Consider the following 288,358-nt stretch of genomic DNA (forward strand, 5'->3'; position numbering starts at 1 on the left):
AACACTTTTGACATCAAACACTCCCAAACTGCCATTTTCCACAGCATTGTTAAATGCTGGTCTTTAATAGAGGGGAGAGCTCTCAGGCCTAGGGTTAAGCCAATCTCATCAGCAAAGCGGGTCTTTCAGACGTTGGCTGTCAACCACCACCTCCTACGCACGGTTGTGCGACGCTTCTCAGTAATATTCCGTGGCAGCTCTGTAAACACTGGAGGCTGTGTTATTCAAACTCTTCCTCGCGATGCCAGGAATTATATCACACTTTTCCCCACAGTGATGATGCTGCTTTGTCCATGAATATTTCTCTGGTTAAGCCTTTGTAGATTTGAAATTTGGTGGAACATAGAGGTGTCTTACAATTACAAAATCCAGCTTGCTGATTTCTGTTCACCTGCAGATTTAATCCTTAATTATTGAACCCTGGTTAAAACCAGAAGCTGAAACTAGCAGCCGCAGTAAGCAGCATGGTAACGAAAGGACATCTTCCCAAATAAGTTAGTTATTGGTGCCATTTGGTTTTCTCTTGGGACAGACTACATCCATAGGAAAATAGACCCAACTGTCTTCGCAAGCCAGGAAGAATATTTATTCCGTACCATCAGAGGCCTCTCCCAAAAGCACAGAACAGCATTAAACCCTTGATAAAAATCTTAAATGCCATGAAATACCATGAAAAACAAACAAGAAGGATGCAGAACATTGCTAGTGTCTTCAGTCACAGCAACAGCAGGGAATGCTGAGAGAGGTGATTGTGCTCCCCCTTTTGTTTCTTTGTTGATAATCTTGAGGATCTTGAGCCTTCTCCAACACGTGCTGGGTATTTTGAGATCAGTGAGCATCTCGGCAAACAAGGAAACACTTTTGAAGATGCTCCCTGCATTTCAGGTCTGAGGTTTAACTGACTGAGCTGCAGCTACTTGTACTTTGCTATATAAGTCTTTCAGTTTTCAGGGGTGTTACTCTACAATAAAACCAAAACTAAGACATTGGCATAAGCACCACCTGTGCTCTCTTTCCTTACTTCTCTGACTTTCCAGCTTGTGGGATAGAAAAAACAACTTTAAGTCAATAATAACTCACCATATTTACAGTAGAATCTTGCAGTACACAGAAATTATCGAAAATACCAACTATTTTTAGAGGCCTCGCGGGCAACTGAAAAGTATTTTATTGACATTTCATGAAAATAGATGTAAATGTGTTAAAAATCTCCTGAAGCTAGTAAAGTGCTAAGTGCAAAAGTTATTTTTCCTTTACCAATTCTTTTTTCAATGCTGCCAATTTTATACATAAATATGATTACAGAATGATAAGAAAAAGAAGCAACTAACTTTTCTGGCTTTAGAGAGGACTGATGACTTCTGCAAACTAATCTTATGAATCAAAAACCAAGTTAGTCTTTAAATATTCCTTGATGTTTACTGAAATCTGAAGAAATACCCTATTTTCCACATACCCTTCTGAAAGTCACTGAGAAAAGATGCTCCGAAATAACTTCCTGTTCATTTCTAGAGATGCTCTTAAAGCTTTCATTTTCTGTGAAGGAAAGAGAGAGTCAGATTGCCCATATCCCGGGCATAAACAAAGCTCTGACATTTATCCAGAGGCAATGTCTCCTTCCCAGCCTGGAGTATTTTTCCCTGCTAACTGGTACATAAGATCAAACTTTAATTTGAGCTAAGAATCATTACATAAAGGTGGTGAAAGAAACGAACCGAATTTGGTGAACAAAATGAAACCTGGTATGGTTCATGCTGGTAAGGCCAAGCAGAGGCTGAGCAGAATCTGTGCAAAGATCACGTTATCACAATCTCTTCACTGCTTATTTTCTTTAAGCACATAATCTATAACATATAACATACATAGAATCATAGCATCATTAAGGCTGGAAATGACTCAAGGTGCGGCCTCACCAGTGCTGAGTACAGGGGCACCATCACCTCCCTACTCCTACTGGCCACACTATTCCTGATACAAGCCAGGATGCCATTGGCCTTCTTGGCCACCTGGGCACACTGCTGGCTCATGTTCAGCCGGCTGTCAACCAACACCTCAAGGTCCTTTTCTGTCAGACAGCTTTCCAGCCACTCCTCCCCAAACCTGTAGCACTGCATGGGGTTGCTGTGATCCGAGTGCAGGACCCAGCACTTGGCCTTTTTGAATCTGTTGCATACAGGTGCAGTGCTTTCAGAGTATTGAGTCTTTACTGGGGCCTCCAGGGACTACCACCATAATAAATACTGCCCTCTAAAAGCAAAATGATTTGAAGGAATCAACAGTTAATTAAAAAACCTAGAACTCTAATTACAAATGGTGGCTTGTAGTCCCTTTCATTTATTTACCTTTGCTCATTGCTCATCCCTATAAGCAAGATATACTACTTTCATCCCTCTCCAGATTAAGACCCTCAAACTCCTGAATTGTATGTGTTAAATAAAATGTTTCAGAAAATCCCACAATTAGTCTGAACTGTTTGGTGTGGTCATGCCGGTTGTTTTTCCATAATCATGAACAAGAAAGAAAACCTAACCACACCACTGAAATATTTACTTAGGAGTTTCCTTCCTCTGGAGATCCATCAAGTCATTGAAGAGAAACAGATGACACCTGGATGTGAAGCTAACAACAACCCGGAACTTAAATATTTAAGTATCTTGAATCTTGAACCACCTCAAACTGGACCTTACTTCATATGGGAATCCATACCTCACTATCTCTTTCAGTTTTTCATCCACTTATTTGTAGCAATTGTAAGCAATTTAAGAAAGTGCCAAATACTAAAAAAAAAAAACCAATCACGTCTTGGGAACGTCTTTGTCACAGAACAGCTGTAGCATTTATAGCTCCAAAGTCCAAAATGGGCTAGGCTAGTTTTTGCTCCAGAAACAACATTCAAAGCAGCACTAAGCAGTAGTTAAATGAATGGAACCGGTCACAAATGAAACACTTCCAGGACTGGACTTTAAATTACACTGCCATTCCCTTTTTGAGATTATATAGGATGCTACCTATATATATTTCATGTACATACTATTGAAAATTGCATTCAGATACTGTTGTGTCTTTTTTCCTCTATAGCCAGAACCATCGCAGATGGTACTACCAGATTAATTAAAATCACCCCCCGGTTTCGTTTTCAGTTTGTGTTCTGTATTGTTCTCCCATTTAGACTAAACTCCTTCTGCTTATTTGTTTTCAAGCATTACTTTTTATTTTTAAACAGCATACATCTGCTTTGCTCATTAGAATAAATATTTTACATGCACATTACGTAGATAAATATTCTCACAAAAAAGGCTGTCATGCAGTTTTCGGTGTCTGGGTTCCAAAGGACATTGGACTATAAATTACAGCTCTGTGTGAAGCTGGTTTCCCTGATACCATGCCTTGCAAGCGAGGGAAGCCTAGGAGGACAGGCTAAGAGGGCATCCACTGACAGGGTGTCAGCACGTCTTGGCAGAAGATGCTGATATTGAAGGGAGAGGAATAAACCTTAAGTAGACAATTCAGCTTTAATGGCAATCACATTTTTTATGTTGAGGTTTATATATACTGACTTTCACCATTAAGTCTTATTTCCCTTGGAGATTACCACTAACTAATTGTTTCCCTCTTTTTCCTCATAAATAGTGCATCAGGTCTAGTATTTTATTACCTTTGTGCCTTGAGAAAAGAGGCTGACTTGCACCAGCTGCTATCAGGAAACGTTTTAGTATTTCCTATTTTCAGAAGAATGAATCTTGGCTTAATACTCAGCTTTGCTGGAATTAGGCATGCTGACCAGTGACTAAATCAGATATTTCAGATTCTCCAGCTATGTCAGTAACAACCATATGTAAACTGATTCTACACAAAAAAATTCTACTAACTGTCACATGTCTGGTATTGATAAGTGATACAGGAAGCTGGGGTTTGCTAACGACATGGCTGTGGAATGGGGAAGACGTTGGGGTCTCTGCCATCCACTCCCACGCAGCTTCAGAAAGCAGTGTCTCTATTTTTAGGTAGAAATGCTGACCAGCTTGTCAAATCTAGCTATGACTGAGCTGGACATAGCCTCAGACTTTATCTTCTGTTTGCACAGCTTAGTGCATCCTGTGCAGGTTCAGTCAACATGATAAAATGCCCCGCTTTGTTCAAATAGCATAGTCATTAGCATGAGCACCGAGCCACCCCCTTTGTGAGCCAGTCCCAAAGCAAGTGAAGAAAAATGACAGATGAAATTTATCACTACAAAAAGAAATCAAAGTAAATAAGATTTTCATATTTCTGAATGTCATGGGAGTCAGAAAGGTTTAGAGATGGATTTTTCTTCTCTCTTCTATAAAGTCTTTGCTGTTATAATTACCTACTGAGAATGCCGATTGTAGTTAAAAACCAACTCTCCTAAGGACTAGGGAGAGATGAGGCTCTGTACTAGGGTTGCTAAAGTCTTCCTGCTCTGTGACCGGGATGGTCATTCGCTCTGGAAACTCAGAACTCCACCTAGTGCAACAGAGCATCACTGAGGGCAAACACAGGCAAGCTTAAGGCACTAATCTCTTGTGGAGAATGGAACCACACCAGCAACTGCTTTAACCAAGCTGAAAGCGTCTGTTTCTGACCATCCGTAGGACCTTTATCTACACTTCTGCTTTTATATATGTGCCCCATCTTCAGCAAAATGAGCCGGCTGTTTTCAAGTGCAGGCAAGTGTTCAAGAGACTCAAGTTTACTATTTTCTGTGCCTACAAAAGGAGACCAGTAGTAAAGGTATTGAAGAGTGCAGACGAAGACAAGTTTTTGAGTAAGAATGAGGGCAGTATGAAAAACTGTTGAAAGTCTTTGTGAAACGTACTGTCTGGGTGATGGTAAATGAACTCCAATGTGTGACTGCAACGATGTACATGAGAAAAATAATCTTAAAATAAACCATAAAAACCCACATAAAGCAACATAATCTCAGATGACTACTACCAGTGTGGAAATAGAGCTCAAGGTCAAATGAAATAACCCTACACAAACACTAACTCAGGTGCTCAGTAATAGTTGAAAAATTGAATTTGGAAAACTTTTTTATGTCACTACATGAACCTTTGGTATGTCTGCACCTTTTGATACAAGGCACGGCTCTGCTCCTCCCTTCCACGTCTCAAAAACATACCAAAAAGATGCAGAGACAAACAAAAAAGATGACCAAAGGTTATAGAGAAATAACTTCAGTACAGTAGGGCTCAACAGGTTGAAAAAGATACAGCAGAGACTGAATATATTAGAACTCCATAAAAACAGACAGAGTGAACAGTGATTCAGTTTTTCAGTTTTTTCTGATGTAAGGAGTAGGGACATAATTTGAAACAAACGAAAAATGAAAACACATAAATAATGGAGGTGGCTCTTCTGATAGATAAATTTATGACAAGATGGGCATACAGATCAAGTCATAGAACAGAATCACAGAATCATAGAATAGTAGGGGTTGGAAGGGACCTCTGTGGGTCATCTAGTCCAACCCCCCCGCCGAAGCAGGGTCACCTACAGTAGGCTGCACAGGACCTTGTCCAGGCGGGTCTTGAATATCTCCAGAGAAGGAGACTCCAAAACATCCCTGGGCAGCCTGTTCCAGTGCTCCGTCACCCTCAGACGGAAGAAGTTCCTCCTCATGTTCAGACGGAACTTCCTGTGCCTCAGTTTGTGCCCATTGCCCCTTGTCCTGTCACTGGGCACCACTGAAAAGAGCTTGGCCCCATCCTCCTGACACCCACCCTTCAGATATTTGTAGGCATTTATTAGGTCCCCTCGCAGCCTTCTCTTCTTCAGGCTGAACAAGCCCAGTTCCCTCAGCCTCTCCTCGTAGGGGAGATGCTCCAGTCCCCTCACCATCCTTGTAGCCCTCCGCTGGACTCTCTCCAGTAGCTCTTCATCCTTCTTGAACTGGGGAGCCCAGAACTGGACACATTACTCCAGATGAGGCCTCACTAGGGCAGTGTAGAGGGGAAGGAGAACCTCCCTCGTCCTGCTGGCCACACTCTTCTTGATGCACCCCAGGATCCCATTGGCTTTCTTGGCAGCCAGGGCACACTGCTGGCTCATGGTTAACCTGTCGTCCACCAGGACACCCAGGTCCCTGTCCGCAGAGCTGCTCTCCAGCAGGTCCACCCCAAGCCTGTACTGGTGCATGAGGTTGTTCCTCCCCAGGTGCAGGACCCTGCACTTGCCCTTGTTGAACCTCATCAGGTTCCTCTCTGCCCAGCTTTCCAGCCTATCCAGGTCACGCTGAATGGCAGCACAGCCTTCTGGTGTATCTACCACACCTCCCAGTTTGGTGTCGTCAGCAAACTTGCTGAGGGTACATTCTAACTCTTCATCCAGGTCGTTGATGAAGAAGTTAAACAAGACTGGGCCCAGTACTGACCCCTGGGGGACACCACTTGTCACCAGCCTCCAACTAGACTCAGCGCCGCTGATGACAACCCTCTGAGTTCTGCCATTCAGCCAGTTCTCTGTCCACTTCACCGACCACTCATCCAGCCCACACTTCCTCAGCTTCCCCAGGAGGATATCATGGGAGACTGTGTCGAAAGCCTTGCTGAAGTCAAGGTAGATAACATCCACAGCTCTCCCTTCGTCTACCCAGCCAGTCATGTCATCGTAGAAAGCTATCAGATTGGTCAGGCATGATTTCCCCTTGGTGAATCCATGCTGACTACTCCTGATAACCTTCTTTTCTTCCACTTGCTTGTTGATGGCCTCCAGGATAAGCTGCTCCATCACCTTTCCTGGGATGGAGGTGAGGCTGACTGGCCTGTAGTTCCCTGGGTCCTCCTTGTCCTTTTTGAAGACTGGCGTGACATTGGCCTTTCTCTAGTCCTCGGGCACCTCTCCTGTCCTCCAGGACCTCTCAAAGAAGATGGAGAGTGGCTCAGCAATGACATCCGCCAGCTCCCTCAGCACTCGTGGGTGCATTCCATCGGGGCCCATGGATTTGTGGACATCCAGATCGCTTAAGCGATCCCTCACACAGTCCTCCTCGACCAAGGGAAAGTCGTTCTCTTTGTAGGCTTCTTCTCTTACCTCCGGGGCCTGGGATTCCTGAGGGCCAGTCTTAGCACCGAAGACTGAAGCAAAGAAGGCATTCAGTAGCTCTGCCTTCTCCGCATCCTCCGTCACCAGGACACCCGCCTCATTCAGCAGCGGCCCCACGTTGTCCCTAGCCTTCCTTTTGCTGCTGATGTAGTTGAAGAAGCCCTTCTTGTTGTTTTTGACATCCCTTGCCAGCTTCAATTCCAGGTGAGCCTTGGCCTTCCTCGTCGCATCCCTGCATGCTCTCACTACGTTTCTGTACTCTTCCCAAGTGGCCTGTCCCTCTTTCCACATTCCATGCACCTTTCTCTTCTGCCTGATCTCCGCTAGAAGCTCCTTGTTTAACCATGCAGGTCTCCTGCCTCCTTTGCTAAATTTCTTTCTCAGGGGGATGCATTGCTCCTGTGCATGGAAGAAGTGTTGTTTAAAAAGCGACCAGCACTCATGGACCCCCCTGCCTTCGAGAGCCCTGGCCCAACCTTGGAAGCGAGACAAGTCTCAGGGCTCTACTGAAAATGCGTACTCTCTCTTCAGTAAGGAACCTGCAAATTTTTAAGTAGAAAATGTGGCAGACATGACGGGCAATGCTACAGTAATAAATCCATTTTGAAGGTGGAACCCTTCTAGTTTTGTGTTTATTCCCTTTCTTCAGAATCTCTCAGTCTATGATCAATCAGTACCATAAACCAGCAAGGTGTTAGATGTTACTTTGTTGTGTGTTTTGCAGTGAAATACAGCCCTAGCAAAATCCTTGCCTTGGCCCCCTTTTTCATTCACTTCAATTGCTGTGTCTGTTTTGATGTTGCCCTGCCCTTGATTTGCTCTCCAGCTAGAGCCTTCTTGTTCGGCACTTGCCTGCTGACAGATGAAAGGTAAAATCGTCTGATCCTGTGCGGTCTGCTGTCATCCTGTGCTCCTGCGTAAGCAACGCACGCTCTGGGAGCAGAGCTGGCTGGGTGGCAACCCGCCCTCGCTCGCAGGGGCGAACGGCCCGAGGTGTCACCTGGCAGACCTTGTTTTGGGGGTAACACAGGCACAGCGGCTGTCTGCCTACTGTCTCGTGAAATTGGCCCTCGCACAGAATACTTGCCCACTTATCTGGGTTTTGAAGGGAAAGTAGAGGTAAAGAAAAGAAGCTTGAAAAATGATTGTGTTTTTGCAAGCGTAGGAATTCCTACCCCTGTGATGGAGGTATCCATATTCTATAGGCATCCTCTCACACAGTGCAGAATGTAAAAAATAATAAATCACAGAAAGAATCATTACAGAAGGAAACTACCTGAACCATATATAGCCACTCCACTCACTGAATTGCACTGTTTCGTTTATAAGTACAGAGGTGTCTACTCTGCATCTTGATGTACAGTCTCCACATACAATTTCCAGCAGAGAGCAAAATTGTGAGTTATCATCCTTCTTCCCTAATCTCTGGTTCTACTTATCCAAGAGAAAGGTGATATATTTTGCTGCTCTGGTATATCTACGAGGCAGCAAAAAGCTCCTCAAAGATGTAAACACTATCAGTGTTTCTCAGGCAAAAGAGGATTAATTGCCCTAGGAAGCATTGCTCCTGGAGACACAACTGAACTCTTTATTTACCCGCTTTGGGGAGCACAAACATTTCCAGAGCACAGACTTGTTATTGGCCGAGGGGGCGATGGGAATTCATATTATGCTGTATTCTGAACAGATCCCAACTGCAAATCAAACAAAACTGAACTGGTCAGTTCAGTGTCTTGTTAATACCAAGGTGAGTTTCTTAACCTTTAAAAAAAAACAAAATCAAAACCAAACCCAAAAAGCAAATCCAAACCCAACACAACAACATTTGCTAGCATATCTTCATCACTCTCGGAGCCTCAAATGTTACCATACACAAGATACTAAAAGGCTGGCGCTGGGATGTATGTATCCTTGTTACGTGCCTCTTTCACATTTTTTCCCCCCGCTTAAATTTTATTTGGAACATACACTAAAGTAGGCTGATCATTTTGGATGTATATACTAAAACTGTGTCTTATAGATGAAGGTTTTGAACACAGAATGGATCAGGAGTAGTCCTGGCTGCAAGGAAAACATTTATCATGGATTTGTAACGCCAGCAAAACAGAAAATGGACAGAAGATCAATAATGCTCATTAAAGCTTTATCTACAGCTCAGCTCTAGCAACACTAAACACAAACTTTCCACGATCCTGAATGAGAATGGTCAGAAAACCTAGCACTGAACCCACTGAGAACAAAACATGCACACAGACCAAAATGCTGTTGTAAATACAGAAATATCTTCTACAGAATAATCCAAGTTGTCTTTTGCTGGAGTTACAACTTGTGGTTTGCCTGCATCTACTGATTTCCAGTTACTTTACCGCTTTTAAATTTTTCTCTTCTCTGCAATTTCACTATACCTTGCTTTACCAGCCTGGGGCTTTTGGGACTGCTAACATAAGATAATAGAATTAAGGCAATATAGCTGAATGATATAAATTTGAATTTGATACTTACGTCAGATACATGGATGAGATAACCTTCCATAAAACACTGAAGGCCAGTTGGGACCAGGAAGTACAAAAAACAAGTCAAGAATGTGAAGAAAGAAATCACTGTTAAAAATCTCGTTAGGAATCCTGCGTACAGTGGGAAGTAAGGCTAACATCTGAACAGTTTTCAGCAGTAAAAGCTGATACAATAAAGCAGATCCCAAGCCAAAGATGATGCTAATAAAGAGCCAGTTTTGGTTCCACAAATGCCATCACCTGTTTCTAAACCCTGAAGTCTAAGAAAGAACTCAGTAATAATATCTATAATGAAATAGCTACCTTGAGCTTTTAACCCACTTTTCTTCCTTCTTCATGATTTACGCTGACGTTTAGGAAAAAAGAGGATTTTAGAATCTACTGTCTCGATAATAATCAGCTTGTTAACTATACTGCGTAATGATGGGGCTGGCTATCCCAAATAGCAGAAAGCTCAGGGAAGAGTGCTATTACTGAGCAGAGCAACTGCACCTGAACTGGACCCCTCCCCTCTGTTGCCAAATGTTGACTGAGTATGACCAGTGTTGACGGAAACCATCAGCAGTGTCTGTACTGTAGGGACAGTACAGAGAGCTCTCACCTATGAACCACAGTCACTGCGCTAGAATTATTTTTGTGTTCTTCTTTTGGTTTTTGTTTGTTTTGAGGATGGAAGGCTATGGGGGACCCAATACGTACTAGAAGGTTATCAAGACGATGGAGCCAGGCTCTTCACAGAGTGCATGGTGCGAGGATGAGACACAACTGGAAGAAGCTGAAATGAGGCAGGTTCGAAACAGAGGAGATATATAAAAAGCTTTTCAACATGGGGATGGTCAAGCAGTGCGACATCCATCCTTGGATGTTTTAAAGACCCAACGGAATACAGACCTGCTCCAACAATATAGGAACCCTGCCTTGAAGAGGAGGTTAGATTACATTGCCTGTAGAGATTGGTTCCAACCTTTATTATCCTATGGATCTTATCGTGTGTAATGTTTCTGTACATTCTTACATCAAAATGAGATCTGAACACAAGATTAGGCACAAGATTTACTGATTAATTTTAAAAACAAATTCGTATAAACACATGGAAACATCAAAACCCTCTGGCAATGCAGTGTAATAAACAGACAGTCCTCTGGTTAAAAAAAAAACAACTCAAAAACAATCAGAAGTACTTTGCCTTATTAAGACAGCAAGGCATCTGGAAATCAACCTATGTAACTTTTCAGAACTCAGGGAAAATGTAAGTAAAATACTTTGAAAGTGTGTTCACAAAAGGGATCAACAAATGATTAGTATTTGAGATGGGGCTTCCCAAATTGCAGAGAAAACCACCTCAGAGATTAGAACTGTTTGCAAGCACAGAGAAGTTCAGCTTGTCCTTACGAATAAACATCACTGAAGAGACCTGCATTTCAGAAAAAGTGTCCAAAGAAAGAAAATATTTATCTGTCTGAAAGGAGGAAAAAAGAGACTACAATCAATGCAAAGTATTTGACTTACTGCAAACAAAAGCTATGGTAACAACATTGTATAACAACAAATTTCAAGGTTTTGAAATTCTCAGAAATTACTCTTTATTGTGATCTTTTTTTGCTCCATATATCTTTATATTTTTACATTAGTTTTACATTATGACAAGAGTAAATTACAGAAATTAAGACAAATTGTATATAACCTGCCAGCTTACTAATGTTTCATATGTCACAGTGTAATCATTTAATGCTTTTCTTTGATCTGAAAAGGATTATCAGATTCAAAGCTTTGCTAGTCATAGAATGATACTGTCCATGCCAATTTTTTCTTAAATGATTAGAAGTATATGGGAATTCATTGTAAGTGTGCTGTTTGTATTTTCTACAAAACATAGGCAATAACTAACTTTGTTACTTCACTAGAACAATTTCTCCCCTTTGTGTAAGATCTCCAGCAAAAAGGCAGACCAATGCATCAATCCAGCACTTTTAGATCCAATGCTGAATTGCCTGAAGGGCAGTAGTAAAAGTCCTTAGGGCAGGATGAGTCCCTCGATGAGACATCAAGAGGGACCCGGCCTCTGCGATGAACCCCGCTTCTTTGAGTTGTTTCGCTATTTCCTCTACATTCCAGCCTCCTTCACCCTGGTTAGCCAGTAAGTGGTCAATAAGGCAAGGATAGAAGGCAGTGGATATGCACTTCACCACTAACTTGGCATTGAGGAGCAAGGAAAGTATTTCAGCGTCACAATTGGAATCGTCAACCTACGAAGAAAGAAAAACCCAAAGTAATTAAAAATTAATTACCAGATACGTCCATAAACTAGAACATGTCATGACTGTTCTAACTACCCAGTGTGATCCTGAAAGCGAGACGAGTAGTCTGTATGGATTAACAGCAGGGATAAACACTTCACATACGCCAGAATATGTAAAGATGTGTCTTTAACAGTCTCTATCACATGAATATAAATATTTCCCCTGCACAAAGTTAAGGAATAAGGATGCTTAACAACCTCACTAGGATTACGTGAACAGCTTTATAGACTTTTCACAGGTTCTCAGCCCCAGCACAGAACAGACCACTCCATTTACCTCCATATCAAGAATGACACCCTGAGGAAGATAACAGTATATTAAATTTTAGTCACTTTATATTAACATAATACATCACATTCCATGTGTTAACATGATAGGCAACATTTACAGACTCACACAGATTTTCCACAGTTTCAGCACTCACAGCAAGAATGAGGTTTTCAGAACAATACAACTTATATTTTAAAAGATTTGGAGCACAGAGCTGCTACCTCTGGGAGACATTGCGGATGCCTCAGAAAAATGTGGTTACTTGATAAATGCGAGCAGATATTCTCTTGAAAAACTTGCCTATAGCTTTACAAATACCATTACAGAATACTTAAAATTCTATTTCAGTTAATTTTGACATGTCTTTCCCGGCTTCCTTGAAATGCAGTGTTCTTTTAATCAGCTTAGGTGTCTTACCACTTCAAGAAGTGCAATAAACCAAATACATATAACCAAAGAAAAGGGTAAAAGGAGGGGTAGACAACAGTCAGTTTTCAAAAACTGCATTTAACCAAGCAACAAATAAACTAATCAAATTATGCTTTTTCAACCTCTCTTTTTATATATATATATTTTATTTATTTATTTTTAATTCTGCCTGGTTAGCCTCCGTTTCATTTTCTGTAAAAATCATAGAATGGTAAGGGTTGGAAGGGACCTTAAAGATCATCTGGTTCCAACCCCCCTCCCAAGAGCAGGGACATCTTCCACTAGACCTGGTTGCTCAGAGCTCCATCCAACCTGGCCTTGAACACTGCCAGGGAGGGGACATCCACAGCTTCTCTGGGCAACCTGTGCCAGTGTGTCACCACCCTCATGGTGAAGAATTTCTTCCTTATATCTAATCTAAATCTGCCCTCTTTTAGTTTAAAGCCGTTCCCCCTTGTCCTATCACTACACACCCTTGTGAAAAGTCCCTCTCCATCCTTCCTGTAGGCCCCTTCAGGTACTGGAAGGCTGCTATAAGGTCACCCCGGAGCCTTCTCTTCTCCAGGCTGAACAGCCCCAACTCCCTCAGCCTGTCCTTGTAGGAGAGGTACTCCAGCCCTCTGATCATCTTCGTGTCCCTCCTCTGGACCCGCTGCAACACATCCATGTCCTTCCTATGCTGGGGGCCCCAGAGCTGGATGCAGTACTCTAGGTGGGGTCTCACGAGAGTGCAGTAAAGGGGCAGAATCCTCTCCCTCAACCTGCTGGCCACACTTCTCCTGATGCAGCCCATGATGTACTATCCTACATGGTTGATACCAGCGTACCAAGCAAGTACCAGTGATTTGGCACCCTTGAAGACCAATTCAGCTGCTACACAGGACCACAGGACATGACTACTGTATACTGAGAGACTTGGCACTGACACTTGACAGCTGAAATTAAGCAATTTTTAATCTAATTAGCATCACAACACGTTTTACCCTGATTCTTTTCAGGACAGCATTTAAAATTCCCTTCTCTCTGTTCCTCTCTCTTTTAGTTCAAGATTTGCTTCCTCATGCTCGTGTACAATGAGCTGCATCCACCCCTTGCCCCAGCACACCACAACAGGCACTTCTTGCTTATAACCCAATTCGCTGTCCCATGAGCTTTCCACAACCATTTCTTAGTAATGTACAACAGTGTTGATTTGCAGTTGTGTTTGGGTTTTTTAATTACTTTTTTTCCCCCAGAAAGATTGGACAGAAGTATGATCTATTACTCCAGAAAACCAAATGTAATGGTAAAAAAATCTTACATACTCAGCCACATACACTGTGAGAGCTCATGCACACCATCTGACACTGGCCATCTGTGGGAGACTACACTCTCTAGTTTCCCTTACAGGTAGTCAAACCAGAAACAGGATGCTCAAAGCATAAATCAGAACAAGTACTTAATTTTATCTTGAATGCATGGAATTGCAAGACTCCCAGGGCTTGGCACCTTATTGGAGAAATCAATATTACATTTGCATATAGAGGAACACTGAGAGTTCATGAGGCACTACCAGGTAGCTCCTTGCATTGAAGCGGATGAGAAATCTGCAATTAGCTTCAGGAGAAAGAATTTCCTTTGAAGTAATAACAAAATTCTTTTAGAGGAAAGATCTTTATTGTATCTAAACAGATTTAGACTAATGAATGTAAGTTTTGCTTCTGCGAAAGAGCTGAAGAGTCAGCATGATGACTGAAAGCATGTATGTGAAAAGCAACAGAAATAGAGTAATTTGTTACTCTGTTTTGGAAAAGCGTGCACTCTACACAACATAAAATACAATTTAATAAAGAAAAAGACAAAACATGCAATATTTTAGCATGGAAAGCTCTTACAACTCTTTATCACCTTCGATTTACCATTAATAACACATGATCATTACTTTCAATTTACTATTTTCACTTCCTCTGAAACTTCAGGAGATTTCCAGAAAAACAGAATGTCTTTAACATGTTAACCAGGAAGAGAGTTTGCTGTTGCACGCTCATTCTACTTCTTCCATTACTTCATTTAGATTTGTGTTTTTCTTTCCATTGAAATCTTAAAAATAAACTTGACTTCCTCCAAGGCTTTCAGCACTTTAATAATTAATTACATAAACCTCTTACGGATTACAAAACCAATGCCATAGCGTGTAGCAGTTACAAGTCCAGTTTACAGAACAGTTCTAAGAACGGTAGGGATGTCCAGTCTTTAAGTTGCCCACTTTAAGTCTTTATTTAATAATTCCTCTAAATTGTCATATATTAATTACTGATGTGTTTTGCTGTTGAAGACAGGTTGATCATTAAATAAAATTTCTAGCGTTGACATCTTGTAGCATACTGTGCAGCATATTAAGGCCATTATCCAAACAGCTCTCCTCTTTTCTGAAATGGGAGGCTGGAGCGATATTCTGCTTCACCTCTGAGCTCCGTGTGCTCTGTTCTTTACCTGTCTGTAGGATACAACTTCGCCAAACAGTAGTTACAGTAATGAGATTAACAGCAGATGGGAGGTTTAATTTAAAATAGGTTTTTAAGCTGTTATTCTGTTAATGAAAATTCCTCCAGATTAGTGTGATTTTCATATGCCAAAAACCCAGAAATTGACAAGTCTGAAACTAAACGATCTTTTCTAGCATAAAACCATTAAACATCTGAGCTATACATCCTTAAGTTTAAATAGTCCAGTAGGTTAAACTGATTAACATTTCCCGTTTTCTGACTTCAAGGCTGTCTGAAAAGCTGGTCAGAAACAGGAAGCCTTTGTAATGTAATGTAATTGTCTCGAGGCAACTGGATGGAGACACAAGATGGCAACCAGACGCCATGACCACATTTCACACAGCTAAAGACACTAACTATTCTGCAACTCTTCGTTAAATCTGAGCAGAGACTGACAGGTGTGGACAGAACAGAGAAGCCAAGGTTTAATGAGAAATCTGTACAAAAATAGGCAGCTGAGAAAGACAGATTAACTATTTGTTTTTATCAGTTTTGCAACTCCAGACCATGCCAATATATTTGGTATCAGTTGCATATGAAGAAAGAGTCATTAGTTTAAATAAAAACAAATGCACACAAAGAAATTCCTCACTAACACATATGCAGATTCTGAATCATGGGGCTACAAGTGGCTGGTGACCAGTCACCAGCACTGTTCCTCAGGGCTCAATTCTAGGGCTAATTCTGTTCAATAGATTTATCAAAGATGTGGATGCAGGAGTTGAATGCACCATTAGCAAGTTTGCTGATGATACCAAACTGGGAGGTGCTGTCAGCTCTCTTAAGGGATAAGTGGCCTTGCAGATGGATCTAGATAAGTTCTGAGCTACGTTTAATGGGATGAAATTTAACAAGTCAAAATGCCAGATTCTGCACCTAGGATGGAGTAATGCTGGCCACAAGTATAAATTGGGAGAGGAGTGGCCAGAGAACAGCCCTGCAGAAAGGGGTCTGGGGGTGCTGGTGAACAGCAGGGTCAACAGGAGTCAGCAGCTTGCCCTGGCAGCCAAGAGGGCAAACCGCACCCTGGGGTGCATCAAACACAGCATACCCAGCCGGTCAAAAGAGGTGATTATCCTGCTGTATTCAGCGTTGGTGTGGCCTCACCTTGAGTGCTGTGTGTAGTTCTGGGCAATTTAAGAAGGATGTGAAGGTCCTTGAATGCACCCAGAGGAAGACAACAAAGCTGGTGAAAGGGCTGGAAGGCATGTCCTGTGAGGAGCGGCTAAGGACTCTGGGTTTGTCTAATTTGGAGAAACAGAGGCTGAGGGGTGACCTCATTGCTCTCTACAGCTTCCTGAGGAGGGGACATGGAGAGGGAGGTGCCGATCTCTTCTCCCTGGTGTCCTGCGAGAGGACGCGTGGAAATGGTTCAAAGCTGCATCAGGGGAGGTTCAGACTGAGCATTAGGGAGCATTTCTTTACCAAGGGGGTGGTCAAACACTGAACAGGCTTCCTAGAGACGTGGTTGATGTCTCAAGCCAGTCTGTGTTGAAGAGGCATTTGGACAATGCCCTTAACATGCTTTAACTTTTGGTCAGCCTTGAAGTGGTCGGCAGTTGGACTAGATGATTGTTGTGGGTCCCTTCCAACTGAAATAGTCTATTCTATACTAATCAACTAATCTATACTTCAAAACCTTAAATTAGATAGTTTTATTTAAGCATTGCTGCTCAGTGTATAAGCTGTAAGATTTTAAAAAATTAAATCAATTTAAATGTACCTTAAGACTACATTTATTTAAAAAATAATTGTAAACTAGAACAAGCATTAAATCAAAAAAATTCATAAACAATATAAAGGTAAACACACAGAGCATATATCTAAAAGTAAAAATACACCACAGAGTATAATATGGTGCCTATACAAGAAATGCCTCAGCAAAACTAGGACTCCCCAATCCATAAAGGAGGCAGCTTAGAGGGTATAGAGCAGACACAAACATCATTAGAGTATACAGGGATTGATTAAACACATTCTGTCATAAGAAAAGAATTATGAAGCATCAAATGAATCTAGTAGGATCAGATTCAGAGTAAATAAAAGGAAACAGTTGGGTTTTCACACTGTTGAACTGTTTGGCAAATGATACTGCAGAATGTAAAAGCTCCTCCAAGTTTAAGGAGAAACTGGACAAAATTGAGGAAAAAACCCACCGTCAGTTACTTAGTATACAAATACATACAGCTGAAAAATGACTGTAAGCTGGGAGGGCTGTATCTCAAAAAAAGAGCTTGTATATTTGACCTATTCTTACTCTTTGCTAGACTCCTAATTTTTCACTCCGTTGCAGCCAGGATACTATTCCACATGGACTTTCGATCCCCAAAATTTTACCTTTTAGAAAATATTAATTCAAAACATCCTTAAGGGTTACTATTGTCAATGATTTCAATCATATTTGAAATGTTGTTTAAATTAGCACAGACTGGCTCTAAGCATATACATCTAGCATGCATATTAAATATCAGCCTACAGTAGACACAGATTCTCTAAATGGCATTATATTTTCTTTTTAAAATCACCCTTTTGACAAGACTTGTAAACAAGAGAGTAAAACTCTGTCAAGATAGTTTCTAAAAAGCAACCTAACCATCTTCTGGGCAGACAGAAGAGGTAGGATCTTATTAAAATGAGTCACTTCTGATCGGCCTGCATATGCAGAGCCCTTACTACTCCAAGTCTTAAAACACCTGTTCCAGCAAAGTCGATTGCTGATCGCAGAAACACTGCTTCAGTGATATGGGATGTAGCTGACTGCAGTTTACGCAAGTCTCAGAGGTGCAGGTATCTTCTGCAGAAATGAATACACAACCACTTCCCATATTGTGTGAATACGTGAACACACTATAAACCACAATAATAGCAAACTCAGAGTATATACGATGGAGAAAAGCCATTTATGGCTATCTAGACTTCCATGTACAGAGTGCTAAATTTTTTTATTAGTGTAAAACCTGTTACTTCTGGAAGGCTTAAATGGGAGAATACTTTTCATATCCATCTCACCTTCAGTAGGACATGACAGTGCAAAAGTGTGCACTGATTCAGTGTGGTGCCCACACAGTGTGCATATGTATATGTAAAAGAACTAATGGGAGTAATTATGCTAGTCCTCGCTTTTTTTTCAACCTGATATTTTTTCTTGACTTACTTACCTATTTAGGTATTGGCCGAAATCTACTTTCAAGAAGTAGGCATTCTTCAAGTGGTATTTCTGATGACTAGCTCACTCCTTTAGACTGTGATGATCAATACCTTTCCCTTCTAGGGACATGCATATTCATCTAGAAAGTGAGGCAGAATAGAAACAGAACTGCAACAGAAGCACTCACAGTCTCCACTGAAGCAGTGCTACAGCACTCTGCTTCAAATAGGGCTTGTGCACTTTATGCAATGTCTCTTTAATGCAGAAATTATAAACGGATCTGCATCTACAGATGGAAATCCACATCTCAGCAAGGTTCCCCTCAACATGTACAGAAGCAAGGACCCACTTGCAGTCTGTCTCCACAAGTCCTGAGCACTTTCTGCACATCTTCAGCAGGATGGGTAGGAACCTTACCCCAGACTACTAAGTGCTGCTCTTGGAGAGGACACAGGATTCAAGTAGTTTCCCTAATGCCCTTGGCAAACGACCCAAACATGAAGCACTTGTACAACCTGTCTTCACCCCTACACTGACTGCTGTATTTCTGAATCAGAATGGCAGTTTGGGTCTTATGCTGAGCTCCGTGCTGTCAGTGCGTAATTAGCATAGGTTAAATAAGCACGCCTGCCTGAGGCTTTGCCGTCAGCACACTAACGTTACGAACTGCAAATGGGCTCAGCCTTGAGGCACTCTGCTCCACCAAGGCACTGGGTCCCCTGGGCAAGCAGAGACAGGGAGCCTGCAAGTTTTAAGAAAGCTTGTGTGTGAAATACGTGGGTGAAGATCAGCTTTGCCACAGGTGGCACCTCTTCTGATGCACTCAGAAGAAATTCTTGAGCAATCTAGAAGGCTTTACTGATAAATCACTGAGGCCTCCACAAACTCATACAACCATGAATGCAAGAATTTTGTGGATCCACTCTCCAAGACCAAGGACATACCTTATATCAGCATCCAGTATTTTTTCTGGTTGCTAATACAGCCTACATGGACTTTGTAGCTGTACTTGCTGTGATGCACCAGATCTGGGAAAAAAGAAAAATCTCTCCTGTTGTGAGAATTTCAGATAGGCAAGAGCAGGTCAGGTGGTATCTTTTGCCTAACTAAAGGTCAAGTCAGGGTCTGGGCAATTCCCCATCAGCATTGTTTGTACAGGTGTCTAGAGGTTCTGGTATTGGCAATAGGCAATATTTCATCCATAACTTATACACTATAAAATCCATGCGTTATGAAATATGGATAGTAATGGAAAGACAAGAGCTGCTGCTGCTGAAGCAGCAGAAAAGAACTGAACCTGCTATTTTCCAGAGTATTAGCTCTCCAATACTACTGGAAGTAAAAAACCTTTTCATTTTATTCTTTATTTGAGTCTACAGCTATAGGACAAATAAATACGGGGAGAAGAAAACAAACAGATATTAAAAAACCCTAGAAAATTAACCTAGAGAGAGATATTTTACCATAATCACCATTAACTATATGCACATAATTTAAGAGGATTTCTTTTAAAAGGTAAGGCACACCAAGTGAGTAGCCATAAACAGCATAAGACATTGGAGACAACTGGAAGGTCCATTATTTCACATATTCAATATCATTTTTCATAAATTTTTCAATAAATCATGTTGCAAAGGTAGTCTCAGTACTTCAGCGTTGAAAGTACAGTATGTAAACCGAGCGAAGGTATTATTTTAGATTAACTAGAAACATTTTCTAGTCCTAGTTTCTATCAAAGCCTTTGTTGAAGTATTTGAACTGACTATACTAACTCCCATTTGTTGGCTGTTTGTGTAACTACCAATGGAATATTTACTTGCTTTGTCAGAAGTATAAAAATCAGTCTTAATGTTTGAAACATAACCCAGTGAACAGACAACACTGAAACCATTCTCAAAAACAATCTGACTCTTAAGGGCAAACTCTGAGCACTGCTGGCATTAATAAGCTTATTTAAGTAAACTGGTTTTTAAAATTATTCACACACCACACAACACAGGAAGAATAGTTATTTCTGTTATCCAAAATAGACAAGTGGCAGTTTATAAAAAGATACACAATAAAAAGAGAGGTCTGCAATTTCAAAAAAGCTTACACAAAATCTCGGTTGTTTTATTACAGGCAAAAGCTATACAATTCCTAGTATCAGCACTTCAGCATCATCCTTAACTGTAAACATCCATAAAGCTGTCAGCAACATACAACAAATGGCTAACTAATACATAGTATCAGCAAGCAAGTGCTGTATTTTTCCTCACAGCCATGTTTGTGAGCTGTGTTAGCACTATGTCAGGGAATCAATAGATATGATTTCCCTTTGCCAGATGTTTTTTGTCCTTTTCCTGTTTAATATAAGCAGAATTTTCTATGAAAAATTCATTAAGAATTCTACAAAAAGCATTAACAGCCTGAACACTGTTTTTAAAAAGCAAAAAGTACATATACAAAATTATATTGAATAAACAACACTGACACAGCTAAGCAATATATCCAGTTTCAGTACAACACCAACCAATGTAATCATGAGACATATATAAAACAATGAGTAAGAGATACTTTCTAAACAATACAAGAACAGCTTTTAAATTTAGCATGGCATTCTTCTGTTCTAGTTGCTTTTCCAACGCTGGCAGCAGAATGTCACATTCAAAGTACTCGACAAACTCTACGCGTGATGTAATGAAGTCAATAGTTAAATCTTCATTGACTTAAGACAAAAAACACCAAAGCTAAACGCTTTGAAAATTCTCAGTTATGCAGCACTCTTACAGAACTATGTGCTTAAATGATTACTGAACTTAGAAGGAAAAAACAGAAACAGCTTATCAAGCTGCCTCCTGCATAAGGAGGTCAAAAAGAATATTATTTTAGGCACGCACAGGTGTACAAAGTGCTTTATATTAGTAAGAAGATAATATGGTAGCCAGTCCTAAAACTTCAATATAATGTAATCAAGCTAGAGTGTAGAAAAGTGAAAGCTGTAGGACACCAGAAAGAAAAGGCCAGTTAAGAGAGCAATACAATTAGCAGCCATTCAGAAAGTGCTACTGCACAGCTTTGTGCTTTAAAAACAGTTAAATAAAATGTACTCGGACACAAATTCCTGCTGGCAAGCTTCAGAGCTAGTCACTTACACAGCAGCTTTCACCTCTTAACAAAAAAGTCAATTTTAAAAGGTTAGCAAGAACTTATAGATGAGAAAGTGCATGCATATATTAGATCCCTGATTGCTTTTCTATCATATCATCTTGTTTAACAACAGTTACAAAAAAACGTTTCTTTGCAGACACAAAATCTAAAATTGCAGGTGGCAAAAGAAAACTATCAATATACTGAAGATAATCTATTATAGTTTTGGTGGTTAATATTTATAAAATTATGCTTTATGGAAAATTCAGAAAATCTGTGGTTTATTTGTACAAGGAAAAGGGAATAGCAACACCTTCATAAAAACCCGTGGTTCTTTGCTTAGAATGCCAAACCCAAGCAGGAAATACTGCAAATTCATACTGGATGCTAACTATGATGTTGGAATATTCATGCAAGCAGAGGTGAATTACATCTCATATGCCCTGTCACCTTCCATGAAACCATTTTAAATATTCATAAAGAATACGTTAAAAAAAGCCGGTGCTTCATCCATTATAGTAACTCAGTCCTTTTGAAGGAAAATGAGCAACATCTGAGATGGAGCCTAAGCCTCCAGATCTACCGCTTCTCTGACTAGTCTTTATGGTTGTGTTCTGGAGTCCTCCTGAAGGGGAAGGAGATAAATCCTTTCTCAAGCTATCCAATGGATGCAAAAAGAGAAAGCTTCTGGAATACCATGTGCAGCGTAACAAGGAAAGACACATCACGTAAAGAGGAATAAGCGAGGAGGAGAGACTTAAGGGAGAAACCTGGGAAGAGAAGGATGCAGAACACCTTTTCCAGGAAATAAAGAATGGTGTGAAAGTAGGGAACAGAACTGCACCATTTGTTGTAATCAAGGAATCTAAAAAATTTGATGCAATTAATATAACTAGAGCAGAGGGCCTACCCTAGAAGGCTCCTGCAGAAAGGGGGAATGTTTGCCTACTCTGTGTGTCTCTGAAAGAAGTTATAAATTCAATTTGAATCCCTACAAATCATGTTTTCAAACCTTTTGTGTTTTGTGAATGCTTATTTTAAAAAGATATACACAGTTTCATTTCTGTTTCCAGTTTCACTTTGAAGTAGCATATGGGAAATTTGCCGTCAATAATTATTTTATATTGTGATACACAACCAGGAGCTCCCTAAGATATGGTGCTGAATTTAGAAATACTAGAGATGTGGTTTTCCTACCTATATATTATAATTCTGTAAATGTTCAATGCGGTTAATTCAGCCAGACAGGAAAGCCATTCCCATTCATATAAAGGTCTGAGACAATACCTCTCTTCTCTTCTGTGGTAGAGTGCTAAACTGTAGACCATAGCTAACATAAAAACCAAGAAAGTCAGGCTGTAGATGCACGAGTTCAATTAAGAGCTTGAAGATGTTTTAAATCCCCCTCAGTTTTCAGAAAAAAAAGATAAAAGATAATATGGTTTTGTTTAGGAGACTAGCTTTTATCTTTCTAGGTGTCCCTTCTTAACTCCAAAGCAAATACACAGGGAAAAACACACACACACAAAAAAGTAATATAAATTTATGTAACAATTGAAAAATACACAGTAATGTCTTTCAGGTTTTGTCCACAGAAAAAAAGACAGTATGTAGGTTTCTTTCTCCAGAAACTTTCTGCAGTATTGAATAAAACCTGTTTAAAATTGCATGAAAGTCCCCAAACATACCATCTTGCATTTTAACCTTTCTAAAACACACCAGTGACGTTAACAGCTCTCCACGTGTATATGCACAGGCTGCCAAGTTTTTCCGAAACAAGCTAACTCATCTGATGTACTATCATCACTTAAAAAAAACCCAAAGAGCTAGAATATGAAGACAGAGATAACAATCTACTTCATATAACAGAATAATTTCTGTCCGGCCACGCTGACTCAAAATAGCATACTAGATAATTTAAAGAAAGTGCCACGATCTTTAATCACCTCAAGTATATATAAAAGATCTTACCAGCCCTGAGTTACTGCTCACTGTGGACACAATAGCTGTGGAAAATCTCAATAACGATAAGGGTCTCAGTAGTCTCTGCTTACTATATGAAGATGAAAGAGTTAATTTATTGCTTCAGACTCTGAAAGGTGGTTAATTCAACTGCTCATACCTTAGCAACAGCTGTTATCTGCTCCAGCACCATAGCGTGAAGATCTTGATCTTTGCTTTCTACCAGCAGTTTCAGGGATGGCAGCAGGAGGGACTGATTAAGCAGCAGCAAACATAATTCTTTTATACACTGAAAATAAAAGTAAACTCATTCGGTGAGATCTCTGGAGATACCAACATAATCATTCACACTAAAATTTATGAAAATTCTGTGTCAAAAGCAAAATGAATACAAACTTTTAAAACAAATGAATTCCCAGTTGGAAATAACTCTTTGAAAACTTGAAAGGACAAATTAAAAAAAAAATGTGGAACACAGGATTATAAGTGCAACATTTTGTATATTAAGACAAGGCAGGTACTGAATCACCTTTACAACCCAGAGTTTTAGTGAAAGAACAAAAGAGCAATCACAGCTCTGTGTGGGACTAATATATTTGTGCTTACTGAAATACTGCAAAGCATACGAAGAAACATAACAGACACCTATGACATTTCTGTACCTCAAATATGCAATCATAAAAGTGGAACAAAATAAAAAGGAAATAACAGCACATACCAGAGTTCAACGTTATAAAGCTCTGTTGCAAAATCTTTGCAAATTTTATACAGATTTTTATATACAATTAAAGTTTAGCAAATCAACTTTCTCTTGTTCATCTAATTTCTCCTATTTTATAATATAGCAAAAATTTAGCATCGTAAGTCTTCCGTAAGAGGGAAGTGGCCGAGGGCTACGAGGATGATGAGGGGACTGGAACATCTCCCCTACGAGGAGAGGTTGAGGGAGCTGGGCTTGTTCAGCCTGGAGAAGGCTGCAAGGGGACCTAATAAATGCTTATAAATATCTGAAGGGTGGGTGTCAGGAGGATGGGGCCAAGCTCTTTTCAGTGGTGCCCAGTGACAGGACAAGGGGCAATGGGCACAAACTGAAACATAGGAAGTTCCGTCTGAACATGAGGAAGAACTTCTTCCCTCTGAGGGTGACGGAGCACTGGAACAGGCTGCCCAGGGAGGCTGTGGAGTCTCCTTCTCTGGAGATATTCAAGACCCACCTGGACAAGGTCCTGTGCAGCCTGCTGTAGGTGACCCTGCTTCGGCAGGAGGGTTGGACTAGATGACCCACAGTGGTCCCTTCCAACCCCTTCTATTCTGTGATTCTGTGAAAACCAAACAAGAAAACCTACCGTGCATTTCCAAAGCTTTATTTATTTATTTTTAACTAAAGACCAAGATAAATTTTAATCTCCTACACATAAATTGTGATTTTGTTTTTCCTCAACACTGCAGTGATTTATTCATTTATACATCAAAAAGTACTTCAACTCACAAATTATGTTACAAATTAAATTAAAACTTCCACTTCCCTTTTTATCAGTTGCAAGAACTTTGGTCATATGCCACAACCACTTCCCAGTGAGGCCCATCAAAGATGTCCCATGTTCCAGGACAACTCAGACTAAGTGCTCTGGGTATTGTATGATAGTCACCCTGAAAATGGTACCCAGCTCTTAGAGGTGCTCTCTGTTTCACTCCAACATTTACAGAGTGATTGTCGAAGGAGCTCATCAGCTAAATATTAAGTTGGGAGAATGCAAGTCATATTTTTTTTAACATCTTTTGAAGATTAATGACAAGTGTAACAATTACATGACCAAAATGCAACTACATTTTGCAGCAGCATGGGCTTAGTAGCTGCGAACCTAAAAGCCTAAAAATTACTTGGAAGATGAAGAGATGTTAAATGCTCCAACTGTAATGTACTGCAGAGACACCTGGCCTTGCTTGGCACAGGCTGCATGTTGTTCGGTCTTATCTAAATTTATACCTTCAAGAAGCACTACCTAGACGGACATATTCTATCACACTGAGCTCTGCATCACTGGGGTAAGGCTTGTTCTCTTACCCAGACTTGTTCCTCTAAACTTGTATTCTGTACTGCTACTGATGATGTTTTCAGTGAAGGATATGATATAGGATCAAGGAATAAGAGGATTAAATAAATACATTAAGCTTTATCTGATCGGTTGTATGCTTATTAAGCTTACGATAATTTCATATTCCATTCTTATGATAATTTCATATTCCATTGTATTTCTTTTGAGCAGTATGTCTGCCATACCAGAAAACTTACTAAATGTAAAATTAGAGATTCATACTACGTCTCCTTTTCTTGAAAAGGTGTATCCATGGCAATAAAAGCAGCTTATGTTCAGTAAAATAAATTCCAAGAGTCAGAACGTACATAAGCTGAACAAAACAGCAATTTCACCATGCTTGCTTTTTCTGTCTGAAAGCCTCTCAAAACTAAACGGGGAAGCAGGACCATAAGAAGTAACCGATAAGTGTAAAAAGGCTCTCTAAGAGAGCCCCAAATCATATTTTTGGTTTGTGGGTGCAAGAAAAGGAAACTCAGCAAATTGTAAAACGTAACTAGGTACTGTACGTTTTTAAAGCAACAGAGCAGGGAGAGAAAAGATGCAGGTCTTGAATCAGAGTTTGCCATCTCAATGAGCTGCCATAAAATAAACTAAATCTTTCAGCAAGTAAATGCAGTAATACAGATATTAACATTGCTATCTTCAAAGCAATAACTTTTAACTTAGATCATATGCCAGCATTTTGTTTTCTTCTTAGATGCTTCACAATTATACTCTAGTACTGATTACACATTCTAATAGGACGTGTTCTAACACATTCCGCTTTGTTCATTGCAGATGTATAAAGGCCTCCACGTAAGAAAACACAGGTTTAGCTATCTAATTAACTTCCATTTATCTTACACTAGCAGATTTTGATGCCAAAAGGTCATCAGGTTTCAGGTAGGTACCAGTCAGATGACTTGCACCTGTAACAGGTTCTGTAGTTCAGAAAAAGACTATCACTATGGCATATTTTAAGTTCAGCAACACTCTGAAAATGTGACATGGAACACCATCCGAGGCACCAGGGAAATAAGGTGTAGGATAGTGTGGTCGAACTTGCAAACCCTTGGGAGTGGCCTCCATCCCTTTTTCCATAGGAAGAGACTGGAAAATTTGCCAAGCACAGACTGTCCCAATACTACAAATATCTCCTTGTATCTCTGCCACAAATGACTGCACTGCTTGTTGCTCTGGACAGCAACTGGAAACCCAACCCTAAGCAGCAAGCCACCACTCCCATCGCTTCTCAATGCAGTACAAGGGACTTTGGTTTTTTTTTTGTAATAAGCACTCAAAAGCAATGCATCTGCCTGCCTGCAGCGAAAGGCTGCGCTTAGAGGCAGTATGAAGTTACCTGTGAGGGGGAAGTCCTAATTCAAAATCTGGATTACCATGATTTAGCTGAAACTTGTAAGATAATTTTTGTCTTTTACCTAGTTATGCAGCTATCAATGGTTCACTGTAACACCAGTGAGGCATACAAAACAGATTTCATAGGAGTCTGTTTTGGGTCTAGTTTTCACGGATAGCTTGAAGGGCTGGATAATGAGTACAAATGGCACTGTGTCTGGAGAGGCTGAAAGCAAACTGAAGGGCACCATTTAAATTGCAAATTATCTGAACAAAATGATCAAAGATATCTGTGAATGAAGAAAAACATACAGTGTAAACTCCTATATAAAGCCCAGGAACAACTAGCTACAAAAAGAAAAAAAAGGAGACCCACTGGCTGCTATATTATTCTAATAGATAAGCATCTGATAGGCACTAGGGCCCCAAGGTGAGTACAAATAAGAGACTAGATGCATTCTCCCATTTAGGTGTTTATGTTAACTGACACATGACCCACAGGTCAATAGAAAAACATGAGATACTCAGAGGAGTCACACTTTAACACTTACTCAGGGGAAGAAGGATTTGCCCCTTTCTAAAGAGATTAATCAGGCAGTGCAGGAGATGTCAGACAGTCCAAACACATGTGCCTTCCACACAAATGCTTATTTCAGCTAAGAGGAATGGAAAAATCTATCCACTGAATAAAATAATGTAAATAAAAAAAACAGACATAGACAAAAAGATTACAACTGTGCAACTCCGCAAAAGACACTAAGAAAGAACTTGGCTGCAAAAAACCTAGGAAGATCAGCAGGTGGTAGAATAAATTGACAGAGAAACATTTCTGTTTACATCTAAAAAAACAGTTTTTCTAACTTGTAGACCATCATGACTTGAAGGTAAATGTTTTTTCCCTCACAGTCTTTGGACCTTAGAATAGCAAATGTTATTCATGGTGAAAAAACTGATGTCTCAGTTTTTAGAATTCCATCATTCTATGTCTGTCCTCTTACTCGGTGTATTCATTGAAATGTGAAGTCATCTAAACAGGTTAATTGTCAGTAATCAGATTTTCATCTGATTCAGCCACATGATCTCAAGTCTCCAATTCGTGCACTTAAGTACTGTAGCCATGCATACAAATAAGTTACTTAAATTTATCCATGTCATTACCCCTCTTCCCAAGTAGACACTTACAGCTACATAGCCTGTGTTTCTAGGTACTTCTACAATTACACATTTCAGTGCAACTCCTGTTGCTGTACAGCATTCTAGTCACGAAAAAGATATTTTACATTGGTAAAGCTAGTTTATGCTTGAGGAGCAGAATATCTTCATACTCTGCATACTCACACCTACACAGAGCACTCTTCCAAAATTCTGTACATTAAAAAAGGAAGGCACCTCCAGCCAAAGCTGCCAACCAATACCAAAACTGTGTGTAAATTGGGACTTGTTACAGAATTCAAGAAAAAGTTCACTCATTTAAGAGAACTGAGCAAACCATGACCCATTCTTGAGTAGAACTCTTGGTAAACTGACAGTTGTACGTCAGCGACCTTGGATGGGATTTGTCTTCCTGGTTCACTGAGGTGAGTCAGAAAATGCTACTTTGACAAAGTTTGACTACTCCTCTGCACAAGTAAGATCATGAGTTTAGAAGCTATGATGCACCATTCAACGCCTTGTAAAGAAAAGTTACATATACTTACGCAAGCCCCAGGGACAGGGAGACCTGCCTTCTACCAAAATTTTTGGTGGAATAAATGAATTAATAAATGTATTTATCATTTCAGCTTACTGACACCATCTGGAATCATGGTTTACATATATCTTGAGTTTGACTTAAATCAGTCTGTTGAACTATTTAAAAAAAAAAAAAAAAAAACAACACACCCCACCTGCCTGTATTTTAAACAGAACATGTTGTTTCTGTTTTGCTTCTAGTCTTAACATCAGCTGTTTCCTGTAACAGGCTATGATTGCATGAAGATGATTATAAGGGATTAATCAACCTACTAAAAATACAGATATGAGTATTCTAAAGCTGTGTGAAGTTTATTAAGCTTTTCTCAAATCTGTCTTCATAGTATACAATGTTTACGTGCAAAACCGCTTCAATAATTTCACACTTAAGAGATGCTTGTATAGAAGGATGCATACATAGTCAAGGAAGACAAAAAACCATGATTACTACAAACCAATTACTTGTATATTAGGGTTTTTTTTCCACCAACAACACATTTTTCAAGGATTCCTCACTAAATTTTTATGCCTTTATTAGTGAGAAAATTACTGATTATTTAAGAGCTTTTGCCACACTAACGTTAATGACAATGCACTATTAAAGACTGTCTATAAATACTTCAAAGGTACATTGGAACAGACCTCTAAAGGTCAGCTAATCCAATCAGCCTCCACTCAAAGCAAGTCCAACAAGATCAAACCCAGTCACGTTCTGAATGCCTCCAAGGACACAGACTCCACATGTCATGATCCAGTCAAGTTCTCAATGCCTCCAAGGAAGGAAACTCCTTGCCTCTTCCAGGCATCCACCTACTCCAATATTTCACCACTTTAACGGTGAAAAACATTTTCCTTGTATGTCATGAGAGTTTTTTGATGATGCAACTTGTCTCTATTGCCTCTTGTTCTATCACTGAGCATCTCTCAGAAGTGGCTGGCTCCATTTACTCTATGTGTTTCCTCATCTGCATATTTAAAGACAGAAATATGATCTCCCTCAGTCACCTCTTCTTAAGACAGAATGAACCAAATCCTTTCAGCTTCTCTGCATTTACTGTGGCTGAGCCCCCTAATCACCTTGTTAGCTCTCCACTGGACTTGATCCAGTATGGCAACATTTTTCTTGTATTTGGAACCTCAAACCGGACTCATACCCATGACACCCAAAGTTAAAACTTACCTTGACAGGGAGCATGTGCTTTGTGTCATACAAAGAACGGCAGATTTTCAAAATTTCATTTCCTGTGTTGTCCTTTTCCTCAGGTGGGCATCTCTGTAGCATAACAGCCCCCAGTTTCACCCAGGGATTATCATCTGTGCACGATCTGCTCAGAAAAAACAAAGATGTATACAGAATATAAATATACATACGCACATACATACCTCCACCATTTTCTGTACATGTTTGAGTTTTTGTTTTGTTGGGGGTTTTTTTGTTGTTTTTTTGTGAAGTAAAGTACAATGCTATGACAGATAGGAAAAAGTTTTGAGACAAGTTACTATCCTGATGCCATCATTCTTTCAATGCAACAAAGAAGCTTTAAATATTTTGAATTATGACACGCTGTTACAATCCCTGAGGGATCACGCACCAGATAAAGACTGATCAAATTGGAACAGCACAGGAACAGCTTCTCCTGGCTTTACACCAGCTAATTTCCCAAGCAGAATGGTATTGAGGGAAGGGTGACAGGAATCCAGCATTCCTAATTTTGTTTGCTTTGATCATTCTAACAGCATCTGTCTCTCTAGTATCTGTCTCTTCCTTCTGAGTGGGGAAAAATATTTCCAAGATTCAGATTTTAATTTTCAGGTCCATCAAGTACAAGCAAAAATAATTTCTTTTTTTTTTTTTTTTAATAACCCACCCAAACGGGGTAGAAGAGTGAAAGCACATGCATCTGTACTTATCCATTAGTAGATATGGATGCAGATACATTTGTTTTACATATTTAAAATGTTCTTTTCATTCCACGCAGAACTGCACACCATGTCACCATTACACAGACTTAAAGAGATGACAGACAGTAGATACAAGTGAATTTTATCATGCATGATGGCTAAGGCAATGTTTACTACAGAGTTCTGTTGCTTGAACATTTCTTGGCCTACAGCCGCTATTTGCTAGATCATGGAGATCCCTGGCTACTTTTCTTAGGGGTAGGTGTACTTACTAGGACTGGATGTACTGACAGAAACGGGTAGTGGAGCAGAGCTTTTAAACAACAGCATGAAGTGTAACACTGGAACACATCCACATTGCCATCTTCCTAATATAAATTAAGTTAATACATTTCAATTCCCATCTACAATGGGCTAAAAACATGCACCATCAGAGGAACCTGATGAGGTTCAACAAGGGCAAGTGCAGGGTCCTGCACCTGGGGAGGAACAACCTCATGCATCAGTACAGGCTTGGGGCGGACCAGCTGGAGTGCAGCTCTGCGGACAGGGACCTGGGTGTCCTGGTGGACGACAGGTTAACCATGAGCCAGCAGTGTGCCCTGGCTGCCAAGAAAGTCAATGGAATCTTGGGGTGCATCAAGAAGAGTGTGGCCAGCAGGACGAGGGAGGTTCTCCTTCCCCTCTACACTGCCCTGGTGAGGCCCCATCTGGAGTAGTCTGTCCAGTTCTGGGCTCCCCAGTTCAAGAAAGATGAGGAGCTACTGGAGAGAGTCCAGCGGAGGGCTACAAGGATGATGAGGGGACTGGAACATCTCCCCTACGAGGAGAGGCTGAGGGAGCTGGGCTTGTTCAGCCTGAAGAAGAGAAGGCTGTGAGGGGACCTAATATATACTTACAAATATCTGAAGGGTGGGTGACAGGAGGATGGGGCCAAGCTCTTTTCAGTAGTGCCCAGCAACAGGACAAGGGGCAATGGGCACAAACTGAAGCAGAGGAAGTTCCGTCTGAATGTGAGGAAGAACTTCTTCCCTCTGAGGGTGACGGAGCACTGGAACAGGCTGCCCAGGGAGGCTGTGGAGTCTCCTTCTCTGGAGATATTCAAGACCCGCCTGGACAAGGTCCTCTACAGCCTACTGTAGGTGACCCTGCTTCGGCAGGGGGGTTGGACTAGATGACCCATAGAGGTCCCTTCCAACCCCTACCATTCTGTGATTCTGTGATAAAGCTTTTCTCAACACAATTCCTTATAATTATTTCAAATACTGTCTGATCTGTTAACAAACATCCATTATCTGCTATCTCTACATAAAACCAAGATTCAGTTAAAAATTCTTTTAAAAAAAGGCTACTAAAAAAACCCCAAACTTCAAGTTTTTTTTACTTCTTCCTTTCGAGCCTTTACAGAATGTATTTTCTAGCTTTATATTCAATTATAAGTATTAGATATTTACTGTTAGGTTGAAAACCAAAATTCTAAGTACTCAGATGACTCAGACATAAATTCCCCAGTTCTTGCACATACCATTACATTGGCAGTAAACTATGTTAGCAATAATCACCCTTTTCTGAAACTGAGAAGGTTTATAAGTAAAGATTAAACAAAAAAATCTTAATGCATATGGCTAAACAACTGGCTTAACTGCTCAAAGTTTTCCTCTTTGCTCAAGAATTTCTTAACAGAACTTACTTTAAAATGGGAACGTTGAAAACCTCACTAACAAAACAATCCCTGCTCCTTACTCCAACCTGCCATCAACATAGATTTTTCAGAAACACAGTTCCAGGAGCATATATATAAAACATCCCTAGGCTGGTAAGCATAACTGAAAGCTGTTAACACAGCAGTATGTAACAGAGGCAGAGAAGGGAAGATCGAGCAATGCAAGAAGAGGAGAAGAGCCCGAGGAGAGCAGCGCATGCTTGCCTTCCCAAAGATGCAGAGATGGGTGTATGACAGTGGCTGCCAATGACAACGGGGGAAGAGAGGAGAGAAAGTTCAGATAACGAAGGTGGAAAGTACCAAAGATTTTTTGATTGCTGTTGGGCCTCGTACTTGCAGCACAACCTCTGCTTCCTGACTGGCATGGATAATTGCAGGATTTACAAAGCAAAATAATTCAAATTAATACAATTCAAAATCATTTAAAAGAAATGCAAACTATTCCCAGCACACTATAACAAGAGGCAGTTAGAAAAGAAAAAAAAATCTTAACTATTTACTTGACAATAGTGTATGAAATTAATCCTGTGTCGTATCAGGGAATAACAAAAAGAGAGCTGTACCTGACTTTTTAAAACCATTCATACTTGAGATGGTAGGATTGAGTGTAGAATGAGGACAGAATTTCATTTTGGGAGTGCTATTTGTTGTTAAGACAGGTGTTTTTAGTTCACTCAAACTTAATTACATGACAGCACAGTGATTATAAAAGTCAAAATTCAATCTGAGAATATTTCTGCACATCAAATATATTACTTCTGTAGACAAAAGAAGTACATGTTTTAGTTTTATATAAAACTATATGGTCTAGATTTAAATTTACGTTAAGTCCTTATATCAAGTATTTGATGTTTGTCCTTTCGACTTGTTTAAAAAAACAGAACAAAAAAATCAAAGCACCTCCAAAAAACAAAACTCTAAAAGTTATTTGGCTGAGCCAATACAAGCAAGTGGAGTAAAAGATAATTTACAAAAAGGACTTATAACTGTGATCATGCTGTCTGCTATTAAAATATCATGTATGTTTTTTGAAAGCACTAGCAATGACCTGGAAAGAAGGACTTTCATGCCTCAATGAGCATTCCTGCTGACGTAGGATTTATAAAGCACTCAGTCTTGCAAATATTGTTAGAAACAAATGTGATAATAAAAGGAAAGCAATGGGAATATAAATACAGAAAGACTCCAGGGAGTGAAAAATGCCCCCCTTTGATACATTTTTGTATCAGGGCAACTCTTAGTAAGGAAAGCAAAACTCAACTATCATTGACTTACTCATTAAATAAATAAACAAACCAACCAAACAGAGAGGCAACATTCCTACAGAGACAAGAACCAAGAATAGAACAGGGAAGAGGACAGAGGGAGACTTTCATCTCTGTCACTTCTTCCAAGATGCAGCCTCATTTCCTCTCCCCAAGGAAAACACTGCTATGGCAGGGAAGAGAACAGCCTAGAAGTTTTTTCTCACCCTTCAGGCTAGCAGAGAGGACTGAAGAAAGAAATAACGGTAGTAACCATGCTCTGTGCCCATCACCCATTAAAAAAAAAAAAAAAAAGACCAAACCCCAAAACAAATAAACAGATTGTTTCTTATACCATGAACACAATTGCTTGCTCCTCTAATCCCATTTGTTTTCATTTTTTAGTTGTCGAGAGTTTCAGGCAAACTCAAGAAAATCTGGCAAATCTGAACTACTCTATACTTCCCTGGAGATAATGACAGTCAATTTAGTACCGAGTTTAGGAAAAATAGTTGGGAGTCTACACTGTGGATCACATTTGGGAATCATAAGAGTCAGAGGTTCTCCGTGATACCAGTGACTATTACTAAAAGGGAGCAATTTTCTCCTGAAGGCTTTCCAAACCCTCATGGCAAAGCCAAAGCAGTGAAGAGAGACATCGAAGTTTCAGTACTAACAGAAATTATTAAATAAATACTAGTAAAAAAAAAAAACTCTAATCAGAGGATTAAACGCGCAGTTTGTTCTTAGCATCAAGTCTCAAGACACGGGCTGGTCAGCCTCACCTCAGTTCCCTGGGAACATGAAGAAAATCCTCCTGGATGCATTTCCAAGCAAATTAAGGACAAAAAGTAGACTAGAATAGTCAGCGTGGACTTAAAAATTGGGAGATCACACCTTACCAATCTGACACCCTTCTACGATGAAATGACTGGCTTGGCTGATGACAGCTGATATTACATGAATTCATTCAGCAAAGCTTTCAACACTTTCGCCCACAACATCCTCAGTGACAAACTGATGAAGTATGGGCTAGATAAGCGGACAGCGAGGTAGACTGAAAATTGGTTGAACTGCCAAGCTCAAATCGTTGTGATCAGTGGCACAAAGTCCAGCTGGAGATCAGTGACCACTGGTGGACCCCAGGGGTCTGTACCAAGGCCAGTACTCTAACATCTTCATTGAGGACCAGGATGATCATCAGAGTGTGCTCTCAGGAAGTTTGCAGATGATACAAAACCGGGAGAGAGTAGCTGATATACCAGATGGTTGTGCTGCCATTCAGTGGTACCTTAAGAGGCTAGAGGAATACACAGAGATCAACCACATGAAACTTAGCAAAGGGAAATCCAAAGTCCACCCCCTGTCTGGGAAGAAATAACCATCAGTACAGACTGAGATCCAAGCTGCTGGAGAGGAGCTTGGACAACAAGGTGACCATGAGTAAGGCATGTAACCTGGCAGCAAAGAAGGGCAACAGCGTCCTGGGCTGCATCAGGAGGAGTGTTGCTAGCAGGTTGAGGGAGGTGATCCTTCCCCTCTGCCCAGCACTGGTGAGACATCGGGAGTGCTGAGTCCGGTTTTGGGCTCCCACTACAAAAGTGACACGGACGTACTGAAGTGAGTCCAGGAAAGTGCCACAAAGATGATGAAGCGATTGGAGTATCTGTCCCACAAGCAGAGGTTGAGGGAGATGAGAGAGCTGGGACTAGTTCAGCCTGGAAAAGAGAAGCCTTGGGGGTATTTTATCACAATTGTGTAAGTATCTGATAAGGAAAGTAAAGAAGAGGGAGCACGACTCTTCTCAGTGTTGGCCAATGATAGCACAAGAGGCAATGGACACAAACAGACACACAGCACATTTTACTAAAGTGTAAGAGAAACCCTTTTGTTGCAGTTGTGACGTCTCCAGTCTCAGAGATATTAAAAACTCAAGGCAATGGCCTTGAGCAACCTGCTCTAGCTGACCCTGCTTTGAGCAGGGGAGTTGGAACAGACATCTCTCGAGATCCCTTCTGACCTCAACTATTGCTAAATACCTGAAAATCACATATGCAGTTGTGAATTCATTTACCCTGTTCTCCTGCCTCCTATCTTAGCCAAATTGATTTTTTAATGTCAAAATCATGACTATGTAAATGCCTAGGAGCTATACTGACTGCTTTAGACCTAAATGACTTACAAATGATCTACGTATTTTGCACAAATCTTCAGAATTCACAGATCTTGGAACTAAGAGGTATCCCACCTCTGAAATTTAATCCACTGTTAGTTGTGACTACAAATCACATTTAATCATTATTTTGCTTCCTTTTCTTCACTTTAGGAAGTCAGCCTGAAGGAACAGAACACCAAGTGGGAGATAAAATTCAATTATTTTTAATTTCCTCTGTTACAGAGCAGTAGACAAGAACTGTCTACATATAAGAAGTGTTCTCCTTTCACGAAATCTTTATACCTTCTGTTCAAACCAAGGAAAAAGAATTTTGCTAAGTGCAGCAATATTTCACTTGTCCCATTGTTCCATAAGTTTAACACTTTTTTTTTTTAATCTAAATACTACCTTAAACAAAGTTTGACAGTTCCCACAAAGTGTGAAGCATCCAGTTTTCAATTACAATTCAAACAAAACTAAAAAGGAAAGTTGGAATATGAATTTATGACAGATCATACACCAGTCCCTGTACTTCTTAATGCACCAAAGACAATTTCTGGGTCGTAAAACTGTCATAAAGAATTTAGGTTAATGCTCATCCAGAAATCGTAAACAAACTTCAGGCTTGAAGGTGAATAACACTTACATATTACCTTCTAATGGACCAGTTCTCTACAAGTACAGAAAAAAGTTACTTTTCATAAAAATATAAGCCTTAACTTTTCTTAAAAATCAGTGCACATAAACACCTTGGGGAGTACAGTCCCTGAGTTAAAACAAGTTGTAATCAATATCCCAAAGTAATCCAATGGAAGCATCATTTAATGTCTCTAATCTAACTACCGTCAGATAAAACATGGCATATTGTACTCGCTAGACAATTCCTCTTCTTGAAAGATACACGACTTTTGCCTCATAAGATTATATGAATCGTCATATCTTAGAAGTGATCAGCAGTTTTACACTAGAACAGCTAAATTTTTTTTACTTTTAGAAACACCTTTAAATACATTCAGAAGGTCACAGACAAAAACCAAAGAACTGGTAAAAAATAATGCAGTCAAGATGTTTCAAATTAACATTTTCAATAAATACCCATTCTGATTGGTGTAATGCAGAAGTTTGAAATAATTGCTTTCATTTTAAACTGCTGGGCTAAGATATGCCCGCCTTACTATATATTCTTTACTTTTGGATACTTTATTTAGAGACAGAAATAATAGGTAGCGGACCTAGGAAAGAGAAGCCCCATTCCTTGGCACCATTGCCCTCACAGACCTCCTGCAGACTGTCTGCCACAGCCATCTTAACATTAACTTTCAATGGTTTTGACATGGTTTACCACAGCCTCCTCCTAGAGAAACCGATGTGTTACACTCTAGACAAGTGGTCTTTGTGGTGGGTGGGGAACTGGCTGACAGGTTGCACCCAGACGATGGTGGTAAATTGCTCCTTTTCAAACTGGCAACCTGTCACAAGTGGTGTTCCACAGCGATCATTATTGGGCCCAACACTGATCCAGTGATCTGGATGATGGGATCAGGTGTACCCGATGAAGTTTGCTGATGATACCAAACTGAGTGTGGAAGCAGACACTTTGGAAGGGAGAACCAACCCTGCAGGAGATGTGGATAGGCTGGAAGAGTGGGCTAACAAGAACCTTATGAAGTTCAACAAGGACAAATGTAAGGTCCTCCACCTAAGAAAACATAATCCAGGAGTGGAGCACAGGCTGGGATCTACCCAGCTGGGGAGCAACTCTGTGGAAAGGGACCTGGAGGTCCTGGTGGACAGCAAGCTCAATATGAGTGAAGAGTGTGCTGCTGCGGCAAAGCAAGCCAACAGGATACTGGGTTCCATCAACAAGGGCATCACCAGCAGAGATAAAGAAGTCATTATCCCACTCTACTCGGTGCTTGTCAGGCAACATCTGGAACACTGCACTCAGTTTTGGTCCCTGCTATGCAAAAAACATGTGGACAGGTTGGAGACAGTACAGAGAAGGGCCACAGGATGATCAAAGGACTGGAAAGCCTGCCGTGTGAGGAAAGGCTGAGAGAACTAAGTTTGTTCAGCCCTGAGAAAAGAAGGCTTAGGGGAGACCTTATCACCATGTTCCAATAGTTAAAGGGTGGCTACAAAGAAGATCAAGACTCCCTTTTTACAAGGAATCACACGGAAAAGACAAGGGTAACTGGGTACAAGTTACTCCTGGGGAAATTCTGATTGGACACAAGGAGAAAATTTTTCACAAGGAGAACAATCAGCAATTGGAATAATCTCCCCAAGGAAGTGGTGGATTCCCCAATATTGGACACTTCTAAGATCTGGCTGGACAGGGTGCTGGGTCATCTTGTCTAGACCATACTTTTGCCAAGAAAGGTTGGACCAGATGATCCTTGAGCTCCCTTCCAACCTGTTATTCTATGATTCCATGATGGATTTTTCTGCAAAGTATAACTTGTTTGTGAAAACACCATCAGAACTTTCTATTCCTTTTCATGGATTTTGTACGTACTGCCAAAAATAAGAGCAAAATACGTAACTTTAAGTAGACAGAAAAGAAACTGCTTGATTCAGTTCTGCTTAAAATAAACCACTTCTTTTTCCCAGTATGACCCTTTACAAAGGTCATACTCTTCTTAGCCACGTTTGAATTAATTGACTGAAAACTACATGATATTATCAAGCGAGAAGACTTAGAACTCTTTAGTGACAAGACTGTTTGAAGAAATGCTTACCCATTGCTCATGTCCATCGGTGGCCAAGCTTGAAGGAGTAAAACCAAGTGCTGAAACTCAGATGGACTGTGACTAGACTCCAGAAGTCCAAGGAAGAGATCATACCTTTTTTCTTGATTTTCAATATCTGTTATCTCTACCTAAAAAAACCCACCAAAAAAACATTAAAAAATGGATTTCTTTTAAGAAACCAAGGATTTAAAAGCAAATCAACAATCTGCAAAGGACATCACTGCTGTAAAACAAAGCAGGAACATAGTGAACACAGTGAACGTAATTTTCCCAGAAACTCATTTTCTCACCTCTCATTTTCAATTACATTCAAGAAAAACAGGAGAGCACACAGATGATGGGGAATGCCTTAGGTGTATGTTCCTAAAACAACATAACCCCACACAAGTACATTCACTGGTTAGTTCAGAGGTTCTTATCTCTGTGTTCTTCAAACAAACACAATTTCCTTAAATTCCCTTTTCTCGATATATAGACATAGATACACACACATATATGTATTTTTAAAGAACGGTTAGGTCTAGTGCTTCCCTAATATATATTACTCTCACTCACCTATAAAAATTCAAGTTTTACCTGAATTCGCAGCATCTAATCTTTTCTCCCATAGCAAAGAGCCTTGAAAGATGAATCTGAATTAATTTACCTAGTGAAGAACATTTGCCGACAAGTGCTGTAATATTTCTCTATATAGGTGTTTGAACCTAAGAAACAAAAACCCACACCCCATCAGCCAGCCACCAAACAACTCTATCTCAACGAAAGTGTCCATCTAAGTTTAAAACCTGTAGCTTCTGCCAGGACTTGAATTCACTTCAGCTGATGACAGGTTCTTTTACAGATAATTACTGCTTGCAGTTTGCATGGTAAAGAAGTGCAAGGTAAAAGGTCTGACTGTTGAAGGAAGATTGCTATAAATGAGAACCAACTTGCTACTAAATGAGAAGCAGCTTCTGTTTAAAAGCTTGGCTATCTCACTAGCAGGGCTTTCACAAATGGAAAAGCTATTCGCTTTCTACCTGACATACAAAACTTCTTGAAGTTTAAAAATAAATTGTTTCAATAACAAGGTATCTGCTTCTGCGTTAACACATTCTAACACTGAATTTTTCCTTCAAACTTTGAGAAGTTCCAGGATATCAAACACTTCCGTTTCATTGTATAATTCCACTGAAGATACACAGCATTAACTGTTACCTTTTCTGTATCAGCCCAAGTAGTTTTAAGATATCAAATATGGACAAAGTTTTCCTTAGTTCTACAGCTACTCTACAAGATGAAAGATCACATTTCCGTCTTTTCAAAGTGACTCTGATAAATCAAGGGCAAGTTTTTCAAAAGAGGTTGGAAAACAAAGATTACTGTTGCGTTTATTGAGTTGCCTACCTAATTTGTGACTTTAAAATATGTAGTGCAGAAAAACTGTTCTCTTTGCCTCCAGGGTACATCTGAAAGCATCATATGCTAGAACATTTTAGACAGCGAAGAAATGTTTCTGAGATCTGTCCATTTAAAATACTTCTCTGTATGGCAAATGTCACATAGCAGACATTAGTTACCTACTTGTAACATCCCTAAATTCCACATAAACCCACTAATACAAAATATTATCATCTTCAATATTTAAATCACAAGGCTGAGAAAAGGAGGGAGAAGAACAGGAAATGGGAGTAAAAGGGACATGCTAACCTCTAAGGATCAAAAACATTTAGCAATTTAGCAAATTCTGTAGTATCTAGACAACAAAAATGCTCACATTGCTTCATCAGTCCCCAAACTCCTTTTTCAGACAACTAGCTTTTTCAATATTTAAACCAAGTAAGCAGCATTCTGGATGGTCCACTGAGTACATTTTAATATATTTGCACAAACAGCATATTACTTCAAAACAGCTGGATCCTTGCAACGTGACTGCTCATAACAAAACACATATTAATACAACCAAAGTAACTCAGAAGAATTACCTTTCTATTCATAAACATGGTGTGCATTTCTGCATTATTTCTTTCTACAATGGCCTTTTTCAAGTTGCCTACATTTCTGACTAAGAGTAATTGAAATAAAATGAACTTTCTACAGTGTTAGTTATTTATAGTTTTTAAGAACACTATCAAAAATTCACTTTTTATATGGCACTTTAAATGCATGTCACTTCCATTTACTGTGAAACAGGCGAGATTAGAAAGTAGCAACACAGTGCGTAACTATGCACACCTTTAAAAGTGGATGTGGCAATCTAAAATGCAGCACTAAGCACAGAGGAAATGAAAGGTTAATGAAAGAGCAACAAACGGAAAATACCCAAGTATTGACAGGTAGATGACATGCATGATTACTTTAAAAAAAAAAAAAAATTAGTCTTATCCTACCTTAAACTCCCTACCCCCTTCATCTTTTAAGTCCCAGCTATTTTCCCTTCTTCAATCTGTCTTACACTTCTGTTGCATCTATCAGTCATCTCTATACTCCACATACACCTGCATTTCAAGTATGTTTTAAGCATTATTTCACTCCTGTGACAATGCAGTTGTTAAAATAACTTTTTTTTTTAAAAAAGAAAAGCTGAGATTCTCTTTAACACCAAGAATGCCTGGCTGTGTGTGGCAACAGTCACACAGTCGACTGCATAAGGAATATTTTTCAAAAGTATTCCTGAGTTGAAACATCATCAAATACACACTGATTCTGCAAAGATTGTGTCCACACTTCACATTACACATTGATAAGTAGTCTCACTAGTTTAAATAAGATTGCACAGTGTCTAAAACTGTATGTTCTGAGAAGCAGATGTATTTAACTTGTGCGTATATGCCTTTACACTATCAAGGGGATTGAAATCTATGCACGATTTGCCCACTAGCATCACTAGAAAAATCCTAACGAGAAGATCAAACCTAGTACCAGAAACATAGAAAACAATAAAACATTTAAAATTTTCATTTAAAAATACTGTTATTCCTATAAAAAAGAGTCTATTTGAAGCTAAATATCAGTGCTATGAAGTAAATCAAGTCACTTGCCTTAAATAGCTTCCTCACTGCTGTATAGTTTGAATGACAAGATACTGTGCCCTGTCTCTAGTTCTATATTTCCAATTCTCCAGAAATAGAAGTCACCATCAAACCACAAAAAAGTCGTAGTTCCTTGCTACAAGAAAGCAGTAACTTGAAGCAGCACATTCGAATGGGGTTTTTTTATTTAAATTTACTACACACGTATATGTGTGTGTATCTATATACACACATATATACATACACACACAGAACACAGGCTTTCCTCTGTACTGTCTCCTCTTTCCAAGGCTGAGGGAGAGCATGGTGAGGAAGCAGCTTTCTCCTCACACAGCAAAAACAGAGCACGCTCTGTGTTAAAAGGCAGAAATTTCATCATAGTAGAGGTGAAAGCTAGCAGAGATGAAGTTGCCACGGTTAGTTAAGCCTATTGTTTTGTTGTAGTAACACAACAAAAAGATTGAAAATTCCATTTTTAACTGAACACTCTCTTTGTAGTGACTGAATGATCCATTCAAATCACTCTGAATGTTGCAACACAACAAGGCACTGCAGTTCTACCAGTATGATCATCTTTAAACCATGGTAATGGGACACTATAAAAAAAAGGGGGGGGGAGCAGAGTTAAACATACCAAAAAAAAACCCTTTTAAAATACTCCAAGGCTATGCAGAGATAACCTGCCATGAACTGCTCTGAGCCCTGATAGCACAAGTGCCTGCAAAGAAGAATCTGTCACTAAACAGAATAATGAGGTCTATAGCAAGGCAGTTTGGAGGTTGCTTGAACTTCAGATGATCCCAAAGGAATATGAAACAAAAAAATCAAAAGTAAGCAAAAGGAAAGCAAAGACTTTCAGTTTTAACAACAGATTTGCTCAATTCTGTCTTGATTTTCCCTAGTTTCCTGCCTTTTCTTTGGCAGCAGAAGACAGCGGGCTTGATGTTTTTCATTAAAATAAAAGGCTGCACAAATATTTACCACAATGGGAAAGTCAATTATGGGAATTAATTTTAGAAATGATACTCCTGATAGACTATAAAACGAAATACAAATTAAGTAAAACCAAACCTTATGTTAAATTGTTAAAATACACAATTTCATTATCAGTGAGGGACTAAATATGTTTAAAATCAAGAATATGCGAGCATCTGCATATGCTAATGTTTCTTAAAAAACTATATAGGAAATTAATACAGCAAAATACAGGCTACACAAACAGCATGGAGTGTTGCTTAAAATTGCACTAGACACTACCAGCTGTCTGAACCAGTGCAAACGCCTCTTAATAGTATGTACTCCTGAGCACTTCACTTTTACATCTCCCAGTTTCTCCTGTTATTAATTAGCAGTGGTTAGGATGGCCCGTAAAAGAGTTCTGACTCATCCCATATTATCGCTGCTTAATAACGACAAAAATCAATCCATCTTTCTCAAATATTGACCGAGACAGAAAATTAACCACATTTCTGAATGGGAGTACAAACTGCAGCTACAGCATGTAGCAGCTACGGCATGCCAGAAGACAGAAGCCAGATTTTATCTGATTTATTATTTTTTGTGTCTTTGAGCATGGCCACACAGTAGACCTCACTGAATTACATGATATTAGGCAAGAGCTGTTTTTCCTCAAGTAGTTATGGTCTGTTTACCAGTAGCAGAGACTTGACATAGCATATATTCAATCACCCATCCTCTTACAGGGACAGTTGTGAACTTGGCTGTAATTTGCAAATCTTAAGAAAACTAAAACACTGATGAAAAAATTATTGCTGGAGTACATTTATTTATCAAACAATTGGCCAAAATATCTCAGTTCTGACATCATTTGGTAGTAGGAAATTACATCAGACAAGACTCCTACAAGCTTTTCAGAATATTTGGTTTTATATCAAAAATACATGAAGCATATGGGTACGGGTGCTTTTACTGCTGAAGTATAAATGATAAGAGGAATCTGGCAGCTGGTTGAGATACTTCTAGTCTCTTCAACGGTACATTATCTGAGCACAAACATACCCTTTATCTGACTTCAGCCATCTGACTTCAGCCATCCTGAGAAAACATGGAAAGCATGTTCTTTATATTCAGTGCTAAAATAAAAATGTCATGCACTTACAATCTCTCCTCAAATAAAACCCCAAACTGTTCTGCCTGATAATAAAATCTTTTTTTAGATTTATATAGTCCCTTTATATAGTCCTTTATATAGGATTTATATAGTTCCCTTCCCTCACAGATTAGATCCTATTAGATACCCAAAACACTGAAACTGCATAACATGCTTCAGCCACTTTCAACGCACAAAGTTTTGACTCATCATCTTCTTCCATCGATTTGTTATTGCTTTATAGATACTCGTCACACTTGACACACATGAAGGAGGCCACATACGAAAAGTTCCCTCAAAAGTTTGTTCTGTAGCTTTCAGAAACCTAGTATTTTATAAAAACCGTAAGATGATACACTTCAAGTATGATAAGGTTAAATAAAGCTGTGGACATCATATATGACTGATAAAGAAAACCTTTGGCATGGCAGTCCGCAGGATCAGTTGTTTAGTTCAGTATGTTATCTCACTCTTGAAATTGAAGTTAGCTTAAAACCAGTATTTACAGCAACAGTGGAATGTTGCTGTATCTAAATTGTGTCCCTGAGGCATAGATATGCACTATACAATGTTCTCCTGATCCTAAAGGACAGAGACATCTGATCGAGTTGTAAATGCTTTATTGCTAAAGCTATACAATTTGAGAATCTGGTGCTGACCGACATGGCTGATAACCTAGAGAGAGTTTTCTTTAAAAAATGGGAATGCCAATAAAAAGATCCAGCCAATCCAATCCTCTCCTTCCCCTGAGATAAAATACAAAATGCTGCCTATTTACGTACGAGAAGGGTGAGCAGGAAAACTAACGCAGACAGATTCCACCTTCCTCTGCCCAATTAAATCTGTTCTGCAAACTACATTTGTTCTCCCTGTGACCATGGCAGAGCCATGGTTTTCATCAATAAATTTTGTTCACTACTGATGTTCTAAGGAAATAATTGATGCGGGTGTTTCTAACTAAAGAATCAAGATGTAGAAATCAGAAAAATATTTTCCTTCATTATAACTGCTTGTTTATTGAGAAAAGCTACATTCGTGCTTAAAACCAACTCCCTACATTAAAGGCAGACATATTTGTGGTTTCCAAGAGCTGCAACCAAAAAACTACTAATTTACACGATTACAAAATTCATTTTATTACATCCACCAGACTCTAAATGTAAATATTTCATAATATGTTCATGTTCATCATCAGCATATATTTGAATTAATATGGCATTGAAAATAGAAACACTAAGCAGGTATTTAAGTAGCCCCTTATTGCTACTGCACATTTTCAATTTGTCAGGACTCCCTTCAAAAATGCAGTACGTTTTTATTTATCCTCCCCTCCCCCCACACAAGCTCTAGTGGCAGAAAATTAATCTATGGTGCATTTTAAAATAATAGGCAGATCTGACATGAAAGATTTTATTCAGATTCGAGATAGGGAACACTGATGCCAAAACGTGCTTCCACTCCTTAGACAGGGCTTAACACGGTTTATAAACAATGACTGAAAGGACTGATAACAATTTTACAGAATTTCTGTAATTGCCATCTTGGCGTGCTGTTCACGGCACACAAATACAACAGTCTTGCCTTAAGGAGTTTACAACCTAATTGGGTAAATCAGCAAAGAAAACACTGCCCTTCCTACACAAACAGGCCAGAGAGGGTTGGTCACTGAAGACCCCTTTTGTGGGTCAACCTATAGTCTGTCATTCCCTATTCTGGTACCTGTGCGGCTACTGAAATGTCTGCACAAACGTAAGGTACTGAAACCTGCTTCCAGTACAAGGCTGCAAAGTTAAAAGCTTGTTACAAAGGACATATAAAATTGCAAACTAAGTTAAATAAATATTTCAAAGTTACTCACAACAGGAATATAAATGTGAAAAATCACCAGTAGAAGAAACAAACTGCAAAAGTGTACAACTATTCCACAACTGTATAGCTACCGACCCTGCAAAGGCAAGATTAGAAGCTCAGCTCTTAAAGGCTATTGTTTATTTCATTCTCTTCAAACCATTTCAAGATGTTAGACACGTTACATACTTGTGAAACAAAGCAAAACCATATTGAAACATCTTGCTCAAGACCTTCACATCCCAGAGCAACAGTAAATGCTTTTTAACAGCAAAACCGCAAGTGCTGTACTTGCCGGCACACTATGAGCATCCCACAGTTTATAAACCAAGGTTCATTAAAAATCATAGAATCATTAAGGTTGGAAAACACCTCTAAGATCATCAAGTCCAACCGTCAGTGCATCACCATCACTCCTGCTAAACCATATATAAATAAAACTTAACCATATAGAAATAAAATAAAACCAAACTTTTCAGTTGTGATTGAGGGTGAAATCCTCAAAGAGACACAAGGGTTAGGCTGGGCAGAGTAGTAACAGGCCTGGAAGAGCAAACCACCATGTTACTCAGCCACCTGTCTACCAGTGCGTGGGCAAGAGCACGTATGAAGAAAGGAAGCCAAGAGCAAGCATGAGAGCAGACCTGCAAGCTTGGGCACGGACAATCTGAGATACCTGGTTAAAGGCAGCTTAGGAAGAGACCTCGCACGCAGCCAGACAGAAGGGTTAAAAACCAGTGAACCAATCTGTTTTGTGAGACACTGGAAGTCAGAGATGCCAAGAAGGAGGCAAAGTGAGAAACTGCTGCTCTTTCTCCTCACTATACTTAGAGTCTCATTCTCCAAAGTTTAAGAGATTTTAGTGCTGGAGAAAGGCTTTACTGCAATCTATTCTGATAATCTACATATCCCTGTGCACAATTTTATCTCATAATTTTGCACTAAAATTGTAGCTTCTGTTTGAGCTAGAATGCTTCTTAACAGTCTTAGTCTTTTGACTTAGGTAAACAGTTTAAGGTGTAAACAAGTTTAATATTTTTCTGGTAAACTGGTCTCACCTATCAGTCATCCCTATTTGATTTTATCGGGATTCTACTCACTTGATCTTGTCACAGTAACGCTTAAATTTACAGCTTGTCTACACAGAGTTATTTCCAGTTCTTTTTGCTAATTAACCCGCTCTGGCTACCCACAGATGAGGGCAGTATCGGGGTATGCTTCATATATACTTATCCTCCTCTGCCTTTCATGTCTGTTTTATCGGCCACTGCTGGAGACAGAATACTGGCCTGAACTGGACCTTGACCTGAACCAGCACTGGCATTTTAATGTACTTGCACAATAATTAAAATTTACATTACGAAAACACTCTGGACCCACAATATTTTGTTATATGCAGTTTCCAAGTAGAATTGAGGGAATACAGGGACTCAAGTAAGCTTGCCGTTTTCAATATACGGTATGTGTATTCTCCCAAGGTAGCTGAATAGGAGCCAATAAGGTCAACCGAAAGCTGCTTCTCAAAGATATATTTTATAGACTTCACCTCAAACTTAATATCTTCTTTAAAGTTCTTTCTCCAGTATTTATCGAAATTTTGAAGTTTAGACAATAATGTGATATAATACTTCTCACTCTATGTCCTAGCACCATATTGCCACGTACAGAGTTAAAGGCAATTAAGAACACATTCATATAGCACAAGGTTTTACATACTTTAAATATTCATAATGTTTTAGACTTAAATTCAAAAGATTTCCCAGAAAAAGGAATACTGCCAAATGATTACTACAAGGCACTGACATAATCTGCTTCCTTACGCAGCATTCAGTCTTCGTACTGCACTTACTTCCTATTTTTGGAAAGCCAGTAAAAACTTTTACTTTTGAGAAAGCCCATGGAAAGTTGTGGTTTAGATTATAAAAGTGTTAGTTTACTCACACCAGTGTTGGATAAGAAAAGTGCAATTTAAAGAGTTCATAGAAAAAACTAACTTGTAAACTGGCAAGTTCAAAGCTTTCCCATGCAGTAAGTTCCATACAAAAATTCTGCATGCCAGCATGTGCCATTTGAGAAATACACCTTTCCTTTAGCATAGATGAGTTTTACCTTCTCAGAAATGTATTCCAAATATATTCCCCTCATGGTAGAGAACCTGACAGTTTTAAATGAGACTTTTTCATCTTACTTTCTCTATTTGCCGAAGTTCATATCTGGATAATCCTACTTTTAATCCATTTTGGATCTTGGTAAATGGAAATGTACTACATGGTAGTAAGTCACAGCTGAGAGATGGTAACTTCTTAAAAATTGTTCTACTGGGCCACAAATGCCCCTGTATAATGATGGAATTTAGTTCTGTTTTATGAAAAAACACTGTAGGAAAAACATGATCTAGTTTGGAGCCTGGACCACTGCTGCAGATTAAAATTCCCTGGCTTGAAAGAAGTCTTTCTGAAGCTATGCTTATGGAGTTATCCCAGTTAATAAAAAGCAACAGCTTTATTAAGGAATATCTACTTAAAAAAAACACAAATCAAAACCAACAAAAAATAAAAAAACCCACCACATACAAAGTACTGTTGTCTTCCACTACTAGGGGTAATATAACCTAAGACAGTGATGCAAAGTGCTACTGCACATCTCCCATCCATTTGAGTTTAAGACCAACAAAGAGATAGGAGTTCTTGGTGGAGCATATTCCAAGTCCTGAACTCCAAGAGAATGTGGGCTGCTATGACCTAGACTTTGGAAAAACAGCCACTGCCTGACAGACCAGAGAGAAGTGTTTGCTACCAAAACCACAATCTTAGAGCAATCAATAAAAAATTAAAACTGAAGTCAAGAGTTTTTCACGACAAACTCCGTGTTCACAGCCTGTACCTTCTACCCGAAAGGAGAGAGAACTCTGAGATCGGGCTTTCTCATACTCTCCCCCAAAGCTAGGCTTTACATATTAAAAATAATTATGAATATATGTGCTGACCACATATGAAAGCCTGCTGCATACAGATACTAAAGGGATGCGCATAATCTCACAGGTCAAATCCTGCTCAAAATGAAGCCAGTGAACAGGGCAAGCAAGTTATGGGATTCAAGTCTATAAACAAATCAACCAGAAGCCTACTAGTGATGAATTAAACAAACGTTCAGCCACATGTTGAGCTGCCAGTCTTGTAGAAATACCCTAGAACTTCTTTCTTCTGAACTGATTTATATATTGTTTAATTCCTTATCTGCTTGACATGCAACTCACTAACACTAAGAAATGTATATAGATTCAATAAACACAAGTGCGTTGCCTAATGCATAAAAATGTGTAACTCGTGCAAAAAATAAAATCCATTCATTTGTATTCTGCAGGAGACTACATCCTAATCTGCAAATACATTTTAGCACAGAGAAAACCTCCGAAGACTGTACATAGATATTGACAGAGAGATAAGGGCAAATAAAGAAAAAATTATGCATTTGAAAGATTTATGTATCTAGCTAGCTAGAACAGGATTAATATACATGTAATTTAAAATGTATATTGTCTAGGTGTCAGTTAATAGGTATAAACTTGGACTGATGTAAATCACGACTAAAACTAACATCTGTGCAACATGAAGCACTTAACACATAACTCATTTTAGTTCTATGCGCTAGTTCCTAGTCCCCATTTCATATTTCATGATCTATGTATAATATAGATACTCTACATTTAGAACAGAAAAGTGTTGGAAGACGCAGCCCAGAAATAAGATTTTAATCCTTAAATATTATTTTTAACTTTAAGCTGTTAAATTAGCATCAGCCATTTCCCTCCATACTGCACGCAAGTGGCTTTTCAATCTGCCTTTTCTGATCATCACTACCATCAAGCAGCAGTGCATGCACAAGCTCCCAGTCTTCAGCTGTATGTATAACAGCTGTCTTGATAATCAAAGACTGCAATTCCTGCTCATAGAGGAAAAATTATTTTAAAAGCTGTTTTCATGTGAATGAAAACTTGTCAAAATTAATCTTTCCAAAATGTCATCCTGCAGATAGGCTAGACTGACAAAGTAAAAGATGTATTTTTAGAAAGAACAACACACAATAAACCAAGATACTCTCCTATAGGAACAAGTTGTTGATGTTGACCCCAACTTTAAATAATACTTCAGTACTACTATTTTCAGTTAAAAAAAAGACAAGAAAGACAAATTTTTAATGCAAAATTCCTCCGTTGTTTCTCTATATTCAGGATCTAGACCAGGAGCATTTAAAGTACCAAGTGGATAGATACCACAGCATTATTTAAGCTGTAAAAAATGAAATAAATGAGTAGCTCTGTTGCAGTCATAAAAATAATCAGAAAGAAAGTAGGCAGCATCATGCAACTGTCATACCAAATGGCATTATGTAAGCACTGCAATTGGTGGTTTTCTTTTCGATTTGTTGTAATGAAAGTCCTAGCAGTCATACTCATCATAGTCGAGTCCCTATGTAATAATAGCAACAATATGGAAAAAACCCCAAACTCTTTCAATCAACATGAACTATCAGAAATGACTATGAAGTAAGAAATATTTTAAGAATATCTGAGAGGGGCTCCTCAGATGATACAGAGTTTACAGACCTCTAAATAAAAAGTGTCAACTAGCAAGATGGGTTGATGGAATCAGATAAGATCTTTTGCAAAAAGCATGGCATCAACTGATCATCACAGTTACTAATACAAAACACTCATTTAAGATATTAACAAACTAATTCCTGAAGAAAAACAGTTTTACAATTTAATTATGTTTCCAAAAGACAATAATCCTGACTCGAAATCACTGAAGAACCTGATCTGCTAACAGGAACAAAAACTAAAAACATAACCAAAAAAACCCAGTTTATGATAAAAAGTAAAGGTAAAAAGTAGAAGTTCTCATGATTTTATGACTGCTTCTTTGCTTATATAAATTAAATGATGTTTTTGGAGGACTGCAAGCATTGAACAGATAATACTGCACACAAATGAGCCAGCTTATGTTCATCAAGGACACTGTAGAAAGAAACCTTCAATTGACAAAAAAAAAGTGTAGGGTAAGTAAATGGCCATATGATGGCAAATAAAATGTAACAATGGTAAAGCCATCACATTTAAATATGTTAAATTAACCTCATCAAGTCAAATCAGGAACCAGAGCCTCACTGAATGGAATTCAGAGACCTCTGCTTAATCTACAGCTGAAGTCAAGACAAAAATCAGGGTGCTGGGATGCGTAGGCATGGACTGTTAATTTCCAGAAGGACTTCACATTCATGCTCCAATTAGCCTCTTTCAGGAGATATACTGCATACCACAGTGGGCTTGGAGACAGAATGGAAAATAGTTACAGAGACAGAAAGTGCTGTGGATGAGGTAACATGACTGGAATTGTTTACTTAGACTGAGTAAACAACAGAATATGGAAAAAAAAAAATGAAGCACATAAAGCAGGGACTTTGATCTTCCATATTTTACTGTCCTATAAAACACAAAACAACAGCATATACCAAATCATATAAAGAGGTTTAAAAAAAAAAAAATTCCTTCTACAAAGTTTCAGCATGTTTTGCACTCCATGCAGGATGGTGTACGAATGTCAAGAATGCAGCAAGAGACACAGAGGTGGAATCACAGTTCACCCACCAATTTCTTTGCAACATAAGAACTCCGAATACATCACTAATGAGCTCTTAATTTTTCTGAAACTGAGATAAAAGCAGAATATGCAATGTTTAAGCCATTCTCCACCTATGCCTTCATTACAAAAGACCTATTACAGAAAGTGAATCATCCCCCATGAAACCGCTTCAGAGCACTCTTATCTTCCTCTGAAGCAACTCCTGCTAGCCACAGAACACTGTAGCACCCAGGGCTTGCGCTTGAAACAGTTATGTTCACTCAAGCTATACTTTTTTCTCTCCACTTTGTCTTAACTGTTTTACTTGTGTAGCTAATGGAAAATATTTCATTTGCATCTTAAAGTATTTAATTAATCATACACAGTACAATTTATGTTCCCAGAAAAAATACATTTCACATGTTCTCATAAGGATAAATTACATCTTCAAGGAACGGAAATTAGTGCTTTAAAATATTAATTAAAACTCAAATTAAATTTCTTAAACTTAATTTTTATGCATTACCAGTTGAGAAACAATGTCTCTAGAATTATAAACAACATCATAACAAATTTACCCAGAGTTGATAGGACCATAAATCTTTCTTCTAATTAAGCATGTTTCACAAATAAAAGATGGCTGAGGATTAAACAGATACAGCTCCTTCACTTGCATTTTGCCAGATCAAGCTAAACACAGGTCATTATTATCTAACAGAAGACTTCAGCAAAATGACTTGGAAATTCTTAAATGTCACTGTCCTTTCCAAATCCTTATGTTTACATCTCTCTGACACAAGTAGGGGCAATAGGAAACACCTGAAAATCTTTATGAAGTCACATGAAGAGACATCATGTAAACAGACATACATTTTTCACATAGTGAGAGAAGAGTGATAAAAGACCAATGAGGCTTGACAGCCATACCCAAGTTCTCAGAAAGTCATTATGTTAATGCAGACATTACTAAGATTGCTGAGTCACATAAAACCTGCATACAGCAAACATAAATTGCCTATATGAAGGAAGGGCAAATGTGTGGGGGATGTACACAACACAAATACAAATTCATCCGGCAATTTTTCAAAGCTAAACTTCAGGGGGGAAAAAAAAAACAGATAAAATAAGAAAGGTGCTTAAAGTTACAATTTTAAATTGTACCAGACATCCCTTCCAGTTTCCAAAAATCCCTAGCCCTCAGCAGCTCTCTATCCCCCAAGATCTTGAAAAAACATAATATAACAATGTGAGAGGAAAGGCTAAAGATTACCTTCTCTAAACAACAAAGCTATCTGCATTTAAGTGGCATGCAAATAGTAATTACATTTTGCATTTGCATAATAATTAAACAATCTTTTTAAGACAAGGTGTGTCTTATAGAAGCTTCAAAATTATTAACCTCTCATCTTAAATTAACCCTTGGTTTACCTACAGAAGCTTTGCTAGTGCTGCTGTAACTTCCAGGGGAAAAACCCTAACTCTTATTACTGTAACTTATGCCTTGTAACTGGTCACTGAACAGAACAACTATGTACACACACATAACCTGTTAAGTTACCTTACATGTATTAGACAGTGCTGTGAGTCATTACAGACTACATTTATCTATATTATACAAAAACAAATGGATTTCCCATCTTAGATAGATCAAGTTAAAATCTGACATGAACATTCTAAACCATGTTTCTCTCACCTCCCCAAAATTTTTTTTAATATATAACAGAGTCAGTATTCTGACCCACATTTTTCATGCACCAGTTAACTAGAAAATTACAGAACCTTAAGAGCTCAGATAAAATTAATCAAGGGGATTAAAACAACACATGCCTCCTCCCTCCAGGAGCGTGGGATGCTACTGGAATGTGAATTAAAGACTCTCAAGCCTTTGAAAAATGAGGACCCCTGAATTTTTAATTTTGTTAACTAATCATTACAGAACTGGAAATTGCTGTGTTTCTGACTGTTTGATAGGTAGCTGTTTCCATAAAGCACATTTTTAATTTTGTAAGAGCTAGCCTGTTTCCCAGCAGCACATTGATTTGTGGGACCACTGCTTACAGCACCTAGAGCATAATTAAATATTAAGTCCCTCCTTGATGTATGCAAAGTCTGACTAAGAGGATTAGAAGACACACCGAGTGTGGCTTTCACACATTTTCTGGTAATTGAACACTGCAATATCATTAAACTTCTCTTTACTCAATAGAAATACACATTCATCCTTTAGAGTCTCTGCTGTCCCTTTTTGTACCAAGGAATGGTAAAGAAAAAGAGGGATCCCTCAAAAGCATGTAAAAAATGTCCAGCAAGTAAGGATAAAACTATCTGAAAGTAAAATAATTAATATATTTTGAAATGTTTACAATTTAAAGTTCATTAAAAATAAAACCAAACAGACCTCTCAATGCATTGCTCTACAAGCTAAAAACAGCATTTGATCCAACCATCCAACCACATCCTTTTTTTTTTAAGGTGATCAAGGGTTTTACTACTTCACTGGATGAGAAAGGATGACCAAATCAATAAAAGTGTAGCAATGTTAGAGAAACTGATACCTACTGATGAGGCAGACAGACTGAGATAGCAGTCCGAGCACACATTTGAAAGATATAATTCCTCGTGTCTACTTTTCGACCCTGCTTCATCCGGGATTACCCAGCAACTGATAGAAATTTTAAATTGTGCTTCAACATTCCCTTCTGTAGAACAGGATTGCTTTTGAAGGTCTTTGCACCTGAAGCATTAACTTGCACGAGAAACTTGCTTAATTAATGCTTTGCCAAAAGCTTACATACACATCTCTCTCTTTGTTTTTCAGCAGTCATGTAACTACTGAATTCTGCAGTGTTCTTGTTTCACTAACACAGCATGAAGGATTGTGAAGTGTACCTAGCAAAAATACAGACAATACAGTTTTCAATATGATATTTTATTATGCTATTTTCCCTGTTTGTTAATTCACAAAATAAGAAAACTTTATCATCAAACAAGGTCATCGCTTGTTTTTTCTAATGTCAACTTGTAGACTAGCATTTGACATCAGCTGACTAGAAGTGAAAAAAGAAAAAGAATAGCTTAAGCAGTGGATCACTCATTTGTTTTCTTGGACATTGGCAAAGAACTCTGAATTTCAATGACTGGTACCTAACGGACAAACCAATATGACTTTTCTGTCTGAATCACACGTTAGTTACATAGCACAAAACAGTCAATGAAAACAAAGGGTTCTCATCTATCACATTTAGCGTGAACTTACATGAAAATTAGAATAATTTTAAAATATGTTCCAACAGGACTCTTATAATTGCACTCCACAGCAGGAATTGGGGTGAAGAACAAGGATTTTTATGCATGTACATATAAGCACAGCTTTCATTATCGCTAAGCATGAAAACTCTTTCTGAACTTAGCTAAGTAATAAACACCATATACAGAAAATTTTATATTACCGTACTGTAGACACATTTTTATACAATTAGTTCTGAAAGGTTTGAGCTTATCTAAAACAGTACTTAAGCTTTTTACTCTACAGCTTCTTGCATTACTTGCTTACTCATCAGCAAAAGAGTAGAGCACTGAAGTACTCAGCAACTGTGTGTTACGAGCAAACAGACTGCTGCTTATAGTAAGAACAAACTTCTTCCCTCACAAAAACCACGTATGTTGTCCTGCTCAAAATAACGAATATTCTAAAAATCCAGCACCTCAGTGATCAGAAATTCGTAACACACTATATGGAGAGACCTAAGCAGGCTAGAAGATTGGGCCAACAAGAACTACATGAGGTCTGGCAGCCGTGCTTGCACCCGGGACAGGCAGGCTGAGGCCAGCCAGGCTGGGGAGTAGCTCTGCTGAGGCAGCTAGGGGGGTCCTGGTGGGCAGCGAGCTGCATCTGTGCCAGCAGCATATGCAAAGCATTCAATTAATTCCTAAAACATCACCACAAAAGCAAACAGATGCGAATTTCGCATTGTAAAGTTATATGCATTTTGTCTTACCAGATTACGGGAGAAAACAAAAGTGATCTTATCTTACATCTTTCTCAAACAAGTGTAATGAGTCTCACAAGGTTTCTGTCAAATGCGGGTTCTTTTCCTGTCTTCTACAGACATGGCTGAAAACTATTATCTATCTAACTTTTGACTCTTGTTGAATCTTTCAGATTTTACATGCTTTTGGATTGGAAAGGGGGTCACAGGCAACACAAATATTGACAAAGAACTGAACTGAAGATGAAGAATCCAGTCATAGACAGACACCTGAAGAGCAGTTGAGGCGTTAAGTGCTGATATTATTATGAATATATTACTTGGAATGCAAGAGAAAAAGTAATTTCTGAAGAAAGAGATAAGTGATTTCTTTTTCTTTTAAGATTTTTGTTATGATTATTCCCTTGGATGATCTTAGCACAGTGAGTCAAAACTGAGATATTGCTTTTGTTTTGTATGAATATAAAATGGGTTTGTGCATAGATTTTTTAAGGAACTGTTAGAAATATTCTATTTTAGTTCCATAAGGTCTTGGCATGGGTGGGAGGCACTTAGAAAATGGACGAAAAGTAACTCTGTATCTGAATAATTCTACATGCAGCAAGTGATACTCCTATGATTTCCAAATGGCACAAGCTTCAAAGACAAGACTACTTCTTCCTGTTAAGCCTTTATTTTCATTGTACTTAGAAATGTGGAACCTCTAAAAATACATATGTTGGTATTATGCACGTCACCAAAATGAGTCATGAAATAAAGCATTTAAAATATTAATGAATAATCAACAAGAACCTTTTTGTATATATGGAATTTTTAATATTCTACTATACAAATTCGACCATTTTCACCCCTGACAACATTCATGAGATGATCTTTATTAGTCTTAGATCATCTTTTACATGCACTTAAAAAAAAAAAAATGAAAGTTAGGCATTTTGTCACCCTTTAATTCAGAAGGAAAGTTAATCTGTTTTAGCCTTGGAAACTTGAACTAGAAGCACTCAGCCTCTCTTAGCTGGAAACAAGTAAATAGGTAAGAGTAACTTCTTTCACCAATGATTACACCTTATTTTTTTTCCTCACTTTACACTGAAAAAGACTGAAAATTATCACTTGGGCAGTGAAAGTTATGAACTGTTTTTAAGCAACTACTGTCTTCCAGTTGTTAGGTACTGCCTCTTAAGAGACAACAGCAGATCAACTGACCGAGTGCATTCCCTATCAGTTAAGTCTTTCCATTTAAGAATGTCCTCAATGTTCCTACTACATATTCATGGAATAATACTTAAAGACCCCAGGAAAAAAGACAGTAGCTAATAATTCTCATTTTAATTCTGACTATAATGTCACACCAAGCAGATAATAAAGAGGGAAGATAAAATTGACAGAAAAAATGATCAGAAAAGAAATAAACAAAAAGTTCAAAGTCAACGGTTGACGTGGAGGAAAATCATTAGTGTTTAATGAAGTTTGGTATTACGTACTCCTGCTCCCAAACAAAACCCGAGGAATCCATTAACTTCATCTAACAATTTTCCAAAGAATCGTAATATATGAGAAACCTGATTCAAAGGGAAGGTAGGATTACTTCCCATACCAACAGGATGCATCGCAACCCCATATTGCAAACCAGCATTTCAGCATGTAATCCTTCTCTAAAACCAGTCTTATGCTACGATGTATAGCAATCAATATCAATACCTTTGTTTCAGGCCAGCAAGCTCTGAGAACAGCTTGCGTCCTGAAGTACACAAGAAGCTTGCTATCCTCGTCACTGAGATGGAAGGCTTGCTCCAGAATTTGCAATACTCTGATGCGAGGCTCCACTGCTAAAGAATCATCACCACAGAAAGGTCTCAACCACTCCAGAAGGTCATCTGAAGAAACTACTTTCTCCCTGCAATTAAACAATACTGTGTTAAACAGTCTTTGGTAATCCTAATCAAAACACTGCATGTATTTTCAAAGTTGTTAACAAGTACATACAGTACTACTTAACAAATACGTAACACCAGAAATGGAAGAGCTCACCTCTGTAAGGCTGCAGAGAAATCAGCCCTTGTAAATCAGGTGCCTAAATAAGCTAAGTAGCGTAAAAACCTTTTTTAAACTTCAAATAACCATGTAGTACCATAGAAATCCATCTATACAGCTACATATCCTCCCACATACTAGCTTGACTGCCAATTGCATCATAATGCTGCTCAATTTCAGCCCCTGAAAATTCAAGCCTTTTTATGGTGTCTGGTCCTGACTGATACCTGTATTTCCCCACCATCTGACTTTAGGGAAAACCAGCTGGACTGCTAGCACTTTAAGCATGACATTTTTACATCTGATGCTTATTCATATTGCCCTATATTCTCTTTCTCTCCTTACAAGTCCATTCTTTATGGCACACACACACATTAGTTTCTCCTGATTGTAGTTCTAGCTGATTTTTATTTTTTTCTGTACCATCTCTAGCCACCTTGATTATTGTATGTTCTAGTATGATAATGATCGCAGAATGCCCATAATCCCAAGAAAGCGAAAAACAGATGTTTAAAAAAAAAAAACCAACAAAAAACACCTTAGTTTTTTGGGTTTTCCTGACTTGGTTAATTAGAAAAACCCTTATTTAAATCGCTGGATTCAAAAAGTGTACTAGGTTGAATACATTCCAAATGTGTGAAAGCATTTAGAGTACACAGATTATCACAAACTCACCAACCAGCGAGCAGTTCCAGACAGAATAATCTGTTATGTCCCTTAGAGGCTATAAACTAGCATGTAACAAATCAGTAAATGCTATTCTGCTATCTTTCAGTAGTATGTTAAACTAAAGCTCTTTCATTTTCTTTAAAAAGAAAAAAAATCAAGAAAGTGATTCCAGGTGGAATGTGATTTATAACTAATGTTCCCTTATTTGTCTTAACAAGACAGATGGGAAAGTAATATCAGACAGAAAACACCAATTTAACCTGTCTTGCAGCTCTGAAATAATAAACATTGACAGCTTAGGTTTTCATATTACAAGGATTTCATTTTTATTTAGGCTTTCTATTGTCTGAATGATGCTGTTAGCACAGAACCTTCAGCTAAATTAGACATGCCTCTGCTGAACAGGTGGCATTCAAACTGCAAATTAAAAGTCTGGGAATTAAGAGAACCTGATGGAATATTTCAAGAGTTTTGTAGAGCTCACACCTGACATTTATATATGTTTTCCTGAGGGAAAGATTTATATTTTGTAAATTGAATAGCTGAGTCTTAGGAAGAAAAACAAGAGCAAATATTGAAATGAACATAGACAATTGCCTGTAATCACAATGACTTTCACTCCAGCTTATTGTTTCAGAACTTAAATGTCAATGAACTATACAAGTAAGACAGTCCAGAAACTGTGTCTCAGAGTAAAAAAGTACGAACTCTCCCATTCCACCTTATAACATTGCAAATGAGATTTACTATAGGTTTTGCCATCAATGCGGTCTACTTCAGTATCCAATATTTAAGTAATTTAAGGTCAGTGGAGAAGCCTCCACACAACAGTGTGTTTTTGTTGTCTACCAGAGAGTATGGGGTTTTATTATCATACATGAGTTCTTAGTTTGTATGTCTTAAAAGAAAACTGATTTTTTTTATTCTCTGTCTTTAGTAGAAATGCAATAGAAAATGTCAATGAGACATACAGACCATTATGTGACCTGAAATAAGGACAAGCCCAAAAGAGGAGGGAAAAAAAAAACAGTGAAGCATTATACAGCATTTGTGAAATTGTTTCTGCACTGTATCCTACAAATAGTGGCAAATTTAGATATCTAAATTCAGATATCTGAAAGTGAGTCATTATTATTTGTAATTTATCTACTAAACTGAAATAAAAGCAGTGCAGTATTCCTGGTAGATATACAATCTGCAGTAGTCGCAGCAGAAGAAAAATGTTTTCTCAAACCACCATAATACACAGTTGTCCGAATTTTAGGTTCAGTGACTTGCTTTCTTCCAAATGATCAAATAAATGCTTCTGTCAAGACTCAGATTTCAAACCTGATAAATGATAGCCTGTCCCAAAATAGAGTTTTCTAAAATTAAGTGCAAACCCATTATATATATTCATGAGGAAAAATCACCCATATTCAGTACCTTCAATGCTTTCATGAGAAGTATCTCCCAAAGCCTTAACCAAAGAATCCATACAGTAAGCTCTTACCCTTTCTCAACACTTGCATGCACTGCAGAAACAACGCCTTCTAGGATTCCAAGTGGATCTTTCACTGATGTAGATGAACCACCATTTCCACTGTTAAGGGAAAACATAAAATTACCACAAAAACGGTCCTTAATATTATATCTAATTCTACCCACCTGTAGTATTTACATGAATGGTTAATAATTATAGCAATTTTCTACTCTCCCTGTGTAACTCTTACCTTTATTTTTATGTCAAAGTAACGCAAGGAACAACGAGAAAAGAGCAGGAAAGAGAAATACTAAAATACTTAAGTGAAACTCGAAAGAAAAAGAATGGTTAAAATTTAGCAATTCTAATACAGATTACACTGTATATACTGGATTTTACACTGCGTCTCTTCACGGAAACCACTGTAGTGGCAATGATGCCTGGACTGAACTAGAAAAACAATAGTTTTGTCTATCTTGGTGTGTGTCAATGCTGCACTGCAGAAAGAGAAAGGAAGGCAAATAGTTCCAAAGTTAGTTTACTAAACCTAGAGATTATCTTCTCTACAGCTCATCAGGTATCAAAGCTCTTTCACTACTAAAAATGTCAGCCTCCTCCTGTATGTTCTTTTAATAAAAATGAATATATGTCCAGATCACCGATTGCTCTGTCTAAAGCCAAAATATACTGTATAGCTGATTGCAATATGTAAAAATAACTGCAATAATTCTCAATTTTTTGTCAAGAATTATGAAAGTGTTTATAATTGTCATTTATTATTTAGTAAGATAAATCTATTGCCTAAAAAATTATTATATTATATGGCATAGAGACCTGCATTTTTATAACCTTTAATATCTTTCTGCATTCAGAGCTGTCATCTTTTCTATTTTTATCTTAGTAGGTAACCAGCACTTCCGTGAACAACATGAGATTTAAAATCAACATGTGACTCCATTCAGAATAGATGCACGGTAATTTGTTGTATGATGAATCCTTGTTTTACCTTAGGAATTTTGTATTGCTGTACTGCACTCAAAAGTTCGAAGTAGGAGTATAAAGCTTGTAACACAAACTTGTTGCTCAGAAACAGCGTTACATATGACTATGATGAAAATGCGATTGTTAATACCAATACCATCATAAGGCACCTAAATAAATTTTAGAAGAATGAAGTTTAAATCTAGATCTTTTTCTAATCATCTTCAGAATACCTGGTGGCAATCAAATTATGTTTTTTATAATTTATGGTACAGAAATATCCAGGATTTCAGATTGGCAAAGAGATATAATGCCTGTCCAAAAGACAGTATCTATTTTCACAAAAAACCCACAAAACAAAACAAAAAAATCCCACACATCAGAAATTTCAGTTGTGGGGAAGCGGGGGCGGGAAAAGAAAAAAGTTATTTTTCACAGAAAAGGAGAAAAAACAGAACTGAATGCTCCATTAAAAAAAAAAGGGGGGGGGGGGGAGAAAAAACCCTCCTCCTTTAGATTACACCAGTACTGCAGAAGTGTGGAAATGGCAAAAAGAACAGCTGTATTAAAGTAATCTTCTTATGCAAGCAGCTACAAGAATTAAGAGATGGTTTCAAATTTATTTTAAAATTATAGAAAAGCTAAGAAAACTTAAGATACGTTCCCAGAGTGAAGACAGATATAAGCCACTTCATTAATATTCTGTTTACAGGCCAAATTTAATTTTTCCTGTATTAATACTCTTTTTGTGCTTTTTTTTTCAATGAAGTTTGTAATAAAAAGACATCAAAGGCTATTAACATGGCATATCTAAAGAAAATAGAATATTTCCAAAACTTACATACTAAGAAGAGAACGATGATTGTCTGAAATAGAGAAGAATAGGACATGGACAACAGAAATGGAGATATTACTAGCTCTAGAGAGAATGACCTGCAAACTTTATATTTTGGGTACCCTCAAATTTGGAGATTGGTTCTGAACAGTCCTAGCACTTACTCTTCAAATGTCCTTCACCTCTCTGATTTGAAATGAATCTCTTAGGTCCTATCACAACCAGGCTCGGAATACTTCAAAAAACTTGGGTCAAAAGAAACATAAACCCAAAAGTTAATTGGCATTTCTGAAAACAGAAAACCAACCTTTCAGACAATACAGCCAGTTCTCCAGTATAGTAGATGTATGAACATTTATAGCAAGCTTCAAGTTTGTCATACAGAGACAGGTACTAGTCTACTAAGCAGGAGGAAAGGAGAATCTAAACAGTAAGTTACAGTTATCTACAATAAGAAAGTATTTTGAGAAGTAACCTTGAAAGGTTTTTTTAAGCTTAATATTGCCTTTACTGCTTAACTGTTAGACAAACTAAAAAGAGATTACAGCTCATGAGACAAATAATCGTGTCAAGTTTCCACAGATTGTTGCCTTGTTCTTTTCTTAGTAATTAATGATCAAAAATAAGCAGCTACTAAGAGAAACAAATACAATTAATGAAGGATTAGTCTTCCATACAGACTTTATGCATTTTTTAAACAACAGAACAGGATTCAGTGATCACCTCAAAACTCCTAGGTATGAGCTTGGTCTAATTACACTGATAAAGGCTTATTTTTATTTTAGTTCAGCTTCAGAAAAAGTGATGCATAATTAATCAAGTTCTTCAAATCCAATAAAGCACAAAGAATGCCTGAAAGGAAAATAAATTAACTTAATTAAATCTTTTAACCTAATTATGATATGCATTGAAAATACTCAGTATCGTCTTGTTTCTCCAGACTTCTTTTCCTCTTTGTTTGTGCTTCCTCTAAGTATCAGGAAAAAAAAGAAAATAGTATATTGTTGGTGTGAACATCCAAAGCTGGGGAAGAAAGTCATAATGCCAAACCATCATTCCTATCAGAAATACCATGAAATTATCCAAGTCACAAAATTACTCTGTATGACCCTTGCTCAAGTGAGATGAGGCAGTAAAAAATCTGGGGTTTTTCCTTCTAAGTCAACTACTCAGTCAAATAATGCTGGGTTTTATCTTCTTCACAAAACACTGACCATTAAACAAGAATTCAGAATTTCACCAAATCTTTCCTGTTCATTGCCTGGTAAATGCTTCAAAAATTTCATGAAATGCTACATCCATCTGGACACAAGTTCAGTGTTTTAACATTACAACTGCTACTTTGAAGGTTAACTGTCGAAGAAGTAATTTTCCAGCATGATCTCTTTCAAAATTATTGTGTAAAATAACCACACTGCATAACATAACAAAGCTCCAATGCATAAACCTGAAGAGTTTTCCTTTGAAATGTTGCATTTACTGCACGGTAGTTTGTCACTCCAGGTACACTGGCAAGACTACTTCCTTAACTGTAGTTTTTGCCCATTAGCTCTGAAAAGCAAGTATTGCACAAAATGTGGTTAATATGTTTTAATTTGTGTTATGGTCTAGCTTGAAAGCTAAGATCTGAATGTGGGATAGAGATGCATCCAATTCTATTCACAGCAACAACATTAATAACAGCAGACTTAAGAGATGTCAAGTAACAACCTTTCTTTTAATTGCTCCCTATATTTAGAGGAAGGAATTTACAATATTACTTTATAATATTAACTTCTTACCGATTTTAATAATACTGAGGCTATTAGTTCAAGTATTTTATATTTTATTTTATGCTAGATTTTCACTTCATGCTCTTTATAATTGTAATAGACAAACCTTCCATAGGTCACTATCTGGTCATCTATCATGAATGATATGAAATGCTGCTCTCCTTCCTCCCGAAGAAGAAAAGGAGGCAGAAAAAAAAAAAAAAAAAAAAAAAGATGTTGACTGATCGCATTAGCTCACATCACATGCCAAATGAGTGAATTTCTGAGTTTATCTGAAGCCTCCAACTCATTCTCCCATCTTTGCCACTACAGTTTTCTTCAGAGAGACAGGCATTCCATTCTTTACTGGAAAGTGCTGCATAGGAGTTATTGGTCATGGTCTCTGCCCCAGAACTTCAAATCAACTTGCAGACATTCCAGCTTCGCAATGCATATAAAGAACAAATAATTCAGTTCACAGAAAATTGTTGATAAGAAGCAGAGTAGAAAGGAGAATTTTGATAGCATTCTTATTCATACTCTGCATATTAACAAGACTCATTACAGCTGAAATAACTGGACTTTGTGAGCTTTACACCCAGATGCATCACACTGCTATACTCCAGTCAGAAACAGCAGGACAGTGATTATCTAAAGCCAAATTATTCTTCATCAAATGGACAAATCCAGACAAGAAAAACAGTATTACTTATATTGCTGCACAAAAGCTCTACCATCATTAGGGATGCTACAAACACTCTTAAACTAAGTGAGAGGAGAAATCAATTTTCTGCCAAAAAGGACTGCAGACACTTTGACAGGCTGCCTTCTTTTCATCTGTGGCACTTCAATCTGCCGTAATGTACACAATACATGCTGAAGAAAAGGTAGAGCCAGAGATTATTTTCCATGCTAGATTTGTTTCTCTATTTCTGGTATGTGCATTCAGATCATCCTGCCCACGTAATTCGCCCACATAAAATGCAGAAAAACATTATAAATTCTCAAAGTTTTATCAATCTAAACTGGTCTTAGAAGTGATAAACAGTGTCTAGCAGTCATTTAACAGCAGAATACTCTTTCATACTTCTTGCATGTATCTCTTTAGAACAGAAATACTTCAGACGAGAGGTTTGTATGAATAGTTAAAGGAGAAGTATCTGTTCATTTGTTGCAGATGATATAAAATTATCTTCCTCCTCCCCCCACCCCTCTCTAAAAACAAAAAAAAGGGTGGGGAAGAAAATATTTCTACTGAAACCATCAGGTTAAAAATGCAGTGGTATTTTATTTGGAATATTCAGTACATCAAAGACCCTGCGAGGAAGAGGCAACACCTAGCACTCGGTAACATTAAATCCATGAGAGTTTCCTCAAATGAAAACAAAAAATCCCTGGTGAATTAATTTCACCTGACTGCAGAAGAAACCCCAAAGTGAGTACTTTTATGCTGCTCCGAAGGAGAAAAGAATCCTTCTGTCCATGATGCTCTAAGAAGCTCAATGATATTCTGTCAAGAATGATAAGGAGGGGGGGGAAATGTTGGGCTCTCTTCATCCTGGGAACAGAAATACTGACAGGGATGCAGATGTAAAATCCCAGAACTTCATTCTCTGCTTGTTGTCTTGAGAATTTCACACCTCATCTCTAGCCCAACAGCAATGGGGACTGAGTATGTTGCTTAGTTACGCTGTTCTGACCGAGAACATCAAGACAGACCATGGATTCCATCGCACTACGGCACTGGTCAGAATGCCAGCACCTCCTTGGTAGAAAAGAGAACAAGACACTCTTATCTGGCTACAGAAATTTTTGGACTTCCACATACCCTAAACCTTTATAAAGAACAGTGGCACCTTTCATTGAAATGATTCAACCCCAACGAATCATTTTCAATGTACACTTGACTCCAGATTTTCATTTGGGCCTCCAAATCACGGTCCCTATCAATTCACCATCTTAATAAACATCCTCATTTTCACTGTGGCAGGAAAAGGTCTAACCTCAAAGGACACGGTAAAGTTTAACATCACACGTCAAAGGAATTTTATAATCACCACAGCTATGAAAGCAGTCAAATCTCTTACCAAATCTTAACAAGAGATGTTACGAATTGCAAGCTGATCTAAAACTGAGCAGTAAACACAATCAAGGAGAAACACCTTATTTCACTGAAAAGCTTTTCAAATAGTGTGCTTAGCTTTCCCCCGCCTGTGTTCATGTCCTCACCATGTCCATAAACATGCCCATAAGCAGATATTTTTAACAGTTCTATATTCCCAGAGATAACCACGTTATCTCAAATGCCAGACAAACTAAGACAGTTTCTGCCTCAAACCTGCAAATGAAAGCCATGTCCCTCCCGGGCTAGGGTAGCAGGCATGAAATACAGAGGCTGCAGCTAACCAAAAAGGCAGGACTTCAGTGCAGGACTCTCCACTCCTTCCTTGCTTAAGACATGACTAGCACTGAAGAAAGGCACCATGACTACATTCTTTGCAGACTGTTTCTCCAAAGTGTTAGAACTGTACCTTGGAAGCAAGACTACATTCAAAAAAATACACTCAACTAACAGATCTTCATATTGAATTAATGCAAACTTTAAACTCACTGTTAACAAGATTGAGATGGTCAGCTTCAACTGTACTTAACGTTCCTTTGTATCACCCAGGTCTCACCCAGTTCTCACCAGAATGAATCAGGGAGGAGCAAGTATAAACTGTGTGGAAGCTAGTTATTTTGCATTTTCTGTTTTCCTAGCCTATTTCTCTGTCATTTTAAAATACGAGGTGACTTAGTTTGCTGGGGTTGCATGAACACGTTGGTTATTTGGTTTGTGTAACGCCATGGAAAAGACAACTGCTGAGGTTTGAAACTGTGAATCCCAGAAAAAGATGGAGATGAAGCCTTACTTCTGGTACAACGTGTGGGATTGCTTATAATATGATAGCACTAATAACACCAAGAAACAGTAACAATGACAACATTTAAAGAGTTGAGCAAAACAACCCCCCTCCTCACATTAGAAACCTGTTTCTCTCCAAGAAGTTAGTGGGTTGGGGTTTTTTTAGGTATCATTGTTGCTTTCATGTGCTGTAGGAAACACAGAGCTTAAACACCTGCTGTTTAATTTGGGGCTAGGGTGTGACACAAAGGGAGATGGAAGAAGAGCAAAAACTCCAAGAAGCATTCTTTATGAGCACAAAGAACAAAAATCTATGGCCTGTATTTTAATGACAGACAGACACATTTTTCAAAATCTTGCAAATAAAAAAATACTTTTATAGAAACAAAAACACAAAACAGCACCTGAGAAACACCCCATAAAGTTATTCCAAAGATGGAAACTGTACTTCTCCATGTAGGATTAGCTGTAGTGGCAACAGCTGTTGCCCAGCCTCTCCTGTCCAAATTCAGGCATTTCCAACAAACATATCTTTTGACTCTGTTTAAGGGGGAGGATTTATGTGCAATTTGGCAAAAATCCACAAATGGACACAGACATAATGGAACAATATTGTAAAGCCACAGATTTTAACTTAAAAGCACCCTCCAGTAAATAGGATGAGTTGAGTGGCTTGTTTTATTCAGATTGCCCAGGCTTCCCAAACTCAGAAAACCAACTGTCTTATCTGAATATGAAATTACAGGTAAAGAGGAGCATAAACAATCCAAGAACTCATTTCCTGTTACTGCCCAATCTTCTGCAAAATCCAAACATTCAAAGCAAACAAGCACTCACCACAAAAAGCTCAGCCAACCAACCCACCCCACATTAAACGAACCAACCAAAAATCCCCACAAAACCCAGAAGAAAGGTTTTTGGGCTTCACTGCGGCAGTGTACTTACCTTAACATACATACAATTTTTTTAATAGCACACTGGACAATATCCTTGGGAGAAAGACGGAGATCTCCAACAGCCACTTGTAACAACTGTTGTATCATGTCCAGAGACTGACCATCTATACACATAGCTACTGCTTGGTCATGGATTTTTTCTTTCTCTGACCTTGACACATCATATAAATAGCCATACTTCTGTAGCGTATCCTGTGAACAGATAATTTTTGAATATGAATTTGTGTACTCTTTATTTACAGGGATGTATCATTCAGAGTCTTTCTCTCAACCAAGTTTTAATATATACTAAAAAGAAAAGATTGATGGAACTGAATTTTCAAAGACCAGGTCAACAAAAACAAAGCTACAAAACATTAATAAACTATGACAAGAGACTGATGCCCATCAGTGCTAGTCATGGCAACACTCAGAACAAGCACCTGATTAGTAATCATTACCTGTTCGCTGTTTTTCAAGTAAGTGATAAAACTATGAGTGAGCGTTTCTAGATGAGCAAGAGATTGCTGCAAGTGATTTAGAGTTTCTTCATAAGCAACAGATGGATTTTCAGCATCTTCCATGTTATTCTCAGAAGTTTTCTTTCTTGATTTCTCAGAAAGATGTTTTACTGCCTTAATAGCCTTCTTTGTCACTTCTATCCTGGCTTCAACTGGCAGCTGAAAAAAGATTACTCAATATTTAATCACTCATCATCTGTACACTAAAATTTGTATTACAGCAGTGCTTAGAGGTCAAGTGGCTCCACTGTTGTACAGAACTGCATAAAACTGAATGAAGTATTTTATGAGAAGCAACCTTATTTCCTATTAGTAATTTATTTAAAAAGGATCAGTATTCCATTACTTTCTTGTATTGTCCTTTCTTTTTATTGTTCTTTTCAATATGTATGACGCACTGAATAGGAAATAGGCTGAAAAACTGAAATACGACAGAAAAAAGAAAATTAAACAATCATAGCATTTTTCATAAGAAAGTCAAATTGACAATTGCATCATGAATTGAACTACCTATTTGCAAAGACACAGAAAGCTTGATAAGGAATAGTTAGCAGAAAAATTTACAGCTTAACTATTTAAATTAAATTTAAAAAAACACAGAGCTAAAGATATAGGGGTCACTTCTGTTTTTTAGTGCTGTTGCTGCAAACCACAGTAACAGTCTACTAGACGTCTTTAATGAGAAAAGCAAAAAATCAGTGGACATTATTGTAAGAGCTAAGAAAACTTGTCAGCATTAACAGGGTAAATGCAAAGGGTACCATTCAGTTCCAAACTCAAATCAGTTCCATCCCATCAAAAGAAATTATGATTTTGTTACTATGAACAAGGTCTCAATACCACTTTTTACTACAAGCAGGTGATACTCAGATCACACTAATGACCACAGATGGATTTATCTATCCATTTTGTAAACTTGGTAAAAGATGAAAACAGCTACACATTTCATTTCCCCCCCTTCTGCTGCACATTCTAATGTCCAAACTGCAATTAAGAGAGATACAAAAGGCAAGCAATTTAAGTATTCCATCTAACTGTCCTATCCTAGAGAATAGCGTGAATATACTGCTAGTTTTGAAGTCCTGATGCTATAAGCATGAAAGAGAATAGAACATCAAAAAGGAGAACACAGGTTTTTTCCCAAGACTATTTTAATTTTGCATTCATATTTGCAGAGTGTCAAAATACACGACGACCAACATATCATTTCTCTGATTATTTTATTCCAAAACATGAATGGCTATCCTCCGTACTTCTGGTCAGCTTCAGTAATGAGATTTGGTATCATGCCCAGTAATAAAAGAAGGTAGCTTAGGGGTTAATTCAATCATTGTTTGTACGTGAAGTGGTTTTCTTTCTAAAAAGTTTTTACAGTTTAAAAAGATTTTTAATTCTATAGGCCATAATGTGTAATGAAAAATCCTAAAAATCTGTTTTCTTTAATTTTCAAACCAAGGAACAACCCATACTATTTCAGCTCAACAGATTTCACTCCTCAGGGTAAAAACACATCTCAAAAGCCCATTTCCTTCAGAATATTTAAGTATTTCTTATAAAGCATTGTACAAGTAACATTCACGTGTACATGAAGACTCTGACTCTGCCACTGTTACTGTCAGTGATTAGCATGCAACTTTGAGATGATGGAAACAGCTCCCTTCCTTCCAGTGCCACAGGAACCTGGGATCCCAGCAACACTGAAACACAGAATAGCTGAGGTTGGAAGTGACCTCTGGAACTCATCTGGTCCAAACCCCCTGCTCAAGCAGGGCCACCTAGAGCCAACTGGCTAGGACTTTGCCCAGATCACTTTTGAGTATCTCCAACCTAGAAGACTCCTCAGCGTTTCCATGCAACCTGTGCCAGTGATCAGTCACCCTCATAATGAAAACCATTTCCCGATACTCAGATGGAACAGTCTAGGTCCTGTCTCTGCCACTAAATCCCAGCTTTATATATTCCACCAACCAAAAGTCATGTAGCTACAAGCCAACCAGATATACTAGTACAGAAAGCAAATTACATTAGTTAATTCAGAAGTACATGGAATGACAAAGCTGGTTCCCAATTCCTACAGAGGCAGAGAAAAAGAAAAGCAAGAGCAAGAAAACTTGTGGATCAAGATAAAGATAGTTCAATACATCAAGGAGAGAGGAAAAAAATGAACAACCCAAAATCAAAAGATGCAAAGGCAATCACCCACCATCTCCCACAAGCAGACCACTGCCCAACCAATCTTCAAGCAACAATCATCTCTGAAGACACCATACAATCCCATTTGTTACTGCTGAGCACGACATTAGACAGCACAGAGCACCCATCTGGCCAGCCCAGGCCAGCTCTCCTGGCTGTGTCCTCTCCCTAATTTCTGCCTACCTGCAGCCTACTCAGGGCTCAGGTGTAGTTAGGAGTAGTCAACACGGATTCACGCAGCTGAAATCGTGCTTGACCAATCTAATAGCCTTCTATGATGGCATGATGTTGTGGATTTGTGTGGCAAGATTTTGGTAGCAGAGGGGCTATAGGGGTGGCTTCTGTGACAAGCTGCGAGAAGCTTCCCCCATGTCTGATAAAGCCAGTGCCAGATGGCTCTAAGAAGGACCCACTGCTGGCCAAGGCCAAGCCAATAAGCAATGGTGGTAACACCTCTGTGAAAACATATTTAACAAGGGGAAGAAAAAAAACCTGTGGTGAAACGGCAGTGAAGAGAGAGGAGTGAGACTGTGTGAGAGAAACAACTCTGCAAACACCAAGATAAGTGAAGAAGCAGGGGGGAGGAGGTGCCTGAAATGTTGGAGCAGAGAGCCTTCCCTTGCAGCTCATTATGAAGACCATAGTAAGGCAGGCTGTGCCCCTGCAGCCCATGGAGGTCCATGGTGGAGCAAAGATACACCAGTAGCCCATGGAAGGGACCCCACGCCACATCAGGTGGATGCCTGAAGGAGGCTGTGACCCCGTGGGGAATCCACGTTGGAGCAGGCTCCTGCCAGGACTTGCAGACCTGTGGAGAGAGGAGCCCACGCCGGAGCAGGTTTGCTGTCAGGGCTTGTGACCCTGTGGGGACCCATGCTAGAGCAGCCTGTTCCTGAAGGACTGCACCCTGTGGAAGGGACCCACAATGGGGCAGTGTTCTGGTTTTGGCTGCCGCCGGCAACAAAAGCGCCACGCAGCCGCCCCTCCCCCCGCCGGGGTGCAGAGGAGAACGGAAAGAAACAGGCAGAAACTGGTGGGTCGGGATAAGGGCAGTTTAACAGAACAGCAACACAGGGAACAGGAACAACAATGATACAGATAAGGAGAAAACACAACACAAACCTCACGACCCACACAGCCGTTCTTGCGGACCGAACCGGCGCCCAAGAGTGAGTTCCTGCCGCCCAGCTCTCCCCCACCGGAACCCAGCGTGATGGCACATGGTATGGAATACCCGGCTCTGTTTGGCCAGGTTGGGGTTGGGTCAGCCCACCCGGCTGTGCCCCTTCCTGGATTCTGGTAAAAATTAACCCTGTCCTGGCCAAACCCAGGACAGGCAGTTTGTGGAGAACGACATCCTGTGGGAAGGACGCACACTGGAGCAGTTCGTGAAGAGCTGCAGCCCATGGGAAGAACTCATGTTGGAGAAGTTTGTGGAGAACTGTCTCCCATGAGAGGGACCTCACGCTGGAGCAGGGGAAGAGTGTGAGGAGTCCTCCCCCTGAGGAGGAAGGAGCAGCAGAGACAATGTGTGATGAACTGACCATAACCCCCACATTCCCTGTCCCTCTCGGACACTTGGGGGGAAGAGGTAGAGAAACTGGGATTGAAGTTGAACCCGGGAAGAACGGAGGAGTGGGGAGAAGGTGTTTTAACATGTAGTTTTATTTCTCATTATCCTACTCTGATTTGATTGATGATAAACTATCTCTTCTCCCCACGTTCAATCTGTTTTGTCCATGACAAAAGTGTGTGTGTTTTGTCCATGACAAAAGTATAGTGAGGGATCTCTCCCTGTCCTTCTCTCAACCCTTGAGCCTTTCACCATATTTCCTCTCCCCTGTCCAGCTGAGGAGGGGGAGTGATAGAGCCGTTTTGGTGGGCACTTGGCATTTATCCAAGCCAAACCAAAACACATGGCCATCTGGGGAGATGAGGGGAGAGCCGTGGATGTTGTCTACCTAGACTTCAGCAAGATTTTTGACACTGTCTCCCATAACATCCTCCTAGGGAAGCTCAGGAAGTGTGGGCTGGATGAGTGGTCAATGACGTGGATTGAGGACTGGCTTAATGGCAGAACTCAGAGGGTTGTCATCAGCAGCGCTGAGTCTAGTTGGAGGCCTGTAACTAGTGAGTACTCTGCCTAGTCATGTTCAACTTGTTCATCAACAACCTGGATAAAGGGATAGAGCGTACCCTCAGCAAGTTTGCTGATGACAGAAAACTGGGAGGAGTGGCTGATACACCAGAAGGCTGTGCTGCCATTCAGCGAGACCTAGACAGGCTGGAGAGCTGGGCGCAGAAGAACCTGATGGCGTTCAACAAGGGCAAGTGCAAGGTCCTGCACCTGGGGACGAATAACCCCCTGCACCAGTACAGGCTTGGGGGTGACCTGCTGGAGAGCAGCTCTGCGGACAGGAACCTGGGAGTGCTGGTGGACGACAGGTTAAACATGAGCCAGCAGTGTGCCCTGGCTGCCAAGAAGGCCAATGGCATCCTGGGGTGCATCAAGAGGAGTGTGGCCAGCAGGTCGAGGGAGGTTCTTCTTCCCCTCTACACTTCCCTAGTGAGGCCCCATATGGAGTACTGTGTCCAGTTCTGGGCTCCCCAGTTCAAGAAAGATGAGAAACTAATGGAGAGAGACCAGCAGAGAGCTACGAGGATGGTGAGGGGACTGGAGCATCTCTCCTCCGAGGCGAGGTTGAGGGAGCTGGGCTTGTTTAGCCTGAAGAAGAGAAGGGACCTTAGAAATGCCTATAAATATCTTAAGGGTGGGTGTCAGGAGGATGGGGCCAGATTCTTTTCAGTGGTGCCCAGCGATAGGACAAGGGGCAATGGGCACAAACCGAAGCCTAGGAAGTTCCATCTGAACATGAGGAAGAACTTCTTCCCTCTGAGGGTGACGGAGCACTGGAACAGGCTGCCCAGAGGGACTGTGGAGTCTTCCTCTCTGGAGATATTCAAAACCCACCCGGTCGTGGTCCTGTGCAGCCTGCTCTAAGTGACCCTGCTTTGGCAGGGGGGCTGGACTAGATGATCTGCAGAGGTCCCTTCCACCCCTAATACTCTGTGATTCTATGATGGTCTGTTGAGAAAAAGAGGAAGCCTTGACACTGTGCAAGCATGGCTCAGCAACAGCCAAAACACTGGTGTGTTATCAACAGTTTTAGTCACAAATCCGAAGCACAGCCCCACAGGGGCTGCTATGAAGAAAATGAATTCCATCCCTGGCAGACCCAGTACAGTTCATCTGCAGATCAGTGTAAAAGTTCTAATGCATGTAAGAAACCAGTTAAAGACAATATTCATGAAGTTTCACATTATGCAGTCTTGAAGCAAATATAATTAAAATAACTATAGTAATGGCAAGTCAGAAGAAGGTATCTAAAAATGTACTGATATCAGATAAAGAGGTACTGTTAATACCCACGAAGAAAACAAGGTCGGACTAGACAAACCGACTGAACTGGACTGTAGTGATAAAAAGAAGCCAAGTAATTCAAAAGGTAACATCTGAATGCAGTCATGCTATGTAAGAACATTATTAACAGATTTCTTGTATATCTTCAGACAATGTCAAGCCCTGTCTTTTTCCTTATCATTTTATAAAGTATTAAGTCAATCTGCCAGATAAAATATACTGAATGTTACTTTGAGCTTTTTCTTAAACCAAGCTTTTTATACAATGATTAAAAATGGCATTTAAAGTCATTAAAATTGAAAGAGAAAATGATGCAGGTGAATATCCAGTTGTAATAGGTTCCCATTCCTCATCCACTTGGTGTGCGGTCAATATGTGGACATCATATTCCTGCTTCAGCAAGAAGAAAATGGTCAAAAAAGCATTACTGACTCGGAAAACAAGAGTCAGCCTTTCAGTTAAAAACATTAAGTTGCAAGCAAAGTTCTTCTTTTGCACCAGAAGTTGCAAAAGAAGTTATAAAGGATGGAATACTAAACAAAAAATATCATCAGCTACAGTTTGAATGAATGTGGCCGGGTCTATGGAAGGCTGCGAGGAAGAGCCTGCGTAAGCAAAATCCCAACTTCTCTTTCTCTATAGAAGACCTAACTGATGATATCACTGCTTTTTATTCTACTTTCGCTGTCTAAAGTTGTAGTCTTTTCTTCCTAATCAACATATTGTGCCCATCCCCATTTGTAGCATTTACTCAATAATGAAAACACAGCAATTAAAAAAGTAACTGCTTTTATTTGTGGTTTTGTTTTGTGGTTTTGTGGTGTTCGGCTTTTTTTTCAGAGTACTGTTAATCAACAAACATCAGGGCAATGACCTCTGAAACAGATGGTTCTTTCCAGACATAACCAACTATCTAGCACAACAAACAAAATGTTAACAACAAAGGAATAAAAAAATCCCCAATTTACCTAAAATACAGCACACAAAGGGGAATAAATCAGAAATCATCAAGATAAAAAACTGATATGATCATTACTATAATTAAGAATCTATGAAGTCAGCATTATTTAAAAGCAAACAGAGCTGCTGGAAGAAAAGATGACACACTCAAAATATATGCAAAAATATAAGCGGTGGTTCCATTGAATGTATGGAATATCTCTCTTTCAGGAAGAAATTGTGCTCCAGTCACACCACCCAAGTTGCAGATCGCAAAGGCAGGGAGTAGGATAATGAAGAATCATCCATTGTAGAAGATGAAATTCAAGACCGTCTAAGGAACCTGAAGCTGCATGAGTCCATGGGACCTGATGAGATGCATCTGTGGGTCCTAAGAGAACTGGTGGATGAAGTTGCTAAGCCACTATCCATCGTATTTGAGAAGCCGTGGCAGACCGGTGAATTTCCCAGTGATGGGAAAAGGGGAAACATAACCCTCATTTTTAAGAAGGGTAAAAGGGAAGACCCGGGGAACTACAAGCCAGTCAGTCTCACCTCTGTGCCCAGCAACAGAGAAAAAATGCTAAAATACTTAAGTGAAACTTGAAAGAAAAAGAATAGTTAAAATTTAGCACTTCTAACACAGATTAGGTCATCAAAATATAAACATGTAATCTCATTGCCTTAAAGATATGCTCCGGTGAGACCCCATTTGGAGTACTGCGTCCAGCTCTGGAGCCCTCAGCACAGGACAGACATGGACCTGTTGGAGTGGGGCCAAAGGAGGCCACAAAAATAATCAGAGGGCTGGAACACCTCTCCTATGAGGAAAGGCTGAGAGAGTTGTGACTGTTCAGTCTAGAGAAGAGAAGGCTCCAGCGAGACCTTATAGCAGCCTTCCTGTACCTGAAGGGGGCCTACAAGACAGCTGAAAAGGGACTTTTTACAAGGGCATGGAGTCATAGGACAACAAGGGGTGACGGCTTTGAACAGCAAGAGGGTAGATTTAGATTAGATACAATGAAGAAATTATTTACTATGAGGGTGGTGAGGCACTGCAACAGGTTGCCCAGAGAAGTTGTGAATGCCCCTTCCCTCCCTGGAAGTGTTGAAGGCTAGGTGGATGGGGCTTTGAGCAACCTGGTGTAGTGGAAGGTGTCGCTGCCCACAGCAGGGGGGCTCAAACTAGATGGTCTTTAAGATTCCTTCCAACCCAAACTATTCTCTGATTCTAAATCAGTTCCATACATGCAAATAGGCTATGCTCACCAAACTGGAGGTGGACAGAAATATTATTTAGTCAGAAAAGCTTGAATAGTTATTCAGAATTAGAAGCATTTCTGAGTAGAAGTGCCACAAGCAGGAACCTTTTCACTGCTTGCAGCAGTGAGCTGCTGTGGTCAAAGCATCAATACTTCAGTCCTTCAATGTATGAGGAGGGTATTGATGAAGACTGAAAAGACTTTCTGCCATCAATATCTCCTTCCTGCTACTGATACCCACTGTAAGAGAGCAGAGAAACCGTACTACATTCCTGAACAGAAATAAACAAATGAAAATAAACAATGTGTTTCAAAACAGATAACACACCAGAGGCTACCTATCCTCTCCCTGCATCATTAATCTGGAAAAAACAAGAAATAATCTGAAATGCCCACAATATACTAACAGCAAGAGTTTCAAGTAGTCACTAGCGGTGATCATACGTGAAGACAGTATTTCCTTCTCATTAGACACAAGTCATCCCCTGGCTACCTCAGTCCAGGGTGAGGTCTGGAAAGTGAGATCTCAGGGTGAGTGGCAGTCTTTCCTGATAAGCATGAAACACTCAGTAAGCTTACGTGATGCAAATGATCAAAACACCTAAACAAGACAGTGGTTCTGCTGAATAGGTTTAAAAGACAGCTGATAGAACCAGTGACAAAACATGTTGGTCTAGCATGACATACATATCAAAGCATAAATTTGGTGCTGACAAAGCTTTTCATTTTCCCAGGATTTCAATGAATAGCAAATTTTTTTTCACCAAATTCTGATATAGATACAGGGTAGATGGGTCCTAATAAATTTATACTAATAGTGTGGGAACACTAAAACAATACGCAAAATGACACCTCACTGAATGCGGTAAATAAACTCCCCTGGAAAATGAGCACAATCCAGAACAGAGAAGATAAAGACACACAAAAAACCCCTAAAAACAACAACAAAAAACCAAACCAAACCAAACACCAAAAAAAACCCCCCACTTTCTCTTTATCATCTTTTCATTTCAGATGCTTTATGGAAGATATCTCAAGATCTTTTACTAAGGAAATATCTAAGAAATCTCATCTCTTTTTTGTGCTTGGCAGTAAAGATACGTACAAAAGCATAGGTAAAACCTTATGTTAGAAATATCCTTATAAGTAGGTTTCACTAGGCAAAAAGAAACTGCAGCTCTCATAACATCTGTTACGGACATGAAAGCACGTTCTTTCAATAACAGGTTTTCAGCCAGATGGAGATTATGACACAGTTTATCATTTATGTTATTACAGTGCCTAGAAACCATATGCATTAGCCCAGAATGCTTCTCTGTGGAGCATCCTATTCAGAATGCAAAAGCCTGGTACTAAACACAAACCTGAGGCGCAATGAATTTTAGGATGAGCACAAGTAAAATAAAGAAATACACAACAAGAATATCTTATTCTCTGCTGAACCAGAACACAGAGACTTTCGGGTTCCATCAGAAACTGCCTTATCCACAGAGCTAACTCCTCTGACTGAATAAAAATCTTTTTTTCATACTGGCAGTCATAAAAAGCAGAGGTAGGCAAAGGAAGGTAGGTTTATGAATTTATCTTTAAAAACTGTAAAGTGTAAAATTTGCTGAGACTTTCTCCTTGACACTATATTTAGCTGTGCCTCACCTGAGGCCTGAAATTCTTCAAATTTATCCACTTACCTTTGTGACAGCTTTTGAAGAAAAGGTAATTTCATCAATTAAAGTGACAATATCATCTGGATCAAGTCTATCGAAGTACTTTGAACACATATCATATGCATGTAGCCACTCATCCATGGTTTCTGGTATTTTTTTAATGAGATGATGATCGCCATTCCAAAAAAGTTTTTGTAACCAGACAGCATAAACAGAGCTTGGTGACAGCATCCTGCCATCTTTATTAGGAATTTTGGGAGCCAGTTTGGAAATAGATAAGATATTTTGACTTGTAAGGATGGGCTCCAGAGTTTCCAGAGGGTTTTCATTTTCATCTGTTAGCTTTTTGTAATTAAGACCTATTGACAGAAGGAGAAAGAATCAAACGAAATGAAAGTTACTCATAGTTAAATATACTCCAACTCTACATTTAGGTGTAAAACAATCAGTACTAAACCAGTATGTGCAGAACTAGAAAGACTCTACTCCGTCTCCTTTTATAATCATACATACTGACAGACTGGGGAGGAAGACAGGCTTGCATACAGGTAATACTGGGATTTTATGATGCCCTGATGCATGTGAAATCTCTCAATTCCTGGAACATATATTAACATTATATATTGATGCCAACTAAAAAAGCAGATTGTCACAAAAGCAAGAATATATATAGTATATAGCATCGTGCTACCTTTTTTAAAATATAAAGCCTAGAAAACCTTATGCACGTCACGACACAATTCTTCATTAATTAAAATAAATGTATTCTGATCATGCAACAATTGGCACTTTATACCTATCTCAGCAAAAATGCAAGGCGCTGACCACAAGTAAACTAAGTAAGGTCAGCTAGAGACAGGACATGTAGGTCCATTTACATGTATATCTATATAATACAAGAGTCCTGTTGCTACTTTGGTTCCTACAGGAAGAAAACTCTTGCAAATTATTCTACAACAACAAAATATTTCTAGGAACAACACTGTTTTAATCTCTATGCATATAATTCCTAAGACTTCTATTGCCATGGTTTTCATCATATACTCGGGGCCTGTAACTTCTACAAATACTTTGATGTTGTTCCTTGTCTACTAATGATAAAATATGCTGAACACTTGAGAATTTTAATTAAGGATGTAATAAAATAGATAGATTTTTTTAGCATACAAAGTGGGTTTTTTGAGCAACATTTAAAAATAACTTTGAAAGCAAACAGTAACTTTGTGACAGACTTTTCTTCTACAAGCACCAAAGAACTTCAGTGTGTAAACATATCAGTAAGAACTGAAGGTAGTCCCTCCCCCCAAAATCACTTTTTTTCTTCCTGCAATACATGACTTCATCCACACAACCTCTCTAAACTCTGCAGCAATGTTAGTGTCTGATATGCATGAGGTTCCAGTGTTGAACAACTAATTCATCCCCACACCAGGTAATCCCATACAGTGTACATTTTTCATTCTGAAACTGGATTTGGAGTTACTCAACTGAAATTCAAGATACTGGGAATACTTGACTAACAAGCAAATTGAAAACAGTTTTCAAAATTTCCAGGTGCTTTCTAGCAGCACACCTTTATAGGCATTGTCTGATAACATAGGAGGACAAATAATGTTGAAGTTCTGCAAAAGCAAAAGGTAACATCAAGGATAAAACACAAAATAAAATTACCCTCTTTAAAACAAACAAAATGATTAAAGCTCCTAATACATTCAGACTTCTGAAAGCTAAACTGTCTTAAATTCTTGAGACTTTTCATGTTAAACTAGCATTGTTAAAAATTATGCTCTAGGAGGCCTGTATTTTTTCCTTAAAAAAATCACCGTGAACCACTGCCAATAATTTTAATTTACATCACCAACAGAAACATGTTTTTAAATATTTTTTGCTTGCTGTGATAGGGTAAACTAAATTTCCAGTAATACAAAGAGAAGGAAATGACTCCTCAAAGATATGACTAACCTACTATAATTACTTCCATTCATCTGATATGCTCACTGAAAAACAAATTACCCAGAGTGTAACCTAGATAAGCATAATCATGTCAACACTCACATAACAGAATAACAAATACAGCAATGAAGGGAAGAAACAGGAGCTCTCCTACCTGGTGCAACTGCTTTGAATTTTTTCAGGAGTCGGATGTGAGTTTCAGGTTTAACAGCATGTTTCACAACTTCTGAGCAACCACAGTTTTCAAGGAGTGTGAAATAATAAAGCAACCGCTGGTGATCTCTACCTTCAATACTTGGGTAAACATATTTAACCATGTGTTCATGTAAGATTTCAGGACGGGTTTTCAGGGTCTCAAAGAGACCAAGACTTTGTGCTCTCTCTTCTATTTCCAGTGTCGATAACCTGCAATTAAAAAGAAGTTTGGCTTCAAGGGCCTAGATGTGCCATGAAAGACTCTTCAGGTGCACACTTAAGATTACAGTGCAGATTAAGGGTCATGAATAGTGAAGTTAGATTCAAAGCAGCACTTCACTTCTCTAAGTACAGCTACATGTAAAAGTAGACATAAGTCTTTATGTGTACAAGAAGCCTTTTTTTAAAAAAAAAAAAAAAGAAAAAAAATCCCAAAACCAAACCAAACTAACTTGTGACTGAATGCTGCTAGAAAATCCTACTGCCCAATCAGTTCTCCTAATCTATAACATTCTATTTTCTGTAGTTGATGAGCGCCTGTGCATGCTTTGAGAGATACTATCACTGAAAATTGGCTCTTGTCCAATAGTTAATCCATTTGACACTATTATTCATGCTTAGCATATTTCATTTGACAGTTTTATCAAGTTGCTTCTCAAATTATCATCCATGAAAGCTTATGAAAATATCACCAAGTCTTGGATTGACCTCAGCCAGTCTCACTGCTTCAGGAAATGTTTTTCCTGACTCTTTGGAAAGAATACATTAGCTCTTTCACAGCATGAATTCAGACATCTCCAGCTGACAACACAAAAGATAGCTGAATGCAATCACTCCTTTTTTGCTCAGCTGCGAGCAAAATAGGGGCATATCAAGCAAGTCTCATCTTAACTTCACACCTTCCTCAACTGAAAGTTTTACCCAAAATCTGAGGAAAGAAGTAACCTACAGATGACTACCACCTTGACTCTCCCCAGAGTCCAACCATCTGCCACATTAGGTAGTACATTTCATTTGGAAATCTGATGTCTTCTAACCCCATCTGATTTTCTTCTACCTTTTAAATTGATTAAATTAGAATTTCAACATCAATTTTTCCTGAATATAAATGCCACATGTAAGTTAATGTTTCTCTTTTATATCCAAGTGAAACATGTCTCAATTTCATTCTTAAAGATGATTTTCTTACAGCAAATAAAACAAACACAACATTCTCTCAGATAAAAAACGTTTATCTGATTTCTCAGGGAGACTGAGCTATTTGAGTTATTTTTACTTCTAGAACCTACCCCAGCTAGGTTTTTAACCTTGTAAGCACTATTTTAATTTTCTAAATTCTTGTTATTTGTTAAATGTTCTACCATATTAATGGAAAGAAGTATAATATTAATAGAAATAAAGCATCATTCACTCTTAATATCAGACAAAACATTCACTTGGAACTGATGTATTTCAAAAGTGTTATCTGAATACATTTTTCTGCCCACAACCAAAGTTCAGACTAAAGGCTAGATGAACATTAAATTATATCGACGGGATCTACACAGGTTTGCCACGTTATTTTGGTATAGGGCTGGTGGTGGACAGGACGGGTTCATTATACCATTCAGAAAGATTCTGGAATCATAGGTTCTGTGACAGGCAAACATAAAATCTGCTGTTGCTGAAATTATAAAATGCATTTTATAGTTTTTTGGTAATCAGATGTGATCAGACTCTTCAAAAGAAACAATTAAATTTCCATTTAATTTTAAAAAATGTAATTCTAAACAATTTTCTTCAAACTCAAATTCACAGCGTAACAGAAAAACATACAATGTTTACTTGCCATCAAGTAAGCAAAAAAAACCAGTGCTGAGGGAGCTGGGCTTGTTCAGTCTGGAGAAGAGGAGGCTGAGGGGAGACCATATTGCTCTCCACAACTACCTGAAAGGAGGTTGTAGTGAGGCAGGTGTTGGTCTCTTCTCCCAAGTAACTAGCAATAGGACGAGAGGAAATGGACTCAAGTTGCATCAGGGGAGGTTTAGACTGGATTTTAGGAAAAATTTCTTTACTGACAGAGTGGTCAAACATTGGAACAGGCTGCCCAGGGAAGTGGTTGAGTCACCATTCATGAAGGTGTTCAGAAAACATATAGATGTGGCACTTCGGGACATGGTTTAGTAGGCATGGTGGTGTTGGGTTGACGGTTGGACTTGATGACCTTAGAGGTCTTTTCCAACCTTAAGGATTCCATGATTCTTTTGAGCTTCTCCCTACATGACGTGGCTTATAGAAATACTGCATATTTAGTTAAAGAGATTAAGTCTTAGAATAAACTTCTTTCAGTTCAGAATGAATGCATAACAAGGCATGCATTATTAATGCCATAATCCCAAGACTAAAATATAATATAATGGCCATACACTGTCAATCAAGTTTAAAATGAGATTATAATACAACAAAAACATGCTCAGCAGCATATTATGCTATTATACATCAATTTTCAAGACTTTTTTGAATTTCATTAGGGAAAAGGATGTTACTTTGTACTTCAGTGATTTCAGAATTCTATGAATACTAACTCAGGGAGGACAAGAACAAAGAAAATGATAGAACACTGCTAAAAATACCTAAGGTAATACTGTAGTCCCAGAGAAACCAGCTGGCTCTTTCACATTCACCCCAGTGTCGCCATGTTTATAGTTTGATTGTCTATTCTGTTTAAAGCACTAAATAATTTACCAGCATCAAGATTTAGAGGGTGTAACTTCTCTTTTTTTCTGGAGGAAGCAAAGAAAATCTCAGAGTATTATTTAATCTTCTCAGATCTTGCACCAACAGTCTCTTTTTTTTATGCCTCATGTTTTATAAAATATTTTAATGTTCTTTAATTAATAGTTAATGTTAAGAGAGGTACAAATACTGCTGCAAGCTAAAAGCTGCTTTCACAATTTAAAATTTGAAACAAATGAGACTAATTTGATCATGTCTGTCAAAACAGTAGATAAGAGCTGCTGTATTGCACAGGGGGCTCTACATCACTGTCATCCAAATGCACTGTTCAGGCAAGAAGCTTAGTCTTTCATCGAATGGGTTTATTCAACTTTCAGTGTGCAAAAAATATTTGTCTGACTGACAAGATGTCAAAGCTGAAAAAAAAAAAAAAAAAAGAAAAAATCCTAGGAACAAACTCTCGAATAGGGAAGAAGAGAATCCCCTGCCCCGTGTCCCCACCAATGCCAGGTCTGGTCTGCCATAATCTCATAGGGTAGAAAAGTTCCAAGGAAACACTTTAAAAAAAGAAGAAAAAAAAAAGGCTTCCATAAATAAACTGAAAATAACATCAATAGATGAATGATGTAAATGTGAAGCTCCAATATATTTATTTTCTTTGCTATTACGTAGACCAGAGATCCACAAACAGCAAAACTTTTTTTAAACATAAATAATTGTATAAAAATGATCAAGCTTCAGGCCATATTCCAAGGGACTGTAAAAACAGCTACAAGAGAAGTTGCTATCAGAAGAGAGCCCTCAACACTCAAAGCTGGGGAAACCTAAACACTGAAACAAAGTCCTGTGGATACTTATAAGAACAATAAGACACATATGGATTTTTATCCTTGCTTGTAACACCTACTTCTCTGGCTGATTACAAAAGCATCACATGGAAAAGACAAACATTCCAAACTAACACAACACGAGAAATATGATAGCATAACAAAACTCGACCCTAATATACTTCAATTTTCTCACAGGTTAGCACTTATTTCTGTGTAACAAAATCCTATGTGTATTTGCAGGGGAGACAACATACCCACTGTCGGTGAATAAAAATTCCAGATGGGTGATATAAACTTCCCAAAGTGGAACACTGTATCGCTGAGCCAAAGAAACAGCAATCTTATAGACATTTTCTTCAAGTGTTCTTTATAGAGGAGAGACATGAAAGAAAACAAGTTACACTCAGCCCCTAGAGACATGACATGAAAATAAGTATTTACATTAGAAAAGGATTTATTTAAAATTTTTTTTCTTTATAAACCCAGAAACTTGAACTACAGTTAAATAAAAATACAAGAAGTGTGTATTCTTGCACTTGCTTATACTCAGTGCTGCATTTGGGAAAGAAATAACAAACAGAAAAAAAACATAGAAAAAAAAAGAAACTACAGAAAAAGTCCAAACGCATGCAACTGCTCCACACACACTTTGGCTCTCAGTGACAGTTTCTGCTTAACCTTTGTGCTAAAACAAAAACCTCAGTTTTCATTTCAAGTACAAAGTGATAAAGGATGTAATGTGTCACAGTTAGCATTTATTTGATTTAGTTGCAACACCTACAGTGATTTAGCACAACTGGTATGTAGGTCCTTAAAGCTCTTCCTAGAAGTTCATACAGAAACACTCTTAGTATTTGCAGACTAAAGGAAGTGTGAAAATGTCCAGCTCCACTCTGTAAATGTCCAAGAAATGTTAAAAGCTGGTTTTCTGTTATTGTATGTCCTTTTAATAGAACAATAGATGGAGCATCCGACAAATGATGAAAGCCTGAATTTAAATTCCTACAAATTTTTACTAACCCACTGAAGCTACAGTTTGACACTGTCCCGCACAACATCCTTGTCTCTAAATTGGAGAGACCTGGATTTGATGGATGGACTACCTGATGGGTAAGTAATTGGCTGGGTGGTAACATTCTAAGGGTTATGGTCAATGACTCAAAGTCTAAGTGGAGATCCGTGATGAGTGGCATTCCTCAGGGGTCGGTATTGGGGTATTGGGATGGCGCTGTTCAACATCTTCATTGGCTACATGGACAGTGGGACTGAGTGCACCCTCAGCAAGTCTGCTGATGACAGTAAGCTATATGTGATGCGGTCAACAGGCTGGAGGGAAGGGATGTCATGCAGAGGGACCTTGACAGGCTTGTGAGGTGGGCTTGTGCAAACCTTATGAAGTTCAACAAGGCCAAGTGCAAGGTCCTGCACCTGGGCCAGGGCAATCCCAAGCACAAATACAGGCTGCGCAGAGAATGGATTGAGAGCAGCCCTGAGGAGAGGGACTTGGGGGTGCTGGTGGATAAGAAGCTCAACATGACCTAGCAATGTGTGCTCACAACCCAGAAAGCCAACTGTGTCCCCTGGGCTGCATCAAAAGCAGCATGACCAGCAGGTTGAAGGAGGTTATTTGGTCCTTCTACTCTGCTCTGGTGAGAGCCGACCTGGAGACCTGCATCCAGCTCTGGAGCCCCCAACATAAGAAGGACCTGGACCTGTTGGAGCAGGTCCAGAGGAGGGCCACAAAGATGATCCGAGGGCTGGAGGAAAGGCTGAGAGAGTTGGGGCTGTTCAGCCTGGAGAAGAGAAGGCTCCGGGGTGACCTTCTAGCAGCCTTCCAGTACCTGAAGGGGCCTACAGGAAGGATGGAGAGGGACTTTTCGCAAGGGCATGGAGTGACACAACAAGGGGTAGTGGCTTTAAATGGAAAGAGGGTAGATTTAGATTAGATATTCGGAAGAAATTCTTCACCATGAGGGTGGTGAGGCACTGGCACAGGTTGCCCAGAGAAGCTGTGGATGCCCCCTCCCTGGCAGTGTTCAAGGCCAGGTTGGATGGGGCTTTGAGCAACCTGGTCTGGTGGAAAGTGTCCCTGCTCATGGCAGGGGGGGTGGAACTAGATGGTCTTTAAGGCCCCTTCCAACCCAAACCATTTTATGATTCTATGATTCTAAGCTAGCATGGGTCAAATGGACACACATGGTTTTTGTTTTTATGCTGATATAGTTGAAATACAAAACTATGAAAGCTGATGCTAGGTTTTGGTTTTTGGTTTTGGTTTTTTTTCAGAATAATTCCAAGAAAAATACTGTTTATAATTACATCTAAATAGACCTGTCACAAACGACTTCTGAAATAATGTATTTATTGTGAATACTGCTGACCATACTGTTTTAGATTCTTTAATTAAAAAGTCATGTGGGACTAAGGAAAAAAGCCATGTGCAACACGAACTATTACGAAATACAACTGCAGCTTTCTTGCCAGTCTCTTTTCAGTGGTGCCCAGTGTCGGCACCAGAGGCAATGGGCACAATCTGAAACACAGAAGGTTTCCTCTGAACATCATGAAACTCTGTTACTGTGAGGGTGACTGAGCACTTGCACAAGTTCTGCAGGAGGCTATGGAGTCTGCATTCCTGTATGTATTGAAAAGCCGTCTGGACACAGTCCCGGGCAACTGGCTTTAGGTGGCCCTGCTTGAGCAGAGGGGCTGGACCACACAATCTTCAGAGGTGCCTTCCAACCTCAACCATTCTGTGATTCAGTGAAAGAAGAAGATAATATGAATGCTTTAGTCACACAATAACTCAGTCAACCATCCAAAGCAGGAGTGGTTCTTGCAGCTAGTGGGATCCATTCCCACTAGCACTTTATCAACTTTACTAAAATCCTACCCTTCTGTCTTAAGAGCGGTATGCGGTGGCCACATAAGGCAATAGGGGTTTAAGGAATTTATACTGTATAAATGAATAACAGTAACAAGCTATTCATTGTTGAGATAACACTGACAAGTAGTTCTTATGCAACGAAAAGCTGAAAGAATGGCCATTACCTTGTAAAGGACCTTTCAACTTTCCTTTACACACCCCTTTTCATGGCCAGCCCTAACTGCTTGTTTCTGTGAGCCTGAGGACTGACAGAGGAATCCCCACTGAAGGCTCTGGCACAGGCACAGTTTGGATACACTTTCTGGGTGTTGTCGCACCAGGACGGGTACAGAAACAACGTCTGAAGCAGTTTTTGTGGATGGTTCATAGCCACCCTGCCTGTGTGCTCACACGCATTTCCAAAGTATCAAAAAACATGCCTATGCAGGTATCAAAAAAAATGCCTGTGCAGTAGTGTTCAGCTGGGATTTGGCTGACTATCTTCAAGCTCACACAAATAAAGATCTGGCAGCTCAGGGCATCGTTTTTTTCCTATCTTGTTCTCCAAAACCTCTGTTGTATCATACATGTTTATGTGTTTGTTCACAATCTCTGCCTTCAACATTTTCTGTTGACAGCAATCAGCTACAAAGCATTAGAGCCACCACTGGATTCAATCATAATAAAGGGAAATGAGATCCACTTCTCCAGTTGCCTGTTTAAAAAAAAAAAAAAAGGAAAATCCAACTTGGAGAAGTGAAACAAAGATTTAAGCCAAGAGTTCTTAGGTTTCTCTCATGTTTGAAGCAGGGAAATGAGATGGAAGGCTATGGCTGTTTGGCAAGTTCTGCAGCAGCAATGCATCAGGGAGAAAGGGCTGTGTCTACACTGGGAGCAGAGCACAGCAGCAGAGCAAAGGCATACACAACAGTTCACACGCTAATGTCACTAATAAGAGCCGAAGCACAGTAAAAGTGGTTTTACATAGGACCTTCTGGTTTAGTCTTCTGAAAAGGGGCCCACTTCATATGCACCAAAATCATTCTGAGAACCCAATAAGCACAAGCCAAGTTATGAAATTCAGATTGCTTGATAATTGCACAATTTTTCTAAAAATCTAAAATAATTATTTCAGTTTCGTGACATAAGACAATGAAGAAACTGGTATTAAATAATTAAAATCAACTGCTGATTTAAACATTTAAAGAAGCAGTAAAGGCCTGAAGACCTCAGACCAGGTGAACAGGGGATGGGGTGGGGGGGAAGCCACCCAAAAGTTGGCCTCAAGTAAAAGAATAATTTAGATGCCTTATACACCATAGTTGGGCTGAAGCTACAAGGGACTTTACCTAATTACTCAAAAATTCCCATTCAGTCTTGTTCTAGTTTCCCTAATTCCTTTCCAGATACATTATGGCTCTATTTTGCCCAAATAAATTGTTAACTGCTTGAGAACTAAGCTTGATTGAATCTGTGAGGCACACAGATCTTTAAATATTTGACAAATAATGCATAATAAGCTCTAATTACAATACACCAAATACAGAATATAAAATTGAAAATTATTTGTGAAGTAGTTTGAGCAAATTGCTCATTCTAGTATAAAGCTGTTTTGTAAATAAGATACCATCTCTTCCAGGTGTTGTTCCTGCAAACAGCACTTCATAAAAGATTAAAAACGAGGCACTTAACGATAATTCAAAAACAAGAAAAAATATGCTACACAATTATATTGAATTCGCACATTGTTTTCATTAGAAAATGCAGATTAAGAGTCAACTGAGAAGATTAAAGCAAGGAAGCTGCAAACTGAATAAGTAATTAGATCTTTGCAACTGCCTAATATGCAACGACCATTCTCATCCACAGGCTATGAAGCCTTATATTTACTAACCTTTTCATACTGTGTTTCAATCTCTACTTACTGTAACGAACTTTCATATTTACTTTATTTTTACAAAAGACAGTATCTAAAGGATTCTTGGATGAGAATGCAAGTAAGCATGCTGCATGCAATATAAGTATAGTAACGGATTTTTGGATTGAAGCTACTGCAGTTAATTATTAATTATATTTACTGATACTTGCTCAACAAACAATATATATGAAACAGGTAACTCCAATTGAAACATTAAAAATGCTTGCAAGCTATTTTTATTAATGCATTGCCAAAATCTATGCAGGTATAGATGTTACAGATGCAAAGCAGCAGCTTAGTTAGCGTTCAAAGCCTGAGGTTATACTACTACTCTTACTCAGCATTTCATATCAACGTTTTTTTACTAACAAATTTCTATTGGTATTGTAGCTATGAGTAGCTACATAGGTAGAAGACTGTAAACATCTATCTAAATATGCTCTTCAGAAGCTTTATGCACAAAGTAGTTTAAAATTAGGTTAAAAATTATGTTAAAAGCTTGTTATTGCACAGAACTCTTCCTTTGACAGTCCAGAAGCTATTCAGCTGTGATTGACTTCAAAACACACAGAGTTCAAACATATTCATGACTTGTTCACAGCTTAAAGTACCTGCACACAGATGATAATTAAAGGTATTTTAAAATGAAAAGACAGTATTCTTTTTTTTTTTATTCTGCATAACTGAAAGGTGACAAAAAAGCATTCTAAATAGCAGACGTGCAGCGAAGGCTTCAGTACTTCCAAATTACTACAGGGGAAAAAACTGTAATATACAGTAGCTTTAATTAAATTATTAAAAATAAAATACATTTTATTAACTTTTTTTAAAAAAACTATAGTTCATTAGAAACTTTGATGCTTGGGCATATCCTGATAGATTGCTAGGGCAGGTTTACAGGTGATGAAAGAAAACCTCCACCTATGCTCTGATTTCATTTATCCCTGATTAACTTTCCTATTAGCAATTAATAAGCAAAGAGTTATAGCTTCCACTAAGAGTTACTGATCCATTTACTTGAGCAACATTTCATTTAAGTGGAGTAGTTGAATAGAAAAGGCTCCAATTCTAGCAGCACTATAGTGTAAGTATCTAAAGCAACTGATAACTTATCCCTTCTAGAGGTCAGCCCTACTTTCAGTTTACTTTCCTGATTTAAAACTTAAAGTAATTCCATTTTAAAACAAAGAAAATAAACATAATAGCCATTACTTACTCTGTCAATCCTAGTATTGTTTCTCTCTTGTACTGTCCATCTGCTGTAAACCTCTGCACATCCACTCCTTTGCCAAGCCCTTGCAGAATCTGAGCTTGAGTGAAATCCAGTCGTCGTTCATTGTAGTAATGCAGCTGATTTATCAAAGTATCTACTTCTTCAGGCCACTCTGCATAGCCATACTGTGTAACATGCTTTGTGACCATCTGAATCAACTCCTTTGGGTCAGCCTGTGAAAAAAATTGGCAAATAAAAAAAGCCCTGTAAATTTCTGCAAAAAAATTATCATTTTATAATTGATCCCTGTATTCAGAACTAAAAGAATTGTTTCCATTTCTGGGAAGCTTTAAGCACAACAGAATTCCAAATTTTCTCTAAGGCTATTCGCTATGACATTAAAATTTATCCTCTTGGATTGTTTTAGACTATTCCATATGCTACAAAAATTCAAACTTACCTAACCAATTAGTAGTAACACGTACTTCACTGACTGAATTTATTTGTTTTAAAAACCTCATCTTTATTGACACTGAACTAGGCAACTGATTGGTAAAACACCTCAATAAATCAAACAAATTTACCAAATCTCTTTTCAACTACAAACACTCTAAAACAGAGACTGTCTCAAAAATAAAAATTGAAATAGTATTGCAAAATGTTATTTTTGTTACTGAATTTCCGGTACACTTCTATTATACAGAATTGATAAAAGCAGAAGATTAGTATTTTAAGTGTCGAGCACTGATAACAGGAAGTGTAGGCAGGATCTGCAAATTACACCTGAGGCATTGCCTACATCCTGAAACCTTCAAATAATTCAATACTGATCATCAATGTATTAGGAAAACCTTTGTTTTCAAAAAAGCTTCAACACAAACAAAACTTACTTTTCTGCATTAGAAATTATGTATCAAATGCATATTTAATCAACCACTGATTTCTGTAGTCAAAAACCCACGTAACAAAGCAACAATTTAGAACATGAAACAAATACAGTCTGCATATTTGACATGAAAAAGGAACACAAGTACTGTAAAGTTCCCAATTATCTCAAGAGCAGGACAGTGGCTACGTCCAGGCACCTCCAGTTGAACCCAGCGATGTGCAACCCCTCAGCACACACAATACCTTGATTTCTCTCTTCCTTGAAAAACGAGGCCACCAGCAGCACAATGCCCACAGGGAAGCACCCCAGCTTCTGTGTAGCACCCACTGAAGAAGGAGCACCGCCAAAAGAGCCACCAAAAAATATCTGGGGATGCCAACTATAACTGAAATATCTTCTAAAAGGAAGCGCTGATTCAACTGCTGTGATCTCAAGAATGTTGAGTACACGGCACTGTTTTTATTACAGAATGATTCTACTAAATTAGAAGCTAAACTTACGAACATAAACTAGAGCACAGCAGGGTAAAACATGCACCAAATGTTTGAACCCTAATGCATTCCTGAATTTTTCTATGATTTGCTGGTCATTCTAAATTGGTGGGTTTTTTTGCTCCTTTTTTATTTTCTTTTTCAAGTCTTAGCTGACCACTGCTCACCAAGTCGTATTAAATGCTACAGGGCATCCTTTTTCCCTTCCACATGGTATTTTTCTGAAGGCCTCTAAACACTGCAAACTCATTGATTTTATAAACAACATCAGTACTTCTTTCAAGGTTGCTTAGGAGATTGGTAAGAGAATAATAAAACCTCAAAAAAGAGACAAGCAAGCTGAGCAGTACATCTACAATACAATTATACCAGCTGGAAACCAATCCACTGCTTATTATGTACCCTGGTATCTCATTTTAGGTGATACACCAGAGTGTGAGCGTGCAGACAGGGAAAGCCAGAGCAAGATGAGAAAACCTGTTTAGCATAATTGCCTAAATCCTCTGTACAGTCCAGTGAGAAAGGCAGGTCCCTCTGACAACCCATGAGAGTAGATTTGCTCTCTTTTGCTAGGTTGCCCCTCTCTCTGTTCAGAAGAATAGAATCCAATGTCAGCACACTTCTCCCAGCGCGCAGCCCACGGGATTGTTCATAAAATACACAAAGACAATCTTGAAAGTATTTTCAAACAAATACGGCAGAACTCTTCCTTGAGAAATGGCTTCTGAAGATATAATCTTCAGAAGTTTAATAAACTTTAATAAGTTTCCTGACTAGCACATAATTTTTCAACCTGATGCAGAATTAAACTTGAGTATTTACAACAATAACCTCAAGTAATACTAATTACTAAGACAGGTAGATTAAAATAATTTTATTTCTGATCCACTGTTTTCTTCAATACATTAGGCAACCATCATCTTTAAACGTGAAATTCCTTTTTAAAAAATAACCTGCCACTTCACTTCCAATCATAATATCCTGACAAGTTCTCACTGTCTCAAATGACATCTATCACTAGCGCCAACCTTCATTCCCCTTTTGTTACATTTCCCTAAAAGCATCTGTGTGTAATTGTCCATGCTGCCTGTTTATGCTTCAAAGGAACACCTTAAGGCTCTTTAATCAGCTTAATCATTATCCTGCTAATATTTTTGCCAAATAATACCTCAGAAGATGCAATAACAACTGTGCGGTTCTGGCAGGACTGCTCTCTATCAAATTGGTCAGTACCGTTTCAACTGTTTTTCCTATCTGAACCTCTTCTACCTCTTGTTTCAATACTAGGCTATAATAAAACAAAAATCTGAATCAAGGACCACTGAGTAATACAGTAGTACCACAACAAATAATAATGATAAACTGTTTCAAGGAGGGATAGAGAAGTAAGTGGAAGATAATCTGATGTACATGTTGATTAAAAGATCAGTGTGATCCTTGGATGCACATCTGAGGAATGAGAAACAAAAAAAAAATTACATTGATGTTTGCCACCAAGATAACTAATTCCCACTACTAGGCTCTTTTCTGGTTTTGAAGTTCTGAAATGTATTATAAAGGGGATAGCTCTGAGAAGTATGACAAAATTTATTTAAGAGATTTAAGAAACATATAGTAATATACAAATAAGGTCTTTGGAAGAAGGTCTATTGCGTTTATCAATGACAGAGTTAGAATAATAGAATCACACCCTGTATGACTACCTATGTATGCATAACCATACATACGTACGGCAAAAACGTGCATCAAACTCTTCAGTTTAGGAGATAAAAGTACGAGATCTGATACCTGATAAATTAACACATATACATTCAGACTAAAGAAGACAGAAGTTTTTTTTTTTATTGCAAGCCATTGTCAAGGATTATGTTGAACTCTTCCAGTCAAGTGCTGTACTCTTATCCCTTAGAACAACTATCAGAGCATGTGAAATCAAAAGTTAGAGAAATCCCACAGCCTGCTTGATGCAGAGCCTATACTGGTACCTGACGTGAGACTTTCTAGTGTTTTTTCATCTATAGAAAACAATCTCTCCCAAGTTGCAGTTGTTTGCAAAAGTAATTTACTGGAATGACAGTTTTCCTTCTTTCAGATTTGTTACACTTCTACAGATTTAAAATGTTTTCTTAAATAACAGTGCTGTTTGCGCAGTACATACTACCATTCCACGCAAGCTGAGACAATAAAACGAGCTAAAGTGTTCAGTATCAAGCTGCACAGAACTTGTATTTCACAATTTTAAGTATTCATTCTTTAACATCTTCACATTTTTTAGTAATACACATTTTGTAAAAGATAAGCACAAATATTTCTACATCCATTAGATACCTAGTTCAATTACACATGGTGCTTGTTCTAACAAACGCTAATGCAGAAAGATCATTACAGCTGTATTGCCAATATTCAAAAAAGTCTTGACAGTTTCTAATTGAAAATACCATAACAACTACCTAGTAATACTAGGTGGTGATAAAGAAAATTAACAAAATCAATAAAGGCTGACCCTTACTACAGCATTCACAGGATTTACAAATTCTTTGACTTTCCTGAAATTGTAACAGGCACTTCAAAAAAAAAAAAATCTGAGCAATTTGTGTAAATACAAATGAACTTCGACAGGTAAGAACAATGAGAAGTCATATTCAACTTGTTCTGTTTCTAATGTTATCTGTCAAAAAAAAACCATGAAAAAAACTCAAGCCGCTACTACACTATTATCTCTGTTGGGTTTTCAGAGTCTTTCAGATACTTGGAAATTGTGCCTAGGTGTCGAACTCCCTGCTTTGCCAAATAAATCTCCCCAAGTACTCCTAGACACACGTTTGAACACGGCCCTCATCACTAAGGAAGTGTCTTTTACATACGAACACAACAGCAAACATAGGATAAGTTTCCAAAGAAGCCACAAGACCCGAATGTATTACCACCTCGACTCGTAAGCCTCTGTAGCATTGCCAAGGGAAACCCCTCACAAACTACCTGCCAATCCATTTTACTCATCTGTTGGACTAGTGCTGTGCTTTGTGCTGTAACAGTGTTGGCTTGGCAATAGTGGCACAGACTTTACTTAGGAATTAAAAAAAAAAAAAGTAGAGAAAAGAAAAAAGCAGCCATGACTTCAGCATAAAGCTAATTTAATTCTATGCTATTAGATGTGATTTACTCAGCACAGACCAGGACAAGTTACTGTCAATATTACAGCACCAGCCATCAGCAGCAAGCCTCAGCTGGGGATCAGGGTCCATGTGACTAGATGTTTTATCACAGTATTTCTCCTTGACCACCCTCTGGGAGGCACAACCATGAAGCCCTTCAGAATCTGTATGTCACTGTGATATTATAAAAGTAACACTGGTTTTAAAAAGAGGTAAGAGGTTTTCATTTTGGAATTTCTTCACCCTGATCCCTAAAATAATCTTCAACTCAATTTTTTTTTTTTTTCCTGGCAAGTTGCTATTTCTTTTTTTCTTTCAAATCACTTTAATCAGGGGGGAACAAAAAAAAGAAATTAAAAAAAAAAAAAAAAAAAAAATCAATCCGAGTCAAGTTTTCCTCCTGTTCATCTCCTGCTCAGGAAGTGGCACCAATTTCACAGCTATGATAAGACAGATAAAAAGTTCTACGGTAAACACATCATTGAGATAATATTAGATTCACTGGAAGGTTATTTAGCTTGTTTACTTATTTTAAGACCAAGAATTATTCCAATTGTTCTAAAAACAACTATTGTTCTTCTGGTTTTGTTTTTAACATATATGATCTTCAGACTGTAATACAGAAATGATGAGGAACACTGATGAAAACAGCTGCTTAGATCATCAAGGCTAATTTGCTCATAATCACCCCAAATACATAACTGATGTTGTGGACCTTTCTGGATTAAAGCTGCAAAATCTTTCCATCATCTTTTGAACTGTAGACTTTTGATAATGATCAAAAGCTGCAACCACAGTGAACCACAGGAATCTGAATTGGAACGCAGAGCACATGTTAGTTGTGCCTTGTAACATCAGATTTGTTCTAAACCATTTTAAATGATCCTAAGAAAGAGATCACGCTACAGAGGAAGACACATAAACCAAGCAAATTCCTAGTCAACAGAAAAACTAGGAGATGACAGCACATGAGTAAAGCAAGATACACCAGGGAGCAGGGTGTAAAATTCCTGCTGCAGACACAGTTCATCTTCGATTCTATCCTGCCTCTAGTCATTGCCCATCTCCAGCGCTTTTAAGGGAACCAAACTACACCTCTGGAAAGCACTTACATTTCAGGGAGAAGAGGAGGAGAGCTCTCCCTAATCCTTACAGCAGCTGCCACTATCCCTGTAGCAAGAGATTCAACGTGCTACAAATTTAATGGAGGGGGAGGCAAGAAAAAAAAAAGAAAAAAAAGAAAAAAAAGAACAAAGATAAGCATATACAGGTGGCACTTTTCCTCACATACCAAAGCAGGAAAAAAGATCTACAGGAAAGAAATAGTTCACTCAAGAAGTAAAATCCTGAATGTGCCCATTCACTCAAGAAGTAAAAGCCATCCCTCTGTAGGACAACTTTCCATTAACTAAGTAACACTCGTCCTCAACTGAGGCTGTTGTCATGCTGGAATCAAGAGTACATTAACTTAGATACAGCAGCATATGAATTTGGGGTGGCCTACCTTTCAGACCACAACTGTCTCATGTCTCATCTGTTCAAAACAATAGACAAAGTGTATGGCTGAGATGGAAGACCAGAACATCTCAAAAATAAAACCTGCACTATCACATCACTCAAGTGCAAGGATACCTCAGCTTTGTTTCTCCTCCCACTGCTGCATATTGTTGGGTGACAACACTGATTTGTTCAGCACCAGCTTTCACAACCATTTTTTAAATGTATACGGTAAGCAGCAAGTCCCATTACCCAACAGCAAAACGGCACCAAGTCACCACATAAGGATACCTACTAGAATACCTTCTATAAGCTACAAGACGCATCAGAATAACTTTGCACAAACTAACAAAAAAAAAAATGAAGTAGAGATGAGCTGAGCAATAAATCCTCAATTAACAAACCTATAGCTAGCTCTTATACTTTCAGATAATATTAAAACAATTTCCTATTTCAGATCTATAATCCATGATCCAGATTTAGGATCCATCAGAAGTTTTTGTAACATACTCTAATGTCTCAGGTATATTTAAGTATAATGATTTTAAAGACTGTTGATACTCTTAAAAAATGTTTGTCACCACAGTACTATACACGGGTGATGCAAACAAGCAACTTATTATCGTACCCAAAAATAGATGCCTGGATTTTGTAGATCCAGGAACGCAGCAATTCCCTAGCTTCCCTTCTCACCTCCACCACAGATTTCATCCAGATGTCTCATTCTTCAAAGAACTGAAACTGGATGTTTTAAAACTTCATTCCAGATGAATGGCTGTATAAAACAAAAGCTCCTGGATCACAGTTCAAAAGTCAGTACCATTAGCTCTCACTTAAAGTGGCCAAGTTTAAAACATTCCCAAACTTCTACGTCATACCAACACAACTTGTAAAGAGGTTATACAAAATGCAGATTACATAGGTAACTGAGGGCTTCACAGTCCTAGTCTGCTTCGGAGTTTAAGGCTAGCAGTAACTTCAAAGAGTTATTTGAATTTCCAGGGAAATTAGTGGAAAAGAAATATGCACATTTGCAGTGCAATGAGAATAAACTAATTGATGACAAAAATATGGCCAAAACCAAGACAGTTGGTGAATTATGAGAGGAACATGAAAACACAGGTGAACAGTTTGTAAATAAGCAGTCACAATTTCAATGAAATTGGAACTAAATTTATTTCCAAAGTCCTGCTTTCTTCCACTGTCAGGCAATTAAGACCTACAAAAACAATTCAAATTGCAAACATATGCTCATAAATGACATTTCATGCAAGTGTGCTTTGTTGCTTTATGAAGAGAAACATGTTAGGAATACAAAATCTACGAAAGCCTGGAAAACTGTAATATTTCAAAACTGGAGTCTAAAAAGTACAAACCATCTCTTTGTGTCGGGGTTTTTAGGTTTTTTTGTTTTGTTTTTAAATAGAACGAATGTTATATGTTTTAAATACGCAATGCTGAAATGTAATGGTTGAAAACTGAAATACTTGGAGTAAGAAGGCAGCATACACCACTGCGCTTCAAGATCATTATGTTGGAAACTAACTGAATCTTGTAAGGACAAAAGGTTACCCAAGATGCCGGTATGATTAAAGATACGACTTAAGCGGAATCGCAGGAATATTTTCTGCCAACAAAGCCCCCAGAAGAGACTGAGTAAGAAAGGATTGTGAGTTAAGCTGTTAGTTTCGAACTATGAATCAGACGTTGCTAGCACACCACCGTAAAAATATTACGTGTTGGGCTTATTTCTGCTTCAGAAATTACACTAAAGATGGTATTAGAATTAGACTAAGCAATGTACAGCATCTATTACACAAAACCACATTCTGCAGGATTTTTTTAACTCTATTTGAAGAGGTACCACAACCACTGGCTAGAATTATCAGAATACTCAAAACCAGGAAGAAAATGCAGTTAACAATTTCGATTTCATCTATACATTCTGTTCTAAGCTCAAACAGCCACTCATCACAAAATTAAATCATATAGTCAGCCAGGATTTCTGCTGTACTTATAGACTATTGAAAGTTAGTATCTGCATGTTATTCTAGAAAATGCCTTGAATTTTTACTGAAGATAGTTTGCAATAAATTCCTAACAGATGAAACTTGCTTAAAAAAGTAACACATGATCTTTTAACAGTCACCAGCAGAAGAAACAATGACAACAAACTAACTTTAAGCCCAAATAAAACCACTAAGTTAAACAAACATAGTTTCCAATACAGAAGCCAGAATTGGTGCAGGAAAAAAAATGCAAGAGGTTGTTGTTAAGTACTAAAATGTAAAAATATTTTGAAAAGTTGTCCAGGCAGTTGTTTCTACAGTAACGTTAAATGACTTGTGTCTGAAGAGTTGAACAAATTGCTCTACTGCTCTGTTTTAAATGCTTTTTTGTTTTATTTTCAATCAGCTATTCCAGCAAGAGTGAGGATTTTCATAGTTTCTCTTCTACCTTGTGTTCTCTTACAGACTCTCTTTTATATTGAGTAAGATATTAACAAGTCAGGTTTAGCTAGAAAAATCCCATCTTACTATTTCACCTGATAGCTGTTTTAGGGGAACTAACACATGATATACGAAAGGCTAAAATGTCAACTAAAGAACACCTCTGAAAAGAGAAAATTACTACATAGTTTTGAATGAAGTGCCTACTGAATTCATAGTAAATAATTCATTTCCCATTTGCAGTCAGCATTACTCTCAGTAAATAATGTCTCAGCTTAGGTAATTCTCCTAGCCTTCTGTCTATCTTCCTTTTTTCTAAAAAAAAAAGAAAAAAAACCAACCAAAAAACCACTGTGATTTGTTTTTGAATAAATTATGTTGCTGTGTATTCTTTTAGAACATCTTTAATCTTGATCAATATGGCAGCAGCTGTAGACATATACAGACTTTGGCACAAGCATACACTCTTATTGTAAAAGTTTGTTACAATCTGATACAGGTTAAGTGCAATACTGCATCCTTTTAATTTGTACAGTCACTTGACTGGATGCGCGCAATTATTTCTGTATCTTACTAATTACAAGCTTGAAAACTAATTATTCCATGAGCTACAAAACACACAATTTCCTCTTCCCTGACAGTTATTAAAACACCAGAAGTAAAAGATTTTTTTCATCCTAATCCAGGAGCGCTGCTAGCACTTCTGACTAGAAGCATGGGTTTCTCCATGACCACCTACTTTTATTGTGATGTACATTTTCATGAATAGCTTCTTAGGCTAAATTTAGAGAGGCCCTAGCACTTTTCCTCAACTCTCCAAGATGAAAAAAAAAAAAAAACAAAAAAAAAAAAACCAAACATCTAAGAAAAATCCACCACCAAACAGCCAAATTGCCAAAAACCATAGAGATGGAGGAGCCAACTCTCTCACTTCATGGGAATTCAGCATTGTCTGAAAAGTTACCTATATTGCCAAGCCAGATGGATAAAGTTTTGCTAAAATACTTTGTGTTCCAAGATGAACAGAAAATTTCATCGGGCTGTTTGCAAACTTAATGATGCTTACTGACTGGAGAAAACAGTTATAGAAGAACACAAAAGGAAAGTGAAAGAGAAGATAAAGCAAACTGACTACGGGAAGACTGCTTCAAAAAGCTGTTGACTGCCTTTATACTGTTTCCCAGGGAGGAACTAAACCCTGTGCAAGAAGGAAAGCAGTAGTACTTACCCCAACTACCTCCCCTGGATGAAAAGTCACAAATATGTCTCCAGAGGAACACAGGCAAGCTAGACCTCAAATCTCTGCTGAAATGAAAGTCTGGTTTGAAGATCCTCTTTTCTAAAAGAGTATTTTTTAAACAGCTGGCTCAAGAACAACACTCACACTGCTTTCAGAAGCAGGATTTAACAGAATAGCTTATATAACCCTTGAGAAACAAACATAAGCAACACTGTAACCATTTCTTTTTCTTAAGCACAATTCACCTTGAAGAAATAAAAAGGGGGAAGAAGGGGGCACAGATGACAACCCACAACCATTTAACAATAGCTTTTTTCTGAGTCACCTAAATATAATTTATTTGGTCCCAACTAAGAATGGCAATGCTTTGTAGTCTTGTGTGCTTAACAGACAAGCACACAAGACTACAAAGCATTGCTCTTGGGCAAAGAGGAACCTGATGAGGTTCAACAAAGCCAAATGCAGGGTCCTGCACCTGGGGAGGAACAACCTCATGCACCAGTACAGGCTTGGGGTGGACCTGCTGGAGAGCAGCTCTGCGGAGAGGGACCTGGGCGTCCTGGTGGACGACAGGTTAACCATGAGCCAGCAGTGTGCCCTGGCTGCCAAGAAAGCCAATGGCATCCTGGGGTGCATCAAGAAGAGTGTGGCCAGCAGGACGAGGGAGGTTCTCCTTCCCCTCTACACTGCCCTGGTGAGGCCTCATCTAGAGTACTGTGTCCAGTTCTGGGCTCCCCAGTTCAAGAAAGATGAAGAGCTACTGGAGAGAGTCCAGCGGAGGGCTACGAGGATGATGAGGGGACTGGAACATCTCCCCTACGAGGAGAGGTTGAGGGAACTGGGCTTGTTCAGCCTGAAGAAGAGAAGGCTGCGAGGGGACCTTATAAATGCTTACAAATATCTGAAGGGTGGGTGTCAGGAGGATGGGGCCAAGCTCTTTTCAGTGGTGCCCAGTGACAGGACAAGGGACAATGGGCACAAACTGAGGCACAGGAAGTTCCGTCTGAACATGAGGAAGAACTTCTTCCCTCTGAGGGTGACGGAGCACTGGAACAGGCTGCCCAGGGAGGTTGTGGAGTCTCCTTCTCTGGAGATATTCAAGACCCGCCTGGACAAGGTCCTGTGCAGCTTGCTGTAGGTGACCCTGCTTCGGCAGGAGGGTTGGACTAGATGACCCACAGAGGTCCCTTCCAACCCCTACTATTCTGTGATTCTGTAACAAAGAAGTAAGAGGATCTGTGAAACACTAGCTTATCTGTATCAAACAGACCTCAACCAAATGAACACAGTTGTCACAATCTGGCTGCAGTGTCACTAATTGCTGGATTACTATTTCAGGGATCACACTGGGAGATGCTCAAAAACGTCCACAATGACTGCTAGTTCAGGAGAGCTTACCTGAGCTTTAAGCCTTCAAACACAGCAGTGTTCAATGAGCTCTCAATTTTTGTTAGCTTAGATATTCATTTAAAAAAAATGTGAGTTTATTTGCTGAGACATCACTGAGGAATAGGCAAATCAATGAGGAAAACTCACAAAATGTGACAGGCCAAAGAAGAAATTACAAGGGCTGAAAAAGTATCTGGAAAGTGTCTTAGAACGAACAGTAAAGCTGACAGCAAAACGTTCTGAAAAGTTGCTCAAAATCCAGAAGCCAGCTAGAGAAGTGGTAGGATCACTTGGTGAAAAGGTGTGAAAGGGACACTCACGGATAAGTCCATAGCAGACGAAATCAATGAGAACTTCGTATCAGCCCTCACTTCTGAGCTTTCTCTCCCACATCTTCAGCAGAGCTAGACGAGTTAGAAGAAAACATCTGGGAAGTGTCAAGCCAATTAGGTAAGTTGTGTGCTTGCACACCATCACGACCAGATGGCATTCAGCCCTCAATTCTCAAGGAACACAAATGTGAAATTAAATTAAAAGGCAGGCTAAGATGCATCAACAAATGCTATCAAAAAACGCTGTGCCAGAGTGCAAGTCCAACGTAAAAAATGGATCTCAAGGGGATCCTCATAGGGACCACAGACCAGTGAGTGGGATTTCCATACCTGGTAAGACTGCAGACTACAACAAAAAGACAAAATCAGTAAGAACACACAGTAACAGAGGTTGATGGGAAAGAGTCAGCATGGCCTCTGTAAAGCGAAATCCACTTTGTTAGCTTGCTGGAGGGCTACGAGGGTGTCAGTGAGCACATGGACAAAGGGAACCCTCTGGCAAAATATATACAGATCTTCCAAAATTCTTTGACAAGTTTCCCCACCGAAGTCCAGTCAGGAAACTTCAGTTGCCAAGGGACTGGAAGAAAGGTCCTTTTATAAATCACAACCTGGCTAAAGGAGAGGTAAAAGCTTACTGATCACTTTTCAGACAGGGGAGAGCCAGCAGCAAGTCCTCTATGGGCAGGTTTTGAGACGACTTTTATTCAGAATCTCTTATCAATGACCTGGAGAAAGGATGTGTAATAAATATTTAAGTTTTGTCATGATACCGACCTCTTTGAATTATTCAAATGTTGTGCTACATATCAAGACTACAGTGTTTGGCCTACTTGAGTATTTTTAAAAAGAAAAAAAAAAAAAAAAAAAATGAAAACTTCTCCCAAGATCGGTTCTTAGTTTGCCAGTTAGTGTCTCATTCATGGTGCCTTCCTCCACTGGCCTCCCTATCCCTGGTTTTCCTCTCAGTCACAGACTCCACACAGGCAGGAAGGTCAGCAGGAGAGAGAATAGTGCAGCACAGATTCAAGGTGTTAAACTCTCACCTCTCCCAGTTTTCCTTCTGGAACCATCAGATATGCACTGGCTGTAGAAAAACGTAACAAATGAAACAGATTCCCCCTCCAAGTGTTAATGAGTAATAGCATCTGAATATGTACAAGCAAACATCCTGGTGTCTATAAAAAGATAAGACGTGCTAGGCATAAACAGTAGCATGAAGAGGAAGTGGAGCAACCTAAACAGCAGCAAAGAAACTTGAACTCCATAGAGAACATCAGAAAATTCAAACAGTGAAGCAAAGGGGAGAAATTACTCTGTCACAAGGAAGTCTGCTGGTTTTCAGCATCACTAACCAAACAGAAAGAAGGGCCAAAGAGGAGTCAATAGCTTGAATCAGAAATCAAAATAGTAATAGAAGAAGGTCACATTTTAAGTCCATCATAAGCCAACAATAAAAAGCACTACCATTTTACCATCTACAACAGTCTTACTGCTAGCCATGGAATTTATGGATAAAAAGGTGAATGCTGACACAGAATGAAACAAGACTGTCTGACGCAGTTTGTCAGTATTGCAGTCAGTGTTAATAGACTCCAGTAAAATTTCATGTACACAAATACAATTTGAGATTACAAATGTATGTATTATTTCTAATGAGTTAAGTTCATAATTTCGGAATGTGACAGGTTATTATTAAACACAAAGCAACGTGCAACCATTTAATGAGCATTTGATTTCCAATGAGAGAATACCTTAAGTGTATAGACCTAACTTCTAGCTGCACTACAGTGCCACGTAGTAAGGTTAAAGCCTTTAGACCTCATACAACATGGGTAACACACCTGGTAGCCCATAAGATCTGCCTCTCTCCCTCCTCCTGCATACTGCCTTCTTATACAATATTTATTCCCAGTTCAAATGAAGTTTTTATTGTCAACATTCTACATTCAGAATATTATCTAAAGCTGTAGCATAAGGACCATGGCTAGGAGTTCTGCTTCTCTGGCTTAATACAACTGTATTTATAGTTAAGATCAACCTTATACAATAATATAAACAAACAACAGAGCTGCCTTGGGAGCCAAGTCAAGCCTGCAGAATGAACTCCCGTAAGACCAACACAAACCTCTACATATTCAGTCCCAAGTTCAAACCACTCTTCTTTTGACCTTGCTTTCATTAAAGTGAAAAAAGATAAACACATATCAGTGCGTAACAATTTAAAAACTGTTCCATGTGCTGTTTTTCCCCTATGGGAAAGAAGATGAGAAAGACACACGTGATGTTTTTCAGAATCACTTGATGCACTTAAAGCCTACAATGGCATTTGTGGTGAGGGCAGTACAGACAGCCTACAGTCCTGCAAAGTAAGACGTGAACAGACAGAAACAATGGTCTAACAATGACATGAATAAAGAGAAACAGCATAGGAACTAAAATATACAACAGCTGTGATACTGAGAGAGAAAAAACAAAAACAAAACGGGAATCAGCCCCTTACTTTGTAGACAACGAATTTATGTGAGGTGAATGTAGACCGAATTCTGCCTCTTACAGAGAGATGGGTGGAGGCTTCCCTAAGCAGCAACAGACAAGGAAGCAGGTTAAGCGCACAGAGCACAAGTTCACTGTATAAATGCACCCTTTCACACAGTGACTCAAAAGCCAATTATATCAGGCTACTTAACTCTGTGGAACTGAACTCCCAGCTTCTTCACCAACTCTAGGCTGCATCAAAAAGCATCAGTAAGAAGAATCTCTGAGGCTATCATTTCAACATATTGCCAGTTGCAATGCACAAAAGGACAGGAATCAGATTCATTTTCTTGAATGAAAACAGCAGGTAAGGGAATAAAACAAATAACTAAGGATTTTCTGCCAACAGCAACTTTCCTCATCTGCTATTAATTGCAAAATTCCCATTCCCCCCTTGCAACTTAACAGTATTTGTAAGAACTATCCCTTGATGCTCCAAGAAAATACTTGCCCCCCGGCTAAGGTCAGTAAAATACTCCTCTCCAAAACCACAGAAACACCTCAGCATTAGATTATTAGCATGAGGACAGGAACATAACATACTAATTAACCTTAGGGTAATTAAACTTTTTCTCTCCTTTCTAGGGTAAACAGTCCCCCAGATGTATTTATTATGGTCACTTATCAGATCACCAGGATAGGACAGATGGGGAGATAAGCTGTTAACAGTAAAAATTATCCAGCAAATTTCCTGCTTGGCTGTACAGCTTTTCTTCTTACTCATCAAGACTTGTAAGTAGTGAGCAGCGAACGTGAGTTGCAGAGGGGAGACAGTCTTGATGCTGTACAAGTAAGGTTCAGCAGCAGCCAGCACACTGGTGTGTTACCAATACTTCTGGCCACCAATGCAAAGCACAGCACCATAGGGGAGGCTATGAAGAAAGTGAACCTCATCCCTGCCAGGCCCAGTACAGACCTAAACCAAAACTAAATATAGCTTCTCACAGGGTAATGAGTCTCCTCACATCAACGCTTTCCACAGCCAGTCCATTTCTGAAAATTTTGTTCTCTTCTGTCTGGTATTATTCTTACAGACCATTACCTGTGGTTTTATTTGGTTGCAGAGCAGGGGAGCAAGTACTTATTTTGCTCAAAAGCATCTGTTTCTATTTCTCCTTTTCTGCTTCAGTGATATTCCCTCACTGGACACCCCTGGCATTAGTAACAATAAATGTATTCTCCTGTATTGTTTTCTTAATGCGCATTCAGGCGTTTTTTTTTTTTTCTTTTCCTTGGTGTGCCGTTCACTCAGGACCTTCTAACATAGCTGTTTTCAAAAGCTACTGTTTAAGAGTAGTACTTAAACATAGCACATACTCTTTTTCAAACAACTGAGAATCCACTGCTTATCACAGTCACATATAGTATTTTACCAAGATGGAACAAAAGATTCATCCAAAGATCGTATCAGTAAGAAACAAACTACATGGTGCTACTGATAAGACTCTGCTTATTAAATGGCAATTGGAGTAGCAATAGTTCAATCCTTAAGATCTCTGTCCTCATTCTTATGACTTATGTTTCCAAAAGGCTTCATAGCTCTTTCTGTACAATAAGACTGTCTAAAAAAAGCCAAAATAAAAGATACATCTCTTTTTCACCAAAGGTGCCTTGCAGCAGGTGGACCTAGGCTTAAAGAAAGATATCTAACAAACATGAATGAATTCCTCACAACCAACATATTTTGCAAGACCACAAATTTCAGTTGTAGGCCAAGTTTTCCTTTAGCTTCTAAACTGAAGATAGAAGAACACAAATCTCAGCAGAGCAGCACGAAAGCCTACCTAACTGCAGAACTGGGCTAATAACAAAACTGGCTTTCTTCTGTAAATCAGCAGTCATTCTGAACACAGAAAAAAAATCTCCTCTCTTTCGAGCCATGGTGGTGATTAGCGGCCTCTCTTTTCAGAAAAGTTGTGACCAGAAGTGTTCTTTCAGCTGTAACACAGAGCTAGAATGAAAACCAAAGAGTCCAGAGAGTTTCTTTACAGGAGGAAAGAACTAGTGTAAATTCAGACAGGCTCTCTTGGAGTAACAAAGAAGAGTTTTTACTCGGGTATCTTGGTAGGAATGGCAACTAATTACTAAATTTTTGTATGTCACCTCTTTGATGTAGCTTGCAGTTTACTTTAGTTAGCTTTAATCACAGTTGATGAATAAGAAGCAAAACTGTGCATTTCAAAAAGAGACACTTGTTAAAGGATATCAACAAATTCATCAATGAATGTCGATGAATTTTTAAAACACCATATGTAAACTAAAATGCAGCCGGCTGAACATGAGCCAGCAGTGTGCCCAGGTGGCCAAGAAGCCAAACAGCATCCTGGCTTGTATCAGGAATAGTGTGGCCAGCAGGAGTAGGGAGATGATCGTGCCCCTGTACTCGGCACTGGTGAGGCCGCACGTGGAGTACGGTGTTCAGTTTTGGGCCCCTCAGTACAAGAAGGACATTGAGGTGCTGGCACGTGTCCACAGAAGAGCAACAAGGCTGGTGAAGGGTCTGGAGAACAAGTGTTATGGGGAGCGGCTGAGGGAACTGGAGTTGTTTAGTCTGGAGAAGAGGAGGCTGAGGAGAGACCTTATACCTCTCTACAACCACCTGAAAGGAGGCTGTGGTGAGGCAGGTGTTGGTCTTCTGCCAAGTAACTAGCGATAGAATGAGAGGCAATGGCCTCGAGTTGCATCAGGGGAGGTTTAGATTGGATATTAGGAAAAATTTCTTTACTGAAAGAGTGGTCAGGCACTGGAATAGGCTGCCCAGGGAAGCGGTGGAGTCCCCATCCTCGGAGGTGTTCAAAAACTCTGTTGATACTGCACTTTGGGCCATGCCTTAGCAGGCATGGTGGTGTTGGGTTGACTGTTGGACTTGATGATCATAGTGGTCCTCTCCAACCTTAATGATTCTATGATTCTATGGAAGGCTACGGAAGCTTTTTGAATTGCATCTCTCTTGTTTAAATGGACACTTGACTCTTTCTAGGAGATAATATATTTTATCAGTAGTGCAAGATGACAGAATAGGTTATGTTCCTTATTGCTCAGTGTTTATAAGCTACTTTGAAGACTGATAGTGCTATTACCTATAAATGACACTTGATGTTGTGCTTCAAAAACTCTTTCACAAATTGTGAAGTACTTGTCTGTTTACAGCACTGTAGAAGAATAATTATGAGCAACAACACGCTGCTCACAGTGTAATTCAGATCAGATCCTTAACAGGCTTAACTCATGTACTGGCTTTTTAGAATAGCTTTAATGCTGTACATTAATGAATACGGTTTTTAAAAGAAAGAGTACTAACCCTGTAGAGAGGGTGGCATTTGTCCTTGAAACATGGTGCCAAACGAGCATAGATCTGCAGGCTATAGTAATAACTTGCCAGCTGGAGAGATAACACAGAATGTAATTGCTTTTCAAAGCATTTGTTGGCATCTACCACCTAGGAGAAAGAGAGCATTAATTTACATGAAAGAATTAGCAAGCATACAACATTAAGTGCACAAACTTTCTAAAAAGCTACTTGCTGTGATTTAGAAATAGCTCTATGTTTTTCTCGCACAGAAGTAAATCTACTTTATGATGTTTTTCCCCCCTTGCACACCTAAACCAAAATGATTTTCCAACTACAGCTTTGCTGCTTCTATACCACAAAGTTATTATCCATATTTCTGAGCTACACTGGAACTGTCAGTCAGGTGACATAACTGGTATTTTAAGTAAGAAAATGCATCTTTTTACCAGTGTCATGCTTATAAGCCAGTCCAACAGCATTTTTTCAGTTTCCTTTAAATGCATCAGCCCAATCTATAAAAATGTGTATTTAAATGAATTCAAATACTTAGATTTTAAAACCCTATAGGAAATCACATTTTCTTACAGAATTTTGAAACGCTATGAATAGCCTTTCCTGGCAAAAACATACAAACAACATCACTACCAACATACCTGTGGCAGCGCAAGTAGATAGGCAAGAGACAAGGCCGTATCATTTGGTAAAGCATCACTTGCCAGTTGTAGCAGAACTGCAACATATAGGGAGCGGAAATAAACCTTTGATTACTGACCCATCTAGCCTTGACAGTTAGCAAAATGTTTTCAGTGTAACCGTATTTTATTAGACACTAGCTTGAAGCACTCTATACATACTTAATTAAACACTTATCAGTGCAATCCAGAAACAGATAATATGTAGTCAAACTGCAAGCACAGCTTTACCTTCACTTCCAGGCAAAGTGTTTGATGCATTAACCAAACAAGAATGAGCTTATGGAGTAACAGATGTTAAACAAAGCCACTAAAATATCACCTGTACTGATTTACAAGTAAATCTTTTGCTTGTAAAATCAAGGCAGCAATGTAATGTTGCAAGCGTTCAACAATACCAACCAGAGGAACAACACAAAATATCTTCTCTTCAAGCCTGAGCTCTAATTCATTTATCAATGAACGCCACAAAACATATTAAAAACTTCTGTTTTGATGAAAATAAAATAAATCTGCAAGTGTCATATGAATTTTAAATAAGATCAGTGAAACACCAAAACCAGGTCCTGCCACATACTGCAAACAGAAATATCAGCACAATGACACAGTTGAAATTAATGCACTGATAAATAATTATTCTGATTATAAAAAGATATGCTTCTGGTAAAACTGACACCAAAAAAACCCCTGCTTTTCCTACACTATAGACTCTAAACTTTTTTTTTTGTTTAAAAAACCTACTATATTTTAAGTTACACAAATAGAAGAACCAATATACAGACACATTGTGAGCGCCCAAGATTTGTTAATTAGTAACAGGATCTCTCTCCTGCATGCAGTTATCTCCTTCTGTACTAAAGTCAAGCATCACTGCAGTTGCTATGAAAGTTCCAACAAACAATTACAGAATAACGATTCTCCCAATACTTAATATTCAATTTTGGGGGTAGAGCATATAAATTATTAGTTTCAGGGACAATTTCAAAAATCTTACGAAACCTGGACCAGAAATTGCATAAAGAACTGTAAGTACACCAGGAAAATAACACGTTGGTTTCCTTTCTTTATAGATGATATCATCATCTTTATTATTATTCCAATCAGTAGAAGCCATCTTCCAGCAACTTATCTCTTTGTTTATGTTAAGGAAGTCTCAAATACCTATATTCCCACATTACACAAACTACTCTTGACGGCACGCTGGCAAGAAATCCGATTACTTTACACGTGCAGCCCCCCAGTGAATTCTTTGTTCCAAAGAATGACATAAAAAGCTTGAATGACCAACTACAATTTTCAGATTATCATTAATTTGCCATCAGCCTGAAGCGAACTTACATGCTGGTCCTCAGACAGATAGAAAAAAAACAAATTTCAATGTGACAAATCATCACAGAGGCCGTCTACATGGCAATATGTCACAGTTACTGCAAATGCAAACCTGTCCAACAGCACCTATGCTCTATGCTTCAAATAGCTTATACGAATAGTTTCTTGCTGCTGACAGCCTGTTTCTGCTACATTCAAAATAATCTGTACGCTGTCCAAGCAAAGATAATACGATTCTAGAAATATCTAATATTAAAATCTTGATGAATTGCAAAATTGGTATTTCCTACTCTGAGCACAAGTGAGGTTACTTTATATATTCCTACAACCACCTGTAGTTGAACAGAAAAAACTGGGCGGAGAGAAAGAAGAATTTGGGCTCTGCCCTCTTCCCCCTTTCTCTCTGGAAAATCAATGATTGCAAAGCCTCGGGAATACATACCAAATTGTGCTTTCTCTTCCAATTTAAAAACCCCCAACAGCACAACTGCCACACTAGCAAAACATTATCTTCACCCTTCAGATAGCAATCATAACAAAGAACATAGCACCAATACAAGGCCACACAACAATACGATTTTATTTATACTCTTGCATGAAGCTCAACACGAAGGCATCCCAGTTGCCAGAATGTACTTAAGAAGAAAGACCTGCCTCCATTGTCATCCCTTCTGAGAAAAACAACATACCCTGTACTGATTCAGGAAACATAAATTTTCTGTGTGCTTGCGCGCAGATAGGTGTTCGTATCCATATACAGATGCCTACTTGACATGCACACAAATACATGTGTATACACAAAGACTAATTTCATGCAGTTTTCTCTCCCAGTGAAACCCTACAGGAAATCTCCGACGTCTAACAAGGTTGAGTTCAAATTGCAGGCTACGGACATCAGCAGGATGCCATTCTGCCCTCTTATACATCTACACAAAATTTACAGGAACTTAGTAGCATTTCAGAACACTGCCAAATTAAAAATGTGCCGAAGGGATTACACTGCAGGGTTTGCCAACCCAAAGGAGGACAGGTGGTGACAAGCAAAGAGCCAATGCTGCTGTCCCATTAGCAATATTTCCTATTTCCTTAGGAAAACACAAAAAAGTTTTGACTTTATGAATAATTTTTATTTCCTATGCAGGTCTTTACTTTAGCCCAAAAGCCTGTTTGGAAGGCAAATTAGTGAAGAAAACGGTTCTTCACTGAAGAAAATTTGAGAAAATTGGAATTTATCAATACCTAGGAAGTTTCAACTCTTTTTCCGTGTTTTTTTTTTCTCTGAAAAACACTGCAAAAACTGCTTCATGTCTTCAGTTGTTCATTTAGCATGTGATAAAACCTCACTCAACTTGAAAGTATATATTACAGTTAAACAGCTATATCTGCAAGCAATTACAAAATCATGGAAACATTAAGCTATTCTTTGTTCTAAAACTCCTGCGGATTCATAGGTATGACTGATTTTCTTGGGTTTACTTCAAGATTAGTACCTATTCTGGTTACTACAAAATGCAGCCATCAACTGTAGTAACTTCCCATTCTGATCTCATCTTCAACTTCCCCATCAAATTCCTAAGGGCTACAGAGAAAGAGAATGACAATTAAACAGAGATACACAACACTGCCTTGGTCACATAAAGTCTGGATGCACTTTAACAGCACAACTGAGGAAACTGTTTTACTGGACCCAAAGCAATGGGTGTTATCACTTCACTCAAAAATGCTCGGTCCACTACCTTCATCCAGACAGAAAGGACAAGAAAAGTCAAAGTTCAAGGCCTGTGGCCCTACCAAACCCACAAAAGAAACAGCAAACATGATCTCGAGTTTTATCACACACGCTGCCTCTGGAGAAAGTGTTTAGCCATTCCCTCACACCTGGAGTGTGAAACTGCTACAGTAATAGAAACCGGGTTTGATGCATACTTCAACTTATCCTAAGACAACATGCTAAGTACAACTAGGGTTCCTTTGCTAAACTGCATCTTCTTCCAGGTTCGTCAATTCTTCTAATGGAGCTGAAACCTGCTGCTGTAGCTGTCCTAGAAGACAGCTACAAGGAAACAAATGGGATTTAAACTGGTCAGTAAAATCAAATGAAATCTGCTATGTTTGTTAGTTACTAGTATAGTAGCTAATAACTCCTATCAGCATTCAAGTTTCATATGGCAAAATCTTCCCAAAACCTTAGACTAAGCCTGAAAATATGGGAAAAACTCAGAATAATAAACAAGGCTCATATCGGTGAGATTGTTGTATTATAAAATTTGGTGGTATGCTATTAAGATGCACATTTTCAAGCTCCACAATCCTGAAAGTGTTAACTCATCATAAGGACTGTCATGGGAATTACAAAGCAAAGCATTAAGATGCGGGAAGAGGTTGGATCCAATACTGTTAATCCAGAGTTAATGTATTACAATCAGCAAATCATCAATCCATTCACTTGCAGAAAGCAGGACTGCTGAGTACAGAATAAACATAGCTCAGTTTTCCAGAGGAAAACATAGAACTCTCAGTTCCATAGCAGTTGGAGGGACTCATAAGCAAAATTCAGATTGACTATAGAATAAAAGTGGTGGAAGAGAACAGAAGTATTAAAATGGTAAAACCAGCATACTTAAGAGGACGAAGACAGAGATTCAAACTAAAGATGGAGTCCAAAATTTCTTTTCTTCAAGCAGAAGGCCCCAAAACTGAAATTTCCATCTCGAAGGCAGCCACTGAATTGTAAACAACCAGTTCTAATTATTCAAGTTGGAGCAGGAAATATTACCAAAGATCTGCCAGCTAACATCATCTGCCCTAAGAAAGCAATGAATACTTCTTAATTCTTGCCTCTCTCTCCTTTAAGACACAGGAATCAGAGCTAGAAACCTATTGTCTTTCAGCATGCAAGAAAAGACATCATAAGCACTGATTTAAAACTATTTTTGCATTAAGAAAGCATGAAAGGAACAAAATGTGAATACATCCCCATTTATACAAGCTGTTGCTGACCTTTTCTAATTCACAATGTTATTACATTACAACTGCACAGGTTATCTGTAGAAATACCACATCTGAAACTACTGAATCGTATACTCGCAAGACAAATATGCTGGTTTTCACTAAACAATTGAAATAAAACTGTGTGGCTTATGAAGAAAGTCCCACTTGAAACTTCTCTCATACTGCAAGTGATTTAGTATACTCATTTTTCACAGCAGAACTTACCATGGAGTAAAACACAATACAGATATCTTCCTTCAAAAGACATTCAGAGCATGTAAATATTTAAACAGTTCATTTCTTAAACCAGCAGGAGACAGACAAAATGAAAGACAAACAATCATAGGCTTTTTTTGTGATTTGCCATTTTTTTTTAAAAGTGAAACTTTCAGTTAACAAATTAAGTATAACCTATAAAATTTAGAAATTTGAGAAGACAATGAAAAGTTCTAATGATTCCAGAAGCTGCAGTTAAGCATTAATTAGCAAATAAAATACTGTAATGACCTTGCAATACTGAAAGCTGTATACACAATGGCACAGGATCTAAACAAGTGAATACACAGGCATACATACAAGTAACATTAACACTTCATTGCAAATTTCCATTTAAGTATCTGTACATGGTAGTATTCAGGAAGTCTTCAACAATTTTTCCCCCCCACAGCATTTATATCTTTGTTAGCCCCCAAATACCAGTTTCTGCTTATTCAAAGCCAACGTTCAGATTTCAGACTTCTAATCTCTACTGAGCAACTCCTTTTAAAACATACCACTTCTCTTGAAACCTCTGCAGCTACTTCAACCAAGACTAGTTACCAACATAAGATGCTGAAACAGATCACAATTCATACAAAATATCCAGACAATACTTCAAATTATTGTGTGCAATTCTCTGTATTTAAATCCATCCATAGATGCTCCTATATTTACTATATACAGTAAATACAGGAGGGAATACACAAGTACCCATACCTTCTGTAGTTGGAAGTAGGTCTTTTCCTTCGCTCTTTGTTTCTGTCAGTTTCTCTGTTCTCAGCAACACTTCTGCAAAGCTTTCCAAAGAATTGTTCTGGTATGCGCCATAGCTGATTTCAGACTAGAAGTAAAATAAGATAACTGACACAAGCGCACTACACCCTGCAGTTATATTTAGCTCGCTTACATCATATGCAATTATTTACCTTGGTTCCTGCATTTGCTTTCCTTTTTAATTCTGGATTTTTTCCTACTATTGCACAAAATTTCAGGTCACACAAATAATCCAAAAATCCATATTATTACTTAATGATAAGTTCTCAAGAAAAACCTAACACTTCAGAATTCTGTAACAGAAACTTACTTCTGCAACATATGGATCAGCAATTAGAGACTCATAAAACGGATGACAGCCTTGTTTTTCCACAGTGGCATTTTCTCCAGGCCCACTTTTTAACACATCTCCAAATTCTTGGCCCTGGGAAAAATAAGTATAGTTGACCCTAGTTGTAAAAAGCTCATTAAAAAGCCTGTAACTGCTGTTCAGAGGGGAAACAACTGTAAATGAAAATATCATTGAATTCAGTGGGGAGCAAGACAGGAGTCATCTTACATACACCAATGCTGAATGAGGTCCAGTATTATTAAACAAAGAAAGAGAATCATGCTCAAAAGTAGCAGCAGAAAAACAAGTATCATAAACATTACAGAAAATCCACTTAAGCAAAAAGGGGAGAAAAGAGAAACTGAAAAGGAACAGCTCTGAGTATAAAGTGACAGCATTTAAAGAGTGGACTTCACTGTGCTTTCTTCCCTTAAGTTCTGAAGTTCTGTCAAATTTCAACTATGCCTTCTCATACTATGCTAAAAAATGAGAAAACAGATTAAAAAACAAAAGAAGAAACAGCTTTAGACCCCTTTTTTCATTGGGAGTTGCTTGCAAATAATCCCATGATGTCTCTAGTTCACTTGTTGGTACGACACCTCCAGTTATCAGATACCTACAAAGGATTCCAGCTTTTATACTAATGTATCAGTGAGTGTGTAAACATCTGCAGACACATCAGCAATCCCTTACATGTAATGGTCGAAGATAAGTTAATGATCTCTTCCACCACTGTCCATCACTGACAGCATGCAGCATGGCTTTTGTAGTCATAGTTGTGTTAGACAACACCTTCATGGTTTTTGATGTCGTCCAGTACAACAAATCAGCAGACTGGCCAGAGGAGACGTTGGTTTCATCCTGTGAGCATATCCAACACACAATGGCAAGTGTGAGACTTATGCTTTAATTAGGCTCATGACCTAAAGCCAAATGCATTAGAGTTCAGGCACAGTATGTTAATAACAAATTTTAATGATCATTAATTTAAGCAGCAGCTGTTGCAAAACCAAACAAAAGACAAGTTAAAAAGTGAGTTAGGAGTTTCAATCTGAAGCAAGTAGCATGATCAGCAGAATATTTTGTCTCTTGTTAACTTATAATCTCATTTCCACAGATACCAGCTGGTTTTAATTCCAAAGATTACAATGGTAATGTTTTACATAACTGTTGAATGCTTCTGTTAAAGATCTCTACACAAATGAGGACATTGAGCTTGCTAAAATTAATCTTCAATAATTCAAGAAAGCTGATAGCAGAGACAATCCTGTATTTGTACAGAGGTAGCTTTAATTAAGTTGAATTCTCAGTAGGGGAAATGTTGCAGAGATGCAAACATTCATCTCTAGACCAAGTGAAAAAGTACCATCAATATTTGAAATTCTGCAGTTAGCAGTTACAAGGTACTGAATACAGCAAACCTAAAAGACTGCAGTGAGACCCCAGCCTATTCTCAATTCCAAACTGCTTCTGCAACACATGCACGTACACGTCTACAGGTTACCCTGCAAAACATCTTCACCCAGTAAACTCTTATGTAAGTCAGTTCTTAAAAGTAGAAGACATGTTCCACTAATGGAGCTTTCTGCACCAGCTCTTCCACATGTAAAGCATGTAAATAACACCCCAGAACATCTGTGTTGGTTGATCTGTGCTATTCCAGTCCTGCGAAGTTTGTGCTGTCTGCTTTACAAAGCTTACACGTTAGAGACAAATACATAATTAGCATGCTAATGTAAACACACTGTCTTGAGCAACAAACAATATAAATATTTTCCCCCATGCAGCAAACATCAACAGCTTTATATCCAAATGTTTCTCCCTAGCAACTCTATCATTCATTTCCCCATACACTGAAGTATACTGCAGTAGAAAAATTCTACCTGTATAAAGGAATGTGAGGTACTAGTTTACAATCTACTAACTCCTTACTAAATTTCAGGCGTAAGAGCAAAAGGATTCCAATTTATGCTCAAGTGAATTATGTCCCACCATAACTTCCGTGACAAAACATGCTAGCTTCAATAAGGTAGAATTTCATTGTAGACAAACTTCTTTTTAGTACCTTTTACTGCAGTATGCAGTAAATCCCTCCCTCAAGCTGACCAGTGAAGTAGCAACTCCATCTTAAGTCCTTGTTTCCATTAAGGCTTCAGCATTTTTTTCAGTATTTTCTGAAATTATATTCTGCATTTCACAGATGCACAACTAATGAACCGACTGGCTAAACTAAAAATTTCAGCTCTTACTTCGCCAAATGAAGAAAGAATATGCCAAGTACAACATGCCAGAATGTTTAGTCCTCCGAAAAGCAAAAAGCAACAGAAAATCCTAGGTCTGGTGGCTTGGCAGGGTGGGGGAGAATTTCTTATTTGTGTGAATTTTAAATAAACCACTCTCGGTACTCAGTATGAAAGCTTTTTCTAAATTATTTTAAATGTTGTATACAGAATACTAATTCCTCTTTCTGTCTCCATTTTCAAACAGACGCTGCAGGACACCCGATTTTTTTCCTCATGAAGAATCAGTTAAAACAAGAATAAAACAGAAGCACAAAAAAACTCACCCCTCCCCCCAAGTTCTCAACTGCACTTGAGCAAACCATGTTTTTTAAAATAAACCTTCTTCAGCAGTGTGAAATCTAATGGGCTAGCTTGTATGCTGATACGTATACTTCTACAGTTCTACTGCTATCAGCTAAACTCTCTTTTTTCCCAAAAGAATTTAAACTCTTATGAGAATTTACAGTCTTTTCTGCACAAATAAGAATTCCATTTTCTGAAAAGATATTTGTCTGTGTACCTGGAACAGTAACAATTTCAGGCTATAACTTTTTGCTATCCTGAATCAATTTCTCATAAAATAAATAATTTCTTAAAGACTGTTGGAGATCCCATTTTAAGAAGACAACTTTAATTGTATCCTTCAACTGCATCTTCATGAGGAAGTTGTAGCTTGGGGGTTTTGAGGGGTGTTTAGGGGAAATTATTTTGTTATATTATTCCTTTCTGATATCCTTTACAAAAGTAAGCACTTCTGATTAAAACCAAAATAATAATAACAGTAGCAACAACAATTTCTTAATCCTAAATTAGCATCTTTAAAATCTGTATGAATCTAAACTGGTGTAAAAAAAGTCAGCCAACGAATTCCAAATTATCAAGATACTCTAAAATAACAACTAAAATATTTATATGTATATATGCTCATACATACACATATGTAATTCTAAATAGTCTAATGCAAGGACAAAAAACAAAGCCAACTATTTTTTAAATAAGCCACAGAAGAGAATGTAATAAAACACCTGCAATATGGATTTATTTTTTTTTTTTGGTCTTTGATGACAACTAGTCAACGTGCAAGGACAAAAACATGCAGAAGCCACACACTGTATACAATTTATGCATTAAGAGTCATTATGCGTTAACATTATGAAGAAAACTAGGCAAGGCGGAACAGATTCTGCTCATAAGACAGAACACCAAGTATTTGCTTTCCTTTTATTTTTTCTCTTTGTGTTACTCCCATTGGAAAACGTGAGTTTAAAATAGTCTCTTTTACGTAAGTATTCATGTTTATTCTATTTATGTTTTGTGCCTTGGAGGGTTTTGTTTTGTGGGTTTTTGTGGGTTTTCGCGTTTTTTATAATGTGTGTTACAGCTAATGAACCAGTCTAATTGAAAACTCCAGTCCTGCAAAGATAAACCAGACGCTGGATGAGACACTAGGGAAAAGATTCAGTTCAGGACAACACTAAAATACAGATGTCACTGTCACTCTGAGCTCTTATTAGGGCTATAATGTCACTGGAATCGAAAAAGTAACCCAGCCTTAAGCATACACAATGCATTTGGTTCAGCTGCTTAAACACAGGCTTTAGTAACTGTCTGAGATATATGGCAGTAATTAAGATACCTGCTTAACACTTCCAGATCTGACAGAGGACCTGGACTTTTTGGGTCCGTAACTAAACGACAGGATAACTCAGGGCATCTCAAATTATTGATATCTATGATTAAGTAAGTAAATCAAGCACTGAATGGCTGATTAACTGCATTATTCCCTATGTACCACTGACTGGATCTCCACTGACTAGAACAAGAGTTTAAATAGTGCATATCTAGAGTTCCATGTTGAGATTTTTGTCACTCTCTGCACAAGAGTTCAGTGACACTGTAAATGAACACGATTCCTTCAGGAACTACAGCTACCTCTTCCTGTGAGAGGAATTCTAATTTATTTATTACAGAATTAAAACCAATACATTTACTAAACCACAAAACACAGCTCCAGTTAAACTCAAAATAAAAAAATAAAATTAAAGAAAAAAAAAACCTGACAACTATTTGAAATAGCAGCTGGATCATTATTTTTGCCCTGCAGTTCCAAAGACTCCAGGTGGAAGTTCCCTGTGCGTGCCACACAAATACATTCCCTGATCATTTCTAACCAACAGTGATAAAAATGCATAACATATCATTTTAAGGTACACAAATGTTTTAAAAGGTCATGTTTTTTCATAGATCCAGTGCTTGGGAAAAACGCAAAAGCAAAGAAGATGCTAATGCTCTGTTAATAGAAAATTTTCTTTTCTTTAAACAACTTTTAAGAAAATCACTCACTGTAATTTAAAGATACTCTCCTCTAGAAATTATGTCTACTCCACTATCAAAAAGTTTGTTTTCAAGGAAACTTGAAACTAAATTTCTCTTGTGCTGATGTGCCACTTTACACCAATTAAGTTTTCGCATTCAAATAAGTAAAAGATAATGACTTATAATAGATGTAAAGTATGCTTTAAGTATTACGCAGAATTAACATGAAGTCAGAGCTCATTTACAAGGCAGTTGATGGTTATTGCTTTTACTATTTACACACAGCACAGCATATCGTGACTAAGCCTTGTATTTAATCTAATAACATTAGCAATAATATCCTGAAATACTTCTTGTGAGTCAAGACTTTAATTTTCTCACTGAGATATTTTGTTTGAGAAGCGAAAGATTAGTTGCTGAGGCATTGGTAACCTACAACAAAGAGAAAAAGGGGTGGGGATTGAAGAAACAATGTTTTGCTTAAAAATAATCTGCTATGTGGGAATCATTGTAGCTTCCAGAGGATAACTTCTCCAACAGATCCCATGAGTTCGGTCAACAGTGACAAGCTGGCACCAAGGTAAGGAAGTACATTCTTGTGCAAATGCATTAGCTCCTCCAGAATAACTACGTGCATCTTCATCATAGCAATCAGGAAATTCTTTCAGAGTAGGAACCACCAAAAACTTCGAGAAAATTTATACTGAAGTCAATATGACAGCAATGTTAAATGGCACATTTCTATGCAATCTGTGAAGATACGTAGTCAGCTGCTATCAAGATTTCTGCAAGTTTCGTAAGAAAAAACGTTTCAAAGGAAAAATTTAAAATAACAAAAATTAAATTAGTTTCAACATTTCTAGAGAGGAGTTCATTAAGAGAAGAATGATTGACAAGTATGACCAGCTGATGGTGTAGGTTGGTATAATGAAAAAAATGGTAGTGGCAACTAATGATTCAATACTAGATAAAGGTAAGAAGAGGTAGGAGAAAAGTCACCAAAACTTTGAAAGTGAAAATTGCTGTACTTACAGACAGGTATTTTTAATGCAACAGAGAAAGGGGTGCCCAAACACATGTACGCTAGAAGAATGTTAGTCAAGTCACGATAAGGAAAATTACATTTAGAGCACCAATTTGAAAAGGCATCGGTAAGCGAGAAAGAAGAGCACTTCTCAACTCCTTGAGAACAGGATTCTGTAAGTTAATCAGAACATAAGTGAAAAAGAAAGAAGTAAAACAGAAGGAAAAAAAACAAATGATCTTAAAGTTTGTTTTTTCTTTGAAGAAACTGGAATTCTGTGCAAGATAATGAAGGTGAAGCATGAGGAATTAGCTGAAGTAGAACTATGGGAATTGCAGTTATGGGATTCAGTTACGTCAGAGAAACTGAGTTACTGAATATACTACTTTTCTAACATTTCAGACATCTGTAACAAAGGAAGGGTTATACAGTGACTAAATTCTTGGCTATGTTTCCTCCTGTGTCATTGCAAGAAATGAAAGAAGCTATAAATCCCCATTAAGTCAACTTGGAGAGAACAAAAAGACAGAATAAGCAAACACATAGAACTCATTACATAGTGTAACAGTCTGAGATCTGCCAAGAAGCTGTATTAAAACAGGATGAAGAAAAACTCAATGAAGCAACATACAAACTTGCCAGGCCAACTGTCTGCCTACTTCCAATTCTGAACAGACAACCAATCGCAGCTAAGGGGGGGGAAAACACTGAAAGATATATTGGAGAAAATAAGAGTGGACAATTTTCTGAATGCGAATTCCCCAGCATAATGAAAATTACTTCAGATATCCAAAATGAATTGATAATGAAGTTAATTAGTGAGTTTACTCAACTCTGATAATCCCTTGAATAAGTTTCAGAATCATTTATATTCACTTATAATTGTTCTGTCACAACACACAGTCAATAATACCACAGCATATGAAAGGTGATGCATGACAAAGAGATTTGTTATATACATTAAAATATTGTAAACATAGGTATCCACATGAGAAGGTTCCATAATTTTATTAACATCTACTTAACAATATTCCTCTCAGAGATTCATTTACCAGTTTCCAGAAAATAAAGAGCATTCATGCCTGTGAACAGACCTGTTCTTCCTATCAATGATTCTAGCAGGTACATAAGGTGCTTAGCTCTCTTCCTCTGCATACTGTTTTCAGTGCTGTTTTACTGTCCTGCCTATTTATTTTATATATATGCAAATATGTACATGTATGTTTACATATGCATATCTGTATACGAAGTATGAATGTATGCCTACACATATGTAAAAACATACACAAAATATAGACGTAGAAGCTGCTTGTTCCCATTCCAATAACATGAAGGAGAGGTGTGGTGTGGTGGTTTAAGTCACGTGGTTTTAAACATAAAAGGCAGAGACAAGCGTGTTCCAACTACAACCGTCATCAGTAAAAACTCCTCAAGGGAATAATGACAGTGAGGAGCCTACAATTCAGATATTTCTCTCAAAAGGCCAGACTACGCAACATGAACCACCTTTTTTCTTTCTTCCTCTATTCTTTCCTGTATTTCTTCCAAGGTTTTTGCCACACCCACCCTGATCTGTTTATCACCTATAGAAAAACTGAAACAGAAAAAAAACCAAATAACACTTAGAATTTTCCACTCTGACAAGGATGAAAAAGACATTCTATTCTTTCATAAGTAGATTATTACATCTTCTTTAAAAAATAAATGTACTTGCCATTGTATATGTACACACTTAAATTTGTTAAAAGAATAAACATGAAAAGTACAAAGAATAGTAGACTCTGTTCCTGCTGCTCTGCCTTTAAGTTCAGAAGGAACATGGAGCATTTTGTGGGAAATACAGACAGAAATAATTTCACATGCAACATCTGAATGTTACAAAATAGCAAAGAAGTCATAAACTTCACGATGCAAAGAACAAGGGGCAAAAATAAATTTAATGGAAGACATTTTTTAATTAAATACGTAGCTCGGGTTTATTTTCAAATGTCTTGCTTTGCATTTAAGACATACCAAAAATAAAACCAACATTAACTTGTTTTATTGTGTTAACTTTTGGTGCACTTTTCTGCTTCTGGGTTGTTTGTTTTTTTCTATGGTGCTAAGACTGTGTAGGAAAAAGCAACGAAAAATCAGAACAAACTAAGTATAAATACATTAGCAAAACCTTGAACAATCTAAGAACAGAAATTTACAGATGTATTTAATGGTGTCCATTTTATCTAGTAAAAAGGTAGATGTTGCTAAAAACTCAAATTCAGCTCTTCAGCATAACACAGAACAAAATCATTGTTACTTCAAATACTCTTTAAAGCTTACCTCTGTATCCTTACTGATCAACGAAGAAGGTCCTGAGATATTTATATTCTCACCTCCTTCTGACGGAAGAAATCGGTAATTCACAGCCTGATAAAGAATCTACAAACACAAAATAATCTCTTACTAATCATATAATCAAATGTAAGAATTATGACTGATATCATAAGACACTCAAGAAATTCCAATATAAAAGCTTCCATGACAGAAAAACAACGGTGCAGTGTAAGAACAGAACACTAAATAGGTGATGTCCTGTCACTGTTGTAGTCTCTAGACAAAATAACCTTTCCTTCTCGGTGATTCTTTTTAGATTATATGCACCCTGCGGTACTACGTAGGCTAAAGAACCTGCATGAAAAGCATCCATTATCTGAACTTTGCCTCTGAGGTGTTGGGCAACTCCACGGAGGCAAGTCTTACACAAGATAACAGTCTTGTGAGCAGAATTTCCGCAAGCCATTCAAGTGATGAAGGTCCACAAAAGACATTTATATCAGCTGGTCAGCGTGACCTTTATCTTCTGATAAAGATTTCTGGCATATATCTATCTACAGACAAAATGCCTGGACTAAATACGTAGGACCATTAATGAACAGAGTTGAAAAGGTTATGTTTAGTTTATGGAGAAAGTAATTGCAGAAGAAACTGATTAAACACACTTTGGCAAAAATCATGACTTGGGTTTGGCTTCCTGGGGCAAATACCAAATTATTCATCACTGCACTTTTGCTGCAAATGTTATTGCACTAACAAAGAAACCTGAGCATCAAATTCAGTCTCAAATTTGCAAATGGAGAAGAAAGAGAACTGTTTCCATTGGACAACTGGGATGCAACAGGGCAATAACCGGTGGCTGAGCAGCTGCACTGCACCACAACTAACAGGACATGCAGCCTTTAGAAGGAACGACATGGCAATATAGAGGCAGTGAACTGACAGGAAGTCTAACAAATTCTGGCTTACGCAGTGTCAAAAGAACAAGCAGCTTCTAGTGGAATTCAGATGGAAGAGAAAGGTCCATGGAATGTGGAAAGAGGGGCAGGCCACTTGGGAAGAGTACAGCAATGTGGTCAAAGCACACAGGGATGCGACGAGGAAGGCTAAGGTCCACCTGGAACTGAATCTGGCAAGGGATGTCAAAGGCAACAAGAAGAGCTTCTTCAAGTACATCAGCAGCAAAAGGAAGACTAGGGATAATGCGGGGCTGCTGCTGAATGAGGTGGGTGTCCTGGTGACGGAGGATGCAGAGAAGGCAGAGCTACTGAATGCCTTCTTTGCTTCAGCCTTCAGTGCCAAGGCAGGCCCTCAGGAATCCCAGGCCCCAGAGGTAAGAGAAGAAGCCTACAGAGAGATGACTTTCCCTTGGTCGAGGAGGACTGTGTGAGGGATCGCTTAAGCGATCTGGACGTCCACAAAACCATGAGCCCCGATGGAATGCACCCACAAGTGCTGAGGGAGGTGGTGGGCATCGCTGCTGAGCCAATCTCCATCATCTCTGAGAGGTCCTGGAGGACAGGAGAGGACGGGAGGAAAGCCAGTGTCACTCCAGTCTTCAAAAAGGGCAAGAAGGAGGACCCAGGTAACTACAGGCCAGTCAGCCACACCTCCATCCCAGGAAAGGTGATGGAGCAGCTTATCCTGGAGGTCATCAACAAGCAAGTGGAGGAAAAGAAGGTTATCAGGAGTAGTCAGCATGGATTCACCAAGGGGAAATCATGCCTGACCAATCTGATAGCTTTCTACGATGACATGACTGGCTGGCTAGATGAGGGGAGAGCCGTGGATGTTGTCTACCTAGACTTCAGCAACGCTTTCAACACGGTCTCCCATATCATCCTCCTAGGGAAGCTCAGGAAGTGTGGGCTGGATGAGTGGTCGGTGAGGTGGACTGAGAACTGGCTTAATGGCAGAACTCAGAGGGTTGTCATCAGCAGCGCTGAGTCTAGTTGGAGGCCTGTGACTAGTGGTGTCCCCCAGGGGTCAGTACTGGGCCCAGTCTTATTCAACTTCTTCATCAACGAGCTGGATGAAGAGTTGGAATGTACGCTCAGCAACTTTGCTGATGACACAAAACTGGGAGGAGTAGCTGATACACTAGAAGTCTGTGCTGCCATTCAGCGAGACCTGGACAGGCTGGAGAGTTGGGCAGAGAGGAACCTGATGGAGTTTAACAAGGGCAAGTTCTGCACCTGGGGACAAATAACCCCATGCACCAGTACAGGCTTGGGGTGGACCTGCTGGAGAGCAGCTCTGCAGACAGGGACCTGGGTGTCCTGATGGATGACAGCTTAACTATGAGCCAGTAGTGTGCCCTGGCTGCCAAGAGGGACAATGGGATCCTGGGGTGCATCAAGAGGAGTGTGGCCAGCAGGTCAAGGGAGGTTCGCCTGCCCCTCTACACTGCCCTAGGGAGGCCCCATCTGGAGTACTGTGTCCAGTTCTGGGCTCCCCAGTTCAAGAAAGATGAAGAACTACTGGAGAGAGTCCAGCGGAGGGCTACGAGGATGATCATGGGATTGGAGCACCTCTCCTCCGAGGAAAGGCTGAGGGAGCTGGACTTGTTTAGCCTGAAGAAGAGAAGGCTGAGAGGGGACCTTAGAAATGCCTGCAAATATCTTATGGGTGGGTCTCAGGAGGATGGGGCCAGACTCTTTTCAGTGGTGCCCAGTGACAGGACAAGGGGCAATGGGCACAAACTGAAGCACAGGAAGTTCCGTCTGAACATGAGGAAGAACTTCTTCCCTCTGAGGGTGACGGAGCACTGGAACAGGCTGCCCAGGGAGGTTGTGGAGTCTCCTTCTCTGAAGATACTCAAGACCCGCCTGGACAAAGTCCTGTGCAGCCTGCTGTAGGTGACCCTGCTTCGGCAGGGGGGGTTGATCCACAGAGGTCCCTTCCAACCCCTACCATTCTGTGATAAGTTTGTTTGACTTCAAATTCTAATTCCAGATAGAGGCTTAGAAGGGGTACACAAATTTTTATTTCCATACTGTAGAGGTATCAATTCTGCTAAGATTCCACTTGCATTTAGGCTCATAATTGTACTTAACTCTCTCAAATCTGAGTGCTTTCTTGATGAAAAAAAATAGTCAATAGCTTGCATGAGCCAGACTTTACTTCAAATCTTTTGTAGCATTTTATTCTGATATTATCCTGTCACTGAAGTGGCAGAGACTGCCTCCATATGTTGCCTGTATTTCTCATAGACATTGCTGTACAAGCAATTTTGTAAAGAAAATGGGTATGCACTTGCAGCTGTCTTAATTAGACTGCATATGTACTGTAGCTATTGCTCCCTTCTCCCCCATTAAGACACAAAATGCAAGCCTTCGAAGATGTTTGTATTACACCAAGATAATTCTATGAACATTGTGAACCCTTAGACAACTAAGACAGATACGAACTCTTAAACAAGTAACAGTACATAGGCCCTGCCACAATTACACTGAATAGAAATCTAACCTTTTGACAATCTAAATTACTGCATTGCAGTTTGAAATAAAACTTTTCAAAAGGTTTGTTATGTCATCTTGCCATATCTTGTATTTAAATGCCACAATTTTGTGTTCTCACATATATAATATGGTCAGTTGAACACCTAAGATCTGATTCTGTTAAGAAATCAGTCATTGTAAAGTTAATAAAGATGGCTCAGACACTAAGCCTGCTGCAATTGTTAAAACCATTACATGGTTGAAATAATTGATAAAATAATTTCATTGTATATTGGTTAGATTATATTTAATAGACATTTATGTGGGCATTTAACGAATTTGCACTTTAAGGTGTAAACACGCGACAGAACCTGGAAAACACTGAAAAAATTGTTGAACTGCACTTGCAAATAAAATGTTTAAATCAGGCAATAAATGCAGAAATTTGAAGTACTGAAGATAGAAAATACAAATGCACTTCTACCTAAGAAGTCAACTCATCACAAAAATGTTTATAAAGAGACCTCATTTGTTGAAATATAACTGTGAAAATACAAAAAATACAGCAGAACATATATAAACTTCTTGGGGGGTGGAATTTAAGGGAACAAACTTTAAAATGAGCACAAGTCCCCTTTACTTTAGTAAGCATTGAATTTGCATGAAAGAAACTTCAGAAACACCCACCTGGGTTTGGAGCAAACTGCTCACTCCCAGCAATGCCTCGATGGCACCTGGGGGACAGTGTGTCAGAGAAAAAGCCAGGAGTTCCTGACGCATACCCAAATCGTGGTAGCCTTCAGATTGCCCAAGCTGACTGCATACTTCCCAGCTTTTAGAGTAACCTACAAGAGAACACAAAACATACTTCTGAGGCTGGTAAGCTTCACAAGTGATAGGAGGATGCTGCATAATTCTTACTGTAGGAGATAAAGGAGGACACGGGTCATTCCTCTGCCGACATCTAACATGTTTATGAGAAAGGAATCGTAAGGGCTCCATAAAATAGACATGTAACTCAACTTTAGGCTGAAAAAATATTAGTTGTTATCATATTGTTGATATCAGTACAACAGGAACCTGTAAGCCTACACACAATATTTTTTACATATTGCAATAAAACAAAACAAAACAAAAAATCATAATTTACTTCAGAGCATAATTAAACACCTTACTGGAGTGGCTGCAAAAAAAGTGTATTACTTGATACAATTAAAAGAACCTTAATTCACCTCAGATTTTCTCCCTTCAATCTCAAGGCAGAAAAAAGAGCCAAAGAAACAAATCCCATCATCTTTAGTATCTTGACACATACACGTCATCTACCTCCAATCATACCTCACGTATACAAATTACATGAATAGCACAACTATTTTAAGACTTTTGATAGAAATGTAGGCATCTAAAAGACCTGCACATTTCTACTAGCTGCAGTCACATATTTTTACCCATATGAAAGGGGTACAGGGTAGAAAGATGAGAAATTGTCATTCCCAGGGGAATACAGAAAAGCTCCCTAAGGTTACATGTCTAAGAGTTCAGTAGCTATCTTATTACATGCAGTATTTGCTGTGTACATCTCCACTCCATATATTTGTGCATTACATGTGGCAAAAACGTTTGCATGTTTTTGTCCTGCAAAAAAATTATCACAAACAGCTAGGATTCATTTTTCCTAAATTAGGAAATTACAAGAATCTGGCAGTCATCTTGTTTTGCCAGATACTTTATATTACACACATCTTTTATCAGAAAGCCAAGAAATTAAGTTTCGAGATATCCAAACAGAGCTGGCAAATGTCTCTCCAAAAGTATAGTCCAGTTTAAAGACACTTAAACTGTCTTTTATAATGTGCACACAACTTTACACCACGTGAATGAACTTTTGCAAACCGAAACACAACTTAAAGACATTGAAATGTTTCTATAAAGAACTTCACAGAGAAGGAACTTGACTACGTACAAATGATAATGAATGTGTATGGACCAACATACATTTTTAATCTCAATAGTGTTACACATGAGCTTTTCTTGACAAAAATGTAATACCAAAACACAGTAAACACGATTTAAACAACACAACTAATTAAAACTTTTCCTTTTGCTTTCTCACAACAAACATGTACAGAGGAGACAATTAAAAATGGAATCTCTGCTGGGATACACTTTTGAACCTCTGATGCAGATAATAAAGGATTATCCAAATGACAGCATGCAACTTCAGTTGAGAGATCTCAGTGAACTAAACTGATTTAGAAAAAGACAACATTGCTTCAGAAGTCACTGTGGCTTGTGGCACAACTACACCGAGTTCTTCCCCTATGATAACAGGATTTGTTACATGTCATACCACCTGCCTTCTACATTGGACATGCTGGTGTCAGTTGACTTCCACAAACAAAATGTAACCCAGTTTTTGAATTAAATGGACCAATCTGAAGTACCACACTTCACAGTAAGGCAAGAGTCAGAACTCAGATTTCCACCACCATCACCCCATGCCACTCCCATTTATTCACTTCACCTGTAGCCATGAGCTCTTGGCAATGCATGCTAGCTGCTTTGTAGTCCTGGAACTTGAGAGCTTGTTCCACCAAAAGGATTAAAACTTGACCTTTTCTCTCCATCTGATCATCTCCTGCAAGAAAAATTCAACATTTTAATTCACTAATAGAAATTAATGGTTGACTTAAGCTTGCTACATATTTCTTAAGAAAACTATATGCCACAACAGGAAAAGCCTGTCTTGAAATTGAAGCAGAAATAAAATTATCTGCTTTTTCCTGAAGGAAACAATAAAACCAGTTATGTATTCTAAAAAGCACTGGCATCATAGCTGGCTAAAAAAAAAAGAAAAATTACACAGTACATTATGTATAGGTTTAAGAAAAAAAAAATTTTGAAAACTGTATTTATATGATGGCCAAGACGCAGATGAAAACTGATATTTAAGGACAGGATTTTGGTTTTTATGTCCCTTACATTAAAAAAAAAACAAAACAAACCTTCTGTGAACCATAACAGAAGAAGAATTATGAAAATTTTAATTGTTTTGGTACAGTATGCAAAGCCCCAGTTTAAACTCACACTTCACAAAGCCAAATAATTCACCTCTGTAAATTTAGTAAGTAGAACTAAAATTATGTTTTCACACCATACAAGCATCTTGGTCACCAGACCTTCTGGACTATGTATTTTCCCCCAGTTATGAGTCAAAAGAAATACTTCAGATACTATTGATCTCTTTTACTAAAGTTTCATTATCATCTCTGTAGAAAAGTGTCCTGACCTTAATTTTAATACATTAGCATTCACAGATGAAAACCTAATCAGACTACTCATCTCTTCTTCAAAGCCAGTTATAGTCAATACAAATAACACTTATACCTGTCATCCTTTACCAGTCATCTATTTTTATTTTTGTCAAGCTTTTTCCAATTTAGAATGCACACGAAAGAACAAAAGTTATTTACTTTACTGAAAACAGTTAGTCCAGTCTTATGTTCAAAACAGTATGTCAGTGCACTATATGAGAAGGTGACTAAGAATACACAGGAAAAATAATCTCACACTATTCATTTTAATATAAGAAAGCAGAATGGCAAGAAGCTAATAAAAACCAGTGGATTTTTTTTTAATGCAAGCTTCTTGCTCATATTTCTCCCCTATTATTAAAAGTGATTTTACGCAGTCACTGCTGTTACAGTCATTTGAAAAGGGCACTGGTTTATGAAACCGTATTACTACAACTTATGAAATGCAAATATTTCGGAAGGTTAAACAGATACGGTTCCAAAAACCATTTAAAGAGTACATGGTCTTTAATTGCATAGCTGCTATTTTTAACTCTATTTGCAGATCAAATCACTTTTTAAAGCTTTCTCAAAAGAAAAGATGTAGCAGTTGCACTACAATGACATTCAGGGAAGTGAAGTTACCCTAACTGTTCAACTCAGTCAAGACTCCCCTAATCCCAGCACGTCATCACTAACTCAGCTGGGACAACAGGTTGGCTTCCCATCATTTTATCTTTTGGCCTCTTGCTCTATATACTGCCAACATGCGATGTTGAAAATTAATCACATCCAAGGCTCTTCTGTTACAAAATTTTGCCCTCTGGAACCTGGGAACTTCTCATCCAGGCAAACGCAATTACAGATGACAAAGAGGTGCTTCTGTCTACACAATCTAAATGTGAACTATCATTTCTATAGGCAAGACATCCATACTTGCCACTCACCTTCCGATGCCCACTTCACCCTGACAACTTAACTACTTACTGAGAGATTTGACTAAGTAGCAGACACAAATAAAAGGCAGGAGAAATAATCAAACTGTCCTCCCACAGATTTCAGCTAGACTAAATAATCACTGCTATTTATTACCACTTAAAAATCAGTAGGATTGGAGGGAAGAGAGAAGGAACACTGTGAGCAAGGAGAAGTTTTCTTCTTAACTGCGCTTGAGCAGTTGTACGCTGACGAGTCCCCCATCCCTAACGTTTTAGCTAATTAGTTTTGCTACAGTAGGATACATCTCCACACGTTTTATAAAAGCAAGCATTAAATATAAGGATAATTTTCCTTCCAGTCCATAGCTATAGTTGCTCATGTTATCTCCACTGCTCACTCATTTAAACTTCCGTTATCTTGATGCACACTGTTATGTCACGGAACAACTGCCAGCTCTGACATGACTAGTGAATCCCCTGCAACGCACAGCCCGAGCCCTTTTTCATGCGGTTTTCATTGCCTCAACAGTGCAGTCACTTAAAATACCACCTGCTGCAGATTAGCAGCATGGTCTTGTTCTTTATAAACATGAAAAAAATCACTGCTTCAGCTTCATGATGCCTCATTTGAAGTTATTTTTAATAATAGTCTTACAAAAGTGAAAGTTTTGAATTTTAAATTGTTCCCCTTGCCATTTTGACAGACATCCAAACCAAGAAAGGGTCAATGAGAAAAACTTTAAAAACGGTGACCTTATTATATTACATAGCAATTCTGCATTAAGCGTTAATGTCGATGTCTGACATCTAGACTCAAAGACACCAAGCTCAGAAATCGGAAAGGCTATCTTACTTTTTGTTTCCCTTTTATTATCTGTGAAGATTTGTGTATGTTCAGCTCCTTCGGACTATTGCCTCCTTACGCCGTAAGGAAAATGCATTTATATTCCAAGGGTCACTCCACTCAGTAAGATTTAAGACTAAAAAGTTCTTTCCGTATCTTTTTGTTATGTTGTTTAGCATTCAGATAGAACTTGATACAAGCAGACAGGGTATTACACCTGAAAGGAAGTTGTAGCGAGATGGGTGTTGGTCTCTTTTCCCAAGTAACAGGAAATAGGACAAGAAGAAATGCCTCAAGTTGTGCCAGAGGAGGTTTAGGTTGGATATTGGGAAAAATTTCTTCACAAAATGGGTTGTCACACACTGGAACTGACTGCCCAGGGAAGTGGCTGAGGCACCCATCCCTGGAGGTATGTAGATGTGGTGTTTAGGGACACGGTTTAGTGGTGGACTTGGCAGTGCTAGGTTAATGATTGGTCTCAATGATCTTAAAGGTCTTTTCCACCCTAAATGATTCCATGATTCTATTACAAATGATGAGAGAGAGGAAAAATATGGAAGCTCAAAAATAACAGAAATTGATTTTTTTCTTGAGAAATAAAGGATGTTCAAATAGTTTTTACAAGTTTGGATCCAATTTGGGTCATATAAAGAAAAAAAGAGCTTATCGAAACACTTCTAGGAAGATGCATGCTGTATATGTGAGTGGATGAAACAACATTATCCTGAGTGAAAACCATGTCATAAAAACTTGTAAGTCAAATGGCATAAAAATTTTATGTATCCAGAAATTCCATGCCACCTACATTTAGGCAATCAGAAAACTGTATGTGTGGTTACTTCCACATGTGTTAAGCAAGCAAGTCAGTGTTGAGGAAGGTGGATATCAAAAATAAGCTTTGACTTAAGAATGTGAGAATTAACTTACAGATATTAAAATTATCTAAATTATCATAGGAAAGTTGTGAGAAAAGAGAATAATGAACAGAAAACATTTCTAGAGAGCGTGACTCCAGAAATAAAGAGCAATGCATACTAGATATTTTTGATACACAGTAACAGTAAAGAAGATGTTCTTAATTTCTGATTCATAAGCAGGTTTGTTTTCTCTTTTTTTGCTCCTCTGTTTTGTAAGCAAGTAATCACATAAAGTGAATCCTTCGCCAGTCATGAGTGGTGTTCCCCAGGGCTCAGTTTTGGGGCCTGTCTTATTTAATATCTTTATCAATGATCTGGGTGAGGGGACTGAGTGCTCCCTCAGTCTGCAGATAACACCAAGTTAGGTGGGAGTGTTGATCTGCTCGAGGGTGGGAAGGCTCTGCAGAGGGATCTGGACAGGCTAGATTGACGGGCAGAGGCCAGTCATAAGAGGTTCAACAAGGCCAGTACTGGGTCCTGCACTTTGGTCACAACAACCCCATGCAATGCTACAGGCTTGAGGAGGAGTGGCTGGAAAGCTGCCAGACAGAAAAGGACCTGGGGGTGCTGGTTGACAGCCAGCTGAACATGAGCCAGCAGTGTGCCCAGGTGGCCAAGAAGCCAAACAGCATCCTGGCTTGTATCAGGAATAGTGTGGCCAGCAGGAGTAGGGAGGTGATCGTGCCCCTGTACTCGGCACTGGTGAGGCCGCACCTGGAGTACGGTGTTCAGTTTTGGGCCCCTCGGTACAAGAAGGACATTGATGTGCTGGAACATGTCCAGAGAAGGGCAACAAGGCTGGTGAAGGGTCTGGAGAACAAGTGTTATGGGGAGCGGCTGAGGGAACTGGGATTGTTTAGCCTGGAGAAGAGGAGGCTGAGGGGGGTCCTTATTGCTCTCTACAACTACCTGAAAGGAGGCTGTAGTTAGGTGGGCACTGGTCTCTTCTGCCAAGTAACTAGCAATAGAATGAGAGGCAATGGCCTCGAGTTGCATCAGGGGAGGTTTAGATTGGATATTAGGGAAAATTTCTTTACTGAAAGAGTGGTCAGGCACTGGAACAGGCTGTCCAGGGAAGTGGTACAGTCGCCATCCCTGGAGGTGTTTAAAAAACGTGTCGATATTACACTTTGGGCCATGGCTTAGTAGGCATGGTGGTTTTGGGTTGACTGTTGGACTTGATGATCATAGAGGTTTTTTCCAACCTTAATGATTCTATGATTCTTTCATACCCTTTCTTATCCGAGAGTGTGGATTAAGTGAGGATTGTGAGACACAGAACAGCTCCAGTTCCCTGAACAGGTGCAGATTTTCTGGCTGTCATGCTGAGCACATTCTCCCTCACTCACTTTGCCCATCTGTGAAATTAAGATAACAACTTGTGTGCTTACTTTACGGAGGTAGTGACAAGAGGCTTAAACAGAGTTCACTGTCATTAATCAAATACTTTAAAGCAATTAAGAAGCTAGCTGACATATCATTACCTAAGCAATATTTTAGCTTTGATAAGTACAAATATAAATTCTATTACTCACTTTCAGTGCTGCTCTCTAAACAAACTGCATTCAGAGAACACAACTCCCAAAGCTCCTTGAAGATGACCATGTGTATTCTAATTCTACCCTTGTATGCATAGCAAATACATTTTTTTAGAACTGAGATTAATATATATACACATGCATTGTATTTTATAGGCTATATATTATATATAATATAACACAGCATATACTGTATACTCTATATATACACATATGTATATAATTTATATAGGTATGGACAGATGAAGCAAGCAGATCTTTCACAACCCGTAATCATATGGGGTGGGGTGGCAGGGGGAGCACAGAGCGGGAAACGCTGAAACAAATTCCTCCCATTAGCAGATACAAGGAAGCACTCTACTGGTAGATACACACCATGGATCAGGAATGGAAGGGACTGCAAATTTGAGCATACATAACAAGTACCAGTCAGTTAGGTTCCACAAGACAAATCAGAACTTCTTTCACAGCAAAGGTGGCTCACAAATCAGGATAATTGTATAAGTAGTGAAAACCAATTAGGGACAAAATGCAATTTTTTCTTCCAGCAGCGCTTTATCTAATTCTTCATTAAGCAAGCCCATAAAGTTCAATCCCTTGATTCTTTTTCAATATCCAGACTCATCCCCATATATCTCCATAACGCCATTTCCTTTCGTCATAAGCTGTTAGAAATCAAGTTACCCTTTCCCACTAGTTTTAAACTTGCTAACAAAGGATACCTGCACTAAAACTGCAAGGAAGGTCTTCCTTTTCTAATATTCAGTTTAAAATAAAATATACCCATTCATGAATCTTAAAATCTGTATGAGTGAGCTGCCTGTTTGGCTACAAACTAATATGTGGAATAATACTACTGTTTCTTACCATTCTTATGGCTACCAAGTCCTAAAATAACTCTTCAACTTATCAATAATTAATTGTCACTCAGTAACTTAAATTACAAGTCAACAGATAGAGAAATAACATTTCTACATGTGTTGTTTTAATTTTTTTTCAATACCTACTATTAAATTTTACCAGACTTAATTTACAGACTATGATTAAGGCTGTGCCAGAATTCCACTTAAAATCCATTTTTTAAGGTATTACTAAGCTAGTTGCAAAATCATATGCAACTTTAAACTGAGTGTAAGGTTACCTATTCCAGCACTCACTGAAAGTACATACAGCAGTAATTGAAGACTCTCTTAAATCTGTTGGAAAAATGCTGCATTAGCAGGCATGACTTAAAACAGCGATAACAATCATGTTCCCTTTGTATGCTTTTGGATACTCTCCTGGATACTCATCAATGGGATAGAATGTGTCCTGGGTTTGGCCAGGACAGGGTTAATTTTCACCGGACTCCAGGAAGGAGCGGGCTGACCCCACCTGGCCAAACAGAGCCGGGTATTCCATACCATGTGCCCTCATGCTGGGTTCCGGTGGGGGGGAGCTGCGCGGCGGGAAGTCAGTCGAGGCTTGGGAGCGCGCGGCGGCGGAGGTCGGGGAGAACGGCTCTGCAGCCTGTTTTGTTTTGTGTATTCCCCTTATCTGTATCGTTGTTGTTGCTGTTCCCTTTGTTTGCTGTTCTGTTAAACTTCCCTTATCCCGACCCACTGGTTTCTGCCTGTTTCTTTCCACTCTCCTTCGCACCCCGGTGGGGGGAGAGGTGGCCGTGTGGCACTTTTGTTGCCCTCTGCAGCTAAACTATAACAAATGTCAGGCACAAAAAACCCTGCAGTAATAGAGGTATGCTGTTTATAGCTTCCAAGTCCAGAAAAACTAAAAAAAGATTAAAGAAATACTGAATTTCTTAACATGAAAGAAACCTGCTTTGCATAGCCAACCTGCTACAATAAAGTTCAGACAAAATTCACAACTATGGCATTCTCCTACTGAATCCATATCTTGCTTATAAATGAATATCCTGTACAGAAAACAGTATTTTTACATAAGCAATACAAACAGTCATCCCCTCAGTGACAGCGAAGTGGTTTTTAATCACAAAAGCTTAAAACTACTTATTAAAAAAAAACCCAAAACACAAAACAGCCCCACCACATCCCCACCACAGAGAGTCACTACTGGAAATGATTTCTTGCTACTTTTTCCTTTCATATAGATGTTATTCTATAGCCAAAAGATTAACTTGAGAGTAACTCAGTTTTTTCTTTATTTAGCATAAGAGTAAGAAAAGCAAGTGTTAAAGTAGGGTTTTCTTTACCAAGATTCACTCTTGAAATATACTTTTACTACTAAAATTCCATACTTATCACAGGAATAACCATTAGCATTATTTCCAAGGTTAACCATTAAAGTGAGAGCGCCCAACACTCTCAGAATAAACATACAATTTGTAGCATAAATAGTAATTTTTAAATCATTCGCCTGCTCAGAAATGAACCACCTTGCACATTCATCTTCTGGTTTTCTCCAGCCCAGTAACTACATGGAAGAGAAAATCAGGAGGCCACTTCATCATTTGACTTTAAATATTGCTCTTTAATCTCTATTTTCAGTGCTGTCTCACTAAGTGCCACTGTGATTATAACACTAATAACACTAGGACAGGGACATTACCATATCATTGAGCTCCATATGAATTCCCTGAAGTTCTCTACCTAACACACACTGGCTCTTGCCTTTCAGTCTCTGGAGATGGGAGCCACAACTTTGTTCCCTGTTCAAAGGCACACACCAGGGCACTGCAGATGCTAATCTACAACTAAGGCACTAGGATAACACTACTGGACAAAATATTTTGTGTTTTTATGCTTCACAGAATCTCCATGGATTTTGCTTTCCTTTCTCTCATACAAAGAGAATCACTTAGGTTCAAAAAGGAGGTGAAACAAAAATCAGCAGCATCAGCTTGAAGAACTCAGAACATTAAGAAGAAGAACTGACAGATTTCAACCTGATGTGGGGGGAAGCAGAGAGGAGAGGGGAAAAAGCTGTACAGCAATCTTATCTTAGGAACCAATGTGTTAACTATCTCCAAATCAATATGGAGACAGTTTTTTTCCAAAAGTCTTGCAAAGCAAAGAAAAAAAAGAAGTTACTACTGTCGTTCTATTTTTTCTACAGAACAGGAGACTACATGTAAAATGAACAGATACATAGACTGGATCCAGCTACCTAACATGGTAACAACCCCTCCCCTCTGCCATCTTTCATGTAGCAGAGCTACACAACAGGAGTGCCGACCTTACCAGAGTCACAACTACTTTTCCAGTGATTCATTTCCTAGGACCTAGGCATCTCAGGAGGTCAACATCCTAACTTCTGTATCCAACCCCTTGAATACCTCCCTCCCTATATATAATACTATGCAAAAATTGGCACTACTAAGCTTCCTGAAAAGATAATTAAAAATTCTCCAAATGATTTAACAAATAGAGAGAGAGAAAGGAAGTAGCCAGGCACGCATCAGTGCCAAAGTCAGAATACATTGATTTTTATATACCATTTTGCATGAAGTATGAATTTCTATTTTTTATTTATATGTTATCAAAATACAGCAGTATTGTATTTGCAGTTGTAGTGATGAAGTATTTTTCAAAAAATCAAAAGATCCGCCAGAAACTTTAGGTAACCTACCAAAAATATACACTGGTCACAACAGTTCTGAGGATCTTTCCTTCCTCTTCTTCTCCCCTTCCAAAATCATACTCGTGTTCTTCTACATATTAAAAAAAACAAAACAACCCACACCAAAACCAACAAAACCACCATGCAAAAAACTAGGATCCTAAGGATTCAATGCTTGAGGATGTTCAGCTTCAAATGAACACTGAAGCTAATGCATTATTTTTTGTGCACAAAGGAGATACATGAAGCGCAGACATAAGTCTAACAACTGAAGTTTATGCATCACAAATGACTTTTTCCCCCTCTCTAACTTAAATGGGACTATTATTAAATCAAACTACCTTATTTGACACAGACAATACTATTTACTGGAATGTTAGTGCTACCAATTAACTGTAAGACAAAATACTCTCAGCTGTAACTCCTCCAATGTAAAATGAGCTTTTACTCGAAATTCAGATTAGACATAAAGATATCTTATTTTAGATATTACTGGAAGGTCAGAGCAGCTGACAAGATCAGCTGTTTTACAGGTAAAATATTTCATTCTTGTAAAATATTCAATTCCTCCCTAATGACTGCTCTTCCAGATGACTTTTTGGTGATATCCTTGAACACAGATTCTAATGATCAACTCAGATGTCCTAAAGCATAGCACCAATACATGTTGCATTGCAATTCAGTGTCTTGTTAACAGCTTACCTGCAACCCTCAGCAAATTTGCAAGTCCCAGGAGCTTAGCAGACTGTTTATAGTTTGTTGACATCTGAGCAAGACAGTCCTTGATGAGACTAAGTCGATCCGAACATAAACGCACTGTTGAAAAAAGAACCGGTGTTAGAGACTTTATAAAATGTACCCTACCACTGTATTTCTCATGAAAAAACATAGACGCTGAAAGAGTGCTAGGGAGTATAAGAATTCAAACACAATCTGAAAACCAGCCCAAAGTGTCTTGCATGCAGATCCTCAATTGTATCTATAAACAGAAAGCTAAAATAACACTACAATAAATCCAGTCCCAATCACTATCAAGTCAGTCTGGGAAGGAAGGGAGAAGAAGGAGATTGACTTAAATGAAAACGTATTTTTGTTTCAGGTTTTCAGACTCAATCTTTAAAAATTTATCTGACTAACCATGTGGTTTTACTCTTTTATTTTTTTAATATCATTCTTGCAACATTCTCAGACTGCTGAAACAGGCATTAACTTTCATTTGGAATGTTGTAAACATTACATTTTAAGGTGGACACCTACAGGTACCTCATCACACAGACGGAAAGAACTGTCACAGGCAAAAATTTTCAGGCTATTTAAATTTACATAAATACTTTCGGACTAAGTGAAGGGCTAGTCTGCACATCACCAGGTTGTGTTAACCATATCCTGAGAAGCTCATAATTAGTACTGTGTTTGCAAAAAGATTTTACCAAGAATTAAACAGTTATGTTAAATGTTTAATATCATGAACTGATTTCAGTACTCTTTTTAGCTAGTTAGTGGGTCGCTAACTTTAGGCTGCTGCTTTAAAAAGGCAACGTTTTCATAGCATGCAAGTTAACAGAACACAGAGGAACAGCATGCAGATCTTCCACTTAACACTCAGTAAGATATTAATGTCTGCATGGGGGATGAACTCTGCATTAGCATACTGCACTTAAAACATATGATATTAGGCCTCTCATAAGAGCAACAAAGGACTCGCATAATTAAAATTCTACTAATAAGTTCTAGAAATCAGACTAAAATGAATTAAGAACAGAGGAGCAGGAAAAGGTTACACTTTTAGTTTGACATTTAGTATTCTATCAGACACAGGTATTGGTATACAGCAGTAAAATGTTCTCGTTCACTAATCGTATAAGCAAGATTTTCTGAAATATCTAATATAACTGAAAGTAACCTGAAATAATACCACGGGTCAAACACTTTAATGAAAGATAGGCTTTTCTTCACTTTTTATGTTAATCAGGAGTCTCCAAACTGGATTTTATTAAAACAGATCATAATAGTAGTTCACAATTTTAACTGCTGAGTTTGCTAAAAGTACAAGTAGTGGGAAGCTCTACAGAAAACTAAACATAAAAGTGCAAATAACAGTCTATTGCTAATTCTTACTGTGAGAATAACTGATCCTTAATATTATTTTAGTAACATTCTATCAAAGTAACTAACCATTTAAAGGCTTTCATTAAAACTTTAAAACATAATTTTAATCTTAGTAGATTGATTTGATTTACATGAGAGATACTGAAGAAAGGATAAGTCAGGATCATAAATTAAATTACAGGCATGATTTCACATATTCTAATTAATCTAGATCAGTTGTATTACACACACTGTTAATGCAATATTATGCTCCCACTTTTTTTTTTTTTTAAGAAATACCTTCTCATCCAAACTGAAAAAGGTAAAGAAAACATATGTGTACTTTTCTACAGGCTGAACAAACTCACTAAAAATAATGCTGCTCTAGAAGTCAACCGTGCAATACTGCAAGATCTAGAAACCATACTTTGTCAGAAATCAGAAGATTCCTGAAAATAACGTAGGGAACACCAGCTCACTCTGAAGGAATACATAAAAATCAAAAAACAAAAAGAGAAAACCGAAGTAAAGTAACAACAGCCACTAAGAACATCCACTTCATCTCTCATTTTTTAAAAAATTCTTTGCTATGAGGGTAGTGAGGCATTGGCACAGGTTGCCCAGAGAAGCTGTGGATGCCCTATCCCTGGAAGTGTTGAAGGCCAGGCTGGATGGGGTTTTGAGCAACCTGGTCTAGTGGAAGATGTCCCTGCCCATTGGAAGGGGGTTGCAACTAGGTGGTCTTTAAGGTCCCTTCCAACTCAAACCAGTCTATGCTTCTATAATTCCACAGACCCACGTGTGCTTCCCATAAATCCCAGTATTTCTCTGCACAATGCCAGAAGTAAAACACTACCATCAGCACTACACTGGTACTCGGTGCTTTTCTCAGACAGTTCTTTTAGAGTGCTTTCAATACCAGTGTTCATGCAGTTTCACAGTTGCCCACACACCATACATTCAGCCTTCACTGAAAGCCAGGTAGATGAGCTCTCTTGTATTTCTTTCACTTAGGAAAGTGAGGCTTTTGTTAATACAGCGATGAACTTTGTTAGTTTGGAACAATCTATAAGCAATAAAATATATGGCAATATACTCCATTTTTCCCTTTATCTCATTGTCCAGAATCATCCTTTCTTTCCAATTGCTGTCTAACAACTTCCCATACGATTGGAGTTTGAGCTACAAAACAGATTTAAAGTTTTCAAGAAGTCATCAGAAGAAATATCTTGTAAAACTTCCCTTCCATTGCCATTGGGTTTCATATACTTCAGAATGAAACAGCCCAGTGGAGACATGAAGACTGCCTATGCATGAAACACATCTCTCCCACACACTATTTTAAAGCTCATCAGCACATGAGCAAGTGCACATTATTTCGTAAATAAAAGGTGAGCTCAAACTATTTCTGCTGAAGTTACCAGGAACTTCAGAAACTCAGTATTCTAATTATTTAAAAGTCCTGTTGAAAATAAGTACCAAAATACAGGTTCAATATACAGACACCTTTCTTATCTCACATAAACTGAAAAACTTTTTTAAAAAATCATTTTTTGGTATGTGCCTGTAAGCTGTTTGGAGGCAGGGAAAGGACCCTTTAGTTTACTCATGCAACACTCACTCTAGTAAACTATTTGTCAGGCACATTTATGCATGTGATTCAAGTAATCATACAAAGAATAAAAATATGCAGTACCTTGTAATGGTAATATCTTCACGCCAAATTCTTCAAGGTAGCCTAGAGCACGAATGAGATCTAGCTCCTCCTGAATAGCACTTGGACAGTCTATAATAAGTTGTAGACAGCACCTATATAGGAAGGAAACAAATTTTTCTAACAAATTTGTGGAAAAAATTTCACCTGTGAAATGCCAAAATACTCACTAGTCCTGTAACACGCATTCTAAGTGTTTGGCACTATATTCCTGCTATAGCTGGCTAAACATTTCAAGCAAATTGTATTCCTGGATTGCAACGATCATCTTTACCAAGTTGTCATAAGAACATTGCCTAAACCCTCTTGAATTTAGACCTGCAATGAATTTAACAAAAAGCACTGAAGACATATGTACTTAAATATGAAATGATTTAGGGAAATATTTCTCATATCACTGTTGCATTTTGGTGTTGCCATATACTACAAGATAAAAGCAAAATTCTGTACAAAATTGATTGGAAACGAAATGTTAGAGCAGTTGTCACAACTTCAGTTTCCTCAACTAGGTTCAGTAAATGAAAACAAAGCTGATTACACTAAAAAAACAACACAGAATTGCTCTGAAGATTAAGTAGTGCATACAATTATTAATAACATTTTAAATAAACTTTTTGAAAATTATATATTTTATGAATATTATATTGACATCATCAGCCTTTATATAAAATTGTTAAAGAAAACTTGCACTCCAGTACTGTATGGTGATACACCTAAAACAGTTCATAAAAGAAGGTTACCAGCAGATCTACACACTACGATAATCACTCATGAAAATAAGTCAAGTTACCATGAAACAACTGATTGTAGAAAAGTCAGATGGACCAAAACATCTCACTAAAGAGAATAAACACATGATCACACATTCATAGCAAGTACTCAAGCTATAAACTGCATATTTCAAAATATCGCTAAAACTGCAACATAGAAGTTGATCATGGGACCCTTCTGAGATATCAAAAAAAAAAAAAAGATCCTTTGCATATCCAGAGCCTGCTAATGGCAAAGATTCTCAACAGGAGATTGGGGGGAAAAAACAATAGTAAACAAACCCTAATTTTATGACAACATCAAATCAGTTTTTCATAATGATTATAGAATCATAGTTTGGGTTGGAAGGGACTTTTAAGGATCATCTAGTCCAACTCACCCTGCACTGAGCACGGACACCTTCAACTAGATCAGGTTGCTCAGCGCTCCATCCAACCTGACCTTGAATGTTTCTAGGGACAGGGCATTTACCACCTCTCTGGGCAACCCGTTCCCGTGTTTCACCACCCATTTTAAAAAAAAATTCTTCCTTCTATCTAGTCTGACTCTACCCTCTTTTAGCTTAGAAACATTACCCCTTGTCCTATCGCAAGTAGGCCCTGCTAAAAAGTTTGTCCCCATCTTCTTATAAGCCCCCCTTAACTATGATATGGCCGCAACAAGGTCTCCCCGCAGCCTTCTCCCCACTGAACAAACCCAACTCTCAGCCTTTCCTCGTAGGAGGGGTGCTCCAGCCCTCGGATCATCCCCTTGGCCCTCCTCTGGACCCACTCCAACAGCTCCATGTCTGTCCTGTGTTGAGGGCTCCCGAGCTGGACACAGCACTCCAGGTGGGGTCTCACCAGAGCAGAGTAAAGGGGCAGAATCCCCTCCCTCGACCTGCTGGCCACACTTCTCTTGATGAAGCCCAGGATATGGCTGGCCTTCTGGGCAGTGAGTGCACATTGCTGGTTCATGTCCAGCTTTTCATCCACCAGAACCCCCAAGTCTTTCTCGGCAGGGCTACTCTGAGTCCATTCATCCCCCAGCCTGTACTGATAGCGGGGGTTGCCCCAACCCTGGTGCAGGACCCTGCACTTGGCCTCATTGAACCTCATGAAGTTCACACAGGCACACTTCTCGAGCTTGTCCAGGTCCTCTGGATGGTATCCCATCCCTCTGATTCATCAACTGCACCACTCAGCTTGGTGTCATCTGCAAACTTGCTGAGGGTGCACTCGATCTCGCTGTCTATGTCACTGATGGAGATATTAAACAGCACCAGTCCTTCTACAGACCCCTGAGGGACACCACTTGTCACCGGTGTCCATCCAGACATTGAGCCATTGACCACTACCCTCTGGATGCGACCATCCAACCAATTCCTCATCCACCAAACAATCCTCCAATCAAATCCATATCTCCCCAATTTAGAGAGAAAGATGTTGTGGGGGACCGTTACAAAGGCCTTACAGAAGTCCAGATAGTCAACATCTGTAGCTCTGCCCTTGTCCATTGCTGCAGTCACTCCATTTAAGAGAGACACTAAGTTGGTCAGGCAGGACTTGCCCTTGGTGAAGCCATGCTGGCTGTCTCAAAGCACCTCCCTGCCCTCCATGTGCCTCAGCACAGCTTCTAGAAGGATCTGTTCCATGATCTTCCAAGGCACAGAGATGAGGCTGCATTATATTACAATGTCACATGCAACAGCGAAGGACTGGACTGCTGACCCATAAGGTCTGTCCCAGATAACCATGTATTTTGTTCCTGCTGCTCCAAAACTAAGCTACTCACCTGCAAAAACTAACCAACTTCTCTGCCTCCTAGCTTAGCCCAGAGAAGGGCTTCTCTCCTACACACAGAAGAAATTCCATCCTACAGTATCCTCTCCCCATACAAGTAAGTAGCCAATAGGGTGATTTTAACTGTGGCAATTATATACATACAGATAAAATTCAATTGTAATTTGGGTATTATAACAGTGTATGCACCAGCTTCATTGTGATCGTAACTTTTGCACAGTATATCTAGTAGCCCCAGTGTCCAAAATGTAAAAAGGCTCAACTGATTAAAAAAATATATTCATATACACATTCATATATTTAAAAATAAATAAAAGAGACAGTGACTCTTGGCTCTTTTAGGCTTGCAAAGCAGGTATTTGCCTACAGTGCTTACAAGCAGTCACAACAGTCAAGAAACTGTGTTTTTAACAAAAAGGCAGAAATAGAGCTAGCATTATATAACTAATACTGTGAAAGCGAGTGTCTTCCAACTCTGACCTAAGGTAATAATACCTTTACTAAAAAAGCAAACAACAAAACCTCACCAAAAAAAATTAAGAAAAAAAACCTTCATCATCATCATACATATTTACGTGTGTGTGCATTTGGGATGGGAGAGAGAAACAATGCTTTTTCAGTCATTTTCCAGATAACTTATGGAGACTGTAACTGTCATTCAAGGCAAACTGCAAAAACATTGTCCCTTTAATCCCTAACAGAAAATATATGATCTGTCAATCCATAAAACTTTACAATAACGCTGTTTTATTGAAAAAGACTTCTTAATTTGAAAAAAATTGATACAGTTTGACTGTATCACTATAGTCAATATTAAAAAAAAAAATGGTAACATGTATGCACATACTATTACAGGTCAAGATGAATCCTGAGGGGAAGAAAAATAATTTAATCCTGTTCTTGTAACTAGTAGGGAAGCATACTCATGTCTAAGCAAAAGAAATATTTTATAAAGACATGTCTTCTTTTGTAGTTGAAACATAAGTATTTTTGTTTGGTTAAAGGATTTTGTTTTGATTTTTGTTGTTCAGTTTGTGGTTTGGGGTTTTTTTAATAATTTTTGGTTTTGTTGTTTGGTTTGTGATTTGTTTGGGGTTTTTTTTTTTTTAATAAGTGCCTTAAGGAAAAAGTAAAACTCATTTGGATTAACATGTAACAATACCAATGAAACAGCAAATCCTTACAATAAATGAGAAAGGCTAGAAATATTGACAAGCCTCTATTTTATGTACTTAGGCTAAGCCAAGGCATCAATCTTTTACATAGGTAATACTCGATTATTTTACCTATCTGCATCTAAACTGTAAGAATATTTCCATATCTAATTCTATACGAGAATGAACACCCACATTGTAACCTCCAAGACTGTGCTATGCCTGATTCCTTTCCGAAGAATTATTTGGTTTATTTCCTAATTTAACAAAGAGAGACAGATAACCTCAAATGAAGTATCAGAATTGGGAAAAACCTATGTAAGGAAGGAAATGAACTAATCAGCAAAATGCTGTTTTCTGTTGTGATAGTAACTGGGCCCACAATTGTTGTTGAATGCCAAAATGTGGAAAAGGTTCAAATGACACACACAAAAAGCTTCTACAAAATTCAAGTTTCAATTTATAGAGCAACGTGCATTTACATATATGCTAATTGTAAATATACCTGGCCAAATCCATACAGCTATCAGTCAAACTCGTTGAAGAATTGAAATATTCTCTGCCAGCAGCCAAAACTAGTTCGATACTTTTCACATAGCTGACTCGGTACTGTGGCTTCCCTTTTGACGAACTTGGTAGATCCACTGACCAAATACTGCAATGCATCATTTGCCCAGCCAAGTGGATATTGTCCATACTGCTTGAGCATAAAAGACTTTCTGTGAATATCTAAAAGAAAGAACAATAATTTAATAACCTGCAGCAGCAGCTTCAAGTAAGCTTATCTGCATTGTGTGGAACGAACCCCTTTGAATAAAAGGATCTTTGAAGTCAAAAGAATATATTCAGTCCAAGCAGAAAATGTAACTTCTACCAAGGAGAGTATTTCCACAATTTATTTATGTAAAGTTAAAATTAACTAGCAGCTAGTTACTTCTGCTTCCTGGAGAAAAAAAGCTTATTAACTGCCTTTTTACAGCATGACTTGGAAATCAGAATTATACCTACATTCCAAGGGATGTAAGAATCTGAGAAGGCAGTTCAGTATTAAGACCTTAAACTCAAAAACATATGAGAAGGAATTCTGTACCCCTGAAGGAACTAAAAGTATTTAGAACTGAGCATATAAGACGTTTTTTAAGTTTCAACCAAGACTACCTTCAAGGAATGCATACTGATATAATGCTGCATCTGCCCCAAAACAACTAACTGTCATTTTCAGATCAAAGTTTTGCCCACTAAGACACTCCATCTCAATTCCTTACAAAAATAAATTGGTTTCTTTAAACATGGTCAGTACTGTCCTAATGAAGAGCAACATATGCATTTAATCATTTCAGAAGATTCTGCAGCTGCAACAATACAGCCTTTTTCAAAGGTTTAAGATTTCCTAACAAATTAAAAAGAATCAATGATCCATAGAAGAGCCCAAGTTGGAAGGGACTTCAAAAGATCATCCAGTCCGATCTTCAGTGGGAAAGAGGGCATAGATGAGATTATCTAGCACACCGTCCAATCTTATCTCGAAATTTCTTCACTAGGAAGAACCTCTGCAAACCATCTCATGCTCTGGAAAGGAACATAGTTCAGCGCTTCTTAAAAAACATCATACAATTGGATCATCTTCCATTTCACAGTATATTAATACTCACGAAATGGTGAAAGCAACAAAGTATGATAGCTGACTGTTCTTCCATAAAGATCACATACATACAATTTAGCGCTCTCAAAATTTATGGACATTAAATCCTTCTTCAAGAGGACAGGATTTACTTTGCATACAAGCAGAACACAGTAAGAATCATGCTAAAAAAAATCTCCCAATACATACCTCACATGTGACTGCAAATCCTTGCTGCCTCATCAAATTCTCAGTTTTGAAGTTATCAAAGTATAATTGCATACGACAGCACTACATTTTTTTAATCATATAGTACAGAGGTTAAAAAAATACTTTAATATTAATAAAAAAGTACATTAAGATCAGAGCAAAGCAAATGCTATTTTTAGAGTGCTCTAGTACTGTATTTTTTTAAAAGTACTTAAAAAAAATTCCAAGTACACTAAGCCTTAGTCTATCACAAAACCACGAACACCAAATACACTGCAGTTGTCTTTGAGAAACTGCAAATTGTACAACTACAGAGAAAGAGTGACTTATTGATGCATCGGTCAAATAGCATTGCCTTTTCCCTTCAGTTTTTTTTTCTAATTTGCTTTCAAAACTTCTCCTGAGAGCTAATCAGATTGGTAGCCATAAGGAATTAAATGTGCAAACTGTAACAAAACACTCTTAAACTTTTTAAAAGATGTGACTATTTAAACACCGATTATAGAGGACACGGCACTGCTTCTGTAATAAACTGCAGTATATTGAAGTGAAAATGTACATAAACAATACATGTCACAGCAAATTCTACATGAGTCTAACAGCTGTCCTTTGAATATATTAATGACATATGTTTGGGGTTTATGCACATGCAGGCATTTCTTTCCTTCAATGAATTAGATTTTTCATCTCACATTATTCTACTTCAGCTGCACGCAGTAGAAAATCCATAATCCTGTAATGCCCTTAGATAATGTTATCAAACCAAAACTTCATGTTTAAGGAATGCTTGGTTGAAGATAACATTTAGCTAACAGATACTAAACACATTTGTCCACAGAATTATAGTCTCAAGAAGCTGACTCAAATTATAAAAAATTAAATTCTAGTATAAGAAATACAGGATAGTTATTAAAGGGGCTTTTGATGAAATGAACTAACACAGGAAGTTTCTGATTTGAATGAAAATACCATAAAAGAGCCAGTAGACAATGAAGTAACATAACACATGAAAATGTATTTACATTTGTGAGCAACAATATGAAATGACCATTTGTAGCTTACTTGGGACGTACATCAGTAAGAAAACATAAAACTCACCTCATAGCAAGTATCTGAATGTAAGCACGTATATACTTTCTGCTGCATGTCTAACATATCCTGGAGCAATTCCTTCCAGTGTGTCTCAGTAACTGGTGGTTGCCTACAAACATTTTTAAAATTAAATATTCTCTTCCTCAACAAATTTTTAAAAAAGCAGTAGATAACATTACAGTTCCATCACCAGATACACGAGCTTTCCCAAATGCTGTTTCAGTCTTTAATTGGACGTTCAATCAAAAGTGACTGAACAAAAGCAAGCTTTTAATATTAACATTAAAATAGTGTCTGTAGGATAAAATTATTTGATTACAACAATGCAGTACCCAAAGTATTTTTCCTGTTTGTTTTCTGTGGAATAGACAGGGATTTAAGCAATCTTTATCAAGATCCCCCAGGTAGGTTTTGATAACTTCCAACAGTACATCAGAAAGTTGGAAGTGCTGTGTTCCTGTTAATACAAGAGCAGCTGGGTAAAAACAAGTTTCTAAGAGCAACTAACGATCATTAAAGTGCTGCTCATTGTAGGCAATCTGAACAGACTAATCAATTGCACGCAATCACAGCAGAACAGAGCCGCAAGTTTACTTTGTTCCTTAAACAGGAATAGTATTCAGATTCCTGACCCTCTGGATCCATGGATCTCTTTACCCACAGAAATTCCTATACAACTTCCTGTGCTCTATCAAAACTTTTGCTAGTAAAAGCACTGTGAAGGCTTTTTGACATTGTCTTGAGTCTTTCAGATTCAAAAAGACTTATTTAAGCTACACAAGCTAATTGAACTAAAAGTGATTTTTTCATGTAGCATTAGCTTTTATTTTGGCAAAGCAAAGGGTCTCCATAAAAAGTGAAAAATCATTATCCTACAGAGGCATTGACTTGATCTTTCTAAAGAAAGGTTTTTACAAGTCTTAAAAACCTTTCAGCATGTCCAAGCTAAACACTACCTTACCATCACCGATAAACTGTTGTGCATGATTACTTTAAATAAGAAAAAAAGAACAACCCACAGTGATGGCTGTTTTTCCAAGGGTTCAATCTTTTTATCTCATTATGCCAAGATGTAATAATTCATCTACAGTTAGAAGATGAGGTAAGTGAAGTAGTTCTTAAGCAGAAAAATTGAAAAATTATACTGGAAATACAACAGGGTAGAATCAATATGTAAAAATCAATAAATTACCCTATTATAAGAGCTCCTAAAAAAATGCCAAAAAAATCACCCACATTATTTAACAAATCTTACACTCTCAATAGAATTAAACAGGTCTTAAAGGACCTCATTTACAAGATGCTAACTTCCACGGTTCATCATCTTGCAGTACTTTGCAGCCAGTATGCCTTTTAGGCTTCTTTACTTGAACACAAACATGTTAAAACAGGTTTGAAGCAAGACAAAGTTTTCTTAATGTGGAGAATGCAGCCAAAACACTAATCATGTCCATCATCAGTTTAACAAATGTGTTTTACATACACCACATTCAGTTTGAACACTACGGTTCCCTACTGCAGCAAAATAAGCAGGTACGCTCTCCCACAGCAAGTACTTGTTACCTTACTGTCCTTCTCCTCTTATCTCCCGTTCCCCTTTGAATACTAACTTGCGACCTGTGTGCCTTGTCAGCCTGATCATCAGCTTGCGTGCCTCCTCCACATTGTCCTTCGTGTCTTTCACAAAGGAAACAGGTTTCTGAAATCTATGTTTCTCCAACAGCTCTGACACGCTGTAAATTAATAGTCAACATTTTTAAATCCTGCACAGTTGTACAGCTGCCTCTGCTGCAGCAGTCTTAAAGCTGTCTTGGACAATGTTAAATGCAAACAGTCTCCATAAAGTCTGTAACAGTACGGATTAGCCAGAGTAACATTATTCACTCAAAAAAAAAAAAAACAAATAGTACTGCATGGTAAAAACATATCATCAATAACTTGATGATACAACTTCACAGTTTTTAGTTTTTGATCACTCAAAGCATTACAGAGTATCAACATCAAAACAAACTCCCCGGATATTTCAGAAGTAACCTTCCTCTCCATCATCAGGAAGAGAATGGGCAAAAAAAAAATCAAAAAACCACAAAAACCAAAAACAACAAGCCGCTAGACTTTTATTCCAAGGAAAATATCTGCAAAGTTTTAGAATATTCAAATAGCTAAAATCATTCAAAATTTCTAAGTTCTGAATATAAAAAACTTACAAATTATCTTGTTGACAGTACTAAAACCAAGATAAATATTCTTGCTGTTTTCTTGTCATAAAAAAAATTCTTGGCTATGCCTCTAGTGACTTCTGTAAGAATACATTATTTATTTTAGCAAAATTAAATACCTAAGAATTTGTTCCAGTTCATCTACTTCATCATGAAGACTGTTAGTTTTATCTGTTTCAGGCCTGCAAGGATATACAATTAATATTAAAAATATATACATACATAATTCTTGTAATTTCTTCATGGAATCCTTATTACATAGATATAAAGAGGTAAAAAATTTGAAACATGAAAATCAAATACATATTTGCTTTAAAAGACTAAAACTGTTGACTGCTTGCTGGAAGGATAGCTAAAATTGAGAGGGTCCCTCAGTCTTCCAAGAACAGAGCTTTTCCTTCTTCCTTAGACTTTTCTCAGGCTCTCTGATTCCTACACATAAAAGATATTGGGAGAACCATTTATGTCTCCTCCTCATGCTTTCACTTTCTCAAGAATTACTTGTCCTTTGCACAGGTGTCCCATACAGAGTCCTCTCTCAAAGGGCCATATTGCTGCTTACAAGCTAAGTGCAAGATGCCACCAACGGTCAACAAGACCAACAAGACTAGGAAGATAGCACTAATGCTTGGTCTCAGCTCACCAGGATATAAAAGTCTAAGAAATTAATACAGAAGCCTCGGTCCAGGCTGCTACTTTAAATCACGTTTTGTTGCGTTATTTAATAGAGTACCTATGCAGCACAAGCATATACATACACATCTGACCACGGCAACTCAGACAGGAATAGGGTATTCCAGTAACATCACCTACCCTTTAGTGACTTCACTATATTAAAGCATTCATTCACAACTAAATTTAATATATCTAAAATATTTATAAATAAGTAGCTGAAAATGTTTACCCATATCCTCTTTGTGGAAGACATTCCAGAATATCATAACAGAGAGAGAGCTGGTCATCTCGTTCACAACTATAAATACATTCCAATGCTGTAATCATAAGCTGGTCTTGATCAGGAATAATTTTTTGCTGACACTAACAAGAAAATAAAGCACATTATTTTTAGTTTTCCGGTTCTAATTCAACAGTTAAATTTCTTCTGAATATAAAAAGATGTGTACTGAAAGTAAATAAATTGTATTTAGTTGTAATTAGAAGGTCTCTTGCTAACAACTTCGTGAAGCACCTGTTGAAGTTACAACCTGAAACATAACTCAGATAGCTTCCTACACTGCAGACACTGAGAAGAACAGTGGTACGCCATTATACCCTTTTTGAATTTGAGAGATGGAGAGGAGGCAGGGCAGAGGAAAGCAGCTGCTGCAAACATTTGTCAGATGTATTCCATATGTACAACAGTATCAATATATATAAAATAGCTGTGTTTTTCCTTCACTGGTTGATATCTGTCCATACAGATACTTAGAATGTTCAATAGTATGCAAAAAACATGCTTATGTGCCCTCCAGTAATTATTTAAATTGTAGAACCAACATGAAATACTTACATGGAAGGTAACTTCAGCCCTTATTCATTGAACTCTTGTCTCCATTGTAATGGCCCCCATTTTATTCTTTACATTTGTTGTGGAAAGAGAGGGGTGAGGGTGTGAGAAATAACTTGCAACCTACTGCTATTAAAATTCCACAGGAAAACAACTAGCAAGATCGCGAAACTCTTTCAGATCGATTTTTTAAAAAGCAAATATGCCAGGAACTCACTGTAAACACATTACCAGAAAATTACTTCAAAGGAAAATCTTTACTGTAATTTTTGTTCTACTAGGTCAAGATCTTAATTACATTAGTTTGACAATCTCTCCTATGACAGTTTAGTTGCATCATAACTTCTGCTATAACATGTTTTAATGAATGTTTTACAAAACATAACAAGCCCTGGGTCCAAAAGAAGGGAAAGATCATAGAGACAATCTGATTTAGAAGATGAAATAGTTCCATTTATGAATTCACCTCTTCAGGACAAGAATTTCCAAAGAAACCTGTAGAATCATCCAGGCTCTATACTTACAGCAGGTTTTGAATTCTGAAATATCTTCAGAGGTAGAGTCAAGTCTTCCTTTGCTAATGTTACTAAATATTCTTTAAAAAGTGAATTTGCCAGACCAGGAGACTGATGTTCACAGCGGTGGAGAAAAGGGATCATCCATTGATAAACATTCTTGACATATTTTTCATCAGATGACTGGAAAGCACGATGAGTTACAGAGAGGAAGAAAAAAACAAGTTCAGCTTCATTGTCCAAAACAAACAAGAAAACCAAAAAACAAACAAAACATATTCTGATCAATATAACTGACACAGGACCTTCACCTATCAGAAACAACAGCTGAAGCCTAACATTCACCACTGCTGCACAAATCACTATATCGTATCGTGATGCAGTGAAACAACCCATCACCCTTCTGCTACCCAATGGATTGGGGAAACCAAGCAGTACATGAGTAAAACCTATTAGATGAGGAAAGCCTAACTGTCTTCCTCCTGCAATGTCAGAATGAGTGAAAGATCTGCTTCCATTCATGTTAGAGTAGCATTACTTTCAGTATGCAAGAATTCAAGACAAGAAAAACAAGTGATAAGTGGTTACATAAATCCTAGCAAAATTTTGAAAATTCTGAGGAGCTTCAAGTCCTCTGGTGCTTACGTATTCTTCTACCAGATTTCAGAGCCCTGTTCAACCTCTAGGTATTTTTCAACCTTCCCAAAAGGTCTTTTTCTATTCTGAAATGCCATGCACAGGCTGAACACAGAGAAGATGAAAAACACACATATGCTGCCTAGGCAAATATTAAGATTTTTTGCCAATATTTAAAGACTCAAAAACACATTCAAGGAAAACATTCAATGTTGTTGTATTTGCAGCATCACCAATACCTACACTGAAGATCCTTTAGAAAGGGTCAATGAAAAAGCAGTCCACAGATTTCCAAACACTGGATTTATTAATGTTTAGTCCTGTGCCCATCAGAAAATGTTTAGTTCTGTGTTCATCAGAAAAATGTCAGCCTCTAACAGTATCTTTACACACATAGCACCTAGCGTAACCTGAATTACTGGAAATCAAGGTATACTTACTTATTTATTCAAAATACTTACATTCTTCATCAACAGTCTCAGCTTTTCAATGTCTTTCATCTCTACGAGTTCCTTCAAAGTTAAGGTTCGATCACCATCAGTCTCATAAACTACTGTTTCAAGAGTGATCAGATTGTCACAAAGCACCTGCAGACCAGGAATATTCCTCTCCATGCCAAGACGAACAAGAGACAGAGCACAGTCCACCTGAAAAATAATAAAAAAACTCTGCTGTACAACTGTGTGCCAAAACCCAGCTTCAAGTCCAATCCGTGTCCTGTTTGCGTGTCTATTTTCTTACCCTGTTCCTTTTGCTTAATAGGCAGTTCAAAGTTTCTAGGAGTTTTTGTGGACTGTATATTCCTAAATGGATTGCTCTTCCCAGCTTTATAAAGACCATATAAAATGCTTCATCTTAGTGGATGATGTCATTATAGGCTTTTGATCCAGGTGCATCCTACTGATGCATGTAAATTAGGAGAAACCTATTCCTTCTGGAGATCACACAGTTACATCAACTCCTCTCACTGCATGGAATATGAAGGATTGCTTTAATCTGACATAATCAGTAAACTGACTAAAGTTATGCATACCTCCGCATGTAACGCGACTTCTCTAGATGACCATGAACCGATAATTATAATTGTTGCATTTTATTTCATGGAAGATAATGATAGTTCTTTTCCCTGGTGACTGAAAATACCTTTACATGAAAGATTTAATTCAGTTTTAAAGAACACAATATTGGCTGTACGTATTCAGTGAGGCAGATAGAAGTCTGGAAGAGCAGAATGAAATTTCATTTATGTGTTAGTAATTTAATTGATCCTTGGAAGTTGCTTTTATTTCCATACCTGCCCATACACTGCTAAGATCACAGGGAACTATGATTAAAGAACCTTGGAGGATTGCAAACTTCAAGAATAAAAGAACTCACCCATGAGAACTAACTCATAGTGATACTTCCATCCAACCTCCTTTTCATGCAGACAAATTGGCTTGAGAACCAATAAAATACTGGAGCACATCAATGGTAAGCTATTCTTACTTGCAATGCTGATCTTTACCACACAGAGCTTCAAAAAATTTTAAAATATGAAGGAAAATAAAGCAAAAATAAGCTTTGTGGTAGCCCTACAGACACAGAATAAACCTGCCAGGAAGCAATCGTGACAGGACTACATACTGGCACATGACAGTGACACATGTGAGTGCCACATTGATATCTATGACACAGTATCATGTGAGAGATAATAAAACATGTTTCCTAATGTGCACATTTCTTCCCTTAGCTACAAACATAAAATGTCATGGTAAACATCTTTCATGGACTAGGAAAGTGCTACTTTCTGCTATGGTAAGCCAAGTGAAAGGGAATCTTCTGCCTTCCTATTCATTCCTAAGGATCAATTATTTGAGTAAACTTTATAGCAAGCATAAGTACACTGCAAAAGAGAAAACATACTTCAAAAGCCATAATGAAGACTGAGACACAGTGTATATTACTGAGGGGAAAGCATCCCGCTAATAAGCATTAAGACAAGGATTCTGTTGAAGAAGCCTGACCAGCCCGAGTCAGCCCCCACCATTTCCTCACTGCTAGTCTCACCTGCATGGCGTATTTTTCAATTTCCTGTGCTCTGCTCAAATACCAATCGGTAACGAGATCTACTGAAAGGTCAGTAGTCCTGTACTTCAGTAACTCAGGCTGCGTTTCATATAGAAATTCACCTTCATCTTGTAAAGTTGGTTCAACAATCACCCTTTAAAAATAAAGAGTACACATTCAAGTATGCACTACCTTGCATTTTTTCACATCAGTCTTTTCCCTAAAACTTCTGGCTCTTCTGAAAGAAAATGATACAATCAACCTATCATTACACCAATAATTTGATGAGACTCAAATGCCAGCCACAGCAAGCATTATTTTTTGTCAGCAAAGTAACTATTAAGAGATTCCAAACATGAGATAGATCATGAAAGAAAGAACCCTCTCTACTAGAGAAACAGGTGTGCCCAATCTCTTCTTCTTTCCATCAGTTCCTCACACAGTGAAAGACACAGTTTTGTGACCCATTAATGCTGCCACAATGATGTTATGGTTGACAAGTAATGTGGCAGAAGGAAAAAAAAAAACCACAAATAAATCAGGATTTCTAATGGTAACCTCCCCCCGCTCATCTGCATTTGTGAAAGTTACTCATCACACAATCACACTAAACATAATGATGTAACATGAAAGAGTGTCTGCTCAGTCAGTCTCACTGAGAAAGCTGGAAACATAAGTTAGTGCGGACAAAAATAAAGAACTGAGTCTTACTGGGTATTTCCCACATTTTAAGAACTAGCAAGTAAATTCTTTACCTGAATGTACGTAACCATAGAACAGCTGGGGCTGGAAGGGACCTTTAAAGGTCGTCTAGCCCAACCCCCCTGCAATGAACAGGGACATCTTTAACTAGATCAGGTTGCTCAGAGCCCTGTCCAACCTGGCCTTGAATGTTTCCAGGGATGGGGCATCTACCACCTCTCTGGGCAACCTGTTCCAGTGTTTCACCACCCTCACTGTAAAAAATTTTTTCCTTGTATCTAGTTTAAATCTGCCCTCTTTTAGTTGAAAACCATTACCCCTTGTTTGCTTTTTCTGTATACTTACCTGCATTCTGCTTTTTCACACCAGTCTTCTTCACGATGTTTCTGCTCATTCCAAGGAAGAATTTTCAATGTCCCCTGCCTGTAACTGGTATAAGAGAAGAGGGAAGCTTTACACAATTTTATTTTTTTAAAATTGTCATGGCACTCCATTAATGGTATACAAAGTATATTCAAGTATTTCAGTGAATCCATAAGCAGCATGCCATTCAACTACAATATCAATTCTTTAAGATTTACCACTTCGCAATGCAGGTATACAAGTGTGATTTTGCAGGTATGATACTACTTGTACAAACACTTATTCTACTGATATCATTGAATATCAAGGAAAAAAATTATTAAATTTATTTTCTTACTGACTGTACAAAAAAAAAAAAAAAGAGGAAAAACCAAGTACGTGCCTTAAGAATTTTTATCGCTTCACAGTAAGTATTCTGACTTCATATGCTGTCATGGAAGACTGAAATGAGTAAAAACCTAAAATCTTCACAGCTTAAAAAATTCTTCAAATTTTAGCACAAATCCTTGCACAGTACTGAAACAAGATATGCCCGGCTGTACTGATCTTCTCAACTGAGTCTAATGTGATTTTCTGACTAGTAACTTCCACAATGAAACATTCTTTAAATACAGAGGTTAAAGAAAAAAGAAAAAGTTTTAAGATGCAGATTAAGAACACAATGTGTTATTACCAGAATGATTAGTAATCATTCTCTGTTGTAAGCTAGCTGTTTAAGCAGCATAAAACCCAAGAAAACCACGTCAAGCTATGCAGAACATAAACTAAGGTGGAAGAAAAGAGCCGTATACGTTCTGGCATTTGTAGAAATAAGAAAGAAACAATGTACAAAGTAAAGACATTAAAGTTTCAGCACCCTGGATTTAAAATAAGCTATTTCAAATCTCATTTTCTGCTGACCCTGATAATAAACAGCAATATAATACTACATGGACAATCCCTATTTATAAATTAACTACTGACACAATCTTCTCATCCCTTCAAGAGCAGCACTCTAATTCAGTAGCTTAAAAAGAAACAAAATTCCAACACATAAATCAATTTCACAATATACTAAGAGTCAAAACAACAAACTAAAAATCAGTAGCTCCATCTCATTTAGCAACAGCTATTAAGTACATTTAACAAAGCGAGGCATGTCCATACTGACTGCCCTGTACACATGCACATTTCTCCCAGGTCAGCCACCCTTCCTTTCCCTCCTCTAAGCACTAACACCCCATGTTTTATCACAGTAATTCCAACCCTCCAAATGAAACACAGTAGAAATCCAGCAATAAATTGGCAGAGATAGATCTGCAGGCTATAAAAGTCAAAAGAATGGAGGGCAGATGATGGAAAACTGCTAATTGCTGTGTCTCAGCTACAGTAACATCTGTGTTCAACTCCAGTTCAGTTGGACAAAATGCTCCACAATTATCTTAATAATTAGGCACCATCAGTGTAGTAACATCACTGAAAAATAATTAATGAAGGAAACTCTGAATTAATATTTATGGTATAAGCACCAGGAATAAAGTCACCTTTTGATTTCGGAAAGATTCATCACCAGCCCATGTATTCTGGGGGTTGGCGGAGTGGCTGTTGTTTAAGTCTCAGATAACAAAATTTATCAATATTAATATTTAAAACTGGGTTCATAAACTAAATTAATAACATCATATTTCAAAGGCCATACATGAGAATGTTATTATGGAAGGCCCAGTTTCTAGTGAAAAAGTTCTCTTCATCATTTGAAATGTCAAGTAACAGAAAAGTCAAAGTGTGATTAAAGCTCCCTTCCAAAATATAAAATCAGGACAGTATGAGCAGGTCTTGATGTTACAATCAATAATGCTCTCCTTTCCTACGTTCTATTAAACATAAAAGGATATTGAACAAAAATTTTATTGCCCAAGACAATTTCTTTTCATAGTAAATTTTTTCCACCCACTTCCCAGTAGGCTTAAGACAACATCAGGGCAGGAGGACAGGGGTTGGGTTTTGTTTTGTTGGGGGGAGGTGTGTCTTTTTTGTTGTTGTTGTTTGTGGGTTTTTTTGGTTGTTGTTTTTTTTTCTTAATATTACCATCCTTCTTACTAGGGAGAAAAAAAAAAACCAAAACCCAAGAGGTTTTATACAGCAGAGGACAGAGATGGGTTTCATTCTAGAAGCTGTTTCAAGTCATGTTTGCAAAACTGTCGTGGAACTACCATGACACAAGAAGAGTAAGATGAGATGTTCAGGTAATAACTCCAATTTCACATTACAGATGTTTTCTTTCCCCTCCAACATTCGCTACAAATACTAACCCCTTAACTACTGCTCTGCCTCCAAGAATTGCAGTGCTAAGATTTTGTTATTTTACTGTATTAAAAAAAAAAACAACTGGGATATAGTATGGGCCTGTAAGACCTGACTACACCAAATCAAGTCATTTTAATAAGCTTTTATTCATAAACAATGGGGTAGAAAGAGATTCAGTAGTTGGCAGGGACCAGCTGGCAGCAGAAGCTCTCACACAGGAGCCTGAGGGCTTGGATAGTTTCACAAGTGGAAGAATCACAAAGCCAAGCGCAGAGGAACACTCACACCACATCTTGCCCTTCCCTTAGTCTCCTTCCTGTAGCTTCATTAAGAACAGCATGAATAGTACTGGGTAACCTGTAAAACAAAGTCAGACCCTCTCTGTCAGTCTCTCTCTCACCCACTTCTTATTAGGACAACACACTGGTTGACTCACCATCCCTGGAGGTATTTGGAAGATGTGTAGATGTGGCTTGAGGACATGGTTTAGTGGTGGACTTGGCAGTGTTAGGTTTAGAGTTGGACTCAATGGTCTTAAGGGTCTTCTCCAACCTAAATGATTCAATGTTTCTATTAAAGAGAACACAAACTGTGCCCCTAACCCTCTCTTCTAAACTCTGGCTCTCGCATGAATCTCTGGAACACCTAACTGATTGGGAGACCAACAGGGAGGACACACAACAAGTAAATAATTGTATCAAGCTCCATTGGAAAATTGAAGCATACATTTCTTGTATTTACTCTGAAAGCAAATTCCTGTTCCAAGTAGTCACTGTTCACAGCTCTGTCAAATAAGAGCATCCCATCTGAGTTAGTCTTCCCACATAATCTCAGAGCCCCAGCAGAAATTTACAGGAATGTTGCTTTTGTTTGACTGTTCTTTCATTGGTTGTTTTTGTTACCACGGAGAGAAAGAAGTTATGCAAAATAGCAAGGGAAGAGGTGCACACATTTAATAGATATTTAAACTTCAAAATTTTACTCCTTTGGCTAACAAATTATTAAAAGAGAAAATCACTAGAAATAAGCAAAAACAGCAGAAGTTTAGAACACATTTAAAGCCACCCATGCATGAATATAGACTCTGAATGACAAGGCACCAAGACATATCAAAACTCACACACACTTTCCTAATGCTACTATCCCTCAGTATGAGACCTGAAGAAAAAAAAAGAAGAAAAAAAAAATCTACTGATCCAAGCCTGTACTGCCAAATACGACGTTGAACACATTCTTCTTAATTAAGATCCCCCATCCTGAACACCTGCCATAGTCATGGCCAAGTTACACACTGGAATTACAGCTTCAGTTAAGAAATTATTTCCTAACAGATTCAGTAGCACAAAAGGTTTATAACTAAAGTTGGCAAAACTTGCAAGTTTTCTTAACCGACCTGAATATCAGAATGAATTGTATGTTTCTTCCCTACAACTATTCTTAACATAGTTCACTCACTTTTCTGACCCTGATAAGTAGTGGCATTAGAACTAAACAGCTTAATCATTATGCAAGCAAGAGTTATCCACCCAGCCTAAAATCAGAAGTTACTAGAAAACACTTCTTTTCCCAGACTGATGCAATCACTCATCCAGTCCTTCTCCCCATTTCAGAAAATAACCTGTATTTCCCTCTCACCATCTACAGGTAGGTATTTTCTTCCCTATTCCAGTAACACAAAACACATCTGGGTTTGCCTTTGAATTCCAACTGCTTCACGTTTTTTAAAAATACATTTTAAAACAGAATCCTTTCCAATAACAGAAGTAACGGATTAAGTACAGACTCCTTTCAAAATAACTTCTCCAACATACCACTATGTGGGGGGTGGGCGTGTGTGTATATATATATGCATGTAGTTTAGTTTCAACTAAAGTTGAAAGTTTATTGCTTAAAAAAAATGCTTGCTGAGAAAGACCTCACTCAATTCAAGTTCCCAGGCTTTGCTCTCTTTGTTTGACAGTTGCTTTGCTTCCCCCTTTCCCCTCACTTCCACAGTTCATCAGGCAAGGAACCAATGTGCAACTCTGCCTCTCTTCGCCTACCTTGCTTAGCAGACTACAACAGAAAAATGTTGAAAAGTACAGAGACAAGCAATGTGAATGACTAAAGGCAAGAAGTGTGTGATTATCCCTCCTGCAAAAGCCAGAGCAGACTGAAAAATCCTAGAATAAAGAAAACAACCAGTATGCTAAGACTGATATGAAGTTGTTCATTTTTTCATTTCACTTAAATAGGAAACGACTTTTCACTGTTTTTACTTCCACTGTAAGCACTGATGAGACTAGCAGGGCCCCATTTAAATAAACAACAGCAGATACTGTTTTACACCATATGCAGCTAAGCTGTTAGATACTTCCTGCATGACACAGAAGATAAACCACCGTGTATTTGGATTCAAAAATAGAATTCTTGGAATAAAGTGTCATGAATGCGTACTATGTCTAGAAAAGATCAGTTCGGGAATATTTGAACCACATATTACAGACACTTCAGAAACTTCAGGTATATGTTGCAATGTGCTTGCCTGCATCTATTTTTTTCCCTTGGCAACTCCTGTTGGCCATCTGCCTTCTGGCCAAATCTACCAAGACCAATCTCATGTTTCAGCACAAGATTTTTCAGGAATGAAACCTACAGCTGTCCAGACACATCAGTTCAAGATGTACTATAAGCATACTTCAAACGTTTTTCATAAAAGCTTCTTAACTTACCTCACCACGAAATATTAAAGAGGAGAAGACTTTTCAGGTCAACGGAAAGAATCATCATACAATGCAATCTTGACTGGAAAACATCTACTCCATCTTTTTTGCCTTCTCACAGCAGGAAAAGTTCTAGTTAAATACTTTAAGGCAGGTGTATGGGTAAGCCATGAAAAATTCTTTTAAAAGCATTTTCTGCTCTGGCTCGATTTGCCATTTTAAAAAGTATTCAGATTCACCACAGGAATAAGTACAGAGAGGCATTTTAGATTTTTAAAGCTCTCCAAAAGTCAGGCAGCACTCAGTAACTCCTCTAAATGCTTAAAGAAAAAAACACACACAAAAGATACAACTGCAAAATATCTCATCCTAGCAGAAATCAGCAATTATGGAAAGTCAGTCTTAACACATACGTTTCTTGCGAAGTTCACAAAAACAACAGCAAACGCCATACCACTCAGCTGACCGCTAACTTCATTCACGTTCTCAACAACACTAAAAAAACCCCCAGCTCCTTCTTGCCCCCCTACATGACTGCATCCAACTGTTCTTACTTTCTCTCCTCATTCTGAAGAGTTTAGAAAAACTTCTTATTTCAATTCAAATACAAGGACTGGAATAAAGCAGTCCTGACACTAGCAAAGGATGGGAGATCCTTGTACCCCAGTCCTTTATAAAGGCAAAGGAATTCTTACAACATTTATCACAAATGTATTTCTTAAATTATAATTATGTTTTAGCACAGAATTTTTTCCTCAAATTTCTGTATCAGGAACTCCAGTGAGTCATGCAGAAACAGAAAGCAACAAAACTCTGGAAAAGTAGCTGTGAAAATGGAAGAAAGCCAGCTAAGAAAGATTTCAGGCATCAAAACAACATTGCATTCTGCAAACTCAAAAAATAAATGCAAATCAGATACAGGTAACAACACATACACGCTAAGATGTAAGGCTTCCATTTACCTACCAGGTGTTTTTTTTACAACACATCTACAGCAAACCCAGCTAAACTGGGGCACATCAGAACCACTGTGTATGCCCTATACACAATATGAAAGTCTAACTGGGCTGGAAGCCGTGAAATCAGCATGCACGGGTAGCTTGCATACACTCTATGCTTCTGCACCCAGAATTCATCAGTTTCTCTGCTTGTGCCCTGCAACTTTGCGCTTTTCTTCTAGAAACTGAAATCCCAGAGGTCAGAGACATGCACAGGCTAAGTCCGCATTACTCTGTGGCGGGCACTCACCCAAAATTCCAGATTTCAGGGGGACAGACCACCAAGGCAAGTGGCCTTCTTTTCCAATTGAAAGAAGCTATCAGCTGTGCCATACCATAACTCTACACATATATTAGCCTGGGGCTTTTTTTTTTTTTTTTCCTGAGCCACTTCTTCCCCCAAACCCTCTCCCCTTCTCTCTTTTCAACAGTAGAATAAATATGATTGGAGCCCAGTAAATTGACAGATGACAGAGGTATTCAACTTTATTTCTTCCAAAAGAGCTGACTTTTGTATTGCTCTATTCACTCCATTGTTTACATTGGCTTGGCAATTCTTCCCATGCTTTTCTTTGACAAAAGAAGTCCATGCTATTGTAGTTTCTGTACCCTACCAACTGCATTTATTCAAACCTGCAGATTATTTTTCGCTCCAACAACAGGCTTTGAAGAGGAAGGTCTAATTTAGTTTTAAGGTCACAGTCCAATTGTTTCTATTACCAACAGCAACTGTGTGGGTTTGTTTTTTTCTCCTTCAAGCATTTCATACAGCAGGCCTGTCTCCAAGACTCATCCAGTTGAGAATTAGAAACTTCTTAAAAATCTTTTCCCTTGTAAACTTGTGCACTTCGAATCCAGAGTTCAAGGCAAAAGGCAATTCACCCCAACATATTTATGAAACAATATCTTCTTGTTGAAAGACATGCACATTTTTAAGAGTAGGTTTGGGGTCTTTTTCTAAAAATATTTTGGGAGTAGATAAATCTTTGATTTTTTTTTTTTGTTATAAATCATGTCTCCTTGTCCGAAAAAATAATGTTATAAATACCAATTCTGCATTTGAAAGCTTGTGTGTTACATACTGGAATAGTTCTGAACATAACACATTTAAGTAAGACACCAAGTACTGATCTGTCAGAGACGAGAGAGGTATATGCTAAAGACAGTGAACTCTAAAAATAAGGTAGTGTTGCCATTAAAAGGTTTTGTTATCCACTCAAAATTACTTTGAAGAATGTGCTTGATCCCAATTTTACTACATTTATTTTTAAAATTATCTCAAATTTATGTTTTGTGATAAGAAGGATGTAAAGTCCTCAACCTTCAAATGCTCTTTTCCTCCTGCTGACACTTGTATACTCACCAGAATTTATGGTTTCCACATTTTACTGTAGGCACACTGTAAAGTGTTTTAGACTTCACATTCAAATTAACACTTCCATAATCCCACTACACACAGATATGGAGGCATTAAAAGTAGGCTATACATAATACTTGTATATAATGCAGGATCTGCAAGAGAAGTATTATGAAATATTCTTTTTTTAATTTGTCCAGAAACTCCTTTGTCCAAAGTCTACATCTTCTCACACAGCAACAGGGAAATCAATGCCAGTTTCTGTCGCTCTGCAATTCTAACCGCTCTGAAACAGTTTTATTATGTCACAATTATTCCATAACTGATATATCATATCATCCCAGATATGCAGTCTTAAACGCCTATGATACATATTGCATTTTTCATATTGCATGAAAACACTGGTTTTTACCATTATAGTAGTTTAGTAGTGAATCAGTAAATGCAACTATATAACTGATTATATATATTTTCAGGTTTCCAATTATTCAGTATACTATGTGACACAGAAGTGGTGGGCACAGAGAGGAGCTACTCATTTTCCAGGAATATCCACAGGACGTGACAATTTCATTAAGACTGAAGTACAGGTGGTGCCTAAAACACAGTGTCAAAAACACCACACATTTTGGGAAAACTGATCCGCATAAACTAGAGGAAAAGGTATCCCAGCTGCTTTTGGCTGCCACAGTTAACCACCCTTCAGAATTCCTGCCATGCACACTGCAATGACAGGTCTTTTGAAGCAACCCCGCCACCAGAGGAATAAAGTAATATCTGATTTCGTATAAACAAATCAAATCATATTTTAATGATGTGGTTAACCTTTAAGATAATTTGGGGAGAGGGGAAGGTTTTTTTCCTCATAAAACAACCTAGACTGAATAATCTAAACATCTGAAAAGTCAACCAACACTATACAACTGCAGTTTAGACACTCGCTGTGTTTTTTTTCTTGATTACATACAATTAAAATTGTGAGGCAGTAGCTTTCACAGAATCAAAATGGGCAATTTTAAAGACACAGCTGAACTCCGAGTAAGATCAAAGCTGTCTGCCACCATACAGTGAAAATACTCCTTCAGAACTGTATATCTATAAAGCCTAATGAATGTTCATGGGAGAAATTCTGTCCTAAACACTGTAAAAAGATGACAAACAAATAAGACTATGGCAGCAACACACTTTCATGACAAGACTGGGGAAGGCAAGCCAAGGTACAGCTCAGGACTACACAGGCAAAAGACGGACATGGCAGAAGACAGGACAAGTCAGGCACGAACAAGGTAGAACTATAAAGAAAATGTTGTTAATGCTCTGGATAAACAGCACAGGCATAGTTGAGCTAACATGCTATACGCAGGTGTGTGAAGGCTGTTACTAGCCCACCTGAAACCTTCTCCATGCTGCGCACACAGCTCTCAGCCTCTAAGTGCTCCAGTCTCCAGTCACCGTGGTGGCCCTCTGCTGAGCTCGCTCTAATTTACTGATGACTTTTCTAAACTGGGGGCCAGTATTACACATGCAGTTGAAGGAGTGCAGTAGTCTGACTGGTCAGTCTCCTGTCTGTGCTTCTATTCACGCAGGACAACACGCTGCTGGCCTTCCCTGGTGGCTCATGTCCTGCCTGTGCCCACCAGGACCTCCAGTTACTTTTCAGCAGAGCTTCTTCCCAGTCAGTCAGTCTCCAGTCTTTACTGCTGCAAGAGTTTCTGCAGTTGCAGGTACAAGACTTTACATTTGTCCTTCCTGAACTCCCCAAGGCCCTTGCTGGCCCACTCCTCCAGCCTGTCTAGGTTCCTCTGAATGGCAGCTCAGCTCCAGCATAGCAGCTCCTGTGAAACCTTCCTGCTTCCTTGGCAACAGCTCATGTTCTCCATGGCTCCCTCATATCTTCAAGTTCTCATTCTCTTCTTCAAAAACTCCTCATGACTAGTACCTATGGTACTTTTGCAGGTCACTTTCTGCAAGAGTCTTCTCGCTGCAGTGAGCTGCTCCTGAGGCTTTCCCAGACCCCCACGTAGGCCAGTTCGCAGAAGAGCTTCTCCTGCTCTAAACTACTGCTTTAACTTCTACATGGACCACAAGAACATACCCTGCTCCTACGAGAAGTCAATACAGATAGGAACACAAGTGCCATCATGACAAGTTAATCTTTCCCTCAAAAGTTCTTTTTTCTACTTCACAGTGGAAGGTAAGACCTGAGATTTTTTAAACTAATTTTGAATATTTTTTTTTCAAACACATCCTTGAAATTAATATTAACGACGTTGATCCCTCTATCTCAAAACTGTTTTTCTTCTTTCCCTTAGTGCAACAGCAAAGAATCGAATATAAAACTTCTGTCCTTCTTACTTATTTCACTGTATCACTATATGAATGAATTCAGACAAACAGAACTGATCATGGGATTAATTCTTTTAACACGAACACTTCAGAACTACACTAAAAACAACAGTTCAGCTTCAGAGAAGAAAAAAACTAATATGAAAAAATGAGGACTATATATTAGACGATTCTGCAGACATTCAGTCATCAAACCTATTTACATACACATACTAAGAAGAGAAGAGATGAAGCTGTAAGAGCTTTATCGAAACTGCAATGCTACAGGCAATAACCAAAACTCTAATTCAAGAGAAGGTATCATTATGAAAAAGCGAAGTTTAATTGTGTAGCATTTATGTATTCATAGATGATAGTCTACTGTGTGGAAATTTTCAGGCTTTAAAAGGTTCACTAAGATTTTAGAAGATATTTCCACTCCCACCTCAGTTCACCAGGTAAATGGAGTCCATCAACAACTCGCCAGTAAAAAAATCACTTTAAGCCATGACTGAAAACCAATATTTGAGAATGTTAAGGAGTAAAAAAGCAGAAATATATAAAAAGTTGCTATCTTAGAGGGAATATTTTTACTACTAGCATAATGTGCAATATAGCAGACACGGCTGTTGAGGGAACCATACAGCTGAATTTCCCAACTTCTGAGAGTTTAAAATGTGAGTGATAATGTTGCAATATAGCAGTTAAATGTAGTGAAAACGATAAGAAAATTATAAGAAAAGGAAAAATGTGTATTTATAATGGTGGTGAAGCATTATTTTCCTCTGAGATCACCTTTAAAAACCTGAGGGCAACAGTCTTAACTATAGACTAAGAACGCTAGTTGTAGCTTTCAAAACAGATTAGAAACAGCTGTCATCTCCTTTGAAGACCTAAACTTTTACCATCTTCCCTCTAGTTGTCTTAACAGATGAAGTCTGTGCATCTGATGGATCTTTGAGAAGGAGCATGAATGCCAATGACTAAGAGACAGCAGAATCAGGAGCCATCATTATAAAAGAAGCTGAGAAATAATACAAAAAGTAGTAGTAAAACATTACAATCACAATTCTGCAAAAAACACATTACCGAGTAACGTCAGTCTATCACAATACCAATTTGAAGCCAACAGGCATGCAGAGCCACCGATGCATCTTAGTATTTCAGATTCCTTCTCAACTCTGGGAGCTGCTGAGCTTATATAACTTGCAGTTCTTTTTGAGAGTCTCATGAATACATAAATCCTCTGCTCAGACATTACAAACCGCCTCCTGAACAGTTCTGAGAGCTACCCCTGAAGATGCTAAGCTACAAAACATGTGCCAAAAACGAGAAACAAAAGGATATCTACAACTTAACACTTTTTACAAGCAGATATAGGGGAAAAAAAAAAAAATATGTATATGCTTCCTAACAACCCGGCCCAGAAGACCAAAAAAAAAAAAAAAAACCACCAAAACCCAGTATTCTGCTATCTTTTCTCCTGCAGTTGTTATGCTAACTATTCCTTGACAGATAAGACTTTAAAATTTTTGTGACACCGGACTCTAAATGCCGCCCTAATATAAATTACATGTGCCAGTAACAAGAAAAACCACTGCTTTATGCCTACAGAATGCAGTGGCAAAACAAGCATTTCTTTCACCAGGTACTTAGAATTTACTAGCTGCAGCTGAACTGGAGGCTCCAGATGAAAGGAAATGGCAGTTATAATGCAGCCTTTAGAAAAACATTAGGTAATGAAATTCTTCAGGTGCAGCACTTCTACATGTGTCCTTGTGGTGGTGTACAGTAAGCAACTGTGTTTCAATGCTTTTGCCTTGGCAGTAGCCAGAGGTGCCAATTTGTCCCATCTCACCTGTTCCACGCACAAACAAGGCAGCACCTCCTACACAATCTCAAGTTTACCTACCCTCTCATTGTTTCACATGCTACACACACACACACACACACACCCCCACACGCCCACGCCCACACCCCCCCACCCACCCACCCACACCCCCCCCCCCCCACCTTTCAGTTCCCAGCAGCACTTCATCCTACATGCACACAGGGCCATATATGAAGGCCTAGAAGACAAACTACAGTATTTTTTTGCTCCACCAAAATCTTTACTGCTTCCAGACAGCACACTGCTCTGGCAAGAGGTCTGAGCTGCAGGACACCGAGCAGTGAAGGCATCAACAAGGCATGAACAAGGCGTTCTTTACACCCCTTTTATGGGGCAGGCTGCACTCTTAACATGGGCACTACCATGCAGTTGGTCCATGTTAGTTGTCTCATCACATGCACTGTAGCAACCAATTACTCTACTCGAATCTCTTAGTATGGACAACTACAGCCTTGAATGTTCAGAAAAAACAATGAGCTAAAAGAAATCAGAAGAGAGATATTTCCAGCTGAAAGCAGAAAATCCTTCTGATATCTAGCATACACCCTATTTCATAACTGCAACAGTGTGAAATTTAAAAACGGAAAATCATACTAAGTCATTTCCTGACTCAGAATCCTTTATTTTGTCTCGAGTCAAAGCTCATGAGGACAGATTAAATCACTCACCCCTTCTCCCAAGACCACTGTAATTAGAAGCTGAATAAGCCGAAGAGACACTAAGTTGTAAAGCTACACATTTTTTTCTACCAATTAAAACACTGGGGTTTGTATTTTTGCAATGTTTTAGTTTTGTTCAGAAGTTTATTAATTACAGTCAATACTTGCAACTTTTTAATATTACGTGGAATGAAATAGTTTTCTAAGTTGTATCATAACCTTGCTCAGTTATTTTAAGGCAAATTATGTCTACACACTGTGTTCTAATAGAAAAGTAAAGTACATAGCACACTTGTTTAAACTGGATTTCATAACAACAACCAGGTATAAACAGAATGACAGTAATTCTATTCATACTAATATCCCATTTAAAACATTAATACTAGAACTAAAAGGACCAATAAACTCATTTAAAATTACCAAGAACTTGAATTCTCTCTGATTCACAAGGATTCATTTTGATTTACATGAAACCAGGATTGCCAGAATCTGAAGCTATTTGGACTGGGGGAGGAGACTCATCACATTTAAAAACAAAAAAACCCCAAACTTTTTAAAGTAATAAGAAAATGTTACTTTGTACAACTTAAATCTATTTCATTAGTTATTATTCTCACCAATAGATACTTTCATCAATACATATTTAATTCTATTACATTAACAAAATAGAGTTTATGGGAGTGTATTTAGCAATACTATGTGAGTGGTCAGTTTTGCAACAGGCAGAGAGTTTTAGAAAAAGGTTAGATCAAGTATACAGTACATTTGTATATGTGTATGGGGTTTGTGTATACAGGATTTGCTCTCATCCCTGTTTTGTAGTTGGCCGAACCCAAACATTTCAACGACATACAGCACTGCCTGTTCTGCAACCTGAAAAAAATGTGTGAACCTGCACATCCCTGATCCTAGAACTGAAAAGTTCTGTCTGCTCCAAGAATAAAGATTCAAACTACATAACGCAATTTTTCAAAAGCAGATAAAACTAAATTCATAACCCATAATTTCACATCTTTACTACTGGAACATGGGTGAAATGTTTTATCTGAACTGTCATTTCGCCTCTTGTCATGTCAGTTTCTTAAAACAAACCAACCATCCACAACAACAAAACAAAAAAACAAAACCAAGAACAAAAAACACTTCAGAAAGTAGGGGAATCTGTTCATGAACACCAACAAAATATCATAAACACATTTAAGAAGACGAAAGAGAAAATTTGGAATAAATTTTACCAATTTTATAAATATTGCAACAATTTCTCTTCATGGTCCTGTTACCTTAAAGCAAATGATAAAGTGTTTTTACACCACAACTAAATGTATTCCTAATACTACCAACACAATAAAAAGGGCACTGGTAAGTATTAGGTATCAAGAAATAAAGACTAGCTTCTGCTCAGAAAAGCTTCTGCTCAGACAGAAGTATTATAAGCCTCTGCTCAGACAAAAGTATTATAAGCTAGGAAAAGTGTTGGGAATAAATTGATGAATACAAAAAACTGTTCTACATGGAGAATTATACAAATGGGACTGTTAAAACTTTGAAGTGAAAAACTTAACTATAATGCTGGAAGACTACAAAAACATTTCCTTTAGCCACTCCAGAAACTATCCCTCTGAAGTAAAGCTTCAAAGTAGCATTGTAAAATGCTAAGTAATTAAATCTCCCCAATTCTTTATGGGCACTGAACAATATGCTTCCAAACTAATTTCCTAACTGACATGTTTGAAGGAAACACTCTAGAAGCAAAAAATTATTTAATTAATACACACTATTATGACATTGAAGGAAGACTCTCTTATGAAAATTTATATGAAATTGACAGTAAACTAAAATTTCATGCTGAAATGAAAGAGTAGGAAAGTCTGGATTTAAAGCTTTTCATAATTCTCCCTTACCAAGCTGTGTAAGAATCAGTAACAAGAAGATTAATGATTTCCATGTTACTGACTGCTTAAGTGAATTACATTTCAAAACAAATGCAGAAAAAAGTGATTGCTTCCAGGGAGCTGAACGCTTGTATTATTAATTTCCTAACTCTGGCTGTTATTACAAACCAATCACAGAGTCGTACTTAACACCTGTGAAAATCTGGGCAGTTTCAGGTCAGAAAAGGTGATGCTTCCTCTTATGTTTACTGCAGGGAAGAACATTTAAAGTCCCTACTTTCCTGATAATAACTAAAGAGCCCAGAAAGCTCCCACAAACAGTACAAAGTAAAGCAGAAAATGAAAACTGGTCAAATACGTAAAGACAAAGCTGCTCTCTTGATTCCAGGTAATAACCAACAGCAGATTGCTATATATGAAAACTAATTTAACCCAAAAAATCTTCTTTTTTTCAGTTAATACCTATTGATGCATCCTTACCAAGCTTCAGGCAACAAGAAAGCATATTCATGTGGTGAAGTAGTTTCTGGAAAATTGGAGAGAATTGCCTGTCTGTGTGGAAGTAAAGCTGATCCGTGGAAAGTGAACAAAATTTCCAGGGCTCTGACATTGCTCTCCTAAAAAGCAAAAGATTCAGTTGCAGAACTCACTTAAGACTCATTTAGACTGAAAATGAGCAAGACATGTAAGTTTAGGTCATGCAACAAATGTTTAATTTCAGAATTTCCTTTAGCAACAAGATTAGATCAGTGTCACCACATTTATTTATTTATTTACAAACACACCTCCCCACCTCTCAAATTCCCACTGAGATTCAACCAAGTTCAAAGGGGGGGAAAAATGCACTTGAGTGAAAACAGCAATACTAAAACAAAATCACATTCTAGCAAAGTAATTATTAATACCCGAGCATAAGTTCTTGCTGAAAGTACAATGTTCTGATTTCTGAACTTCTTGAAGAATTCGCCATCATAGTGCTGTTCAGCTGCATGAGGCCCTCCAAGGATTTCCTTTAAAAAAACAACCAAACAAAAAACTTCTAAAAGATTGGGTTTTATGCAAGATTTACACAAGCATCAAAAAGTCTAAACATTTCTTCATCTTAGGATGAGTAAGTATGAGATACATGTGGAAAAGCACAGTGTTTTATTTGTTTCAGTATGAAAAAACAAATGCATTTTTGATCGATAAGGTAAGACAACTCTCTGCCTTATTTTAATTAGGGTTTAGAAAACATTAGTTACAAGGAGATGTGGTAAAAGTCATGATGTGACTAGTGCCAACTGCAAAGTTAAAACTAAAAACCTAAGGAAAATACAGTTTGACATTCCAAAAACTTCCACTGCAGTAAGCTCATGGAAAAAAAAGATTCGTTAGAGAATCTGAACAGAACTTGCTAATTAGACTGACAGAGACAAATAACAGTAATCCTGCACCACCTCCACAGCCTATGTTGTTGCATAACTTAATTCACAGACAGAGTATGTCCAAAGCAGGCTTCTGCCCAACTGTACCTCTCAACACTAGAAGCCAGCCATTTGCAACAGTAAAGCAGGCGTAACACAGTTGCTTGAACAGAAAACAGCTTACTTTTTTCAAGTGAGAGACTGTAGCATTTCACAAAAAAAAATAAATTCGTACTACAATACATAACAAAAAAGATATGATGATGTGACGAAAAAGTTATAGGAATATCTATGGAATCAGAACTCAGAAGAACTGTAGTCAGTTACCACGTTCCTCACCTCATAGGTTTCCAGGCGATCAAGGTAAGTCAACAGCTTCAGCCTGCTACGGCAGAGTTCTTTTTGCTCCAGTGTCAGCCTGTGTTCGAAACAGGAATTTTCACGCTTGCAATTGATACTGTACATCACGCACATATGAAGAAAACTGTTACACATTATAGTGACATTGTGCACTGGAATATATGAAGAAATTAAGCAAACCGAGAACTTTGACAAAATACAATGCCAATTAAATTTTAAACCACTTTCCTATTAGGAATAACATGCATAAACGTAACTACTTTCTTGCACCTGTGTAGTTATAATAAACCTATAACTCTAAATAAAACATGGCCTAACATTTCATTTACTTTGAGAATTTTACTAATAATAGCAGTTCTTGACGCTTCTTGGCCTCTTCTTCCTTTCTAGTATCCATTTCTTCATTTGGTGACAAAAAGTCTTCATAGGGAATTTCAATGTCCACCTCCCCTGGTAAGATAAATCTAGAAGACAAAGCCAACAACATAATTCATGCTGATAAACATATCAAACAAAAGATACTACGAACCAATTTTTGAAAACGTACTAACACAGCTACCCATTTATGTTTTGACTAAAAATCTAAACTCTTACAGAACAAAATATCGAGTTTTGCTGTTGTAAAGCAGCAGGTAGTCATCACAAGCCAACAAGAGGCATCATCTCTTGTTTCCACCCCCTCCCTAAAACAAACCAAAAAAACCAAACGACCAACCACACAGCTATGATGGTTGATAAAAGTTTCTGAATTCCACAGGTAGCATTGGGACTGGCAGCTGCTCTACAGCATACAACGGTAATAGATGACTGCACGAAGAATCACAGAATCACAGAATGGTAGGGGTTGGAAGGGACCTCTGTGGGTCATCTAGTCCAACCCCCCTGCCGAAGCAGGGTCACCTACAGCAGGCTGCACAGGACATTGTCCAGGCGGGTCTTGAATATCTCCAGAGACTCCACAACCTCCCTGGGCAGCCTGTTCCAGTGCTCCGTCACCCTCAGAGGGAAGAAGTTCTTCCTCATGTTCAGATGGAACTTCCTGTGCCTCAGTTTGTGCCCATTGCCCTTTGTCCTGTTGCTGGGCACTACTGAAAAGAGCTTGGCCCCATCCTCCTGACACCCACCCTTCAGATATTTATAAGCATTTATTAGGTCCCCTCGCAGCCTTCTCTTCTTCAGGCTGAACAAGCCCAGCTCCCTCAGCCTCTCCTCGTAGGGGAGAGATGCTCCAGTCCCCTCACCATCCTCACAGCCCTCTGCTGGTCTCTCTCCAGTAGTTCCTCATCTTTCTTGAACTGGGGAGTCCAGAACTGGACACAGTACTCCAGATGGGGCCTCACCAGGGCAGTGTAGAGGGGAAGGTGAACCTCCCTTGACCTGCTGGCCACACTCTTCCTCTTGATGCATCCCAGGATCCCATTAGCTTTCTTGGCAGCCAGGGCACACTGCTGGCTCATGGTTAACCTGTCGTCCACCAGGACACCCAGGTCCCTCTCCACAGAGCTGCTCTCCAGCAGGTCCGCCCCAAGCCTGTACTGGTGTATGGGGTTGTTCCTCTCCAGGTGCAGGACCCTGCATTTGCCTTTGTTGAACCTCATCAGGTTCCTCTCTGCCCAAATTTCCAGCCTGTCCAGGTCACGCTGAATGGCAGCACAGCCTTCTGCTGTATCCACCACACCTCCCAGTTTGGTGTTATCAGCAAACTTGCTGAGGGTACATTCTAACTCTTCATCCAGGTCGTTGATGAAGAAGTTAAACAAGACTGGGCCCAGTACTGACCCCTGGAGGACACCACTAGTTACCAGACTCCAACTAGACTCAGCGCCGCTGATGACAACCCTCTGAGTTCTGCCATTCAGCCAGTTCTCTATCCACCTCACCGACCACTCATCCAGCCCACACTTCCTGAGCTTCCCTAGGAGGCTGATATGGGAGACTGTGTCGAAAGCCTTGCTGAAGTCAAGGTAGACAACATCCACGGCTCTCCCCTCATCTACCCAGCCAGTCATGCCATCGTAGAAAGCTATCAGATTGGTCAAGAATCCATGCTGACTACTCCCGATAACCTTCTTTTCCTCCACTTGCTTGATGATGGCCTCCAGGATAAGCTGCTCCATCACCTTTCCCAGGATGGAGGTGAGGCTGACCAGCCTGTAGTTCCCTGGGTCCTCCTTCTTGCCCTTTTTGAAGATTGGAGTGACACTGGCCTTTCTCCAGTCCTCGAGCACCTCTCCTGTCCTCCAGGACCTCTCAAAAATGATGGAGAGTGGCTCAGCAATGACATCCGCCAGCTCCCTCAGCACTCGTGGGTGCATTCCATCGGGGCCCATGGATTTGTGGGCGTTCAGATCACTTAAGCGATCCATCACGCAGTCCTCCTCGACCAAGGGAAAGTCATCCTCTCTGTGGGCTTCTTCTCTTACCTCCGGGGCCTGGGATTCCTGAGGGCCTGCCTTGGCACCGAAGACTGAAGCAAAGAAGGCATTCAGTAGCTCTGCCTTCTCCGCATCCTCCGTCACCAGGACACCCGCCTCATTCAGCAGCAGCCCCACGTTATCCCTAGCCTTCCTTTTACTACTGATGTAGCTGAAGAAGCCCTTCTTGTTGTTTTTGACATCCCTTGCCAGCTTCAATTCCAGGTGCGCTTTGGCCTTCCTCGTCGCATCCCTGCGTGCTCTGACCACATTGCTGTACTCTTCCCAAGTGGCCTGCCCCTCTTTCCACATTCCATGTACCTTTCTCTTCCACCAGATCTCTGCTAGAAGCTCCTTGTTCAACCATGCAGATGTCCTGCCTCCTTTACTAGATTACAAAGAAAGAACAGCCTCTTTATTTCTATTGCCAGGAACTGAATACTGGAGAGAATTGTCTCCCCATGTATTTCCCCACTGACTCATTGTATTTTGCTTTGTTTCCCTCCCCACTCGAACAACAGAAGATCATTACAATTAAGACCTTCAACAAAATGCATTTATAGGGGTAGCTGCAACTTCCAGAAGAGGCAATACAAATAGATTCTCATGGAAAAATAGTGACATCAGAAGCTCTCTACGGTGAAGAAAATATAGGGCATCCAGAGAAGAGGTAAAATGCAGCACAATATAAACAGTGATTTTATCTTTCACAAAGGTAAAATGAGAATAGGTACCTTGTCCACATCTTTAGAAGAGTTTGATTCTAAGTATTACCTTTGGTTATGTCCTGCAAAAGCATCTTAACATTTTCATTAGTGGTTGATAAAAAAAAAATTTTACCAAATTGTTAGAAAACACTTCATACACCATCCTTTAAAAATAAAACAAATAAACAAACTAACAAAACCTCTTCCCAAACCTGCCACCATCTTCTCCTTTTCCTATGGCCACAAGAGCCTCCAAGTCTGTGCCTTTCAAGCCATATTGAAGCAGCTTCTTAGCAGCATCCGCATTCTCTGGAACTCTTTCCAAGCACTCGTGGAGAACCCATGCACGCTTCTTAATCTTGCTCTGTCCAAGAACAATAGCAGATAAAGAATGTTATATACTTCAATCCAAAGCAACGAACCCAGATATATTAAAGTCTTCCAAAATGTTTCTTTTACTTAAGAAAATGTTGAGTTAACCTGATGACTGACAATGTAACCAACAAAAGAGGCAAGAATGCAAAAAACAAAATCATTCCCTCAGAGTGTACGGGGCAGACAGGGCACAGAAATGCCAAATGATTTAGCAGAACTTTCACAACTGGAACAGAAGTTATTTGTATTCCCTAATTAGTATCCCTCCTCCTTACAATAAATAAAATGTGATGGTTTTGGCCCAAATGAAGTTTTTACAAACCAAGTGCGTTCAACAATAGCACCAGAGTAATTTTCAATATCAACCTCTTCACGTACCAATAGGATCCTGTGACAGAAGAGACACATCAGGGCCCGTATTATTGTCCTTACCTGTTGATCTTCAGTTGAGATGACATAGCATGTGGAGAACGACTACTTGTAAAAACTCTGACATTCAATTAATATCTGACTTGAAAAAAAATAGATTATATTTTTCTTGATCTATTGGAAGACTTTACCCTATAGCACGATTATGTTCTGCAGCTTTGACAATGCTTGTCTGCTGAGTTTGAAGTGTTTCTTCCACGCCAAAAAACCTCACACTGCATTCTACTGAAAAGCTCCAGTTACAGGCAGCAGAGTTCACTGTAAGTTTTGTTATTCAAACCTTGCTATATAGCTAGTGATACCAAATTCATCTTTCGATTTAATTTTCCAAAATACTTGGAAGTTGTTTAAATGCTTTATATTTCCAATTATTATTATTCATTTGCCAGGCAACCATCTACTACTGTATGTGAAGGAGAGATTACACCAGAGAAAGCAAGCTGCTATTAACAGAAATTAGAAGATACTTAAAAGCAAAGATTTCCATTAACGTCTAAGGTCTCCGAATCAGGCCTTCAGTTAAATTAACAGTCTGTTCCGTATGACATGAAATGGAATTCATAGGACAGCTCTCCAAATTGCCACCAATTTACGTTGCATAAACTAGAACACAACTGAGAATTCAACTCCTGCAAAGATCACATAGTCATTCTGGTAAGAAAGCCTAAAAGTCACAAAAAACAAACCCACCAAGTAGTCTTGAATTGAAGCAACGTTAACAGCTGACTTCCTCCACTGTCTTTGATATACAAGATCAGAATCAAGACCATATGCCTGAGCCAAAGACAAAGCTTCCCCATATTCTTCATTATCAATCTAAAAAGCAAACACATGAAAATGAAAGTAATCTAATTTCCATATTAAACAATCAATTATTAATTCTGTGTGTTGAAACAGGCAGAGGGATAATTACTGCGGGTATGTTTAAGCAGGTAGGAAAGAGAATGGCTCAAGATACAGGTAAGACTCAGATCTGATGGACACCTTGATACAATCAGATATCATTCCTCAAGAAAAAGAAGGAATTTGTTTAGGTAACCAGTATGACATCAGCACCTCCTGGAAACTTCTACAGCTATAGAGTGGACTGGCTTACTATCAGAACAATTGAAATGGCTTAGACAAAGTATTGTCTAGAGTAGCCTTAAAAATGAAAAGGTATCTGTTCAGTAAGACTGAGCAAGAGGTCTAATTTGTATGTATCCCTTGAAAAAAACATGCAAGTAAACTACATTCACATCAGTGTATAAGTTAACCCATTCTCTGACCAGTAACAATGTAAACTAATTTCATTCAATATATTTGCCAGGTCTTTCATTATTTGTAAACACATGAGTACACTTCCAAGTCTGGCCAAGCTAATGATGTCTCCTCAGTGACCTGCAAACATCATCTCATCTGAATTATTATAATGCTAGTCATAAACAATGAGCCCTTTGATTAGACAACACACTAAACCGTCAACTAAGAGACCATTAGAAATATGTGCCTAAATCCTTCTGTTACTATAGCAAGAATTAAAAGAAAAATTAAAAAAATATTTCTAAAAAAAGCTGATTAAGAGAGATTTTACCTTTCCTTCTATACTTACTTTCCTCTGGTACAGTTCTTCTGGAGTCGTGGATCTCAGACTGACAAGGCTGAAATTCTTTGTAATAGTACGTGGACGTTTCCGTGGAGGAGCAAATCGTTCCATTTCTGTCACAAAGTACAGGCCTTGCTTTAGGTAGCTGAAGTATCTGTCCTTAGCAGAAGTCTCATCATCTGAGTCAGAGTCATCTTCTCCGTCATCTTCATCACCAGGCCTGCTCTCCAAGTGTAATCTTTTTGGAACAAGTTTTATCTCACACTGCACAGAAAACACGAGTATGAAGCATCCACCTCGTACACCTCAACTAGTTTGGTGAGAATCAAGTACATCTCCACTTCCAGTACTTCAAATTTCAGATTCAACATTCTTCCTCCCCTTCTCCTTTAAACCCTTTATTTCTCAGCTTACTCAACACTCTCCACAAACCCTGACTGTGTCTGTCTCCTAGATCTGAGGCTTCATCCCTCACCTACTGAGGCAAGAGCGAAGGTTCCCTAACAGTAACCCACTATTACACTAAACATCTTACACCACCCCAGGTACGACAGAACTAGAGAGACATCTTCATACACTGTTAAATAGCTTACTGCAGCATACAGCAGTGTTTTCAACTCTTAGCTATTCAAAGCAAGGTCTTCCATTCAATGTAAATGTAATCTCAGACTACTTCCTTAGGCTGCAATATGCCAGTCACTGACTGTATCTTATCTCCAGAATAATAAAACTTTCCAAAAAAAAAAACCACACACCTGCAAGCTTCAGTACATATTGAGATATCCTGATAAATATTATTTTAAACTTTTAAGATGTTTAAGACCTGTTTCAGTGTAAGCCTTAGGAAAGAGTAATTTTCTTAGTTTCAAAGAAAATTCCTGGTTAACTTCATTATGTTCTAATCCTTCCCGCAGTCCTACTAAAGATGAAAGACAAATATATCTCTTACATGGCTTTGTCTTCATTTAAATGTGTTCCTCATTTCTTTTAAATATACTCCCTCTGTAAGAGGCGTTTGTCTCAAAATGGGAGAGGGCTGTTTGCAGTATTCTTCAAATGCACTAACATACAAAGCAGTGAAAACCATCAACACAAACCGTTTCCTGCAGCAAGATTCCTCTCATTACAACTCAGCCTTCTAGGAGTTTTGCTTCTACTCTCCAGAAGTTATTTGACAATGCAGTTTTTATTACGACAGTTAAGTTGCGGCAAGCTCAGAATTTCCCTGCAATACCTATCTAGCGATAAGGAAACAAAATCACTTTTTCTATTACTAATAACAACACCACACACACGACACCCTTAGGATTATAGATACAAAAGCAAATTGTTTCTACTGCATTCCAAAAAGATACCTGCTTGTGCACACTGCTCACCTCCAGACTTAGAAATCCTCCATCGTGAGCTGAAGTGACCTGAGGAGAACTCTCAAACCATTCACACGACCTTCCCAGCAAATTTCTCAAGGTCTTGACGGATGACACAGTCAATGCACCAGAGCAGCGAGCCAGGATGACAGAATTATCTGTCCACCAATTTACATCTATCAATGGGTAATAGGATTCTTTATCTAAAATAAACAAACAAATAAGAATGTACAATACAAAGAAAGATAACTTTAAACACCAGATAAGAACAGTAGTGACTTTGATTACTAAGAGATTTCATCTGATGGCCTAATTTAACAAACATTTATTATTGTATATGCATCCTTGTTTCACTAAGTCTGTATTTTAGATCAGTTGTATTTTACTAAATCAGTTCTGCATTAAGTGAAGCTGTTGAGGGAAAAAAAAAAAATTACTTAATTGTGGATTTTTTTTTAGTATTATTCAGAAAAAGAACTCACAGTACACTGATTTACTTGGACAAAATATGACGAATTTTGGATATTTGATAAAGATCTGCTTAATACTTCCCAGGCCATCCTTCACCAAGTCTGCCTGGCAACAAACATAATATTGATGAAAATCAGAAAAGGTTACACTGCTTTTGAGGACAATTGACAGCTATGAACAAGGCTCCTGAAACAAGATGAGGTTGTTAAGAAGATTAAACCAACAAATCAAACAAATAAATGTCACCACAACTAAGGATGGAAGCTGTGTCATTTCTAAGATTATCCTGATTACGGTAACAAAGGTGGGTAAACATGTTCACCAGAGAGCTAGCTCAGTTTGTTCACTACAGTGTCATTTCCCACCCCTCTGATGAAAACCACCTTTCTCTTACCAAACAGCACTGAGAAAGAGATCTGCTTATCCCTTTTCTGCCACTTCAGCGCTTATCCAGTAGCCTACCCATGAAGGTCAGACGAGTTAACCCAAAGACAGAATCACCAAGAAAAATAGTAAAAAGAAACAGGGATCTTTTAATAATATAGATGTATACAAGCAGCAGTGAATGGATCATGGAATAGCTATCGATCTCCGCGCTCCTGCAAGAGCCATGCAATAACCAGGTGATAAATGGCTACACATGGTGGCCTGAATTTGGGGAATAGAAAGACTGACATGAGGCAAATCCAGTCGGAGGAAACAAAGCCCTCTTGTTAGAGAATTTTAAACTAATATCTTTAAGTTACATTAGCTTTCAAGACTTACTAGATATGCATAGGAAAAAAAGGTAAAGGTAATTTTAGGTTTTAGACTGTAGACACTAATAATGTGTTGTCTACAGTATTATTATGTAGTAGCTTCTGATACAAGCTGAGACCTCTGCTGAACGTTAAGCATTCTACAGAGTCGTAATCACATTTTAATAATAAATAAAGCCTTGTACTAACTGAAATATCATGTTATTCATGGTTATGGCTACAAAAGTATTCCTAAGTGAGGATTAAAAAAAACCCCAAAAACTATTGTGACAGTCATTTAGCTATGCCATGCTATAAATTACTATCATACACAGAATTTTAACTGAGATTTAATTAAGCCATTCCAGGTCTTTGCATATTTGTGTAAATATTTTTAACTACACAATGGTAGAAAATAATGATCTAACTGTACCACATACCTTTTATTTTCTTTCTTTTTTCACTAGAGAGTCTCCAGTTTGGGTTGATGCTATCATAACCTGGCTAAAAAAAAAAAGTGCAAGACAAAAAAAGGATTATACGCAAGAAAAATCTTTGTAACACAGACAATCTGTTTACTTATTCTATTGCTGACTCAATTATTTTTCAATGAAAATGCTCCCCATAAATTCAAACTTTTCCTGAACATAAAACATACAGCTGCTGTGGCAACACTACTTTTCTCCAGATAATTAAATTAAAAAACAAAAACCACATAATAAACATAACAAAATTGACTTCTGGATTCCTAAACCGCTATACTAGAAAACAGCAGTACCATCAGAGCTGGCCTAGTCAGCATTAAACAGTAATCATATCCTAAAGATTGCTGAAACAAAGGCTCTCCATCAGTCAGAAGCCCACAGAATATTTGCTTTTCACATCTACATGCAGGGTCTGCAAGCATATAAAAGAAGAATCTCCAAACAGTCCTCCTGTTTGCTCTGTGTTGTGTTGCTGAGTACCAGCCTGGTAGAGTGCTCTATTTACTCTAGTTGTTTTCATAACTGTAAAGCCCCGTTCAAGACTAGCACAGCAAGAGAAACAGCATTATTTAACTGTGTACTGCAACATTTAGAATTAGTAAGCTGTTGCTGTGTTGTTTTTAAAACTTTAGTAATATCAGAATACATGGGAACTACACAAATGTAGATGACAGTAACCCTGCCCCTAACTACAATGCAACAGATATACAGGTAGATTATACAGCTCAGACAACCAAAGCAGTTTTGGTCAGGCAGAAGGCGGTTTTCAGACTTAGTATTTTAGTAGAAAGAGAAGGGTCTACTAATTAAAACTAAACATGAGGTCACTTTCAGTTAATTTAACAAATACGTTTTGAGTGACAATTAAGCAGGAATTGCACACATTATGAAATATCCATTATACTTGGACACCAATTTCACCTATAAAATCATTCTGAAAACAGTCAAATAATGAATACTCCTTTATATCACCCTTGCTAAACGATAAAGTCCTGAACAATGCTTCAGAATTCATATTCATAATCACTAAAAACAAAGAAAAAAATGCAACTCCTCACTGCAAACATCCTTGAGCAAAATCTGAATTCTCACAAAAATCTGAACTGCACATTAAAACCAGATATAGATAGGTAGATAGGTGTGCATACACACACACATGTACATACACAATACTTCTGCCAACACTGGAGCAGAATTTTTGTTTGCTTGTTTTCTGTTTTTTAACAGTACTTTCCTAAATAAGCTTGGAACTACATTTCTGTGGTTGGTTGACGTCAGCCGGCAACTAAGCACCACAGAGCTGCTTGCTCACTCCCCTTCCCAATGGGATAGCACAGTGAGAGCAAAAGCAAGAACAGTCATGAGTCAAGATAAAGACAGTTTAATAATCAAAGGAAAGCGCAGGGGGAAGAGAAACAAAAACAAGTAATGCAAAGGCAATCATTCATCATCTCCCACAAGCAGACGATGCCCATCCAGTTCCCGAGCCATGGCTACCAAACCAAAACCTCCCCCTGCTCTGTTTTTATTATTGATCGTGACATTCTATGGCATGGAATATCCCTTCTGTCAGTTGGGGTCAGATGTCCAGGCTGTGTCACCTCCCAGGTTGTTGTGCACCTCCAAACTACTCACTGGGGGACAACAGTGAGAAACAGAGGTGGCCTTGAAGCTGTGTAAGCAGTGTTGAGCAACAGCTAAAACACTGGCGCATTATCAACACTGTTTTGGTCAGAAATCCAAAACCCAGCACCATACAAGCTGCTGTGAAGAAAACAAACTCCACTCCAGCCAGACCCTGAATAGTTTCACAGTCAATACAGCCTAACCAGATCTGACTGCTTCTCTGCAAAAACGGAAACTCAAGCTACACAACACCACAGCCATGTTTCCAAGTCAGTAGTCTCGCTCTTGCAGTCAGATCAAAAGGATAACAGCACACTGGTGGTGTTCAGGATGGCAATGCACTATTATCTCTACAAGCACTTCCTCACTTAAGTCTTTCCTACAGTCAAATTTTTTGGCCTTTTTTGTAATTTTTTTGAAAACGTTCTTTTAACCTCATAGTCATCATGATACCCAAAGAAAATGTCTTCCTTCATTTTGTCCTCTTCCTTGAGATTATGTATCATCATGAGGAAGTGTTTTGTCGTGGACCTTATAGTACCTACTGCATAAGAATGCAGAGAAATTCAATACAGTGTGGGGAAAAGCTGTCTGTTTCATATGAATGCGTAAACTTGAAGAATTTAAAGCAGTTTACAAAAACTGGAGGAAATATTTTTATACTGGAATTACTAAAGGAGTCAATACACTGCAAAGATTTACCCTGCAAAAGGAAATTATAGAGAAGAATCAGAAACTGGAAATATTTAATGATAACATAAGACATGGATTTATTATGCAGCATATGCACTAAACCTCAATTGTTTACTGCAAAGTAGCAAATGTTTCATTCCACAGTAATTTTCTTATAAGAAACACACGTGTACAATAAAGCGATCCAAGATCAATACTGTGTAGGAAATATTGGTGGTAATTTGTGGCACATATGTCTAGTGACCAAAGATCCCATTTGACTGGTTACCCTGTTCAGACTTAATGTTGGTTCATGTATTGTAGGTTGTCCTGGGTTCAGCTGGGATAGAGTTAATTTTCACAACAAGCTGGTTGGGCTGACCCAAACAGCCAAGCAAATGGGATATTCTATACCATGTGATGTCATGCTCAGTATTTAAATGGGGAGCTGGCTGAAGGAGGGGCTTTTACTACTCACGAGCAAGCTGGGCATCAAGTGGTGAGAATGCTGCATGTTGTATATGTTTTTTCATCAGTATTATTGTTGTTTTCTTCTCCCTTTGCCATTCTGTTAAAATGATTCTCCTCCCCATCCCACCGGGGAGGGGGAAGGAGTGAGAGAGTAACTGTGTGGTTCTTTGTTGCAAAGTGAGGCAAAACCACAACATAGGTTTAGAACATAACACACAGTACTTCAAGTGAAAAGCCTTTCCATATCTATTAGTCAAGAAATTAATGGGAGTAAAATCAGAATACTTCACATACTAGTGAGCATCATTTCAGATTCCTCACTTTTCATAATGAAGATATATTTTTCTCATTAAAATAAAGTGTTCTCTTTACCCAGAGAGTGTATTAGCTATTTGGAATTTTCTTCGAAAACTAGTTAGTTTTCAATTCCTAGTGTTTAAATTCACACTAGTCACATAAAAGTTTGCCAGCATCTGGGCAATTCTTAACTTTAGTTCCCCTACTTAATTTTGCAAACAATTCTTATACGAAGTATGTGATTTACTAATACCAACAGGATGAACAAACTATTCTGGAACATTATCTGCCAGAAGGTAAGGTAAACTTTGAAGAAGGAATAGATTAAAACATCAGACATCCAGCAGAATTTGCTTTCAACCACTCAAAGTCACCCATGTTGGCCTCCACCTACATTTTAAAGTAGTATTTCAGTCTACCTCTACCAGTGTTACCCATCTGGCACCGAAACACCTCTTAAAAAAATTCACTGCAACACAATTGTTGTTCTTAATTTTTAAACTTTAAAGCTTATGGTGAAAACATAGAAAGATTATCGTAGAAGTAAATATAGCTCTTGAAAAATATGGAGTTGACTGGAAAGACAGCATGAAGCTAAAGCACAGTTATCTGAGCTACTCTCATTTCCTAGAAAAAACACATCTCCAGAGCATTAAGATATATACAGCAAGTTTCTAAACATCTACATCCTTCTCACCTGATCAGTTTGGTCCCATTCCCCTTGTTGTCGGAGAGATGGAACAGACCAGATTGTCAGTTTTCCTGAGAAATGAATAGCTGCCAGAAGAGCTCCATCAGGAGAAAGATTCATCTTGAATACTCCATCCTGCCAAACATTATGTTAGGAAAGTACAAAAAAAAAAAAAGCCACAACAAAAACAAAAAAAACCCACAAACACCAAACAAACAAGAAAACAACAACAAAAAAAACCCCACACATCAAGGAATACCCAAAAAAAATCCCCCAAACCCCAAAATATTATTTGTATTTTAGAAAAGATAAGTACAATGTTCCATCCTGAAAGCTTAAGATGCTTTAAATTTAAAAAAAAAAAATGCTAAAAGTCAGAATAAAGGCAAAATAACAATTGTGGCATGGAAGAGTAAGAACAACCTGTATAAAGGAAGAACATTACCATAACACTAACAAATCTTTAGGAATGAGAACCCCTGTATCACACTGTTCTACAGTAAATAAAATCTGAAAGTGTGGCAGAACACCGCAGACAGCAAAGCAGAGCTACTTCAAGGAAAAACTGCAGGTTGTTCTTTTTTCAGAGAAAATATTCAGCAGCCTCAGTTTTCTACTGTCCTGCCTCTCAGGTCCACCCAAGGAAGACTGTAACCAGAACACAGCCTAGTACAGCTCTTCCTCCCTTGGAGAAAACTTTTGGATGGGCATTACTATAATCGGGACAAAAAATGGAGGACAGGGAGACAGAATACAAGAGATACACAGATAAGAGAACTTGGAGGAGCACACTGTTCATTTCAGGACACTGAATCAGAATTTAAGAATCTCTTGGGTACAACAGACTAAGCAGCAACATAACAAACATCAGATTAAGTCCATACAGATAAAATAATTGAACATCTGTAAGTAAAGGTCATCAAGACTACAAAAAATCTCCTGAATTGTTTTCCTTCAGCACTGTGTATCTTGAGGCAAAACATACTTCTACCAAAATAGTTCCTTAAGAATTCATGAACTCCCACACAATTACAACTTGATCTATACACTACTTCCACAATACAGAAGCCTCTAAGCATACACTCAGATTTTAAAGTCAAACTTAGTACCACTAGCAATGCATAAGAATTTCTGAAAATACAATTTATATTTATTCCACCTGCCCTCAACACAACTTCTATGTTTTCAGAAAGATCATTAGGTTCTCAGAGAGTCTAGTCTTCACTGAAAGACAGTAGGATGTAGATTCCCAAAAATTAAATTATTTAGAAAATCGTATTTTGTTAGTGCAGTTTGCTTATTGTTTAGAAAATCCTATTTTGTTAGTGCAGTTCACTTTTAAGAACTTCCTAATAAGGATTCGTCCTACACTAATGTTAGAACTGTCCAAGTCTGCAACTAATCAATTTTTAGGTCAGTGCCTCCCCTCTTGGAAAATGCTCCAACATATGTGAAGTACAGAAAAGTTAACAGATGTCCATACGATTAAGAAGTTTTAATGGTGTTTCTATGGCAGGCATCATTTGAAGATAACAACACTGTTTTAGGGTTGTTTTTTTCAGGTTTGGGGCTTTTTTATTATTTTATTCCTTAGGCTGTTTTAAAGTCTAGCTATGCCACAGAAACAATGATGAACAAGTAATCTGCTCACTGTTGTAAAGTGCTTTGCAGCTATTAGGCACTGCTTAAATCCAAGGTTAAAACGTGTTTTTCATTGAAAAGGAGAGCATTATTAACTTTTTAAAATTAATTAAGAATCATTTGTATTAGAAAAATTTCATAAGTATTCTCTGATTATATTCTTAAGCAGCTAGAGTACTGCAATCTCTACTATAGTTTCCCCAAGGAATTGTACAGGCAATTCTCTTCTTACAAATCAGTCTGCATGCACAGAGGACAAAGAACAAAAGAATATTACAGGACTTCAGAAACGCAAGCTAAAACACATAACCCATTCAGATAAATAATCAGTGGTATACATCACAGATCTTAAAGAGTTAAACGTTCATTCAATAGTCCATAATAATTCTCTTGCTGTTAAATTTAGACATTGGGTGGCCATTAACACACTCAAATTTACCACCCGAGTATTGTTATCTATAGAGCTTAATCAGTCCTCTGGCAAATCAGGGCAATGCTGCCTCACTAAACAGCTTGTCAGCTCAAGGGAACTGCAGAACAAGATACTGAAAACCTCAGCAGGTTGGCACTTGACATTTGTAAGTATCATTTAAGTTAGCAACACTAAGAATCAAATCCCAATATAGCTAGTCCTAATATGCAAGTCCTCTAGCTGCTGTGCCTGTCATACTGTAACACTGTTGCCAATGTCCCACTAAGAATATCAACTATACATTACATATTTAAACCACAATCTCTGAAACTGGATTAAAACATTCAAGGATGAATAATAACCTCTGCTTGTCTTTGTAAATTTAGACTGGCAAGCGCAGCGAAGGAAGTTTAGTACAGTTACACTCAGTACTAGTCTTCCAGTAAAAAAAGTGTATTCAGCCTTCTGTCTTTTATTTTCAGTGAAGGAAATAAAACCTCTCCCCATTCCACCCTTGAGAGAGATTCAGAAAAATTTGTTTTCCTCTTCCAGTCAAGCATGCAATCTCTTCTTTTAACCAGGCACCTCAACATCCCAAAAATCTATTAAAGTCATTTCCAAAGTCCGTATTACTTCAGATCAGCCATTTTTCCTCTCAGGAGGACACAGTGAGGGTGGTAGACAGATTCTTTACTGTACTTTCTTTGTAAAGCAAAAGAAGGGAAAACAAGTTTTTTTACAAGAAGGGAAAGGGGGATTAAAAAAAAAAAAAGAAAAAAAGAGTCAAACAAAGGCTACACACAACTCCTGGACAAGAGAAAGGAGACAGTGGTGCAGTACTGCATGGGCAGCTGGTAAGGCATGGAGAAGAAAGCCACGAGCACTATGTGCAAGGCCTTAGCCTTGTAGCAAAAAAAAAAAAAAAAAAAAAAAAAAACAAACCACAACAATCAAAAGAAAAGTGTGTGCATGACACTCAAGATCTAACAGTCACCCATTCAGGGGAGAGGAGAATATGCAAGGTCCTCCACATGAGCCGGCGCAATCCCAAGCATAAATACAGGCTGGGCGGAGAACGGACTGAGAGGAGCCCTGAGGAGAAGGACCTGGGGGTAGTGGTTGAAGAGAAGCTCAACATGACCCAGCAATGTGCACTCACAGCCCAGAAGGCCAGACGTATGCTGGGCTGCATCAAAAGCAGTGCAACCAGCAGGTCAAGGGAGGGGATTCTGCCCCTCTACTCTGCTCTGGTGAGGCCCCACCTGGAGTCCTGCATCCAGCTCTGGAGCCCTCAGCACAGGAAAGACATAGAGGAACACCTCTGCTGTGAGGAAAGGCTGGGAGAGCTGGGGTTGTTCAGCCTGGAGAAGAGCAGACCTTACAGCAGCCTTCTATTACCTGACAGGGCCTACAAGAGAGCTGAAGAGGGACTTTTTACAAGGGCATGGAGTGATAGGCAAGGGACAATGGCTTTAAACTGAAAAAGCATACATTTAGACTAGTTATAGAAAGAACTTTTTTATTGTGAGGGTGGTGAGGCACCGGCACAGGTTGCCCAGAGAGGGGGCAGATGCTCCATCCCTGGAAACATTCAAGGTCAGGTTGGACGCGGCTCTGAGCAACCTGGTCTGGTGGAAGGTATCGTTGCCCATGGCAGGGGGGTTGGAACTAGATGAACTTTAAGATCCCTCCCAACCCAAACCATTCCACGGTTCTACGAATACAAGACCCATAGCCAGGGTTTGTTAAGAAAAAGTATGAAAATCTGGGGCTATAAGGTGAGGGGTTTTTTGTTTGTTTTCTAGTGGGAGTGGAGTAGTATAGAAGGCTGGGTTTTGGAGTTCCTCTTACTTCTCTCTCTGGCGTATACTTGAGAAACATCATCACAATCTACTCTGTTCTCGTAGAATATGTAACACACCTAACATGCTTTGATCATTACTTTCATTAACAAATAACTAGGTGGCTTTTTACACCTTCTTTTTTGATTAAGAGTTTACATTTAACATTGAACTCTACATCTCTAGACCTCTTCCTGCCACTATGCTGAAAACCATGATTATAGCTTCAGCAGATGAACTAATTGGATTTTTAAAGAAGCCAAATACATGGCAAGCTACTCCATTTAGCAGTAAAAGCTTATTTTTTTGATAACTTTTACAGAAAAGTTAATTCTTAAGTTGCATAAATTAAAAACTACTTTCAATCAGTCTCTCAGGTAGTCATTAATGGACAATTATGTTAGCAAAATACATTTCTGAGGTAGACCTAGACCTTAATACCTGTTCTGTTCCCCGCCTGCTGTAAAATCTTAAATTCATAATCCTTAATAATCCTCTTCTCTGTGCCTGTAAGAACAGAAACATATCATACAATGAAACACAACCTCATGCACTGTTTTATGCACCAAACAGTAAGTCTCTATATAAAGTACTAAAACAACTCTGCAGGATTCTTTAAAATTCCATAAGACTGGCTATTTTAAAATAATGGAAGGATAATAAAACACAGTTTGTGTAACCTTGCCCATTTCGTTAGGCATGTATCATGCCACAGAAAAGCACTACCCATTTGCAATAAAATTAACAGCTTACTTTTAATATAAAGCAGTAGCTATATAAGTGTAAACACTGGAATTTATCCTAGTATACCGTAAATTGATTTCAGTATATCCACACAGTAATCGTTACCAAATCAAACATTTACATCTACTAGAAGCAAAAGAAATGAAGAGTCAGACAAACTGAAATATCTGCTTCAGGTGTGCTGCCTTTTGTTACAAAGTAATAGAAAGACAAAAATAACTGGATTTTTTTCCAACAAAAGGTAAAATATCCCAGTACACAACTAAGGAGTCTGCATATTTCCATGCTGCAATTTTTTTGTGTGTGTGTTTCTTGTTGTTTTGGGTTTTATTGCTTAAAACCGCAAGCAATAATCAAGAACTTACAAGTTCAAATCATACTACATCAAAAGCAAGCACAGACAGAAGGGGAGAGAAGAGATAACTTATTAGAAGTTCACATCATAGCTTACAAAATAGCAAAACGTTGCATTAAATTCTTCTTTCAAGAAAAGATTCATATCGAACTTCCAGTTGGATTATTCCGTCAGTGACACCATTCATCCAGTAAAATGAGAAGACACACTTACTGTTCTAACGTCATCTTCATAACTAGTGACCTGTTTATAATGGGGAGAGCCTGACAGAACTCTCCAAGCAGATATCCCACAACCGGTTGCCTTAGATACTTCATCTTCATCCGTTTCACAGCCTCCTACAAGTAGTAGTCTGTAAAATATATAAAGACATATTATAGTTCATACACTGCCACATTTTTTTTTAATTGTCTTAAGTCAGAGTTATGGCAGTTTCCTTGCAGTAACAAAACGACTAAATACATTAGGATACCTTACAGCCCCAATAAGCTTTAAACTTCAATAAACTTGTGTTTATTCACAGACAAAAAGATTTAAATATTACTTGAGTAACATTTGTTATTTGTGGCATTTATCCCTATCCCTTCTCATCTCTAGCTTTTCAAATGAGGCATAATTCCCAACATATAAAATCAAGTATGTCTGGCTACAAATTTGAATTCCTCCCCTACCCTCAAAGAATTATAACAATTACTGCTTTAGCTTATGAAAAGTTCTGGTCATTCTGTTTAAGCATTAGGGGTCTGTTTATTCAGATGTGGTACAAAAGCTACTTCTCTGTTATTGAAAAACCTAGATGCATTTGGTTCCTCAATTTTGTTTTGTAAAGCCACTCTACCCATTATAGAAACGCATTCAATAATTTCTTTACACTCAGTAGATGACATTTCAAAAACCCTGAGGGAACTCAGAATTATTGCCGATTACCACTAAAATGTATCAAAATGTCATCCCTTGAAGCCCTTCCACCTTACTAACAAGCAGTCTTACATTTAACCGAATATTTCTTTGATGAAAACTGAAAACAGATGTCTCAATTGGTTTGGAAGCGCCATTTTAGTGAAGGACCCATGAAGAAGCAAAGCACGCGCACAGCAGGCGCAGGCGGGAAGAGCGCGCGGCTCAGCCCCGAGCACCCCCCTCGGCGCGTCCCGCGCCCGGCCTCCCTCCTGCCGCGCTCCGCCACCTAGCGGCTGGCGCCCGCACAGCTCCCAGCTGTGGGCTCGGCCTCATCCAAAACACTGCCTGCGAGAGCCGACTGGAAGGGAAATACAGAAATAAATGTATTTTTCCTTCCACGTTTAATCCCTTTTAAGCAGTCAGTAAAACTTATTTAACATCCTCAGGTCTCATGCTATTCACAAACATACATTAAGGTGACTTACACCATGTGCGCTCACGGTCTGTTAAGATTCTTAAGAGTTTTAGTTATTTTGTGGTGTAAAGAGTTGCCTAAGACAGCAAAACAGAAATCACTATTTTCCATAAGAACAGCAATAGGAGACTCTCAGTCTTCCATCATAATTAACAGGAAAATGGGTAATTCTGCATTGTTCCTATGACCAGAAAGTAAAGCATAGCACAGCTAAGAGTAAGTACCTCTCTCTTAAGGAGGTGGTGTTTAACTTCAGAACACGTAAAGTTTCTGACCAAGCACCCATGACACAGTGTTTCTCGCTGTACTGTACCAAGAAGAAACCACATTATTTCAGGAGTCAACGGATTCCTATCAGAGTCAAGGAAATCTACCGTGAGTAGTGCAGACTATTTCATACACCTTAAAGCTGGTAACCTGAATAGCACGTGGAAGCAAACATACTTCTGGAGAAATTAGCATTCATTTTTTGTAGTAATAACATAGGAAGAAAGCAGACATAAAATTCACCTATCATAGCTTCCCTGCAGATAGTTAGCAAAGTAATTGGGTTATGAAGATGACAACAATTAGCAAAGCACGGTATTAGATAATCAGTGCAGGAACTCCAACACAGACAGAGGAGCAAGGGAGGACTGTACTTCAGCGTTGCGTAGATCACAGATGAAACTTCACCATGAACAGTACTGGTTAAACAGAGACCACAACTGTCGCTCAGAGAGCACAGCAATCCATCCCAGTGTTAAAATACCACAGAACTCCTACAGTGCATACCCCTCTTCAAAACAAGCTAGTAATTTGAGACTGCATTGAGCCTTTTACGTGACAAACTTTACATCTTAAATGAACCCAAATTGCTTTACATTTTAACAGTTTCAAATCAACATCAATTGTTCGGTTTTGATACTGGCTGTTCATTCTGGCCAACTGGTCAGACAACTGTCAAGTAAATACACAGACAGGAACTCAGAGGAACTTACCAAGACACCACTTTAACCCAAAATATTAGTAAGAATACTTTGTTCTGCAAGTCATACTAAGCACAAGCTCGGTCTGAGGACGTCTCTGGTACCAAGACTCTTAACAACTACATGGGTTGGTTAAAAGTTATAATAATAATGGAAAGGCAGGCATTGAAAACCAGAGTATTTAAACAATTCCATATTCTAGCAACTTAAGAAATCAGAAGCAATGAGCAGCACAACACAGCAAGTTTAATTTCATTCAACTCTGGGACATCAACAAATACTTCACTACTGGAATAGTCTGTTATTCTTTAATGAAGAAAGTGACTTTAACAGAGGAAGGCTTGCAGAGAAGAACATCTGTCCTTCAGGAACATGGAAAACAGTAACACACAAGTACCCCCCCTACGCGGACAGGCTAAGACAGTTGGGGCTGTTCAGCCTGGAGAAGAGAAGGCTCTGGGGGGACCCTATAGCAGCCTTCCAGTACCTGAAGGGGCCTAGAGGAAGGAGGGAGAGGGGCTTTTCACAAGGGTGTGTAGTGATAGGACAAGGGGGAACGGCTCTAAGCTAAAAGAGGGCAGATTGAGATTAGATATTGGGAAGAAATTCTTCACGGTGAAGGTGGTGAAACACTGGAACAGGTTGCCCAGAAAGGTAGTGGAGGCCCCATCATTCAAGGTCAGGTTGGATGGCGGTCTGAGCAACCTGGTCTAGTTGAAGATGTTGCTGCTCACTGCAAGGGGTTTGGGCTAGATGACCTCTAAAGGTCCCTTCTAACCCTTACCATTCTATGATTCTATGAGGTACAGCCACCAGTAAACACCACAGTTCTCAGAACTACACAAAATATTTTACTATCAAATATTCTGCTGATTACTGGGGAAAGGTACACTAGGGAAAAGAAAGATTTCACAGATAAAGTGTCATACACTTAACCCATTCGTTTGTTTCCCTTCTGCATATTTTGTATTTTCCTCCTCCCTGATGTTTCCCTTCTGCAACTTTCCTCTGCCTACTACAGTTCTATCAGAGAAGCTTGACATGCTGCCACTGATCAAAGAACATACGAGCTGCCCCCAATGCGTACAAAAGCCATCTTTTAGACATGCTTCATAGCTCTTCTGAAGAACTTCACTTAAAAACAACAAAGTAACAAGTTTTCAAACATCTTGCAGCACGTACCTCTACCTAACACATGAACTTTCAGCAGAGACATACTGCACCACACGAAATTCCTTGTAACAGCTCAAACAGGTTTTAAATACTGATCTATCCTATTGTACATGATGCAGTTTATGTTCATTTTTGCTAGTCAAGTATAAACATGTCAGGGTACTCACATCTGAGCATACAGCCTAATATCAGTGAACACGAAATCACATCTTAAAACTGTGAAAGCTATTAGCAAGCTCAATCGTTACATATGAAGTGATTAATTTCCTAACTTTTTTTTAGCACAGAAAGCAAATTTCACGTGTGTCTTTCACAGCCTGACCATGAGGAAAGCTTAAAAAAACATAAAATTGAAAAAAATTGGTAATCAAGAACTTCATTAAATCACTACAACACAGCTGTCAATTCATAATAACCAAGAGACAGCAGGCATAATCTTCTGGAATACTAATTTATCTACAGTCTTGTCCATCCATAGGCACCTAAACTCCTCCATAAGCTCCAGCTTCCATTGCAACACGCCACTGAATTAAAAATTTCAACAGCAGTAGTGACTAGAACTCAGTTACAATTGACCGCTCTGTGCCAGACATGACCAAGAGACAAATAGTAGCACGAAGACCAAGAGAAGAATTGTCAATAAGAGTGACTGCAGTAGCTCAAAAACTGCCTGAACAAGCTCTCAAAAACTCCATCAAGATAAATCTTTTCAAAGAAATTTTGGAAAAGCTGTCACATACAGTGCAACATATTTATAATTCAGAAGTATCTTTTAGGATAAACGAAACTCAATGACAGCTGGAATGAAGATGTCATATCAGTTTAGACACACACAAAACACACAACCTCAAGACAAAAAGCCTTTTCCCAGGACTGCGGAGAAATTCATCATGGCAGCATGTACTTAAAATTTTAAAAAGCTTTTCAGAGAGCAAAATGCAACAGCAGGGGCAGAAACTATTAAGATGAGTAACACAACTGGCATTAAAAGAAGATGAAAGGTACTCCTGAGAGCCTCAGCAAAAATCTGGCCTTGTTTACCAATTATTTCAAGAACAGACAGGAGATGACTCCAAAATAACAAACTGACAGGTAGACTGGGAGCAGCAACAGGAGAGGGTTTTCTCCTGTTCCTTTTTTTTCCAAGCTACCCTCAGTCTGAAGAAGATGACACCATGCCAACAACTTTTTTTGTCCCAGTAACAAAAAAAAGCTACTTTTCCTGGCCAAATACTTGGGTTCTTAAATCACACCGTATCAGATGTAGTTTTATGCCACTCCAGATGGGTCACTAAGTCAAGTTAACTTAATACATGACACTTAATAGTAACTCCCTAGAAAAGAAAGTTTTGTCTATCACACTGTTACAGACATCAAGATCAATGCAACATCCTTTACTACTTAAAAAGTATTTAAGATTTTAACTTTTGATACTTGCATATGTTTTCTGCATAGAGCACAGCTAGCATGCAGCAGTTTGTGCAGCAGTTTCTGGGCTCCGTTTCTAGATGCTTTTAATCTTCTACATACTTCTGGGATCATCAGAGGATTCCTGGGAAGTTTCTGAGGAACTTCACAACGCTTGCCAGTGCCAGGAAGAGCTAGCCAGCAAGCTCTAGAAGCTTTTAACAAGGTCTGCCAGTTATTCCTGATCAAAGGGAGCTCTGAGCTTTTGTTCCAACTGACTCCTGACCAGTAAGGGTCAGGAACCCTTTGAACAAGTCCCAGAAAAAGACCCATGTAAGCATCAGGCCTAGATCACAGCAAACAGATGCAGCATGATGGCCAGAAACTCTCTCTGCACACATGCTCAGCAACCGTGGTGATGAGCCACCAGGCTCAGTCCCCAGCAGCCACTGGAGCAGATACCCCAACACATCAGAGGCCTTGACACAGACCATGCTTCCAGGGGAGGATGCAGACATGTAGGTCTTGGACTGCGTGGACATGACTCCAAGCAACGTGCTCTAGTTGACCGTGAGAATGGATTAGATGATCTCCAGAGGTTCCTCCTGTCTCAAAACAAAGGCTGCCCATGCAGCACCTCAACCACACTCTATGTCAAAGGTTTCTACAAAGTTGGGCTGAAGATAACTAGCATAACACTGGTCTCAAGAACAGCAAGTTCAGTTGAGGCATCCAGGAAAAACCTGAGACTTCTATGCAATTCTTCACTCCTCAATTTTGGTATAACAAGTAAATTCCAACTGAATCTAAAACCCTTTATCTCCTATAGCGATCACAAATTTTAGGCTCTAATATCAAACTTTTTCTGTAGCAACTGCAGATAAGCCTGAGGTAAGACACTCAGTTCCAAATTAAGATACTTCAAATAAGCAGATGTTAAACCTTCCATTAGAGCCTACAGAGAGCTCACACTGAAGCACACATTTAAATTTTGTCAACTAGAGTGCACCATAAATTCCATCATAGATGAAGGCTGGATCACGTAAGAACACCATCAGGCATCTAAATTAAGGTATATAACACTTTTCAACAGCAGTGAAACTCATTATTAGACTTCTTCCCAAAGCTATTGTTTCAAGTTTTCCTACAGATTCAGATACATTCCCTACTGACACATTCTCTTAGCAATTATCATACATCTAGCTGAAAAAAAATTAAGCATATTAAGTTCTTCAGTGCTATTTTATTGCACTCTAATAGGTAATGAGCAAATACATGGTAATATAGAGTGCAGTAAGTGAAGGCTTACAAGCAGCACAGATAAACCAGTATAACTTCATCACCTGAAACTAAATGAAATGCAAGAAAGCACAAAGTGACAAAGTTCAACTTCTGTTAAGTGATCAAAGTTCACATTACTGAAAATGAGAATTTCTAAGTCTTCATATCTATGTACAATTTTCTTTAATGCATAATTTAAGAAAACTGCCTCCCTTCAACTCCTTCTGGGTTTGTTTTTTTTAATAACGACAATTTCAGCAAGAAACTCTGCTCCTGACTTTAGAGTTCTCTAATGTCAAATTCAGAAGTTGTCTATCACAGAATAAATTCAAAACATAAGAGAAAAGACTTGCCTATATAAAGAACAAAACATTGGTTCTTCCCGTTATCCAGCCATTCTGTCCATTTGTGCATTCTTTCAAGTATCAATTTTTTAACTTTACTAAGCAAGTCAACTGGCTGCACACAGCAGGAGATACTATGACCACCTGACTATTCTTATTTTCATGGAGTAAGTCATAAAGTTTCCTGGTAAAAACAAGGAATTCCTGAATGCATATGCCACACACATTACACAAACTTCTTACTTCAGCAGCAGATATAACCACATCTCCCTAGAAAATATGGAATATAGACAACAAAAAAATACGCCAACCATGAGCTTCCATAAAGATAACTTTCATTACTAATACTCAGAATAAACTGTTCTAAGAACAGAACCAGCATTGTTTCCTGTTCTTTTACTTCACACTAATATCAAGTTTTAGAAATTATAACCTAAGATGTTGTAAGCACAGTAGAAAAACAAAGCTATTACTTCTCTTGGAGGTGGGAGGAAAGAAGGACAAGGTCCTGTGCAGCCTGCTGTAGGTGACCCTGCTTCGGCAGGAGGGTTGGACTAGATGACCTACAGAGGTCCCTTCCAACCCCTACTATTCTGTGATTCTGTGAAGGAAGACAAAACTTGAAATTTTTGCCCATTTTTCCCCCCCCCCTCTCCTCTTTTAAACTTCTATGGCAAGAAGTTGCCATTAGCACAAACAAAGCAATGTCCATACTATTTGGCTGACAACTACACCAGCTGATTTTCTACATATTTTCTCGTTAATAGGTTCATCCATTATGATAGTTTAACAGTTCTGACATCGTTTACTCGGAAACACACCAAAAATGAAAAGCAAGCACATCTGTCATAATTGTCAGAATAATTATTTGACCATACTTTCAATATTAACCAATATAGAGCTCTGAGCAACCTGGTCTAGTGGAAGATGTCCCTGGTCATGGCAGGGGGGTTGGAACCAGATGATCTTTAAGGTCCCTTCCAATGCTTACCAGTCTATGATTCTATATTCTTGGCAACGCTCACTGTTATAATCAATCTACTTCCTAACACCAGAAGCAGAAAAGATAACTTTGGAAACAAGTGTCAAGAACCATTAACCCTGGTCTCATCAAAGGAAAGAATAAGTAGGTTCTGTTGGCTGGTCAGATAGTGCTACCAAATCTCCATAACCCACACCTATTACCTCAAAACCCTAGATTTAGTATACTGCATATTAATCATGTGGAACTGCTAGATACAAAGTATGAATAAGGTAGAAAGAAGAAACCATCACACTCAAATCTCTCAAAGCTAGAAGAACACTACCTCTCATTAACAACCATTTTTTTCCTAAGATAGATGGGACAGCTCACTTCACATTGAAGAATAATTTTTTTAACAGCAAGTTTCTTCTGGTATTCTATAGCCAAGGCTAATTTCCATTTAAAATAACACAGTGATATAACAAATTGTGCTGACAAATTCAATCCTAGTAGAAAGAAAAAAGATCAAAGAAAAATATCTAGAAGGACGTTTATTTCCTACAACTGATGAGAAACAGAAAAATAAGTGGCAGAGTTTATCTTGCTATAACGAGTAGATATCAAAAGGTAGACACATTTTCAACGTAAGTAATTGGCTAACCAGGACCTATTCCAACTAAATCTGGTTCAAGGGCAGGCAGTCAACTAGTCCATCTTTCAAGTCTGGTATCTGTACTCCACACATCACTAACAGAGAAAACACAACACAAAACACCTCCAAATACCAAAGCCTGGCAGTTCCAGTCAGAACACTAGTAAAAATGGCCTGGCCAACAAGTCCAGAATTCAAACCCAGACAGAAAAAAAACCAACTAACCAAATTTATACATCAGCCTTTACCCACGCCAAATTCAGAAATGTCTTTTGAAGCTATTCCTGACATTCTGAAAAATGCTGCTTATGAAAGGACATAACTTGATTTCCATCATTCCAGTAGTAAAATGAGATCACCAACTAGGGCTTCTTTCATATGTACATGACATGTTATTACTGACTCACTAAATACCAATATTAAAAAAAATTTTTTCTGCCCCTCCTTGTCCAACACACTTCAATCTTTATTTTGCTACTTCTGTTCATCATTTCCACATTATTGGCAGACAGCAAACAGAATGCTTACCTGTGACCAGGATGATAAATGACAGTAGTTATTCCATGCATGTAATGGCTGCTAAAGCTGAAACTATGACTTTCTTGAAAGCTTTGATTTGTTCCAACACTAAGTATAGGGAAAAAATACATATATTACTTGAGATTTTTGTTTAAAGAGTGAAAAGAATTCCTTTGAACTTCACTGTGCCTTCTCAAAGCAAGCCAAAATTCATGCTTACCTTACAAGATAACTTCTCAGTTCTCCACGATAATTAATGACAAGCAGTTCAGCTGACCATTGGGCACTTGCTTTGTATTCTAGAAAGATCAATCCAGCAATAGCATAACTCAGATCTCCTGGAAAACTTGCTGTCTTTACCCAAAAATAAAGACATTGAGTGAGAGAGGGGATTTAAAAAAAAAAAAAAGAAAGAAAAAAAAGAAAGTGTCTTCATTACTGAAAGAACTAGAAAATTAAATCTTTTATAAATACACTTGAGCCACCTTCCAAAATAATTTCACACAACCTTTCAATATGCAAAATAAAAAATATATTGTGTGGAGCAAGCCAAAAGCAACTATCTATCCTCATACCAAGAAAAAAAAAAATCTTCATATTGCTCTATCAGCAGTATTTCTTAATTTATAAGTGACTCTGCATATAAACTGCAGTCATCTACTACTACGAATTGTAATTATTTGCACACATACTAATTAGGCGATTCTATACTTTCACAATCTGATGTACCTGCAGATCTATCCCAATTCAAAGAAAAGAAAACAAAGACAAAGATTCTGACTAGATACAACAGCACAGAAGATGTGCTTTGCAAGTGGTACACATGAATTAAGTTTTAACTATGATATATCCATTATGTAATAAACACTTCATGGTACATTTGTGCATGGTAGTCATACTGCAAGACTTTATACCAAAGTAAGCTATGATTTAAAAAACGCCAAGTACTGGAAATTACCTTTTATCCTTACAAGAAGTTCTACTATATTGATATTTAATTAAGAAAGCACTTACTGGTGAAATGACCAAAAGCTCACTACCCATTAGGTCAAACACTCTCACTGTTCCGGTGCTTTCAGCATAAGCAAGTAACGTACAATCATGACTCCATGCCACTCGCCTCCACTGAGGGTTAGGATCCTTCGGCACTATGAAAAAGGAAGAAAACTATTAAAAAGTAAAATATAACTTAAACAGGACCAAAAAAAAAAAAAATCAACTCCATCAAAAAATGCAGGGTGCCTACCACCATTACAAGCTTACCTCTGAGGAGAAAAAAAAAACCCACCACCTCCAACGTCTCCCAAGCCCAGTAATTTTAACTATCAATTCATCTCAGATTCAGGTTTTATATGTTAAATCATCTTGAAAAGAAGAGGGGGAGGGAGAGTAATGGAGGTAGTCACAAAGCAAAATTATTAAAAGATTCTTCCCGATGCTTTTAACAAGTTACAAATTATCTTCAAAGTAAACTGACACCACCACTTAGCATTGCATGAATAATAAAGACGACACTATGTAATGATGTAGAAGTTCCCATCCTGTATTACCTTGACATTTTCCAACTATGGATCCAAAGTCATCTTTCGCAGACCTGCAGAAAAAGACTCATATGGATTTAAATAAGAAAAAAAACACTACTCAATTTTCCAGAATAAACAGAACACTATAAAAATACTCTGCGTGCACAATCCAAAGGCCTGCATGTATTTAACTACTTGTTTAAAAAGGCAGATAGTAGCCTTCACCCTTAGGCAGCTGCAGTAACTAGCAATACTTTAGAAACTATTTTAGGAACCCTCATCCTGACGCATAAATACTCATATTCCTCATTTGGTAGTAATGCTGTTCAAAATAGGATAGCAGCATTTCAGAACTTCAGCATGTAACTTTAGAAAAAAAACGTAGTCAGTATTCTCTAGGTTACAATCCTAGAAACAATCCAAGAATATACTTACATTAATACAATTGAAACACAAGATTTATTTTATAGTCTATAAGCTGACATTTATGGTGTTCACACCACTTCTTATTGAACAATTTTCATAGACTTGCTTCTTTTACATATAAATAGAAGGTCTGACCTTCTAGCAAATGGATTTTTGTGAAGCAAGTAAACACACTCAATCAAGATTCGTTCTACAGCTAAATGTGTTCTTGAACTGGCAAAGGAGAGCTTGTTAGAGAGCAGAAGAAAAAGTGAAAACATCAGTCTTCACGGCAGTCTACATTACTTCTAAAGTAAGATGAAGTATTATATATGCCAGCTACTCTACAGAGAAGCAGAATACTAGCTTCTTGTCCCATTTATTAGGGGAGAATTTCAGGGGGAATAGAAAGGCAAAGGTTAGAAAGACCATGATTTGGGTTTAGTATTTTGAAGCGTCTTGATTGGTTTTCTTTCACATCTTGGGGAAAAAAAAAAGAGATATACCGATAGATACTCATACAAATTTATCTGTAACATTTATAGTCTTGAGGGGTTTTGAGCGAGGGGCGGGTTTTTTTTTTAAATGGTGAATGGCCAAGAACTAAGAAGAAATAGAAGGCTTCTGCTTTCTAAGTGATAATATATTTTAAGAGTATTCCACAGATTACTTTTACAATATATAACATTCAAAAAAAACCTCAGAAAAATCTTTAAAAGTATGGTTAGTAACTAACTAGAAACACTTTCTCAGAACTCCACAACTGTTGTCGTGCAACAACAGATAATACTAACTTACCTGATTTCTACACATTGGTCTTGAACAACCGCCAGTAATTTACCATTGCTGAAAGAGAAGAATACAGGTGTGAAAGTTCATTTGAAGTCCAGTCTTTACAGCATGTGCATCAGAGCTCTAGATGCTTTTCTGCAAGGTTAGATATAAATTTTCTCTTTCATAATCGAAACAAACTGGAAATATACATTTTTATACAAAAAAAAAATATCAGTGCCAATAACAATAAGATGCCCTTCATATCACTGAAATGTCTCTATCACTTTTCTAGCAGCACCAATAACAGAGAAACAATGTCTAAAATCTTGTTGCAGGGGAGGTCAGAATCAGATATTGCTTATGGATGATTTTATAAAAGTAGTATCTAAAACTATGTATTGCTTTATCTGGAATAAAAAACTATCATACTTCAGTAAATTACACTACCTCCTCAGGAGCAGATCTCCTGTCTTTGTACCTAACACACAGCATTGCAACTGGTACGTTGCGCATCAAAAGGGATCATCACTTCCCTCAACGAATCATGATCTCTCTCAACAGTGCAGAGCTCTTGCTGAACCACTGATCATATCCAGTGATAATACATAATAAAATATTCCATACCACGTTCATGTCATTAAATCGTTTTTCTGTACATATTTACACTTATTTTTAAAAGCCAGTGATCTCACTGTTGCTGCTAAAATTACTGCAGAACAGCTGGTTCTAGCCTTGGAACTCTCACTTCTCCTCTATACACACAATAGCAGACAAATCTTGAGGGTATGCATTCACTTTCCACAACTTTTAAAATAAGCAATTTACATTACACATCCTGCCAAGTTGTAGGTCTTCAACTGATCAAATTCAGGACTTGAGTTCGAGAATGATTGCCAGCCACTTTGCCTCAAAAACTAGGACATTCAGACCTGAGTGAGAGATGCATTAAACAAAGGGAAAGAACGTTGGAAGCCCCTAGGTAGCAGGGGCTGACTTTCTTTCCCAAAGCTACCTGTGAAAGCCTCCAACATTTCTCTTGACCAAAAAGAAGAACAGGACTTTAGCACAATATTAACTCAGCATTGTTACCAATGGGGATGGTGGGGGAAGGAGAGGAAGCATTAATACATTGACTACTGACAAAAATGGAAAAGCATGTAAGCTAGTTACCTTGCAAGTATTAGGTGCCAGCTGATCTGCTTACTAACTAGACGAACCAGTCCAGCAGGCAGAGAAAACTTTGCAGGGCTGAAATAACAAAATATTAGGCTAAATCAGAACATATACCTATCAAAAGCAGTACCTGAGATACACACACCAGATGACTTAGCTTTAAGGCAACCATCAATCACCTGCAAGGTTTTAGCAACTAAACATGAATCAACACTGCACCCTGCCAACAACGAAGGCTAACAGTGTACTTGTTTCTATTAACAAAACAAGGTATTAAGGCAACCGATTATTTACTCATCACTCTTTATACTCTGGTCAGCAGCCAGTCTTGAGGCTCCCCCCCCTCGCCCCCCCATTACAAGAACACCACCAATAAAGTGGAGAGCCACCAAGATGGTCAGGGGACTGGAGAACTTGCCTTACAAGGAGACGGTGAGGGCATTGTACTTGTTTAGCCTGGAGAAGAGAAGGGTTCAGGGGGACCAAACAGCGGCTCGCTCATATGTAGGAGGTTACCACAAAGATGGGAGCCACTGAGGTGCATGGCAGGAGCACATGAAACCAGGATCAATCCTTTGGTGGACCTGGCAGTATTACGTTAACAGTTGGACTCAATGATCTTAAAAGTCTTTTCCAATCTAAATAATTCCATGATTCTAAAACAGTGTACGTTCCAAGCTGACATAAGGAGAATTCTTCACCATGAAGACAGTCAGGCACTGGACAGGCCGCCCTTTGAGTCTTTGGCATCTCCATCCCTTAGGACTCTGTCCAGCTAGGTCTTGAAAATCTTAAGGAACATCATCTGAAATCATTGTTCTCCCTGCTTTTGGCTCCTCCCGAGCTCCTTCCCAAATGCTTTTATTAAATACATATACATAAAAATAGCAACTAGAATCAATTATAAAAGCTAGATACTAGACTTCAAATATGATGGGGGGGGAAAGACACAAAAATAAGTGGAGAGGACAAGCATGTGTTTTGAGAAAGACAATGTTCCAACTGCATGTTTACTTAGGCTTCTGATAAAAGCAGAAAGTCAAACTAGTATACCCCAGCTCTTTTCAAGAGAGGCTTCCGTTGCAACTCAAGTGGTTACACCTTAAACTTACGAAAAGAGAATATTCTAAGCATTACTTAGATAATATTCTAAACAAGCACTGAATTTTATTCTTGTTAAAAATAAGTTACCATCAAAAAACTATAAAAATATTACCAAATAAAAAGATTAAGCACTATTTTCATCAAACCTACCTGTACCATATATACCGAAGCAAAAACAACGCAGGACCTACAACAGAAAAGAGGCAAAAATTACATCTCCAGCAGTTTCAAAACACTCCCCAGCTTACTGCACACAGAATATGAGAAATTCTTACAAAAAGAAAGAGTTATTAAGGGAAAAACCCTTAATCCTTGGCCAACAAATTCTTATATTAGAATAAATGCAAATAGTAGATAAAAAAATCACTACATATTTCTGGAAATTCTAAGAGAAATTCTTACTGGATGAAAATGCATAAACCAAGTGTTGAATGGCAATGTAACATAATCAGAATGTAAAGCTTTCTTATAGAACTGTCCAACTGGCAAACAGCCCAATGCAGTAGCTGGCAGAGAAAAAAAAACCTCAACATTTTGCAAAACACAGCAGAGCTTCTGAACTTCTTAGATGTATGGTTTATCAGTTTGTCCCAATAAGCTAACAGAGACAAGAAAGCTCACAAAAGTGCCACAAAAATAAAATAGTGACATTGATAATCAGGAAACATCTTCCTGAAAACACATCCTGCACTCTATTTCCATTAAACTAGCCACCCTAAAGTGCAGAAATTGTAAATTTTACAAGCAATCCACACATCATTCTTACAAGTCATGAGCACAAGAACAAGTCCTATTTACCTGTAATTGCTCTAGTGATGATAAATGATGCACCGTGTTTTCTGTTGCCTCTTGGCTGCAATTACAATAATGGTCAAACACTACGTTATACACTTTAACTTAAATACAACATCCATACATATATTCACTGATTAAATTTAAGTTGCCTGCTAGCCTACAAGTTCCTTATATATTTTCTATTACTCACAACTTCATACAATTAATAATTTAACTGCATAAGCAAAAACTGGCTATAAAGCCAAATATATTAAGTGCCAAGGTATAATAAACAAAACCTACTACAAATTGTCTATTGATTCAGCTTTGCCTTGATCTCTGGGTAGTAACAGACGACACTGACTCATGATTATGTTCTCCTCTAAGGTACTATAAGTCATTCTTTCTATACCAAATGAATTCCAAATTGATCTGTAAGGCCCAGAAGTGGAAGCAACTGGTGTTCAACATATTATGCTAATATACAATTGCTAAGCTACATGAAGACTGCTCATGAAAGTTTCAGAAATATTAAGATACACAAAGAACTTCTGAATAAAAATATTTTTATGTTAATTTGTACTATGTAACACAGCCACTCAGATCACCACCTCTACTCCATAGCATCTCAGCCCTTCCAGAAGTCCTGCTCTGCTTAAGGCAGAGGGAACAACGACACTCACTACACAAATGAAAGCACTCTCCAAACACAAAAAAAAGAAACATGAAACAACACAGGATGTATATTCTTAGTTATGAGCAGAGGTAAAATTATTTTCCAGTAAGAAAATAGGAAAAAAGGATTAAACTGAGAGGACAAGAAAGATAACCAATAAGGAATAATACCAATAAGGACAAGGTCCTGTGCAACCTGCTGTAGGTGACCCTGCTTCGGCAGGGCGTTTGGACTAGATGACCCACAGAGGTCCCTTCCAAACCCTACCATTCTGTGATTCCAGAAGGTATCACATGCAAAACTTCAAAACAAGCAGTCAACTTACACTTCTCTACTGAAAACATTAGAGCCACACAAACTGAGCATTAGAGTAGGTAATGAATGAATTTCCTCTTCCCTTCAGGACAGCACACATAGAGCAGATCATTACTTGTTAACTGAAATATTCAGACCTCTCACTCCAAATTATAGAGCAGCAAACACTGAAACACACACAAATTTATCAAAATTACAGAAGATTTCCATGTTTAAAAAAAATATTTGGACTCCCAAATTTAAGGTATTAGCAGTTTTCTATGCAAAGTTTGCAATCTAGAAATAGCTTTTTCAAATAAACAGGCTGTCATCTCACAGCACGTAAGAAGCCAACACAGCTGTACTAATAGACAATGTTCCAAATTCCGGTTGATCAACCAGGAAATAACAAGGCATTACAGTAAAGTATGTGAGAGTATAAATTATGTCTTACAGCTACCAGAGTATCTCAGAACTGCAATTTCCTAGGGACACTGAAAGCAGAGCCTCTTAAAGATTTTGGATTAAGGAAAGTTCCCAGTAAAAACATTTCCAAAAATTGCTTATACCTCTTCAGAATTTGTTTTTAATATTTTTAGTGTCCACTCCTGAGCCTGAACTACATGCTCCTACCCCACACATCTTAAACCCCTCACAAAACTAATTTACTATTATAGTCTGAAGACCTGAATTTAGTTTTTTATAACTTTTAACTCCTGTCACCTCAGCAACAGCAATGGCCACCAGATCTGCTATATTTCCTTTTTCATTCATTCCTGTTTGGGAAAACAACTTGAAGTTCTTCACTAGAGCATTCCAGAAATTAAACCTAAGTGACTTCCTCACTGACAAGACACCCACTTAGTTTTGGATTTTGTTGCACACCCAGCAATCTTAAGGGGGGCGGGGAGGGGGAGTGTTGGGCAAATCCCAAAACATTAGATAGCAATGAAAAAAACCAATAGAATCAAGTGACACATTCAATACATTTCAGGAGACAGACAGTACTTGTCTACCGGAGAAAAGGAAAACTTCAGTCCACCCGTATCTACCCCAAAGATTCCACGAGTCCTCCCCTGCAGGATTCATATTCCAACGGTCATAACTACAGTTCTAAGTGCCCAACACTTGGCAATTAAAAATTAATCATCCCAAATAAGATAACAGAAAAACAAAACAAAATCAGTAGAGACCTATGAAAAATCTTGTTTAAAGGCCTTGCTTTGTATCATACATGACTGCACAGGAAGACATTTCATTTCCCAGTGCAACGTTCAACTTCCTTTTCCTTTCTGCTGTCCCTCACCTCATTCCAAACCTTTCAGTTCTACAAGAAGTAAGGCGGGGAGCATTCTGTGACTTTTTCTGGCAAGTGTGAATAAACCAGGATTAAGAGAGACAGGTGTTCCAAAGGGAAAGTCACCGTCACCTAAATAATATCACTGTTAAGCCACCTTAAGGCAAAAACTGAAGCACGCTGACAAAATAATTTGTTTGCCTATGTATGTCAGTGTAAAATCAATTTCCCACTAAAACCGTAAAAAGAACATCAGAAGTGTCCTTGGCTATGTACAGTCTTCAAGAAGGATGTAAATCCAAACAAACTATTTCACGTAATACTTTCAAGCCTTCCTGTTTCTGATATTCAAAATAGGAATTATGTTGAAAATAAAGTCAATGGGCAAGAAACACAAGTCTAAAATAGCCTGTACCATTTGCTGAAGCTGACAGGCAGAATTCTATGATGCTTAGAAACTGTCAGGGCAGATGAGGACACTCAGACTGTGGTTCCACGATCGCTCTGAACTGGCATACCCGCACACTGCCACTGAAGGGAGGTCTCACACTTGCACTCAGCTTTGACCGACAAATGATTTGCCCCGCTTGGTACCTACATGAGTACTATGGTGACCACTCAACAAAAGGAAATGAAACAACATGATCGTTTCTCAGACTAATCTATTCTTTAATCAATTTACCATGCAACTTCAAGAACACTAATGGCAGCAGAAGAGAAGGGATACTTGTCAGAAATGTGCCCGCTTAACGCAGCTGTAGAACCACATCTTGTGCCAGCACACCTAAGCCCTCCTCATGGTTTGCAGACCTGTAAAATTGTTTCTGTATGTTACTAGAAACACAGACTATTTACCATCTCTCAAAACACAGTTCAACAAAAATCCGTGCAACTGTCTACTGACCTATACGAACTAACTATAAAGTTAGTAACTGGCAACACTGCAATCTTATTTTCCAAACACCCACAACTATTGGAGCAACTGAGGATTTACAGATCAAAAGAAACAAACAAGTCTTTCTGATAAAAAAAACATGTTTTTATGGGAATGGTTTTAGTAATTATGAATAGGTACATTCTTCCACCTGTGATGTTTCTACATCGTCTCTGTTCAGATGTTCTAAACATAAAACTTTCTTAAAAAAGACTTCCATAAATTACTTAAAAGTTTAAGTAGTGCAGGAAATGCATTAACAACTGCAGTGGACTTAAAAGCCACTACAAGAAAGAACTAAAACCACACTGCCTGCATCCTCCATGTCCATATCAGACAAGAGTAGACGTGGAGGCAGCTAGCTCAGCACGTTGCAGGGGAAGAGATGAAAAAGCAAAGATGAAAGAGCTTCTCAGCTTTTCCACTGACCCATGAAGAAGAACACACAGAAGCAAGCAAAAACTTGTCATACAAGAACGTTTTGCAATCTTTTAAGCTTTGGCATCCATTTGTGCGCCTTGCAGACACAAAGTGATACACTTCTCCGTTCACTCCTGAAAATACAGGAGTATGCTGACATAGAAGTCTAGAGAGGGATCTATTTTTCCTCATACAAGGCAAGCTTGATCAAGACCTTGTTTTCACCAGGACAGCTTCCACTGCTCTCACTGCAGCCGTTTCTGGTGGTGAAACCCAGGCTCCATCACAGTTTGCCTCGCACCAGCTCAACAGCAAGACCTGGCAGACATCGTTCACAGGCAACGAGCAAACAGGGCTTCAGCGCACCCCCGGCGGCACAACCACGGCTGACAAGACGGGAATTCAGCGACGGCTCAGGGTGGCCGCAGGGACACTGTCTGTGCTCGGCCCTGATGCGCTCCCCGCCCCTGTGCCCGCCAGGAACGGAGCGGCCAGGCCGCCGAGCCTCCCCGCAGGCACCAACAGCCCGTCCCAGGGCCCTCAGGGCCGCCGGCCTCCCGCCGCCCCGGGCCGCGCATCCCCGCCCGCGCCTACGTGGCCGGTGTCCACCCCCCCGCCCCCGCACCCCGGCCGCGCCGCGCCGCCACGCACCTGCACCTCCGTCTCCGGAGGCCACTCGGTGTTCACCAGCAGGTCGTACAGGATGTTCTCCTCCCCGTCCTCCTCCTCGCCGGCGCCGACCTTCCCCGCCTCTCTCGGCGCCGCTTCGCCGCGCTCCCCGCCGGCGGCGGCCATGCTGGCCCGGGCCCCACCCACCCCGCGCCGCAGCGACGACGGTGCCCGGCGGAGGCCAAACCGGTAACGCCCAGCACCTCCTCCGCGGAGCCGGCGGCCTTTGACTCCTTCAGCGCTGCTACCGGCCCAGCGCGCTTGGCGGCCCGGGGCTCGGCTCGCCGCGGGGCGGGAAGCCGCTGTCTTCCCTGCCCGAAGGGCTGCGGAGCCCTGACAGGGCATCTGCTCCGGGGGGAGATGGAAGCTGAGGGCAAGGAGCGAGGTCGGGGAGCCCTCAGCGCCTCGGGGGCTCCTCTGACGGGCGGCGGCCTTCCCTCTTAGGGCTGTGCATTTGGGGCGAAGAACGGGGAGACAGCTACCGAACGGGAGATGGGTGCACACCTGTGGGGAGCACACGCGTGAGCCTTCAGACCGGTAGCCTGCCTGCTGCCCCAGGGCTCCCCGGAGGGCTTCTGTCCAGCGCGCAGTGGCTGCCCTCACGGCCGCCCCGAGGAGGCTGCCCGGTGGTGGCCCCCCAGAAGGCTGATCGTGAGGAAAGTCAGGGTTGAGAAACACCTGATGCAGGCAAGGCCTGAGTGTGTGAATTAAAGCTCTACTGCATAAGGAAAAAAATAAAAATAAAATAAACAGGAAAAAAGCCAAAGTTATAAAAAAATTATTCTTCCAACTTTAATGATGCTGTGTAGAACTTCTAAATATTTAAGTCCTACGAATGCGCTCATGGAGTTCAGCTCTCTCAAGCTGACAAAAATGAGCCCATTTGTTATGAAAGAACTGAGGTTTCAGACGCTTTCCTGTGACTTTACGAAGCATTTGTAAAATTGAAAGAAAATCACCTCATGCCCTGCACCCTCTGCTCCCGTACTCTAATTTCAGCTTGTACTTAGTAGCCTTTTAGTCCTGTTGGCAGCTGGGCAGCCTAGAGTTAGGCTACACTAAAAATTTAGTTCTGAAAGTATGGATTTAGGCTGACGTGAGAGCTGTGTTGAATACTTGGGAAACACTTCAGGAGGAAACAGCCACTGAGAAAAAAATGCTTTCTGGCTGTGTCTTAATAACATTTCTTTAGTTGTATCTGACAATGTAGCTTGTAAAAATCACAGAACCACATAGAATCACAGAATGTTCATGGTTGGAAAGGACCTCTGTGGGTCATCTAGTTCAACCCCCCTGCCGAAGCAGGGTCACCTACAGCAGGCTGCACAGGACCGCGTCCACATGGGTCTTGAATATCTCCAGAGAAGGAGACTCCACAACCTCCCTGGGCAGCCTGTTCCAGTGCTCTGTCACCCTCAGAGTGAGCAGACGGAGCAATGGCAAGTAGTGTAATGTCATGTTCATAAGTTTACAAGAATTATGGGAGATTTATAGTGAATTACACCCAGGGTTCCACGCCAACAAGCACCACTGGTGTGATAACAGTATTGATATCAAGGTCTGCCTGCAAACACATTTTCTTAGAATCGTGGTTGAATCTGTAGATTGTTCATATCTGTGTGTTTAAAAATTACTAGGTTCATTATTTACCCAAAAGCAGGCAAATTTGTGGTTGGCAGATATAGCAAATAGTAGTGAAAGAAAGGGAGCACATCAGATGAAGATACTCCCAAAGGAATTATGAATATATGACAAGCCATCGTGATGCAAGCAGTCTGGCACTAAAGATATAAAATACCTGCTGTGTTTTCTCTGCATGATGCCTGATTTCTACAGCAAAAGTTAACAGTCAGCAGGGCTCAGCAAGTGTTTTAAAAAAGATCTTGAAATAAACCTCTGCAACAAAGCCAGTACTCAGATTGCAACACAGTACTTGAGAGAATTGCATTGTCAGAGGTGCTGTCGCTTACTTGGCCTTTGAACCAGATGTGTCTATATCGGAGGGCGGCCTTAGGGAAGATCAAAGTTGTGTTTCACAATGGAAAACAGTAGGTAATATTTAATGCTGTGCCTCCCACTTAGCAGACAAATGCACCGTTGATTCGTGCTGTAACTGTAGGAGCTGCATTTGTTTGTTTGCAATGTAATTTTATTTTTAGAGTAACACCCCAGAGATTCTTGCCTTTAACTTCATTGGAAGTTTTCCTACAAAAAGATTGTGCAGAATTTGGAGAAACTTCTGTAAAAACTGGAGAAGAATGTATCCCCATTAACGTAGGTCTAAAAAAATAAACCGGTGCATTAGCCGTGTGCGAAGGTGCTTTTGTTCATATAAAAAACCCTGAACAACTTACTGCTAAACACGTTTATTGCAGAAAGCTACGCAAATGTGAATTACACGGACGGAATGACAAGATGACGATGCTGCCCTCGGTGTGCCCGCGGCCCTGCGCCCGAACCGGGCACGAACGGGACGGCACCGGGGCGAGGCCGGAACCCGCGGCGCGGCGCCTCTGCCTCCCAGCCGGCGCCCGTTAACCGGCGGACGGGCTCGGCGCCTGCGCCCTGTCCGCGCGGGTTGGCGGTGCTCGGGGCGCGAAGATGGCGGCGTTTTCGGGTACGTGGTGCTGGGGCGGGCGCGGGGTGTCGGCTGTGCCGCCGGAGCGAAGCGCTGGGAGAGCCTCTCGCCTCGGGGCCTGCCGCGCCTTGTAGGGGCGGCGGCTCCCGCTCTCCCCGCGGCGGGCGGGCCCTGTCTGCGTCCCCCGCGGCTCCCCGGGCCTGCGCTCGGTGCGGGCCCGCTGTGGTGTGCGGCCTGCCGCGTAGCTGGCTTGAGGTCGAGAGGCCTGTGGGGATGTAGGTGCCCTTCACGGCTCCTCGGGCTTTTGCAGGCCTGTCAAAGTGGGTTCGCTGGGTTTAGGGCGTGTGTGGGATGTGTGCGTCCGGCGAATGGGGCGGCCTAAAAGTCAGACTCGTTCCGTAGGCTGACTGGTTACTCTCGCAGGAGTCTCATCGTAACTGTTCTGTGCGTTGCAGTGGATAATAACTTATTGTTGAAGGAAGAAGCATCACGGTTTGTCCCCTCCGTGCACGTTTATACACACACATAGGTGACCAATTAACATTAGGGTACTTTAAAATTTTACTGTATATGAGGTTTTTAATTTGTTTCTTTTAACTGAATTCTTTATACGAGGGGAAAATGCTGAAGCTTCTTGCGTGGTTCTAGAGGTGAGTTTAGATGCTAGATAGCAGGATTAATTTGGTTGTAGTTGAGGAAAATGTCATAGTGCCATTGTTTGCATAAGCCCTGGTAATGTGTATTGAATTAAACTATATGACCTGGAAGTATACTGAAAATGTTAAAAAAAAAAAAAAAAAAAGTAGGCATTTATGTATAACATGCAATCAATAGCTATTTTTATTGCTGTGGAAAAAGCTTTTTTCATATGTGGCTTGCCTAATTCTGTAGGAGTGCAGGGTAACACTTGAAAATATTAAAGCTTTCTGAAATCATGTTACAAATGAAACATGTTTCTTAGAGCATTTTTATTATAGCAAATGGCAGAATGATTTTTGGCTGCATACATCCATATATGTCAGCCCAGCTCTGTATGTGTGTGAAACCCAGCATGTGACAGTGTAAAGGCTAGCATGTAAAAACTCCCTTTGGAAAGGTTAATATTTATACTTAAAGAAATTGATTGAGTAACCCTATGCACCTGAAAAGATAACCAGCAGCTAAATTGTTATTTTGATGGTATAATACCATCCTTTCGGTTAGTTGAGATCTGCTTTCCTTTTGCCCTTATCGAATAGCTGCAGGTGTCTTTTTTTTTTTTTTAATAGAGAAAACATATTTGTCAACATACAATTGTTATTATGTGGCTTCATATTTAACTTGTGTCTCTTAATATGAGTTTGCCAGAAGGGGTATCTAAGGAAAAAAACGATTCAAAGCTGGATGCGATTAGTAGCTATATGACAATTAAAGCATTTTCTAGTTAATATGTGTGCTGTAAGTGTGTAAGGCAAGATTTCGTGAAAAGAAACTTAAGCATCTCAATTTTGAGTCCTTACATGGTACAGTTTTTTCTTTTTTTGAAAACTGTTTGCATTTCAACTGTAGAGAGAGGATATTTGTAATTAACAAAGTCTTCCCTGTTGTTTGCATCGGCAGTTTCCTTAAACGTGCAAAGATAAGTACCTTGCCCTTGAAATGGTGCTCGGTTTCCAGTGTGTTCGCTTTGCTGCTGTGTCAGCACCTTCCCTTACGCCTAGTATACGCCTTAGTCAGCTATAAGTGGAGACCACTGTCCAAACTGTGTGTGGGGAAGGGAGAATGTCTCTTATCTGTCACAGGAGTTCTGTAGAGAGGACTGCATCTGCTGTTTCCAGAAAGAATGCTTTTTCATTTTTTTATCTGTAGATGGAAGTGTTGATACTTGGAAATCTTTTGGTCTATGTTGAGGTAAATAACACTGCTTGTTCCTTTTTTCTTGTCTTACAGAAATGGGTGTTATGCCTGAGATAGCTCAAGCAGTGGAGGAGATGGACTGGCTGTAAGTAGGAATGCGTTTCGGCCTGGCGAAATCTAATTTGTCTTTTAGCGATATGTGACATGCTCCTTAAAATACCTCTACTGTCACATTAAAAAAAAGCAAATGTGTGCTTTCCTTTAACTGTCATTGCATCTCATGCACTTCCTTTTAGTGTGAATGACTGAAGAACACAGATTGTGACTGCAGTGGTAACATTTAAATTTGGACAAAGCGTGACTGTTTGTACCTCAGTGTCATTTGTTTGATAAAAGCCTCTGTGCTGCTACCTCTGTGCTTCTGGTTTGTTTACTGTGTATTGTGGGGTTACTGGATGAAATACTATCAAGTGATTGATGGTAATTTACTATAGTAAATGTTTTCCAGACTGTGGTCTGATTTTATGTTCTTCAGAGCTAATGCTTGTGTGTCAGTCTTCAACAAAAGTTATTCTTCCTGATTTATTACTTGTTTGTCTAAAATATTTGACTTCAGAGCTTGTTTTGAATTGTCATTTAGAATGTTATCAGTATAGACAATTTTAGTGTATATAGTTCTTCTTTTTTCATATTCATGGTATTAATTAGTTGTGATTGTCTGAAAATGCTGGTTACGTTTAGTTATCTTTATTTTCTTTTCCAGTTTTGAGTAGGAATCTTGTAAATGAGGGCTGTGTAATTGGCTATAAAAGTGAAACTCACTTGAAGAAAGGAAAACAGGGAATATATATATAATCTGTTTCTTTTATAGTTTAGCATAGTGATGTGAGATGTAGCTCTTTTCAGGGTGCAGCTGAATCCACTGCAGCTTCTAGTCACTTCCTGTCAAGGTACATTTTCTGTTCCACATTCTCCTTGCAAATGGAATCCTTTTCACTTCCTCAGCTGCAAGCAGGAAGAATAACATTTACCTGCTATTTCCCATCTTTTAGATGACTGTGTTTCTGTGAGTTCCTATACCAGAAAAAAAATCCTTTTTTCTACTGATAACATGGATTTGTGTTCTTTCCTGTAGTCTCCCTACGGATATCCAAGCAGAATCCATCCCACTGATCCTGGGAGGTGGTGATGTGCTTATGGTATGTATGGAGGATAACCCTATTCCTAGAAAGCCTGTGTCTTTTAATTGCTGTTTGTGCGGTCAGTTCCCTTCTTTCCAGAAGAGTCCATAAGTGGACTAGGTCTCCTGTTCTTCTTCAGTAGAACGTGTATTCTTCAGCTAAAAACCTCTTTTGAGTTTCTGGTATGTTTCCAACTGTTCTTGCAGATCGATTTCATTCTTTTTAGGCTTTATTTTTTGACTACTTGACAGGCACTGCCACATGAATGAGAGCTATCTGATTTCATTTACTCTCCTTTTTACTGTAAATACCTGACATGGATCTGCATGGAACGTGACTGATACTGCCTAAATAAATGCTTCAGTATCAATAACTGTGAAGATACCAGATTAGTATGCCTTATTCATCATGTCTTTTGTGGATCTCTGTGTCCTTGATTCTGCAACCAAAGTAACACTTCCTGTAATCTTCTGTAGTGCCTCCAGGTATCGGACATACATAGATAATTTTTCTGGTGAACTCTGGGAGCTTTTGTTTTTTATTTTTCTGAAGTCTATTGTAAGCGTTTTGTATGTTTGTGTTGGTTTTATTTGTGTTGGTTTAATCTGTGTGACACAATGGCATTGGTCTCTAAGATTGTCTGTATTATGCAGAAGTAAAAGTCAACTTAGCTTATAGTTTTTTTAATATAGAACTGTAGAACAGTCCTTACGGTGTAAGTTGCAATTCTGGTTAAACGCTCAAATTTTTCTTCCTACAGGCTGCTGAAACGGGAAGTGGAAAAACTGGTGTAAGTAATCAAATTTAAATTATCAGAAAGTAAAAATGTTTATATGGTGAGAGGTGGTGTGTCTGTTTGTGTGTGTGTATACACAGGGAGAACATGTATGTATTTGTATGTGTATTTAAGCAGTGTTATTCATAGTTTAGGGATGTTTTATAGTGTTTCTGGCCCTAGGTATTGCACCTGAAAACTAGACTGACTGTATATCTGGAAATACCTGTATAAATTATGGGATGAAAAATCCTTTCCATTTTAGGCTTTTAGCATACCAGTTATCCAGATTGTTTATGAAACACTGAAGGACCAGATGGAAGGCAAGAAAGGGAAAGCAACTATTAAAACTGGTGGGGCAGGTAAGGTTTTACGTGACACTCCTCAGGTTTGGAACGCTGTTAATTCCAGGTCAATTCTGTCACCTCCCAAAGTAAAGTTAACCTAACTTGCCATTAGATAAGCATGTTTTCCTTAATTTGGGATAATGTAAATAGAATATCATCACCCCAGATTTTATAAAACAGTGAAGATAAATTTACTGGTGGAGTTGTGGAAAGAACTGCAGTATGTTTGACTGCAGTCTTTTAGTAATGCTCGTTGTCTTCAGCTTAAGGCTAACTGATCCCCACATCATGCTCTGCAGTATTCTTCTGAAAGCCATATGAGTTTAGTGCCTTGCAAGATGTGAAGTGGTAGTAGTGTCCAGCTTAAAAAAAGCAAACAAAAAAAAAAAAAAAGAGTAAAAAAAAAAAAAATCTTCTGATTGCAGGGATAGATGAGACATCAGCAGTGACACCGCACAGTTTGTTTGGGTCTCTTGAGTGAGTTTGAGCAGAAAACTCTTCTACACTCAAACTTATTTTTGTGTGGCTGGGGTAGCACTGTAGTGTGTCTTTCAGTTCTGTTGTGCTGAATAAAGCTCTTGCATTCCTTTTGGCACCCAGCTAGATTTGGAGGCTGAATAACAACATCTTGAGTTGCTGCAGATTTGAACTAGTAAACGGTGAACAGAGCATGAAATGCACAGGGCCAGAACCCACTGATACAGAATGGATCATAACCATGATAATATCCTCACAGTATTTGAGGGTCTATTATGCATCCATTTAAAAGAAGTTGCAACTTGAAAGCTAGTAACCGTGTCCAGCCTGTGGTATTTATAAAGTGAGATTTATGTAAGTGACAGTAGCTGCCCAAACAGCACTCTGAAGATCTTACAGAAGTTCTCATCTTTCAGCTTCGTTACAACCGCTGCTACAGTGGTGACAGTACAGCCAACTTAAAGAAAAATCCTCCTTAAAAGAATGTAATGTAAATACACTCAGTAATCATAACTGAATGGCATCTAGTTTTACAAAAGAATCCTTATGTTGCAATGAAGTCTATTAAGTTCCACAATATATTATTGGGCATACAAAAAATGAAGTCAGAAGTTTTATGTGCTATATATGCATGTATCTTAGCTCTTCAGTAATGGCATTTTAACTGATACCCTGAAAACTATCTTAATGTGAACTTGGAACAGAAATGGCAAATACATTTCAAATTTATTGCTCTTAATATAATTTTGGATATTTTATAGATGAATTTGATTCTGATTATATGGAATTCTGCCTTATTTTATAAATGTATTGATTATTTTCAGTTGTATTTTTAAATAACTTAATCTGTGCTCTCCTTAATGGAATAATCTAAACTTTTACGTTGTAGGCCTTCATTTTGGCCTCATATAAATTGCATTGGAATGAAGCTGTCTCTCCAGAAAATCGCGCCAAACACTGTAGAGCTAACGTGAACTTCTAGTTAGAGTTTTCCTTTTGGTTTAATGCTTTTTCTGTTGCTGTCTTTCAAACTTAGTGCTCAATAAATGGCAAATGAACCCGTATGATAGAGGATCAGCTTTTGGTGAGTTGTCGTAATGTTTGCTTGGTGAAAAAAATAAACTACAAAAAAGTAAGCATGAAATTTTTTTTGAAAAAACAGTCAGGCAATTTCTTTAACTATAACTATCTTGTGATTTTCAGCAATTGGATCAGACGGTTTGTGTTGTCAAAGCAGAGAGGTAAAAGAATGGCATGGATGCAGAGCAACTAGAGGCGTGACTAAAGGTAGATACAAAATTATTTATTTTGGAGGCTCTTCTGGAAGTTTCAGCTGAAATGCCTGCTTGTCAGCCATTGTTGATGTATATGATTGCATTTAAAACTTATTATCTATTTGAGCAAATGTGCTATTACTCAATTTACTGCTAGCTGAAGACTTTGGAATGACAGATACCTCTGTTTTGCTCTCCTTGTGTTGTAAATTACCTTTTACCTGATGGGGATTGGGTCAGAGGGGACAGAATCATAACTAATATTCCTTAGAACACATTTTATTAAGGTGTTATTAGTAGAAAATAGCTACTGACACAGTACTTCTGGTTGTTTCCTCACACACTTCACGCACACACACGTATGCACAAATTTCATGATTGTGTAGTTGGAGCAACATTTGAGATGCCAACACCAGCTGTACTCAGAAGCAGAGTCATACCGGTACTCCAGTGGTTCTATGTGGGTGTTCAGAAAGACCCTCAAACAGTCTCATGTCATCAGGCATGCAGATAATCCTGCAGCCAGTTGGATGTGGTTCAAGTTACACAACCAGTTATTGATGCTAGTGCATACTGGTGAACTTGTACTGATCTGACAATCCCCTGATGTTCTGAGTTTGTCAGTTCCTGTGAATTCAACAGAACCACTGATCTCTCTAGCTTGTCACTCCTTTGGAGCCTTTCCCACGCTACCTCTCAGTGTGTACTCTTTTGCCTGCTGTTCTCTGATAATCTGTTTCTTCTTCATTACATACATGGATACCTACAGAACTTTTTCACGCTAACACAGTAGGGGATTTTTCTGACACTTTCAGCAGGGGTGGAAATGTTAGACTTGCATGGTCTTGGAAGTAGCTAAACTGAACCACCTCGATGAAATTAAAATTTAGGTGTTCTTTTAGATTGTTTCCTTCTCTTTTAAAGGGAAATATTACTATGAAGTTTCCTGTCACGACCAAGGCTTGTGCAGAGTTGGTTGGTCAACTATGCAGGCTTCACTAGATTTGGGTGAGTTTCTTTGAGAAGAAGAGTCCTGCAGACAGTTTTCATATTTATGTGGAGTGGCTGGAGTCCTGTTCTAGTCTTGCAGAGAATGGGGTCCTTGGGAAGGGTGGCAATATAGGGGAGTTTAAAAAGTTTTGTACAAATATTGCTCTTCCTGTAAGAGGAAGTGTTCTTAGGTTGCAATGTTTTTTGTCTCTTGTGACTTTTTCACTTTTATTTCAATGTTTTGGTGAAGATGTCTGGAGACTAGTAAAATCAATAAATGTACTGGTATAAAAATACTAGTTTAGTGTATATCAAAGCTGAAAGTCTTTAGTTAGTATTGAGTATTATTTTTTTGCATGTTGGTGTTAGAGGTTTCTGTTGCAAATACAAAGAGGAAAAAAGGTAACCTGTCAACCGAAAGATTAAAAGCTATACTTTCTCTTGTCTTCAGGCACTGATAAGTTTGGCTTTGGCTTTGGTGGCACTGGTAAGAAATCTCACAACAAGCAGTTTGACAGCTATGGTGAGGTAAGCTTGAATTGCTTATTGGTGGAAGCATTATTAAAAGTTTTGCATGTTGGTTCTGTGCTGTAACAATGAGCTGTGTTTTGTAATAGTGCAAACTTTTAAGGGAAGGTCACTGGGCAAAAGTACCATGGAAAACTGAAGCATTTTTGGATAAAAGCAAATTAACAGATGTAACAAAAGTGGTCATAATCTTCAGGCGTATGGTTGTGGCTAGACCACAATTATATGGACTTTTATTTAGAAGATAATCTCTAACCTGGAACACACAGAAAAGATTTAACTAATCTCTTAGATTTATGTCTTGATTTATTTCAGTCTTAGCTTGAACAACACCAACCTGTCTGTGTACCTTGGTGAATGTGAGGGCATTGTATCCTGTTTAATGGTAGTTAAAGTAGAAGTAATCACACAACTCTAATGTTTCTAGTCATTGGATTGGGTTTGCAATGAGAACTGTTACCTTAAAGTACCCTTCTGAAAATGTCTACCAGGAATATATGTGGTGGCTTTTGTGTAGTATCCCAGTCAAAAGTTAAGATGTTTAAGCATGATTGATATAAATAGGAATAATACAGCAGGAACTCAAGTCTTTTTGTGGTATTAATGAACTCTCAATGCCATAAAACTTGCAAATTTTATGACTATTGTATTGTAGCTTTTCTGTAGTAGTGAATTCTGAGCTGTTGAATTAGAATCACTTTATAATATACCGATTTTATTGAATGTCTTTACAACGAACAGGTTTAAAGATATTTAAAGGAAGCACTTAAGTATGCATCATGTGCATATAGTACCTCTTGCAAGAGTTAGTCTTTTTATATAGTCAAAATGTATGTTTCTGTTAGCATGTTTGGTGCTCTGAGCTTAGATTTACATTGGCTAGTAAATGCATAAATAGTACACTTTTCTGTAATGCAGAGTACTTCCAGGTAAATGACTTAAATTTATCAAAGTGTTTGATTTCAAAGTAAATTTAAAGCTGCAATAAATGTTTAGACATGTGAAATAAAATGGGCAGTTTACTGAGGATTTGTAACCAAATGAAAACATGCATGCTAGTTACAGCGGTATTATTGGTATAAATTTAACTGCCTTCTCAACAATTAGCATTTAGTAGGGAGAAGTGGGAAAACTAAAAGCTGTCAAAATGTAACCACTTCCGTTTTCTTGAAACACCAAACACCAAAATCGCTTAGCGTTACAAAATTCTTGTTACAGGAATTCACTATGCATGATACAATTGGGTGTTATCTAGACATAGATAAAGGACAAATAAAATTTTCCAAAAATGGTAAGTGTTATTCACTTTCTTCTTTGCAATCTTTCTGGAATGCTTGTGTTGGAGGAGGGGCAGGGAGAGGAATATACAAACATGCAGAGTCTGATTGCATGAACCCTGCTTTCAGGGAAGGACCTTGGCCTTGCATTTGAAATCCCACCACACATAAGGAACCAAGCACTTTTTGCAGCTTGTGTACTGAAGGTAACGGAATATCGCACATATGTAAGGTTATGAAAATTGTTCTAGTTTTGGTAACTAACTACTTATGTATGAAATTTGCATGGCCACCTGCAGCTACTGTAGTTGTGCTTGTACACTCTCGGTTTCCTTTGATGTACTAGTATTTCACTACTGGAGTGTTCACCACAGTGTTAAGTTAGCTTTGAAGAGTACTGTTCAAGTGAAGTATCGAAAGCTTAAATTAGAATTGAAATATTTAAACTTGAATATGAGGGTAGAATAGCTTGGATAATTAATTTCTAATACCAGTGCTATCTTGCCTGTGTTACTTACCAAGTAAAGGCTTCAGCAAAACATTTTGGTGCTCAGAAAAAAGTACAAGTTAAAAAACAAAAGTTGTTTTGTTGTTTGGGTTTTTTTAATTGTGATTTGTCATGGAGAATGAATGAAATGTAACAGTTCAAAAAAGATTTCCATATATCTGTAAATGTGGGAATATTTTGATGTAGAAGAAAAGAGTTTTTAAGACCTAGAACCATGCATAAAATGTCTGGCAGGTTTTAGACAATTTCGGGAAGGGGAACATGTAAGATGGGAGAAAACACCTTCCCATCCTCCTCATCTAGCTGGTTTCTCACAGGGAAATGAATTATGGAATGGTTTCACATTTTTTGTGTTCTCTTGAAACTATATGTATGACACAACTCTGTTGAAATCTAGAATGCTGAATTGAAATTCAATTTTGGTGAAGAAGATTTCAAGTTTCCACCGAAAGATGGCTATATTGGTCTTTGCAAGGCTCCTGATGGCAGTGTTGTAAAATCGCAACACTCAGGTAGGTTAGATTTTCAAACTTCTCTCAGTTCTGTATTCAGATTGTGTTATAGAGCATCTTCTGATTGCTTCATTACTGTTGTATTCAAGGTCTTACAGTGATCTTACTGGTAACAGTATTAGCTCTGTTTTTTTAAAGCATTCCAAATTTTCTTCATCTTAAACCACAAATAGTCTTAACATTTTGAATTTAGAAATGCATCAGATAAAAAGAGAAGTTCAGCTAAGTTACTCAGCATTGTTATCTTAAAAATAAGTGTGTGTGTTTAAGCTCTGCAATAAAATTAATTATGCTGCATAGCCAGTATACCCACTATCATGGCAAGATTCACTTGTAATCTCTGAATATTATTCTGAAACTATTTCTAATTGAGCAATAACATCACCCTTTAATGGAGCATTTAGAATCATGAGGTTTTAGATTATTAATACAAAATCCAAGTTTATTTCCAGGTAAAAATTCCAGAATAGGAATGTAGTTTGTCTTAATGGCATTTTTTTTTCACTTAGGAAATGCACAAGTGGTTCAAACACAGAACCTTCCAAATGCTCCGAAAGCATTGATTGTAGAACCATCAAGAGAGCTGGCAGAGCAAACTTTGAACAATGTGAAGCAGTTCAAAAAATATGTTGATAATCCCAAATTAAGGTAACAGCGTATCTGTTGTAATTGTATTTATGGTATTTTCCATGGACGTGACTTCGCGGGGAATGAGGAGTGTTTAGTTTTGTAGCTGAGCAGACCTTGATCTGCAGTGCTACTGGTAATAGCCTCAGTACTATCTGCTACCAACCAGCCTTCTGACTTCTTAGCTATGGTCAGACCAGTTAGGGGTTTTTTGTTGTGTTTTATCTATCGACTACATGTTTCTGGTGTGACAAATCTATTTGGCTTTTTTTCTTGAGAGTGTCAAAAGTGTATGATACTTAATGTTTTCAGTCAAGAAGGGCACATCTTTTGTGTACTGCTGTTCTTTTCTGAGCATCTTCCTGTGCCACTGGCCTCATTTTGTTTGTTTTTCATCTCCAATAAATTGTTATATACAAGGTCTGCTCTGTTTACCTTAGAGTGCTTGCAGGACAAATGTTGCAGTGATTAACATGGGGATGCTGTTCTGAAAATGAATCATCTGCAAGCTGCTTCTGTCTGAAGTTGTTTCTGTTTTGATTGTGCTTATAAAACTTAAACGTGTCTCCATATTCTAAATTGCAGTCTCTTTATGAGAGTGCTTTTACTAGAATTGCAGGGGAGTAGCAGTGGGAAAGGGCAAGCTGTGATGCAAGGTTGATGTAGTTTACTGTTTGCATTTCTAGCTTTCAGGAACACAGGAAACATTAACTTATGTTTGAGACTTTTAAGGAACAGATTCTTCTTTAAGATTAAATTGGTTAAGGTGTTAATGTGTTTAATACAACAGTGATAAAGTAGTAAAATTCAGATACATTTCAGTAACAATACTTTTACTTCTTGAATTAAAATACAGTACACTACATATGAAGGGAGGAGTTTTAAATTTTTTTTTCCTAGTTTTTTGTTCTTAAAATTACCATTCAGAACTGTTAATCATCAGCTACTAATAAAAGAATCAGTCTTTAGCCAGATACTTAATAAATCTTCTCAGTATAATAAAACAGCAAATGTCAAAATATGTTGATGTAATTTTAGGGAACTGTTGATTATTGGTGGAGTTGCTGCAAGAGATCAACTGTCTGTACTGGAACAAGGAGTAAGTTATATTTTTATTCATATGATTCAGAAGTTTGGGTGCTGAATAACTCATGATGTTGCTAGAGAATAGTAGTGGCACTTGTAACTCCTGTAAACCTGATAAAAAGAAATGGTGCTGTTGATAGCAAGCTCATGTTGTACTGGTCTAGCATTTGTTGCTTTACTTCCATGGCAATTGTCAATACAAATGCTTATAGTACTTGGTCAAATTCTGTTGAAGCCTGAGTACTTCTGAAAATATTAAAATAAAGGTGTAATTTTTCGCTATTTGTCATTAACTAACAAGACAGATAGTTTCCGTATTAACTTCTGCTTCATGTTTATGTGGATAAAACTGATCTGCAATTATCAGGCTCAACCTACACCACAAACCAGTCCTACATAGTAGGAACAGATCTAGCTTCAGCAGCATGGAATATGCAATCAACTCAGTCATGCTGAAGGGACAGCATAGTCACTTTTTAATTTAGGACTCGCCTTTGGAAGTGAGACCACATCACTATTAAGTTTTTCAGTGATTCTTGCTGCCAAAATACATACTTTCTCCTAAGCAGGGTTGAATGGAAGCTTGTTAGACTTTCATGTGAATGCTAAATTCATGACGGTGAACCCTTCCATCTGGCAAAATCTTAAATTATTTCTATAGTAGATAGACTTGATGTGTATACTTCCACAGTGAGAAAAGTTGAATTTATTTTATCCCCGTTTAAAAACAAATCTGTTTGACTTCAGATAACAAAGTTACACAGCTTGGGGGATGGTGGGAGGGAGGAGGGAGCAGGGGCATGCCACTTCCCAAGATAAGGGAACACTTCCTGCCTAAGGCAGATTCTACTGATGAAATGGCTGTAGAACTGAAATTCATGTTGTCCAGGGAGGTTGTGGGATCTCCGTCCTTGAAGATACTGAAAGTTTTGTTGGGCAGCTACCTAAAGCAACTTGGAGATTGACCTTGATTTATATGTGATGATCGGAGTGGAGACCAGATGACCTCAAGAGATCCCTCCAACCCAAATTACTCTAGGACTCTATGAAGCTATAATTAATAGAAAATAGACCATCATACTGATAATTGTTTCATAATCTTTAGATTTAGACAAAACTGCTAATGCCTCTAGTTAGTTATGGGACAAATTCATACTCTTACGTATTTCATAGGTGGATATTGTTGTTGGAACTCCTGGAAGACTGGATGACCTGGTCTCAACGGGAAAGCTCAATTTATCTCAAGTTAGATTTCTGGTTCTGGATGAAGCTGTACGTAGAGAACTAAGTGATACTTAATTTCTGTTCTTAAGTGCACTATGACATTTCCTAAAAAAGTCAGTGAAACATTATTGTTCTGTAGTATTTGGTACTTCAGTGGGACAACAGTTAGCTACCTATAGGCTATTCCAGGTTAATCTTCTTGTTATTTGTAACTAGAGTAACCCCTAAGTATTTTGTCCTCTTGTAGCCTCTCGAGTAAAGCCATCTGAATCATTTCTGATAGAGAAATATGTTTTAGGCTGTATTCACCAAGGTAGTGAAGTCTGTCCCTGTCACTGCACAGGGATCTTGAAAGGACAAAGATGAGATAAGCATTTTTGATTACCTAGCAGGTCTTGAAGCCAGTGAATGTTGTAGTCAATATGCTGTGAAATGAGTGCCACTCTTTGAGCTGTTATAGTACAACTGAATATTTACAACAATGATGTGCCTTAGGGTACTATCTAGGAGAAGCTGCTGAGGCAGATGTTCAGTTTCTTGTGAAGCACAGCAGCTGTACTTCTAAATACTCCAAACTTTAACTTTTTTTGCCGCCTTGGTAATAATATCTAGCCAGGCATTGACCTGTCCATCTAATTAAAAGAGAGACCTTGTGAGACTACAGTTGTATTGCTTATTTAACCCAAGTGTATAGACTGAGAAATGAGAAACAATTGCAGCTTTATTTCTTTTCTTTTACTCCCGTGTAGGATGGCCTTCTCCTTCAAGGTTATTCAGATTTCATAAACAGGATCCACAGTCAAATTCCTCAGATAACTTCAGATGGAAAAAGACTTCAGGTATAAAATTTGTAAATGGTTTGGTGGTTTTTTTTTTGTGGTGGGTTTGTTTTTTGCTTGTGGGGGGTTTTTGAGTGTGTGGTGTGCACTGCTTTCAATTGTTGATTATTAGGTGGCATGGAGAATGCTACTTTGAAGTAGAGTTTGTTACATCTCTTGTCCAAAACTAATGCTTTGCACTGGGTTCAGTCGATGCCTGTGAATATGTATTTTTAGTATCCTACATCTTGAAGCCCAGTATGTAGCAGTAGTTAAGTTATTTAGGTAGAAATTTATCTGAAAAACAAGTGACTACATACATTATGATTTCTAATGTTCTAATAATCTTGATTGATCAGGTCTCACTAATTCTGCTTTCTTCCTTGTAAATGGTTGGGTTATTTTAAGAGAATAGTTAAGCAACTTATTTTGTGTCTTGACTGTCAGCAGCTGGGTGGTTCCTGTGATGAGGAAAGCCAGTCAGGGACTCTCTGTTGTGCTATGTTATGTTATTCAACTGCATAACGTTCTTCCAGTTCTACTCTGACCTTTTTTTCTGGGAGAATCTGATCTTCAGTGGTATCCATATGGCTTTTTTCTTCTCAGGTGATTGTGTGCTCTGCAACACTACATTCTTTTGATGTGAAAAAGCTATCTGAAAAGATCATGCATTTTCCCACCTGGGTTGATTTGAAAGGAGAAGATTCTGTCCCTGAAACTGTACACCACGTAGTTGTGCCTGTAAATCCAAAAGCTGACAAACTCTGGGAAAGGCTTGGCAAGAATCATATCAGAGTAAGTGGTCTATAAGTGAAAATTAAGATTATTTGCCCATGTTTACTTACTTAACCGTCAGAACTGGGACCTAATATTGTAGCATCTTGGACAGCTATTGAAACAGCTTAGTGTATTTGAAATGCTTTGTTCCGTGGTAGTCAGCAACGTAATATTTGTCATGTTGTAATACTGTTTCTGTGTTTCAGCTCAGTCTTACAAACATGACTGAGGAAGATCTTCATAGAGTAATATTCTGATTTGTATAGAGAACAATGTCACTGCACAGCTTGTTCACTCATTTCACAGCTAATGGTCTCTGGCCTAACTGTCATTAGTACCTGATTGATCAAGGGGAAGTAAACTTTCCAACATAAATCATTCTGTGAAGTAGTTTTGTCTCTAACCTATGTGAGATGGGAAATTTTTAGAGGAATGGATTTAATCTCAGAGTACCTTTGAGACTCTACTTCAAATTCTATGAGACTCTACTTCAAATTCTACCTTAACCTGACACTCATTCATATGAGAAGGTGGTGGTTGTTGTTGAAGTCTTTAGTTTACGAGTTCTGCATAACCTGGGACTGAACTTAATTTTCAGCAACTCATATGCAGTTACAATCAACAGACTTTCTTAATTCCTTGTTATCTCTGGAACCTGCCTTTGTTAGGTTTGTTAGAGCCTTTTCATTAGGTCTTAGCATGGATTTATTTCTCTTGGGTTTTAGGTTTACATCTGAGTCAGCCTAGCATAGGGAAAAAGATAAGGAACAACAGTATGTATGATTTAGCTGTGTTTATAGTGTATTGTTTTCGTGTTTGGTGTTGTTTTTTTAATTCATCACTGTTCTAAGGTGGTTTCTATCCAGTATCTACTGAATAATTTTATTATCCTTTTTTTATGAACAAGTGTTGTGTGCTTACACTCAAGGCTTTTGTTTAGCTAAAGGTAGATTAGCTTGTCTGGTGGGAGAACAGAATGCCAATATTACTTTTAAACTTTATTTAATTTCTTACTAATTGTAAATTAATGGAGTCAAGTATTTCCTCTGTGAAGGGTGGAGTAATGACTTGGGGAATTTATTTCTTTTTTTTTTTTTCTTTTTTTTTTCCTAGACAGATGAAGTACATGCAAAAGACAATACACGACCTGGTGCTAACACTCCAGGTAATCAGGAACACTAGTGAAGTAATAGCTTGTGAAATAATGCTTTATAGATGTTAAAAACTAAAGCTAAATTATAGTAGATAGTGGCCTTGAGTCACATTCCTCTAAATTTTTATTTCTGCATTTTTGTAGTTCTGAAGAGAAGTGTGTTTCTGTAATTAGGGGGGGAGAGAAAATGACTTGAATATATATTTTGCAGGTGTGTAAACAAGTGTTTGGTGTGTATGAGTAACCTGAAACCCCTGAGTAGTTTTGTTCTTTCTGTACTATATAACCTTGAAGCAGAGGAGCATGGAGGGGGGGGAGAAGAAAAAAGTGAAGGTCTAGCTCTCTTGCTCTGCCAGTAAAGGTTTAGCTGTCTACTGAAAGGCTAGAGAAAACCTTAAATGTATGCTGTTCAAAGGCTTTTCATATTTTTAAACCGTTTGAGTGAAATAACTTCTCCACTTTTACTTAGAAATGTGGTCTGAAGCTATTAAAATCCTAAAAGGAGAATACACCGTTCGGGCAATCAAAGAACACAAGATGGACCAAGCCATTATTTTCTGCAGGACTAAAATAGATTGTGATAATATGGAGCAGTACTTCATCCAACAGGGCGGAGGTAATATTTTTCATGAAAACCTTATTCTGCTCGTTTTCCTGTTTATTTCAAAGCTAAATTTGTATGGTAGAGGTCACCAGTATTCAGAAACCACACAAATAAAATAGTGCTTAAGTTTTTTGACATACTACCTGGGCATAGAAGTCAGGGTTTGGTTGCAGGGAGCTGCAGGGGTGCCCTTTGTGAGAGGTGGCAATGAACTGTGCTGTACCTGTTCCAGGCAGCTCTGAAATAGCTGGAAACAACCCATCGTGCACCAGAATTTGAACCAATGAGAAGAGCGTATGGTGCCTCTGCTGAAATGCGTATAAGAAAGCAATAGTTGCTAGAGGCAGGAGACACAGGGAGAAATGTGTGTGTACAAAAGTACACACATAAGGAGACATGGAAGGAGAAATATGAGAGAAGACACAGGGGGACACTGGAAGGGGATGTGTGAGAAGGAAGCTGAAGACACATGTTTGGAGAAACAAGGGAGGTTTAGGCTAGGAAGGAATCACAGAATCACAGAATGGTAGGGGTTGGAAGGGACCTCTGTGGGTCATCTAGTCCAGCCCTCCTGCCGAAGCAGGGTCACGTACAGTAGGCTGTAGAGGACCTTGTCCAGGCGGGTCTTGAATATCTCCAGAGAAGGAGACTCCACAACCTCCCTGGGCAGCCTGTTCCAGTGCTCTGTCACCCTCAGAGGGAAGAAATTCTTCCTCGTGTTCAGATGGAACTTCCTGTGCTTCCGTTTGTGCCCGTTGCCCCTTGTCCTGTCGCTGGGCACTACTGAAAAGAGCTTGGCCCCATCCTCCTGACACCCACCCTTCAGATATTTGTAAGTATATATTAGGTCCCCTTGCAGCCTTCTCTTCTTCAGGCTGAACAAGCCCAGCTCCCTCAGCCTCTCCTCGTAGGGGAGATGTTCCAGTCCCCTCACCATCCTTGTAGCCCTCCGCTGGACTCTCTCCAGTAGCTGAACATGAGGAGACATACTTACACAGACCTCCTTTGGGGAGGGGGAAGGAAAGGTGTTCGTTTCAGTGGTGATTGTCTTTTTCCGCAATGTCTGTATCAGTAATTAGAAGTTTATGTTAATTGATAGTAAGTGAGATTCCCCTGAGTCGAAACTTTTGCCCTCAAAATGTACTTTTTTTCCCCAGTTCTGTATGGTGTTGCATCATAACTTATATATGATGTTATTAATGCATAGCAATTCTTCCAGGCCCTGATAGGAAAGGACATCAGTTCTCATGCGTCTGTCTGCATGGTGACAGAAAACCTCAAGAAAGAAAGCAAAACCTGGAAAGATTTAAGGTGATGCAGCAGATTCTTGAAGGCTTTTTCCTCACTTCCTGATACCCGATATCATACATTACTTTGTGTTGCTAGTTCTCTGTTTAAATTAAGTTGTGTTCAAATGCTTTCACTCACTTCCTAAAATTCTGTGAGGCACAACTTCTATAGGTAGAAATCTCTACTGTCAGTCAATTCGACCTTTGTGAGTTTTCATTGAGGATAGATGGGCTTACTTTTAAATAAAACCTAACTTTAAGGTCTGTAATAGATTACATTGTTTTTTAAAGTCTTTGGTTCTTGAATATTAAAAGTTATTTAAATAGAGAGTTTGGTTTTGATTAAGCTCTTTATCGATTTATACTTGCCTTACACTGTTGGGGAAGGAAATAAGGATGTAAATTGACCAAGCTACTTATGGTGAAAAAGCACTATTGCACTGTGGAAGAGCTTTATTTGAAGTGTTTCTAAATGTACAGAGACACTTCAAGGTAAAGTAAATGAAAAGGACTTCTGTTTCGTTGCCTGGGTTTTTGTTTGGTTTATTTAGCACAATTCTTTACAACTGTGTTTTCGTAGAGAGGAGATGTCCGTTTCTTGATCTGCACAGATGTTGCTGCTAGAGGAATTGATATTCATGGTGTTCCATATGGTAAGACGTAACTTTTAAACTAAGTTGTTGAATTGCATACAGTTTCAATATATTTGCAGTCCTGTCAACTAGTTAAAACAGGTATATGACTTACAGCTTCATTTTAAAAAGTTGGAGATGTTACAGCCTTGAAGTAGGCAACTTTTAATTTGATAGTTCACCATACCTTGTCAAATACCTGATGGTCGTCTGCATTGTTGGGGATTCTTCATTTGTTTCTCGGCTCTTGTCAAAAAGTAATCGTGCAGAAAGCAGTTTTATAGTGGAAGCCTTAAGTGCAGGTGTTGCAGTTAATAACACCAGGTATTGCAGGTAATGACACCTGTAACTGCTGTAATAGAACATCAAGTAGGTATATGGGCTAAGGAGGGGGATTGCAGCAATCAAAATCATATTTATTTAGGTATCTGGTCTGTGATCTTAGCTCATACATTTTTCTAAAAAAATTTGTATTCTCTGTGGATTGTGTGTGTCTTATACAGTTATCAACGTCACACTCCCTGATGAAAAACAGAACTATGTTCATCGAATTGGTAGAGTAGGCAGAGCTGAGAGGTACGTATATGTTCAGAGTAATCACCATATATTCTTGATTTTTTTTTAATCTGTTACTGTTCCATAAGTTGACAATAGTTGTTTAAATACTTTTTTCTCTCCCTTCTCCCTGTAATATTTCAGGATGGGTCTGGCAATCTCCCTTGTCGCAAAAGAGAAAGAAAAGGTAATTATAGTCCAAAGCAAAATTGAACAGACATCATTTACTGAAGCGTTATCCACAGTTGATGTCAGAATTTAACATCCTTCATTGGAAAACTGCTTTTTTGTTCTTGCTTAATTGAAACAATTTAAATAAGGTCTCTGATTTCTTTTTCATGATAGTACATTCATTTTGATTAATTATAAATTATTTCACAGAGTTTAAAAGTTGTTTTCCTTTGCTTCTAGGTTTGGTATCATGTATGCAGTAGTCGTGGAAAAGGATGTTACAATACTAGACTGAAGGAAGAAGGAGGTTGTACCATATGGTACAATGAGATGCAGGTAAACGTTTCGCTTAACCAGAATGCTCAAATTCCTCTGACAGACTTGGGGTATAGTTCTTTTTTTAGCGTGTGGTTGAAGTACAGAGCTAGTTTTGGGGTGTTTATAACCTTTGTTTCCATCTGAAGAAGAAATTAAAAAAAAAATTGGCAGGTTATACTTTCTGAAAGTTATTTCTTTAATGATAAAGGCTTATTTTTATATTTCCACCCAATTCTGTTGGAGTTTTATTTTCAGTTTCTCTATGGTCGTCTTAAATGCTGTTAAGAGGTACAGGATGCTAATTACACATTTTTGTTAAGGTGGTTTGTTGCAAAACTATGTAACTTAAAACTGTTGTTCCTCTAACATGGAAATAGTGTCTCACTTAAGCGCAGTTTCATTGAGATTTGTATACCGAGTGTAAGTGCTTGTAAATTTGCAGTGATTCCCCTCTTTTTACATTAAGGAAGGGTGAATGATACGTCATCTGTGGTAAAATAAGCTTGGACTGTGAGCTCTTTAGAATAAAGTAGCCCCACTCACCTAAGTAGGGTGCTGTGTAAAATAAAGGTTTCTAGGTAGAGTAAAACATACTGAGATTGGGAATGAACTTGTATAGTCCATTTGAGAAAAAAAATGTGCTAGTCTTTGGTGTCCGAGACCAAATTGTTTTCTGTGTACGGGTCCTGTTAAAACTACTTGAATGTGACTGTTGAGAGCACTGGTCTGACTGAAGTCTTGGACCATGAGAGTACTGTAAGACTTTTTTTCTTTTTTTTCCCTGTAGTTGCTGGGGGAGATCGAAGAACACTTAAATTGCACTATTGCCCAAGTTGAGCCAGACATAAAAGTACCAGTAGATGATTTTGATGGGAAAGTTACGTATGGGCAGAAAAGAGCTCTGGGTGGTAAGCAATGAACTACTCTTGAGTTGCCTGACTATGCAATGCTGGGTTTCTTGATTGTCTGCTGTGTAACTAGAGAATGATACATTAAAAAGACCTGCTAGTTCTTTGCTTTCTTCTGCATTTGTTATGTGCAGCCTGTGGGCTGCAAGTGACCAGAGTGTGTGTATGCCTGTGTTTTGTTTTGTTTTGTTTGTGCTTTTTTTTTTTAACAAGTTAACAAAGTTACTTTTACTTTCGGAATGGCTGTGGTTGAGCATTATTGGTTCTGCTGAAAAATGGCTTTGAACACATCATTTAGCTTGGGTCTCTTTTGGCAGGTGGGCTGTATAAAGGCCACGTGGATATTCTGGCACCTACAGTACAGGAGTTGGCTGCCCTTGAAAAGGAGGCTCAGACATCTTTCTTGCATCTTGGCTATCTTCCTAACCAGCTGTTCAGAACATTCTGATTGTGCCACACGAGACAAGGCTTGAGTTAATAAATGCTCTACCCTGCAAATACAAAAATCCCTTACTGTCTCTCAGTTGCAGTAGTTAGAAAAGGATTAAAATTAGATATACTTCTTGCATGATGAACAGCGTCTTCGGCGTTGTTAACTCTGTGTTACCTGTTGTCTTGATAAAATAAAACAAGTCAAAGATGAAATGGTTTCTTGTGCTCTTCTTTTGCTTTGCTTTGAGGATTAATTTTCAGAATCATTCTTTGCGTAGCTTTTTGATTTATTGAAAATAAAGTATAGTTAAGCAGATCTGGAAGAAGGAGAGTGTAATTATTTTCTTTGTAGATTATACAATAAATTTACTTAACTAGCTGTCTACTGTAATTTTTAGTGCTGGGCTTTTTAAACATGCATCCATATTCTGACAGCTGTTTAAGATACTGAAGAAGCAGAAAAAAAAAATCCGGAAGTATGTATTTGAAGCTTTTGGTTAACCTAACACCCTGAATCTAGGCTGATAACTGCTTTTTGATTCTGTAATACTAGACTTCTCAAAGTTAATGTGTATTAAATTTCTAAAATTGATCTTGTACAAAGAATTCTGCAATGCTGTGAGTTCATAGGACATGCTAGTATCAAAGCAGTTCATAAATCTTCAGGAAAAGCTCTTTCATACAGCACTGTAGGTTGCAGTACTTAAAGCCTGTTGTGTTGCTTTCGGGCAGATTGAATTTGTTCAGATGAAGTCACTATAATCTAATTTGGATATTTTTTCAGCTTTCTTTTTTCTCCAGTGACTTCTCTAAACATACTTAGAAATTTTAGTGACTCTGCCTGCCAATTGGTATCTAAAATATCAAAAGTCGTTGGGAGTGCCTGACAACCCAGAATGAAAGTAACCTTTTGCGTTCCTCATGAAGACACAACGTTCAGTCCCCTTGCAGGAAACAGTGAAAACCAGATTAAACTCAGGTTGAGCAAAGAAACAATTATTTTTTGTGTGTGGTGTTACCTGGAGAGGGCAAACTGAGAGTCCTAGCAATTATAATAAAATACATAGATTTCTCATTAAGTTCAACAAATTTAAGTAGTAAATTTACTGTGACTATGCGGGTTATCTGGTCCTAAACTGATCATTGTGGAATCCTTCCTCTATGGTATCCTTCCTTTAATAACCTTAATATTCTTTAAAACTGGGTCGTGTTGGGGGGGATGACAGGGGCTGCTTATTGTTAGATCCTGGGAGGAGAAGTTCCGCTGTTTGTATTGGTCTTCTCTTGTCAGACAACAGTAATGAAATCTATTGACAGTAAGTCAATCAAAATTTATTGCAGTGCCTGAAATAATTTTAGATACAGGAGAAAGCAGATCATTTCCAGAGAAGAAGAAGACTCCACAACGTCCCTGAGCAGCCTGTTCCAGTGCTCCGTCACCCTCAGAGTGAAGAAGTTCTTCCTCATGTTCAGATGGAACTTCCCATGCTTCAGTTTGTGCCTGTTGCCCCTTGTCCTGTTACTGGACACCACTGAAAAGAGTCTGGCCTCATCCTCCTGAGACCCACTGTTCGCAGATTGAAGCTAAGAATGAAAACAGTTTCAGCTAGTTTAATATATTTAATTGGGGATCACTTTTACATCAGGGGAAAAAGGTAGGTGCATGCTATCAAAATCTTACACTCTAACAAGAAGACCAAGGGTGGTAATATTTATTCTAAATCTGCTACTTGTTCAAAGTGCTGTTGTCTTTCAAAATTGGCTATTGGGTATCCAAACTTCAGTAAATGATTACAGGTTATGACAATTTAGCATGGCTTTTTTCAGTCCTAAAAATGAAAGTCACTGTAGGCATGTAGCCTTAGGCATGCCAGTACTTGTTTAAAATTTCTATTTCCTTGTTGTAGGAGCTGAAATTACTAAAATGGCCTAACGAATACGTGTTTTCAGGAGGGTTTTGCTGTTGTGCCTGCAAACACGGAAGCTGGAGGGAGGTATGAGGGAAGGAGATTCTGGCTGAGAAACTTTAAAGGTTCACTGAGATGTCAAGAGCTTAACTGTATCTTGTGCTAAAACGAAAATCTCTGTTGCCCTAATAAATAATCTCTAGGAAAAGTATTTAGATGAGATGGCACATAAACTGCTTGCAATTGTTTTGAAGGATCTGATCTGGGTTTTTTATATAACTTTCAGTTACTATTGTCTTAAAACACTAAAAAGAGGAACTTTCTGGGAAACATGACATTTCTTCAGAAAGCAAGTAAGGTTATTAAAAAACTTAAAAAAAAAAAAAAAAAGTAGAAAGCTAAATGGAATTATACCAAATTAAGTTCAGACAATTGTCCCTGGATGTTCATTGTTGTTACTTTTGTTTTGGAATGCATGTGCCTTTACACCTAGTAGCAGTGATAAGCCAGATATAGCTAGATAGGCATGATTCCAATTAAGAGCTTTAATTACCTTTCTTGAACCGAGCACTGCCGTGCTTTCGCATCCGCAGGCGAGATCCGAAGTTGCTTTCACGCTGGGAGTTAGGGGATGTGTAAGAACAGCGCTCCTTAGGACCAGGTGACGTCGTACGCCTTCTCGCTGGGAATATCCCAAGTGACATGCACAGGATAAAAAGAATTTTCTCGTTGAATTTCAGTACCTAATTTTGTGTCGTTATACACGCACGTGCACCTAGAGGTAGGCTGCTGCGCAGCAGCGTGCGCGGGGCCGGGTGGTGCGGCGGTGAGCGCCGCCGCCGCGGGGCCGGCTGCCCCGCCGCGCCTCTGGGGGGTGCTGGGGCTGCGTGCGCGGCCCCCGGCCCCGCGCTCCCCGCTGCCTCCCTGCCTTCTCCCCACTCGGGTGGGCTTTTTCTCCTTAGAAACAAACAAACAAGTTCCTAAACAAAAAAGAGCTTAAAGCTGTTAGATTCGTTTGTGTGGAGCGCAAACTCGCAATGCGGGGTCCTGGCTTCGCTGGCTGACTTGCGGCAGCTGGAGCAGACGCGCAGTTTAAGCTGTTCAGATGGTTAATCCGTGAACTTCTGCTTTTAAATGGCTTGTTCCCTGCCTGGTTACAAAGTTAACTCTTGCTACTGTACCTGTCAAAACTGTGTTTGTTTTTCTTCTCAGTGTTGATTTCTAGGGCTGGCTAACTGAAAACAGCACAGAAAAAATAGGCTTTCATTAGTGCTCCAGCAGTATTTGCTGCAATTTACTGGCTTTGGAATTCTGTAAGCAAATCCCATGTTAGGTGTTCTTGCTGTGCTTCAGCTTCTGTGACCGAAAGGGGAAAATATGGGAAATTAAACATTAGCCTAAGTAGAATGAGGAAAATAAAAATTCTAGTTTTAAGCTTTTTTATTTTCCTAGTTTTATTGTAATAATAGCTGTAAAGTTGGGGTAGGAAGAAATTATTGTTCAGCTTTTCGAGTTCATCACTTGCTTATAGGAGTACCGTTGTTCAACAGCTTTGTGTTTTCAACTCGTTTGCTTTAGTACCATGTCTTGAGAGAATTCACATTCTTATTGGATGATTAACTATTCATTTGAGTATTTATAGCTACTGGTAGTAATCTTTCTTTGTTTTCCTTTACGCTCCTATAAAGGTTCCTTTTATGGAAGGGAAAAGGATACAGATGGTGTTTGCCACTCACTGTCCAAACTTCTGAGCTGGGGCCCCCTTTTAGTGTGCTCCAAAGGCAGGAGTTCACTGGTCTCTTACGCTTTAAGTATGGTTCTGTTTTGCTACTGTGAAAGCAGACAAAATTGCTGCTGGCAACACAAATTTATAATCCAGTCTTCTCATGTTTATGGAATCACACATACAAATAAACGTGCCTGGCCTATTTGCAGAGGTAATTGGCCTGTGGTCACTTCCATATGAGAATATCTGTGTAATGCAATAAGCTGGGCTCCTGCTTAAGCCAGTTAGCAAAATAACTGCTTCGCAAGTAGATCAGATAAATGTAAGAAAGGGGAAAAATGGGGAGGTGAGTTCAAAGGGTGAACTTTACCAAGGAATGTGTTCCCCTCTGCCTTGCACCTCTGTAGACAGGAAAAAGTGTAAAAGCTGGAGACACTTAAAGAAATGCTTTATAATTGCAACTACACTAACACTTGCTAATAGACAAAATGAAGATATGCAGGGGGTAAGGGAGAGGAAAACCTCTGGTTTGTGTAAGGAATTCTCTTACTAATATTTCATAGACAAGTAACTTGAAAACAAAGTTGCTACTCTGCAGAGTTGCTGCCAGTAGCAGATACTAACCTATTCTGTGAATGATGAGCGAGCTCTTAATCACTTCTTATTAAGATGTTTTCAAAAGCCACTTTGCATCTTGCAGTGCTTTTTGTCTATAGTTCCTGATTTTGTACAAATGTGGCCGGATCACCAGGTGGAGAAACTGCAGTAAAGGGATGCAGTAGTCTGCTGAATGCCAGCTGAGACTGGCAAGAACTTTCATAATTTCTTTGCAGCAATGGTACATTAAAAGCTGTTACATGATACTCGGCACGTGAACGAGATAGTCTTTCATAATGGTTGTTATTATTGGAGAACATAAAAGGTACATTCATTACCATATCCTGTGTCTGCTGAGCACTGCTGCTTACTGCCGTGCCTAAGGCGTATAGCAGAATATTCCTCTTGTCCTGAAGGGATTTGCTTGATCTAATAGGTGGCAGAAAAATTAAAAGGACAAGCAGCTAACTGGTGTACAGAGAACAGATTGCTGGAATTCAGCTGATTCTAGCTGACATCAAGCTAACACCATTGTGGGTGACAGGATACGCTGCCACTCCAGAAAGACCCAGGTCTCCCTCCTGTAGCTGCTGTGTTGTACCTGCCAGTGCTGTACAGAAAATTCAGGTAGCCTGAGGCACTTAAACAGCATTAAGAGTTTACATTTAGGCGACTAGAACCATTCTCTGTATGTAAGTTTAATTCGGAAATTCTAACATTTATGAAAATGACATATTAATCATATTTCATAAACCGTGTTGCCACTACAGTCTCACTTTCTTTGTTATCTTCTGACCTGGTAAAAGCACTGAAGTGTTGCAGAATTGTCCGGTGGGGACTTTCTCCTGTTTGCTGCTGATTGTTGCAGTATGCAAAACTGAAAAGGGTATCAGTTAAAGCAAGTTAAATTTGGATGGTATCAGTTAAAGCCATCCTTCTACAGATCTGTGGTTGAGAACCAGCATCCTTTAACTACAGCTCTGATTGTGTTAGAATTAGTTCACATTATTGTGAGAGTTACAAAGAATAACAAGAAGGATAACAAAAAACAATAGAAATTATACCCAAATTAATTTTGTTGGTATTTGTGACTATCTGGTATATGATCAGTATTATGCTTGGCTATCTGTTACTTCAGGTTTTAAGCAATGTGTTGTATTGTAATAATTTTTGGTTATGCTATATAATTTCTCTGAACAATAATGGCATTTTTAAATTAAAAAATTCCTTCAAAATAGGAAGGAGATAATTTGTTAGTGTGCAGAAGTGTACAATTCTACTTTAAGCAGTCCTGTACCAAATGCAAAGCAGGTTTTGGAAGTTTTTTTTAGTTTTTAACCTTTCTTGAAAAAACAGTTAAATTGCTCTTCACTCCCTTATAATGAAAGTTTAAGCAGTGTTGGGCTGAAATGGTTAAAAAGAAGTAAGTTTTGCAAAAAGGAAGTCAATTGACCTGGAAACACTGTTTGGTATTTCTAACATCCTAAAACAGTGAGAAGGTAACTTAGGTTTAGTAAAAAATTTTGTAAAATCATTTTCAGTCATCTGAAGTTTTCTGTCAGCAGCCCGAACTCTGATTAGGAGTTTTGCCAGCAGCCATAGTTGCCAGGTGATGCTTTTACAGCAGCGTCTTCATTTAATCTGAATTTCTAGAACACAGTAATTCTTAGTAAATGGTAAATACACCTAATTTTTCTGTAGCTTCTTACTAATCTTTAACTTTTCTGGTATGTGTGTACAAACAGCTTTTTCCTTCTTTAGCTATAAAAACTAATTCTAAGCCCTCAGGAAAAGTTGGTTGCTAATCTTTCCCTATTAAACTAGTCATTTTTTCAGTAGAACGCCTGTGGTATCGGAGGCTTCCTGCGTGTATTTTACTTACCTCATTTAATCGCATAGGTAACATGTAAATGCTGCGCTCCAGGATGCGGTCTCCTTAATAAAGCAGGAAATCCCTTGGACACTCTCCAAATAAACACTGCACAGGCTATGAAAACAATCAGAAATACAGGTTTCCATCTGAAATGTTTTCATCAAGCCTATATAATACCCCCTTAAAAGTCATCTTTTTTTTCTGAGAAGATATCCAATAAAGTGACCTTTCTACTTGTCAGGCCGTCTGTGTATCCAGTTGCCTCTCCTGTTAACTCTACTGATGAAAAGTGAGTTAACTTTTACTCCTGTATCAACAGAATTGTTTGCATGGTGGCTTTTGGTTTACAGCTCTTGAAAATCAACCAGGGGCTGGGGGGGAAATGTGTTGGGGGTAAGACAGGGAAAAAATGTAAGCTCACTAAAATTAAAGAAGGAATGCAAATCAAATCCTGACTGAGACCTAAATTGCCAGTTTGAAAATAATCTTCTAAATAAGTGTTTCCATAAGTAACATAATGTGGGGTAATTAAGTTTGTGATGCCCAAATAAGCTGTGGTTTTAAGGTTATGAGCTTCAGAGATCAGTGTCTTGCAATCTTAAATGTAAGTGATAATCTTGACTATGCAAATCGATATGCAACAAATAAAAATTCTCTTTACTCTCTTGTGTACTGCTATTGTCTAGAGCAAATTAAAATAAGGTGGTTTGATATGCCACGATGAAAAATCCTCCCACTGAAGCATCTGTATCTCAGCAAGATGTCAGCCTCTGCAGCTCATTCAGAAATCCCAGCCTAAGCTATGTTCTGGTTCAGATTAGTTTTGTACTGAACAAAATAGAGTGTAACAGAAGTAAGCAGGAAGCAATTCCACCCCCGAAATGAGGCCATTCCCCTTTTTGTAAGTGTTTCATAAGAAGCTTAACAAATTGCCAACTCAGGTAGAACTTGCAGGATGTTATTATCTTTCCTTTAATATAGTGATGCTCTACTGTGCAAAGCGTTACATCCAAAAGCCACGCTTTCTCAGGCAGTATTTACCAAGCGCAAGTCTAACTCATTTATTAGAAGAAGGAATCCCAAACTCCACTAGACTGTTTCCTGCACTAAACTAATTAACCTTCACAGAGAAATTAGGTCTTGCAGAGGTGGTTATGTCTCCTAAGAGAGCAACCGTAGCACTCCCGACAGTATTTGATGTGGAGAAGGAAAGTTTTTAAGAAGAATGAGTTAATTTCTAAAGATGCTGCTGTAACGAGAAACAATTTCCAGTATTACATGTGCTCCTTGCTTGGCTTTGCTCTACAGCGAGATACTTTAGGTTATAGCAGCAGCTACCACTTGTGTTAGGTTTGCCAGCTAGGCTTTAAAAGGTTTTACTCTGCAAAGTTTTTACAGCAAAAGGTATTATATACCGGGCAACCCCTGGTATCAACACAGGCTGTGGGAAGAAGGGATTGAGAGCAGCCCTGCTGAGAAGGACTTGGGGGTACTGGTGGATGAAAAGCTCAGCGTGAGCCACCAGTGTGCACTCGCAGCCCAGAAGACCAACCATATCCTGGGCTGCATCAAGAGAAGTGTGGCCAGCAGGTCGAGGGAGGGGATTCTGCCCCTCTGCTCCGCTCTGGTGAGACCCCATCTGGAGTCCTGCCTTCAGCCCTGGAGCCCTCAGCACAGGACAGACATGGATCTGTTGGAGCAGGTCCAGAGGAGGCCGCAAAAATGATCAGAGGGATAGAACACCTCTCCTATGAGGAAAGGCTGAGAGATATGGGGTTGTTCAGTCTGGAGAAGAGAAAGCTCTGGAGACACCTTATTGCAGCCTTTCAGTATTTAAAGGGAGCTTGTAAGCAGAAGAGGACAAACTTTTTAGCAGGGCCTCTTGTGATAGGACATAGTGTAATGGTTTGAAACAAAGGGAGGATAGATTAGGCTGGGTATAAACAAGAAATTCTTTACTCTGAGGGTGATGAGGCACTGGAACAGGTTGCCCAGAGAGGTGGTAGATGCGTCATCCCTGGAAACATTCAAGGTCAGGCTGGGCAGGGCTCTGAGCAACCTGATCTAGTTGAAGGTATCCCTGCTCACTGCAGGGGGGTTGGGCTAGGTGGCCTTTAAAGGTCCCTTTCAACCCAAACTATTCTATGCTTATTCACGTATCATTTTGTGGAACTAATATCAGGAATCAGCTTTAGTTTTAATAATTTAAGCAGTTCCCTTAAGAAAAACGGAATGAAGGGGGAGATGGGACACAGCAGTGGGTGAGGATAACCCAGCTGGGGCTTAGTCTAATGCGGTGATGTGAAACAGTTTTCACCTGGAGTGCTGTGCACACAGTCTGCACAGTATATGTAAGCGCTCCCTTTTCCTCCAATGTTAGCCTATGAAGTTACCCTGTTTCAACCTTCCCTTTGGATAACAGGTCATATTTCCTCACTGTTGGTTCATCTGCACGTGCCAGGTGCTGTGTTGTTGCTCTCCCTTTCCTGTGGCATCAGAGATGTGCGCAACGGAGGAGGGAAGATGTCTGGGGACCAGTGTAGAGAGGGCACGGCAGGACAGCATTTCTCTGAGAAAACTTGCTAATGTGAGACCTAATAAAGGGGTGAAATTAAGTGCAGCAGAAGGCTACTGTAAATCATTCTGGATTTGAGGGAGGCAGAAAAATTGGGGAATCACGTGGCACAGTTTGTTTTATTCTTCTAAAATTCTTGTATTGCCGCTGTGGTAGGTGAATGCTTTCCCGAAGCAAAGGGATGCCTACTGCTACCTGTCAAGAAAGGCTTGTTTTCCTCGCTGCCTCTTCAAGGAGGGAATTATATGAGCTCAGGCTCCAAAACATTCTTTTAAAAGAACAGGCAGGAAGTATGAGGTAGACAAATAGTGAGCCTAATGAAGAAAAGAATGAATTTAAGATGATCCTAGGTTTCTCTGAATAGCTACTCTACCTATCGCAAAACCAATTTCCTATACCAGTGGAAATTATTCATTTGTGTGCAAAACTTCTGCTGTGCCAGAAGAAGAGAGATGTTTTTCTTTCTGTGCCAAACAAACTGTCGTTTAGATATGCTGCTTTCTTTGAGAAACCAAGGAGTGGATCAAGATACTTTTTCATGGAGCACCTCATGTAACAAATGAGAGCGTTACAGCCGAATGAACCCACATAGCTGAGCAAACATGCTGAACTCTGAATTTGTTGGAAGTGAGTATAAACAGATTTCATGCCCTGAGAGGTAATTCCTGAATGGTGGCAAAGACGTGTAATTATTGCTAAATTTACCAGCATAATTGAAGTCCTGTAGTCAATTATAGGTGATAACACTGCTTGTGCACACAGAGAAGAACTTCTGGGAATACCTAAATTGTGGGTTAGTTGGCTGGCTTGTGTGCGGTTGCAACCCATGGAGGTTGCACTGTGGAAGACTCACTAAATTCCCTCTTGTGCTAAGGAGTGGTCTGCCACACAGACAAGGACTAGCCCAAGGGCTGTATTTTGCTTTATGTTTTCTCCTAAGGCATAGGTCAAATTTGCAGAGTTTGTATGTTGTAACTTTCTAGAAAAAGGTTGCAAAGCTGCTCTGCTTTTTTTTTTCCCTCCAAAAGTTTGTGTTCCTAACTGTGTAAGTTTGGGAGTAAACACACACGTGGTAAGAGATGTCATTTTGAAATGTTTTCATACCTGAATTTTTTGGAGACCTCATGACTCTTTTTTTTTTTTTTTTTAAATGGATGACTGCTGTGTTGATAGAAAACTTTTTTTCTGTTCTTTTCCTCTTTGACCAGGGCTTAATTATAGTATGCATGTGTCATGAAAGAAGTGCATGTGTAAGTACCAAGGAAAATAACATTTTCAAGGTCAATCTCCAAATAAAATTTTCAAGAACAGCTTTGATTCCCAAGATGCTTTAGCCCTGAACTGAAGCTCGTTACAGTTCAAGTGCTGAAGCAGGAATCAAAACAAGAAGCTGCAGGCAACTGCATTCAGAAATTGATTGCTTTGACTCATGTTCTTGAAGGTATTAGCATTCTAGTAAATATTATCTCTGACACTTACTGTCTTTCACGCTGTCTCATGGTCTCTGATTCAAAAGGAACAGCTGAGGGCAGTGTGAGCTAGTAGTGTTTAGTTTCTATCCAGACTGACAGATTAGGATGGGTCCAAACTGGATCCATCGTGCTTCATGCCAAATAAAAAAATCTCTCGGACAGGTGGGCTGAAATCGAAGGAATGCTGATTTTTATTAACTAAGTGCACATTGCTATGTCCTTAAAGAAGAGTGGGAAGATGTAGCCTGTTTGTGGTGCCGCTAAGACTCCCAGATAGATTACAGGCTTGACAGCTACCATATGTTAGCTGGGAATGACATTGCAGCTTGACTGGGAGAGGGACTTTCATGAAGAATTACAGCCACCACTGTTCTTTAGGCACTATTTTCTGCTGTTATACTGGATTCAACTTTTAATTATGGCCTTATGTATTTGCAAAAGTTTTCAAAATGGCAAATTTCAAAAACTGGATTCATACAGTTTAGTTGACCTCAACATTACCTTGCTGTCATTTCATTTGAGTGAAATTCTTCCTTAGTTAAGGAATTGTAGCAGAGCAAAACCCTTCTCTTGCTGACATGCTGAGGGAGAGCAGTAAAGCAACACTAATCCAGTTGCCATTCTACGTAAGCACTGGAGAGAAACACAGGAATAACTCTTCAAAAATTTATTTCAAATGGTAAGACCCAGCCTTTGTGACCATTTTTTTTAAAGTCTTTATATGCTGCTGGGTGGCTTTTGGGTCATGAAGGTTCCCCAAAAGGGTTCTGTAACACTGGTGGTTTGTATTCTTCTACAAATACAGGGGATTTTTTAAAAATATGCTAATGACAATCAGTTTTAAATGCTTGTGTCTTTAGCAGTGGAAGGTTTAAGTCACAGAAGTCTAGAAGATACTAATATGTTGGTCATCAAAAGTGGTCATTCTTTTACTTAAATTGCTTGCTGTGTCGCTAAACAACTATATAAAAACCTTTATGCCATAACACGCACTGCAACTTTCTGAAATAGCACAGAAAAAAACAGACTCTCCAGTTTAAAAATTAAATTCTAACATTAAATTAAAAAAATCACTCCTGCAAGCAATGCTCTCTAATGATCTCCATTTTGAAAGTTAATTTGCAAAGGTGATACTAGGACCACACATACCTCATATTTCTATGTTAAGCTCCTATGAAGTTGAAACAGGATGAGGGATTTTCTATATCTATAAATTTGGTCTCTCCATGAAAAGTGAGTTCAGAGAATACAGAAAAATTCAATTCATTCATATGAATCCTCTTGTATGTCAAGGAAGCTATTACTTTCATATGCTTTAGTGCTTCTCACAGTGTAGGATAACGAAGCTGTGTATATTAAAACTTAAATATTTTATAGATGCAATCAAAAAAAATTTAAATACAGTTAAGAGTTTGACTAAAATGTAAAAGTGGAGAAATTTCAAGCTCAGATAGGAAATTCTGGTCTTTAGTATGTTCTTCAGGATTTTGAAGTCCACTATTGAGTACTACTAAGTAGGCTGCTTTGTCCAGTCTTGTATTGGCCTAGGAATAACCATATGTAAATTCCATTTGTGAAGTTTAACTTCAAGAGAAAAGTGGAAACAGATTTACAATTTGCATTTTTGAAGTTTACAGGAAGCTGCCTGTCAAATATAATTATTTAATGAGGCAAAAGATCATTGTACTAATATGCATTTATTTTATTATATTTTTTTTAAATCATGTGCCTATCAGAGAAGACACTGTTTATATCTGTATCAAAAAATACAAGGTTTTATTTTATTCAATGTCTTTGCTTCCAAGTACACTTCTGAATTGATTGCAAGGTAAGAATTGAACCCATGATAAAGAATTCTGGACTAGATCTAGAACAATAGTGAAGTGCAGCTTGCTTTTAAGTTCCTGATGCCCCAAAAAATACTTTTCATTCGATGACTGAGTCCAAGGTTGCCTTAGTTCTGCAAATAATTTCTGTACTGAACTGCAAGGTTTCTGGGAGCCTGAAATCTCCCTTCAGTGAGTAACCAAAAGTGGATCAACAGGACAGTGAAGCTGGAGACTGCTCAGTGCATATTCAAGAGCCACAAGCTAAATATTTCTTCTTTCTTCATCTAAATTACCTGCAGATGCTCTTAGATAAAGATATCTTTAGAGAAATACATTTCACATCAAATGTAACAGCATGCTTTGCTTTCTCTTCAAAAAGGGGTGTTGTGACCAATGACAGCTTTTGCCCTATAGCGGTGGATAGTTAGTGCATTAGCTAATGTATAGGAGCACAAAAGGCACGTCCTTCCTTCTGCGTAGAAGGCTCAAAATCCTTAGCTCATATGTCCCATGAGACTACACCACCTGGCCAGTTTTAGGCTGGTTTGAGGTAAGAGCACAGTCATCTCCCTGCACTATTTTGCAGAATAGACTTGAAGATTCATTGATCTGAGGGAAAGGCCAGAGAGAAAAGGAAGGACTCTGTAAACAGTAAGTTACTCCAAGTTATTTTTTCCGTTTTACCTTATTGCTAATCCTTTCCAATTTAAGCCCATAGAAATGGAGCCTGTTAAATCTTCATCCTGACTGAAAAGCTGTCTATTGTTTAATTTGTTACTTAAATAAGTACCTAAAGAATATGGTATGGTCCTGTCATTGCTTGCTTTGCCGTAAATCATTTAACTGAGTCTAAAGTACCTCTAAAAGAAATAAGTTTTCTAATCCTCACATCATTCTTGTGACTTCTATTCAAACTTATAATTCCACAGGATGGTTCTTTACCTCTGGGTACCAGTGCTGGGCAGTGCTCCAAATTCAGCGGCACAATCTCCAAGCACAGAATTAATGCAACCTCCTTTTCTATTTGAACACACTTTTTCTGTACCCAGGGATTGTATTTGCCCTTTTGACTAGAGAGTCATACTAGAAATAAGAGTTCAGCTTGTAATTTACTGATGGTTCTCTATCTCAATCTCGGTCTCTGTCTCTGTCTCTTTCTCTCTCTTCTTCTTTCTTCTTTCAGAGGCTGTTTGAAGTTGTAACCTAAAATTAGTGATAATTCTCAGAGGTACTGCTATACATGTGGCCATATTTAGGATCAAAGTGCTTGCTTATGGTTAGGTTATGAGGTGACTTGTACCACTTTGTCATTCTCTTCATGAGTTACTAACCCTGATGGATTCATATAGATGTGAGTATGGGTATATATTTATAAAGTAATTTTTCTTTTTTTTTTTACAAAAAAATTGTGGGGATCCAAAAAAACTCCATGCATTCTCAATGATGCATGTCCATTTGCAGTAATGTTTGGAGATCTGTCAGTCAGATAATTATACTGATATGTGCTATGCTATATTTGTGTCACCATAGTTTGTTAGCAAATAAATAAATAAATCAGGGAGTACCATTCAATGCCATAAAGACGTCTAAATATATGAGTTCTCCATTATTCCCTTTTAAACCAAACTTATAATTTCATCATAAAAAATATCAGTTTAGCTTGACGCAAGCACGTGTTGATTGGCATTAATTATATTACCCTCCTTTAATTTATTAATCAAGTCCTGTATCATCCAGCAATTTTGCTTAGGATCAATGTCAGTGTGACAGGCCTGTAATTACCTGGGTCGTCTTCTTTGCCCTTTTAAAATATTGGCACAACATTAGCTGTCTTTCAGCTCTCTGCAATGTCTCTACTGTTCCACAGTGTATTGAAAATCAACATTAATGGCCCAGAGAGTTCCTTCGCAAGCTGTCTCTGAAACCTTTAAATACAAGTTATTTGGACACCCCAATGTCTGCTTCTAGGAGCTACTTTAATATTTTTTTGGAGCTGCTATTAAAATGGAAAGTTGTTTGTCGTCATCATCAACTGAACATACTGAGAGGCATTTTTCATTAATGCGTTTTGGAAATATATGGGAAATGCTTCTGCCTTTTCACTAGTGTTATTGGTATTATTTTTTTCTGTTACAGACCTTTTCTTAATCTTTTGATAAAGTTTTTCTGATTCCCAGTCTCACTCCCTTGCAGGATCAAGCAAAACCCTGTTCCTGTGTTTGACATACATTTGCTGTGGAAATCACTGTAACATCCCAGGCTTAGCACTAGACCTGCAGTGTCGGAGGGCAAGAGTGAAAGAGGATGAAGTTTTGTGGTAAACAGTATATTTATGGTGTCATAGGCTCACCTGGAGGCCCCAAACAAGACTGAAGTCTCTGTGTGGTTTCAGCATCAGGTAACACGCAGTCAAAGTATGAGAGACTCCTAACAGAGCTGAAAAGGGGACACAAAGCGCCCAGTGACACAGCAGTTTCACGTAATGTAATGGGGAGGACAAGCATGTTTGACAGCCCATGTTGAAGCATTGCATAAGCCTTGTAGCATAGTTTGAAGATAAATGTAACCCATGAGCTCTTAGACCCACTGATGTCTGTTAAACCTGAAGTTCATTTGCTGAATAAGAAAAACATCAGAAAAGCAAATATTTCAGTTAAATTCTTCAGGATAAAAAAGCCACTTTAAAACTAAGTAATGAGCAATAAACGTGATAGAGGGGATGCTTGACGAGCTTGCAGCCTCAGTGCCGTGAACAACTCCGTTGTCGATTGTACCCATTCCTCTTAACGTCACTTCTGGCACTCCACAGCGGCAGGTCTCTTCGCCGGTGGGGTCCCGCAACATATAAACACCATCAAGCTGCCGCTCAGTAGTGGTAAAATCAGGGAAGGCTTCCCCCACTGCTGCTGTGGCTGATGGCCTGGAAAAGGAATGCTTTTGAAATGGGCTGCAGCGTTCGCTGCTTCACTTGATCGTTTCCATCTCTGCATCAATCCCCATTTCAACACAGTGTGAGCTGGCTGTGGGTGAAGGCGGGTGTCTGTGTGAAAAACCACAGAAGCAACATCTTATACTATCTTTTATACAGAATGGATACTACCTTTATTTTAATTTCCAAAGCAAAAGCCCAGGCTGAGTGCATCTAGCTTCAGGCAGAAAATTACGTGCATCTTTCATAACTTTGTGGAAGTAACTTTCTCTCTCTGTTGGCTACATCTGCCCAGCTATATTCACAGCTTTTTTTCAGTCTTTTCCTCAGTCTCTTTTTCTTAAGACTTTGGACTCACATTCAGTTAAAGGTAAACCTATGAAGCCAATGCATCCTACTGCTCAGCTTCCAATAGTAATCCTTCTACAAACCACTGTAAAATGTGAAGTTAAAACAAGGTAACAAAAGGTTCAGATTGTACCCAAAATACATACCATTCAGCACTGGACTTTCATAGCTTCATAAGTAAAATAACTCCCCTTATTTCATGACAATGTACTTTCTAAGGAGCTAGATCCAAAGCGTGCTACAGCTGGGAGAGGTCAGAGGAGGCATTCCTTATTCAGGCAGTAAAATCTCCAAAGACATAATACTTACATAGCTTCTGTTTATGTTAGTCATCATGGAAAGCTCCATTTCAGTATAGGAAACACAGACAAACGAATACTGTTTGCACAGTGCTTTTCATCAAGTCATAGCATATTAAAAAGTGTAAAGAAATGAACCACATTACCAGGGAAAGAGCCCATGAGGGAAAAAATACACTCCTTTTACAAAACTGTTAAAAATCACTTTTTAAGATTTTAGACTCCCCATGCTTGCATGCCTTTCAATCCCACACAATTTTATAAAAGATATATAAATTAAATACCAAAGTCATAGATCACAACATTTTTCCTTCCATGTCTTCTAACACAGGAATAAAATTACTTTCACTGAAAATGAAATGAACTTACACTCTGTCATTCTGTGTCCTGCTAAAGGATAAAGCCTCCTGTCCCAGGTAGTATGCTGGTCCAGGAGAGAGCACAGAGAGTTTTAATGCAACTATAATATAAGACAACAGAAAATAAGTAAGACAGGTAAAAATCAGAGGAACAGTGGCAGCGTGTTAGCAGTATTAGTTGTGGAGTGGCGTTGTAGCTGTTGCTGCTGGCACTGTGGAATTCATCACCATAGATAACAGGAAACTTCAAGATACCATAAAGAGTATCTGAATATATAAGATATCTGTAGAAGGGTGATAAACATACATCCAGGGATGTGATTGTTAACCAAAACTTTGTGATGGATACAAAATTTTCTGTTTTCTACTGAATTCGGAGAATCTCTAGTTTGATCATATAAGGCAGTTGCTGTGCTCATATCCTTGCTGTTGTGGAAAAGAGACTGCTCATTTTTGGAAACCGATGATAGGACTATTATATGTTTCTTACAAAGGCTTAAAAAAGAGAGGTAATGAAAGGTAAAGGAAATACAGAAAACAATTCAGCAGGAAAAGCATCTTACTACCAATAATATTCTGCATACAGTTAAGGTTGCTGCTTTTTATGCATGAAGCCCTAAATCTAGTCTTTCCCTCTAGCAGTCTCTCTCTTCTATCTGTTATCAACACATTTGCAAATGCTAGTGAGGCTGGAATTGTAACCTCAATACGAAGGGGAGTAAATTTCTGAAGCTTTATACTAAATAGTCTGTTATCGTTTAAATATCAGGGCATGTTACAGAGCACATCTGGTTTTCTGTACATCTGGGAGGTGGGGGGTGAGAGAGTATGGGATGGACAGAGTCTGAGATACAGTGGACTATTGGTATTTATTAATAACAGATAGATATTTAAGCATTCAATGATTATGACAGCTTATGTAGAAGGTAGGGTCAGACCTTTGGTTTTTGTTATTGAAATAAATATTAATAACCATTGCCAAATTTTTCCATCTTGTTGTTGCAGTTACAACTAAGCCCACACAGTTCCTCTGTCAACTTTCTCCACATATTTCCCTAAAATTACTGATATTTGTCTATTTTCGTCAAAGTTCTTGAGTCAAATAAGAAACTAGCAATTTTCACTTGCTTTCGTCGGTTTATAAACTATAAAATTACGGGGAGCACTTCACTGGTTTGCAACCAGCCATTTGGTTTGTAGGGATATTGTGAAGTACTAAATTTAATTATTTCATTAATACTATGTCTCTGTTCTATAAACCACAGAGACACAGTGTGCTGTGGTTTCATGGAGAGTCCCTGCTGGAACTCTGCTTATTCTGTTCTGAAACTATATGCCACTAATATCTCAAAGTTTCCCATCAATAACAATAGTAGTCATATTGTTGTATGATTCTGACTTTGTTCTTTAGCTTAGTTTTGTAATAGTATCAGCCATTTGACTTGATCAGATTCCTCCCTCCCCCTCCAAACAGACAAACAGGTGGCAGTAAGCAGAGACCCATTAATCTGCTATATTTTAAAAGTGCCTGTGTTCCCTATCTCAGTAATCTGGATTATAATATCGAAGTTTTCATGGTTTATGGTTGGATGTTTAATGTGCTCTCTGATTACAAATGTACTTCATGCTGCTAGAATTCACATTTTGTGATCAGCATTTTTGAATGGCTTAAATTACAACTCTGAATTCTGTTTTCTACACTGACTAAAAAAAAGCAAAATCAAGGAAATAGGAAGTAAATTCTCTTTAACAGCGTGATTGGTATTTCCTGAACTGGGAAATAATGATACTAATTAACATCTTTTTTTTTCTTCTTTTCTCCCCTCTTTAAAGTATCCAAGTGCACAAACAGGAGTCATGCCAGGTTAACCAACTGGCTGTTAATGAAACCTCCGTGTGAAGACCCTCCCTAATCTACTCAACCCTCCAGAGATCAAACAGAGAGTTAACAGAGCAGAGCAGGTTATATGTGATGGATGTGTGTATATAAATCACTTCCTCAAAGCTAAATTGTTCCAGTTCACTCAGTGGCAACAAACTGTAAAGGTTCTCACAGACATGTAACACTCCCTCCTCCTCCTCAGTAAGGATTATTGGCTGAGAGTTAGAAAACTCCAGGGAACCCAGGTAATATAGTAACAGGGTAGAAAGCAGCAAGTCAAGTAGGGAATAAAAGCAAGCATGTGAAAGAAATAATCATTATTTTTGTCTTCCGATAATCATTTTGTTGGCTCTGAGGGAATCCATCCTGTTGCTCCAGCTTGTGGTGTTGTGCAGATAGCTTTGCTTAGATGTTCTTAAAGAAGGTAACACTGTAAGAGACATAATGGCAAAAGAAGGAATGAAAGGTTCAGACTCTTACTGTTGTTCTGTATTTCAAGTTTATTACTCATATTACAGACAATGAAGCTGAATATGCACATTTCAAGACTACAGTCATAGATCTAAGTGTGGTTAAGTTCTGTCTTTGTCCAGAGCCAGAATACTTGTAGATGAGATTAATGAAGAAGAAGTTCCTTGACTGTTAAAGTCACTAACAATGGAAAAAATCCTAAACAGGTCATTACTAGGATAAAAGAACTAACTTCAGACCATTAAATTTCAGGTCATTCCAGTCTACCATAATGACTGGGGTGAAATTCACCTCACCTCACTTCCATAACTACAACTTGATCACCTTTAATTCTCTTCTAACAGGTACTCTTACGTGTACCTGTGGCATGATTTATCTCACTCTATAGTCGATATCTTTGTGTTAAAATGAATGACACATCTTTTCTTCTTTGGTTATGTAGGACGTGATTAATTGGAATACTAGCATCTAGATAAGTCTACAATACAGACATCTACATATGTCTGTATCGATACATAGACGTATATTTTTGGTCAGATAAATCCTGCCCAAAGCAATATGTTCAGCAGCTCCACCTTTTTCCCTAAAGGCCCCTACACGTGCATTTCTAAAGACATTGAAAGTATAAGGTTTCAGTTTCAGAGTGGCACGTACAAGCAGACAAGCTTTGAGACTTCAGTCAACTATCATTTGCAACAGCTGAGCTTAGCAACAAAAATGCCCCAATTCTGTTTTTATAATGAACATACTGACAAATCCTCTGTGTTATGTGTGTGGATGAATACAATAAATTACAATTGAAAGCCAACCGATGTCACTTCCTTCCCTACACTGTCGAAAACATAATTGTGCCTTTGTACAAGGCAAGAATTGGTTTGGTTTAATTTATTGTGCGGGTAAATCCGAATCTTTAATCAAATCCCTGCTTAGTCTTTATGCCGACTTTTGCTCCTAACTTTGAAGATTTCATTCCAGAGGTTCAGACGAGTCAGTCCAGAGAGATATGTACTTCTCACACTTGATCAGCTGGGTCATCTATATCTGGGGAAAAGAGGGGTAGGGGTGGTGGGAAGTCAAACAACAGTGCAAAATAATTGCTCTTTCTCTTTTTATATAGAAAAAAGGAATTTTGTTGAAATGGCTAAATCTTCAAAAGGCCATTTTGCAAAACAGAAATACACTTAAAAGCATATAATCTTTAGCTGGAGGCCAGACTGAATATGTTTCTGATTATGCTGGTGACCCTCACCCTAAAATCCCTTTGTAGAAATGCCTTTATTCTAGACAACATACTGACTAGCAAATGATCTAACAGATTTCACAGCACATAAATTAAGAGCTAATAAATTATTTCAAATTCAGACTCCCTAATTACAGAATCAGTGAAGCATTCCATTTACAACTGCAATTATTTGAACAATTAATAAATATAACTAAAACAAGGCATCACAGAAAAATATTTGATAGCTATTTGCTACAGAAAAGACAGGCTAAAATTTTAAATCTGGTGAGGGCTGATTAAAGCCTGTTATACATGTTTGGTCTAAATAACAGAATAGGAACGTTTCATTATATTAGCTTAGCTGAGTGTAAATGCTCAGATATTAACCTCTGCTACTGATTAATTTTTAGACTTTTTTCACTTATGTTTAGAAATGTTCAATTCTACTACTTTTATAGTGTAGTAGTGTACTCACCTTAGCAGGAAAGATTGTGAAATACAGAATATATATTCTACATGTTAGATATATAATTCCACTATATTTCTTGAAATTTATAGATATGGGAAGAACAATTGTACAATTGGGAAATGTACTTTGTTCATAGGTATGACTATGGCTGCATGTGGATGGCTCCAACACATATCAATGTTAAGGGTATACATTTATACTGTCTCCTCTCCCATATAAATCTAATAGTGGGAAGGCATATCACCTACAAAATAGAGAACATCTCACCCTTTGCCTATAATGGTGTTTCCAAAATACCCTCATTTTGTTTATTTTTTTCCCCATGCCCAGTATCAAAGATCAAACGGAGCAAAAAACTAAGGAAAATGTCAGTTCCTGCTATCCATTAGTTTATTTCAGATATCGGACTATCTGCAGTGAGAAAATTAAGCCAGGCTGTCAGAAAATGAATCTATATCATGTGTAGATATAAGATGCTTCTGTCCCAGTACTTGGTACTTTCTCAAGCACTGTTAGTGAACAGTAATAGCACTGTTGCCCCAGAAATCTGTGTCTCCATGACTTTTTAGGTTTTCATTACATCCGGTGCAGTGGGACTTCTCTTATTTCCTCACTGCCTGCCATCAAAACAAGATATGTGAAGATGTTGAAATGCAGTACTGAGCTTGTAGGAGAGGTCCCTGCTACTTACCCGTGACCTTGAGCAGCAGATGATTACTAATCAGAGATGGAACTCAACCGCTGCCATCATTTCAACAGTCATGTCAAGAAAAGGGAAAGTGGAAACAAGAGTATAACAGCTGTCATTTATTGGCTGCCACATGTAGATGTCTTCCAAGTCAGATAATGCTTTAATTTAAGAAGATGTTGAGACTTCAGAAACTGTGGGACTCGTTCTTTTGTTACCAGATAAGGTGACGGCTTCTTTCAGAGTGCTTAGGAGCTTTCAAGATTTCTGTGGCTTCTGTTCAAATCACAGAATCATAGAATCATAGAACCATAGAACGGTAAGAGTTGAAAGGGACCTTAAAGATCATCTGGTTCCAATCCCCCTGCCATGAGCAGGGACATCTTCCACTAGACCAGGTTGCTCAGAGCTTCATGAGCTCAAGCTCTGTTAGAGACCTAACCCATCTGGACCACTGAAATCATCCCTCTGAATTATTCCTTAGGAGAAGTTTTTTCAATGCTGCTAATTTTTCCTGGCTGAGGGGCAAAGTCAGTTCTTCCCAGAAGCCATGGCTTAAATCTGAGATGACTTGTTGGCACTGTGAGTCAATTGTGAGCTTGTTACAGAGTTTCAGTGTCTAGTTAAGGAACTGGGACTGGTGAGGAAGGTCTTGGTTTCCTTTGTAATTGCTGCAGGTAGGGCCAAAGGAGCTCTTGCCATTGCTCTTTCCCAGGGCCAAAGGAGCTCTTGCCATTGCTCTTTCCCACACTCTTGGAACTTTCTGAGGTCATGGACTTCTGGTACGAGAGTGATAAAATAACCTGTTCAGCTGCCCAAAATAATGAAAATGAATCTCTGATTTGTTTTCATCACCAATGAAAAGTTGGTGGTGGTCTAGCAGAGCAATCTTCTATAACTCAGATATGGCAATGTTGTTCATGCAAAGTCCATGTGATTTTGTAGGCACAGATTGCTCCATACAAAACCTGAAATAACAAATTATCATTTTACCATAAATATCGTATAAAACTTCGCACTCTCATTCTTGACATGGTCCCTAACTATGTTAAGCCTTCCTGTTTTGAACCAATGACATCTGAAATATTCCATAAGAATATAAGAAATCTCATGCTGTTCAGAGAAATGGCCAACGTGACTTCATATTCTGCCTCTGACAGTGGCAATAGGACACCGAACATCAGCTGTACCCACCCATCCTCGCTTCATCAGCCACCTCACATTCCCTCCCTCCCACTTATCTTTTGTAACAGTAGGTGGTCGGCTTTTCTTGCTGGTGAATTTAGCACTGCTTGTTACAAAGGCAGAAAAGTTCTACAGAGCATTTACTGGAAAAAGACTTAAAAATGTGAACTTTACAGCACAACGCCTTTCCGATGGAAAAAATCTTCCACTGTGTTAACATCAACGCTTTCTTGAAGACTATATTGACTTCAAAGTTCACTTAATTCAATGCATTTAAGTAGCGCTTTCCCTCCTGTATTTATTTTTCATTCCACATAATAGCAAATTCTAATCACATCATCTCTTTCTAGAGCCAAATCCTGTGTTCCTTACTGAGTCAACCATTCATCCTGGCGTGGATGGAAGTTTAGCCTCGGTGATAATAAAGTAGTTTTGAGGTTTGTCGCTTTGTAAAGTAACTTGTAGCTTTTCACATATTGCCGTAATATACATTAATTTCCCTTTTTACCCTTAGCCTACGCTGGAAGCCGTTTATGTATTTTATGGAATTCCAAGAAAACAATCACCAGTCATCTATTAGCAGTTGGACTACACAGTCTTCTGAAGCTGGTTAGATTTTCTTCGCCATATGTATTGTAGTCCTTTTAATCCAGCTTGCTAGGGAAAATAACCCCATCAAGCTGCTATACATGTTGCCTTTTCATTTTAATTGCTGGCATTTTTTAAGGAATGCACACAGGTTCTAATTTGCACAAAGAACTTACTGTACATTCATTTGCAATATCAAATTCTGTATCTTGGTTGAAATTATTTTTGCAATAATGCTTTTTGTCATAAAACTGCAGCGTATTATTTATTATACAGTCTTAATCTTGTTACATTCAGTTGTTGAACTTGGTTTTAGCAGACTGAAACAGCAAGAGAAGTATTCATGTTGAAAGTCAAGGAGAAGCAGGGTTGTTAAGCAGGGATAGTTCACTGTTTGTTCAAGTTGGAAGTATTAATGGCTCTTTCATATCAATTAAAATCTTAAGAGCTTTTCCTGATATAGCACCTACTCATTTCCTCCTAGGAGCACAATTTGATTTCCAGCAAACACCCAGATAGGCTGTAAAATAAGAGAAAGTGAAAATCAATCTCAAGAAACTCTTCTGCCTGAATTACTAAGCAGTCTAGCACACTGTTTCAGTAAGAAAATGGAACAATGACCCTAAAAGCCAAACTCCTGACCTCAGCTCTTCTGAATTTGTTGTGTTATGGAATCTTTGCTTGAATTTTGAGTCTTGGTTTCATTCTGGCGTTCTGCTCTATGAACCCTATGCTCTCTGAACCCAAAGCATTTGTAAGGAAGAGGAGGGGAGCTATTTATAAACATGTTTACTCAAGCCCAGGAACAGACTAAGGTGTAAAATGTGGAGCTATATTTGCTTTCAAAAAGTAACTGCTAAATCTGCTTTACCACTTTTACATAACAATGTAATTGAACAGTAAAATTTGCCCATTAATAACCAACACCTCCACCGGAAAAATTGTGTGTCCTGAGGTTGACTGTGCCTCTAACTGCCTGTGTCTGATGGAGTGTGTTCTTATCTTCTAAAATGGTATTCACAGACATGATTACAAGTTTGATTTCAAGGTTCCAGTTGGACATTCCTCACAGGTCTGAAATGCCCAGCAAGAACAGCAAGAGCTTTGTATTTGCAAGGAATGAAGTAACCAAGTCTTTGTAGCTGCTGCTTTTCTTTTTCTTTTTAATTTTTAGAATATATATCAATAGGGTTGCTTTACCATCAGCTGACTTTATGATTTATATGTATTCTTCTTCACTGAAAGTATATGTGCCAGAATAATAAGAATGCTCAGACAAATACATTATCTGCATTAGCTTCGCAGTCACTAACAGAGTTAAACAAGGGAGAAAATTCAATACAGATTTTCTTTGTAATCAAACTTTAGATTGATGTAACAGTAGAAAACAAAAGCAATCCTAAAAACCTGCAACCTACCAGAATTACATAACATACAATTTGATCTTCTGCTTATGCTGTTTTGCTTCAATTCACAATAAAGTACCATTTCTTCTTCACTAGCACCTGCCGTGTATCACTGCAAATGATTACATATAGCAGCACAGGTGCCTTGAGAAAAGAACAATATACTGTTTGGAACATTCAACCAACTATATTTGAATTTATGAATATCATAATTCATTCAGAAAAATGTTAACTGTTTAAATAAGTAATCGTTTCATAAGTGTTTATTCTACCAAACTGTATTTTCTTTCCCATAAAATTACGTGCACCAGTGGGTGATGACACTGGTTATTTGTCAACCCTGGCATTCAAAGAGATGAGAGCTTTGGGGTTTTGTACAGAAACTGGAAAAAGAGGTTCTGGTACCCAACCAGAAAATGCTTGTGAAAACAGTCTGAAAAGAAAATAGACAAATATCTACTGCAGTGCATAGTTTAAGGTTAACCTCCAACTCATTTAGACTGTTGCATGTGCTGTTTGTCTTTTGTCAAGACACCAGGAATAGACAGTTTCATATCTGCATTTGGGCACCTGAGTAGCTTGGGACCCCAGAAGTGGTGTGCACAAAATCTGTCAAGGAAGAGGTTTTCCTGCAGCCCCTTTGTTGCTGGGAGCTCCTGTCCCTGCGGGGTGGGTGTGAGAACCTGCTGCAGGCTGGAGTGGTGACTGGGACGCATAGCAGCTGGGCCCTGTGCAAAGAAAAGGAATTTGCTCAACTCATTAAGGTTCCCCAAAGTCCTGTTTGTGTGGGCATTAGGCTTATTGCTATTACCCAGTTTGCTTCACAGATGTCTCGTGAAGGAAAATAACCTTTGCCTTTGAGAAAGAAAAGAGATAGTGAGTGATCAACCTAAGAATATCCCTCCAAAACCCCCACAGGCAAGCCATTACCTGTTACTGCCACTCCTGATGTGCTGGTGCTCGCTCCAGCAGTACAATTCACCAACCTGACCATCAGAGTTCAAAGTACACTGAATAGGAAGAGATAGACAGATAGATAGATAGATTTGGAAGTCCAGCACATCATACTGTGAAATAGCTGTTCTGCTGGCAGTGGAATTATTGACAACTTAAGGCATCCAAGACATGTAAAAAAGCAGGATGCCTGTGAAGTTTGGTGTTTCATCTTGGGCTTAGATGCCTACCTGCGGCCACGACTTAGAAGTCTTTAAATGTTAAATTAAAAAAGCAAAAATAAGCCAGGTCTTACAATAGGACATCTCTTACAGTGCGGGCAGCTGTTTTATAGATATTTTATGGCACAGCCAGGGGAAGCAGAGCTGCATGCCTTTCACACAAGAGCTTAGTGGCTACAGAGCTTGCTGAGGATATGAGGACTGACTTTTACACCTTATCAGACCAAGGTGAGGAAGCAAGAGGTGGGTTAGCTCTGGAAGCAAATGATTAGGTTACCTTGCTGATGGAAGAAAGTTTTGGAGTTCCAGTCATTCTCTCAGTATTTCTGCTTTTATCCAATGCTTGCTTAATGTGGACTACATAAACAGCTAAGGCACCTTGCATGTTCCTGTGTGATTGAGTAGTTGTGTGGGGATTTTGTGGGTCATTCGTCTAAACTGTTTTCAGGTTTCACGCTTTGTGCCTGAAGAAGATCTGTCATAGTGTACATCTGGCTCCAACTTACTTTGTGTAATAACAGCAAGACTTTCATAGCCCTTCTGCATGGGATATCTAGCTCTTAGAGGTACTACCAATGATTTTGGACATGGTTGTAATAAGCAATAAACAACCTCAAACCTAAATGCACTAGTATGTCCATTTTTTGCTCAGCTCTTTGTCCCAGCAGGGCTTTCCTGGGCTGTTAACACTAGCCCTGTATAAAGGCAGCAGGGCTACCTCTGTTGCTTGTTTCCATGACTTGAGATAAGCAGGGGATCCTGCTGCATCAGCTTGCTGTAGGCATTGACTGTGGGAGATCATCTCTTGGAGAGGAGATTCTTTTCTCTCACCCCCCAGGCTCTCATGAGACTTCATGGAAACACAGTGTGTTGTTGTGTGTTCCAAGCATGATTCACGACACCTTTTGAAGTCCGTGATATAGATGGTTATCTCTGGGCTACCATACTATCTCTTTTTATAGACCACGGAGACACGCATTGCCAGCAAGCAATTAATCGCTTTCTAATCTTTGGGTGAATCAGACCCTATTTTATTACCTGACTGGCTCAGGTGTCAATGTCTACATTTGGCCAGAGGTTTCCCACCCATTTGTGCCTAGCTGAAGTGACAGCTTCAAATGACTGCTGAGCAAATGACTGCTGTCACCCCATGCACGTTTGGAGGGAGAGGTGGTAAAAAGGAGAGGTTATGTTCCCTTCCCTCTCCAGCAATACCCTCAGATGCTACAGGGGTGCTCAGGACCATCTGAGAGTGGCAAAGGCTGTGCTGCCCTCCCAGCCAGATATAAACAAGAACCACATCATTACTTTTGCAATTATGTCATATGAAAAATATGCAGAATACTTTTTTTTTTTTAGAAGCCTTGATGTCATCTGCATCTTTATAACTCCTGATGCTCATTAATCACTGCTCACAGCTCTGGCTTATTCAGTATCCAGTTCTGGATTTTTTTCCAGAATCAAGAATTGTACATCAAGAATATGTGATGGCCAGAAATGTGGCAAATTTTGCCAAAAAAGGAAAATCGAGAGAAAATCAAAGGGCTTTCCCAGACACCTTCTCCAAATGGCTCCAAAGTTTTCTATAAATGTGTTATTCTCTTCTGCAGTATTGAAATAATTTTAAAATGCAAAGAAATATCTTGTCCAACAACAGCCAATGTCTGTAATGCTCCTGGTGTACTCATATGTGGAAAATATTTAAATGATTCTGTGACAGCATTAGTTAAAACATTCACTTTGTTTCTCTATTTTCCTGTTTCTTTTTCACTACAGTGCAATATTGAAGCTGTCAGTTAATACAGAAAATCACATTAGCAGGTGGAAAAGGGTTCATCACAAATAATGGCACTGTTTAAAAGAATGACCCTTGTAATGTAAATAGAGTATTTTCTGCTTTGATATACTTTTATTGCAAAACCAAGTAATTTTCTTTCAACATTTGTTAAACAATAGATTACTCCTAATGTTAAATTACCACAAGGGAAATATTTATATATTGCCACTCTTTAAAATCACATAACTAATGGTTTCAACTGCAACTTTATACTGACCTTTTTCTTTTTTCCAAATAAAACCATCACAATTATATAATTCAAAACAGTTAAATTGCAGCTAGTTACATATCTTCTGCAATAACATGTTTTTAAATTATAATAATTCAGTGCTTTTAAATCTGATACTCTCCACTCTGCTAGCACTAGAGCTCCGTTCTAGATGTCAGTGGCATTCCATGTAGGCACAGGAATCTCCACTAATGAACCTGAAGCAGATGAAGGTCATCGTTAATGTTTGACTGTGTATTTACAGAGGACGGTTTGATGGGGAGTACGGGCAATAGTAATAGATCTCCCACCTTGCTTCGTTAGCCGTAAACACTGCTTGAGAATAAGTGGCTTGTGTTTGGGTATACACTCAGACAGATTTCAGTCAGGCTAATGACCAAATATCACTGAATTTCCAAAAGCACATTAAATTTAAAAACTTTTTTCCTCTTTTTTCTGAATAATGCTTCAAATGACTGCTGAGCAAATGACTGCTGTCACCCCATGCACGTTTGGAGGGAGAGGTGGTAAAAAGGAGAGGTTATGTTCCCTTCCCTCTCCAGCAATACCCTCAGATGCTACAGGGGTGCTCAGGACCATCTGAGAGTGGCCTAGTTGCAGCACAAACTGGATCACAAGCATGTCACTCACTGGCAGCAGGAAAGGAGTACCTTTCACAGGCTGGTAAATTAGAGGGCAAATTCATGTGAATTCTGCAGGAGAGAGGGTGGGCACTGAGCAGCCACCCCAGCAAGGAGACACCTGATTGTAAAACTACCACACAACTATCTCAGATATGTATCTGCACCACCTAGTTTCAAAGGGCAAGGAATTAAGCAGGGAATCAGCCTGTTGACTTCAGCTGGCTTTAGATCAGTGCCGCCTCTTTGCTACGAATCCGTGAAACTGTGGTGAGAGGCTTTAAAATATATTGCTGGATATCCCATTCCCATACCTTGCAGAAGGGCAATTATTTGGCAAAGCAATTGTCAGTTTAATGGTGCCTCTGTAAAACACAGTTCTCCTTAGCTTTAGTGCCCTTTATTATCTGTCTCATAAGATTTTTGTAATAAAGGTGGTGCAAAATTATTCACTAGAGCTGCTGCTAGAGCTACTGGCAGTACGCCATTTCTAAAGACACTAGAAGATTTGTGTCTTTTTCCTACTGGATATTATTGCTTCAGAAATTAGACCTTATTTATGCTGGGTAAAATCAAACATGCCATGGAACACAGGACTGGAGAGCAAGGTAATAAATATGCTTGAAACCCACCTACATTTTATTTTTCATCATGAGGGCCAGCAGCCAAGTTGGGTGATGGGGAACTGTGACGGCAGGCAGTGGCACAGGCAGTTCACAAATGAATGCTGTTGGTTTCACGTGGTGGTGGCCAGCACTGAGCTGGGGGCGAGGGAGGAGAACGTGACTGTGTGTGTTCGTGGGGTTGGAAGGGCCATCGTGTTTCACAGATTCCCAACAACAAATTCTGACAAGTGAAAAATGTTTGATTTTAAAAAGTCACACAGCTCGCCTTTTTTAAACACTTTCAGTATTTATTTAACCTAGTAAATAGGTTTATTAGCAAGGTTCCATTCTTTGTAGTTTAGGTAATGGATTTACCATATGTTTATGCTTTAAGGACTTGTGTAAGACTGCTAACACCTATTTCTCCACCTCCTGTCTCAGGGGTTAAGACCTTGGTATGCTGCCAGTTTACTGCTGTGGTCCCTTCCCCTTGTGTAATTACAGTCATTCCCAGAGTGAAGGAAATTCCCTGAGCTTTTGCTCTAACTAGCTACAATGTTTTGCTACAAAAAGGCACTTCTTTAAAAGAAGAAAAGTAATAAAACTTTCACATTATTAACTTTTTCCCTTTTAAAAGAGGCTGAAAAATGCCATTGGACCACATTAAAGACCTTTGCATAAGACTCGCCATTGGCTAATGAGTCTTGTTGTACAATCTACCACATGCAACTGCCTTCAAGTGTTGCTTTTAACTTAACCTTGATGTAGTGCCAGGAATGTGCAAAGGATATACTTTGATGGTGGGGGCAATCTACTCCCCCCCTCCTCCCCCCCTCTCCCGTCTCTTTCCGTGTTGATACGCTTCAAAATATCTAAGATTTAAATTGTACTGTTATTTAGCAGAGCAACTACTTTGTATCCCATAAAGAAGGAATGAGTAATTATCTGTCCTATACGAATAAGCAAGTAGATAGGTTATTTATAATAGAAATGATAAGAAGTTGTTGATACTTTGTTCTTGCATGGTGACTTTCTTCCTGCAGATACAAAGCACTTCATAAGCATCCTCACAACTCCTCTGTGAAGAAAGTATCATAATCTTTGCTTTATCATTAATAAAACTAGTTCAATTACTTTCCACAAGATGACACAGAATATCATTATCAGAAAAGGGATCTGAAGAATTTTTACTTGCAGTTCCTTCTTTGATTATGAGTCATTTCCTTCCATCACTGAAGTGAATTATTGTGGTAGCAGTGCTACTGGAATTTGTTTAAATTTCATGTTATGGCCAGATGTGTTCTCCATAGAAACACATTTCATTTATATAATAATATTTACAACACAGGTAATATTCTGAAGATATTTTGGAGACACTTATCTGATATTACTCTTTCCTTGAATAAAATGACTGTAATATTGAAAATTAGTCCTAAATTTTTCATGAAAATTATTTATAGAAATGTTAATTTTCTTGAGCTTTATCCAGTTCATTGACTTAATTTTTGTCTGTTATTTCCTTGAATGCATACTCGAAACACATAGGAGCTGTTATCTAAATGTTTTAATTTTCTATCATTTGAGAACTTTGTGAATGACAAGAGTGCCTGAAATTCTTGAAACAAGACATGAAAGATCCTTCACACAGGGTATGTTCAAGGAAGAAATGGATGACAGAACCTGGGAAAATGAATAGCAAGGGCCAACAACATATTTTACTATATGCATCCCAAAAGTGAAGATAAAAAATATTCTCTTGATGTGAATATAAAAAGTTTGGAATGCCTTCATGAGAAAATTCAGATCCTGGAGGAAGCACAAATTAAAATTCCTTTTATTTCCTGCCATGCTTCATGCATCCGTTGTGCATGCCATGCAATTTGCCATTTTCTTTATATTAGAAGGCGAAAAATCCAAAGTGATACTTCAAGCCGTTGAAATCCTAACAGGACCAAAATTGAGACCATGTTGTAGCTTCTGAAAGTACCATCGTAAGTGTAAAAAAGTAATCAAAACTATCCGTGAAACTGTCGCGTTGTCCAGAACGTTTAATCAGGATCTTCTCTGAAAGTAGCCTATGAATTACCAAGTTAACAGGACAGGAAGACTGACAGAATTACTAAAACGGAGTATGAAATGCCTCCTTTCAGTAAAGACTGAGTTAAATATTTCAAAAGTGAAGGTGGAAGGGGAACCTATCAGGCTTGCCAGCGACAGGCTAGGGGAGGATACGCAATGGTTAGAGGGATGGGGGGCTAGTAGGAGCCCTCAACCCGTTGCCCAGCAGCAAGTGAGGGACACTGCAGCAATGTGGAAGTCTTACCGAGGGGAGCTGGAGGCGCCTGAGGTATCAGGTGCCAACAAGAAAATACCCATGAAGCACCTCAAGGGAAAAAAGGAGTGCTCTGCTATGAAGGTAACAAGGCTGACAGCTCAGATGAAATGGGTCTATACAAACGCACGCAGCATGGGAAACAAACAGGAGGAGTTGGAAGCAGTTGTGCTGCTGGAAAGCTATGACCTGATTGCCATCACGGAAACTTGGTGGGATGAATCCCATGACTGGAATGTGGCTCTTGATGGCTACAGGCTGTTCAGAAGGGACAGGCGAGGAAGGAGGGGCGGGGGCATTGCCCTTTACATCAAGAAAACACTACAGAGTGAAGAGCTGTCCCTGAAGATATAGCCACGAGCAGGTTGAAAGCTTATGGGTAAGAATCAGAGAGAGAGGCAACGAAGGGAACCTAGTGGTTGGTGTCTACTACAGGCTGCCAGATCAAGAGGAGCTGATAGACGAAGCATTCTTCCTCCAACTCCAGGAGGCTTCGCGCTCGCAGGCTCTCGTCCTACTGGGGGACTTCAACCACCCCGACATCTGCTGGAAAAGCAATATGGCAAGCTGTAGGCAATCCAGCAGGTTCCTAGAATGCATTGAAGACAACTTCTTAAGCCAGGTATTAAGCACCCCTACCCGAGGGGATGCGATACTAGACCTGGTGGTCACCAATGCGAGTGAGCTCGTTGGGGATGTCAAGATCAGAGGTAGCCTGGGCTGCAGTGACCACGCGCTGGTGGAACTAACACTACTGAGGGAAATGGGAATAACAAAGAGCATAGTCAGGACCCTAAATTTTAGGAGGGCAAACTTCCAGCTCTTCAAGGAGATAGTCAGAAGGACTCCCTGGGAAACGGTCCTCAGGGACAGGGGAAAAGAACAGAGCTGGCAGGTCTTTAAGGATGTATTCCACAGAGCGCAAGAGCTCTCGCTCCCCAAGTGTAAGAAGTTGGGCAGAGAAGGGAAGAGACCGGCAAGGCTGAGGCAAGAGATGCTGTTCAAACTAAGGAAGAAGAGGGAACTGCACAGGCAGTGGAAGCAGGGACTGGCTTCCTGGGAAGAGTATAGGGAAGCTGCCCAGTTGTGTAGGGATGGGGTCAGGAAGGCCAAGGCACAGCTGGAGCTGAACTTGGCAAGGGATGTGAAAAATAACAAGAAGGGCTTCTACAGGTATGTCAGCCAGAAAAAGATGGTCAAAGAAAGCGTACCCCCGCTCACGAGGGAGACCGGCAAACTGGCAACAGCAGATGAGGAGAAAGCTGAGGTACTCAACAACTTTTTTGCCTCAGTCTTCACTGGCAACCTCTCTCCTCACCCCTCCCGAGTCAATGAATGGCATGAAGGAGACCAGGAGGGTAAAATGCCTCCAGCTGTAAGTGAAGACCAGGTTCGGGACCTCCTGCAGAACCTAAATGTACAGAAGTCCATGGGACCTGATGAGATGCATCCCAGAGTCCTGAGGGAACTGGCTGACGTAGTTGCCAAGTCACTCTCCATGATATTTGAAAAGTCATGGCAGTCAGGGGAAGTTCCCAGTGACTGGAAAAAGGGAAACATTGTGCCCCTTTTCAAAAAGGGTAGAAAGGAAGACCCTGGGAACTACCGACCTGTCAGCCTCACCTCTGTGCCTGGGAAGATCATGGAACAGATTCTCCTAGAAGATATGCTAAGGCACATGGAGGCCAGGGAGGTGATTCGAGACAGCCAGCATGGCTTCACCAAGGGCAAGTCCTGCCTCACCAACCTAGTGGCTTTCTATGATGGTGTAACAACAAGGGTGGACAAGGGAAAACCTATGGATGTCATCTACCTGGATTTTTGTAAAGCCTTTGACACGGTCCCCCACAACATCCTTCTCTCTAAATTGGAGAGCCATGGATTTGATGGGTGGACCGTTCGGTGGATAAGGAATTGGTTGGATGGTCGCAGCCAAAGGGTAGTGGTCAACGGCTCAATGTCCAGATGGAGACCAGTGACGGGTGGAGTCCCTCAGGGGTCCGTACTGGGACCAGTGCTGTTCAATATATTCATCAATGACATGGACAGCGACATCGAGTGTACCCTCAGCAAGTTTGCAGATGACACCAAGCTGAGTGGTACGGTTGAGACACCAGAAGGACGGGATGCCATCCAGAGGGACCTGGACAAGCTGGAGAGCTGGGCCTGTGTGTACCTCATGAGGTTCAACAAGGCCAAGTGCAAGGTCCTACACCTGGGTCGGGGTAATCCCCACTATCAATACAGGCTGGGGGATGAAAGAATCGAGAGCAGCTCTGCTGAGAGGGACTTGGGGGTACTGATAGACGAAAGGCTGGACATGAGCCGGCAATGTGTGCTGGCAGCCCAGAGGGCCAGCCATGTCCTGGGCTGCATCAGGAGAAGCGTGGCCAGCAGGTCAAGAGAGGTGATTCTGCCCCTCTACTCTGCTCTGGTGACACCTCACCTGGAGTACTGCGTTCAGCTCTGGAGCCCTCAGCACAAGAAGGACATGGAACTGTTGGAGCGGGTCCAAAGGAGGGCTACAAAAATGATCCGAGGGCTGGAGCACCTCTCCTATGAGGACAGGCTGAGAGAGTTGGGCTTGTTCAGCCTGGAGAAGAGAAGGCTGTGGGGAGACCTGATTGCAGCCTTTCAGTACTTAAAGGGAGCCTATAGGAAAGATGGGGACAATCTTTTTAGTAGAGACAGCAGTGACAGGACAAGGGGTAATGGTTTTAAACTAAAACAGGGTAGGTTTAGGCTAGATATAAGGAAGAAATTCTTTACAATGAGGGTTGTGAAACACTGGAACGGGTTGCCCAGAGAGGTAGTGGAGGCCCCATCCCTGGAAACATTCAAGACCAGGTTGGACAGGGCTCTGAGCAACCTGATCTAGTTAGTGGTGTCCCTGCTCGCTACGGGGGGGTTGGACTAGATGACCTCTAGGGGTCCCTTCCAACCCAAAACTTTCTATGATTCTATGACCAAAATGAGGCTTCCTTCCATACCACCCTCTTCAAAGTCAGGAAGGAAAGCATTTTCCACATATCAGCTTCTGACATCGTGGGAGGACTGGTACTCAATTTTGTAAACTACTAGGTGGCATGAGTGAAATAACTCAGTTGAATTAAATTAAAGTGAAAACCAAAAAATTACAATTTTTTTTCATTTTTATTACTGCATATTACCCACTCACTGTCATTGTCTCGACATTTTGTAAATCCAGTTCTCTCTTTCTTTCCAGAATTGCCTTCTAAAGGAGGAAATTTCGTTTTCTAAAAGTAAAATTAATTTCTTCTTTAAAATATTCCTGGAGTTTATGAGCAATTTTGACCACTTTATAACATGGAAGACTGACTACAACTGGCTGAGGTAGGTTAAGGGTTTTTCCCAAAAATTTGTTTGGGTAGTATTCATTTCTTTATTTGAAAAGAAATATTATTTCAAGTTTTGCAAGTAATTAGGAAATGTTTTTTGAAGAATTGAAAGTATGCATTTTTAATGAAAACAACATAATTATGGTTTTATTCCCTGGTCATACAAACATTTTGTTTTCTTCTAAAAAGAAAAATTTATGAAAAAAAAGCACACAATTAAGAAAAGGGGTCAGTTTTTGCAAAAATGCTGTGGTTTTTTTCATATTTTAAAAGAAAATAAACCCCATCAATTTTAAAATACTAAAAAGCCCTGCTATGTGATAATTTGAGTCTTAAAATGGGAATTCTCTGATCAATGGATCATGATAGTACATGTAAGGTGAAAGTTCAGATGATGGCAGAAGCATGAGAGAAGTGCGTACAGGTTGAAGTGAGAGCTGGAGGGGTAAAGGTAAAAAACAAGAAGCTTGAGACTCAGGCAAGGCAGGACTTCAGAAGTGTAAAATGAAGTTTCCCTGACCAATTTGTCTTCACCCCGGATCAGATTTCTTATAGGTATTATAAACACCTGGACAGTTTGGATAATTATAGAAGAGAGTTATGCAGAAATCAAACAACTTTGTGTTATTAAAAGCAAAAACCCTTAAAAGACAGATATATATAAATGTGTCAGAGAACACAACACTGTCGTTTCCTGAAAAATTACTTGTACGTGGATGAAATATGATTTTTGATGAATGTTTGAATAAGCAACCGTATGAGCTCTGCCTGTGTTGCATGCAGTCTGCTTACACAGGCAGAATTGTTTTATCTTCTCTGTTAGTCTCTCCACATGGTATAAAATCCCAGCAACATTCTTACTTGCACCATGTTTGGTAATTAACTTTTCAAGCACTGGCATGTGTCAGAGATTAGTCAAACACAATTTGTTGTGTTAATATCTTTCTGGAGAACGGATCAGACATTTCCATATAATCACATTATCTTTCTGAGGCAACATTTCATGTCATTGATTTTATGATATACTTAAAATAAAGATACTTTCTTACTAGCTGAATAATTCTGGGATTTCCCAGAATCCTGTGGATTTAGTGGCCTTCATTTAAATAATGGAATTGTTGATCTTGCTTTGCAAGACACAACTTTGCAATCAGAAATTGCTGGTTTTGCTTTGCAAGTAAACAAGGCGCACAAATAAGTGCTGTTCTTCCCTCCACCTAGGGGAACAGAAACCTCTACTGGTATGACCACACAGTTTATTTGAGCTGCAGACACGTAGGAATAGGTGGTTGGACATGTATGAGGAGAATCCTATAGAGCTGTCAGCCAATTACAATTTTTGTGAGGGAAAAAAAATGTATTTAGTTGCTATCTAATAGCTTACATGGGTATTACCTTCCAGCCAATCAGACTTGTGAATTTATGGGTTAAGAGCACCTTAACAAGACCTAGATCCTCTGAAGCTTTGGCTTACTGGTGTTTGTCGGAGTGGCAGTAACTCCACAGGTTGCTGCAGCTCTCAGTTCGGTATTAAGGCCTTGAAGCTATGTTGTTCCGAACGTGTTGAAGTTGCCTCAGTGAAGAACTATGATGTAGTAAATAATTTGCCTGGAAAGCACGTTGCTGCTAAAAGGATGGAAACTCTGGAGACCAGTGAATAGCAACATTTCTTCTTTTATTAGAGCACGCTGTGCTTGTAGAAAGACTGTCAGGCTGAAAAGATGGAGAAAAGTAAGAAGGAACTTGGATATTAAAGGTTTTTCTAGATTTCAGCTTCAAAAGCTAGTTTGTTATTTTATTAAAACTATCTTCTTTTATCTGTAAATTTCTTACTTATAAACTCCTCCTGCCATAATTCTATTAAAATTAGACATTAAAAATGACACAACTTTACAGTCTGCATTGATGTCTGGTGGCCTGCTAGCACTTTAGTGCATCGCTTTGTAAAAGTAATCCTGAACAGACCGCCTCACCTTTGCACTGTACTATAGAGCACCTTCATAGTGCACTGAGTGATGACTGTGACTGTAAATGGCAAAGAGAAAAACTGGAAATTATCTGAAGCCTTTGATATACATTATATAAACATTATGGCTGGTAGTGTAGGAGGAGACTGAAAAGAATTTAAGTTAGAAGGGACCTCTGGAGATCATCAAGTCCGTGCTCCCTGCTCAAAACAGAGTCAGCTAGAGCAGTTTGCTGACGGCCATATCCATTTGGCTTCTGAATATCTCCAAGAATTTAGACTTCACAACCTCTTTCAGTAATCTGTTCCAGTGTTTGACCACTCACACAGTGAAAATACTTTTTCTCATGTTTAAACATAAAGAACACTGTTAGTGCCCATTCTTGCTTGTCCTTTCACTGAGCACTGCTGAGAAGAGTCTGGCTTTTTCTTCTTACTCCGTCCATCAGGTATTCATGCACAGTGAGATCCGCCCTGAGCCTTCTCTTCTCCAGGCTCAGGAGTTCCACCTCTCTCAGACCTTTGTTACAGGAGAGGTGATCTAGCCCTTTAATCATCTTAGTGGACCTTCACTGGACTGTCTCCATTATGTCCATGTCTCTCTTGTACTGAAGAGCCCTAGACTCGATGCTGCACTCCAAGTGTGTCTCACCAGTGTGGAGCAGAGGGGAAGGATCATGCCCCTCAACCTTCTGGCAATGCTTTTCCTCATGCAGCCTGGGATGCGCTTAGCCTCCTTTGCTGCAATGGCACATTGCTGGCTCATGTCCAGCTTACTGTCCACCAGGATCCCCAGGTCCTTCTCTGCAAATCTGCTTTCTATCCAGTCAGCTCCCACCTTGGTGAATGTGACTGTTCTTCCCCAGATGCAGGACTTGGCACTTCCCTTTGTTTAACTTCATGATACTCCCCATTTCTCCAGCCTATTGAGATACACATGATGTATCTGCCACTTGTCCCAGTTCTGTATCATCTGCAAATCTCTGTCTCAACCTTCGGGTTATTAATGAGGATATTCAACAATATTGGCTCCAGTATCGACCCCTGGGACACACCACTGGCGATTGGCCCCCAGCATGACATCACAACCTTAAAGAGTATGGGAAACACACACTGTAAATACCAAACTTGAAAGAAAGAATCATTGTGCAATGGGCACGGAGTAAAAAAGGAAGAAAGATGACTTTAAAATGCCAGCCATTCTATCTGCAATGACAGTCTGATGCTGAAATATTTTGACAGCATCCTGAAAGCGTGTTCATGATCTATAGGCAGTCACAGAAATCTCTGGAGTTAATGGGTGTGCTTACCACATTAGGTGGGAACGAATCATAGAACAATTAAATATGCATTGGACTGTAAGGGAAGTCGTGATTGGAAAAAAAAAAAAACCAACAACAAAATAGGACAGAAGAGCTGTCCTGGATTGCTTTACTGGCCTGGACGTGCATTGGTGGAGTTGTGCATGACTGCATGTGACAGAAGGTTGTGACCAGAGCCATGGGTCACAGGAGAAGAGGACAGTGTACCTGGAATTATGAGGAATGCAAGAATGAAATAGGTTTTTTCTTGGGGAAAAAACAGATGTAAGGGAGCATGACTATCCAGACACCAAGTGTGGGTTTTTGAATGAGGAAATTGTATAATGCTAATTGCTCCTGTGGTAGTCAGGGATTCAGTAACGTTCTATTTTTCTACAAATAAGTTTGCAACCAACATTATGATCTTACCTTTCAGACAAAAATGGCAGATGTATGCTGATTTGCAGTGCATTATTCACTGCTACTGTATTGTACAGACTGACAGACAGAATGCAGTCCTTGCTAAAAGAGGCATAAACACACGCTCCCTTTTACCAAGAAGTTCCTTGTCCTTACCAGCTGATTGCAGTTATATCTCTAGGAATGATTCATCCGGAAAAAGTATAGGAAAGTCAGTGCAGCAATGAATGTCTGGTGTCTTCTGAAGCCAGCGTTCACTAATCTCTTTATATTACCCTATAGAGGATCCCTGTAGAGCTGGAGTGAATTCTGTGCAGAAAAGGGCTCATGAACTGGAAGTTTAATCAGTGTCTTTAGTTCTTTTGCCAATTGCTTACACTGTCAAGGGCCACCCCTGGCCAGAACAGAGGGATAGCACTATCTTTCCAGTCATACAGATATGCTGTACATAATGTCACTAGATTTTGCCTCCTCCGGTTTTGACATCATTTATGTTTTCACATAAGTACGAATCGTTCACTGCTGGCAGAAAGTCACCAGGACTCAGAGGAAGATGAGGTTCAGCCTATGTGACCAAAACTGGAACAGACCACAAACGCAGGAAGGACCTGTCTTTCATTATGTGTTTTACAAATAAGAAAAAGCTCCTGAGAGCTGCTGGACATCCACCAATCCTTAGAGCCCTTGGATGTGAGAATCCACATTAAAAACTGTATCACTGCAGTGTCTGTGATGTCAGGATTACTTCAATAGTTTGTGTCCTTATACTCTGTATCCTGTTATAAATATTTAAAAAAAATCCATTTAATCATGTATTTACCTTTTGCTTTAGCTTTTTTCTTTTGTCATCATCCTGTGGATTAATGCTCACACAGTTGTCTTGTGTGCACAGGCTCCCCAGATTTTCTATTATACACAAGGATAACTTGTTTACACAGAGTTTTCCAATTCACTTTTGCACCATGTCAGCAGTCTGAGTTGTGATGTCTTGGCTCATGCCAGAAGAATGGGAATTTAGTTACCAGACAGAAGGTAAAGGTGCCGTGATTTTATACCTCTTTACTTTTGGAGACACCAAGGAGGATGAAAAAGATTCCACACACCTTTTCAGTTAGCCAGACTGCTCAAATGTGATTTTACAGATAATGACAGTAATAGCTCACACAGCACATTTGTATCTATGTTTAAGAGCTATGTAAATCAGTTTGAGCTGTTACACAACACCAAATGCTCTCCTTAACCCACAGTTTCTCCCTTCATAATCTAAACTTTTCAGATTCTTGCAGTAACAGGGTAAAAAAGACTGTGACTAGGGAGGGATTGATGCAGCAGGGATTGCTCTCTTACACGCTAAATATAAATTAGCCAGAGAAATGATATCCTCTTGGGTTTTGTTGTCTGAATCTCAGGCTTTGCAACTGTTGTCAGTCAAGTTACCTTGGGATTTGTATTACCACTTTGCAGTTCACAGAAGAATGATGTTCAGTATCAGGCATTCAGCCCATCTCCTGCCTTTGCCCATGGCTCTGCTTTGCACAGAGCACTTTGTGCTCTGTGTGATATAGGTATGATTTCTGTCTTGGTACTTTAGCTTATAATATTGGATAGCAGCAGAGCTTTCGAGATTTGTGATGATAAGACTGTTTCTGAGATCTTGAACACTGTGACTCCAGGCAGCTCACTGAAGAGTTTAGTGAAAAGCACGCTTGAGAAGTTTTGAAATTCTGCTCAAAAAATGCATTTTTGTGGGAAAACTGGTTTGCGAGATCTATTCCTGCCTTACATAATGGGTATGTAATGGGTCTTGTAGCTGAGTCCTCTTTCTTCTTTTTAATCCACAAGACTCAAACTCCATTTTATATGAAAGCGCAGTCCTATAAAGCAGATGGTGGGAGACAGAATTAGTGCATGGAAATTTTGAAAGGGATTGTACTTAAGGAGGTCATACCTCTCTCTGCTCACTGGCAGATCTGAAATCATCTTGTAGGTATAATATTAATAGTAAGCATTGTTCATACAGATTTTGATGTTCCACTTCATGCTTTTTAGCTATTGTGCTAGAAAGTATTATGGGTGAACAGTAGTTTCAAATACTTCAAATAACAGCTATTTCTCACCATTTTCAACTGACAGCCAAAGAAAAACGTCTTGCAAAAGTATCCTGGCAACAGGGCTTGTAGCATCAGTTTACTTCTTGTACATGTATTAGAATGCTCTGGAATAGCACTGTCTTCAGAGAGGAGAGGGGCAAATACTTGTTTTTTCCTGAAGTGGCAGTTCTCCTAGACTATACCAGTAACGATTAACTGACCATCCAAACCAAGGTATTTGTGTGAAAAACACAATGAAGGTCAAATAAAATCAGGTTGTATAAGCATTTTGTAAGACTTTCCCTGGCTGCCAAGAAAGCCAATGGGATCCTGGGGTGCATCAAGAAGAGTGTGGCCAGCAGGACGAGGGAGGTTCTCCTTCCCCTCTACACTGCCCTGGTGAGGCCTCATCTGGAGTACTGTGTCCAGTTCTGGGCTCCCCAGTTCAAGAAAGATGAAGAGCTACTGGAGAGAGTCCAGCGGAGGGCTACAAGGATGTTGAGGGGACTGGAGCATCTCCCCTACGAGGAGAGGTTGAGGGAACTGGGCTTGTTCAGCCTGAGGAAGAGAAGACTGCGAGGGGACCTTATAAATGCCTACAAATATCTGAAGGTTGGGTGTCAGGAGGATGGGGCCAAGCTCTTTTCAGTGGTGCCCAGTGACAGGACAAGGGGCAATGGGCACAAACTGAGGCACAGGAAGTTCCGTCTGAACATGAGGAAGAACTTCTTCCCTCTGAAGGTGACGGAGCACTGGAACAGGCTGCCCAGGGAGGTTGTGGAGTCTCCTTCTCTGGAGATATTCAAGACCCGCCTGCACAAGATCCTGTGCAGCCTACTGTAGGTGACCCTGCTTCGGCAGGGGGGTTGGACTAGATGACCCACAGAGGTCCCTTCCAACCCCTACTATTCTGTGATTCTGTGATTCTGTGATCATTCGCATTAAAAAGCTCTCCCTATTTTGGAATCAGCAATCCTCAGCCACGGGGCTATTAATCTGAACCCTCCCCGTTCAGGTACTCGTAGGATGCCACAGCTCTGCAAAATGCTTATGTGTGATTTAGAAGTACTTAGAGGAAACATTCAGTGGTGAAACCTGCAACTTTGTGAGGGAGGTGGCAATTTTCACAAAGCCCTGCCGTTGGGAAAGAACAATAGTTTGAGCCCAGCCAACATTTTTTATTTAGTCACAGGCAAAGAAAACAGTAGCGTACAGTGACAGACTGCCTGAGTTGGCAGATGAGGACACGCAGAGCATTGCTGAATAGCCAGTCTTTGCCTCCTACCTGCACAGCCTTCTGCTCTTTTGGTGCTGCCACCGAGCAAGGGACGGTGTTTTTGCAGCAACAAGAGAGAAGCAGTGGGAGCAAGAAGCTTAAATTGCCTGGGTTCTTCCCAGCTTTCAGGCCTGGCTCTGCTCCTTCCTCTCCAAAGCGCCTTGTCCTCATTTCTGCAGTCAAAATGTCAGTTTTGTTTACACTGCCAAGAGGCCTTGAAACCAAGAAAGAAAATGCCCCAAATGACCCCAGGTGTGGAATTGGTTCCAAAAAGCAGAGTGCCAGGGAATACCACGGCGTCTGCTAAGGACTGTACTGATTCTTAATTATAAAAGGTTCAACTGCAATGGCAATAGGTAGCGATAGGAAGCATAAAAAGACAGTGGATAAATCCGAGCATCTCTTACATGTTTCTCTAGGCAGCCAAACTTCAATGGACCCAAATTTGTGACATAATTCAGAACAGAAGGGGGTGGGGGGCGAAAGGGAAAGAAAGGATGCAACTGCTGTAACTATGTGAAATACTTGAAGTAGAATCTCTGGAAGTGTTGAATCAAACAAACTTTTTTGTGTGTGTGTGTTCTGTTCCAGCAGAATTAAGCCCAAGTCACGTACAATCTGCACATGCCCTTTACTTCAGCCATGACAGGTATCACCTGTTTTCACATACCTGACATAAAACTAATATAAACATTATATCATATACTCTGGCTAATTTAGCAGGGTGTGGTTCTGTGATAATATGTGATTCAAGCTGAATTTGTACTGCAAGGAGATTTGGAAGTGCTTGGATCCAGTATTAATAAATGTAGGACCACGCAGACCACACAGCCAGAAAATGTGAGCTACATGGGCTGCTTGAATAAAACCTGAGATTTCTGGGGCAGGGTGAGTGAACTTGAATAGAGTGAATCTTCCATGAAGTGCTTCATTGGTTTAACTTCTCAATCAAACCTCGCTTCCTACCTGCACAGAAGTATCTGCTGATAGCAACTTCTTTTGTATCTGCAGCTACTACAGATGAATTTACGGACTGTGCATAAGCTCAGAAACTTTAGTTAAGCTTTTAGGTTTTGACTGACATTCTGTGCAGCTTAAGCATATATCTGAATATCTCTTCTCCCTCAGTAAAGTAGGGATAATTATATACCACGTTATTGTGGTTTAACCTGGCAGCCAGCAATTAGGACACGACAGCCGCTCACTCACCCCTCCTCTTCCCCCCAGTGGGGTGGGGAGGAGAAACGGACAAAACATAAAACTCGTGGGTTGAGATAAAGACAGTTTAATAAGACAATAAAGGAAATATTGCTACTACTATTAATAATAATAATGATAATAATGCATATGCAAAACAAACTATATAGAACACAATTTTCTCACAATGTGATGACTGATTCTCAGCCAGTCCCTGAGCAGCAACCGTGGAATCAGAAAATCATGGATTTCATCAAATTCCCAGAAAAGACCATAATCCCAGACAAGTTCGAACTGCCCGACAAGAGAGGATTCAAACTCATGGACACAAAAGAAGAATGATTCCCGCCCCTCAGCCAACTGCAGTTCATAAACTGAGCATGATGTCCGTGGCATTGAATATTTCCATTGGCCAGCTTGGCTGTCTGTCTGGCTGTGCTCCCTCCCAGTTCCTGCACACCTGGTCATTAGCTGAATATGAGAAAATATGAAAAAAGTCCTTGATTTCATATCAGCAACTGAAAACACAGAGTTCTCAACATTCTTCTTGTACTAAATCCAAAACACAGCAGCTCCTGAGAGGAAAAGTATGTCTATCCCAGCTGAAACCAGGATGCATATGAAGCATTTGAACATGAAGGTGTCCAGGTTTGTATAGGTATACAGAGAGCATCACAAGTGGATACATTCTTTGCATCTTCACGCAACATAAGAGTAACAGAATCTACTGAGCAAAGCATAATTTATATAGGGCTAATTGACAGCTGTTGGTGCAACCAACATGATGAAGACCGAGCTCTTGTAATTAATTAGCCCTGAGCATTTTATCGGTAATAAACTCATAAAGTTCCAGGTGGGATAAATATGTCTTGCCTCCTTAAAATCCCTCTAAGTGTAGTTGGTTAAAAAGTTCCTCTTCCCACTCTGCCATATAATAATACATAATTTTGAGTAGCTGCAGCACAGTGTGCTGCAGGTGGTGACAGTATTTCAGTGGCAGATGAACTTCCTGCTGAAAAGGATTCTCAGGTGAAACAGAGCTTTTGATGACTTGAGGCTTTCGGAGTTTCGAGTCTCACTGCATTTTGGCAGGATCCTTGTCTGTGAGGAGTGCTTCAGGAAGAAACAGAGAGCAAAGGGCAGACTATGCTGGCTTTTTGCATTGGTTCACCAGGCGCTTCTACGCTGCAGCTGTGAATGGGATACGGAAACAATGTTATAGGCTGGAGGATCTTTAAGATGTCTCCTGATGTAGAGCAGTAGCATTAATTTCATACATCACAGCAGCTTATTTTATCCATGTTTACTTGTTTTAATTAAAAAAAAAGCTACTAATTTTCTTTTACATAAAAAGATTATTAAAAACACTTGTGCCTAGTTTAATCTAATGTTAAAAGCAGAAACTAAAGACACTGAAGGCAAAATATGCTAGGCAACAGGATTTAGGTACACAAGTACACATTTATATTTTTGAAAATATTTGGTTTTCCGTTTTCTGTATCAATAAAGAACTACTGTAGATAATAGGCTTAATAACAGAAGGAAAACAGTGCTTAGCAAGCTTAGCAATTCTAGTGCCACCCCCCATCTGCCTGTCTTGTTACTGTGTTGACACAGTGAAAAGAGACAAAAGAAGTTGTCAACAAAGTGAAGTATTTCACTAAATACCTGAAAAACTTTTTATGGAAGACAAAGACTGATGAAAGAGGGAGACAGGTAAGGAAGAAGGCTAGTAAGAGAGCTTTGCTGAAACCCTGCTTAAAAATGGATGAAGTTTGTGAGAATGAAGGATCAGAGGGCAAGACAGAAAATGAGAACTGTCATCAGCAGGTCGACTTGGTGCAAGACCTTTTGTATTCTGAAGAGGACCACAGGAAATTTCCTGAGGGCAGAGGCAACAAAATACTGAAAGGCAATGACAGCAGATTTAAGTGGACAGAGCTCCTACAGGCCCACACAAATTACATCCTCAAGTCTGAAGAGGAAACAGTGAGCGAAGAAATAGGAAAAACCTTGGGAAGAGTTTTGAAATCTTGCCAAGGATGGCAGTGACCCCAGAGAAAGGGACAGATGGCTACCTCAATTCCTAACACTGAGAAATTAGAAGGAGCAACATGCCCGTAAAGTTGACTTCTGCTATGAGGAAGATTTTGGTATAATCAGCAAGGCTTTTCAGTCATTTTCATCACTGTTTTGTACATATTCTTATGTTTCCTAGAAAACAGGATGGACTAGGTGATCTTCTGGCATCTCCTGAATTTTGCATTTTTATTTTCTCTGATTTAAAATAACTTGGCAATGTCAGCTCTACTCTGAGAATAAATTGAAATTTAAGATAAAAACAATTTTCCTTCATCCTGCTATAGATACAGACCTATAAAAAAACACCATTATGGAGAAAAATCTGAAAAACTAAGATCATATGAAATACATGAGTTATCATGCTGTATATAGCAAAGAAAAGCTAATAGTATATTTGAAGTCATTCAGATGGACTCTGAAGCATGGTGGAAGGGTGGGGTAGAGAGGACCAGCAGTCTAACATTTTCTACACATTCCCCTATTTGCTGTTGCTTCCTCTACGTTTCTGTTTTGAAACACATCTCACACCCAGCTGAAAATACAGCTTAGTTTACATTCTGGTATTTAGCATTACTAAACTGAATAATATTCGAGATATGGTAGAACAACTTTGTAAAAAACCCTTCTTGTCAAAGGAATTGCTCTCAAGAATCAATTAAGCTTCCTTTCACTTAATGGAATGAAATATTCCATTCATTGTGCATGACAAATCATCCTGAAAAAACTGCTTCTGAAGATTGTGTTTGATCACTTTATTTCATGTTTTCTCTCCGATGAAAGAAGAAATGGACTTAAAAAAGAAAGGCTAGCAGGTAAAGATGCAATATAAACAAAGAAGCTTTTATTGACTGGACAAACATAAATGCCGCAACTCACAAATTCTTACATTTCCCAAAACACCTTTACAAGTACAGTCTTTTAATCCAGTTACGAACAACTGATTTTCAGTAATTATTCTTGAAAGGCTTAGTAGTAAAGGTCTCACAACGATAAGGAAGCAGGAAAAGATACTGAACTTTATCCTCCTGCATTAATATACAGGGAGGTTATTTACTGTTAATAGAAGACAAGGGAAGTTCTTTGCAGGACAGAAAGTGATATGGCACAACTGGGATTTTTTTTATATATTTCTTTTTTTTCTGAGATCATGTCATAGTAAAGTTGTTGTATCAATACTAAATTGGTGTATTTCAGATATTTTTTTAATTTACTAAGGGATAAAAACCTGCTAAACTTATCTTCTTTCCTAGACAATGGCCTATCGTCACTAAGGAAGTCTTTGAGCAGAGTACTGTTTAAATGCAGTAACATGTTAGAATAACTGCTCCTTTCCAGAAGGAAACTGCCTACTGGGGTGGAAACTGTAAATTTAAAACCTCTCAGCCCAAGAAGAACAGAATATGATTCTTGCAATTCCTCTTGCCTGAATACTGGGTAGTAACACCTCTTCTGGTCACCTTTTAAAGGGCAAGATACAGCTGTGATTAGTTACTTTAGATGGTACCTGATATATCTCTACAGAGAATCTTTGGTTTCAGATACTTTGAGAGGTCTCTTGGAGTTAGCCAAAGGAGCTCAAAGCAGGCTGGAATTTCAGAAACTGGGATGCTTTTGTAGCTTCTTGCTCAGCGTATGAGGTTTCTCATTGCCTTTCTGACATGCGTGACTCCTTTCAGTCATCATGTAAAGAAGGGAAGGAATCTAGTCCTGTGCCCTTAATTCAACAAATTAGATGGTGCAATGCCTACTTTGTGTCATTCTAAGTTTCTTTTATTCAAATTACTCTTTAGTTGTGGAAAGAAGCACAGTAAATCATCTGTGAACGAGAAAATTCTAAGAAGCTGTTGGATCATTAATGAGATAATCAGTACCCTGGGCTTTGCAATACTCCAGGCTTTGTAATTCTGACAGCAGTCTGTCTGTGTCCATCAGTCTTCCTTGTAACTGTTCTCTAAGTGTAGAACTAGCAGGGACTTTATTTTTCCTTTGCCTTTTCTTGCTTCCATCTTTGTAAGATGTTTGCTTGTTTCATTGCATATAATTATGCATAGAGTCTGACTAATAGGGAATATAATTACCCATTGGGAAAATAAGAACCAAACCCAGATCACAAAAAAAGCTGTTGAAATCTTAGTGGAATCACTGGGGCAAAGTTGGTACATTAATGTCAACTCTCCCTTGAAAATAATGAAGGCTGGATGCAGGTAATTAATCATTCTTTATCTGGCACTTGCAACACTGAGATCATTTCCCTGTTCCCAACTAGACAGAACTCAAATCCAATTTGTAACAGTAAACTACAGCTTTGAATGGATCAATCACAATTGGTTGTCTTTTTTACTTTAATTGGACCACCTTGTAATTATCAAAGTATTTATTTTTAATTATCAGTTCTCCTTTGTTCTGAATGACTGTGTTCTGCTTCATTCCTCCAAGAACAATTTAGAAATATAATATGGAGACCTCAATAGATTCCATTGTGGAAAAATAATAATGATTTTAAGAACTGAATGAAGGATAATGATCATCCCAGTGATATAGCTGTTAAAATACCAGGGAAAACTATATTTCCAAAATAAAGCATTACTTTTCTCCCCTTAATAAAAGTGTCACTATCACGTCATGAATATCCCTGGTGGTATTAATCCACCAAGGCTCACTGTCAACTTTATCTGTCCTTTCTGAGCTTAGACAGTCAAATGCACCACTCTATTCCTAACCTGACATCAAAGCTCTCTTATTCCTCTGAGTATACAGGTCAGTGACTATTCCAGAAATGAGTCAGTCACCTGTTTTATTTAAGTTCCCCTAACATTTCTGCTGTTAGTTTAATGAAAAGAGAGAAATAGACTGGTTGGGCACTGCAGTAAAATTCCAAGGTAGTGTGAGCTGAGCCAAATTTACAGTACGGAAAACTTGTCTTGGCTTTTAGCCGAGCTCAGAATGTGTTCCTGACTAACCATTTCTGAAGCACTGAAAGAAGTCTGTCGAGAAGAAACAACCTTTCCCAAAGGTGTGTGTAGTAACATGCACATCTCCTCCACCTCCATTCTCATGGAAATGCACGTCACCAGACAGAGTAGTTCTTTCCTCTGAAAGGTGTTCACAATGAATAGCCGAACATAAACATTTTCAGATGTCCTGTGCTAAGCAGTGTCTTTTCCATGGTCCTTTGAGGAGCTGTCATCTGCATCACAGCATTCACTTTCCCAAAGCTGTATATTGATGCCCATTAGCTGCTTGGTTACACTGATAACATCGGTGGTGCAGTACTGGAGGAGTTGTGGGCACCAGCAGCTGCAGCGCTCTGGCTGTTCAAGTGCATCTACTTGTCACTGGTTTAAAGAAGACATCACAAGTTGCCATATGAAATGTTAGAAGGACTGGTATGGGAGGAAAAAATACTGCTGTGTTGTCTTGTCATCAGTTTTCTGCCTGTGGAAAAGTCTAGAACATCTCTGAAGTTTCGGTGTCTCACACTCGACTGTTCCATTTCTTCTTCAAAATGGTGGAACAGTACAACGTGTTGTGACTCAGTAATCAGCTACAGTAATTCTTTGCTTATTAGGGACTGTTGGAGACAAAGCACTTCACAACATACATTCTTTCATTACAAGCCTGGCTTCTTTATTTTTGATTTGTTTTCACAGGGACGTATATGAAAGCAAAGCTGTCATTTTTGTAATGCCCCAAAGTTCCTCACTGTGGCCACTTTGAAACAGGCTGACCTGCAGGGAGGTAACTCTCTGAGAGCATCTCAGTGATCCTCATGGGTTTCTTCCAACTCAAGATATTCCATGATTTTTTGATCCCTTACTACTACCTCTTTGCTTTCTCTCTGTCACAGATAAGTGCAGAAATAGCTCTCCATGTGTTTTCTGAGCTGAAGCAGTTATCTTTCTGGTGAAGTTGCACATCAGGAACACATTTCTTGACAGTCATGTTAATTAGTTGCTAAAGATAAGGCTCAGAAGGCATTTGATTCACTGTCGCTAAAGGTCTCCAAGAGTAGATTATGTACAAAGAATGAGAGACAAACAAAGATACAATCCCTTTCCTGCAGAGGGCACAGAGAGATGATCCAAGTCCATCAGGTCTTTTCCATTGCTATTATGTATAATTAATTTAGGAAAATAATTTTCCTCCGCTCTACAGCTAACTTGTTTTCTGGGGGCCCTGTGTTTCCCTTTCTCTTGCTTAGAGCGTTAACTGTTTGTTTTCCTTTCCCTATGTACACATTTAAATTCCATTGATGTTAATGGAAAATACGTGTGCAGGGGATAATAAACATCTAAATATTTGGATTCTGCTAATCCTCTTCCCTAGGGCACAGCAGTAAAAATGTTATAGGAAAATACATTTGTGCAGAAGCACCAGGAGCACTAGAAGGAGCAAATTTGCTATCTCCTTTTTCCTACTGCAGTGAGATAAAGTAGCGGTAGACAGTTTGATTCTCTTTAGATAAATGTGTTCACATAAAAAGAATTAGAACTTTTAGTATTACTCCAGCAACTGTGTTTGAGGAATACAGCTTAGTTCTGCCTAGCAGGGATAGACATGACATTGGTGTATTTGTTAGCTTCTTGGAAGGAGGGAAAGTCTCTTCATTAGAAGCCTGGCAGAACTAGCACAGAGGAAGATGTGAATGCAAGCACCTTACTGAGACAACTGAATTAAGAGCATGGCCATTTTTTGTTTCCTCTGTCATCAGTGATGAACAAGATAATCCTGACTTCAGGGCAACTGCGGTCACAGGTGAGATGAATCCCGTTTAGGAAGAGGGTGTCTTAAAAACTATTAACAAATGTGTGGTTTCTCTATATAGCATAATTCTGCTATTGTACCACAACACTTGAATGGTATCATTAATCTTTCAAATTTTGGCCCGGTTTTCTACAACTATGTCAGCAAGTCCAAACCTAAACAACTGTAGGAAACCATGCACAAGATGGCTTAGTTAGAAGGATCTTCTCTATGTCTCTGCAAACCCCTCTCCAGCACCCTGCGGCACAGAAAGTGTAGACTGCCACTGCCTGATAAGCTACTGGGACTCATTAAACCTTCTAGACGATCCTAGACAGGAAATCACAACCCATGCTGCAGAGAGGTAAAAACCAAGCACACAACTGTCCTTGCTAATATGACCCAGGGAATCAAATACCCAGCCAAATCTGGTGATCTGAGTGTGTAAGCAAGCTACACATTTTTTCCTGTATGACTTAACCACTGGAGAGAATGCAATGTTCCAGGGACACCAGAGCAACCTGCCTAGCTCTGGCCAATCTTCTGCACCTTGGGAGAAGGTGAATGAGTCCTCACACCCCTCATCACTACCTCTGAAGCCAAATCAGGGAATCAGCAGAGCTTGGAAGTATGGAAATAAAATGACAACAAGCCAATCTGTTTTCAGACTCCTGTCCATACAGCAAAACACCAGATAGCCCAGGTTTCCTTAGGGGAGCCAACCCTATGGCAGATGCTTTCCTACCCTGAGGGTTGCTTGGGAAAAGGGTTTTTATATGTGTGTCAGGGGAGTGAAGGGGATTTGTCAGGGCAGGGAGGCATATGGCCGCGTTCTGCCACACTAATCTCCCAATGGGGTGGTGGCCATTAAGGAGCCTATGCTGCTCAGATCCATCTGGCAGGTGCTCCTGGGTGCCTGTGGGCCAACATGGAGCTTAGGAGAGCTGCGCCAAGCCTCGGCACTGCCATCCTGCTGCCTGTGCCAGGCCGCGCTCGGGCAGGGAGAGGAGGGGAGCCCAGCCCTCCACCGCTCGCCTTGTATAGCGGAACAGGTATCATTCCTTTTCTTAGAAATCTCGTAGGACTGCATTTTTTTGCTGGGGAAATTCAAGCTAGCGTGAATGTAAAGATTTGTAGCAGCATGTAGCACATTTGTTTTGTATCCACTGAAGCCTCTGAGGTACTTGGCTGTGTGAGGAACAAGCGCTTTTCTTTAAATCCAGGTATCTCTTACACGGCCAAAGCTCTAACCACCGATACGCCTGTCTCCCCCTAGGGCTCGCTACTGGCAGCGAAGCTATAAAAACAAGGCATCTTTTCACTCCCTTTTATCACTTCCCTAACCCCACCTTACTGCAAACCAGCCAGTGGGGAAAGGGAAGTCCTGACACTCTTTTTCCTGAAGGGACAAAACCAGTAGGAAATAGTTGAGCAACTTTGTGCCCCTTAGGTGACTGTAATTCCCCAGAATACACATGGTTATTACAGTGATGATTATCAAGCTACAAATATTAATGTTTCACATTTCTGTTTTTTATTCAATTTGTAGATTTTTTCCCCCTAGGAAAGTGAGAGATACATGAAATTCGGAGCAAACCAGCTGAAAATTGTAGAACACTTCTATTGGCAAGGGCATCATTACCTAAATCCCTTCAGAGGCGTACCATGCTGTTTGCAGAAGGGTCACAGTATTCCCTGAATGTGCTAAAGTGTTATTGGAACTGTCCCTACTGTTATGAATGCGCATGCTTTCAAAACATTCTCAGTGGCATTTAAAGTGTATCCCACATAACCTAAGGCACAATCAACCTCAAGAAAATGATGAATAGTAGTGAATGCAATTCCAAAGCAAGAAAAAAGTCAGGGGGAAAAGAGTATATTTCAATACGCAGTCAGACTCCTACCGATCAAAAAGCGGTAATTTCCAGTTTTCTCTCCGGCGGTCTCTCCAGTCTGTGTTTTAAAACATGATACACTTTAAAAAATGAAACAAGAGCTTGACAATGCTCACCTAGAAGCTGTGCTTTGTTTATTTGAAATAATAGATCAGTATTTTATGGGGCAAGAACTACAGGCAAACAGGAAGCCTGTATACAAGATACTTGACCTGGTATGTCCATAAAGATTGAAGATATATTCAGTTATTTATTTCTCCTGAAAAAGTTCGCTGCTAAAGCAAATAAATCAGAAACACTTTATGTCAGTATTTTCTAGTAAAAAAACAGTATCTGTTCCACATCCTTCCTTTGCTTTTTTCTTTGACAGTCATTTCTTGGTTGTGGGAAAGGGAATTAAAAGGGAATTAAGAGGGTAGGTAAAGACTGGTAAAAGACAAATAAAAGTCAAATAAAATGGGTAACTGTTACATAGAAAACAAGATTTTGTCAAAATACTTCCCTTTTCACCCAAATCACTTTTACGCCAAATTTTGAACCTTCCTAGTTATAATATATACACAATGACAAACTGCTTGTGCCTACGGATCCCTCTTCCAAGTTGTTCTTGTTGGGTAGTGTAATCCTTTCTGGTTTAAAGGAGCATAGTCTTCTTTAATTGTGAGCCTTCTTTAATGAAGTATATTCTTGAAACTGTCATATAAAATAAGTCATTAATTGTTTTCTACCCCCCATTAAATATAATAGGAAGCTATACCATTAATTCTGTCACTGCTAAATCCCCACATTGCCAGATGCTGAAGCAGAATGGGACTATGGATTACAAAACATATGGATTTATTTACACTAGGTAACTTCTTTATTAAAATGTCTTAACACAGTCATTACAGAGACTTCTTTCCCAAGCCCCTGCTGTCACACTCTGCTCTGCTCAGGAACATGTACCACATCTGCTTTTCACATATGCTCTCCAGCCCCAGTCCACCCACATGGGCCCCATTCGCAGCAGTATGTGCCTCTCCTCCCGAGCCTCAGATGCAGACACACAATGGGGCTGTAGCACTAACAGAAGTCCGTTGGGTTCAAATCCGCCTTGGCTGGCTTGGAGAATGTGCCTAGACCGTTCCTGTTCCAGCATAGCTGGTCTTCAGCAACGGACTCTCCAGCTCATGCTGACTATGCAGGGCCTTGTGTGATGGAAGCACTCCCCAGAAGCAATGCAGCTTATCCAGCATAAAACTGCCAAGGCAGAATTTTCACTGGTGATCCTATGACTAGGGGTTTCTAACCCATTCAAAAAAAATTTAAAAAGCAATCCCACAACTTCCTCTCTCCTTTTCTCTAAGCCACAAGTGCTCGAACTGTAGACTAATGCTAAAAACAGTCCCTTGGTACTGAGGAGTCAGAAAAGTGTGAGACTTTGGGACAAACTCTTTGCTTCTCCTTCCTTAAAAACTGCTCGGACACCTTTCTGAGCGGTGTAAGAAAGATGCCTGCTGGACCAGACAGATGGATTATTCTGAAGATTTCAGTTTGTGTTTGGTTTGCACGGGTCTGATTTTTTAGCTGCAAGAGGAGGCATGCCTTTCCCCTCCCTGTGTAGTTCTAATTCTGCAAATCCATAACCAGTAAAAAGCGGAAAATATTCTTAAAATGTAGACTTTTTGTTTCCTACCTGTCTCCTCTTCCCTTAGTTACAGACTGTCTTTTCCCTGCAGGCAGCATGCTTTTTCCTGACTTTCTAATTCTTCACCCCTTCAGTTTTTTTTCTTGCTGGATTATCATCTTTGAGCCAAAAATGTGTGACCTCTTTTTTTATTATCAGAAAACACATATTCTAACAAAAGACTTTTGAAACTGCCTCCATAGCAACCAAGGTTTCTTCATAAAAGAGGTTGTTTAAGATCTCCTCATTGCTTAACGTGTTGCAAATCACAGCCCCATTCTAATGAATTACATTTACAGTGCACACCTCATCCCCATCACCCCCACATTACAATGCTGAAGATGCAAAGTAATGCACTGTAAAATTACAAAAGAGACAATTAAGACTTTTTACTAAGGCCATTCTGATTTTTCCCCCCATCTTTACTGTCTTCTCGTTGGCACCAGGTTCCTAGCACCAGTCCCATCTTCATGTCTGTGCTGTCAGTATGAATTGCTTCTCCCTAGTGCATCTCTTTTGAATCCCTGTAGTCAAGCCATTTCCACAGGTTCAGCATACATCCATTCTCATTTTCTATTCACAAACTCTCCACTTAACTTCAACCCAGTCCCCTTTTCTCTTGCCTGGTTCCCAGCCCTGCCTAGAATTCAGGCCAGCTTCTATTCCTTCCTCCACTCCCAGTCTAGTCTCTTACCTGGCTCCTCATCTAACACCTTTTTTAACTCCTTGTTCTGTCTTAATTTTCTCTGTCCCACCACCTCTTGACTGCTGTCTCCCCTTCTCTGCCCTCTCTTGTCTGGGTTCACGAACCCTTTTGCCTTCCTGTCTCTTGTTCTTTGTCCACTCAATTCCAATTGTCCAGAGGGAAAATCATTCCACCCTAATTGCTCCTAACCTGAGTTCTGTTTTCCCTTGTTGGTCTATCTATCAAATGGTCCCATTTGCTCTAACAGGCTTTTCACTCTGGCCTCTTCTTTCTTAAGCAGTTCTTTTGTTTTATCAAATAAGTTTACTATTGCTTGAAATACCGGAACATTCTTATTAACTTTTTATTGTTTCTAATATCACCAGCACGGACTCCAATATAGTTTTATTTACAGATGTCTGGTAAATGGCAGCTCCTTCCTTACCATCTAATAAACAGAAAGTTTATTTAACTATTTTATATTCAAAATCTGTCAGGGCAGGATAATGACAGGAGAATCAGCATCAATGAGCCATTAGTAGAAGTACCTTCCAAACACAGGCATTACAGGCAAGTACTTAAACTTCAACAGTGGATATTTCTTCTCTTTCCATTCCCCTTTCTCCTCTGATGTGGACCACTAAGGCTTAGTTTTACAATGTTTTTTTGGGGGGGAAGTCTTTGTTTTATGTACTCCTGTTATGACATCTTGGCAGAGTAGGGCACCGAACATACATATAAACAGTGATGGTGTGCTTCAAATGGGATCATTTAAGACAATCAAATGGGGCTTAAACAAGAAAGTAGGTATTAATGATGTGGCTCTTAACAAACCCTACCAAAACGATGAAATAAGTGGAAGTAATACTAATGAATTATTATAAAATAAATGTGTTTTACATACATCAGAACAAAGCTTTGCAGAACACACAGGTAATATCAGTAAATTTCCAACAGTAGCAGTGTCCAAAAATATTAACTGAGAATTAGAATTAACATCTAACACAGACCAGATGTTAGCCCACAAGAGCATTGGACATGCTAACATCAATAGGCTTCCGCATGGATCAGTGACCATTTTTCATTAACAACAAAGTAAGTTGTCACTGAGCTGTGCTTATGGTGCTAACTGATACTTCCATGTTGGGCCTTCTTGGTAGGGGGTTAAAGCAGGATACAGGATACAACAGATTTCCAGAGGAAATTAATTAATTCAAACCATTTACAGCATGTTGACGAGGTTAGGTTTACAATGTGGTCACTCAGCTTAGATAAAAGCACAGGCAGGTTTGGCTGATCCCAGGTTTTAGGCAGGGAGGGAAGAAAAAAAAGAGTTAGAGACCTTCTAACACCAACAGGTTTTTTTTGGTTTTTTTTTTTGTGTGTGTGTGTGTGTGTGTTTCCCCAGTAAATAAATGCACTGTTCTCCATGCACATGAAGTTGAATATTATCTAGTTTTACTGCAGCTTTTGCAAATCTTCTTCAGAACACATGGCTCAAAAATGTCCCATGTTATACTGTGAGGAAATAACAGGTACTTATACAATTCCAAAAAGATTTAAAACTTCAAATTTTGAAGATCATAATCTTTGAACTCTGCTTCCTGCATTTGACTTCCCATGCAAACCTCAATGAAGACAATTTCACGTCATGTGTAAAGTCATTTCAGCTGATGGAAAGAAGATAGCACCAGCTGTACCATCACGTGACCTTTTCCAGATTAAGATAGCCAATAAGAGTGCTGTAAGGATGGAAGTGGATTTTCCTTTTTGGTATCTTAGACATATTTCAAAGACATGTGTTGGTTTTTTTGATGGCAGAAACAGAAATTAACAGCATTCCCTGAATGCTACATGCTGCCTGAACAGCCATCAGTCCCTCTAAAAAAGAAAACAGGTGTACAAGTAGGTGCCCATTCAGCCGTTCAGATTCTGTGAAAGATGTCTTTGGTACGCCATCTCTCAGTCCAGTATCCCACATATCTAGGATGTCACCTGAGCAGGGGCCACAAAGCCACACTGGCACAGTTAAAACCCATTGTTTCTTCCCTCTTGTTGTCTGTGAGAGCTTTGGACTGGGTTTACTCGCAGTAAGAAATCTTTCAACTTTTTTCCTCTCCACTGTTTTTCCTCACAGGATACTCTTTATTTCTGTCTTTGTGCAGGTCTAATTAACCAACTAGATATATATGCATCCATATAGCTGAGTTGTTTTCCATTACTTTGGCACTTAAACAAGTATCAAGAGTGAAATAATTGCTGTAGTTTTTAGAAACCATTTTTCAAACTGGAGAAACGGACTTTTTGGGTGAGGGAAAATCAAGAATGAGGAATTTTTCTGAGTATTGAGTAAAAGCAGTTAAGAAGTGAAGTTTGGTGACATATTCTGAGCTCTTCATCTCCCAGCCAAACCAAAGATGTCTTTATTCACAGAAATCACTTACTTCTTCCTAGAATTCTGTTGCTGGGTTAAGTGGAGTGAAGAACTGATCTACTTTCAGGCCCAAAGCCGTCAGTTTGGCATTAAACCTAGGAACTGGTGAGCTTGCATGATTTAGAGACCATGAGGTGCAGTACACCAATCTGGATGGATATAATGCAATTGCTGACTGTCAGATCTAATTAGAAGAAACATGGTTCCCTAGGAAGTTGTAGGGGATGGAAAATAAAAGAAATGAGTTTTTGAAGCTGACTACAGCTGGTTGCTCTTTAGAGTCTGATGGTCTTTATTTAAGGCAGAGGATTTACCTCCATGAAGTGTCCTGTTGCAATCTGCTTCCAGTGTGCTGTCCTGAGAGTGAATGAAGAATAATTCCAGTAGTCAAGGAGTAAGAGGTCATGAGATGCAGCACAGAACTCTAAAGAGGAAATGAAAGACAGAATTCTTGAGTAGTTGGGTCCTGACAGAGTTGAAGTGATCCATGTCATTGCTGGACTTGACATCCCATGAGATATATATCCTGCCAGCACTCTGACCACAAGATGGTATGGAAAGCTTGCTGAGGCTCATCTGGCCCAGTGGCTAGTACTTCATGCTGTGGCTCATCCATTTAGGAACTCATGATAGTGCCAGGAATTATACCGAATAGAAGAGAAGTCATCATCTACCTCTGAGAAGGAGAGTGAAAGAGCTGGACTCAGACAACATTCGGTTAGGCTTTCTGGGAGAGGGTAAAAGTCCGGGGAGGGCACAGATACATCCTGAAGATGAAGCCACTGCTGAACATATGGTGTCATTGAGAGGGTTTCAGGCTTTTTACGGTTATGTCTAACTTGTGAGGAATGGGGAAAGTGCTGAAGCTACTATTACATGGCAGTTACCACAATTCATGAGTGCTTTAGCAGTGGTTCATAATCAATCTGGAAGAATATATTCAGTTTTAGACTAAAAGGTCTGTCCTGGATTAGCAACCGTGAGATGTTTTTGTGATAATCAGAAGGAAACAATAAAGTAATTTTATTAAAGTAGCAGGTGAAATGCACCGAGATAGCTTTATGTACACTGTAGAAGAGAATTCAAGTTCAAAATTCTCTCAGCAAATAAGAAAACCATAGTATTATTCAGACTGAAAGGAGTTTAAGGAGGTCACCTGTCCAGCCTCTGGCTCATTGCAGGGCTAACTAAAACATTAGATCAAGCTGATCAGGGCCTTTCAAAATGTACATATGGAAGTGTTTCGGTTTCGGCTGCCGCCGGCAACAAAAGCGCCACGCGGCCGCCCCTCACCCCGCCGGCATGCGGAGGAGAATGGAAAGAAAAAGGCAGAAACTGGTGGGTCGGGATAAGGGCAGTTTAACAGAACAGCAAACAGAGGGAAAACAGGAACAACAACGATACAAATAAGGAGAAAACACAACAACGAACCGTACAGACAGCCGCTCTCCCGAAACAGGACCAAGCCGCGAGTGCGTTCCCGCCGCGCCGCCCCCCCCACCAGAACCCAGCGTGACGTCACATGGTATGGAATACCGGGCTCTGTTTGGCCAGGTGGGGTCAGCCCCCACCCCCCCCCGGCTGTGCCCCTTCCTGGACTCCGGTGAAAATTAACCCTGTTCTGGCCAAACCCAGGACAGGAAGAAAAGATGCAGTTTTACAAGGATGGACACCAAATTCCTCTCTGCAAGTGCAAACTGAAAAGTGACTGGTTAAACAAAAGAATCTGAGAGTTACTGTGGCTCATAAGCTGGACATGAGTCAAGAATGTTATGCTTTTCTGAAAAAAGTAAATAGGAGTGTTATCTCTAATTCAGCTGAAATATTTGCTGTATTTGGCACTAGTAAGGTGTCAGCTGGAGTACTAATGTCTGATTTTGTGTACTGTTCAAGAGGGATGTGGACCAACTGAATAATGCATTGTGATTACAACAACGGTTTCTAATTAGCGCACAAGGGAGATTAGATCTGATGACAGAAATAACCTCCTAACAGAAAGGTTTGTTGCAGCACTGGAATGCATTGCCTGAGCAGGTTGTGAAGTTTCCATCACTGGAGGTTACTGAAAAACAAGTTGGACAAGAACTGGTCAGGAATGACATAGAAATTTCTGATCTTCTCTTTGAGATGGCCGGTGAAGGTCTCCTCCAGGCCCTCTCCTGTACGTGATTTCTAAATTTGTCATTAAGATTTAGTGAAGAATTAGACTCAGTGACACTAAGTCGTTTAGATGTGTCCCTGGAGACAACTACAAAGTTATTTCTTTCTGATCTGGATGCAGTTGCTGCTCGTATGTGGATTGTGCCTGTTCTGCTTAAGTCCTAATGAACTGGATTTGCCAAGATCCATTATCCAAAATATTTCAGCTCACAACCCCTTTAGAAGATACAAAGTGCTCATGTGAGCATCTCTGCAAGTAAACTAAGGTGGGGATAATAACTTCTGCAAAAGAGGCAGTAATGACCAGCTGGATGTGGGCTAGTATATGGCAATCTTATTTATGGGCATACCTGTTTGAGTAGTGCACATCTGTATACACTGTTAATGATTGCTTGCAGATTTTACATACACTTCTGCACACGGGGAAAAAGTAAACTGGTATCCTGTAATGAAAAAAGTACTCATCCGTTTCCAACAGTGGGCACTTTTTGCTTGGTTAAAAATCAAACATCAATAAAATATTATAACATTCAGTGCATAAGAACTAGAATTAGACCTGTAATACACAAAAAATGCAGCACACACTTCCTCAGGTTAACAAGATAAAGCAAAGATTTTCTATCTGGAATTTGGAATCTTGGGTTCTTTTTCTTGCTTACTTTCCTTTAAATAAACTTTGTGTGAAGAAACGATGCTTCTGAAGGGCTGACATGGAGCTTTGAGAGCTAGGAATTCAGGGTTCTTTTCTAGGGGCAGTAGTTGACTTAATCTGGGATTTGGGCCAAGTGACCTAATAGCTTTTTGGGTTTTCCACAGCTTTTAGATCTTCAATAAACTTTATTCTTACAGAGAAAGGACGATAGGAGTTATCTGAGAAAGCAGATGTCCCTTGTGTCTTTTTCCTGCTCAAAAGCAGCGGTAAGCACTACTATCCTAATTTTAGTGAGTCATCCACCATCTCCAGCCATACTGCTAGCCCAGTCTTCTGGATCACTACTAAAGAAATTTCGTTATTTGTTTAGGACCTTGTCCTCAATCAGATGAATACAAATGAAATTCAGATTCCTTCCACTGATTTCAGTTCATTCACCATTTAGTTTCTGTGATCTGAAGCCACCTGTATGTATAGACTAAATTTGAAATATACTTGGAGAAACAAAGGAAAACTGGAAAGAAAAAGAAAGTCAGTGTAGGAGGCAGTGATATGAATGAGACTGTGCTAATACATATGACTAATTGTTATTTGTGTTGTTATTATTATTATACTATTTTCATTGCTATTGAATTTATTTATAACATTAAACGGCGATTACTCTTAACACCTGTAACAAGACCTGGAAAACATACTGTCTGACAGTAGCAATGAAAGAACCTTTACTTCTCTTTTATTGAAGTGACTGTTCGTTAAAAGATAGTCTTTAAATGGTTTCTACAGTAATAAATAACTGACATGAGTTTACTGAGTTTATTCATTTTTATAAAAAGTAAATTCAATCCTCATTAAACATAAATAAGCAAAACAAGGTTGACAAAAATTATCTTAAATAATAGAATCAATTACAAGACATACTGCAGATGTTTAAAAGTTGCAATGTAGTCTATCCAATTTTAAAGAGTTTGAGTACCACTTTTCTCAGAAACAAAGATGGCACTTTATCATCCAATGAATAAAACAGTGTTTCAACAAGTAGAAAGACGGGATAAGCCAAAAGGTGAACAAACAAAACCAGCCTGAGCACCTCTCCCTTCTCTTTTGTATCATGGTGAAATGTAAATGTGAAGAACCTGCACTTGACATCCAAGTCCACTATAGCCCCACTATAAATGAGAAACAGTATTTTTACAATGAAAAATAATACTAAAGTATATTAACAGATTTTCAGAACAACAACAGTAACTAATGAGTGCCTGCATTTAATATAATGAAAGTAAACATTTTACCAGTTTTCATGCTTATAAAGCCTTTCGGAAAACTTCCTACTTACATGAACAAGCAGAATTTCTTTTGCCAATGTCTTTTGTGTCTGTGGGCAAAGGGCTGGAAAAAGTTAGTGAGTCATAAAGCCCTGTTCACTGTTGTTACAGGCAACGGAAACCTGTTTGTAAATGCTGCAAGACTCATTATAAAATGGGCTAAGATTTCTCACTCTCCTGTTTCTTCTTGAAAGCTGTTCCTGCTATTAGAAATCTCCTAACTTCCAGTTGAAAAGTATTCATGACCATTTTGCACCTTTTTGTTACAGTGTCAACAATATCTTTTAGCTTAATATCTCTTTTTTCTCCTTGATGGTTTTCACCATAGTTGCTTACAGATATTTACGATTTTTCATATATGTTGTCTACAGTTTTATTTTAAAGATCTGCATAGAGGTTATTCTCCAAGTTTATTCTAGTTTGAATTTGACATTCTTGAACATGAACTGGATCCAGTATTTCAGATGATAATTTGCTAGCACCTTATATAATGGCATCAACACTTCTCTATTTCTATCACTTTGCCTGAAGCTCACTAGGGTTATTTTTGCCTCCTTGTGGTCACATGACACTACTTGATTGAATAAGGATATTGAGGTCTTTTTTGCCTTCTGCTATTTCAAGTTGATGAAAACTTATTTTATCAAATAATTATTTTTAGAACTTAACTTTTGAAGATAAAATTACATCCCACCTCTTGTCCTCTGGGCCTTCTGAGGTGACTGACAGAAATGACAGGGGGCATGGATGGGCATTAAAAGATGTCCTTACTCATATGCCTGAGGTGATCCAGGTAACCAACATGCTCTCAGTGATACAGGTGCCTCAGATAACCAAACTGACCCATGCGACACAGATTTCCTCCTTGCTGTGTCATGAGGAACCATCGAGTACAAAAATATTTGGTTTTCATGGGTAGGCCCAGTTAGTCTATTAATTACAAACTATTTTTATACAGAATATATAAAATTAGGTGCAGAATAAGACCTTGAGAAACTATGTTACGAACCTCT

At 38.9% G+C, this 288,358-nt stretch overlaps 2 protein-coding genes across 2 annotated transcripts; one reads left to right on the top strand and one right to left on the bottom strand.

Annotated features, from left to right (window-relative positions):
* Window positions 1-10,560: 10,560 nt before the first annotated feature.
* Window positions 10,561-204,957, bottom strand: NBAS (NBAS subunit of NRZ tethering complex). The gene is given in 54 exon segments (XM_075414861.1): window positions 10,561-11,824; window positions 23,502-23,630; window positions 29,687-29,831; window positions 38,272-38,411; window positions 56,564-56,759; window positions 59,058-59,147; window positions 66,445-66,647; window positions 66,896-67,114; window positions 76,459-76,793; window positions 78,542-78,792; window positions 82,382-82,492; window positions 88,128-88,357; window positions 105,407-105,544; window positions 106,051-106,127; window positions 111,385-111,508; window positions 111,752-111,865; window positions 112,466-112,633; window positions 119,714-119,812; window positions 123,835-123,992; window positions 125,672-125,785; window positions 134,956-135,069; window positions 138,038-138,150; window positions 142,267-142,490; window positions 144,691-144,793; window positions 146,295-146,417; window positions 147,023-147,085; window positions 147,808-147,941; window positions 148,935-149,108; window positions 150,023-150,208; window positions 151,611-151,764; window positions 152,658-152,741; window positions 167,266-167,402; window positions 167,691-167,795; window positions 168,531-168,609; window positions 168,881-169,015; window positions 171,885-172,036; window positions 173,167-173,292; window positions 174,068-174,325; window positions 175,438-175,631; window positions 177,077-177,140; window positions 180,885-181,013; window positions 185,214-185,279; window positions 186,085-186,223; window positions 194,564-194,662; window positions 194,775-194,908; window positions 195,569-195,702; window positions 196,105-196,148; window positions 197,281-197,328; window positions 198,427-198,504; window positions 199,684-199,720; window positions 200,332-200,386; window positions 204,580-204,735; window positions 204,738-204,818; window positions 204,820-204,957. Coding segments are annotated over 54 exon segments (7,362 nt in total). The 5' UTR covers window positions 204,943-204,957; the 3' UTR covers window positions 10,561-11,548.
* Window positions 204,958-207,118: 2,161 nt separating this feature from the next.
* On the top strand, window positions 207,119-227,687 carry DDX1 (DEAD-box helicase 1). The gene is made up of 26 exons (XM_075414862.1): window positions 207,119-207,214; window positions 209,105-209,156; window positions 210,147-210,210; window positions 210,953-210,982; window positions 211,233-211,329; window positions 212,828-212,875; window positions 212,995-213,078; window positions 213,990-214,073; window positions 214,507-214,583; window positions 215,802-215,874; window positions 215,990-216,066; window positions 216,766-216,880; window positions 217,390-217,528; window positions 218,546-218,606; window positions 219,767-219,865; window positions 220,567-220,656; window positions 221,242-221,430; window positions 222,526-222,577; window positions 223,035-223,181; window positions 224,389-224,480; window positions 225,039-225,111; window positions 225,594-225,666; window positions 225,790-225,832; window positions 226,057-226,152; window positions 226,922-227,042; window positions 227,360-227,687. The coding sequence occupies exons 1-26, from the start codon at window positions 207,199-207,201 to the stop codon at window positions 227,488-227,490; spliced, it is 2,223 nt and encodes a 740-aa protein (XP_075270977.1). The 5' UTR covers window positions 207,119-207,198; the 3' UTR covers window positions 227,491-227,687.
* Window positions 227,688-288,358: the final 60,671 nt, after the last annotated feature.

Source organism: Opisthocomus hoazin, chromosome 2 (genome assembly GCF_030867145.1).
Source record: "Opisthocomus hoazin isolate bOpiHoa1 chromosome 2, bOpiHoa1.hap1, whole genome shotgun sequence".
NCBI classification, from domain to species: domain Eukaryota; kingdom Metazoa; phylum Chordata; class Aves; order Opisthocomiformes; family Opisthocomidae; genus Opisthocomus; species Opisthocomus hoazin.

Coding starts and splice junctions, on each gene's coding strand:
- DDX1 (XM_075414862.1), top strand. Junction 219,866..220,566: donor TTCTGGTTCTGGATGAAGCT/GTACGTAGAGAA, acceptor ACTCCCGTGTAG/GATGGCCTTCTCCTTCAAGG. Junction 224,481..225,038: donor AAAACCTGGAAAGATTTAAG/GTGATGCAGCAG, acceptor GTGTTTTCGTAG/AGAGGAGATGTCCGTTTCTT.